This window comes from Dysidea avara, chromosome 3, assembly GCF_963678975.1.
Source record: "Dysidea avara chromosome 3, odDysAvar1.4, whole genome shotgun sequence".
Lineage (NCBI taxonomy): Eukaryota > Metazoa > Porifera > Demospongiae > Dictyoceratida > Dysideidae > Dysidea > Dysidea avara.
The window spans coordinates 26,193,866-26,470,295 of NC_089274.1; the positions used below are offsets into that span (position 1 = coordinate 26,193,866).

The following is a 276,430-nucleotide window of genomic DNA, read 5'->3' on the forward strand; positions in this document are numbered from 1 at the left end:
TACCATCATTCATCTCTAGTTTCACTACTTTTTATTGCGTAGATCCCTACTTCATTTTAAAATGAACAATTTTTAAAAATACAAGTTTGTTTAGTTTTTTATTGTAGCACATACAATGTAATTTGTGGCAGTTCTATTACATAACTGCTGTATTAGAGTGACTGTTGTATTAGAGTATATCTCAAGTCAGCCAAGGGGTGTGCAGCTAGCTAGACCAATAAGGGGTGAGGTGATCTTGTTTACTATTAAGTAAATAGCTAGATTGTTAAGAGGTGTGGTCTTTGTACTCTATCACTATTAGTCCACCTACCATATTTTATAGATCTTTATTTGATGGGCGTGGTCATGAACCTATCTCGAACGGGATCCCAATAGCAAAGTTGCAGATATCTAGCTAGTATATATCTTTTATAGTAGCGCTGGGACTGAAGCACTTCTGAAATCCAGTTCTGAAATAATTCTGTGGTGTCTAAATATGCTGCTGAAAGTTTGATATGGAAAATTGATGCCTTGATATGGTTTTGTTGGGTGAAGAAGAAAGACAAGTAGCCTGATTGAAGATTTATTTATTTATTAATGCTTTACAGCACAAGTGCTGAAGGTCTGTAGGACACCTGGTCCTACAGCCTGCTCAAAGACTTTAGCTACAGAAGGTGTGTTTGAAAAGTTGGAGAAAGGAGAAAAATCCATGACTGGACCTAGGTAGCCTCGAACCTGCAGCCATCCAATTTACGCTCAAACGCTAAAAGACAATGTGCAGAGGGCCTACACTTGTCGGAACCCCAAAAGGCACATTCCACTGGTGAGTTTGTTGTTGTGGAGTAAAATGGTGACCTTGTGCTGCTTCGTTTGTCCTCTAGCCTTGTAACTGTGGTCAGTGAGGCAGTAAGATTAAAATTTGAGTTTTGTTGATTTAAAAAAATTCTATATCCGGCCATCTGTAAGTGTTTTGTTATATATTATATGGACTAGTACTGTTCCATAAAGGTGATTTTTGTTGCATAAAATGTTTCTAGGATTTTTAAAGGCCGGAATTTGAACGATGCATGAAAATTTTGGGACAATCCCTACTTAAATGGTACTGCCATACCATTTGATAAAAGAGCAATAACAATGGAAGTTTGTTCATGGTGTTCTTCTGTACATAGAGGTATTGGCTTAACCCAACCAGCCGCTGGCCCAAGTACATGTATCAGCAGATTCACACTAACACAAGAAATTTTTATTTGAAGCAGGTAGCCATTGAACACTGATATTCAAAGTCATTGAAGAGCCATCCAATTACCTATTGATGGTATTAAACCAATCAAGTATGATTGCTTTTGACTGAAAGGCTGCAAGAAGGTTAATATTATCTAAAAGAACAGTCAATAGAGCAGCATTAACGCTTCAGTGGTAGTATTGCTATCATTTGGAATTGAACTCCTTACCTGTGTGTATATTGCCTCATCATGAGCCTTCTCCAAGCCTAACGCATAATTTTAAAGTGGTGTGTATAATCTATTAAACTGTGTAAATGAAACTGGGTGTCTAGTTTTTAAAAATGATGACTTTCAATGTTTCATTGTAGCAATGAATAATAGTGGAACCATGTTTTTGTATAAGCATCAAGAAAGCCCTGTGAATAACTACAATATGTATGACTACAGTACCTCTTACAACAACATTAAACTTTGAAGGTTATATTGATGTTATTGTTTTACCCTACTGATGAAACTTGTTGTAATAGTAACTCAGTGCGAGAGGAACCACTGATTCAGACATTTGGCTGGTTGAATAGCTAATGGTGCAAAGTTACCATCTGCTTGATCATGACTGAACGCCTCCAAGTTAGAATCCACGCTAGAAAGCAACAATATCTACCCCGGGTGATTGTAGACAAATAAGAATAGGGGTGCAAACCCCAGGCATTGCAAGCAAGGTGTCCAACGAGGCCAAAGCTGTCCCGAGCAATCAAACTGGACGATCCCTTTGGATAAATCCTTTGTAGACTAGGGTATTGTAAGCAGTAGAGTAGACTTGCTGCTATGAATAAGCCTTCGTTCTAAGATTTGTGTGCAAGCTTGCCTAGTACATGCCACTTTTAAATGTCATACAGCAATTTATGTTGCAAAGAAGCAAAGTTCCTCGAGGTCTTGTTAGGACTTTGGTGACCGAAATATGTTTCAGTAGTAAAATTGATGTTTCGTTGGAATTTTGATCAATTTTTCCAATGACAAATGTTTTCAGTAGCAAATTTGACATCTTGTTGGATGTTTGACTAATTTTTCCAACAACAAACGTATATCAGTAGCAAAGTCGATGTCCCGTTGGGCTTTTGATCGAGTTTTCCAACGACAAACATTTTGGCCACTAAAATATGTTTTGGTAGTAAAGTCAATGTCTTGTTGGACTTTTCACAAATTTTCCAATGACAAATCTTTCAGTCATCAAAATTAGTACACTTAATGTAACGTTGGACTTTTCACAAACTTCTCCAACGATAAACCTTTTTGGTCACCAAAATATGTTTCGGTAGTAAAGCTGATGTATCGTTGGGACTTTTGACAACCACAAAAGTTTGGGGAACAAAGTTTAAGGTTTCGTAGGACTTTTGACCAATTTTCCAATGGCAATGTTTTGGGAGGAATGTTAATGTATTGTTGGACTTTGATCATTTTTTCCTACAACAAACATTTCAGTTACAAAAGTATGTTTCGATAGCAACATTGAAGGCTTGTTCAACTTTTGACTGATTTTCCCAACAAGAAATTTTTGGTCACCAATTAAAAAAAACAAAAACAAAAAAAAAACAGTGGTCACACTCTCCAGGTATGTTAAACTGTTAAAGGTGTACATGTACATGTGTCCATTGATCATTGCAAACAAGAGCTACTGTAGGTGAAACGTAATGTTATGATCAAGTTATGATCACCAGGTTGTTTCAAGTTAACATGTCACAGGGTGCATTTTGCTTACATAGGGGAAGAGTAGGACAGGTGGTGTCAACAACAATCAGCACATTCCAGGCATGTTCCTGGTACAGCTGGACTACTTAATGCCCAACTGTGGGAAAAGCACTTGTTAGGGGGAACAGGTTATTGTCTGTGAGGAAAACCTTGAATTTGGTGGACATGCTGCTGCCAGTCCTGTCCAGTATGGCTTGGCACAGAGATGGTACTCCTGCTGAGAGCTGAGCAATACTGCTGTATTGAGGACAAGGTTGATGTTTTTGGGGAGAAGGTTGCTGTATTAAGGACGAGGCTGCTGTTTTGGTGACAAGGCTGCTGTTTTTGAGGAAAGGCTGATGTTTTTGGAGAAAGCTGCTGTATTGAGGACAAGGCTGTTGTTTTTGGGGACAAAAATGCTGTATTGAGGACAAGGCTGCTGTTTTTGGGGACATAGCTGCTTTATCGAGGATAAGGCTGTTGCTGTTGGAGATAAGGTTGTTAGGACAGGGCTGCTGTTTTTGGCAACAAGCTGCTTTTATTAAGGCTGCTGTTTTTTGGGACATCGCTGCTTTATTGAGGACAAGGCTGCAGCTGTTAGGGATAAGGTTACTGTGGGAACAAGGCTGCTTTTATTAAAGACAAGGCTGCTGTTTTTGGGGAGAAGGCTGCTGTATTGAAGACAAGGCTGTTGTTTTTGGGGACAAGGCTGCTGTATTGAGGACAAGGCTGCTGTTTTTTGGGACATTGCTGCTTTCTTGAGGACAAGGCTGCAGCTAAGGCTTTTTTGGGGACTGTCGTGTTGATTTAATTGCATTCTGTGTATTTTGAGCTGAATGCTTTTTTATTTAGAAAGGTTTCAGTCACTCGTCTTTTTTTGGGACTTAAGGCTGATTAATTGTATAATCGATCTAATCGCATAGCTCTAGTGGTTTCAACACAAAATCTTTACTTTACCCAAGAAATAGTATTAATCCTTACTACTAGTGGGATAGGTTGCATGTAATTTAGTCAGATACAGTATTTTAGTGCATTGTGGAAGTGTGGGTGCCATTAAAGCGTAAGTTTATTTCTTGGAAGACCTTAGGATACGACTTAAAAACTGATTCTATGGAAGAAGATATGTGCTGACTTCTTGCAATAAGGCAGTAATTGCAGGAAGACCCAACAAATTCATTAAATCTTTACTACAAAAACAACTACAAAAACATGCATACATGTGTACAAAGTATAGTGGTATTGATAACATCTTGTGAACTGCCTAACAACTTTGAGGGAGTGATTTTGTAGGGCCATAGAGTGCTTTGGTGGGCCCTTTTGACTTCATATCAGAGAATCTTGAAAATGTAGTGTCAGAGATAACTTTACACTGTCCAGCTTAAATTCCACATCTTTTAACAAACAGTAGCAAACTATTGGGACTCCTCTTTCCTAGGAAGGTATCTTCATCTGAGTCATTGTCTTCTACACTAGGTGAGACACCCGAAACAACAAGAATGTAGTGACCAGTCTTATCGCACTTCTTACAAATGCTGGCTCTTGCAGGGCACTGCTGTTTACCATATCTGGGGCTTTTGCCACACACCTGGAGCATTTTTGTGCTGTCTGTAGTGATTCATTTCTTAAATCTGGCTCATTCAAATATCACATTTTGTCGTTTCACAAAATATCTGTCAAACTTCACTTTAACTGTTGAGTATTTTTCTTGCTTCTCATCACTTAACCCGAAAAAAGAGAAAAGATCATTTGCTTTATCTCCCACAATATAATTTAGAGTATTTACTTCTCCTTTGCCTTGAAGACTGGATGCTTGGCAGAATCGCTCAAATCTTCTTATCCACTTTTGTCAACTGTCAGGCTGAGAAAAGTTTGAATGTAGCCATGTCACTGTAATGGGTGACTAGAGTGAATTAACACTTCTGACACGATGTACTAGGCATTTATTAGAATCATTCATTGTAAATGCATGTGTCATGCATACATATTAAGTAGAGTGGCTAACTGAAAATATCGTTCCCTTTTTCATAAAAGCACTAAACTTCATACAACATTTGCTGAATTCATATTAGATATGGTGCCATTAAAATTACAGATCCATTAAAATTACGGATCATATCACATTCAAAGAACTTGACAAGCAAAATCAATAGAAAATGTATTTAGGAAGCCATAATACTGCTCAATAGGAAATAATTTTACTGAAACTTTGTATCTGCATAGACAAGCAAGGGATGGTCATATCAAAAAGCTGATCAAGGGAAGTGATCTGGTATATGAAGCCATAGATATAAATGTACAATGTATTGTCATACTGTACAATAGTACTGTATAGTAGGGACCACAAAGGAGTAGGCATGGCCCACAAAATAACTTCACACAAAAACCAGCCTCAATTTTCCCGACGACAATGAGGAGGCAGGTAAAACTAAGCCCAAACAAGATTTCAGATCAACCTGAAACATTTTCAACAAGTTGCTACGGAATTTTAAAAAAAATTATTTAACAGAATTTTCTGCTGACTGACTGACTGATGCCTTCAGACAACCATAACTCGATAACAGCTAAGGCTACGGGCTTGATGTTTTCACTGCTTCATGTCGCTTTGGCCCGAGAGGTATTTGGTTAGGTTTTGATTGTCATCTAATATTTAATTCAATGTTAAACATAGCCAACAAAGAAACATAATGGACACTTCACTTTTCAGACAACAATTGATATAACTGGGACATGCGTCACCACTTCTTTTGGTATGTGTGGATTGTAGAGGTGCTTTTCGAACAGTTCTTGATTCAAGATTAACGGGTTGGACATAGCTGACAATGAAGCATAATGGCTTCACTTTTCAGATGATAATTGGGGTGCTCAGTGCCATTTCAGATGTGGTATTCCCACGTGGGTTCACCAGTCATAATAATTATTTACAAAATAAGTTAACAAACAAGTACATTAAAAAATTGGAATTTTCAACTAGAGTAGGGACCAGCACATTGATAAAAAGTACTGAAACACTTCTTATTGTTTTACTATGGTGGACTACTCCAGCTTGTTTTAGTACTTTTTATCGATGTGCTATGTATTGTCCCTACTCTAGTTGAAAATTCAAATTTTTTGTGTACTTGTTTCTATTGGATTTTTGATTGCACCCGTAAATTTGAAATACTTTCATGTGATTTAAGGAAAAGTGAATACATGTATGGTTTCCTGACCAGCTAGAAATAGGCTTAAACCTAGTTTAGAAGTTTCAAAACATGCAATGAGTTTGACATGGCACCATATCTCTAATGATTTAGTATATCTTACTCAACTTGCACAGAAAATTTGGTGCTTTTATCACAAAGTGAACAAATTCATCAATATTTGTTGCTTAGCTGCTCTACTAATATAGCAGTACATTGCATAGTCAATCATTACTATACACTACAGACCATGCTATGAATTTGCATGGTTAAAGCAACTGTGTACGTACTCTTCTACTTTTGAGTTGGAAATACTTTACCTGAGAAAAGTGCTTTTCTGTATTGTGTAACTCAGAAGTATGAGCTTCTATCTACTAAACGTACATATGTACTTCTATTACACACAGCTAGTTATTATTATAATTATAGATCTAAAAGGATCTCACTTCAAAAGTGTTTTTATGTGCTATGTAAACAAAAATGCACATTATATAAGTATTTTTATTAAAGTTTTACATCTTTGAAAAATGCTTACATTTTAAATAACTGTGTTCTACATAGGTTTAGTGGACTCATAAGCTACAATATACTGGACATTATTAGATGAATTCTTTATTCCTGCCACAATGTTGATTGTGTACCCTGTTGCTATCAGTTTGCTGACGTACTCCTGTACTCTGTCTTGTTGTAAATTGTAAATGATGTAATAGTTATCAGAAGGTTTTGTCTGCTTCTGGAACACCAATGAATGTCTCTCTTTACCTTTAACAACAAAGCTATTGAGGTGCTTGAGGTGGTATCCATCAATCAGTTTATTATCAATACTGTCTCGCAACCTGTTTTTCTTTATACCACCAAAGAAATATGCTTGGCCGACAGGTTGGTTACAGTATAGAGATGTGTAAAGAGGATTGTTGTGTCTGTTGTGGACAGTTACAGATGTTGAACACAGGGTCATTCCTTGCAATGATTTTGCAGTGCTTACCTGCCTCTGTCCCTCTTTTTCAACTCTGATGGTAAATTTAAAGGCATTGACTTTTTGTACCGTAAAAACAACTATAAATCCTGTTGTGCTGTGTGATCGTAGGTCATAGATGAAAGTAATTTGAAGTCCTTGTGATTTCAGTCGCCGCCTATTTTTCATAAGTCTGTCTTTATTGATAAACACTAGAGTTTTAAATGTGTGTGTACCCATGTGTTTAAATATAAGACTGAACAGATTGGAGCCTTGTGAAGGTGTGTATTCTTGCATGTATGATACAGCATATCCTTGTTGTTCCATTTGTTTGATTAGTGCTTCAATAGCTTCAAACTTGACAACATGAAATATTTTCTGTGGTGGTAACTTTGTGACATGAAGGAGACAGTTTTTTGTGTTCGAAGGAATGTCAGATATCTTTCCCTTAGTACAAGTGTCAAGTAATAGATCCTTAACTTGCGTACCAGTTGTACTATCAGGTAACATGTTCCAGTAAACAGCTGCAGCTCCGCTGACTATGGCAGTAGAAAGTGATGTACCATCTGTGATGGTATAGCTGTTTGTACTGTAAATACCAGCACTTCTTACAAGTTGTCCAGGAGCAAATATGTCCACACATGATCCATAGTTACTGCCGTGAAAGAGAGTTAGATATATTCTATCATTTTGTGTTATTCCTCCAACTGTGAGAACTTCAGGGAAAGAACTTGGTGCATATCTGTGATTGTATACACAAGTTATTGTGACTGTTGTTCTTGTACTTACACTGTAGGTAATAATAATACCACACAAAAACAGCCAAGCTATCAAAAAATAGTGCAGCCTTTAAAAGCCTGGGTGAAAAAAGTTGTGAAATCAAAGGTGGCGGCCAAGAAATGGCTGCAGTGATGTTAATGCTAACAATGCACACAGCCATTGTTAGCATTAACATCACTGCAGCCATTTCTTGGCCGCCACCTTTGATTTCATAACTTTTTTCATCCAGGATTTTTCAGGCCGCACCATTTTTTCACAGCTTGGCTGTTTTTGTGTGGATTTCACTTCTTTTTGTATTTTATAAGGCCCCAAAACCAGCCTATGGCTGACTTTGAGGTTTGTTTTTACTCACATTTCTTCTTTTCTATGCAGATACAATGATGATTATTGAAGACAGACTTATAATTGTATTGCATTGCATGATTTACTTCAATATTTGATAATATAATTGTATATTAATATTCTAATAGAGTGCATATTTTTTGAGGACTTCTAATAGAACATACATAGAATGTTCAAGAACAATCTAGTACTTCTATTGGTAGATCTATGAAGTTACAAACGTTTAATTATAAACAGATTTAGACTAGAAATTTCATTTATAAAGCAGAAATTAAGTGAGGTTCAGTGGTTAAGGATACAGGTGTTACGTATGGAGGTCCCTGGTTCGAACTCTGGCAAGTTTTTTTTCCCACATTGTACACCTTTTTTTACCCGTGGTGACTGCTTTATTAGAGTATCTTAATCCTGGGATTTTACACTTGTTTGGTTTTTGCTTTATAACTTTGTCATTATAACCAAGTATTGTTATTCAAACTATCAAAAGGCACTGCTATGATGAGTTATTCCTATACTTGGTTTACACTGTAGCGTGACAGAAGTTTGAATAAATGCTCATAACTCCTTGGATATTCCTCAGATTCACAGCAAACCTGGCAGGTGAATCACTCTTCATTTGTGCCAAAGAGATCGAGGCAATTGAGTTGCACATTGCGTTTTATAGCAATTTTTCAAAGTGTGCAAAAAGAAATTGAAGCCCACGTAGCCCCCGTGCGGCATAAGAACAAAAACAAAGAAATTAAAATGAAACTTTGAACACCCATGCAAATTTAATCAAATTTGTACCCTACCTGGCAGACAGCTATAATGCAAAAATGGTGTGCTTTTGAGAAGGAGACATGGAGCTATGCATGTGTGAAAAAGCTGTTTTCTTTCTTCATGTCAAAATACTCACGGTGTGGTGCGCCTGCTTTCTTGGCCGCATGACACACTACTGTGTGTCTTGATAAACCTTGCAGTGACATGTAAACCATATACATATCTTTGTTTGGCAACTCACCTGCATGCATCAGTATAGAAGTTTCCAGCAGCTGCTACCACTAGTATTCCACTATCAACTGCCTCTCTTATTGCATCTCTCATGATCTGACTGTGACCTCCTATCAGTGATAAGTTGATAATTGCTCTTGTTCTCTGTGAGGATTTCTGTTTTGCCTGTACTTGTCTAACCACATGGTATATTCCTTGTGTTACAAGTGATGTTGATGATCCACCTCGACAATCCATCACTCTCACACTATGAAGAGTTGCTCCTTTAGCCACACCATATGACTTTCCACCTGCCAAGCTAGCTATATTTGTGCCATGACCATTACAATCTTCTCCCTTGTTATTTCCACCATATTGAATATCCCTTGCATCAAAACCAGAGTAGACAGCTCTTCCTTCAAATTCACTGTGACTGTAGTGGATACCTATACATAATGCACACAGCACATGTACGCAGATACTTTATTTCTTTGTCTTATAGTGTTGGTGTTGAATCCACACATGTATTAAACCAAGTATATGCATGCCATGGAAGTGTAATTTGAACTATAGTGTATAACCTGATGTCTGAGATATCATTTTACCTTATACAAAGCCATATGGTATTTGTAGTGCTTCAATGCTCGGAATTTGGGTCATCATTATTCTATCTAAACTTACCACTATCAATGATATATATATTCACATTGGAGCCATTATTGGGGCTGGAGTATTGGTGGTTGAGTGGAAGGTCAGTCTGGTCTATACGATCAAGATGCCATAGGTTTGTAGTTGATGCTATAGTGAACTCTTGATCTTCTTCAATATAGTCCACCATTGGATCATTACATATCTGTGTAAATACAGTTATGCACGTTTACTTTATTAACTATATAGTGTTTGTAAACTGTATGGAGCTTTTAACTATGTATGCATGTGTCTGGGTGTTCTGAAGGTGCAGAGGTCTTGTTTGTAGTATGCAAAGTGATATGCTTACATGTTCTAGTGCAGCTTCATTCATTTTCATAACAAGTCCTCTTCTTTTGCCATTGAGTGGTTGAATGTCAGCTACTGTCACTGAACTGTCAACATTGTCTGATGCACTGTGAAGGAAGGTGATCTAGGGTAAAAGATCACCGTTACTATTCTTACACGTGATCACTGTTATTACTTTTACACGTGTACAAGTGTGCATTTTGTGTAGCAACACAATACGGTGAATATAAAGTTATGAATTCAATGTGATATTGTAATATATTATATAGACAGTTTTCATGGATAAATTTTGTTACATTGATGTGCTCACCATATCAGATGTATCTCTTTCTGTCCTTCCATGTTTTGCTACAACAATGTAACTGTCTGGTATAGCATGATCATTTTGAGGCTTTAACAACTTGGTACATTTGATTTCATGTTTTATTCTATGCAACTGTTTGATAAGCACCACAAGCTCACTGCTACATAGCTGTGTGTGAACAAAACACAAGATTCACATTGGAAAATAGTTAACAGTAGCATGCTTAGTCTACAGCAAACCATGTAAGTTACTTTTTTAATATCCTTAGGTTGTAAAGTAGCCATGAAACTTTCTTCAACAAACTCCATATCATTGCTGTCTTGTTGTAGTGAAGCTGCTAGTTCCCTGATTTCAGTGGAGTTGGTTGGTAGTGTAGTGTTCACAGCATAGAGTCCTTCAGTGAACATTTGCTCATTCATAACTGGTGTTCCATCAATGGTGACTAGCTTGGTACACTTCAGTGCAGTAACTGTACATATCAAGGTGGTCAGTAAACAATAAACAGTACAGGTTCTTTGTGAAGTCATCTCTTTGTAGTATGCTCTTAAATTGTTCACATTTTGTATGAGCAGCTCACTTTATATGCTAGTGGAATCTCCACAAGGTGTACTCTCTTCCGTAGCAGTGTTTTTATGAATCTGCTAAAGTGTATAACTTTCCTACTATCATCTTTTATTTTGATCTTCACTAGACGTAACAGTTTGCTTATTAGCTGTAAAAGTATGCTTAGTAGCTTTTCTATCGAATCAGCCAAGTTTTGATTGCTGAACTAGAATTTAGTGTACTATAGCAACAGTGGCATAGCCAGACTGTTTTACATGCTCGGGCACTGGGCGGGCAAGCCATTCAGTCATGCAACACATGTGCCCATCTTCATACTGTATGAACATCAATACAGCAATTTAGAATGTGTTATACATCACTACGTATATACTTTATGTACACTACTGTATGCGAGATGACTACGACTAATAAACTTTACTTGAAGTAAGTACTAGCTAGTCTTATTCTTAATCCATACATACATCTCTGCATGTGTCTTAATGCTAGACTAGGAAGAAACTTGAATTAAAGCACGAGGCACTTTTAGTGTTCGATGACTATATGCCCTGCCACTGAGAGTTGTTAGTCTAGAAACAAAAAGAAAACAACACAAGTATTCCATATCATTGGAACTAGTAGCTAGATGGATACTAATGTGTCAAATACCTTTATTCTCTAATCCGAGTTTTGACTACACCGATAGCTACACAAGCTAATCCTAATGTAAACTGTCCATCCCACTACTGGATGAGTTAATGCCAATCCTTGTCCTTCACTCCTTGTTATGATGCTGCACAGATTTTTGTTACCTCCTATTAATCGAGTTACTTGTAGAGAAACCCCTTGGATAACCCCATCTCTGTCTATTGACTATAGTCAGAAATAAGAGCATTGTTGAATATAACATGGTTAGTTGTGTTACTTATTCTTGTACAATAGTTGATCCAGCTAACGTCTTTAATTACTCTGGGGGGGCAAAGAATTCTGATGCCCTGGTTTACCCAGGTTTGACTACGCCACTGCATAGCAACAATAATAATCAGTTTTACAGTATGTTCTCTGCTTTAATTATATTTTAACCTGCTAACTGTCATTGGCTCCAACTTTGATATTGTAATGCTGAATGTATATTTAAACTAATTCAATTGTTAAACATTCATACCTTTTCCCATTACCATTATTTATTACACTGTTTGTCAGTCATCAACCATTGGTGCAACTGTTTGCAGTACATTTTTCTTAGGCAAAAAAGTCTGCTCCAGAAAGAGTACCTAACAAATTTAAGTATAAACATTATTAGCATTGTTTTAGTACCAAAATGGATATATATTTCCAACCAGGTAACAAATAGTGCTATATATTAAATTTTAGTGAGCCAAGTGTGTGGCCTGCAGTGATACAGAGTACGTATATATGGTAATGTGAGGTCCCAAAGTGTCTATACTGAGTTGTTTAGCTTATAATTTATAATCTGACTGTATGATTTTAAATAATGTACCACCAATTGTCAAAAGGAACAATAAAATCATACTTTTTGTGATTTGCAAAAATTGTGCAGTAATGCGTTATAGATAATTTAGTTAACAGTCATGTGTTATAGATAATCTACTAACCTTATTTTTGAGTGCGAAGTTTATACAATTTTAACTACAATCAGTTTTCATTTAATCTCCTAGACAGGCCTGCTTTACTACATTAGGCTGAAACCAAGAAGTCATCAATACAACTTCATTTAGTCTGCTACTTACTAGAGCTTTATAATCAGGTGTTCGTAACCAAAACATTGAGCAATCTGATTTTATTTTTGCCACCCAATGTAGTAGAATTAGAATGATATATCGATACATCTCTGTATTACAATACGCATGAGTGTGATGCATATTGATACAATTTTAAATTATACAGATACATTGTGTATCAGGTGAATGTTGCATTACATAGATGTGTTTGGCATAAAGTTTTCAAACTATGAAATGCATGCAGATGCCAGAATTATTGAGTTACTATTGCCAGAGAGTTAGATTAGAGAAGATATTCTGTTTGTCTGACATATACAGTATGAACTGCTTTAAATTTGTAGTATCACAATATCTTGATATTTTTGGGGAAATACATCCATACTTTAAACTCCTGTATCATCCCATCTCTATGATGTAGTGACATTATCAGATTAGTACCTGGGATTGGAATCTAATTATCTGTATTTTTATACTCATTTTGAGTTCTACACAGTAAATAACAATAATAATAATCATCTCACATGAGCCCAATAACTTCAATACAAACACGTTTGCTGGATCACCTTCGAATAGTCAGGATAGTAAAATACACCACTTACAATACAATTTCAATATGTGAAGGTGTCCATTTAGTTGTTGATAATTCTCCATCATGTAAGTGGGTGGTTGTTTAGTGGCTGGGTCTCTCAGTGTGACTGGCCGAAGCATTGGCCTCATTTAGAGAAACCAACTTTGTAGTGCACAGCGACACAACTGTTAAATGTAGTCACAGGAATAGAACTGGTTTGCTGTGTGATAGATATTACTACTTCTGATAACAATGATCTGGTGCGAAAAACCATCCTTGGTACAGTACTAGTCTCTATATCTATGCTATTGTTTCTGGCATAGTTAAGCAGCAATGTGGATGTAATTTAGTTAGCATTTGTGTTTTATACAAATGTACTAATCTTATTTTGAGTGTGAAGTTTGCACAATTTTTAACCACAATTGGTTTTAGACATGTTTGCTTTACTACATTACTACCTACATTATAGGCCAAAACCAAGAAGTCATTTTGTTTAGTCTGATATTGTGATACTACAAATTTAAAGCAGTTCATACTGTATATGTCAGACAAACAGACTATCTTCTCTAATCTAACTCTCTGGCAATAGTAACTCAATAATTCTGGCATATAAAATGCATTTCATAGTTTGAAAACTTTATGCCAAACACATCACCTTGATCATGAAGAACTGGGCTTTTTCAGCCACATATATCACCCTAAAACCAGCCTCAATTTCCCTTCATGATAACTTGGCAGGCACAGCTAAGCCAAAAAATGTCTTCAGATCGACCTCAAACCCTTCCAAAAAGTTTTTATGAATTTAAAAAAATTCTATTTAAGAGAATTTTATGCTGCCTGACTGACTAACTAACTGATGCCTCCAGCCAAGCACAGACTTCTTCTCTGTTCAACGTCACTTTATCCTGAGATGTGCCTTTCCGCCAACCGATACACGCATCATGGACTTCCCTTTGTTCTCTTTTGTGTTCCAGTTCTTTTAGCTGACAATGTAAAGTGTCAATTTGTGATGATAGTGCAATGCAGCTTCCCTGTGGCTGTGTCAATTTCAAGTAGTTGGAGCTCGCGAATCACCCGTATTTTTCATGGTGACTGTATTGATATGCAAAGGCGCTTTTCCTACTGTTCTTCATTTGTAATGCTGTATAATGGGCTGAACATAAGCAGTGGATTTCACGTGTGTTTGAAGTGTTGTTCATTTTACATACACGCAAACTGCCATATGCAATACGCAATTTTCAAACGCACGTGAATTCCACTGTAGCTGAAAGCGAAGCATAATAGCCTCTTAACTTTCAAGTCAATAAATGATAGCTGGGATGCACATTCAGGCAAAAACTGGCATTAACTTTGGCGCTATCCTTTCTTTTGATGTGGTAAGCAGTCATAACAATGTTACAAAACAAGTAAACAAACAGGTATAAGGAAAATTAGGAATTTTAAGTTTGATTAGAGATCATAGAAATAAAAAAAGTAGAGAAACAAGGGAGGTTGCCTGCACCTGCAGATATATTAGTGGACATTCAATCCCTAATTCAGTCATGGGTATATTTAGACTGAATTAGGGGTTAAAATGACTACTAGTATATCTACCCATGACTGAATTAGGGATTAAATGTCCACTAGTATATCAGCAGGTGTATAGGTGACCTCCCTTGTTTCTCTACTTTTTATTTCTATGATCCTAATCGAACTTATTTTTTCCTTATACACTGAATTTTTTAAAATTTTAAATTGTAGCTACCTATTGGAAGCATTTAGGGTCATATTGAAGGAATGTTTGGGCTTGGTTATACCCCAATACTGCCAAGGCACCAGGATGGTATTGTGAAGCTGGCTTTTGGGTGATATTTTTAGCCAGAAAAACCCAAACCTCCATGATCCTTAATATGCAGTACTATCATACTGTATGATATTCAGTTGTGTTGTGTTGTGTTGTGTTGCATGTTCCCTTTTGATTACATCTCGTCAGCACAAATATCACTTTGCTGAATTAAGGAGGTTGTTAGATTATAAATCACCTCTGTGATCCGACATTGTATGCAGTAAATTATGGAACACACAATACTTTAAAAAATAAGCGAGATTTAAAATTTGCAGTTAAAAATAGCATTCTGTGATTATTTTAAGGCTGCTATATTCCCTGTCGGATTACAAAGGTTGTGAAGGAAATGTATATCCATGAAATAAATTTTGTCAGATTATGGAGTACAGAGGTGTTAGATTTAGGTTGTTTTCTATACAACACTTTTGGTGAATGATAGCTTGATTGGATTAGAGAGGATTCTGGATTATGCAGGTGATGGTAGTTAACATTTTTACTTGTTGTAACTATCATATTTACACAAGAAATTTAAAGGATTGTGCTGGTTTCTAATAAATTCTGTATGTGTATATTGGGTTGATACACAGAGCAGACAGTAGAAATGAGGCGAGGGTAGTGCTTCTAACAGAAGGTTGAAATACTCTCTAATAGAGTAGCCAACCACTCTAATAGTTAAAAATATAAACAAAAAGAGTGACTTAATTTAAAATATTTGTACAAGTTTAGAGAAGTATTGTAATACAAATATACTTTAAGTATTAGTTAGAATAGTTAGACAACAAGCCAACAAGGTTTCTATGCTATTTAGTGGTCCAAATATGATGCAGGCAAGGCTACCCACAAACTTTATTGCTGCAGCTACAGCTGAGGTAATTAATTGTTGGTAGCTGAGCTAAGTACTTTAGAAACATTAATTCATTGTTTATAATGCCATATGAAATTGTTAGAAATTATGACTGCACTAGGTGTTTAGTTGATACCCAGTGCTTGTTATTGTTGTAGTGCTGTATACCACTAGTGACTAAACAGGACCAGGCGTTTATATAAGACTGGCCATAATTCAAGGAAACACAATATTTTATACTTGTCATGTCACCAGGCCACCATGCAGTTCTTACTGTGCAATACAGTGTTTAGAAGAATTATGTTTATGACTGGTAACTCAATACTGTTGTAACCAGCACAGATAGTAACTACCTAGGAAGTGTGTATTTAGACAGACGCTCAGTGTGGTTTGTGTGTAGGTAGTAAAGTGTACAAATGTAGTTATAAGGGAAACAGTATAGACTTATGTTGTTCCTGTTACTCCCAAGGTGGTATGTTTCAAGTTTAGCACAAATACTGAACTGAAAGTGTGATGTATTAAATGTTCAAGTCAGTATGCAGCCAATTGATTTATGGGTTCAGTAAGGAAGGTAGTAATATATAAAGTTTAAGATGAATGCTTGTTCAAATGCATACAGCTGTCATGTGGACATAGCAAGTATATGTGAATATAGCAAAGTGCTGTCATAGATTGCATACATTTTACATCATACATCAGGGATGTAGTATGATACGGAAAGTCTAGTAGACATGCCTCCCCAACAGTAACACATTGCAATTTTGAGTTCCTAAAATTGAATTTCCCATATCCACATGCCATCTGGACTGTTAATTGAAACTTCAAAGCTGGCAATTAGTACCTGTACCTATACACTCCCTGTAGATCTGCATGCTAAGCACCAGAGAAGGTATGGCACAAAATATGTGCCATAGGGAAGAATTTGTATTAATTGCATACTTCAAATTTTTAAAATTCGAAAAGTAACATCTTAATTGACTTCGAAAGATTTTAAGGCTCTCTGGACACTCTTTACTTCATTATCAGCAGTGTTCTCTTTCCTGGTGGCTGTTTGTCCCCCATTTTGCACATCAAGTTATTTGTCATGCGACAAAGTCTCCAATAGATTGTGTATGTTGAAATCATCAGGGTTGATGACACCATTAAATTTAGCAGAAAAAAAGTTTTTGATTGGTACATAGTTTTTCTTCCAAAATAGGTTCTCTGTTAAAACCGTATGGCTCATGTGAACTATGTCATACCTCCTCTGCTAAAGCACATCTGATAATTACTATTAACTTTGCCTCTTCTGTCTTTCCATGAATTTAGCACAAAAATAAATTGAAATTCGTAATAATTATGGGCGACTGCATGTACATGAGTAAATCTTTTGCTTGTCAGAGAATTTTTTTAGTCCCATTCATGTATTGATGGAGTTAGAAACTCTTTAATGGCGTAGAGTACTGTAATCCATTGCTTTCTTTGATCCTTTGACTGACTGGTGAAGACATTTTGTTACTTGTAGCAATTGCGTGCTGTTCATGAAGCCACAAGTTCTGTTGGCTGTAGTAAGCATATGTTTTGTAAATTTGTACAGAATCTCAAAATTGTCATTCCCACCTTCTCACACCAATAACTACATGCACAAGAGGGCATTCTCAGAGATTTAGACAGGTACCAGCTCACTTAAACATTTATTTGCACTCCTTTTTTGCTGACACTACTAAATATGGAACAGCCTTCCAGCTACTGTAATTGAAGCATGAAATACAGATGACTTACAGAAAAGAATTGTAGAATATTTTATATCAATCCTGAAATGTTATGCACTTTCTTTTTTGCATGTATCTGTACTAATGTATACTGAGGTCTGCATAGTATCAATAATAAATATATAAATAAATAAATCTTGTCTTAAAGCATTTCTTTCAGAAGTAGGTTTAAATGTCTACTAATATTTTTAGGTGTAGACGACCTCCCTTGTTTCACTACTTTTTATTTCTATGATTCCTATTCAAACTAAAATTCCTATATTGATGTGTCTGTATGTACATTCTGCCATCATCAGCTGTGTTGCCACACACTGGAATTACACCTGTACAAACTGACATATCCATTAAATTCTGGTATTGCATTTTTTTATCTTTTGAAGGCATTGACAGTGATCAGTTACATGCAGCTGCTTGTTCTCAAGTATGTGAATAACTTTTCAGACATGTGCCGACAAAGTGTCACCACAATGTGAAGGTGAATTGATTTGCCTGGACATTTCAACTGTTTATTGTTTCTCCTTTCCCGCATGCCTTTCTGCTAATTTAGCATACAGCTTTGATCTCTGGGCATGCACGTTTCACAATGTTATTATTGGAATACACATGCAGGTAGCTCAGTGAGCTGTAGACGAGATGTCGCCTGCCACCAGGAAATAGACTGCTTGTGCAGTGGTATGCACAAAGCATATGTATGAAAGTAGACAATTGTTGTGAGTTATATAGTTTGACATAATTGTGTGTAAGTGAATTAGTCTGGTGGCTACACCAGACGTTGGTGTCATCGGTGCGTATCAGTAGTATATATATATATATATATAGGTGCAGCTGGAATGTAAGTGGACAGCCATTGTACTTTTATAACTATAATTATATATATCAGATTCATGATTGCTGCAAATCATGATCTCACTCATGAATATGAGAATTGTAGCTATTTACATATGTGACAAGTAGCTAGCTTTTAATAGTGATCATGAAAGTTCACAAACAAAAATTAGGAATTTTAAACTAGAATAAGCACTGCTGCAATAAAAGTACTGAAACAAGCTGGATCAGAGTAGTATGTAATGTCCAGATACCGTAAAACAATATGAAGTGAATATCCCTGCTGTGCATTTTGATTAAATCTCCGTAGCACAGTAGAGATATTCACTTCTTATTGTTTTACAGTAGCTGGACATTACAACTACTCCGATCCAGCTTGTTTCAGTACTTTTTATTGCAGCGGTACTACACTGTCCCTACTCTAGTGTAAAATTCCCTAATTTTTCTTATACTTGTGTTTATTATAAGTTAGCACTATAGGTTCACGACATTGTTAACTCTAAAGATCTTTTTGAGAGGTTTCTGAGCAAAGTTAAGCACATGCACACAGTGTTGCAAGGACTGTTCTAGAATACTTGATTGTTCTATTAACACATTTCCGTTGTTAATATTGTTGAAAGTTACTTGTGGAGAAGATACCACCTGCTTCCACCATTGTGAAACTGCTCAATGATCTACATGGAGTGGTAGCTAGCTACATTTTTGTACATGGTATATGCCATGCATGTAGAAAAAGTTAACTTGGAGGAGAGGATGATGTAGTGTGAACAATAGAAGGCACTCACCAGTATAAGGATGTAAATGTCTACATTGGAGCCATAATTGGGGCTGGAGTATTGGTGGTTGAGTGGGAGGTCAGTCTGGTCTATACTAGTGTTGTACCGATAATCAGATCGGTTATCAGAAAAACCATATATCGACTTGTTTTTTTTTGTATATCGGTATTGGATTGGCACCACAATGAAAAAAGCAGCAAATACAGATATATGTATGTGTTTAGAAATACATGCTCATGTACACCAAATGATGTTTATAAATGCATTGTGTTGCATGTTCCTGCATCACAGTGTTGTTATTACTGTTTCAGTGTACTGTCAGATGTTGTTATAGCAATACTGCTGCTAAATTGGTCCTTCACAAACGAATTTCTAGTAAAAATTGCTACAAAATAGACATGCTCTGCTATATCAGATCGACTACATTTATCGACTTGAAAAAATTATCCAATATCAGTTATTGGAATATCGGCTAATTGTCATAACGTAAAGTTGGGTTGTTAAGCGCATGCACTTATATTTTTTTGGAGAAACTTTTAGTAAAAATCATACTATCTGTTAGGCACATATGCCTAATAAATAATTATGGTGAGTGTAATGCGGAATCACTACATTGTAATAGAGTAGTTAATAGTTTGTGCTGGTCACTACGCCAGTATGTAAGGATAATTGACTCCATTTCTGGGTGAAATCCTTCTTGATGAAAGAGATTATCACTATCCAGATGGCTGATTTGCTGTATGCATATAGTGAAGAGAGACCTCAAGGGAGGCATAAGCGCTTGAGGAGACATTAATTTTTCAGTACTTTCAGCGTTTCTTGCTGTGTGTAGCTCTATCATTGCATTTTGCCAAGTGAGCTTATTATCCATGGTTAATTACAAGAAATGTGTATGCGCTTAACAAATAATATGCGCTTAATGGACACATGCGCTTAATAGACACATGCGCTTAACAATCCGATTCTACGGTATTGGTACAACACTAGTCTATATGATCAAGATGCCACAGGTTTGTAGTTGATGCTATAGTGAACTCATGATCTTCTTCAATACAGTCCACCATTGGATCATTGCATATCTGCAAATGAAACGAGATTATTATTATTGTGTGGCTCACCAATTTTAGTTGTGGTAGTTTATTCATTCAACGTGATATGCTTACATGTTCCAGTGCAGCTTCATTCATCTTCATAAGAAGTCCTCTTTAATTGAATGGTTGAATGTGAGCTACTGTCACTGAACTGTCAACATCTCTAAGAGGTATTAGCTAATTAGTAGATAAAAGCCAGAAACCTTATCCACTATGATAACAAAATTTTAATATCTCTATACCAAGAGTGCCGTGTTGACTGTCACAACTTTTATTAGTTGCCAAATTATAGCATCCTGTATTCTTCTGATATCAATATAGTTTCCATTTACAATACATTTTTACAATACATGCATGTGTATGTACGTATCAACAGTGAACAAGCTGACATTACTGTAATGAATTGTGAACAGAATAAAGCAGCGGTTAACAAGGGATGATATACTATACAAACACAGTGAGATATAACAATTGAGTCCTTTTGGTGATCTTTGAGGAGTGTGTTATATTAAACAAACTGACAGAGTGTTTTGTGCTATACAATATTAATGACATTGTGTCAGCATGCAGGTAAATGGCTTCTGTCATATACAATTGCCAAGAGTAAGGAAGAATGGGACTTGGTATATCTTTGATCCTTACAGTGTCATTCTTACAAGTAATAGTTGAAACACACACACATGAGGTTTGTATCTGATTCGTAAACACACGACACCCGAGGGCCACAGGCCCGAGGGTGGATTGTTTACAAATCAGATACAAGCTGAATGTAACTGATTTGTGGTATGGGGCTTCTCCCGACAACACCAGAGGGCCGAATGCCCGAGGGTGGAGTGTTTACAAATCAGATACAAACCAAATGGGTGTGTTCTAACTGATTTGTGGTATGGGACGTGCGCAGATCAAAGGCGTTCATTTGTAACACAGAAGGAGCAAGAATGCAAGGCATAATATTGGCTACCGCTGAGCGTTGTGTACAAGGAACAATGTTACTCGATAATTACTGTCTTGATGGTTAGTTAATTCATTGTTAGCTAGTTTATTCATTGGTAGTGCATTTGTTATGTACGAGCGCGAGGTGTCATCATTGATGGCAATCACTCCAGCCATTGTACCACTTTTGCATCATTTAGACGGGTGTAACTGAAGTGTCATTGTTGAGTGGTGCAGCCCTATAATAGCCTTGGGTAGCTTAATTTATTGGTGAACGAGCATGTGGTAGATTTTCATTTCATTTTGTTTTATTAATTAGCAAAGCCCCTAAAGGGGTAAAACACTAATACAAAAATTAAGTTAGTTATTAGTTAATATAGGTTTAAAATCTGCAAGGGATAGGTTATTAATGTTATTGATTTGGAGACTGTTTCATTCAGGTATCGTTCTAGGAAAGAAGGAGAATTTGTAAGTATCACTTAAATAGTAGGATCAATCTAAGATATTTGTGATGGCTTTGGAGGGTTAACCATTTCAAATCATTTAGCATTACAGTTACACTGTCCTAATTATTATTCCATGGTTTGTTGAGAATAAATCTTGCTGCTCTGCGTTGCACTGACTCTTGTCTGTTTGATGGTGAGGGTCCCAAATAGGAGCACAATATTCAAGTAATGGAAGCACTAGTTGTTTGTATGCTTGTTCTTTCAAGTAAGTAGGGCAGGTTCTTAGATTTCTTTGTAGGAATCCTAGTGTTCGATTTGCTTTGTTACAAGTATACAGGATGTGAGTTTGCCATGACAGTTTTTCATTGATCCACACTCCAAGATATTTATGTTCTTTCACTGACTTTAGTTGAGTTTCATACATTGTATAGGTGTAGTTACTTGTAGTGTGGAGATGTGATATTCGTTGAATGTTACATTTGGATATATTAAATTCCATTTGCTAGGTTGTAGCCCACTTGGATAGCTGGTTTAAGTCTTGTTGTAATGTTGTATGGTCTTTGGGAGTGTTTATGGTTCTATAGATTACCGGGCTCAGCCCCGCAGCGGTTGTACTACCCATTCATTCAAACGAGTGCAATGTTGTGTGTTCATTCGTTCCAGAGTGATTTACCTCCTTGATGTATTAGCCTTGTATTGTGACTTCCTGTGTTGCTCTGGTGTTGGATTTTGTTTGAAGTATTTGAACTAATTAGTGGCCAGACTGTGTAGCCAAAAGGAGGTACTTAGCCATGCTACAATTATTTGTAAACTGGTTCACAACTGATTTGAAACACTGGCAGCAACTTTTGATCTGCCCACTCACCATACTACAATATTAGTTGTTCCCTCTTTGTTCATCCATCATGGTGTAATTATCCTGCATGTCATGACCACCATTTTGAGATTTTAGTAATTTATTACACTTGACTTCATGTCTGGTTCTCCGTAGCTGCTTGATAAGCATCAAAAGCTCACTGCTACACAGCTACATGTTGATGAAAAAATGTTTAAATGGCAATCACAGTTTTAATTTGTACATGCACAGACACTACGGTTGATCTTTGTAACTTGCCTTTTTGATATGCTTAGGTTGTCTACGTCAAACTCCATATCACTGCTGCCTTGTAGTGAAGCTGCTAGTTCCCTGATTTCAGTAGAGTTGGTTGATAGTGTAGTGTTCACAGCATAGAGTCCTCCAGTGAGCTGATATTTGCTCATCCATAACTGATGTTTCGTCAATGGTGACTAGCTTGATACACTTCAGTGCAGTGCACAGCATAACACTGAGCAGCAGGTGAATAATCATGAAGCAAGTTTGTATAGTCATAGCTACTATCTTAACCTTTGTCTGACAGTGGCTAGCTTGAATAGCTTGCATTTATATGTCTGGGACCATAGTTGACTTCTTTATGATAATAATTATACATAGTATGAAATGTCCTAAGCGCTATGCTAGTAGGTAGAGTTGTTTTAGTCATAGTTATGTGTATTGCATAGTAACTGTACTATAGATATGTGCTAACTGTAATGATTATCATGTGTTCTTGGTGCTCATGTTGTGTTCAGTAGCTATGGACACATAAGGTTTGTGTGTACATTATCATAAAAATAGTGAGAACAGTAAGGAAAAATAATGGTAGATATGAGTATAACATATACCACTCTGTCTATTATAGTTGGAGAATTCCTTTTTAGATCAATTTTGTGTTGTTGCTTCTAAATCGATTTCATCAGCTGGTTTTAAGCGCACAAATGCAGAACATGCAATTGTAAATGCATTTGGAAGAATCTAAGATACGGCTATATAAGGTGTCCCATAAGCCATAATCCAGTGTAACAGTAGGAATCACCTTGAATATTAAGTGAGACTTGTTGAGACATCTTGTTGTTATTACAGTATCAACTACCTCACTGAAGTACACTGTAGCTAAATTTCCATGGTTGATAGTGACCACATGAATGATGATGACTTTCGTGTTGCAGACTACCTGGCTTAGACGAGTCCAAATAATGCTGATATGCAGGGAATAAAGTCCATCACTGCCATGTTATTGCCATGTTATTGAATGCCATGAAATTAAGTACCGTTACACAAACTAACAGTACAGAATACACTGATCCAAGAGGGGTCTTGAATGCGGATGACTCACAAAGGACTGATTGAGGCCAAGTGCTGATAAAAATTGTGGCTTGGGAAGTTAGGTAAATAATCTGTTCCATACAATGGTTGTTTTAATTGAAAGGTAAGTCAAAGGAACACCTTTGTGATGGCATCAATCAAAAAGTCCTACATGACTCAGCTACTGTGCCCATTTGTCAATTCTTCAAAAACAATTGACAAATGGTTGAGCTGCAAAGTGGTAATTGCTGTTTGTAATTATGCAACAACCAGAAAACCTTCAACTATTCATATGTTTACAATAGTGTTAGTTATTTTGTTTACCTATTACAGGAACACCATAAGGAGTTTTGTTGTGTGTAAATTGCAGAATGGTAAATAGTGCCTCTTGTGGAATTAACTAACTAAAGTGTGCATTGTTTCATTACTGTGTTAATGCCTTGACGGGTAAATAGTTTAAACCTTGCTTTAAAGTAGTGTTTTAAAATGCCTTTTAAATATATTTGCCCTATATGGTGTTGGGTTTTGGTGACTGCTATGTAAGGGTATTTTGATCGTACTGTATTTGACAAGTCTGTTGAGGTGAGGCTAGTCTACATCATACGTATGTCTACAGTTTTGAGGTGTAGACACCTTGTTTTGTTTACGGTAATCAAGTGTTTGAAAGTATAATGCATTACTATGCACTTGATCATAGGTGTAGGTGCAAATGGTGTACAAGAAAATTATTATCATTACATCAAAATTACTTTTTAGTTGATGGCTATCATCCATAGAGACAGTCACAATTTCCACTGCTTCTGAGAGAGATTACATGCACAACCTCATTTAATGGTGTTGAGGTCTGAAACTAAATGGCTTTCAGATATTCGTAACATGATGAAAACTATCTTTAGCTATGCCAAACCAATGCGTATCTTACCCCACGAAGATAGCAGTCCCTGCATACACACGTGCTGTTTGTGACATGACAAATAACTAGTGAACCAAACAAAAGAATAGTTACTGGTACTGCAGATTGTATCTGCTACAGACTAAACGTCTAAACTATAGTTATGAGCTCCTACCATATGCACAGGGCATAATTATGCACAGGTAGGAGGAAGAAAGATTTACACGGTGGATGTGTAATTATGTTGGAGCTGTCGCTGCCAGATGCAAAGACATGGTGGACAGTAGGGAATACTGGGTAATGCAACACCAAGTATTTTAATAGAACACTCATTGGCATGTTACCTTGCAATGACAGGTGGTCATGGAAACCTGTTATTAAAAAAAATTAGTATATATACATCCGGCATTGACTTGTGTACATGTGAATGAATATAGAAGAGAGTAATAGAAGAGAGTTAAACAGCAATAACAATGGAAGTTTGTTTATGGTTTTCTGTATTAAAGCACTCTGCATGGGCATAGAAGAGTGCAATTATTTCCTACAGCGCTGAAAAGAATATACACCATTCAATTACCTACTGAATCAATCAAGAATGATTACTTTCAACTGAAAGGTTGCAAGAAGATTGATATTCGTTAACAGAACAGTCAGTAGAGCAGCCTTAGTACTTCAGTAGTGTTGGTAATATCACTATCAGCTGGGATTGAACTCCTTACTATTCATAAACTCTGTGTGCATGTGCGTGTGTGTGTGTGTGTGTGTGTGTGTGTGTGTGTGTGTGTGTGTGTGTGTGTGTGTGTGTGTGTGTGTGTGTGTGTGTGTGTGTGTGTGTGTGTGTGTGTGTGTGTGTGTGTGTGTTACCAAATAATGAGCCTTCTCCACCTCAACACATAATTTTAAAGAATCCTGTGTTAAACTGTGTAAATAAAACTAAAACTGGGAAATTTTCAATGTTTCATTGTAGCAATGAGTAATGGTGGAAACATGTTTTTGTATAAGCATCAAGAAAGTCCTGTGGGTAACTGTGTAAACTACAGTACCTCTTACAGTAAGATAACACTTTGAAGTTATATGGATGTCCGAGCTTTTCACTTTAAATGGTGAATTCCTTTTAAATGGTCTACGTGTAAATCTTTCAAAATTTTATGTGGAAAAGAGAAGTATAAATGTTTGTACATGCTTATCCCAGCCAAATATAGAACAATAACAAGTTATTGATTATGCATGTTTAAGGAATGTAGTGCTCACGTGTTTAAATACATGGTATAGACACTCAATGGCAATGAGACATAATCTAGGTGATTGAAGCATTTTGGGAATTAGTCCAAAGTCGTACAAAGTTAAGGATCAATGCATAATAATTGATACTATTTGTAATGTGATGCTCCAACAACCTCAGTTTATATAGCAAATTGGATAACAGTTTAGAAAAATCCCATTGCAGAGTGTAACTAGCTAAAGTATCAAAAGTACTGCAACATGGAAAGATGGCTAAAAAAGTTTCACCAGCTTTGATATTTAAAATATAAATAGAACAGTGAACAGAGTAGTTCAACAAGTGTAATGGAACAATTAATTGCATTCAGGGATCATGGATGCTCATATTTTATATTAACAGTGAGATGAGTGAATTCTCATGAGATGTCCTGTTCAAAAACTAACAATGGTGGTGCTGTTTAAGAATATTGTGTGAATATATTTGTTACTATAGGGTGTTTACTTGTGTAGGGTCATAATGAAAACTAATGATGAGACATTGCATGTAGTTTTAGTGTAATAGTCAGTGTTATCAGTTGGTCATGAATATATAATTGGCTGATGCAATATTTATACGGCCTGTGTTTAGCTGTTTGTGATCATATTCGAACTTAAAATTCCTTATGCTTGTTTGTTTACTTTTTGTAGCATTATTGATAAGACTGGAGAACCAACGCATACCACATCAAAAGAAAGAATGACACCAGAATTAATGTTTTTGTCTGAACACGTGCTCAACTATCAATTACTCACTTGATAGTGATGTGGTCATTATGCTTCGCTTTCAGCTACGTTTAGCATGTTGCACAGCATTACAAACGAAGAACAAGTAGGAAAAGTTCCCCTGCAATCGATCCAGTCATCATGGAAAAATATGGACAATTTCCATTTAGAAACATATAGGGAAGTCATCACGCTACCATGAGTTGACACCTTGGGCTGTCTGCAAAAAAGAAATGAGGTACTAAGGAGGACAAAGGTAAGTCCATCCATGATGCATGCATTATATGTTCCAAAAAGCACCTGTTGGGATGAAGTGAGTGAAATCAAGCCTGTAGCTTTAGCCATTATTGAGTTACACTTGCCTGAAGGCATCAAGCAGGAAGGCAGGCAGGCAGTCAGGCAGAAAATTCCATTGAATAGTTTTTTAAGTTTTGTAGCAATCTATTGGAAGCATTTAGGGTCGTACTGGAGGCATTTTTGGGTTATGTCTACCAATACTGCCAAGGTACCAGGAAGAAACTGTGACATGTTTTGGCCAGAAAAACCCAAACCTCCTATATACATAGTACTACCAAGAGTTAATATACTGTACTATACAATACCACCATATACTGTATGATGAGGTTGCACCTTTCAACAACTTATATGTATGACCCTCGATAACTGCAGGATAATTCAAGAACTGCTAATGTAAGCATCTAAAAGATGGTTATGAACTTGCATGGTTGAAGCAACAATGCATTCTTCCACTTTTGAGTTGGAAACTGGTTAAGAACCAGTCCTTATAGAGAGTAAATATTCTGCATGAGAAAAGTGCCTTTGTGTGCTGTGTAATTGCATGTTTGTACAGATATAAACACATAACTTAGAAGCACAAGCTTCTATCTATTGAACGTACGTATGTATTTTTGTTACATACAGCTAGCTATTAATTATCATATAGATCTGAAAAGATCTCACTTCAAAAGTGTTTTTATGTGCCATGTAACTAATGCACACCATATATTGTAAATACTTTAAAAGTTTTACCTCTTCAAATAATGCTTACATTTTACATAACTGTGCTCTACATAGGTTTAGTGGACTCATAAGCTACAATATACTGGACATTATTAGATGAATTTTTTATTCCTGCCACAATGTTGATTGTGTACCCTGTTGCTATCAGTTTATTGATGTACTCCTGTACTCTGTCTTGTTGTAAATTGTAAATGATGTAATAGTTATCGGAAGGTTTTGTCTGCTTATGGAACACCAATGAATGTCTCTCTTTACCTTTAACGACAAAAGTATTGAGGTGCTTGAGGTGGTATCCATCAATCATTTTATTATCAATACTCTCTAGCAACCTGTTTTTCTTAATATCACCAAAGAAATATGCTTGGCCGACAGGTTGGTTACAGTATAGAGATGTGTAAAGAGGATTGTTGCATCTGTTGTGGACAGTTACAGATGTTGAACACAGGGTCATTCCTTGCAATGATTTTGCAGTGTTTACCTGCCTCTGTGCCTCTATTTCAGCTCTGATGGCAAATTTAAAGACATTGACTTTTTGTACTGTAAAAATAACTAGAAATCCTGTTGTGCTGTGTGACCGTAGGTCATAGATGAAAGTAATTTGAAGTCCTTGTGATTTCAGTCGCCGCCTATTTCTCATAAGTTTGTCTTTATTGATAAACACTAGAGTTTTAAATGTGTGTGTACCCATGTGTTTAAATATAAGACTGAACAGATTGGAGCCTTGTGAAGGTGTGTATTCTTGCATGTAGGATACAGCATATCCTTGTTGTTCCATTTGTTTGATTAGTGCTTCAATAGCTTCAAACTTGACAACATGAAATATTTTCTGTGGTGGTAACTTTGTGACATGAAGGAGACAGTTGTTTGTGTTTGAAGGAATGTCAGATATCTTTCCCTTAGTACAAGTGTCAAGTAATAGATCCTTAACTTGTGTACCAGTTGTACTATCAGGTAACATGTTCCAGTAAACAGCTGCAGCTCCGCTGACTATGGCAGTAGAAAGTGATGTACCATCTGTGATGGTGTAGCTGTTTGTACTGTAAATGCCGGCACTTTTTACAAGTTGTCCAGGAGCAAATATGTCCACGCATGATCCATAGTTACTGCCATGAAAGTGAGTTACATGTAGATATAGTTTATCATTTTCTCTTGTTCCTCCAACTGTGAGAACTTCAGGGAAAGAACTTGGTACATATCTGTGAGTGTATACACAAGTTATTGTGACTGTTTGTTCTTGTACTTACACTGTAAGTAATACTATATAACCTTATAGTGACATGTAAACCATACTATACAAAATTTAGGAATTTTAAACTAGAGTAGTAGTACCGCTGCAATAAAAGTACTGAAACAAGCTGGATCAGAGCAGTAGATAATGTCCTAAAACAATAAGAAGTGAATATACTGTGCTACAGAGATTCTACATATTCTACAATTAAAATGCACAATAAGGATATTTAATTCTTATTGTTTACAGTATCTGGACATTGTGTACTACTCCGATCCAGTACTTTTTATTGCAGTGGTACTACATTGTCCCTACTCTAGTTTAAAATTACTAATTTTTCTTGTACTTGTATGTGAACTTTTTTTGTCAATTCATAACCATTATTTAAAAAGCTAGCTACCATCACATATGTACAGGGGTGTAAATAGTTACAATTCTCATATTCATGAGTGAGATCATGATTTGCAGCAATGAAGAATCTAATCATTATATTCGTAAAAGTACAAGGGCTGTCCACTTGCACCTATACTACTGATACGCACCAAGAGGTTTATAAATCTAAGCTTACCACAGCTACACCAGACTAACTCACTCACAACAATTGTCTGCTTTCATACATAAGCTTTGTGCATACCATTCCACAAGCAGTCCATTTTCTGGTGGATGGCGACATCTCTCTACTACAACGGAGAACAGCTCATTGAACTACCCGCACATGTATTCTGGTGAAATAACATTGTGAAACGTGCACTCCTGGAGATTGAAGCTGTATTGTGTTATAGTGGATACAAGTAGAACAATAGTCCACATATTGTATGGCTATCAATATACCAAAGGTTTCTTCTTAAGTGAATTTGAAGCATTTCTGTGAAAGAAGTAGCTAGGGCCATAGCTGTAGCCACTTTTCTGCTATGCTTGCCTGAACACATCGGCAGGCAGTCAGTAGATTAAATAATTTTTAAAATAATTTTGTGGCAACTTGACGAAAATATTTTGAGTCAATCTGAAAGTACTTTTGGGCTAGAGTTACCCAACCAACACTGTCATGTCATGATTAGGAGAAATCAAGGCAGGTTTTTGAGTGATATTTTATTGTAAGCCATTCCCACACCTTCATCGTCCCTACTATACAGTACTATCATACTGTATGATTTTGTTTGGCAACTCACTTGCATGCATCAGTATAGAGGTTTCCAGCAGCTGCTACCACCAGTATTCCACTATCAACTGCCTCTCTTATTGCATCTCTCATTATCTGACTGTGACCTCCTATCAGTGACAAGTTGATGATTGCTCTTGTTCTCTGTGAGGAATTCTGTTTTGCCTGTACTTGTCTAACCACATAGTATATTCCTTGTGTTACAAGTGATGTTGATGATCCACCTCGACAATCCATCACTCTCACACTATGAAGAGTTGCTCCTTTAGCCACACCATATGACTTTCCACCTGCCAAGCTAGCTATGTTTGTGCCATGACCGTTACAGTCTTTTCCCTTTTCATTTTCCCCATATTGAATATCTGCTGCATCAAAACCAGAGTAGACAGCTCTTCCTTCAAATTCACTATGGCTGTAGTGGATACCTACATAATGCACACAGCACACATGTACGCAGATACTTTATCTCTTTGTCTTATAGTGTTAGTGTTGAATCCACACATGTGGTAAACCATACAGTCTAAGTATATGCATGCCATGGAAGTGTAATTTGAACCATAGCATGTATCCTGATGTTTGAGGTATCATTTTACTTTATACAAGCCATATGGTTTTTGTAGTGCTTCATTGCATAGAATTTGATTATTTCTGAACTCACCAGTATCAAGGATGTAAATGTCCACATCGGAGCCATTATTAGGACTGGAGTATTGGTGGTTAAGTGGGAGGTCAGTCTGGTCTATACGATCAAGATGCCACAAGTTTGTAGTTGATGCTATAGTGAACTCTTGATCTTCTTCAATATAGTCAACCATTGGATTGTTGCATATCTGTGTAGATAAAATTCTGCTTGTTTACTTTATTAGCAACATAGTGTTTATAAACTAACAATAGTAGGAGTATGGGGCTTTTAACAATGTAACGTATACATGCGTATGGAGGCACAACGCTCTTGTATGGAATGTGTAAAGTGATATGCTTACATGTTCTAATGCAGCTTCATTCATTTTCATAACAAATCCTCTTCTGTTGCCATTGAATGATTGAATGTCAGCTACTGTCACTGAACTGTCAACATTGTCTGATGCACTGTGAAGGAAGGTGATCTAGGATGGAAGATCACTGTTACTGTACAAGTGCGCATTTTGTGTAGCAACACAATGCAGTGAATGTACAGTTATGATGTGATATTGTAAATGTACGTATAATATATCAACAGTTTTCATACATGAATTTTGTGCTGTGTTCATATGCTCACCATATCAGATGCATCTCTTTCTGTCCTTCCATGTTTTGCTACAACAATGTAACTGTCTGGTATAGCATGATCATTTTGAGACTTTAACAATTTAATACATTTGACTTCATGTTTTGTTCTGTATAACTGTTTGATAAGCACCACAAGCTCACTGCTACATAGCTGTGTGTACGTGAACGAAACACAGGTTTTACATTGCAAATAATTAACAGCAGCAGCATATGTAACTTACTTTCTTAATATTCCTTGACTGTAAAGTAGCCACAAAACTGTTTTCATCAAACTCCATATCATTGCTGTCTTGTAGTGAAGCTGCTAGTTCCCTGATTTCAGTAGAGTTGGTTGATAGTGTAGTGTTCACAGCATAGAGTCCTTCAGTGAATATTTGCTCATCCATAACTGGTGTTCCATCAATGGAGACTAGCTTGGTACACTTCAGTGCAGTAACTGTACATATCAAGGTGGTCAGTAAACAATAAACAGTCCAGGTTCTTCTTTGTGAAGTCATCTTTTTGTAGTATGCTCTTAAAATGTGTCACATTTGTATGAGCAGCTCACTTTATATGCTAGTGGAATCTCCACAAGGTGTACTCTCTTCTGTAGCAGTGTTTTTGTGAATCTACTAAAGTGTATAACTTTCCTACTATCATCTTCTATTTTAAATAGTCTATGTAGCAACATTTTGTAGGTGTTCTATTGAATCAACCAAGTTTTGAGTTTTGATTGCTGAACTAAACTTTAGTGTATCAACAATATTTATCAATTTATTATGTCCTCTGCTTTAATTATGTTTTAGCCTGGTAACTCTCAGTGGCTCCAAATTCATTTGGATATTGTATTAAAAATATGCACCAAATGTATACAATTGAAATAACTGTGTTTCTATAAAAGCAACTGTTAACATTCATTCTTGCTTATGTAAGTTTTCCCATTACCATTATTTGTCACTTGTCTTACACGATAGTCATCAACCATTGATGCAAGATCGGCATTATTAGCAGTGCACATTTTTTGTGCAAAAAATAGTTTGCTCCAGAAAGTATACCTGACTAAATTCATTGTTAGCCCCTTTGTTTCAGTGCCAGAATGAATATTGAACTAAAGATTTAGTGATCCAAGTGTGGCCTGCAGTGAGACAGAGTAATCACAGGTATGGTAATGTGAGGTCCCAAAGTGTCTATACCAAGATTTTTCAGTAGATAAATAATCTGACAATATAGATTGTATGCTTTTAAATAATAAACTTTGTGAACTTTTATGTGCCACCGATTGTAAAAAGGAGCACCAAATCAAACTTGCGATTTGCACAATTTTTAATCACAATTGGTTGTCATTTAACAGGCCTGCTTTACTACGAAACCAAGAAGTCACCAATACAACTTTATTTAGTCTGCTGTTTAATGGAGCCTAATTGAGTGTATGTAACAAAAACATTGAGTAATCCGATTTTGTTTTTGCCACCCAATGTTGTGACTCTATCACTAATAATATTTAGTTAGTTACAGGTGTACATTATATCATTCACACATTCCTATAATATTATGTAATAGTTGTAATATGGGAATGAGGGCATATATGTGAGGCAAAAGCCCAAATTCCCCATGTTACAGCTAATATGAACGCTTCCCATCCATATCAAGCAGATAGCTTGCACAGGCAATCAATCACCCAAGCTAATATGAGTGCAACCACTAGATATCTTATATGCATGCCTAAAAGTTTTGATTATGGGTCAGCAGCTGGTACGTTTTCGGTTACAATGAACTGATAAAGATATCACAGGTTTGTATAATAATTAAATTAGTTATCTTTTTTTAAAATATTCCATATAAAAGGTATCACAGAGAATTTTGGTTACGTGAGTTTAATGTTTTAATCAGTGCTATTAAATCATTTATGGAACAATTACGGAGTTTACTAAAGGCCTAGTTAGGTAAGCTTGCTTGTAGGGTGGTTAATTCATGCAGAACAGTAACCTCATGATAGGGATGTGGTCCATATTTGGAAGTGATCGGTGAATAAGTTATAGCACTAGTTCTCACCTTAGCCCAATGTTTTTCAATTCATAGGATGGCTAGGATAACAAAACTTTGTCTGAGTGGTTTTCATGGTGAAATCCCAAGTTGTGCATACTAATCATGTGAGTATCAATCGACCCTCACAATTGATTCAATCCAAAGTTGTGCATACTAATCATGTGAGTATCAATCGACCTTCACAATTGATTTTGGCCTTAATGCCTATATAATCACTGCCCAGATGTAGTTGATTTTGGCCTTAATGCCTATATGATCACTGCCCAGATGTAGCCAGGCTACATTTCGTATGCGAAATGTACCCAGGGTGGCTCCTTTGATCTTAGGTGTGAAAGTGGTAATTACATAGCAATATTGTTCTGAGTACTTTATAAAATTTCCCTAGTGAAGAAAGTGCAAACTGTGACTGCTAGTATCAAGATTCATCCTTTGAGTTTGTGGAGTTAGTGCCACACCATAGCACAGAAGTTACTATGCCTAGATGAATGCTAATGACACTTGTCTTGTCCAGAAAGTAAGCAAACTGTTGGTACTAGCATCAAGATAACCCTTCAAGTTTATTGTGTCAGCACCACACCATGACATTGATGTATAAGTGCCTACTAATGATTCCTGTCTTGTCCAGAAAATAAGTTGACAGTAAGGGAGGGAATTTCGTTTTGACTTTGCAGATTTTCCTTTGATGAATGTAGTACACAAGCATGTGCTTGACCAGGTTACTAACATTTTAGTAGCCGTACCACAGGTTTCTAGTTACCTCAGACATCAAAGGAAATATTGCATAAAATTTCCAAGTTATGTGTTGATGGTTTGTGGTGACCACCCAATGTAAACTGAGTGCCGTACTGCCGTAGTGCCTTTTTCTTGTTCAGCTACCTGTACTGTAGTAGTGACAAGTACTTATAACCTGTTAGTCATTGGTAGCTTTTACTTGTGGTATTCACCTGTACACCCAGCTTATATTTTAAATTAATGAACAAGCAGTGCATCTCCACTGCTTGAAATGTAAATTGTAGCACTTTCCTATTCTGTCACTGTTAGTGAGAGGTGAACAGTTGCATCTTTGAAGTAACTGGTCTATACAATTTCCCTTATAACTACATTGTTATGTTTGGTCTCAGCAATACTTTGTCGTTGTTCTTATGTACGTTATTCACAATCTAAATTCACATGGCATCATATAAATACACTCACAAAGCATTCCTGCAGTTTCCCACATTTGCAGGTAAGTCACCCAAGTGGAATATATTAGTTGTGACATGGGCACTTGTGATTTGCCTGAAATATATGCACTTATATCCATGTATTTAGAAACCCGAAGGTGATATGGAATACCACTATGTATGCATATGTTTGGCCTCCCTCCGAGCTAATACCACACACCACACCCTGCTTCCAGACAAAATAATTATTGTGGCTTGACAACTAATGTAATTGACTGGTAATTATCCATTGTGCAGATGTCATTTGCTTGTAGGCATGGGATTCAATACCTAGGGCGTGACATTACATCTCAAATTGTGAAGAGTCTTGCTGGAGGTGAGAGGTATGCATAGTGTGGCTTTCAATATCTTCCATGGTGGGGTAATCAAAAGTAAAGTTATTCTAATAATAGCAGTTCCTCAGAGTTCATACTTGACATATCACTCATGTTTATATGTCAGTCAATTCTCCTTGAATTGTGTTACTGTGTGTGTGTATTTTTCCACCCCCACACTAGCTGGCTATGCACTGTGCATGCATGCCCTTATTGTAGGTTGGTTGTACTTAGTTATATATGCCCCAGGCCTAGTGAATAATAATGATAGTAAACTGGTAGACTTGCACAACACATAGCTAAGTACATTTGACTACATATGCAGTGGTAGCATGCTTACTGTATGTCCATCATCGTGTTTTAACATTGCTGAGTATGTTCAGTTCAGTACCTCAAATACAAGAGATTCGGTTTATCTCAGAAAATGATTCATCTCAGAAAATGATTCTTCAACTCAGATGTTCATCTAATAATACACAGAATTTTTACTTTCACTGCCTATCACATCTATGGAACTCTCTGATGACACAAATGTTCATTCCTTCCATTACCATTGCCCATGTTGCCACTGTGTCACAGCATCAATGTGACACCCTTACACAAAGAACTTAATTATTTTATTTTTGTATTTCCCTTTTTCTTTAGTTTGAGTTCCTGGCAGCACTTGCCAGTGGCTCTCAGTACCTTTATTTGTACTGTGATAACAATTATACTTTTTAAAACTGAAACTGTTTGATATGATGTGCACTGGTAAATCACATTTACCTGTGTGTCACTGTGAGATCAGTATACAGGGGGCAATGCGATAATTATGCATGATTTATACATAGTATCTAAGCACTCTGTATATAATATCAAATTAAATATTTGGGCAATTGAGTTCAGTCACTTTGGCAATTCCTGAGTGAATTAATCTCTGGCATTAGAATTTGTCACATTGGCCCAAGAGTTTGCCATAATTGAATTGTCTTCAAGAAACAGACCACTGCTCATGAGGTGCATCATTTATGCCATGGTGAGTTCCGCTTGAGACATTAGAAGGTAATTGAAGCTGGTTGTATGTGAAGCTGTTTGGCAAGTTAATTAGCTTGTTTGAGAGTGACCATACCCATTGGCACTGTTGCGAATGTTGCTGAACAAACTGTAATGGGCAATTGAAATGGTCAAATTGCCATATAAATGTACCTTAGAGTAAAACCCTTGTTTAGTGTCCACCTTGTAAAGACCACCTTCTTACAAAGACCACCTCCATACAAAGACCACATTGTAATTAGATCTCATAGATGGCTAAGTCATGCTTAATGACCTTATAAATGTATAAGATCACTTCATGGTCGCCTTTTATAAAAACCAGTCTCTTTACAAAGACTACCTCTTCACACTGTAACAATAGCTAAGTTCCAAACATCTATTCCATGATTTTATCAGCTAAAAGAAGGCTAGGCTCTTAAGGTCATCATCTCCTTATGAAACTTCATTTTTCTTTGATACAATAGGTTGTACAGTGGACCTTGATTATCCAAACACCGATTAACCGAACACTTGATTATCCAAACACCAAATCAACTGCTCAATTAGAGTATTTTGTTAACAAGTGTATGCTTTATTAGAGTAGTTGAGCAAAGCTCTGTATATAAATGTATGGATGTTTGATTTTACGAACTATTCGATTATATGAACATTGTTTCCCCAATTAGTTGAACGATCAAGGTTCCACTGTAGTGTACTAGCTACATTTCACTTGCATCCACTAATTTTGTATGATTCTGGTACAGACTAAGCATGCAATGATGGTACAGATCTCGAGATGTTGAGTGAAGAATGGGAGAGTCATGAAATACACTTATTAAATAGTGCCACGTAAAGAGGTGGTCATTGTAAAGAGGTGGTCTTTATAAAAGAGGTGAGCATGAAATGGTCTAATCAAATAGATCATTACTAGAACCATGCTTTATAAATGTGGTCTTTGTAAAAGGGTGGTCTTTAAGAGGTGACCACTAAGTAAGGTGAGATCTTTAGCTGTAATGCCTTATAAAGGGTTGTTTACTACATTTGTATCTGAACAAGGTCTTGTGGCAGCTGCTAAATCTTATTTTTGTGTTTTCTCCATCTGCCAATCTCTTGTTATACAGATTGAATTCTAATGCCAAAGTGATGAATTCTAATGCCAAAGTGATGAATTCTAATGCCAAAGTGATGAATTCTAATGCCAAAGTGACAGATTCAATTGCCAACAGCCAAAGTGACTTTGTCAAAACTATGAATTCAATTGCTAAAACCATGACACATAAGATGTGTGGTATTTTTTTGGCTTTTATTTGTCATTGTAAATATTAAACATTTTCTGTTTGTAGACAAAAAAATTCTAATCCTGGAACTCCACATTCATCAGTAGCATCACCATTGCCTGTGTAGTGAAGCAATATTAACTCTGTGTATGCATGTGAACTTTTTTACATGCTTGCAATTTTGTATCCATGTCTATTACTTGTATATTCGTATGTTTGTGAATATGTAAAGTGTTTATATGTTGTTCTGTTGCTTAGCTATAATTTTATATTTCTTTGCACAGCATGCTTTTGTATAAGAGGGTAGCATTGTTTTTATACATAATACAGTTGTGATGCACAAGTGCTTTTATTTTAATAGCACCCCACCATATGAAATGGTATAAATTAAACAAAATATTGTTTCAAGTTTGGTGCTTTAATGAACCTATGAGTTAATTTCTAAGGCTTCTTTCGAGATTATTAAAGTTGGTGTTTAAGTGAGTGTACTGTTACGATTTTGGCAAAAACAGGGGCAATCTCCATTAGGGCTGAAACGATCATGGTTTTTTAGTATTCCAGTACTCTCTAGAGTTAATGATCAAGCACTCACGAATACTAGTTACATGTAGTCATACCCATATGACATGTTTTGTACCAGCCTTATAAACAATTTACAACTTTTCAAAGATACACACACTGTATTAAAGTACTGATGTAGTGTCCCTGACAAAAAATTCTACAGCCTTCATAATGTCACTCCCTGATGACAAATACATTGGGTCATGAGTACTCAAGTACCAATTTTACTATCCGAGTACCAAAATCCTTAATGTGTACTCATCAAGTATTAGTATTTGTTTCAGCCCTAATCTCCATTATCATGATGAAACTAGTTTTGTAGACTTGTGACAAAGCATAGGCGAAATAAGCATATAAGCATCAGTGGTGGAGGAAATAGTTGAAGTGAGGGAGGCTGACCAGAGTATAGAATCTCTGCCACCTATGATAAGCAATTTGTTGTAGTACTTCAGTGGTGATGTAATAGTCAATTTATTATCCAATTAACATCCCATGAGATCTGGTACAGTACTAGCAGTTGTAATACATTAGATTTGCTTTTTGCTATGTAATTATATCTATGTGCAATTATTTTTTGCAATTACACATACATAGGACATGTACAAATTTAACCAGCTTTGAAAGACTTGTACTGATTCTTCATTGTACATATTGTAATTATTTAGGAACTTTGCTGATTACATGAAATTATGCATAATTAATTGCTCCAAGGGATAATTGTACATGAGTTATAACTATATGAACTCATACGCTACAATATACTGGACGTCACCAGATGGATTCTTTATTCCTGCTACAACATTTACAGAATACCCTCTTGTTATTAATCCATTAATGTATTCCTGTACTTCATGTTTCAAGTCATAGACTACATAATAATTGTCAGATGGTTTTGTTTGTTTGTGGAACACCAATGAGTATTTCTCTTCACCATCAGTGACAAAAGTGTTGAGATGTTTGAGGTGATATCCATTCATTGTTTGGTTATTAATGTGTTCAAATAGTTTGTGTTTTTCAACACTACCACAGAAATAACTTTTAATGTATGTATTGTTAGAATACAAAGATGTATACATGCGAGTACCACGTTTATGATTAAGTGATACTGATGTTGAATAGAGACTCATTCCTAGTGAAGATTTTACAGTGTATATTCGTTCTTGTTTTACCAAATTAACTTGAAAGTGAGCTTTGAATCTGTTTATCTTTTGTGGGGTATATATACACTACTATAAACTTGGTTGATTTCTGTATTTGTACACTGTAAACAAATGTCATTTGAAAGTCATGTCATTTTAGTTGTTTGTACATTACTTTCATGTCTTTCTTAGTAACAAAGATCATAGTACTGAAATTTTTATTCCTGATGTGGTTGAATATCAAACTGAACTGTTTAGTGTTACTTGAGTTGGTATATTCTTGCATGTATGATACAGCATATCCTTGTTGTTCCATTTGTTTGATTAGTCCTTCAATAGCTTCAAACTTGACAACATGAAATGTTTTCTGTGGTGGCAACTTTGTGACATGAAGGAGACAGTTGTTTGTGTTTGAGGGAATACCAGAAATCTTTCCCTTAGTACAAGTGTCAAGTAAGAGATCCTTAACTTGTGTAGCAGTTGCACTATCAGGTAACATGTTCCAGTAAACAGCTGCAGCTCCACTGACTATGGGAGCAGACAGAGATGTACCATTTGTGATGGTGTAGCTGTTTGTGCTGTAAATGCCGGCACTTCTTACAAGTTGTCCAGGAGCAAATATATCCACACATGACCCATAGTTGCTGCCACTAAAAAAAGCTTTATAAAGTTTATCATTTCGTTGTGTCCCTCCACTTCAGGGTAGGAACTTGGTGAATATCTGTAAGTAGATTATTTTATTGTCATTATTGTTCTAGATATTTGACATTATATGCAAGCATGTACATTTTGAGGTACTTACCTGCATGTATCACTACGATCATTGCCAGCAGCTGCCACCACTAGTATCCTATTATTAATGCTGCTCTTATCGCATCTCTCAATACCCAGCTGTAACTTCCTGATAGTGACAAGTTAATGATTGCTCTTGTTCTCTGTGAGGATTTCTGTTTTTGTTGTGCTTGTATGATATATTCCACGTGTTACTGCTGATGTAGTTGATCCACCTCGACAATCCGTCACTCTCATGCTATGAAGAGTTGCTCCTTTAGCTACACCATATGACTTTCCACCCGCCAAACTAGCTACTTTTGTACCATGTCCATAACAATCCTCTCCTGTTTTATTTTTACCATGTGATGAATCAAAACCAGAATAGACAGCTCTTCCTTCAAATTCACTGTGATCATGTGATCATATTTAATGCCTGAGGATAATAGCAGTACAAAGAACTCTGCATGAATAACAGTATTAATTTAAACTTCGTAGGTGTACAGGTTGGGAACAATGCATGCATTCTGATGTCTGAAGCTTATGTATCATTAAAGTCTTTTGATAGCCCATGCACATAATTGCAGTGCTTCATCTTTACTCCTGTCCAAATGCTAGACTTTTCATTACATAATGGTATTGTTATGTAAACAGGCACTCACCAGTATCAAGGATGTAAATGTCCACATTGGAGCCATTATTGGGGCTGGAGTATTGGTGGTTGAGTGGGAGGCCAGTCTGGTCTATACGATCAAGATGCCACAGGTTTGTAGTTGATGCTATAATGAACTCTTGATCTTCTTCAAAATAGTCCACCATTGGATCATTACATATCTGTAAAAAAAATTATAGCTGGTGTTTGTTGTAAACTGTGTGGCATATGACAGGAAACTTTGACAAAAGGGATTCACACTTTATCTGTATTGACAAATTAAATATTGACAGAAATCAAGAAATCAAAGATCTAAACACATGCTTTTAGGGGCACTTATGGAGTTTTAATGAATTAAACTGTTGATGAATTAAACTGATTCGTCAAATTTTTTCTTTTGTCAAAATTTCCTGTTGTAGGGCCCTTATCTAAATCTGGGTGTTTCTGAAGAGCAAATTTCTTGTTTGTAGTGTGCAAAGTGATATGCTTACATGTTCTAATGCAGCTTCATTCATTTTCATAACAAGTCCTCTTCTATCACCATTGAGTGGTTGAATGTCAGCTACTGTTGTTAATGAACTGTCAACGTTGTCTGACGCAGTCAGTCTGGATTGAAGTCACCTAGAATGTGAAATCTCTGCAACTTATTCATTTGTTAATTAATAGACCTTATTCATGGCACTCAAAATGGCATCTGATAACCATCACCATGAAAGCAGACCCTTGCATGGCTTTACACCTACTGACTGTTTTAAACGAATAAAGTCTATTAATTAATAAATGAATAAGCTTCAACAAAATTCATCCTGTACTTAAACAGCGTGGATCACATCCAGGCTTGATTACATCTCATGTATGTACAAGTCTGAATTGGGGTGCACTTTTATGCATGCATTGTAAGTTTCATATATCCCACATAACAGACAATTAATTTCACCAACTAGCTACGTTTGGCTGTGTTGACTCACCATATCAGATGCATCTCTTTCTGTCCTTCCATGTTTTGCTACAACAATGTAACTGTCTGGTATAGCATGATCATTTTGAGGCTTTAACAACTTGGTGCATTTGACTTTATGTTTTTGTTCTGTACAACTGTTTGATAAGCACCACAAGCTCACTGCCACACAGCCACATGTGTGTGAAGGAAACACCAGTTTCACATTGGTAAATAATTAACAGCAGCATGCTTGGTCTATGTAACTTACTTTCTTAACGTCCCTTGGCTGTAAAGTAGCCACAAAACTTTCTACATCAAACTCCAAACCATTGCTGTCTTGCAGTGAAGCTGCTAGTTCCCTGATTTCAGTAGAGTTGGTTGGTGTAGTGTTCACAGCATAGAGTCCTTCAGTGAATATTTGCTCATCCATATTTCCATCAATGGAGACTAGCTTGGTACACTTCAGTGCAGTAACTGTACATATCAAGGTGGTCAGTAAACAATAAACAGTAAAAGTTCTTTGTGAAGTCATCTTTTTGCAGTATGCTCTTAAAATGGCAACTTTGTAGAAGATCTTTACTTTGTATACTTGTGAATAGAATTCTTGCAAAGTACAGTCTACTTCCATGGCAATTGTTGTAACATGTATGTATGAACCCATCTAATTTTCTACCATCATCCTTAGTGCTAGCAACCTGATTGACCAGGTTGTTATATCACAGCATCTTGTAATTAAAGTTAGTACTACGATGTAATTACCCATTAACCTGCCAAAGGCACCATTTGAGCAAAACATATTTTTAAAGTGTTAGTCCATTTGTTGCAACTTATTTAAACCTATTATACTTATGCACCTGTATTGCTTATAGCATGTATATGCCCATATTAGGCACTCATGTTTGTCCATTAAAGTTGCTAGTGTGGCACCACTTACCCCTTTGCAAAAAATAAGGGTCTGGAGAAATACAGATACTAAATCATTTCTCAGTAATGCTCAAATTCAATGGTAGCCAATTAATGCGTACCAATGACGTTCATACACATATCACCTTGGAAATGCAATGCTTTTGTTTGAATTGAAGGGCAATCATCTGACATAACCAGTAGTTACATATGCTGTCTTATTGGATTCCTTTTGAAATGATATGGTATCAGTATTTCACCAGACCCTTACTTTTGCGAAGAGGCAGGCAGTGCCAGACCACAAAATTACTCTGTTTTTGTGTATCTACCAATAATTCTTGCTATTTGTCGCATACTGCAAGACAGACATGTTTCAAAGTACATGTTCCATTTATGAGGTTTTAGTAAAAATATGTCATGATAGCTAAGTCACTTATCCTGAAGTATGCACTTGATGATTGTTTGCTCACTGTAAAGTGCACTTTACATATATCTAATTCTTAGTCATTACTTATCACCCATTAGCCTGTATCCCATATCATCAGCCACAATTAGTATCAAGTCTCCTGTGTACCTATAAGTACATATCTAGCCATGTATTGCCAGTAATAATATGCTAGACCTTTACACAAGTGTATGGTGTTGTGTGGATACATATTGTGCTACTGAACCTACTGAACTTTTACTGAAATAAACTATTAGTTATAATCCACTGGCTACATCACATTTTATATGGCCTAAAGTTTATTGACTTACATACTTGCGGCGATGAGAGGGTAAAGTGAAAGCAAGTGCATAAGGATGACAGGAAGTAGCAGCTGACAAAATCAGTGTTGACTGTACAGAATCTCTGATATTCTTTTTGTGTATGATAAAAACGGAAAACATATACCTCTATAATCTTATTTTCAGTCTCAGTTTATTTTCTGGACTTATATATTGACCATGCTTTATTTCTGATGTCATGGACTATGCATTTGACATTGTAGTACATATGAAGTGTTCTGTCGAATATAGGAACATCTTAACATCAGAAAAAAAGGATGTTCTAACATTGTAAATACTAAGTATGTTTGACTGTCATTGCATAATAATTGTACCATTTATCTCCTAAAATGATCAGGCGGTGAACCAGAAATGTGTCATTAAATTTTCTGGCTTCGTATAGTCATAACTAGCTGTGGTCTTTCTTAAAATTTCCATGGTTTCAGTTTTGTTGATAGTGGGTGGTAATGAGATCTAAAACAAGACAGGTGACAATTACAAACATATTCAGACCAAACAAGCAGCTCAGTTTCCTGGCAATGAATTTAAAGTAACATCAGTAAAGGAAATGAATCACATTATCTACACACATCAATTTTTCTGTGGACTGGTTCTAAAGTTTTACTAACGCATTCAACAAACAACTCCATATAATGCTAGTGTAAAAATGATTTTAAAATTAAAACATGGGAATAGAGATCACTGAAAAATGTAAAGAAACAAGAGTCAAACAAGCCAGCATGTTAGAGATCTCTGTTTGGATTCAGTGGATATGGTAGAAACAAAGGAAAAACAGTAGTTTCTCCATAAATTAGGGGCAGATAAGTACTGAGAATGCTTCTGTATAATCTGAGTCCAAATAGAGATCTCTCTGTGTTTAACATGCTGGCTTGTTTGACTCTTGTTTCTTTTTTTCTTTTTCAGCAATTTCTATTCCCATGTTTTAATTTTTAAAATTATTTTACACTAGTTTATTTACTTTTTATAAATCCATTTATGGATAGCTAAAGTGATAATAAGAGGTGCTGGTGGTGCTTGATATTACACAGTACTAAACATGTATATCAAAGTCAGTCATCAAGCATGTACAGTACGTAGTAGTTAAGTAGTCAACTAATATTATCAGAGTTAGCAAGCATGTTTCCATACTATTGAATGTACTTTGTACTATACAGCTTTGACATATCCAACTATAGGCAGTGTATAGCATGTTGTGGTCAACAATAGTATGGCTTCTGATTTATCATATAGGCATGCACAGTAGTGCAGCTATGTGGTCACAGTAAGTCAAGTACACAGTGGTACACAACAACATTATTGCTCTGGTATGAACTTAATATACTGTGGTTAAATAGTGGGACCTTAGTTATCTGAACCCCTTGGGACCAGGGGTGATACATAAGTCTGAAAAGTCTGTATCTCTGAAACTGTGTATAAATAACCTTAAAATAGCATAAAGAACATTTTAAAAAATTTTACTATATCAGCTACCCTAATAGAACAGTCATTACTCTAATAGAGCAGTCATTTCCGTAGTTCCGTTAACTGAGAATCCGGTTCAGTGGGGTTGGGATAACTGAGGTTCCACTGTAATGATATATAGAATTTTGAAATGAATGTGTCATCATGAATAGATTGGACGCTTATTAACACAATTAACACATTGGTTACCCTTACAAAGACTAATATAAGTCAGAAGATCAATGGCAAAGTGAACCTATAAGAAGCAAATTTGCTTGAGAATGGGTGTTATCATTGTAAATGTGCATTTAAAAATAGGTCATGGATGTGAAAAAAGACATAGGAAGGAAAGTTATGTAGTTGTTATCCCTAAAAAGTACTCACATTTTGCTCTAGCTCTGTGGAAAAAATAATAATCAGGATATGAACAAAACGGCATATTTCAGTTATTAAAAAAAAAAATTATTGGTTCCTTTTGACTTGATATTTTCCAGTGGGCCTATATTTCTTCCAAATTAACCTCAAAGGCTTCTGTTGTGGTTGGGGGAGCTTCCTAAGGTGGTGTTTAGGTGTGTGTTCTATTAGGATTTTGGCAAAAAACATGGGCAATCTCTATTATGAACCATTACCATGGTTCATGATAATTGGTTGTTCCAAGATAATTGTAAGCTAATTGTTCCATAAGAAATGTTGGTAACCTAGGAGCACAATGAAGAACATAACAGGTGAAAATTTTGGGAAATTCCTGAATGTCTTTTGGGAAAAATTTTGAGCACATTTGACTCGGGTCTAGAGGTAATTCTGTCTTACAGCTTTGCAATGATCTTGCTGTATTATTGTACTTAAAGGAAAGTTGGTTTGTTTAATGAAGTTTGATCAAAGATGTATCCCACTCAAAGAATCGTTTAGAGTCTTGGGTTGTATATGAATTGCTGTTCTAATATTCAATGTCAATAACTATATTTGCATATGATCTATAGAAACAGCATGCCTTTTGTACTATAGCTCAGTGTGTATGAAAAGTGTAAGGGAGCATGACATACAAACATAAATTACTAGTTATTTTTTTTTGTTTTGTTGTATCTATTGTATGTATGTAATTGACTCTGAATTACAATCTTAAATCTTTTAACTCACAACCTGAATCTTAGCCTCAACCATGAATCACAATTATAACAGTTGTAATCATAGTTTTCACCTACATTTAATATTATGTAAACAAGATATTTCACTCAGGTCAAATATATTATATCCTGCAGACTATAGTAGTTTTGTCCTCATAGACCCATTCTTTGGGGTGGCGCTCATCAGAGGGGCGCTTATAATATTTGATCAATAAGCGCCACCATGGAGAATGGATCTGCAAGGACAACACTACCTGTAGACATAGCTATACTACACTGTATGACAGTTGATTTTTATATATGAAAGAAAAAGTCGATGAATTAAAAAAATTAGTTGGTTTCATCAGCTTCTAATTTGTCAAACATACATAAGCTTCAGTGGTGCTTATGTATGTTTGACAAATTTGAAGTTGATTAAACTAACTGATTTTTCAAATCCATCGATTTTTTCTTTCATATATAAAAATCTACTGTCATACAGTGTAGTATAACTATGTCTACAGGTAGTATTGTCCTTGCAGATCCATTCTCCATGGTGGTGTTTATTGATCAAATATTATAAGCGCCCCTCTGATAAGCGCCACCCCAAAGAATGGGTCTATGAGGACAAAACTACTATAGTCTGCAAGATATATATAATTTTCAGCATTTTTACAAGTGTACAGTGAGTATATTCTTTTTTGTTTACCTCCTCCCTCCTACCCAAAAGTGTAGTATAAATTGTTGATGTGATAGCTATTGTATATCAGTGTTAATTTTCTTTAATATGCGTCTACCTGTGCCTGCTGACCTCCTAATCCTCAGAACGCAGCTATAGGCATTGAAAGAATGCTGATTTTTAATATATAGTCTTGCTTGGCTAGCTCCTGAAGCAGCAGACATTCAATGTCCAGCTGCAATTCAGCCTTCATCACCTTAAACATATTCTAACCAAACACTAGTACTAAATTGTTGTGATTACTTTATGTGGTGCCTACTAAGACCAACATTTTTGAAAAGTGCACAGGTGAATTTACCCCCTCCCCCTAGTGTATTTGTACTGTTGTAAAAATGCTGAAAATAATGGATGATCCCTAATGTAGTGTGGATTCGTCAATTTTTCTTCCATCAAAATTTCCTGTCATATGGTATAATTGTATGTGTAAAGAAAATTGTGCACTACATGCTACTTGAAAAATTATAGTTAGAATGTACTAACAAGGTTTCTACGCTAGTGTATAAGAATGAAGAGGGTAGCCAAGCCCACATCCTCTGTGGGGTTCTAATAGTACGTTCTACCTTGTAAAGTGTTTTAGAAAGTTAATTTTCTTATATGTGTATAAGTGTTTTAGAATTAATAGCAAAGCAGATAAAGAAAGAGTGGGAGAAATTGGCTACTGATATCTAGAATTACCCTCGAGGTTATAGTATCAGTGCCAGACTGCGACATTAGTGTGTGCATGCTAATGATGCCTGTCTTGTAAGGATAGTCATTTTTGGCTGATTTTTGTTTGATGAACATGATAAACAACTACAAGATAGATGACAAGTTTTGGATTACTAACTATGCAACCCTGCCACAGATTTCTACTCCCCCAACCATCAAAAAATGTTATGAATTAAATTCATGATATGTGGTATAAAAATTAAAAAAACCTAGAATTACATTAGCTCTGTAGCTACATAAAAATCATAGTGAATTAGTATACATACGCTACAATATACTGGACATCACCAGATGGATTCTTTATTCCTGCTACAACATTTACAGAATACCCTCTTGTTATTAATCCATTAATGTATTCCTGTACTTCATGTTTCAAGTCATAGATCACATAATAATTGTCAGATGGTTTTGTTTGCTTGTGGAACACCAATGAGTACTTCTCTTCACCATCAGTGACAAAAGTGTTGAGATGTTTGAGGTGATATCCATTCATTGTTTGGTTATTAATGTGTTCAAATAGTTCATGTTTTCCAACACTACCAGAGAAATGGCTTTTAATATATGTATTGTTAGAATACAAAGATGTATACGCGGGAGTACCACGTTTATGATTGAGCGATACTGATGTTGAATAGAGACTCATTCCTAGCAAAGATTTTGCAGTGTATATTCGTTCTTGTTTTACCAAATTAACTTGAAAGTGAGCTTTGAATCTGTTTATCTTTTGCGGGGTATATACTACTATAAACTTGGTTGATTTTTGTATTTGTATACTGTAAACAAATGTCATTTGAAAGTCATATCGTTTTAGTTGTTTGTACATTACTTTCAAATCTTCTTTACTAACAAAGACTACAGTACTGAAATTTTTATTCCCGATGTGGTTGAATATCAAACTAAACTGTTTAGTGTTACTTGAACTAGTATATTCTTGCATGTATGATACAGCATATCCTTGTTGTTCCATTTGTTTGATTAGTCCTTCAATAGCTTCGAACTTGACAACATGAAATATTTTTTGAGGTGGTAACTTTGTGACATGAAGGAGACAGTTGTTTGTGTTTGAGGGAATATCAGAAATCTTTCCCTTAGTACAAATGTTAAGCAAGAGATCCTTAACTTGTGTAGCAGTTGCACTATCAGGTAGCATGTTCCAGTAAACAGCTGCAGCTCCACTGACTATGGCAGTAGAAAGTGATGTACCATCTGTGATGGTGTAGCTGTTTGTACTGTAAATACCAGCACTTCTTACAAGTTGTCCAGGAGCAAATATATCCACACATGACCCATAGTTGCTGCCACTAAAATAAGTTTTATAAAGTTTATCATTTCGTTGTGTCCCTCCAACTGTGACTACTTCAGGGAAAGAACTTGGTGAAAATCTGTGGACCAATGGATAACTCAAGTCAACACACAGCAAAACTAGTGTGCACTACTACGTACGTATGTAGCATGTGATAATGACATACATACCTGCATGCATCAGTATAGAAGTTTCCAGCAGCTGCTACCACTAGTATTCCACTATCAACTGCCTCTCTTATTGCATCTCTCATTGCCTGGCTGTGTCCTCCTACCAGTGACAAGTTAATGATTGCTTTTGTTCTCTGTGAAGATTTCTGTTTCTGTTGTACTTGTTTAACCACATGGTATATTCCTTGTGTTACAAGTGATGTTGATGATCCACCTCGACAATCCATCACTCTCACACTATGAAGAGTTGCTCCTTTAGCTACACCATATGACTTTCCACCTGCCAAGCCAGCCACTTTTGTGCCATGACCACTACAGTCTTTTCCTTTGTTATTTCCACCATATCGAATATCCTTTGCATCAAAACCAGAGTAGACAGCTCTTCCTTTATCAAATTCACTGTGATCGTATTTGATACCTGAGGGAAATAAAACTTTTTAAGAAGAAGGTTAATATCATGATCATATGTTTATATGCATATTGGCAAGTGTTGTGAATTACATTTGGTGATATCATTACAAAACCATATTGACTGACTGTTAATATGCATGACGAGGAATTTTAAAGAACCATAAGGAATTTTAATTACTTATTGCCATATTGAAATCCTTGTTAATTCAACCGCATATACAGGATATACCAGTAAAATTATGCATAAAAAGTTTGCTGAGCTGTATGGTAGCTATTGCAGCGACTGTAACTACCCTATTCAGCCAAGTAAGGGCTCAAAGGGAGGTGTTAAAAACAAACGTTTTGTGATGCCTGTAGCATTTCAGAAGTCAGACACTAGTGTGACATACACCAATTGTATCACAGTACTTGTCGAACGTCTCATACAGTTACTTGGCACTTCCTCAACAAATGTATGCTGCTACATGAGCTAGCTAGAATCATATTTGCATAAACTTCTATGTATTGATGACTATTGACTGATTTTCCTCATAAGAAATTATTCTCAAGAAATTAAAAGACCATTCCTAGGAAATGCATTTCTGTGTAAGTAGCTAGCATTGGCACTCACCAGTATCAAGGATGTAAATGTCCACATTGGAGCCATTATTGGGGCTGGAGTATAGGTGGTTGAGTGGGAGGTCAGTCTGGTCTATACGATCAAGATGCCACAGGTTTGTAGTTGATGCTATAGTGAACTCTTGATCTTCTTCAATATAGTCCACCATTGGATCATTGCATATCTATGAATGAAATAAAATATTTTATACACTTGTTTTCTACATGGTAAAACCTGAGAAATCATTAAGCTGTGTACATTCACATGATATATGCTTACATGTTCTAGGGCAGCTTCATTCATTTTCATAACAAGTCCTCTTCTGTTACCATTGAATGGTTGAATGTCAGCTACTGTCACTGAACTGTCAAAATTATCTGATACACTTTGGATTGAAGTTATCTGAGGCAGAAAAAAATCAAGTGATTAAATTTGGCTGAAAGCCTGCATGTATACAAGTGTTTTGATGATTTTAATGTAAGTATTGTGTACTTCATTCACTCACAGCATTGTTGACATCTCTTTCTGTCCTGTCATGTTTTGTCATCACAATATAACTGTCTGATACATGCTGACTGCTTTGAGACTTCAAAAATTTAGTACATTTGACTTGATGTCTGGTTCTTTGTAGCTGTTTGATGGCAAGGACAATCTCACTGCTGCATAACTGTCAAATTGGAAACATAAATTCATACATTGTTAAATTTACTTGTGTATGGATGCTATTCTTACTTTTTTGATATGCTCTGGTAGCAAAGTAATCACAATACTATCTTTGTTTAACTCCATATCATTGCTGTCTTGTAGTGAAGCTGCTAGTTCCCTGATTTCAGTAGAGTTGGTTGGTAGTGTAGTGTTCACAGCATAGAGTCCTTCAGTGAATATTTGCTCATCCGTAACTGGTGTTCCATCAATGGTGACTAGCTTGGTACACTTCAGTGCAGTAATTGTACATATCAAGGTAGTCAGTACGCAGTAAATTGCCAAGATGCTTCTTTGTAACATCATCATAACTCCCGACAATAGTGTCTTTCTTCTGTGTAAACAGTGTTTGAACAGTTGTTTTTATATCTCCTGAGAAACCACAAATTATCTAGCAAGATGAATCAGTACTGTATATGTATACAGAATTTCTTGGTGTTCACTTCGAATAGAACAGGAAGAATATCTGAATTGTATAAAGACAGTTGAATTGTAGCACAGACCGTAGTTCCTATTGGTAACCAAGACACGTAGTATGCACTGATGCACTTTTTATCACTATTGTCATACTACTCTATTAATAGTGTGTCTGCATTATTTGCTTGTACAACAATCCCCTGTCAATCTTTATGCTAGATTTAAACTGTACATTGCTCATTTGTTTTGTGATTGCGATACATTCAATCGGTATGGTTGGTACAAATTGTTTTGATATTTGTGACATTTATTATTTATTTTCACAAGCTATGCAGTATACATGAGCTGGATGAGGACCAGCCAGTCAAGAAAGAGGAGTGCCACTTCTTCCCTATGAAAACTTCATCCTGTAGTGTATACTACTAAGGAGTTAATGTATTGTGACTTATCAAGTGTAACAGGCTGTCTATAGCCATAAAAATTTACCTGTAATAAGTATAATGATAATAATAATAATAAAGCACTGTTCATGCACTGGTTATTTTGGTTCTTAAAATCTTGGCTTGGCTGTTAATTGTAAATATATACATGTGGACATGCACATATCTAATAGCAGATGTTGAGTCACTGTTAGGCAAACACAGTGCAGGATGAGTGCCGTGTGCAGAAACAATTTTCCTTACATTCAGGGTAAAAACTATACTAGAGTCAACTTCAGATGAAGCTTGCATACATGATGACTTAACAAGTACACCTTCGTGATATTTGTTGAAGTAGCTAACAAGTGCAACTTTGTGATTGTTGTTAATGTGTTAAAGGAGCCATCTCTTAAAGACTTCAATTCCTCTTCTTCAATACTGATGAGGATTGGACTTATGAATTACTACACAGCACAGTGTCTATGCATGTGAGATGAATTCCAAAATCACTGTAATTATTATGTATTCTAATTAGACTAACTATTGTTATACATGACTGAAAACCCCATAATAAGTGAACTGAACCATTTCTTTAATGGACTATAAAAACCATATATTTAATATCTCATGTACTCCTATAAAGTTTCATAGACTAACCACCATTGTGACATAGTCTGAAACTCAATAAGTGAACCATGTCTGGCAGTATGATGTAGGGTTTTGTAAGCCATACAGTGAAGCAGGATATCTTGAGCGCTACATATTTATACTTGTGCTAGTTGGATGTTTTGCATGTAAAACACTTAATACTTGAACAATGTATGTAGCTACCTACTGTACCATAGAAAATTAGCGTAACTTTATTTACCTTGATTGTCTGCACCATTTACTCTATTGTACCCCATGTATGGCATCATACAGAATTGTGTTTATCTGGTTATTACCTTGTTATTTAGTAGTTTGGCAGCGCCTGCCCCTTCGCTTGGTCTGGTGACCATAGTATATGGCACTTGTGCTGGTGACTAAATTCGGAATAGTTGGAAAGCAGCTGATACTCTCTGAGCAAGACTCCAAAATACACATGCTGTAAAGACTTACACTGAGAAGTATGAAGTTTCATGCTTTCTTCACTGAGTTACAATAGCCTGAACTTTACATCATACACAATTTGAAACCACATTGAATTCCAGTTGCACAAGTACTGTATACTACTGTCACCAGACCCTTGCTCTATCCAAAGGGGCAGGTGCTGCCAGACTAGGTATTCAGCACTTTGGTCCTTTATACGTAGAACTTGTGAGAAAGCTTAAGTTATAATGTACAAGAAGTCAAAATCTTGACATTAAAACTCCATTAAATGCATTTAAAAAATCCTGGGTGAAAAAGTGTCAAGGTGGCGGCCATGACTGCAATGATGTGGATGATAATAATAAAATTTTAATATCACCCAGACTTTTTGAAGGCTGCACCCTTTGTATACACCTTGGCTGTTTTTATATGGATATCTATCTATATGACACAATAGTGGGAAACATGTTTACTTGTGTGTGCGTGTGTGTATGTGCATGAATACTTATATAATTAGCACTGGATGATATATTCACCCTGATGTGACCGTATACTATAATGTGAGATTAAGTGGCATGGTTATATAACTGAACTTTGTATGATTTAACGGTATTGCATTGTGCATTTGAAGTGCAAAGTGATCATAGAAACATCATTGTTATGAAGTGCAAAAGTCTTTAAAATGTTACTGTTTTTGCTATGATTAATGGCATTCAACTCTCACATTCAAATGCTGGCTTCTGTCTGACATTTAGCTAACAGGTGAGTGCCTTTTCATTGATGGTATATTTTGAGGCACATTTCTTTGGTGTATTAATATATCCATGGCTATTAATCTGTTTGCTTGCACCAATATTGTACTTGTACTGTAAAAAATGGGAAGTTCCATTACACCCCACTGAAAACATTATATATATACACCCATACCTCAAAAAGTGCTATTAGACACTGTTCACACACACACACATGCACACGCACACACACACACACACACACACACACACACACACACACACACACACACACACACACACACGCACACACACACACACACACACATGCACGGTGAGCTGCACATGTATATGTACCAATACACATGTACAGATATTTTGTAATAAGGAAAACTTATTACAAAGTTTTCCTTATTACAAAATATCCTTTTTGAGGTATTTTGTAATAAGGAAAACTTAACTGTTTCCTCTGGCAAAATAGTAAAAGGAATAATAGAAATGACATCTGTCTGATAACAACATGCTCTAATCTGTTTTAAACAAGCAAATAAATGTAACCTGCACTGATAATGTGGTTCTGGTCTATATACTAATCCAGGCTAAAGCATAGTTTTAGTTATAAATTTTGAGGTTAGTAACAATCCTTTGGGTAGCAAAGCTAGGAGTGAGCAGTGCACAAGCAGCCCAACAGTGCATATTATTATTATTAAAGCTTTACAGTGGTCTGCACTGAAGGTCTGACAGCAACATGTGCTGCAGCCTTATGATCAATTAAAGCTAATGCTGCAGATATCCATTGTTGGTCTAAAATGTAAAAAGGATACAGATGTTGTGCATATACAGAATACAACTATGCAAGAAAATGTTACAAATGCATTCTGCTTTAAAATAAGTGTTATAAAATTTAAAAGTATCGTGAATCACTTCTTGTAGACTCATAAGCTACAATATACTGGACGTCACCAGATGGATTCTTTAGTCCTACTACAACATTTACAGAATACCCTCTTGTTATTAATCCATTAATGTATTCCTGTACTTCATGTTTCAAGTCATAGACTACATAATAATTATCAGATGAGTTTGTTTGCTTGTGGAACACCAATGAGTACTTCTTTTCACCATCAGTAACAAAAGTGTTGAGATGTTTGAGGTGATATCCATTCATTGTTTGGTTATTAATGTGTTCAAATAGTTCATGATTTCCAACACTACCAGAGAAATGGCTTTTAACGTTTGTTCCATTGAAATATAAAGATGTATATTATAAAGGAATGCCATGCTTATGGTTGAATATTACTGATGTTGAATAGAGGGCCATACCTTGTAAGACCTTACAATATGTAACTTACTAATGGGCAAGTAATTCATAGAATTTCATGATTAATATAAATGATCATAACTTTGGAATGCAATCACTTATTGACTTCACCGAGTAGTTCGTTTTAGCAACACCTTAATTTGAAACTGTACAAAATGATGTCTCAGGGCGATAAAGACAATGATGAATTTTCAATACAAAATAGCTGTAAAGGTCACCAAAGGTCAAATATGCGACGGCTCTATTTCCAAAAAACTATGTCACGAGGAGTACAACTTATATGAAAAGTTTCATAATTGTATCAAAAAGTGCACAACTATATCGCATTATGCTGCTCTACTACATGTCCCCTTTTTTTCCACTGACCCCTTCAATTAAGGTCTTACCTATTTAACAGTGGAAAGGTGACAGGTTTCATTCATGTCTGTGCAGTATAGTTAATGTAGCTGTAGATTATTAAAACAGCATAACTATTACTACTATACTATGTACTTCATTACAAGTATGTACATGGCTATTCAGCAGGGCAAGGTCAAAATCCAAAAACCAATATGAAGCTTGCTTGTTTATCTTCTGCCACAACAACATCTGTATGCAAATGATTCATCATCATGAAGGTGTTATCATGACTCACTACTGGTTATACGTCATATAACCACACATCCTGTTTATCACATACCAACTCACCACATCACACAATGGTTTGATAGTAACTGTAAACAGTTCCCATAGTATTGCATGGGATTAAAATTCCTCAAGAATACATAGCTATGACAATTAGATATAAGATGCAATGCTATAATGTTATTACATGTCATTGACCTCTACACATACTATCAGAATAAATGTATACAACAGCAAAACTTGCTTTCATTATTTGCCTCACAGTCACATATCCAGCTAATACATTAATTATGTTTAGCTACAGCTCACAATAATATCACTATAATGCAGCACAACATGTTTCATTGACTGAGGAACTGTTCACCTGACACAGACTTATAGAAGATTTCTTAGGTTCCTTCTGTGTATATATACACCATGACATGAATATGGTGTATACAAATTACATGCAGCGCATCATAACTAATTTGCCTACATATATCAAATAAATTTAAATGTTCATCTCAGTTACTGCGTTGCAACAAACACATCTTTAAATACTTATGAGCATTATGGCTCCAGCAAAAGAGTGAATTAAATTACAGGGAAACATGCAAGCACATTCATACAATCATGGAGAAAATTGTTTGACAAATTTTTTAAAAAGTGACATTGGCAAAAATAACTTGTAATATAGGATTATAAGGGATGCAGTATGCATCTACACTATACTCAAATCAACACTCTAATAGCAACCAGTTAAAATTAGATGTTGAGTTGACACTGGAAGGTAAGTGCACAATAGTAACTTAGCTATACATACTTAATAGCATATTGGCAATAATTGGAATTTCTCACAAGCATGATTTACACCTAGAAAGTAGGATTTAAAAATAACTGTATAACATATTATGAATGAAGAGCTGTATAAATGTCCTTACAGTGTTGCATGTTGATTTGTGGGTGAGGAAGTGATTTTAGTCTTATTCAAAACTTTTACACAAAACATTTGCATGATCATGAAGGAACAGGATTTCTCATATTCAGATGCACATAGCTATTACGTACCTGCAGTTCCTTAATTGGTGTACTGATTAAGGAAGTCACTCCACACATAAGTATGTGAGGTACATGCAATTAAGTAGCATATGGTGTACAGACTAAGTAATTGTGTACAGGAAGTGGGTGACGTGTCACTTAGTTATTGTATGGTTTATTGGTTAAGGTATTGTCAAGAGTTAATAATAAGAGAGGAGAGTGTCTAACGCTGTATAGGCCTGTAATAGATGATTGCGCAGAAGTTAAATGGCTTCCTTTCCGTGTAACGTACAGGCTTCTAGTATTTGTTCGTTTCCTTACCGCAATTAGTTTAGCCGCACCGTGATGAATCCTCGAGAATATTCGAAGACTGAACTAAAGACTGAGCTGTATGTACAGGGAACAGTGCTCCTTCAATTGAAGAATGCTCAAAGGTAGGGTAACATGGCGACGCAGTGAAAATTCGAAGCGATACTCCGCCTTTGGTTCAGTGTTTATTGGCGCTCTCCCCCAGAGTTATCTTCGAGGTTAACAGCCACACTTCTTTACGCAACAGAGCGATGCTCTTCGTGTTGAACTTGAACATCGAATTGAACGCACGCCCTTGTGTCTGGGATAGCCTTTGTGGTTAAATGCGAAAATATAGCTACTAGCCAGTCTGTCGTTACGCGTAAAAGAAGCCGTTTAACTTCTGCGCAATCATCTGTTACAGGACTATGCGGCGTTAGACACTCTCCTCTCTATATTATTAACTCTTGGTATTGTGGTAGGGATAATATTACATTATGTTATTACTAGCAATATTGCAATGTATACACATGCATAGTTGTGAAGTTGAGTTACAACAGGAGACTGTGTATCCTCATCTATATCCACAATAAATCAAATACAAATTGAAATTAAATTTTTAATAACATCTGTTGTACTTGACACATGGCAACCATGCAGTGAGCTAATGACTGCATGATATTGAAGTGTTTATGAAGTACGTAGAGCAGTATTGTAGACAATAACACTATTTATCTGTAAATTCTGTCTTTAAGTATATAAACTGTGATTGAATAGAGAACAAGAGAGGTTGATAACTCTACTCTTCATTGTTATCCTTACTACTGCCAGTAAAGTAACATCACTTCACTGTTCTGATCAACAACTACCAGCTAGTAGCAATGGTGGCCTCCAACAAGTCACTACCCTACAATACTGCCTGGTTGATAACTGTACCATCATGATGATTGATACTGGAGAGAAACTGGACACTATCTACACTATAATTTTACTGATAGTCTCATTGTTACTACCCCAATGGATGGTCACACTTCTGTGGTGATTGCTAAAACTAGAAGACAAGCTGCCTTGTTTCACACTATCTACTATACTACTTCAGATCACAGTATCAATGGTCAATTCATAGCTAAGATCAATGGTGTTAGCTACACTATTAGCGATTGTGAGTGGGTACAATTCTGTTGTTCATCTGGTATTTAATGAGCTATACAATACATTTGGGAAGCTGGTAGTACTGTATAGTCTTTCGGTAGTCGCTGCAATTGCTGTCATGTTAATATTGCACCTTGCCATAGCAGTTAACTCACCAAATTGCTACCACTGCTAGGATTCATTAAACAACAAGCTTCCTTGCACATTCCAACAAAATATAAAAATTTGTGAGAGGTACACAGTGTGTTAATTATTTTACTAAATTTAATATGTTCATGATAAATTTTGGGGGTAGTTAAAATTCCAGGTTGCAAAGTAGTTTTCAGCATGTGTATCTTACGAATAACAGAGATTAAAATGGCACACACTATTTGAGGCATTTCTGGTTTGTAAATCTCTCTGATCTATGCTGGTCACCAGTCATGATGTTAGATTCAGCCAAATGCTGAAGTTGAACTGAATAAATGACTGCACGGTTGTTAGATAGTTAATTTCTTTGTAATCAAATGACATAAAAGCTGTTTTCCTACATTACTAGTGTCTCTTTTCATCAAAGTTAATAACAATCACAACCACCCTACCCCTATCATATTTATAATAGTTCAACTGTTATGCAATAAACTCTGCATAAAACTATTAGTGACTAAGAGGTAAAAGCCATGCAGTTGCATCATGGTAGTCATAGACTTTGACTGTGCGTGATCACTTCATTTAATCAAAGTGACATCATAGTGACATCATAGTGACATCATAGTACTTCACATCATAGTTATTATTATTATTATTACTGTATAATGTACAGACCTCAATCACGAGTATAATGTACATGATTAGTTAACAAACTAAATGTTAATTAAGTAGTTAGTAGAGATTTAAAATTATCAACATTATCAGTTTCCACAAGGTGATCGGGTAGGTGATTCCATAATCGGATTGCTCTTGGAAAAAATGAATGCTTGAAAGAATCAATTCTTGAGGGTAAGTGTAGGAATTTCTTGTTGCTACTACTGGTGATACTGGGAACTTTATGGAGGATATGATCACAAGGGATATCTACATACTGATTAATGATTTTATGAAACATAACCAAAATCGAATCATCTCTTCGTCTCTCCAATGATTGCCAATCAAGTTGATTTAGCATAGCTGTAACACTGGAATATCGAGAATAATCACTAAATACAAATCTGGCAGCCTTCCTTTGAATCATCTCAATTTGGTGAATGTTAGTATGTAAGTGGGGTGACCAGATGACTGCAGCATATTCACAGATGGGGCGGATGTATGTCTGGTAAAATTTAATTTTAACATCTTGTGTGCACTGACCAAAGTTCCTTCAAAAAAATTTCAGTTGTGATCATGTCATTAGAATCTAATGACATATAGTCACACTGTTTTTGAAGGTAAATTATTTCTTCCTTGTAAGGATAACATGTTATTGCTTCCTCTGATATACACTCCAGATATTTAATTCTGGTCCTATATACACTGTATGTATAATATAACTAACTGTGAAATAGCTATTAGGATGTCACAAAATTAAATTAGGTGACTCATAATGGCTATCATATATGCAATACAGCACAAGACACTAGCACAGCTCCATGATATTTATAGCCAGATATGAATTAGTTTTGTCCTTGAGATGGATCATATAAGCATACACGAAGGTGGGAAAGTAGTATAATAAATGTATGTTATAAGATAACTAGTTAAAGGACTCACAGGTATATACAAAATGTATATAACATCCATTATATGTTGATCTGATGTATATGAAGACAGAAACTTCACACAAATAAACAGTCTTATGTACATAATCATCACCATAATAGTTATACTGTGAAACTGAATAGCTATTAGCTAATAGATTGATGCAATTGAAATGATCTGGCATTACTATTATTGTAAACGTCTATTTGTATTCCATTAGTTTACTGTTTATTTCACTGTGTACATATGAATGAATTATCTTGTCAATGAAAAAAAGCCTTTCCTAACTAGTAAACTGTACATGATAGCTAGCTTCAATCTTCCAGTTAATGTTGTACAAAAAACAGGTGTTTAAAGAATAATGGATAATGACTCATGCACCTACTTACTATTCCCATTGAATAGTTGCCAGATCCCTAATCTGAACTATACAACTAACACTAACTGGTCTGGACAATTGTGTAAGTGGAACTCTCTTCCTATACAGTAGTATTTTTGAGGTTCATTCCATTGATCAATATAAAGAGATTCTTTGACAACCAACTTGAGTAGAAAAAATGGAATTATGTGATTATAGTTAGATGTGTAGGAATTGCAGGCTTTGCCTTACGTATACCTTCCAGTATTATATATTAATGGACATTTAAGATAGAATTAAATAAACAGCTAACAAAAATTCCCTACAGTCACTGTGGTCAAATCTTATTGCCTTATATTTTATGCATCAGTGATCATAAATAGATTATAAGTAGAGCTGTTTAGAAACTGCTGTATATTTACTATAAAAGTTGCAGGTTAGCCTTCAGTTTTAAAGACAACAGAACTTGATTTAAAAGAATTCTATTTGCAATGCTTCTTAAAGTTTCAATTCTACTGGCTGTTGCAATTGGCTTTACAAAAGGAGCTACCAAAGTGGATACTGCTTTACTGACCAATTTGCTGGAGGAAATTTACAATGTAACTAAACAATACAAAAGCGTTTTATTAACACTGGTAAGCTGGTGTCAGTAGTGATTGGTATAGTGTTATTTGTCAAAGCTGCATTGTGAACTATGATGATCAGTCTGCATTATATGTGCACATGCACGTATATTATTGTATGATTTTTGCTATACAGAAACCAGAGGAAATTTCAACAGTGTGTAGCGATCAGTCTTTGGATACTCACCTTAATGAGATGGTTCAAAATTTTAGTGCAGCATGTCAAAACTTTACCAGTGTAATGGCAATCAAGCACCATTTGCAATACTTCCTGTTCAGTGGGACAGACACACTGAAAATACCCCTGCAAAATGTAACTGATTTGTTGAAATTATTGCAGACACAAAGCAAACTGTTTCAAAAGGTTGAGGTAAGTATGCAATTATGTTTATAAATTCTGATGGCTTCAGTATGTGTCCATTTTAGGATATGCTATCAAAGCGACAGTGTATACAGTTTAGTGCGAAGCAATACAGGATATTGTATAGGAAACACTACTGTAAGCAGTCTGAAATATTTGTTAAAATGGCGAAGTGTTGGGTAGTGGTTGATAATTTACAGACTGTATGTAGACGCTATGCTAAAAGCCCAGCAGAATGTACAGATATGACATCATGATGATATGATGATACATGATAATATAATATGCTACTATTATATTCCCTCCATGCACCGTCATCAAGAATGGCAGATACATCAATTATATATTATATTATATTATAGAAATTTGTTGATAGACTTCTTTTTTCATGCATACAATAGCTAGACCTTTGTGTACATGCATACGTTTGTATGACATTCATTATTATCATCATATACATATACTATTGGAATATCACGGTAATAATACCACTGATTGCTGACAATATATTATGGGGTCTGTGTCTTTGCACAGTCTGCAGTAATTAACCATCAGCTACAGGTGGATTTTAATTTTATCGTATGTAGTACATAATGTAGTTATGGATGTATGGACGTTAGTCCATGTGAAGCCTCATGAGGACAAGCATCAATAACTAAAATAGGAGTTTGGTTTAATTTGTTTGTTATTAATAAGAATCTGCTGGACTATATGGTATGAAACATAGTACTGTAAATTGTGTTAAATGACATTCCAACTAGCCAGACATTCTATGAATTAAAAGGGAAAAAAACATTTCATGGAAAATACTATGATGCCATTAATCAGCTTCTTAAATTGTGTTTATATATATAATATTATATGTATTATGGTAGGCATTTGTACATGTTTACTATAAGTACTGTAGTAGCTGGGGAAAACATTAAAAGTCACACTGAACTGTGATTATGAGAACATCGTAGTGTGGCAATTAAATCCTATACTAAAGTTATTGTTTGCACTTAGCCATCATTAAATAGCTAAAAATAGTGTACAATATATGCGTAAATGCACTAATGGAGAAGTGCAATTTTTTCAATAATTGGTTCAATGTACAATAATTGGTGAGTATAATACAGACATACACTGACATGTACATAGCCAGACAATGCCAGCTTTGAATCCTGAGATTCACAGGCTTCACTGGTCATATCACACATATCCATGTAAACAGTGCAGCACTCCTTTATTGCGTCCTCAACCTTGTCAAAATACTTTAACCAATGAGCAATAACTAATTAATATCTAAACACCACTTCCACAACACAGCATGCACTAGAGCTATGCATAGCCTAGGGTTAGATCAGGCAGCTCAGGATGCTATAGGTGCTATATAGTCATGTGATCAATGTTCACGCATGCTATGGAATTGAATTTTTATTTATTGCATGTGCATACTAATTCTATTAACTCAACTGTTCCTTGTTTTACAGTGGTAAATTATGCTTAGTAGCACACCATTTTTGCTAAACAATCACTTATTCCATCTCTATTTTATAGTTAGTTCTGATAATTCATATGGTCTGGAAGGCATATAAAGTACCCCATTCACATGCAGTGATCAAGGATCCACTGCCAGTCAGGGCATGTAAGTATATAAGTATCTGGATTATGTATATATAGGTGGCTAAAGAGAGCATCCTTATTATTGCACATCCACTTGTCAAGTTCCACTGTAAGAGGATGAGTGCTGTGCATAAATGAATAAAATGTTTTCCCAACTATCCTATTTAGTATATGTATAACTTATTTTAGCAAAACAAAATTACTGTGCAAATAATAGTTTGCTATGGTTTTGCAATAAAATCAGGTCAAAATAAGGCCACGTATCTAAACTGGAAAATTGTTAAAATAATAATTTGAATTGACTAATCAAATGCAGCCACCTGCATGCAGCTGCTTATTATGTAATTAAGGTCAGGACTTTTTTTTGGCCTAACAATGCGAAGGTGACAGGTTGCTTTCATGTATGTAGTATAGTTTAGATTATTAAGGCAGCATACGTAACTAATTAATACTACTATACTATATATTTCATTACAAATAAGCACATGGGAGGGGGCAAGGTAAAATATTATTGTTAAATTAAAAGGTTATATGCATCTAAAAATTAATGAAGCTTGTTTGTTTATCTTCTGCCATAACAACATCTATACTTTATATAAAGGACGCCTGATTCATCATCATAAAAGGGTTATTACAAACACTGGTTATAGGTCACATAAACAACACATCCTGTTTATCACATTCCACACTCATCACATGACACAATGGTTTGATAGTAACTGTAAACAGTTATCATAGTAATGTTATTACATGTCATTGACCTCTACACATACTGCCTGAATAAATGTATACAACAGCAAAACTTGCTTTCATTATTTGCCTCACAATCACATGCATATATTGTCATGTGCGCCAACAATTACCATTCAATATTACCATTATTAATATATTACCATTAGGCCAATGAAACTTGATTAGCAGTTTCATAATACATTAATTTGTATGTTTAGCTACAGCTCACAATAATATCACTATAATGCAGCACAACATGTTTCATTGACTGAGGAACTGTTCACATGACACAGACTTATAGAAGGTTTCTTAGATTCCTTCTGTCTATGCACTATAACATGAATTTGGTGTATACAGATTACATGCAGCGCATCATAATTTGTTGTGAATTACCTCTATCAAATAAATTTAATGTTCATCTTAGTTACCACATTGCAACAAACACATATTTAACACTTATGAGTACTATAAGTGGCTCTAGCAAAAGAGTGAAACTAAGCAATTAAATTAATGTATGTATTACAAGGAAAAAACTGTTTGACAAATTGCATTCTTAAAAATGTGACATTGACAAAAACTTATACACACAGTAATAAAACATATTATGCACACATGTATGATTGAGGATCTCTCATATTCAGATGCACATAGCTACCTGCAGTTCCTTAATTGGCATACTGGATAGAACCAGCTAGATTAAGGAAGTCACTGTACGTGAGATACATTAATATCATGCAATTAAATAGCATATGAACTTCCAAGAAGTAAAATATGTTTACAGGTTAAGTGATTGTTTAAAGGAAGTGACGTGTCACTTAAATATTGTATGGTTTATTGGTTAAGGCATTGTGGTGGGGATAATATTACATTATGTAATTAGTGGCAATGCTATTGTTATTGTAATGTGTGCATATGCATTTGTTAGCTATGTGACAATGAAGCTGAGTTACTACAACAGAAGACTGTATATCCTCATCCATATGTGACTGGATATGGATAAAGATGTCTTCCCCACATTATTAAAATAAACTTGTCTATACTTTTGTGGTTCATAACTAGCATATATACTATCTGGAAAAGCTATTGGCTTGAAATTTGGTCTGGAGTGAGCTACAAAATGGAGAAAATGTTGTCTGTTCATATGTGGGATGTGCATGTGTGTGTGACTCTCTTTTACATATTCAGTCACTATACAAAAGATTGGCATCATAAGGTAATGTCATAAAAAATTGGATTTATTGTACCTAATTTGGTCACGGTACTATCATAAAAAATTGGATGGTTGATGACTGTACCATCATGATGATTGACACTGGAGAGAAACTGGACATTGTCTACACTACTGATAGTCTCATTGTTACTACCCCAACAGATGGCCACACTTCTATGGTGATTGCTAAACTAGAAGATGAGCTGCCTTGTTTCACACCTTCTACTACTTCAGATCATGGTATCAACAGTCAATACATAGGATCAATGGTGTTAACTATACTATAACGATTGTGAGTAGGTACAATGCTGTCGTTCATCTGGTATTTAAAAAGCTATGCAATACATTTGGAAAGCTGGTAATACTGTAAAGCCTGTCGGTAGTCTCACAGTGTGCTGTAATTGCTGTCATGTTAATATTGCACCATGCTATAGCAGTCAACTCATGGGTAATATGTCAAACTGCTACCACTGCTTTGCCACCTGTGCTTTCACCATTCTTGCTTATGCCATGTACCGTAGTTGCTGCAGAAATGCCCACAAGACAATCTAAATATCTCTTCAGCTGATATGCTGTTTTTGCAGTTTGCCAAATTATAGCTTTTCTAGCCATCATTGTAAGTTATAATGCATTGAGTGGTACTGGTAGATACACACTACAGCCAGATGGGCACTGTATTTTTCAATGAGAGCTTGTACACAACATTCTTTCTCTTGGAATTTAACACCATCATCAACAAATTTACTCAAATTACAATGTTCATAATTTACCTTTGATTTCTATAAAATCAATAAAGGCAACACAGTTACAAGCTATCAGTGGCTGCTTTTCATTACCTATTATTTAACCACAATATATTAAGTTCATACCAATGCTGTTGTGTATCACTGTGCACTTGACTTATTGTGACCACATAACTGTACAAGTGTGAACACATATTGATACAGAAGCCATACTATTGCTGACCACAGCATGCTATACACTGCCTACAGTTGGATATGTCAAAGCTATATACATTCAGTAGTAAGGAAACAATTCACTGGTGTTTGCTAACTCTGATAGTATTAGCTGGCTATATACTTAACAGTTACTGTATACATGATCTAATCAAAAATATCCAAGCCAAAAAAAAGGGTGTGAAATTTTTAATAATGACAATTCAGGTGAATTTGTGTTGCCTCCTTCAAGTTTCACTAGGATTCGGCACCAAATTCACCTGAATTGCTGTTATTAAAATTTTTGCCATTAACCTACATACCATCACAGCCATTTCGTGGCTGCCACCTTTGATTTCACATTTTTTCACCCTGAATTTTTTGGAGGCCGCACCCTTTTTTACAGCTTGGCTGTTTTTTGATTAGATATCACTTCTTTTTGTAATTTCATACCTAAAGCCAGCCTATGGCCAGCTTTAGGTATTTCATTTAACTTGTCTTTTTCTTTACCACAGAGAGAAGATTATTATGAAGAAGATTTTAATGCATTTAGGCTATAATTTACAATTGTGTTGATTGATCAAAATAAGTCACACAGTTTGAACTGTTCACAGCTGAATACTCTACATGGAAATGTGTATGTACTGTAGCTGAAAGTTCTACAGGGAGCCTCATAATATTAATGTAACTGTACTCTTTGACTACATGGTGAATGGTTTGTAGTTGAGTGAGTACTCACCACAGGGTGGCTGAAACACTCTACAAAATGTAATTGAATTCTCTCTTGTTTCTAGCTGATCTCTCTGCACGGAGACACAGTTCATTTTGAGTTAATCCAGAGTTGTTTCATGCACAATGCAAATGATGTACAGCACATTATTAGCATGTATTTCAATAATTCAAAGTATCATGGGTTACTATATAGCACAGCAAAATCACATACAAATAATTTCCATCTCTATATTCAGTACTAGAACTACCAGTCCAAAAATTTACCTAGACTGAAACAGACCACAGGTACCAATACTGGATAGCATTGGAGAAATTTACAGATTTGCAGTTTGTTTTGTCTCGGTATAGGAGTATTTTGGATTAAGGGTGTTCTGTACAGTCCGCTTATATAGCTTCCCATGAAATTTAATTTGTCCTATAACTTACAAATGGTTTAAACAAATGTTCTGTACTTTTTCACTGGGTATAAGCTAACACTAGTACACAGTTTAGTCCAAACCCAACTGCTAAATTTGCTTTAGAACATGAGTTACAGTTTTCCCTTTATACTAGAACTAGTCCTACAGTTTACGCACAAGAGCCTTGATACTTTTATGATACACTATGCTAAACAGCACAAACCATTGTGCGTTTTTATTTTTGTATTTTAGCTTCTCAATCATCACATATTTATCTTTCGGGTTGACACTCCCAGAAATCCTTTTCTTTACTTCCACGTTATTCATCATCTGGACTTGCTATTTAAAAATGGCAAATGCTCTTCTTTGGCAAAATTACTAAAGTAGCTTGTGTGAAAATTTCATGTCCATTGGATTAAAAATGACGAAGTAGTTCTAATTTAAGTGAGAGGGTGTAGAATAGCAAGATGCGTGTGCTTGTTGCTATGGGATATCTAATTTACAGGTACTAAAATGCGTTAATATGTCACAGACTAATTAAGTGACCATAATATTTCTTTTAGTGCAAAACAGACTATGTCTTGGGAAGCCTTGTACAAACTGTACAGAGCACCCTTAAATACTGACTAAAGATGGAGTTAATGTAGGCAGTGTTGCAATCTGCATGTGTAGTATGAAAGGATGGTAGCTAAAGATGTCTAGATTATCAGTGATGTGTAAAATTGGTTTCATCCATTGGTGATGTATTTGTGGTCTTATGCACTACTCATTATTTCCTGCAAGTAGCAACATAGAAAATGTTCTTAATAGTCCAATATGTACTATATACGTATGTGACTGGTTTAACAAAACCAGGCTTCCACGCACATCCAGATTTGCGACTTCAAAGGACCATAGCTCAATGTAGGAGTTAGCGATCACTTTCAAATTTTGATCTGTTATTTCATAATGCAATGAAACCATTTTGTGAAAATTGTAGGCCAATAGCATACTGAGTGATCAGAGTTAAAGTTGAAGAATTGGATGTGTGTGGAAGCCTGGTTTTGTCAAATCTGGTCGCACATATATGCACAAATTAAAAGTTAATCCATGCATGTAATACTGAGCTACATATTATGTGCCGCGCAGATTGCAGTTGTCACAGAACTGTCATTTATCATGCAGTGAAGTTCAATAATGGAAGTACATGCATTATACAAGTGTAAATAAAGATTAGAAATTATATAGTGAAACAAGGGAGGTTATCTTCAACTATACTAGTGGACATTTAATTCCTACTTCAGCTGTCAAAAATGTAGCCATGACCAAAGTAGGGATTAAATGTTTATTAGTATAGCTGCAGGTGTAGATGATCTCCCATTGCTTTTTATCTATGATCTTTACTTGAATGCAAAATTTCTGATTTTTACTACACTTGTTTGTTTATTGGCTATGGTTGTGACTGGTGCACCAATGCACCATCTGGATGCATTATAAAAACCAATCGAGCAACTAAATGAATACCCCAACTATCAATTACTGAAAGGTGATATGGCCATTTTGCTTCATTTTAGCTATGTATGTTACACCCATTTACAGCATTACAAATGAAAAATTACTGAGAACAGTATGAAAACCACCTCTGTGATTAAGTTATGGAAATTATGACTAAACACTCGTTGATAACCAATACACTTTTTATGTGAATAGAAATTTCTATCACAAGAATTGTTATTGCATACAATCAGGTTTTGTGCCTCTTGGAAGGTAGGTATTATAGAGTTACATGCTCTGTGGTGTTTAGTGTTTAGTGTGTGAATATTGTGTATTGGAACAAAGTGTAAGGGCATGCACATTAGTGATACAGTAGGTAGCTAGTCTAAAGATACTACATCTCATTCGAATAACATTAGCCATTTTTGTGCCTATAACTATGTACTAAGGCAGTGGCGTAGCTACCATTGAGGCAACCGAGGCAGCTGCCTCGGTAAAAAAATGCTCAACAATTCAGGCTGAGCACTGAGCAGGCCTGAGCTTTGGCACCTTGAATATTCTACTCAAATGTTACTATACAGCATTACTGTAACACACAATAGATCTATGGCTGTAGGCCGGAGCCCATGGTGACACAGTCCTGGACCACTTTTCAGCTACTTGAATTTGTATTCGGAAAAAGATCGAGATACTCTAATAGAGCAGTCATCGTAATATACTCTAATAGAGCATTCAGTGTAAATTATAGCCAGTACTCTTACACTACCTGGTCTAAATCATTTACATTGTTAATTGTCTTTAAATTACTTTTCAAAAGTGTTCCAATGAATTAACTGCATGGCATTGCATAAAGCCCATTGATCATGCATGTATATCATGAAAGTAGCCTCCACATGCCATTTCAAAGCATATATTTTCAAAAATTTCCTCGAAGGAGCATGCCCCCAGACTCCCTAGCTTGACACATGCAATTGATTATTTCATGGAAGAGATATCTCTGATTTAAATATCATATCGGATCAATAAAAAGTATAGTGTGCATGACTATGACCTCTGTTGCAGTCCATGGATGGCCTGACCACTCAAAATATCTCCAGAGTAAGTCAGTTTTTTTTTGTGTTGAGTATAATTAAACTAGTCTAAAAATTGAAGCATGGTATACTGTTGCATTAACTAAGCTGGAGCATGACATGTAGAAAAGTACTCAGAGTCTTTTGAAACAATTTCTTCCATCCAACCAGAGAATCAACCTGCAAATGCTGTACCACCCATGCTTGAAAGTGTTTGTGAATCAGTTGAGTCACAAGCAGACCCTCTCAATTACATCAATGTATAACTTACTTTGCCTCGGTAAAAATTTTTTTCTGGCTACGCCACTGTAAGGGCATTACTAACATGGGTTATTTACTTTGTACTGTGTAGTAAAACAAGCAGTTACGATGTTTGATGCAGTGTATTGATCCCGCATTGCTCCAGTCTAGTATAAATTCTACAGGACTTCTTTGCTTTCATTTTCATCATAATTTGTCCATCATGACCATCTGCTACATCCAGTTGTTTACAATTCCTGCAACATTAGCTGCTCTCAGGAGCTTGATTTGCCTGTCTAATGATTTCCACAGCTGCCCACTATTCATGATCATCCACAAATGACACTCTAGCATGTGCTACCATGCACTTCTATATAATGTATTGTTATGTACACTTGTACTGGGCTTGTGCAAATATATGGTACATGTGTGTACATGGAGTCTTAGCAAGTGGTGGACGTGGTCATATCATTATGAGGGTGTCTACTGGTCAGACTCAGACAATTACCTTGACTTCAGTGTTGATGAAAACACAAACTTTTTTGTTTAAACAAAAGTAAAGTTTATATATATATTAGTGCATGAGTATACGTGTTGTCAATCAATACATGTAGTATATACATTCATGTGTAGTTGCTGGTGTTCCATTACACAATTGTTTGTGACTAAATAGTGTAAAATAACGTCACAGATGTGCAACATAACACTTTACATCATAGCGTCACTTATCATGTGGTGTTGAGGCTTCTGTTTTGTCGTAAACTCACAGTTCTTGTGAAATTAGCAGTGTGTGTGTTGCAGCTCTAATTACAATGGAGGCCGGAAGTAGTGATTTAAGTGAACAGTCTGGTTCAGGGATCAATCCAGGAGTGACTGCAACTGACCAACTACCAGGCTCTCACCTTCCAGGATACTTTGTGTATCTCTCCCTGGAATTCAAGTTGATATCCATCCTGATCATTGTGCTAATGGCTGGCTGGATGTTAATGACCATTAAAACCACCAGGCAACTACACAAGCCTCATAAAATCTGGGTAGCCAATTTGATCGGGCCACTGATGTGATAACAGCAATTCTTAGTACATTTCTTACAGGCAGTATGATGATTGGCTTTGTTACTGGTTTCATTCCTTGCCATGTATTCAAGTTCCTACCAGCGTTGAAACCGGATCACTACTGCTGACCCGGATGACCCACTGACCCGGATTAATTTTAAAGCCAAGGCGTGCGATAAGAGCTATGTTTCGGGTAGTCTCGAGCAAGCGAGACTACGTTTTGAGCGTTCGATTCGTGTTGAGTAAACGAGTGATAACTAAGCCGGTATTATAATTTAAAATCAGTCAGTGGGTTTGGTTCCACGTAGCTACTGTGAGTTTACAGACAGCAATTGGGTGTGGCTTAGTGCATACCCAGTATTACAATTTCCCGATATATAAAAGTGGGTGTGGCTCACAAAGTACTTATCCTGCTGCAAGACTTGACTATATACAACTCTTACAATAATCGATTAGAGGGCGTGGCTCCACGTAAGCTTGCAGACAGCTAACGGACATCGTTTCGTGCTACAGACTGCACTTGCTAATAAATGGGCGTGGCTAAGCGTATGTTTGAAACGCGATAAGTGGGAGTGGCTCACGAAAGAGCTACGTGATAGCGTTTATAAGTTTCCACGTGGTCAAACGAACAATTTCGTTTCTCACGTGATCCAATCCAGGTCGGACCCGGAGAAAATGTGACCCGGTTGACCCGGATGACCCGACCCGGTTTCAACGCTGGTTCCTACTCTTCCCCACTGCTGTCCTCAATGTTGCATTCCTGATAATATCAGTTGACAAGGTGATAGCTGTTAACATATCCATTCAAGCACAAAAGAATTATGACACCTCAGGTCATTGCTGGCATTATTATTGTCACATGGGTATTTCCCATGTTGTCTTTTATGCACTCACTCTTCAATGCTGATGGCTACATTAAAGTGGCACAATATGGTACATGTATATTAGGCAGTGCATTCATTAAAGTGATGCTTACTTACCTGCTGCCAATCTTTTCTGCAGCTTTTCTTTCACTACTCCTCCTTTCTGTAAAAGCCTACCATGTTCAAAAGAAAATCAAAAGCGAAACCAGCTTAAGAGGAGTCATCAATGACATAGAGGCTCTAAAGACCAAGCAATGCAAGATACCATCAAAAAGCATTTGGGCTGTACTTCAAGCAAATCCGTGAGAAGCTGTTGAAGGGTACACTGTGCACCAACAAGTTTAACTCAGCAGCTGTTGCTCCACAGCCATGAAGAATGGCTTGGATGTGACTATAACTTACAGTGACCTTTTCCTTATATTATGTTATATATGTAATAGTTGTAACACACCCATGAGGTTTGCATCTGATTTGTAAACACGACACCTGAGAGTTGCAGGCCCGAGGGTGGAGTGTTTATAAATCAGATACAAACCGAATGGGTGTGTTCTAACTGATCTGTGGTATGGGGCATGCGCAGATCAAAGGCGCCCATTTGTAATGTGGAAGGCAAGGCTAATATTGGCTACCACTGAGCACTGTGTAGAAGGAACGATTTTACTCATTAATTACTGTCTTGATGGTATACATACAGATCAGAGACAATAATCAATAAATTACATAGTTAATAATACATTTGGCATCATGGATATCATTTCTTTTGTATTTTATATCATGTTTATTTATCCCAAAGCCCACCATAGCTATAAGCACCTGCAAGCTTTGGGATTTGTTTTTGCCTGTATATCTATGTCACAGGCACAATAACCATGATTGTCGAAGAAAGACATTACAGCTGTACTATATTACGTTAGCTGTATTATGTTTTAGTCTTGCACTGTAATAGAACAGTAAATTCTAATACAACACACATAGAATGCTCTAGCTAGGTAAAAATTAAGGGAGGAGAACAACAGACAGTAGTGGTACTGAATCCTTGCTGATCATTATCATTCACAATGAAATGAACAGTCAAGCTGTGAAAATAGTAGATTTTTAATGAGCTTCACCCTTTTTCATTGTTGTGTGTACATCTATATCCAATCCATTTATTCTGACTGTTGGAGGTATGGTGCAAAAATCATGGAGGATTACCATTCATATTGATCTTATGCAATAGCTACGTACATGCGTCCTGCAAAATAACACCTTTGCACTAGAAATAGGATACGCAAAAGAGTAAAGGTAAATTAAGTCCATTGTGTATGGACTAAATAACTACTGTGATAGACAAAAACCTGTCTTGGGCACAAGCTTGTGAAGAGATCAAGCAAGTAGTGTAAACTGATTATTTTGATTATAGTAGTGAATTAAAACTTCCATTAAATTTTATATAGTGAGAAACTCATTGGAAGTGGAGTTTTGAGTCACGTCAGTTTGAGCTTGCATTTCACCTACCAAATTACTATTGCTAAGGAGTATAATGTTAGGTTAATATTTCTAGTGAGAAAATGCAGACCTTTATGATCTCTACTACTGTGTTGTATGATACCATAGAAGTTGATACCCCTAACTCCCCTATCACATTCAGTTGTCCTGTGGATGGTAACCACAGCTTCAGTAATTTCTTTATCAACAGCAACATATGTACTGTGCATATAGCATTACACTGTGTATAGCATTAAAAAATGCACACAACATGCTATGTAAACCAGGTTGACACCTACAGATTCAAGTACCAATATATGCATGGAATACATACCCAGCATAATATTTCTGCCAGGGATGTAGTAAATGTTACATTATTTAGATTTTGGTAGTGAGTCAGGCACCTGGCTGGGTCCTCAGCTGCTGAAAAAATCTGAATATTAAAATGGCTCTTAGATTAATGATTTTGTGCACAATACAAACTATGTACTTGGTTGTGTTACAGTTTGTGGCTGGTCATAAGCTAAAGTATTATTGTTGGTGGAGACCTCAAAATTCTCTAATTAAAAATGTAAACCCAAGATCTGTTGCTATTTTATATTTGAAAGAATTTCCTTAGACCTGTTTGTATACATATTCTTCATTAATGGCCATTTTAAAGAAACATTCTGTTATGGATCTCTATGAATGTTCTATTAGAGCAATTTTGACTGCTCTATTATTAAAGTATTTTTATCTTTTTCTCATATCCTCTTCTGAGAAATTGAGAAATCAATTGTTAGCTATACAGCACTGTTCTTGTCTTCTGTGCCTTTGTGCTGCCAAACTTTGATGTGTTGTTTCTGCAGGCCTATAAATTTAAATATCAGAAGGGGTTTTACAAAACACTAGAAAACCATGCCCCTAGTATATATAACTCATAGTAAAATTTTTTACCAGAACCTGCACAGTCCATCAAAAAGTATAAACTGTATGGCTTGGCAATAATAATTGTTGATAGCCTTAAAATTATAGAGTTACTGTACCAGCTAGTGTTAAACCTACATGCCACATTATAGAACATCCGTTTGCATGTATGTATCATGTTAATAAGCTTCTGCTAGTCCAAATTGTGCATGTAACAGAACCAGTGACCACCGGACCACATGCAAGCCCATCTTGACTATCATGTATGTAATAAAATGAGTAACACCATTATCTGATTTAAATTATTTTTGCTGCACTGTCTTATCGCCCGCCCTATGATTTCCTAAGTTGCCCATTATTCACCCAAACTCATTCTCTCTATATCGTGTATTATATAATCTACGTATATACTATCATGTCATATAATTTCATGTATATAATCTCATTTGCCATTGCAGTGTCATTGTGTTCTTGTTGATTGTTGTGTATTGTTATGTATGCTACTGGCTGTGTGGAAAATGTCATGTAATTAGCATTAGGGCAAAGTAGGCAATGATAGAGCTCGGTGTGGTGGAAGGGTGCTAGGCAAAAATGCTAGACAGTGTAAATATATATGAGCACATATGTGCAATCGAGCCCTCAATAAATGGTGGCGTTTGCCAATCCTCCCAGGTGTGGGCCACAGCAACTAACATGTTAAGTATCTTTTGTCAAAAAATTATTAAAGATTCAAATTTGTACTTGAAGATACATATAACAGCATTTCATGCATGTTTAAAATTAATGTTTAAAAGTCAAATTAAATTATTCAGTAACTATAAAAACTATGAATCACTTCCTGTAGACTCATACGCTACAATATACTGGACGTCACCAGATGGATTCTTTATTCCTGCTACAACATTTACAGAATACCCTCTTGTTATTAATCCATTAATGTATTCCTGTACTTCATGTTTCAAGTCATAGATCACATAATAATTGTCAGATGGTTTTGTTTGCTTGTGGAACACCAATGAGTACTTCTCTTCACCATCAGTAACAAAAGTGTTGAGATGTTTGAGGTGATATCCATTCATTGTTTGGTTATTAATGTGTTCAAATAGTTCATGTTTTCCAACACTGCCAGAGAAATGTGAAGATATAGATAGTTGGTTAGAATATAAAGATGTATATGCAGGAAGGCCCCGTCTATAGTTGAAATGTACAGATGTTGAATCGAGAGTCATACCTTGCAAAGATCTTACAATGTGTATCTGTTTTTGCTTTGCTAACTTTGCTTCAAATCGTACTTTAAAATCATGGGACTTTGGTACAATGTATACTGCTACAAATCCAGTGAAGTTGTGTATTTGTACACTGTAAACAAATGCTATTTGGAAATCATGTGGTTTTAGTTGCCCATCCATTGCTTTCATGTCTTTCTTAGTAACAAAGATCATAGTACTGAAATTTTTATTCCCCATGTGGTTGAATATCAAACTGAACTGTTTAGTGTTACTTGAACTAGTATATTCTTGCATGTATGATACAGCATATCCTTGTTGTTCCATTTGTTTGATTAGTGCTTCAATAGCATCAAACTTGACAACATGAAATATTTTCTGTGGTGGTAACTTTGTGACATGAAGGAGACAGTTGTTTGTGTTTGAGGGAATATCAGAAATCTTTCCCTTAGTACAAGTGTCAAGTAAGAAATCCTTAACTTGTGTAGCAGTTGCACTATCAGGTAACATGTTCCAGTAAACAGCTGCAGCTCCACTGACTATGGGAGCAGCCAGTGATGTACCATCTGTGATGGTGTAGCTGTTTGTGCTGTAAATGCCGGCACTTCTTACGGCTTGTCCAGGAGCAAATATATCCACACATGACCCATAGTTGCTGCCACTAAAAAAAGTTTTGTAAAGTTTATCATTTCGTTGTGTCCCTCCAACTGTGAGCACTTCAGGAAGTGAAGCTGGAGAATACCTGTGAACAGTAAAAATATACAAAAAGATTAACAACAGTAATAGTTGTATATGCCAGAGCATTTTAAACTGTTGAGCAATTGAGCAAAACATGCACTGTATAAAAGTTGATCCTTACCGACATGCATCAGTATAGAAGTTTCCAGCAGCTGCTACCACCAGTATTCCACTATCAACTGCCTCTCTTATTGCATCTCTCATGATCTGACTGTGACCTCCTATCAGTGACAAGTTGATGATTGCTCTTGTTCTCTGTGAGGAATTCTGTTTTGCCTGTACTTGTCTAACGACATGATATATTCCTTGTGTTACTAGAGATGTTGATGATCCACCTCGACAATCCATCACTCTCACACTATGAAGAGTTGCTCCTTTAGCCACACCATATGACTTTCCACCTGCCAAACTAGCTATATTTGTGCCATGACCATTACAATCTTTTCCCATTTTATTTCCACCATCCACTGCATCAAAACCAGAGTAGACAACTCTTCCTTCATCAAATTCATTATGATCATACTTAATACCTGAGGGAAATGAAGTTACTTGATTACATATGCGTGTGTAAATATGGAAAGATTGGAAAAGTGTTGTGTTGGCACTCACCAGTATCAAGGATGTAAATGTCCACATTGGAGCCATTATTGGGGCTGGAGTATTGGTGGTTAAGTGGGAGGTCAGTCTGGTCTATACGATCAAGATGCCACAGGTTTGTAGTTGATGCTATAGTGAACTCTTGATCTTCCTCAATATAGTCCACCATTGGATCATTGCATATCTGTAAGACAACATACGTACATTTATACGAAATCAGCTAAAGCCATCTATCAGCAGTTAGCTGCTATTAATTCTTACAAACATTAACGATTTGATGTACGTAAAAGTTAAGACTTTTTCATATACAATTAATACTGTGATTTACACACTTCACATGGAGACTTACATACTCAACTGCAGCATCATTCATTCTTGCAGTAAAGCTGTATCTTTTACCACCAAGTGTTTGAACATCAGCTGCCATCATTGAATTATTACTGTCATCTGATGTGATTGTAAGTGAGTTGGTCTATAGAATGTTATCAGCATGTATAAAATGATTGTGATCACTGTACGATTAGACTCTATTAATCAGAAAATTATAGGAGGCTAGCACATCATACGTGTATCATAAAAACATTAGGGGTACTTACTATAGTTGTCATCTCTTCCATTGTCCTGCCCTCTTTTATTGCCACAATGTAGTTGTCTGTTACATTCATTTTGTTTCCTCCTCCTTTTAGCATTTTAGCACATCTGATTTCACAGTCACTTCTTTTTAATTGCTTGATGGATGTAACTCGTTCATCTCTGCATAGCTGTTAATTGTAAATTATAATTTAAAATGCGGGGTATGGTTGACCAGATATACCTTTTTGATATGTTTTGGCTCTAAAGTAGCTATAAAGCCTCTGTGATGAAACTCAAGGTTTCCTTCATCTACAAGTGAAGTTGCTAGTTCTCTAATTTCTTCTGACTTATGTGGCAGAATTGTCTTAATGTGATAGAGTCCTTCACTGAACACTTCATCATTTGATGATGATACATCACCACTAGTAATTATCATCTTGGTACACTTCATTGCTACTGCTGTACATATCAGTGCACTAAATACAAGTAGGACACTGTTCTCTGTTGCCATTTCTGGTAGTCCACTGTAGAGTTATAATAAGACTTGTGCTAGAATGTGACTCAAGGAGATGGTCTTTTATATGCAGTGGTAGTTTTGTAGCTCTAGAAATTTAGGGTATCCTCCTAAACAGAAGTCATAGTCATATACATACATATAATATGTAGGTCTTCAGGCAGGGAAAATTGATCAGAATGGTGAAAAAGACTATATATGTTTACTGCTGGATATCAAGAAATATTTTTGACACTGATTTCTTGGTCAGCATTTATTAGCTATATCTGAAGTGTATCATACAGTCAAGATTAAAAGCCTCAATATTTATAAATCTTTGTGAATGCATAAAGTATATGTATGTGACAGAGTCCTTGCATGTAGCTACCCTTCATTGACAATATTTCATTTATCACTGTGGTCTGACATGCACAATTTGATTAATGTGCATATGTCAGAAACTTTACATGCATATACTCTCTCTCTCTCTCTCTCTCTCACACACACACACACACACACACACACACACACACACACACACACACACACACACACACACACACACACACACACACACACACACACACACACACACACACACACACACACACACGCACACTTGAACTTGAAGCCAGCCATCCTGGGATGACGCTGTCCAGGGATGTGGTCACTCTTCCTAATCATCAGCAAGCAGTATCTTGGGTTCTTTTAAAGGAGCGATGACAGGTAGCACAAATATAAGGTTTGTTTAAAGGTGGTACCATCACTTTTTTATTATATCAACACAATGAATGCCACGGTCACCATCTGGGATGATCCTGAGCTTCCTTATACCATTATGATCCATCTATACTACACCCATATGTCAGTTCTTGCACCAGAAAACTAATCATCTTATCCACAGATACTGGACAACCCTTAGGTCAAACAGTAGCAGTCTCAACCGCCATCCATCTCAACAAGACTTCTAACATTCCAGCACCCCACACATAAAGACCTTAGGCAGTTAAAACTGCCAGGGTGCTTTGTCATAGTGACACACAGCTTCTGAAGTAAAGTTGTGATGGAAAACACTAAGGGCTTTATTGCTACACCACTGTAGCGCAAGGCTCCAAGAATCTAGTGGCCATGCACTGATTAAATCAGTATACAAGAAACCACAAGAAACTAGATCCATAGAGCCTTAGTCAGCTTTACTATGAGCCAGTGTCTGCAAAACTAACATTGTGAAGGGGTCACTATGCGGAGGCACCGGCTAACAGTTCGAACACAAACACACGCACATTTACCATCTATTGATGATGGAAACAGTCAAGCAGCATTGTTCAAAAAGAAACTCACAACACACTCATATTATAATGCAAGAAAAGTACTTAGATTGTATGTACATAAACAAGGCAAAATATCTGGCTATGACATGCAACCTGATTGAATGTCATAAGATTATTCTTGTACTGCATGTTCTTGTATTTCCACTGCAGAGCTATGTATCAAGATGATCGTTTATGCAAATCAGTATAGTATATATACTCTTTGATTGAGTACTGCACTCACAGAGGGAGCTGGGGGAAGCTGCCCCAGCCTGCATGTTGAGGGCTCAGTCATTGTGTCCTTGCCTACTTCCTCATTCTGTATATAGGCTCCAGCTTCATATTTTGTCCTAGGAATCTTAACATCTCTGGGCAGCCAGTTTTACTTCATAAAACTACAATTTACAACATGTTGTCTAAATTTTTGTGGTAATCACAAATTTCTGTTATCAGTCAAGCCATACAGCTAAGTGTATCATATGTCCTAGTAATTAATACTCTGATTATATCATATATACGAGACTACTATTCGTTTTAATGTGGTTTTTCATGTTATTGATGATGTTATGTATCATGTGCATCATGTAGTGTGTAGAATCAGCAAACGCCTACCTCAGCAATTTTCTAAAATAAATAATTGATTACATATCAGCCATCAAACATGCTGCTGTGTAGAAACCTGCTACATCTAACACTACACAATTAGCAAACGAGACCTGTATTGCAATGACTTCACTAAACTTTCACCTGCTATAGCCTTGCAAGTCACTCAATTTATTTGATTTGCCCACCTACATAACTGTATACAGCGTGGTTGTATCTATGTACATTAATCAAAAATATATATTAAATATTTCATTTTAATAACTGGTGCAAACATGAGAAAAAGCCATTGTTATTAATCATGTAGCTACATGACTAAAATGCCATGATTCCTGCTAGAATTTATGTTGTGCATGAATGCATGTTTATAATGTGTGTTTATGATGTGTGTTTATGCATACAGACATTTGGATTGTAATAGGTGCATGTTCACATGGTAAGCAGCTATGTATGTACCCAGATTCTAAAAGTTGTATATGTTATTGAGTAGCCTAACACAGTGGATAACAGTAACACATGGCAAGAGATCATGCATTTTCTTCTCATGTGTGTGTAGATTCCAATCAACACACAAAAAGAAAAGGTTCTTCAGCTATATTTTCAAGCCTACACGATAGCTGTGTTAGTAATGAACTCTTTGATGTTACAGCCATCTAATTTGATATGTAGCTATCAAATATCCATAATGATGCGTGAGGAATAGATCATGGTACATGATAGCCCTAACTGAAGGATCTTTGAGTGTCTAGACATTCCACCTTTATGATAGGATGGCTGCAGGTTCGTTCGAGGCTGCCTAGGTCTAGTCATGGATGTACAGGTGTGGTTTCATCGCATGAGTTATTACCTTGTATTATGCATGGTCCAGTGTAGTACTGCATAGTAGTGAAATAAAAATGGCTGGGAAATAATTACTATTATTACGATGTTTCTTGTCCTTGTCTATGCTTTCAATTTCAGTACATGTTACAAAGCATAACAACTGTATCAACATGCTAACTCCTAAGGTGTTTTTATTGCTTGTTATGTTACAGCATTTCCTTACTTGCAGTTTGTTTGCAAGAATGACTTGTATAGAAGCAACCTTAGCTGGCCAGGCATTATACGCTATGTAGTAACACTGTCACACTTATACACAGCTTTCAAACTGGATCCCTTATATGTTTTCTGAAGTAGTGCAAAGTTCAAATTGTAGTGCTGTTCAGCTGCTGTATTGTGCAATCATATTTAGCAGTGGGTGAAATTTTGATGAAAATATCCCTTACATATGTGACTGTCTAAAAATGGAAGTTTTAAGTTAACAAAAGAATAGAATTTTTACTGACAAAATTACCTGTACTGTTCAACATCTCTACCTCAGTGTTACAGGCGTGTGGAGTTGGAGAAGAAGCGAGAGAGGGTATGGGAAGTAGAATATGGGACTTTTACTCCTTTAGTCTTTTCATACACTGGAGGAACGGGCCCAATGGCTACTGTGGTTTATAAGCACATTGCTTCTTTGTTATCTGAGCATTCTGGGCAGTCCTACAGTAGAACACTTCATTGGCTGAGATGTAAGTTAGGGGGTCTAGGTCCTCGTACCATCGTTTTCATTCTTCTTTTAAGGAGTCAGCAGTGGGCCTAGTTTGTGTGGAGAGTTGCTTGGACCTGACTGGATAATTTAATTTATATTGGTTGTTATTGTGTATTGTTTGTTATTTTGAAAAAAGTTGTCTTGCTTTGTCTTGAAAAAAACAACAAAAACAACAAAACCTTGAGACCATGCCACTATGGAGCTAGCTAGAGTGTGCTCATTAGAAAGGCATCCTGGATTTAAGTTTACTAACATGATTGCAATAAACTTGGTCCAGGCAGTATTTACAACTTTCCAAGTTATTGTGATCAGTGCATAGTCGGAGTTTGTGTGTGTGTGTGTGTGTGTGTGTGTGTGTGTGCGTGCGTGCGTGCGTGCGTGCGTGCGTGCGTGCGTGCGTGCGTGCGTGCGTGTGTGTGTGTGTGCCCATACAGCTACAGGAGGTGGGTGATTACAATATAAAGTCTTTTTTTCTGAGGAACAGAGCTGTTAGGAAACATGGCTGTCAAACCTTTTACTTTGAGGAAGATGGAAAACATCTTATTTATTAAGACAAAAGACAATAAATTAAATTCCATGTTTTGGAAAACCATATATTTGGGCACAAGCAATGCCAAGTAGCTAACTTACAAATTTATTCTCTTGTCTTTAGACAATAATACATGGTGAGGAAAAGCACAAAGAACACATGATTAAACTATCAAGAATCTCTTTTCATCTATTTCAAATTGTAAGAATGGAAATCTTTGTCAACAAGTGATTTGTTATCAATTTGTCACACTAATCGCTATAATACAGTACTATAAACTGAAAGGTTAGTTTGTTATGCATTAGACAGTAAAATTAATTAGCCATAATTTTTGGATGCTTTAGTTAATTAATCATCACAAGATTTTAACACAAGGTAGATAACCACTCAGTGCTTCATTGTAACTATAAAAAAGAAATTTGACCAATGTGCCAAAATGTATGGTTTTCTAAAATAGGGTTACTGTGACTACAGGAGCCTAGACACATTCACTGATAACCACAATGTGGTTAACACAGGAACCCCAACAATAAGGTTGAGGAGATCCCTAAGTCCAGGGATGTAGTAAAAAATTTGTATGAGCAGATGACAATACAAGCCGCCTACTTGTCATTGCATCTTGCAGTTCTCTTGATGTGACAAGTGTTGGCCACTTGAGCAAATGTGTCCAACATAAAGCCTAAACATCCATATATCAACCTTAACCATATTAAACTTCCTTCCAAACTTTTATACAATATAGTTATAATAAAAGTTGCTGGATATTATTTGGGATAGTCATATAGGAGCATCTAGATATATTTTTTAGCATGCGGTCTTCCAAACCAAATTTAATCACAAAGTTTTTTTAATTATGATTTTGTATGTATAGCAACTTGCTACTATAGTATAAAAATAATTGTGAAAATGAAAAGTATGGAAATAGAAAATTCAACGTATGGAAATAGAAAATTCAACGTATGGAAATAGAAAATTTAAAGTATGGAAATAGAAAATTTAAAGTATGGAAACATAGCTAATGAAAGAAGAGTCAAACAACATCTAAAACTAAAATGGAGCAGGTCAAATCCTTCAAAATGGTTGAGTTGTTCCTATTGTTTGTTTGGTTTTTTTTTAGCAATCTCTTCTCTACATAATAGATAAATTTTTACACAAGTTTGTTTACACATCCATTGGGATAGTGGATACGCTACATAGAAACACAGTGAGGTAGGTTGCTTGGTACTGTGCAGGTAGATCATGAGGTATAAATTTATAACTTCATTGCATGAGTATACCTCAATCATTAGTGATGTTAAATATACCTGAAACATGATCTTAAGAAATAAGGTAAATTGATTTTAATGAGTGACAAAGTGATATGGCTGCATAGTGATTACAGGGTGATTCTCTGGTCCACAACTTACAGCACACATATATAGGTTTAATTTGTTCAAGAACTTTGCCAGCAATTTATGACAAATGCTTACAGTGTACAAAATAATGGTTGGACAAGTCAAATACATACATTAGTTGTCAGGTCATAATTGAATTTGTCCAGAAAATAATTTCATCCTTCCAAAGTATAGCAGTGCTTAGTGTGTGATATTGGGCTAGGAGGGAGGCCAGACATAGCTAGGTTGGTAAAACTCTGACATTTACTATGCTGAGCCAGCCTATACTACAAGAAAGCAATTAGAACCTGTTAGCCTTTAGTAGCTTTTACTTGTGGTATTCACCTGTATAACCACTAATCAGCACCAGCTTGTATTTAAAGAACTTCAGTAAATCTCATACAATTATGGTCATTTTGACTTCAGTGATAGAGATTTCATGGCAAAACACATAGCTACTACTAAGGCAAATTCACTCCACAGAAGACCTTTTAGATTTGACTGACGTTTTTAAGACTCCTTTCCTACATATGCAAAGCCATGCACCATAACAGAATTGATGCCATAATAGCCCTTATATGAAACCAGTACCTTCAAACATTGCACTTTCCTGTTGTGATCACTGTTAGTAAGTGGTTTGAGTAGTGATCAGTTGTACAGTACAACATGCAAACATCTAAGTTGGCAGGAAAGGAGAAACAACAAAAAGTTAAAAAGTCTGGGAAAGTCCACTCAACTTTCACATTTCCTGTATCAGTTCATGTCTGAAAGTTATTTCGCACAAAATGGTGTGGCCTTAAAACACCGAGGTTGTGAAATCAAAAGTGGTGCCCAAGAAATGGCTGCAATGAGCATTAACATCACTGGAGCCATTTCTTGGCCGCCACATCATTGCAGCCATTTCTTGGGCACCACTTTTGATTTCACAACTTTTTCTCATCCAGGTAATAACTTTCAGACATTTGAAATGTGAAAGTTGAATGGACTTGCCCAGACATTTTAACTTTTTGTTGTTTCTCCTTTCCTGCCAACTTAGATGTTTGTTGTACTGTACAACTGATCACTACTCAACCGCTTACTAACAGTGATCACAACAGGAAAGTGCAATGTTTGAAGGTACTGGTTTCATATAACGGCTTTTATTATTATATTATTATTATATATTATAATGTGCAGAACCTCAAAGAGTGTGTGGCACAACATTACAAGTGGGTGAGTTGTGGGGAAGGGGGGTGTGACATATTACAAAACAGTTCGTACATACAGTCATGTTATTATAAGTGTTCTTTTGAAGTGATCTAGAGTTGGAGAGTTAATGGTTTGCTGGCTAAGGCTGTTCCACAATTTGATGGCTGACGGGAAAAAGGAATATAAGTGAATGTTAATTCTTGAGTAAGGGAGCTGATAGCAGAGTCGATGATGGCGAGTGTGGGAGGTGCAAGGGATAAGAGATTGGTTGCAAGGCATATTTATCAAGTTATTAGATATCTTATACATCATTGTAGCTTTTATGCATGCTCTTCTATTTTGTAGACTTTTCCATCCAAGGTTGTTAATAAGGTTAGTTACACTAACAGACCAAGAGTAACTGTTCGTAACAAATCTACTTGCACGCCTTGAATCTTTTCCAACATTAGGATATCTTTTTGAGTATGGGGATCCCAAACTGTGCACGGATATTCTAGAATTGGTATAACTAAGGATTTGTAACAGGATTCCTTGATGTGGGGTGGACAGGATTTTAAATTTCTATGCAAAAATCCCAAGACAGAGCTTGCCTTTTTGGAAATATTGGTGACCAGTTCAGTCTCTCATTAATGGTAATTCCTAGGTATTTAACTGATGAAACTTGTTTTATAGCTGTACCATCCATTCTATAGGTTATGGTTAATGGTGAACGTTTGTTTGTGATGCAAAGAAATTCGCACTTGTTAAAGTTAAACAGTTGCCAATCCTTGGACCATTTGACCAGTCTGTTGATGTCATCCTGGAGAAGGTTTTGATCATCTCTGGTTTCGATTTTGCGATATAATAAGATATCATCAGCATATAGTTTGATTTTGGAGGCTATATTTAGGGGAATATCATTTACAAAGCATAAAAAAAGGAGGGGGGCTAAAACAGTTCCTTGGGGGTACACCAGATGTTACTATGGAAGAATTGCTACTTGTGCCATCTATTGTTACTTTTTGACTTCTATTATAAAGATAGTGCTTGATCCATGACAAGAGGGGGCCTCTGATCCCATAATGTGATAGTTTATTGCATAGTCTGGAGTGTGGAACTCTATCAAAAGCTTATGAAAAGTCCAGAAAAATGCAGTCCATTTGTGCATTATCATTGAGGCAGTTGACTAAATCATCTATGGTTGTTATCAGTTGAGTTTTTATGGCATCAATTCTGTTACACAGGAAAGGTGTTTTAAGGCTGCACCACTTTTTTACAGCTTGGCTGTTTTGTGTGGATTTCACTTCTTTTGTACTTTATAAGGCCAGCGTATGGCTGACTCTGGGGTTTGTTTTTACTCACATTTTCTTCTTTTCTATATACAGACATAATGATGAATATTGAACACAGACATATAAATATATTATAGCATTGCATACTTCACTGCAATGTAATACTCTAATAGAGTGCACATATTTTTTAGGATTTCTAATAGAGCAAACATATTATGTTCTAGAACAATCTAGAACTTCCATTGGTAGGGCTTTACTCAAGATTTGGTAATAGTATTGTAATACTCTAATAGTGTGCACATTTCCATAATTACATGAAGTGTGCTGTGTGTCAGCTTATAAAAAACAGCAAAAATTATTCAGTTTTGTTGGTAGTTCGTTTCCCCTGTAATCTCTGTCTTTTAGCTGGTATATCCTCAACCTCTGCATCATCACCCCTAAATACAAAATTTATTGTATATATCACTATACACGCATGAATACACTGTCAACCTTTTTCTTGGTACTGCACGAGCTTTAGGGCCCCAGTTAGCTTGTGGGTTTTCAGGAAACCTTGACAGCTTAAGTGATCGTGATTTTGGATTAGCCCCTGCAATGACCGAGAAATTTGCTTCAATCCTAAATAAGCATAAAGGAAGCAAATGAATGATCTACCTGTGTATTTACAAATGTATCTTACTTTGGCTCTATAGACAAGAGAGCAGAAGTAATAGTATCTTTTTTGATGGCTTTAACAGGGTTGCCTTTAACCTGACAAGTAGTTTGATCGTGAATACTACAGAAAATCAGTGTACCAACAAACTCACCCAGCACCTCATGATGTCCCAGATGACATGATGAGGAGCATCAGTTTTGATGGAGTTAGCAGAAGCATGTGACAATGATACTCTGTAACCAAGTGACATTATGGCCGACCTGAATGGACACAGTACAACAACTGATACTAATATATGTACCACCCATCAATGCAAGCAAGGGTTACAATTGTGTATATATATACTACTCACCTTATGGCTAGCATTTTGGGACTATTACAATGTAGTTTCCCACACAAGTGATCCAGTACATAGTATAATGGGACATCTTGTAACTCCTAGAAACCAGAATTACAGCGTATAAATGAATACTCACTAAACATTATGTGCAGGTATTCTTATCAATTATTACCTCAGAGATGACATTCAGCAAGCCATCTATCCTCTCAAATGTCTCGTACTTACTTGACTCCTCCTTGACATCTGCTAGTAGTCCATTCACAAACTCTACATCATGCATTGGCTCAGACCAGATGGGTCCTCCCAACTATACAGGAACATACAATAATAACATTTACACATATCAAACCTTTGTCAAATGAAGCCGTAATCAGGTTCTCTCTGTCTCTGTCTCTCTCTCTCTCTATATATACTCAGTTTTACCCTTAATTCTGGGAATTGTACATTACAATGATTTAATATATCCTTTTCACAACCAAACAAGTTGATTTTTAACAAGTTGAAGTTGAGCTACTTCTAAAAACCAGGCTAGCCGACTCATCTGGAATTAACTATAGACAGTATATGCTACTATGAATTAACCAACTATGTATTACTATTTTACAATAGGGTAGTTTTGGATTGTGCAATAATATTATTAGCTAATTCTCGTATTTCATAATTCATGAAATATTTGTAATTCGTTCAATTACGTTGCTATGCACTGCTAAGGAAGCGTTTGTTAACAAACCGCTTTTACCAACATATTACGCACAGAAGTATCTTCTAAACTGTTTTATAGTGTGACTAACGTGTTTTTTTTCCCACACATTCTCTCGACAAAGCCTCAAAGCTGCTTTTCATTTTTGTTCGCGTACGTAAGGGATATGCCCCCTTTCAATTCGAAGCGATAGGCTATTCCTGGTAGTGTACGAGGCCTGCACCATTGTTTTTCAGTTGCTAAACGCCTGAAAACCTCAAGGGGAAGGTAGTCTGAGGAAAGTCGCCACACCTGTCGCTGAAAAGAAACCACCTCAGAGCAAAGTTCACCTGTGCAGAAGTTTAATACAGACTTCATTTCACTTTTACTTCTTACGTAAAAACTGCTTTTACCATTATTTAACAATTTTGCTCACGTGGGTGCGTACGGACAAACATAGGTAGATAGGTAGGTACACACACACACACACACACACACACACACACACACACACACACACACACACACACACACACACACACACACACACACACACACACACACACACACACACACACACACTTTTACGAAAACAATTTCAGTAAACCAGGTGAGCGCCCACAGCCGGCCAAGTGGGCACGCGCCTGGTTTAAAAACCTTGTCATTTCTTTTCCAATACAAAATGCATGTATTTTTTACAGAGAACACAAAAGTACAATCTTGAACACCTAGCACATTACACAACAAAAGAAAACCCTTGAATTGCCTTATACAATGCTTCTGTTGTAACACTACGTACTGCAGTGACATTTGATTAAGGCATAATGCATGATCCAGGTGGGCAAGCCCCAAAAGTACAACCTGTTGCCCTCTACCAAATTTGCTAAACTTAGTGTCACCGACATAAGAATCTACCTGTACTAACAGAGAAGGATGTGAAAACTTTGTTTTCCCACTGTACTTTACGCACCTGAATACGTAATTCAGGGTCCTTTTCCATTTTGTCTCAGCACAAGGCCTTATACATACATACATCCCTCAACCCGCCTGTCATCAAGGATTCCAACTGTTTCCATAAACTATAGTATGTAGAAGTTATGCTGCCTTGTTTACAAGATGGTATAATTATTAAAATGGGAAAAACCTATGTGGAATCTGGAAATTTGACGAAAGTTTTGATATTATGCATTCATGCAACATATCTATAACACAAATAACTATTATCAGGCAAACTACAGTAAGAAATCATTCCTAGCACAATATGCTTTAAATACATATTGTACAGCCATCTGAAACACAAGTTATCAGTGGCGGATCTAGGAATTTTCAGAGGGAGTTTCAAGTTTTCAATAGCTGTGATCCCACTTAGTAATAGTCCAGCCGGGGTTGTTAACTGAGTCTTATAGCTCAGTAGCCTATAGCTACAAAGATCTATAGTGAATCATAAAAATCACTTGTTTCATTGTTGATCCAGGCCTTCGCAGAAAGTTTTGAAGCAAAACAGCACTAAATCGATAATCATTTTTAGAGGCGCTTAACACGCTTCAATGCCGTAATGCCATTTTTAGTGATATCAAAGGTGAAAGCATGAAGTTTGGCCAGAAGAAAAGGTCCCAATGTAATACACTATGCAGAACTGTTGGCGATTTTATCACTCACATGAATCGTAAATAAATTAGGGGCGCGTGCAGTTTTCAGAGGGGGTTTCAGCTGAAACCATTGCAACCCCCTGTATCTGCCACTGGTTATATAATTTGAAAGAAAGTTTCAAAGTCATCTTTAAGCTAGACAAAGATACACATCTTAAAGCAACAATTACTGTTTGCCTCTGAACTTGGCTAGAAAGTGAATTTTCATATTGTGGCATCACTAATGGTGACTGTGTCCCCAGTACAGCAATGTATACACTGTGATAGCTAATTTAGTTTGAGAGAAACCAAATATATTCACACATGTTTGAAGCAATGAAAACCAGTACTGTGCATTATTTAGAGTAGACCTTACCTTGAACACATGTCCACACTGGTCGCACTTTCTATCCACAGGAGGACCAGTTGAAGGAGGATACTTTCTTCTGCAATAACAATGACACATCATGTAGCAAGTACTATAACAAGTGTAAGAATTAGAAATTTTATATTCAAGCAGAGATCACAGGAATAAAAAAAGCAATGAATCATCTGTACCGGCAGTTATGCCAGTGAACATTTAATTCTTATAGCTAGTCAGTAGTATAGCCATAACTGAAGTTGGAATTAAATAATATAGCTGCATCATCAATGCTCATATAATCACGTGATTACTAGTTTGATTGGCAAGGGTCTGCGAGATAATACCGGACCTGAGAATAAATTCCAGTGATTTTTTCTACTAGATTATTTGCTAGTGTGTTTTTTATCCAGCTTTGGTTGTCATTAACACTGTTTCAGTCCGTTTTTCAGCAGTTTTCGTCCTGCTAGTGTGCTACATTTGGAGTATGCCGAAATATCGACGTAAGAAAAGGCAGCAAGCGCCGTATGCGAAAAGAAGTGACACACAGACACAGGAAGAAACTGGAGAGGACAGCTGTGTGTGTTCTAAGTGCAGTAAGTCCGTTGACCAGATACTTCAGTGCGAGAGTTGTTGGAACTGGTACTGTGGACCCTGTGAAAATCTGTCTGAGGAAATACTGCAGGTTGCTCACTTCAAGTGCCTGCATTGGTTCTGTTCAAAGTGTGAACCTTGTGTGCTCAAGTTGGTGGATAAAAGCAAGCCCACAGGGGTGGAAGAACAGGTTATTGCCACTACAGTAGTTGAACAGATCAAAAGTGTTATTCAGGAAACCAGAGAATGTATTAAGAAAACAATTGATGAGGCACTGAGTAAAACATCCAGGAGCGGTATTGCTGATAATATGGAAACTAACATCCCACTTACATCCAGCACCAGCAATGGTAACCCAACTTCTGATGTCATATCAGCCTTTCTAAGTGAAGAAAAAGAGAGAAGTAAGCGACGTTGTAATGTTATTGTACATAATGTGGAGGAATCCTCTGCGGAAAACAGTCAAGAAAGGAAGGAGTATGATATCAGCACCATATCGTCAGTTTTTACTAAGCACTTGGGTGTCAAGGCAACGATTGTGAATGCTTATCGTATAGGCAAGAAACAAGAAGCTGGAGGAGTTTCTAGACCTAGATTAGTTAAAGTAACTGTTGCCTCAGAACATGAAAAGGCTTTGCTGCTCCGTAACTGCACTAAGCTTCGTGATAAGAACAACCCAGAGGAAGTAAAAAGAATTTACGTTACACCTGACTTGACTCCGAAAGAGCAACAACAGAACAAAGCCCTCCGATCACAACTTTCCGAAATGAATAAAGAGGGTAGAAAGTACATGATAAAAAACGGGAGGATTGTGCAGAGGGGAACCTAGTTTCTTCCCTCTGCACAGACCACAGTTTAAGTAAGGACATAACAAATTTTAAACTTAAGTGCTTGTCAACCAATGCAAGGAGTATCACAAACAAATTTGCTGAATTTCAAGTTTTAATTGGCCAACAACTACCTCATCTAATTGCTATAACTGAGTCTTGGTGTTCCAGTTGTATTGGTAATGCTGAAATACATCTCGAGAGCTATAACTTGTATCGTTTTGATAGATTAAACTCTGTTGGTGGAGGAGTTTTATTATATGTTCACGAATCTTTACCTACAGTGATGTGTGACAAGTTTATGGAGAGTTCTGTTGATGATTCTTTGTGGTGTATTGTATCCCTACCAGACAGTAGCCAACTTCTTGTTGGTGTGATTTACAGGTCACCCTCATCTAATGAGGACAACAATAGTAAACTTATTGATGTGATCAGTAATTTATGGTGTTACAAAGAATGTTCTCATGTCCTCTTGATGGGGGATTTCAATGTTCCAAACATTAATTGGCAGGAGTGTATCTGTTCTCAGAACTCAGATACTTTTGAATTTAGGTTTTTAAACGCAACTTTAGACAGCTTTTTATCGCAACATGTATTGGATCCTACTCGTCAAGTTCCTACCCAAAGATCTTCCATCTTAGATTTAGTTTTTACGGATGACCCTAACTCAATAGATTATATAGAACACTACCCTCCCTTGGGTTCTAGTGACCACGAATGTTTGGTTTTTGATTTTAAATGCTACACAGTTCTTCCAAGTTGCGAGGAAACCCCACGCAGGTACAATTATTGGAAAGGCAACTACTTGGCTATGTGTGAAGAACTGGATAATATTGACTGGGATGATTTACTTCAACACGACTCTATTGAAACAAATTGGGATTTATTTAAGAATCTGATGCTATCACTTTTAGACAAGCATGTTCCTAAGGTCGTAAAGAAAGTCAACACAAACAAACCTCCATGGTGGTCAAGCCGTCTTTCTAAAGCTGTAAGAGATAAACAGTATTTGTATTCACATTTCAAGTTTACAAAATCACCATTGGATTATAGTAAATATACTTCCCAACGAAACCATGTGAAATATTTGATAAGGTCTGCTAAAGTCAAGCACGATGAACTAATGATGCAAAGGTTTAAATCTAATCCTAAGATGTTGTACAGTTATGTGAGAAGCAAAAGTAAGGTGCGATCTAGAATTGGTCAACTGGAAAAAAGTGATGGAACTCTCACAACTAATGACAAAGAAACTGCTGGTGTTTTGAGTTCTTTTTTCAAATCTGTATTTACTGTTGAAGATACCTCTGCTGTTCCAAACTTTCCTACTAAAGTAAACACTACACTGAATGATATTTCATTTACTGAATCTGATCTATATAGTGTGTTAAAATCTTTGAACCCCAACAAAACTCCTGGTCCAGACAATGTGCACCCCCAGCTTTTAAAGAATTGCGCACATAGCCTGACAAAACCACTTTTTCTGTTGTTTGTCCAATCATTGAATAGTGGTAAACTTCCTAAGGAATGGAAAATGGCGAATGTTACACCTATCTTCAAGAAAGGTTCCAAAACTAGTGCAAGCAACTACAGGCCAGTGAGTCTAACATCACAGGTTGTCAAAATCCTAGAATCTTTAATACGCTCAAGGATAATGCAGTACTTAGAAGATAACAACATTGTCACACATTGTCAACATGGTTTTGTTACTAAGAAATCTTGTTTCACAAATCTTTTGGAGACATATGAAGATTGGACTCTTGCACTAGACTCGGGTCATGGTATTGATGTCATCTACCTTGACTACAGAAAAGCTTTTGATTCTGTGCCTCACTGCAGACTCGCTCAGAGGTTGGCTGGCTATGGTCTTGATGGTAAGATTTTAACATGGTTGACTGATTTTCTTTCGGATCGTTTGCAAAGAGTGGCTTTAAATGGAGAGGTTTCTGAATGGCTGGAGGTGACTAGTGGAGTACCACAGGGTTCCGTACTTGGGCCGCTTCTTTTTGTTTTGTATATAAATGACATAGCTGAGGCCATACAATGTGACTTGGAAGTCTTTGCTGATGACACCAAACTATACTCGATTATTGAGACTATTGAAGATATTCTTAGGCTTCAGCAGGACTTGAATAATGCCCAGGAATGGTCAACACTGTCTCTTCTAAGCTTGAACATTGACAAATGCAAAGTAATGCACATCGGAAATACATTAGCTTCTAATTACTATGTGTCAGATTCAGCTAGCCTTACAAATCTAAGTGTAGTCGAAAATGAGAAGGACCTGGGTGTTTGGGTGACCAACAAGCTGGACTCAAGTCTCCACTGTCAGAAGGCTGTAGCAAAGGCGAACATAGTTATTGGGATGATAAAAAGAACTTTCCCGAGTATGTCAAAGGATCTTTTTCTGTTTCTATACAAAACTTATGTGAGGCCTCATCTGGAATACATTGTGCAGTTGTGGAGCCCTTATTTACTTAAGGACATAGACATGCTAGAAAAGGTGCAAATGAGAGCAACTAAGCTAATTAAAGGATTCAACGGGCTTCCATATTCAACTAGATTACAAAAACTAGAATTGTATTCACTTTACTGCCGACGCGAGCGAGGAGATTTGATTGAAACTTACAAGATATTAAAAGGGTACTATGACATTGAATGGTCTAAACTGTTTACGTTGAATACATCAAATACCAGAGGACATTCTTTGAAACTCTTTAAGAAGCAGTGTAGAACAAAACAGAGATTAAATTTTTTTACCCAACGAGTTGTCAACATTTGGAACTTACTCCCACACCATGTAGCATCCTCACCCACTATAGCTCTTTTTAAACAACAATTGGACTGTTATTGGAAACAACAAGGACATGGATATGAACAAAGGCCTAGTGCCTAAGCATATTTTTGTATTTTAGTGTTGTGTGTATCCATTATCAATAATAATAATAATAATAATAATAAATCATGGACCTTCCTTTGTGTCCCAATTTGCAGTAATACATATGGCTTCAGTCACATGAATCATTCATAATTTCCATAGTAACTGAATTGATTAGCAGAGGTGCTTCTCATTCTGCAACACTGTATAATAGGTGGAACATAGCTAAAAGTGAAAATGGAATAGCCACTTTGTTTTGTACACTCTGTAGTAATTGATAGTCAGGGCACACGTTCAATCATACAATTAATTTTTATAATGTATCTGATTCTTTGACGTGGTATGCACTGGTTCACCAATCATTTAATTATGTTACAAAAAAGTGAACAAACAAGTGTATGGAAAATTTACATTTGAAGTACGGATGTCAGTGAAGAAATCAAGCACTTAGTGTTAGCCAGAATCAAGTCATGCTTGGCTGGAGGCATCAGGCAGTCAAATTATCAGAAAATTTAAGTTTAAAAAAATCACAGAAACTTGTCAGGTGATACTTTTGGGCAGGAGTCCAAACCTCCATGATCTCTACCAGGAGCACATCGAATCCTATGGACAAGGGAACATGTAACTCTGTAAACAGCAAAATTCAAACATGGTTGTCGTGTACTACAATAAGTGACTTATAAAATTTTCTAATTAGGATATTATGCGGAGGCGCATGCTCGAGTACATCACATTTCCACTGCGACGAAGCGAAGCTATGGAAACTAAGTTCAATGGCACGGCAGAGGAATAGTAGCACAGGCTTAGCAGGACAGTCTTTCTATAGTCACTAATCACGTGAAATTACTCCAAGTGACTATTCCAAGCTCTACCTTCCACTCAACGATCTTCCTATCGAAGCAGCTTTACACAAGACGATGGAGTAGCATCCCATTCGGTGTATCCCTGTTGCTCGTAAGGTTGATAACTCACTACTCATTATGTATACACTGTACTAGTTTTATGCAATGAATAAACACATTATGGTTCACACGTACATACTGCTTTTTATTTAAAGATGAGAAAGATCAAAGCAGAACCCATTAACAACAAATGGCAAAACACCCATCAGAGAACAGGGAACATTTCTGATACAAGCCTATGTACAATGAAAAGGTACAGAATGAAACATCTACACTATTTCTCAGTCCATAACATAAGTAGAGGACTATGTTAGTAGTCCAAACAGAGTTGCTAGTGCCGCAAGTAGATGTAGTGTTCAACTGATGGCTTCATTAGCTGAGCAGCTTAATATTCCACAAAACAAACAGCAATATGAAACAACTTCTGTGGGTCTGAAAAATACATGCTATTTTCAATTATGTAGCAAGTATACCATATAGAAATCTATGCATATCATTTCAACAGAGGTCTGTACTAATATTCCGATGGCTGAAATCTCGAGCAGTTTTGAGTTCATGAGATGGGACCAGCAGTGCCTTGCATCAATTACAGACGGCACTGTCTGTCTGTGCACTTAGATTGATCTACTTTACTCATAGCTGAGGTCTTATACCACTCAGGTATGCATTGTGCTGTATCAGTCTTCCAATTTCGTCCACTTGAGCTATTACAACTTCATAGCTGTACTTTATAACACACAGCTATACAGAACTATGCAGCTAATGTGTTTCAGTGTCCCACACTTTACCACAAAAATATCCCACACTTCATTGTATTCTTACAGTTAAAACATCCATTGTAATATTGTTCCTGAACAAGATAGCTTTGTTTAGTAAGAATGACTACTACAAACAGTGGATTGAATTGGTTGTCTCTACTGTGTTTGGGAATTGTGTTTGTGGGTGGCTGGTATTTCCAGTCATCACTGGTTGAAATGAGAGAACAGCTTGTGGCTCAACAACAAGATCAGAAGACACAAATGATAGAAGCTATTGCACAACAGAGGATAAAAATTGAGGTATATGCTGAAATAATACAACAACTCAAAGAAACAGTCAAGGAACAAAACAAACAACTTAACCTGCTACAACTACAGATTAACCAACATCAACCAACAGTGAGTTGGCTTATACCAGTAACTATGTACATTAGTAACTCTATATGTATTTGCTATAGAGTAATGACCAGTTCACCAGTGAACCTCTCAATACTAACTATACCACAAAACAACATACTGTAATGAAAAGATCTACCAGTACCACTGAGAAAACACTAGAAATCCTTAGAGGAAGAGATGGTCGAGATGGTAGGGATGGAGTACCAGGTCCCAGGGGACTGACTGGACCTAAGGGAGACACAGGAGCTGCTGGTCCTAAGGGAGAAGGAGCAGGTGGAGTGGTGTATGTGCGTTGGGGTCATAACTCTTGTCCAGACACTGGAGCACAACTAGTATACTCTGGCAGAGCTGGTGGGTCATTCTGGACTCACAAAGGAGGTGGTAGTAACCCACAATGTCTACCACTTGACCCAAATTACCTTACAACAGTTAGTGGAAGACAGACCAGTGCCTACATGTATGGAGCACAATATGTGCTAGCTAATTCATTTGTGGCGAATTCGGATTATACAGATGTTCCATGTGCTGTTTGTCAGATTCCCACAAGAAACACAGTTTACATGTTACCAGCTAAGTATACTTGTCCAACAGGCTGGACTAGGGAATATTACGGCTACTTGATGAGTGAACGATACACACATCATCGATCAACGTTCTCCTGTGTAGATTACAGCCTCACACCAGTAGTAGGTTCAAACAGACCTGATGATGGCTTCTACTTTGTTCCAGTAGAAGGAGTGTGTGGATCACTTCCATGTCCTCCTTATGAAGCATATAAAGAACTTTATTGTGCTGTGTGTACCATGTAAATAATTAATACATACTTTGCCATTCTTTATTACTTTGTGTTATTGTATTGAATAATTGAAGTGGTTAAGTGGTGCATAGCTGCTAATTGTTCTAAGAGTTACCAGGATGGTGTAAGCTTGCATGGTTTTCTGCCAGATGCTTCGCTGCCATTAGAATGGACCTGGCAACTCATAGTAAATAGAAAGGACTGAGCAACCACTCAGTTCTTTGCAGCGGCCATTTTACGAGTAACTGCTTCAAAGAAGATACTACTATAGCAGCACAATACGAAATTGAAATAAAGAGCACATCTAAAAACAGATGCTGCGTTCTTTGTGCAAATCCCAGTTCCACCCAATCGTCATCTGTCACAATAATTGTCTTCAATGCAGGAGAGCAATGTTCAAGTCGTAAGTGACCTGGTGAGGAAATAATGTCCCTTCCAGAACAAAAACAACATAATGAGAAAAGAGAGTGATCTAGGGTAATATAACTTCACTTTGCGCATGCACGAAGGGACACTCCCCCTTTCAATATATAGGAATTCACTATTCCTAATAGCAAGAGTAAATAATAAATTTACTCTTGCTAATCCAACAACTGAATATGTTACTGTATAATACTCTCAATAGCAGCTTGACGTATTATATTGAAATACGTCAAGCGATTAGCCAATAGAATTAGTATTACACTTGTCTGTCAAGATCCCTTGACAAAAATTTATGATACTAATTTGATTGGCTAAAGTAGTGTCGTGTGTTTATATTAGAAGTAAATGTCCGACTTGACAACTATTGTTACCATAGTGATAGATGCCACAAGATATATCACAATATGGTTGCTTAGCAACGGTTACTAGGTAACTGTTGCTAAGGTGAAAGTCATTTTGAGATCACGGCAACGGTTACTAAGTGTGATTGGTCTTTTGCAATGGTTATTTTCAATTTCTGTTGCCTAGCAACAGTTGCTATGGTTGTCAGATTAATTTGCAATAGGATGGATGGCCACGGTATTTGGGATTAATAGTTCTCGCATTGCAAACAGGAAGGAAATAGTGCTCGGCTTTGCCTCGCACTATTTTACTCCTTCCTGTTTACAATGCTCGCACTATTAATCCCGAATACCACAGCCATCCATCCTATTACATAATTATATTATTTGCTTGAATATAACACTTCTTATTGTTTTACTGTGATTTAACATCATGCACTACTCCAGCTTGTTACAGTACTTTTTATCGATGCGCTATGGTCCCTACTCTAGTTGAAAATTCCAATTTTTTTAGTGTACTTGTTTGTTAACTTTTTTTTGTAAATAATTTTATTATGACTGGTGAACCCATGCATACAGCATCTGAAATGGCGCCGCGCGCCCCAGCTATATCAACTATTGTCTGAAAAGTGAAGTATCCAGTACGCTTCACTGTCGGCTATGTTCAACCCACTACACAGCAATACAAATCAAGAATTATTTGAAAAGCACCTCTGCAATCAAAATAGCCACGATGAAAATTACGGACAATTTCCATTTCGAAGGGAAGCTATCATGTGCTACCGCCAAATCGACACCTTTCCCTGTCAGCAAAGATGAATGGGACACAAAGGAGGACACCGGTAAGTCCACGAAGAATGCATTGTACGTACTGCAGTATGCCAAAAGGCACCTGTCGGGCCGAAACGACATCGAACAGAAATCAAGCCTGTAGCCTTAGCTGTTATCGAGTTACGCTTGTCTGAAGGCATTAGTCAGTTACTTACTTAGTCAGTCAGTAGAAAATTCTGTTGAATAAAAAATTTTTAAAATTCCGTAGCAACTTGTTGAAAGTGTTTCGGGTCGATCTAAAAGCTTGTTTGGGCTTAATTTTTACCTCACCAATACTGCCTCATCATTGTCAGGGAAAATTGAGCTGGTTTTTGGGTAATGTTATTTTGTGGGCCACGCCTACTCCTTTGTGGTCCCTACTATACAGTTACTATCGTACTGTATGATAACATCTTTAAACAGGTGTCTTTACAGACCTTCAGCATTTGTGCTGTAAATGTACAGCCAATAAATAAAAAGTAAATGCACTTCAGTTATCCAAACAATTCACCATATTAATCTGACAAGTGAATGTGTTACAATAAAATACTCTAAATAGCACCTTGACATCAAGTGATTAGCCACACAGTCATTTGGTACTTTGCCATACATTTGTTCCAATAGTAGCAGTGCAATTAATTCCAAATCAGCTTTTTTCTTTTCTTTTTGTAAATTGAAGTAAGAGCCAATGAAATTAAAAAAATCACAAAAGCCATTTAAGTGTAACAAAAGTGATATAGCTACAGAGATGGGGTAATGTGCTACGCAATATATATTACAATTTGTGAGTTAAAGTAATATAACATGTTACTGTGCGAAATGCAGTAATGTAACTTAAGTTACTTTTAGAAACTATTAACTTGTTACTAGTAACGCGCAAAGTAATAATATTACGTAACAAGCAAGGTAACAAGTTGTGATAAGTGTGATGTAATGAGTAATACTAGGATTAACAATCATGGCGCCAGTAATGCATTACAAATGGCTTTTGTACTGCTATTTACTATCCATTAAACTACTCAGTGATCCATTACCTCAATCCATTAACCTTTCACCTATATTAAAAGATGCTGCCAGGTCCATTGGACTGATGCATACCATGTGACTACACAGACTATTGCTATTAATGCCCACTGTCTGTGTGAAAACATGTGGCTTGTGTGCATATATGCTGAAGTGTTAATTTAATTCATAATATTAAAGTACGTGAAGTTACTTGCACTCAGTAACTTTAAAATTTATAGCTAATAATATTAAGTTACATTTCACAAGTAACTTAATATGTAATATTATTAAGTTACATTTTAAGTAATATGTAACTGTAATATATTTCATTGTGTAGAAAGTATTATGTAATATATTTGAAAAGGTGACTTCCCCAACACTGTATATATAGCTAATAGGGTAAAAACCATCTAAGTGCAACAGCTAATATTGCACCAATTAGATTAAGAAGCCTTTAAGTGCTGAAAGAATGATGCAATCATCATCACACACATTTTACAGTAGCCAAAATGTGTCACATACATACCTTTTACCCTCTTCTATCTTTTTGCCAAGAGGCTGCAGGTGGAAACTCTCACATCCATTGCAGTGATAAACCATGGACAATTTGCTACAGAAATGAACAAAATGCTCATGGTAAGATGGACCTACTGCAAGTGTAAATCAAAAGGCTACATTTAATAAATACCATAGATTGGGTTATAAAATTTCCATGTGATTAAAGTCTGGAATGTTATAATTTCAAAAAGTCAAGGTGCATACACCAAAATAGTTTTTTTAACATGCAAAATTATGAATGTCCAAAGTTACTTCTGCATGCTCGCACAATATTGTTGAACGAGACTAGCTACACAAAAACAAAGTACGTATGTACATATGCATGTACTGTATATGACCGTATAGAAGCCCGGGCGTTTATTTCCTATAAATCATTTTTGACCCGGTGTTTAAACGAGACCAGTGTTAATTTGGACCCGGGCGTTTATTTCTTACTAGCCACTCGATGAGAATGACAGGTGCCAGTACAAGTACCTACTAAATACAAAATCCATATCCCATCACGTATTTGGACTCCTCTGCTGGGTGAAACATTGGAAGTCGGGTGGAAAGATGACAATGACCACGATAAATACGCTATGGCCATCACCAGAAGAGAAGGCATAGTCGAACAAGACAAGACATCATAAGACTGGTGACGAGATAGTTAGCAGCTGACACGAGTTTAGAACCCCTTTCAGTGCATATCATTAGCACCCCGGCGTTTAAATGAGCCCCGGCATTTATTATGACAGTCCCCTAGCTGTACCCGGCGTATATTTGAGCCCCTGCATGTATTTGAGCCCGGCTTTAATACGGTCATATACGGTATGTATACGGTATGTATGTATGTATGTATGTATGTATGTATGTATGTATGTATGTATGTATGTATGTATGTATGTATGTATGTATGTATGTATGTATGTATGTATGTATGTATGTATGTATGTATGTATGTATGTATGTATGTATGTATGTATGTATGTATGTATGTATGTATGTATGTAAGTATACAGCTAACACGTACAGTCACTTGTGCTGCATACAGTGGAACCTCAGTTATCTGACCCCTTGGGACCAGGGGTAGTCCATATAAGTCTGAAAGGTCCATGTGTCTGAAACTGTGTATAAGTAACCTTAAAATAGCATAAAGACTTTTTCTTTAATATTAGTATTTCAACTACCCTAATAGAACAGTCACTACTCTAATAGAGCAGTCATTTCCGTAGTTTGGTTAGCCAAGAATCCAGATAAGTGGGGTCCGGATAACTGAGGTTCCACTGATACTGAGAACACTACGAGAAGGACCTCTGCAATTAATCCAGTCACAGTGGAAACTCCTGTTACAAACGTATACAGAAACCATCATATGGTGCTACCGTAAATTGACACTTTGTGCTGTCAGCAAAGATAAAAGGGACACAAAGGGGGACACAAAGGAGGACACAGGTAAGTCCATGAAACATGTATTGTACATACTGCAGTATGTCAAAGGCAACTGTAGGGCTAAAGTGACATTGAACAGTGAAAAATCAGGCCTGCCTTGAGTTATGCTTGTCTGAAGGCATCAGTCAGACAGGCAGTCAGTAGTTATGCAGTCAGTAGAAAATTCCACTAAATAAACATTTAAAAAGTAAATAAAAATTGTAGCAACCTATTGGAAGTGTTTCAGGTCGTACTGAAGGCACTTTTGGGCTCGGTTATACCTAACCAATACTGCCAAGGCAAAATGAATATATTGTTAGGCTGGTTTTAGTGGCCAGAAAAGCCCAAAACCCTAACCTAACCATCAGGAGCTCATAGGTACTGCAAGGCACACAAGTACTTAGACTCATCATGGCTAAACCAGTATCAAGAGTTTATAATATACAATCTTACTACTTTATATTATGAACTCTTGCCAGTATCATAAACAGCTTGAAGGTGATGATGCAATAAACCACTGAGCATTAGTGAATATAGGATGAATACCATAAATGGACTTGAGATTTACTTGAGGTTTAAGTAATGTTGAAACCACTAGTATCACGCTCCTTCACGCTTATAAGCTCCTGATACTGGATTTTTCAAAGGGAAAATTTTTGTGGGTTGCCACCATCCAAAATTTTGAGGGGCTTCTTCAGGGGTTTATAATACTCAAATGATGCCATTTTGACCAATCCGCAAATTTTGAGGGGAAAAATTCTTGTGGCCAATCTGCAAAAATCCCTCCCTCCTCCCCTTCAAAAAAAAAAAGCTATATGGTAGCTTGTACAGGTGTACATACGCAAAACAGGATATCCAGCTATAGCAGTCCTAGCTTATGTTGCAATCTAGGTCACTTCTATTTAATAGCTATTAATAATTGTGATTGACAACTCGCAAACTATAGTGTAGAATGTTTTTTTGCAGTAGAATAAATTATTTTGTTAGCATCACTACATTTAAAAATTTTTACATGGAAATTTCCCAATCTACGATACCAATGAAGCAAACATGTAGCATATTTCTGTACATACATGTGTACATAAGTAATGCTATTAGTTCACAATATTTATCAAATAGTACGGTAGTACTGTTTAAATAGGGATCCCCCAAAAATAACATGCACTGCCTAAAATGCTGCCTTTAAAAATCATCCTAGAGACATCTTGAGCAACGAAAATCACCTTTACAGAATATTAGTCCATCTAACATCAAATATACCATTAAAAACAAGAAAACAGTTACAGGCGGCCAGATATAGAATTAAAAATATATATATATCTGAAACTCAAAAATTTTCATCTGTCTGCCTGACCATGCCAATGTAGAGAATTTCCCACCGAACTATGCTGTAATACCATCATTCATCTCTTGTTTCACTACTTTTATTACTTGGATCCCTACTTTATTTTTAAATTGATAATTTTTTTAATATACTTTAATGTACTATAAAATAGAACTTTCTGTATAATTTATAGCAGAAATCTTACCTGGGGGTTCTCTTCACCAGTGCAGGACTTGTGAATACACGGACAAACACTCTAACATAAAAATCCACTGAACAAGACAAAAGAGGTATGGTATATCTATGGTAACGGTTGGCATGCGACTCCAGGCAAGCAAGAACAATTCTTAGTGCCTATAGCCAGGAATGATATTATAAATACACACAGTAACTTTCTACCATTAGTTAGTACATACCATTTCATGACAGTAACGTGCCTTCAGTGACATACTACCATATTTGGAATGACTGCTGTCAGCATGATTACCACAAAGAACACTCATGTCAGTGCAAGTGACACAAAGAAGTCCTAGAACAGTATCAAGTAAGTACATATGTTGTTGTTTGTAGTAAGTGCGTATTGCGTGCATGCGTGTGCACGCGTGTGTGTGATGTCAATCTCCCTGTGGTGGACACCACTTGCTGGTGGTATGGTTAATGGCAGCACCCCTGTCCCTGACTATACCAGGTACATTCAGGGTTTCCTCATGTTGGTCTTGCAAGCCAACTACAAGGGTTATATCATGCAGACACATAATGATTTAGTGGAGGAAGGGAAGCCTTTACTTCAGGTCCAGCCTAAGTCCCTACTATTGTTCTTTGCCTATCCACCCTTCTGAAGGTCCTCTTGCACAAAAGCCTGTAAATGTTACTCAGCATCCCATCCCTCACATAGAAGGTTGGGACAGAAATGAAAATCAATTCTCTAGTGGGGATGAAAATTGATCCTCGGACAAGCAGAAGTGTGTGTGTGTGTAGTGTGTGTTTAGTGTGTGTGTAGTGTGTGTGTGTGTGTGTGTGTGTGTGTGTGTGTGTGTGTGTGTGTGTGTGTGTGCGCGTGTGTGTGTGCGTGAGTGTGTAGGCACACGCGCATGCATAAGTGCATAGTTATATACACAAAAACAGCATACTCTTTAAAGCAAATAACTGTCAATTACACACACAGACACACACACACACACACCTCCATCAGAAACTGCTTGCAGGGTTGCATCAAGAAACTGGCTAGGCGTGCCATATGGATCAAGATCAATAACATCAAAACGTTTCTCCGGTGAGCTGCGGTGCTCATACATCAGCATGCTAGGAGAATAACAATACAAGTTTTTTTTTACCCATGAGTCAAATAAGAGAAACTGCATACACATGTAATCTGTAATTTACTTTGGTAAATAGACAGCTAAATTACATTTGACAAAACAAACTATGGCAAATTCAACCAAAATTGATAATCTGGTGCCAAAGTCAATTGGAGGGTTAAACTTCAGCCAAAATCTCCCTCACTAAATGTTTGCTCTGTACAGCAGGCAACTTCAAATTTTTTCTATTTTATTTTATTTTTACAGCAGATTACCTGAACTCAAAACACAAAAACACACACTACAGTATCTGCATGCATACATACACTACATACACAACTACACAAAACACACTTCAACATAACCTACCTAGCATCATTGTAAGACGGCTTAACCTTGTCACCAACTTTATTGTGTTCAATGTTCCTCACCATGTTCTGATATGCTGCTCGGCTGTAGTCGTTGGCAACGACTTTCTCCACACCAGGTACCTCCAGAGCATAACGTATTGACCTCAAGCCAGAGGCAGCAAGAGCCTCCAGAATGTGCAGACCCCCTCTGGTAACATGCCACTGGGAGAAAACAAGAGCATTATCAAAGGAATAGTTTGCGCTTTGAACTGTGTGTACACAACCACATGTAAAAAGCATCTATTAGCTATCTACAGACTGCATAGGTACTCATCTCCCATAACCTTATGCTGTCTCTGCACAAAGCTGCCTTTCTATTATACACTAGTCATTTACTAATTAGACATTTAGTCTCTGCTTGCTCCAAAATTATACCAAGGGTTTTACTCTAACGCTAAATGGTGAGGCCAAAATTAGCTGTGAAAATAACTTTTTGGTAAGGAAACATGCAAACCTTTTACATACCTTTATAAAATGGTTGATAACTCGATGGTGGTTACTCCTATCACCTTGCAACAACTTCCATTCGATTCATCGTTAAATTTTCTATCAGGCCATATATGACTCACGTGAGTAATTATAAACCCACAATCGAAATTAAACACGTAGCAAGAATTTTGAAACACGGAAATGTGACTTGTCGCTGTTCATCGCTTCATAATAGGTAAGCCACTGTAGTTATAGTATTCATTTAACCTTGCCCAGTGAACACGCTTTTAATCAATGTGTATTTGTAGGTTAAGTTACCCCTCCTAGCGTCGCCAAGCATGCCAATATTCTGTAAACACACATTTCCATAAAGTTCTCTGCGGGTTTAAGGGTTAACATGTTGTAAAACACTCAGTGCTCTATGTTTAGTGAAGTCATGCATGGTACCTTTTGGTTAACTGTGATTCCAAACCAGTTAAGCCTTTCATCTAGTAATTTAAAGGTACTGGATATGAATGTCCCACATGGTCAAGCAGATTTTCACTATTAATTGGCTTTTGGTCTACATACCAGCTATTTAAAGCAGAAGTCTAGTTTTCGAAAGTAAAACAGACTGTAAGACCAGGTGTCCTACAGATCTTCAGCACTTGTGTTGTAAAGCCTTTGAAATGCCAGAGATATACATATACACCTACCATATGGAGTCCAGTTTTCCATGGTAGCCATTATTGTAAGAATCAGTTTGCTTAATTCCCTTTATAAGCAGTGGCAATTTTATCTGTAAAATCATTACTCCGTGATATCTCAACTCAAAAGAAACAATCACTATGGCTCTTGCTATAGTCAAAACTTCATACAACACAATGACTTTCTTAATTATTTCTCCCAGCAGAGCAACACTTCTGCTCATCACAACCAGTATACAAGGTGTCTATCTTCAATGAAATGCTAGAAAACTACCAAAGGTGACTAAACAACAAGAACCACAAGACACTCAGTATCCAGGTATAAACTACAATCAAATTACAGCTACTGTTACTATAACAAGTTTGAGGGGAATCAAAGCGGATTTTGTGTAATGCGTCAATTCAAAAAGTCTCTCATTAACAAATAACAAATAGCGTTACCTTTTTAGACACTTTAGACTTCACTTCACCAGGTGCCTCATTGGCTTCTTGTTGATCTTGGCCATCATCACAAACGGGTTGGTCAGGTGGTTGATCGTTACCATCAACAGGTCGATCAGGTTTCTGATCTTCAGTAATCTCAGATGGTGCAGGTGTGACTTCTGGTATCAATTCTTCTTCAGTCTTGTCACTGGGACGCTTCTCCTCAGATGGCCCTGGATGTCACACAATGTCACATGATACAACACAGCCACTTACAGTTGTACGTTGTCCAAACTTGTTCAAACAACCCTAGCTATAAGCCAGTCTGTTTGGTAAGCAGCTAATAGGTGGCTTAGAGAATTTAAAGAAGCATATACAGTACAGTGTCCCTGAATAATGTATACTATTGTAGTTATGATCAGCCAGAAAATGTATTTGTCTAAATGTGAATAGGACATTCCTGTCTTAATGTGACACTAATGATAGAAACTGAATATAACAATCAACACAGGAATGTTTCAGTAGATGCTTTTAAGATGTTGTTCATATATGCAGTTTGAAAGTTTACACTTTGTGCCCAAAATTTACTAATTGAGGTGCACAATTTGTGGCCAAGTTCTCTATTGGCTGGAATCACTGCATCACAAAATAGCCTCTATGGTTTCCTAAGCATGCAGCCCCCCACACCTCACCGAACACATTTGTAGTGCAAAAATATGAAGACAGTTACGCTAGTGCACCTATCATTAATGTCAAGCCCCACTTCCTATGAGTCCCATATATCAACTGCCTTGGGGCTGGGACTTTTAACAATGGCAGTAGCAATAAGTTGACCAAATCCCATGTAACACATAGTAAGGATTTTAATCATACCTCACCCTGGGGTAATACAGGGCATTTGACAATTCTAGTAACCTCAAACTCCCCAGTATAGTGGCGCTGGTCAATAGATAAGTGCATAGATCAAAACTGAAAACCAAAGTTATATCAAAACATGTGTTTATTGTAAACAAGACTTGTGTATATTGCACATCACCTGGGATACCTTTTTTCTTTCTGAAACTGTTCGATTTCCAGTAGCATTTCGCGTAATGCTTGATAACTGCAATGCTGCAAAAGTTATGATATTTTATTATTGCTTTACAACACCAGATGTAAGATTACAGAATTGAAATGATTGTACAAAAATAGTGTGGTGGTGTTGAGGGTCAGATGGCAACATGTGATATACACCGTGTAACTCCGTAAACTAATGCACTAACTACCTCAGATCCCTGTTAAACTCTTGTACGGGATTGTAAAATACTTGATTGGTCTTGGGGAACAGAATAGTAGCCGCTCCCTCCGTGATAGTGTCAAATTCTGCGCCCTGTTCACACATGGCGCCAACTTGTTACATCACTTCCGGTCACCATTCGATTGTGGGCCCAGTATTGTAGAAAACGTGACTCGCGGTTCGTTCATTTCTTCGATTCCAACAGTAGTGCAAGAAAGACATGGACGAGCTCACACCTGGCCAGGCAATTTTCAGATACATTGTCGTCAATCCCATCGTGTATTTGCGAGCCGCTGGAGTGGTAAGAAATTGCATGATGTAATGTTTGATTTAGCATCCTTACTGCGGTTCTTTTCTTTTAGCTCTTCTCCATAATTGTGTTTGGCTGTCTTGCGGACAAGTCGTATTCAGATGAGACGGATCATTGTTTGATAAACGATTCGGATGCTTGTAATCTCGGTGTAGGGGTTGGAGTGGTAGCCATGTTGATGTGTCTGGCGGCCTACACTAAAGACTTCATGTACGCCTTTATGAGCAACCACCAGGTGAGCTTGGGAGGATGTTTTTGTGTGACCCAATTCTACTTCACGGTTGATTGACTTATTGTGTTTGGTGTCTAGCTGCATGTTGTACTTTGAGTTTCTGGCAGGGGATTACCCACTTAACAATACATGTTATTTCTTTACTCTACATGTACTTTTTCGGAGTAGGCATTTTGGAATCCACTAAACTTGTTACTGGCCTGGCCCTTAAATAATTTTATTTAAAATTTCATGATAAATGTTGTAGAAGTATAGCCAGCTATCTCTATGTCTGTTACTTGCAATGTGTCCATATTTGTAGCTCCGCAAAATTCTGTTGATTGTCGATGCTGCTGCATTTGGTGCATACGGCTTATTATGGTTCATCACGTTTATATACGTTGCTGCTGAGTGGGGAGAAGTGTCTTCAACAGAGAGAGATACTTTTGTTAAACTATCTGGTGGCAATTCTGATACCATCCAGGCAGCCATTGCCTTTTCCTTCTTTTGCATTCTTGTATGGGTAAGTTAATGGTGTGTACATGTGTCATGTAGCACGTGCGCATGTGTATGTGTGTGTGTGTGTGTGTACATGTGTAGTTTGCATGCAGTATAGTGTATTTATGTGCTTGTGCACCCTTTATATTTAAGACAGCCAGTGGTTTCATCTTAGTAAATTATATATATCCTGGCTCAGGTCGTTGAGCTAAATGGGAGGCTGCCATATATTGCAGTATAGTTTGGTAGGGGATCCTTTTGTGGTAATTTTGGTATGAAGATACTTTGCTTCACAATTAAATTTGTCAAATTGAGTTTAGAGTGATGAAATACTTGAGGTACTGATTATTTGCATTTAAACTTTTTCCCCTCCCAATCTACAGGGGAAGGGCTTGAACACCAGACCACTCTATAGTGTACTGTAAGAAAAATTACGACAGTTCCCCTATAACATTTTCCACCGTGTGATAAAGTGTTTCATGCAAAGTGATACTGATTTTTCTCCTACAGGTGGCCATATCAGTACTGAATGTATTGTACTACTTCCGATGGATTGGGTGGCCGTGTGTAGCAGCTGGATCAATGGACTATGGCAGTGGTTATGAATCCATCCCCGGCTCATCTTCTCATGGGGGAGCACCTCCTAGCGACGACTATCAGCCACCAGTTTACTAGTAGTGTGTGTGTGTTGTCACTTCTTTAGATGAACTTTATTGTAATTTTCAATGTCTTGCACTTCATTTAAATATTCCTCCAAGTGCTTTCTTTCATGCATTTTTTGATAGTCAATTTTGTTAATGCAGTACTGGCAAACAATTAAATTTGTGCAGTCACTCAATGTAGTAGTAGTAATGATTATAATCACTTGATAATCCTAAAAGTTTCGCGCGGATGTTGCGTGTGCGTGACGTGTTTCCAGGTATTAATGAGTTACGGAAGTATACAGAAATTCTATTCCTAATAGACACACACCACAAGTAGCTAGACATGGAAGGCGCAAATTACAGGATCGATGCTAAAGAGATTATCATAGATTTGGTGAAGAATCCCATCATTTACCTGAGGCTACTGGGAATAGTAAGTTACTGTTCGTGATGTTGTAACCTTGTCCGTATACGGTCATTAGTTGATCGAGTTTAATAACGAGCACCGTGTGTCAGTGATGCGGGGTACGCTGGTGTACTTCAATGCTTGTACTCGTGCTGACTATGATTCCGGATTTCCCATCCGAATATTTCTGTGTCCGTTGTTATAGCAGTTGCGAGATTTTTCACAAAGATGAACAATGGATGTGCAGTCCTTCAGCTGCAAGCAGCAAAATTTATGCTATAACCTATGACATTATAATAGCATGGTCTCCTTTCTGGTAGATCTCCAATAGAATTTTTGTGCAGCCGGATCTACAACTTTTGGGAATTGTTGATTAGTGGTGATGAATAGCAAAGGTTTGTTAATGAAGCGACATTGGGAAAACTGAGGAGTTTGCTTGCCAAGTTTTAAACTCTGCTAACAAGGACACATGCTGTATTTCCTATTGTCGCTTTGTTAACAGGCCTTGATACTAGACAGACCAGATCCTTGAATCTAATTGAAGAAGCAGGCGTGCCAGACTAGTCTGTGCTAGGGCAGGGAGATAATTTAGATAAAAGATTATCTAGGTACCTAAATCACCTATCACAAATAAGATAAATTTATTTATCGAGATAATAGTAAATCTTTGTAATCTATTGTAAATCAACTACAGTCAGGTGGAAAAACTTGTGGGAAGGTGCTAAACTAGTTGGGGAAGTGATATAATTTCTGACTTAACCACCACTACTTGACTTTATGTCAACATATATGTAAAATTGTGTTTACGAAACAGTCCCATATTGTCACATCATTATCGAGATAATATCATTTATTGAGATGAAATGGTTGTCACTTATCAAGACTTGCAAACAATCCCAAATACACTGTATGGAAGTCTAAAGGGATGAATTTTCACTGCTTGTCCCCTAAACCTTGAAACCAGCCCTCTAGGTTATACAGTATTGTAGGGGCTGGGGTCGTGTAGTTTTGTGTGGCCAAACCCTATTTCTCAGGGTGGTGATCAGTAAGTGCCCCCTTTGAAGAAGGTCTGGTCCAAAATCAATATGCCAACTCGTTCTCACTTATTTAACTGGCTTTTGTCACGAAACATGCATTTCCTTTTTTTAAAAACCAGGCGTATGCCAACAGCTGGCTGTAGGAATGTGCCTGGTTTCCTGAAAATTTTAACATAAAAATGCACGTGTGCAAGTTAGTGATTGAGTGAGTGAGAGAGGCAGCATAGCCAGGTGGCTAGAGCATCAGCCTGGTAATCAAGGTTTGGTGTCCAAATTGGTGTTGCTCCAGTCTACCCACTGTTTAAATGGGTACCTGGTGGCCTGGTGAGCAGCTGTAACATCAATGGGTACCCAGCGTAAACTGGGGAAGCAAATGCCAACTGTCCATGTCTCGCATAGTGGGTAAAGGTCCAGGTGAGACTTCAGGTGCCCATACCTTCACTGGTACCACCTCCTGCGGGTTGCTAGTCCTGTCCCAGGAGGATTTGCTTGTGCTGATTCATAGCACAAGAGTAGTGACAGGTGTCCCAGTGCTGGTTCGCTGTATAAGTGTGACTGTGTTAGCACAGCAAGACTTTATTTTACTTTTTGTGCGTGTGCATGTGTGCCTACCTATATACAGTATTTATATATGACCCATGTGAGCAAAACCATTAATTGGTAAAAGTATGCCAGTATGTGAGAAGTAAAGGCAAAATATATTATACTTCTACACAGCTAAGCTTTTGTTCGAAGGTGTAAAATATGGGTGATAGTACTTTAGCAATTGTATTGATTATCATGGTGCTTGTATCATGATATGATAGTTTATCACGATAGTAGAATCAATTAATAAGATGCATAATTTAACATTATTTTTATTTATCGTACGCCATACAAAAGTCAATCTTGTGAGTAAATCAGAAAATAATTACAATTGTAGTTGAAATAAACCAATTGCCTCAATTGTAGGAGTATTTTGAGATACGAATGTCTGATTGGTGCTCACAATAATCACAAACTATTATCATATCACAATAATGGATCTCTGCGATACGATTATCACACTAACGATACTATTGCACATCACTAAATGGGTGTAGCAACTTGCTACAAACTTTGTAAACAGCCTTCCCTTTCAGGTGTTTAATAACTGAAAAACATTGTAGCAGGCCCTATAGGCTACCAAGTTACATAATCAATACAGACTGTACAACAGCATGTTCCTACACAGTATTTTCTTTTCTAGTACTGAGGTTTTTTTTATAATGTATTCTCAATGCAAGAAATACCACGACAAGGATTAACAGCACTGTTGTGACTATATATGCTAGTTAAGCATAGCTCCATGCATATTTGCATTTCTTATTGCACAACAGCTGTATTCATAGATTATAAGGTTTCTAATAGTAAAGGTGTCTGTTGCAAATTGATGTGCTCAAATTCCTGGACAGATAAACTGTTCTGTGAATATTGCATTTCTGAAGTATCCGTGAAAAACATTTGACAAGATTTTGTCACTGAATACTGTATTTTCTAAAAACTTCTTTTGAATAAGTGCCTCTCTTGATTGTAGCGCAGGTCTCAAACAGAAGCCCTGGGCTATTAGTCTACTGTTTCAGTTAGTGGTCAAGTTCAGATACAATCGAAATACATCACTTAGATAACTTACTTAGAAGCAAAAATTCCTCTCATTGGAAATAACAGAATACAGTTTCAATCTACCTCCTTCCACTCCTCCAACACATCCTTCATGAGCTTTACCTGCAGAAAGATGGATGGCAAGATGGGTGGAGGTCAACAATCTCTTTCTTTCAGTGCAGAAGTTTACTGATTAGGGATCTTGGGGAGAGAAGAAGAAATCATGTCTGGCGAAGAAGAAATCGAAGAAATCAAAGCTGAGTTTTCTGCTAACTGACTGACTGATGCCTCCAGCCAAGCATAGCTTGACTATGGTTAATGCTACGTACTTGATTTCTTCACTGTTTGATGTTGCTTTGGTCCAAGACGTACCTTTTCATCAATCGTTGCAGCTACAATGTATGCACCATGGACTTACTTTGTGTCCCATTTCTTACTCTACTACCGTGTAGGTGTTGTTTCGTGGTAAATTGGCTTTATTGCATCATGAAAATCATCGTATTGACTGGATTGATTGCAGAGGCCCTTCTTGTACTGTTCTTTGTTTGTATAAGTGTGTATAACAGATGGAACATTCTTGAAAATGGAACAGGATGGCCAAGTAATTGATAGTCAGGGCACAAGTTTAATCATGCAGCTTCTATAGTGGCTGGATTGATTGCAGCGGCACTTCTTGCACTGTTCTTTGTTTGTAATGCTGTTTGTAATCTACACCTGCAGCTATACTAGTGGACATTTAATCCCTACTTCAGTCATATACATACATGATTGAAGCTAATAGCCTCACTATTTTTTATGATCCCTATTAAATCATAGAATTTTTGCTTGTTGTAAACTTGTGTTGTTTGTACAAGAATGTACTGTATTGTTATGGGCTCATGGTGATGTCTGGTTATATTATATGGTGACTGGTCATTCAGTTACTGTCACTTCATAGTAGGGTATGACAAATGTGTAGTTCTAATGTTCATTCGATTCCTTACCGTGTACTATGTGAACATTTTTTTTTCTCATGGTACATGTAAGTTCTATGTATTGAGTATTATTAAATCAACTAAGAAATGTCTCAGTCGCCATATTATCCTTGCTTTACACTTGGGCTGTTTTTAATGTGTTTCTGTGACCAGAATATCAACCAAGAAAATATGTAGTTGTATGTCGTTTGATGTGTTGCTTTATAAAGAATGTTTTAATGATAAAAGATTAGAAACTTTGTTTATTTATAGTCAAACAGTTCAGTTACTAAATCAATACCCTCACACTGCAATACACATATCAGCAGAGGAGGTTAGACTCACTTTAAGTGTCAATAAAATAAATTACACTAAACTTGTTTATTGAAGAGGGTAATACATCAACTTTATAGTGCAGTGAAACATCATTGTTTTGTTTGTAGAGTGCAGTGTACACATGTGACAATTCTGGTGAAGACCACATCGTGATTTATTAATTTCATTCAACACTTTTACAAGCTAAGTACATATGTTGCCGTCAAGTTTATACGAAGCACAATCTGAGTACTCCCAGTAAACTTGTCGTTTCTTATTGGGCAACACGTGAAATACCAAATAAACAATGCAACGTATCTCAAAGAAGATCCAGCCTCCTCTGACGCATACACGTCACACTTCATTGTGCTATAGCTACACAAATGATACACGTGACTGTTGTTCCTCTCGTGCACTATCTTGTTTAGATACAGCATTTTTTGTCCGATGGATCTAAATAGTTAATTAAATGTGTCTGTTCATTTTAGCTGTTTTCCATCATCGTATTTGGATGCTTAGCTGACAAAGCATACCAGGATGTCGATGGCAATGGGGATGATGACTGCTTGATTAATGACTCCAATGCATGCAACTTTGGTGTTGCTGTTGGTGTAATTGGCATGGTCATGTGTATAGGGTTCTACTTTAAAGATATTGTCTATGTTATTATCAAGGATAATAAGGTAAGCATTATATAGAAAATAAAATATCTCCAGCTATTTGTGTGTAATGTGCCATTGTACATATTGTGTCTGTCTGTATACATGTGTGAGTGATTGTGATCTGGTAAAGTAAATACCTAATTGTATAGTAGTAGGGCCTACTAGTAAGGTTTGGAACTTTTCAACTTGACCTGCAAGTCTTAGCCTAAGCAGATTCATTACTAGTCTTTATGACAGGTACATATACCCCAGGACTTTCTGGTTGGCAAGGTTGGCTCTTGAGGGGCAGGGTAGGGTAGGGTAGTGCCGGGGGCAGGGTAGGGTAGTGCTGGAGGCAGGGTAGGGTAGTGCTGGGGGCAGGGTAGGGTAGTGCTGGGGGCAGGGTAGGGTAGTGCCGGGGCAGGGTAGTGCTAATATACACTAGTGGTTTCACAACCGCTAGTGTATATTGGACTAATAGTGCAGGAAACCATATAACACTATTTGCATGTGCTGTTTTTAAACCAGGCGTGCGCCTGGTTTACTGAAATTGTTTTCGTATTGTTTTCGTAAAAAACATTTGTGTGTGTGTACCTATCTATCTACCTGTCTACCTGTCTATGTTTGTCCGTACGCACCCACATGTGCAAAATCGTTAAATAATGGTAAAAGCAGCTTTTACGTAAGTAGTAAAAGTGAAATGAAATCTGTATTAAACTTCTGCACAGGTGAACTTTGCTCTGAGGTGGCTTCTTTTCGGCGGACTGAAATACGGTTGTGGCGACTTTCCTCAGACTACCTTCCCCTTGAGGTTTTCAGGCATTTAGCAACTGAAAAACAACGGTGCAGGCCTCGTACACTACCAAGAATAGCCTATCACTTCGAGTTGAAAGGAGGCGTATCCCTTACGTACGTGAACGAAAATGAAGAGCAGCTTTGAGGCTTTGTTGAGAAAATTTGTGGGAAAAAACACGTTAGTCACATTATAAAAGTTTAGAAGATACTTCTGTGCGTAATATGTTGGTAAAAGCGGTTTGTTTATAACAAACGCTTCCTTAGCAGTGCATAGCAATGTAATTGAACGAATTACGAATATTTTATGAATTACGAAATACAAGAATTAGCTAATAATGTTATTGCACAACCCAAAACTACCCTATTGTGAAGTAGTAATACATAGCATAGTAGTATATACTGTCTATAGTTAATTTCAGATGAGTTAGCTAGCTGCATGTCGCCTGGTTTTTAGAAGTAGCACAACCTCATTTTATCCTCAAACTGACCTGTGAACTATAGCAGTATAAAACACTAGTGCTGCACTGCGTGAAATAGATTAGAGCACTTATACTTGCTATAACAGTCAACAAACTTTAGTGTAAGAGTATAAAATGCTACTATAGTGCAATTAAATAGAAAATGAAGTAGTTCGAATGATTAAATAAGAAATATGAATGATGGTAGCTATTACAACTTAGTGATATATGTGAGAAATCCCTACATTGGCATATTACCACTACCTGTCCCCTACCACCACCTTAGTCTCGTGCCCAGCCGGGCTCGCGCTAATGCGCAAACACCGTCTGGTGACAATGCTCGAGTTTCTTGGGCCCGGAAGTGCTATCCAGCCAAAATATTGGCTGGCCAATCAGAATCGACGAGTTGCATAATCGCATGAATGTATTGGAAGTAGACGAAAAAGGAGATGGTTTAAAGCCATTTATCAGAAGTTACTCACCAAGGTTGTTCAAGATGTTTGTTGTCAAGTTGTTTTCTCCGATCTCACCTTATGAATCGTGACTCGACGTTTCAACAAAAATGAAACGCTACCCTCTACTAATACGATAAATGAAGAGATCGCATCTAGTAAACGCCCTATTCTGAGTTTTACTTTATTCCTAGCCATTTTCGAATGGTTTTTCACTGTTTTAAACCGATTATGCAACTCCTCGATTCTGATTGGCCAGCCAATATTTTGGCTGCATCGCACTTCCGGGCCCAAGAAACTCGAGCATTGTCACCAGACGGTGTTTGCGCATTAGCGCGAGCCCGGCTGGGCACGAGACTACCACCACCTGTCCAATGCCAAAGTGGGGATTTCCCATATAGCTACACACTGTATGTTGTAATAGCCGCCATCATTCATATTTCTTGTGTCACTACTTTTATCCCTGGAACCTTACTTCATGTTGTTAGCTTTTTGTTGTGACTCTGTGACCTTTATTAGACTATCTTGATTTCCCTGAGCTAGTGAGCTATGCTGTAGATTAAGGAGCAGATTTCCATGTCTTTTTCTACAGCAAAACTATAGCTGACTGTAGCTAGATCATTATTGGGCATGGTCATAATGATAAGTGCAGCTACAGGTATCTAATTCCTTTACAGTAGCGTAAGCACTTCAAATAGTTTTGTGGCATCTGTGGAAGTATTGATATGATAAAGTAATGCTTTGATGTGGTTTCCTTGTATAAAGAAGATGACCATGTGATAAAAGGAAAGGCAGAAGGTAGACACTCATCGGAACCAGAAAAGGCACATGCCATACATAAATCATTATTGTGGGTGTGTGCTGCTTTATTTAGCTTGCAACTGTTGTAGTTAGGTAGGCATCTGGCTGGTGAGGCAGGGCGGGCCAACCGATGGACGAAAAATCAGGTTTTGGCAATTTTTAAATTTCAATATATACTTCATGCTCTGTAAGTGTTTTAATGCTGTTTTTAATACTGTTTTTCATCACATGATATTTCTATAATGATTTTTACCGGCAGCATTTGTTTGGGTGCCATTTATTTTGCCGTACTGAACTGCCCGTTGGAAATTTTCTGTTATTACTTATCAGTGAATCCTTATATTATTGTTGAACTGTATAATTCGTATAACATATCCAACTAAAATTAGGGTTCTAGATTGCGTGTTATTTTAAAAAATTTCCTATGGGGCATGATGATGCCTGACCTACCTGCTTTGCACACTACTGTACTCAAAAACCATGGGTTGCCCACCCAACTCTATTTGGCTAGCCTGCTGGTTACCAATGCTGTGTTTGGCTGCTTGGGCTTTACTTGTTTATTTGGGGGTGTGTGCACACACAAACATGTATGTGTGTATATGTAGTGTGTGTAGCGTGTGCGTGCGTGCATGCGTGTGTGTGTGTAGAGATGTACGTGTGTCATTTACAGTATGTACATTATTATTGTATGAGCAGAAATTTTTTTAAGGGGCAAAACTTTCGTGGCAATGTGTTAAAAAGTGATTTTCACATTCTTTTTTTTTTCATGAAATCCTAGAAACAACCATTAGTGATAATGCAGAATTCGCAAAAATTTTGTCCCTCAAAAGTTTCCACCTATATATATATACATGGTATGCTGTACATCTCACCTACAGATTAGAGGTATTCTACTACTGGTTGATGCAGTGGCATTTGCATTCTGGGGCTTCTTTTGGTTTGTGTCATTTTGCTTCATGGCAGACCAGTGGAGAAGGGTGGACTCCAACGACAGAGATGGCATTGAAAGTACATATGGTCACTCAACAATTGATAACATACAGGCGGCCATTGCCTTTTCCTTCTTCGGTATTCTAGTATGGGTAAGTTCCAGCAGTAATAGTGACTTGTATTACTGTGTACATATGCTTAGTAGGTCAGGGTGGTAACTTGGTGTTGTTGTAAAATTGTGGTATACTTCTGAAACGTGTCCAAATTTAGGTGAAATGATATATAATCATGATATTGACGTTTATCATAGTAATAGTATGATATTTGTCTACTTGGTGAAGCACTTTAGTTGTTCATAAAAATCCTAGTAGAAAAGCCACATTGGAAAGCATCCTTCACCTGAAAATAACTCTCTTTCGTAGTATCATACAGTAATAGTAGGGATTTTGAAGATTTACACTTTCCTGTCAAAATATTCCTTCACTAAGACTTGGCAGTATTGGATAGATAAAATCAAGCCCAAACATGCCTTCAGATCAGCACAAAATCTTTCTAATGAATTGCTAAAGCTAAATGATTAACTACTGTTAGCACAACTTGACTATGGTATGCCCTAAAGGCCTTTTCACACTTGAATGCAGATCCAGCTGTGGATGGAATACGCATCAATCCATTTCACACTACGCGTGCAGCAAATGAATTCAATCATAAATTAATTACGTAACGAAAATTTAAATGGCGTCGGTCATTGTACTACCTCCTCTGTGCCAGAAAAGTATTCGTAGTGAGGAATGTTGGTTAGTACACTTACAAATCGTTGGGGTGCCAAGAAGCTGGTTCTTATGAGGAAACCTGTACCAGGCACGATGATTTTAGAAGAGTACGCTATTTCTTTGACACTCACTCATGGTCACTGTATCACTTCAGTATAACACTAGGTATGCTGTCACTTTAGTAAAGCCATGCTTTGCGTAAGATATCTGAAAACTGTATGGCGAACTATGTCACTAGTTACCCTGTAGTCCCATTTAGTTACAAAAACAAGTCATCCTGTAGAACATTCAGCCTTTAACAAATCACCTCTACATACAGTGGTCCCTTTATTATCCTGCCATTATTTTTTCTGTAATCCACACTGTGCAAGTGACTGTTCTATTAGAGTATTTTGCCTAATGTGTATGTTCTATTAGAGTATTTTAACTGAGCTGTGTATATAAGTGTTTATTCAAACTTTTCCATAATCCAAACACACCTAGGCCCAACGAGTTAGGATAATGGAGGGACCACTGTACAGTGTTTAGCTAAGTAACAAGTAGGGCTGCACTGATTCTAGTATCTGGTACTGCTGTTTTCATGAAGTATCTGAATCGGTAATTATATTGCTGCAGATACTGATTCTTATCACGTGCAAGAGTAAATTGATGTCCGGTTGTACTTACTTATCTTGTATTTACCAGCATGATTGCTAATATATATGCTGAAATTTCTCTGTGAAACCCACATCCAAGAATAAAATTGATATAAACTAATAGATCTAGAACAGTCAATATATCTAATAGAACAATCACAGCAGTTTATCATGACCGTTTTATTAGAATATTTCTAATCGTCGAATGAGGTTTTTTTTGTAAGCACCATCTTCTCAAGCTAGAGTAGTAGTGTACAGGAGAACATTGGACTAACCACTGAACAGTAACTTCTCAGTATTTATTAGTTTTTTTTTGTAGGTGAATTTTGATTGGCTACTTCATGCACTTGTACTCAGATTTACAGATACTTCCCAGGTGTACTTGAAGTATCAGTAAAAAGTGGAATTGGTACAGCCTTAGTAACAAGTCACCCTGTAAACTGTTCAGCTACATCACAAGTTACCCTCCAGAACAAGTCACTCAGTAGAGAGTTTGGTTACATGACAAGTCGTGATAATATCATACCATATAAACAACATAGTCACATACAAAGTAAAAAGTCTTTCTCTAAGCTAGTCCTATAGTAATTGTGTGGTAAGGGAAAAACAAAACATCGGAGTCTGCCATAGGCCAGCTTTGGGGTTGCAATTGTATACAATAAAAAGTAATTTTTTTCAGTTTTTCTATGATGGCAGCATTTTGAGTTAAGGGCACTATTTTGTTAGGGGGATTTCTGTAATATAGTGTATTGTATCTGTGGTTTAACCAGTATACATCCAACATTATTATTTTAAATCCTAAAAGCCTGTATATTTGGTCTGTCTACTATGTTTCCAGGGCTAGATTTTAACTATGCGGTACACAGCCACCATTTTACATCACAATAACAAACACACATGAGTTTCGAGTTCGATGAATGTCTAACCTATAGTCTTCTTTTATTTTTACTTATCATCTTCTTTGTGCTAGTAAACCGTACTGAGCCCTGGGTTAATCCTCTGTATTAACATTTTCCTTACAGACACATATATTGATGATTTGAAGTGCTTCCACTACTATAAAAATGAGTGGATCACTTCATGATCACTTCATGATCACTTCATGATCACTTCATGATCACTTCATGATCACTTCATGATCACTTCATGATCACTTGCTTATATAAGCTAGCATCATGACCACGCCCCAGCATGTTATTTTGTGCTGGGTGTGATCAAGCCAGGCAACAATCCAGTTCTGCTACCTTTATTTTGACAAGCCTTCTGCCATTCTCCACAAGGTTCCCCATCTTTGCAAGTTTTCTTTTCATGCACATGTGTCTTTAGTTTTGCTTTCTAATTACATGATTTAAATATATCGTAGAATCAGATTGTTAAGCGCGTGCGCTTATAATTTTCAGAGAAAACTTTTGTAAAATCATACTATCTGTTAGGCACACACACCTAATAAATCATTATGGCGTGTTGACATGGAATTGCTACATTGTAATAGAGGAGTTAGTAGTTCGTGCCAGTCACCACGCCAGTGTGTAAGGGTATTTGACTTTATTCCTGGGTGAAATCCTTCGTGATGAACAAGAATATTGCAATCTAGATGGCTGATTTGCTGTATACACAGTAAACGGAGACCTCAAGGGAGCCGTAAGCACTCGAGGAGACAGTCATTTTCGTCCCGTTATAGCTTTGTTGCGTTTTGAGCCTTGCATTTGACCACATGCACTTATCAGCCATGGTTAATCACAAGAAATATGTATGCGCTTAATAGACACATGTGCTGAACAAGTAACAACCCGATTTACTATTTCGTATACTGGTAAATAATTAGCTAACAAAAGTTGACAACAATTCAGTAGAGTGATACTGAGGTGTACAATTGAGAGGACGTATTTTCATTTCTATCCACCTTGGGATGTACCACTTTTCAGCAAGGTAGATGAAATAAGGTGAACCATAGTTTAGGAATTAACTTGCCAGCAGCCACTACTATACCACCATCCTCCATGGCCTTTACCGCTGTTGTGCCACACAATTTCCACTCCTTTTATCATTATCATTATCCTGGGTGGTAAATGTTTGGCTATTATGTTCTAAAGTAGAGAATGGGTCAGTAGGAGTGATGCCAGTAAACCCACTAATAGCAAGAGTCCATAATAAAGAAGAGAGTGTCTAACTTCAATATAACCCATCAAAAATGACCCCGTTAAGTAAAGTAAGGTGAATTGGCTTCCCTTAAAGAATTGTTGATTAGCGTTAATTTGCCACGCGCGAGCCCTAATGAATTGAGCGATCTGCGCCGTCACGTGCGATACTTTTAACAGCTAGCAAGGCGGCATGGCGACTGCTGAAAGTGTGAAAAGAACTACCAGGAGTAAAGCAGCAGGTAAAGATAAGATTCACAAGGGGTAAGTTTTTAAAGCGTTATAAGGCTTAATTCTCAACGTAAGCCCCGTTCTTGTAGCGTGGCAAGCCGAAATTCCGAGAGTGAATGTCCGCTGGAACTTGAGCTAGAAGCAGCTACTGTAAGGTAGAAACGAGGGATGACTAAGGAGAACAGGTAGTAACTAAAGTCTGAACATTGACGCGTAATTATACTATAGCTTTTCTAGAACGCGAGATGGCTCCAAACCAACTGCAGAGAAGAAAGGAAAGGGCCGAGGAAAACGAGCAGTTCCAGCCAATAAAGAGCCGTCACAGACACCAGAAAGCTGCTTACCACCACCAAAGAAAAAAAGTCGAAAGTAATGAACCAGAGAGAGAGAAATGAGATGCTGGCATCTTTAGAGTCAGTTGATCTTTCTGTACTTCTAAGTGAGGTTTATGTCAAATTTGATGAACAGCTATTTTCTGAAAAGTTGAAGAAAATCACTGTCAAGCTCCATGATACAGAGCAGCCCCTTAAGGATATAATCGTGAGCCATCGACTGTGTTTTGTTGGTCTGTATAAAGAGTGTAAAAAGGGGCCTGAATCCTTTTTGCGTTTCCAGTTTCAGTGGCAGAAGTACTGCAGTGCCTTCTTATTAGCCAGCCAGCACACCATGTTAGAAATTGGACTACCTGATCCAGTTGGTTATCAGATTGAAGAATCTCGAACAATGTGGCTAAGATTCTGTGAAGAAAATGATGTGCCTGTCCCAGTGAGTAATCCCGTGATGATGACCATATCATCAGCATTGTACCACTGCTTACTGGGTCATGTTAACCATTTTCAGAGTAATAATTCCAGTACCACAAGTTCCAGTAATACAAGTACAACACAGGTAGCTGATGGAGATGATGTGTATTTTCGTTTTGGTGGTGCAGCTATATCAAACTTGCTCCATCTTCATTACAAAGAAATGAAGCATTGCAAAGATGATCAAAGGAATATCTTATCCCAGGAGATATCGATTTTGCACTGTATGAATTCCAAGGATAAAGTCAGTATGCCAAGTTACCTCAAGTACCGTGACCAAGGATACATGTACTCCCCTGATCCTACATTTATACCATTTTTGAGACAAGTGGATACTGCAGTCAAAGAAACTGTGAATCTTGATTGGCTACACCAAGAAGGGGACAATTTAATTACGGTTAGCTTACTCTTTGTTGTGATCAATTTAAATAACTGTTTTCCTTCTAGATAACACATGAAAGAATTCAGGAAGAGACAAAATTCTTCAATACATTCAAAGAGATACTGGCTTCAAAGTCACCAAACATAATGATCTATTCAGAAGATGCCATTAGGAATGTATTTGAAACATTTACAAGGAAAATCTGTAATACAAGAATTCTTGTCAGCAACAAAGCAACAGCTGGCAACAAAGAAAGGCTTGGCATCAACAGTTGACATAAATTTAAGACCTACGCTTTTAGCTCATCATGCCAAATTAGAAACTAAGCTAGGAAGTAAGAAGTGATTTTTAACAAACAATGTGATTTAAAATTACAATGATTTTTTTGTTGTAAGAAGTAATTTTCATTCATTATTATACAAACAATGTGATTAAAAAATTACACAGATTTTTTATTGTACGACTTCTTCTCCAGAGGAATTTGTACTAGACTTAGCTGTTCATCCCTGTAGTTGACACCGCTGTGATGTGTAGCAGCACATTGCTTGATTAGGTGAGCAGCTCGAGCAGTAGTATAATTCACCGAGTCCAATTTTCCACCAGCAGTAAACTTGTATTGGCTAAACAAGCTTTCCACAGCTGATCCTGACAGGCGAATTGGAGAGATAAAGTATGTAGGATACGTTGATAGAAACCACTTGGAGAATGCTTGAAATCCATATACATCGATTCGTAGTAGGTCCCATGCTGTTAAACAAGATTGTACAAATGATTGTCAGTCATATAAATAATTATACGGCTAAATCTAAACAGCTTGACACTTGTACAGTTATTGTTTATGGTAAACAAACTTACTTTGCCAAGAGAGGAATGACCGCTGGGTAGATGATGTATGAGGATATTGAGGATCTAATAACAAGTACAATGTGGTTCAGTACCTATATAATACCATAGTATGGCAGTACCTTTCTTTAGGATAGAGGTTAACCATCCAGAAAAATAATCATACCCCTTTGTAATGTTCTGAAGGACCTTGCTATCTAAGCTTTTGATCTGATCGTGGGACAATAATCCCTGTTCAAAAATGAAACTGCAAGCTTCTAGGTAGGCAAAAGTCTCCTGCGCTTTTGCTGCATCGTTTGGTGGAGGAATCTGATTCACGTACCAAAATAGTTCACCAAGGACTTGCTCCTGCTGTATAAACAAGTGGTACATAAACACAATACAAGGTTGTACAAGTCACATAACATTTCTATTTTTAAATACAACCTCAAATTTACCTGCATAATTTTAGCTGGCAATACATTCAGTTTTGTCCATGAGTCACGTAAACAATGAGCCTCCCTCAATCTTGGTACCATTCTTGCCTGACCATTGTGTACCCGTAGCAGCTCTCTCTCATACAAGTCTGTGACTACTTTCCATCCAAACTCTGTAGAGTCTCCCCGTCTAAACTGTTTCGTCCCTCCTTCCTTGGATGAAAACAGTGCATTGACCATATTCTTCAACTATGAAATAGAACAATTACTTAACACAACCATCATATTACAGTTACCTGGTGTGATGGACAAATCAACCAGAAAATCTTGTTTGGAGGATTAAAAGGGTTAATCATCCATGGCTCTACCTCATATCTGTCATTCCCATCCTCTTTGATCAAATATGCCCCATGGCAGTAATGACTTGCTTTAATTGTAGCAATATTTGCAGATCCTCCATCACAGACCAACAAACTTGTCTTCAGACCATGATGTTGAAAAAGCTTGATGGTTTCAAACAAACAAGCCACTACAAAAGTGGCTTCCACTGAGGCAGCAGATGTATAGTAAGGACCCACTATGTCATAGCTGCTGGTAAGGTCTCTCCAAATAAATTGTAGAATATAAGATGTTTGGCTGGCTTCAGGATCTTTTAGAATGCGGTAAACATCGTTCAAAGATGCCATGTCCTTCGATGTCATTGCCAACCCCATTAGTTGGTGGTTCCGGGAGTTCCACATTAACTGACAGGCCACCTTGACCTCATCAAATATCAAGGCTCCATCTGATTGTGGCTCTTGTCGTCCATTCTTTCGACAGTCTTCTTTAAATAAAACATACTGGGCCACTTGCTTAATGATGCAAACGTTACTTGCTCCTGGAGCATGCATGAAAGCTCCAGTGAATGCTTGCATGGTGGATTTTGATGGTAATTTTAAAATATCAAAACTTTGCAGAGCTTTGTAGGCTGCAGAGCTACGAGTATAAATAGCTAGGGCTACAGGAACAAACAGTGTGAAAGCAATAATACGGTATAATAATTCACTTACCCATACGGATAGTAATCATGTTCCACCTGTTCCCACGGCCTCCGTTAGCTGAAAGAAAAGAGTAGACAAAAGTAATGCAAAACAAAAAAATATCACTTACTATTCTTTTCCTGATCTGAGAAAAACTGCTTTTGCTGGCGATCTTTATCTGTCAACCACAATGTCTTCATTAGACTTCCTACTCCATGCTGGTCTCCTTCCTGGTACAGCTTATCTAAATCTTCAGCTTGTGTTGCTTCCATTACTGCACACATCTCCACATTCTGTTCATCACTGAGCACAACCTCACTATCCTCTAGCCTTCGTAAGTTCCGAATGTTACTGGATCGTTGATATTGAGCATACCGTTTATGCGTTTGCTGGCTGGCAGGTGACATATACTGCAGGCGTGCTCTTGAAGAGGGACATTGCCTTTTTATCCTTCTGCTTGGGCTTTCTTCCAGGGTACGTTTTCTTTGGAGGTTTAGGTCATGGACCAGACGTTTGCAAGGACATTTCATTTCACTAGCATCTTTCTCTGCTACCTTACAGTTTGATGCAGGTAAAAACCAGAGTTTGCAATTCACAGAATCTACTCGTGAAAATGGAAATTCTGACTGCCGACACTTTTGATATGAAATCGAATTGTGTTGTGGTACTGATTATCATAATGCACAGGATCAATTCCAGGACAGAATTTGTACAGAGATCTCCTGCAAAATAAATCACAAAGCTCTTCTACGTCATTAATTGATTTTATCTCTCCTTCACTCCATGGTCTCATCATAACATGAACTTTGTAGTGCTTATTCTGAATGGTAACACACACTCGAGGGGTCAATCCAAGTGGGGGGTGATTAAACACCGCCCTCTGTGATATTTCTAACACGGGGTTGGTGCTGTCCAGGCCATTGTATCTTAATGTAAACACTAGTTCTGGGAATTTACCAGCTATGCTGTCAATGATACTTTGCAAAAACTCTTTCTGCTCTATGCACGTAGTAGTTACAGGTGGAATCACTGGAGGTAGGGATGCTGACCTAGGTACAGATGATTCATCAAGTGCTCTAGATAACAGAAGCTGATCATTATAAGCAGCAACAAAACTTGATGATGACATTGCCTCTGGCTCGATTGGCATCACCAACGGCTCACTGTGATTTCCTTCCATCAATGCTGTTTCACCTGTGTCCCATTCTTCATAGTAACTATCGTCTGAAGCCAGGTCACATTCGTCAAATAACCAACCAGTTGATGATTCAGTCGAAGAGTGGCAAGATCGTTTTGGGAGTGACTCTTCCCTTGACGGGCGACAAATTCGCTTTCGAGACTGCAAGCGAATAGGAGTGTCCCCGTGTTCCATACGCCACGCTTTCAACTTGAGAAACCCACACTCAAAACCATGCTATTCAGCAAAGCGCACGTGATTCAATGCGGCTTCAAGCGGCTGTATTGAAGAGCTAGAAGGTGAGGTGTCGATAAGGCTTATTTAACGCGTCTGCGATATGCGTGAATATACGGAGCTACTAAACGGGGTCATTTTTGATAGGTCATATTGAAGTTAGACACTCTCTTCTTTATTATGGACTTTTGCTAATAGTCAGTGGGTATTCTTCACTACAACTTTAAACACATTGTAATGAAGGTAGGATCTGGTGTTGTTGAGAAACTCAAAATCAACTCTGAGCTCCCATTGGTCAGTTTGGGTCCATGGTCTTGAGGCCATACCAGAATTCATCATTTAGGTCTCCAAATCCTTTCTCATAGTCAGCCCATGGTTGGTTAAATTTCTCAAATCCATCTTTTCTCCTCTGTATGACTGTCCATCCTCCACAAGGATCACAGTAAACTTTAGCAGCCTCAAAAGGAGCATCACACCCACAGCAGTCAATCTTGTGAACAGCTGGAGCTGGAGTAGGTTGGGGAATGTGATATGCACTGAGGTCACAGCAGGTGACAATGTTTGTTGTAACAAGTGGACATTATGATAAAGATTTTAGTGACAAGTCAATAGTTGTTGATCACAATATGGAGTAGCAGTTATCCCAGTAGTGAATAGTGAGATGAGGATAGTGTGAAGTATTACCATTGTGATCATGGTCTAGTTGCAGAGGTGATGAGTTGTATTGCTGCAACCTGTAATGAATTATCATCAATAGCTTGCTATTCTGATAATTCACTTACATGTGTTAGTAGATAACGCTGCTGTAGTATTGACAGTGAGTAGGTAAAATTGACTGTACTGTATTATATGCTGTCTGGCCCCAGAGCTGTTTCAGCTACAGAGCTACCTGGGTTCCTTTTGTACATTAGCATTGATACCATATATAGCATATGGACTTGTTGGTCACTAATCTGTTGACAGTATATATGAGTAACCGTTTGAGTTTTAGTGGCTGCCATTTTTGGAAGAAGCCGTAATTAGTATAGAGAATACCACGAAATATAGCTACAAAGCAAGTGTGCTAGTTTCTGATCTGTCACTATTACAGTGTAGTATAATATTTCTTTGGGACTTTACTTGAAGCCAAATCTTCAATGTAATTACCGTATATCAATTAAATTTGGCGGTGAACTAAATTTGGCGAATTGGCAATTCGTCACTAAACCGCCAAATTTAAATTTCGTCAATATTATTTTCAAACCTTGGGTCAAGCAGTTGTTGAAGTATAATAGGTTTTCAACAAGCCTTAGTTGATACTGCTGAAACTGGTAAATTAGTGTGGTTCCACGCATGCAAATGGTGTGGCTTGCCATAGATAATATATAATCTATGGGCTTACTGACTAGACTAGAACTCGTACTTGATTAGTGGGCGTGGCTACACATAAGCTTTCAGACGGCAGCAGACATGAATTCATACGCAGCCATTGATAAATGGGCGAGTATATCTACAGACAGCAAATAATCCTGAAAGTGGGTGTGGCCACAATATTCGAGTACAATAGCGTCTGTGGAAGCAGGACCCGAATATTATTCAAAGCGAGTCAGTACAGCGTCGTACTTACGCCATTCGGCAATTTTTCAGTGAGAGCATTTCGCCAAATTAAAATTTCGCCAACTGCAATTTTATAGCAAATCGCCAAATATTTGTTTCGCCAATATTTGTTGTTATACGGTATTTGCCATCTGTTTAGCCATTAATAAGTGATGAAACATCTACACATCTACCTATGTTTGTCTGTACGCACCCATGTGAACGAAATCATTAAATAACGGTAAAAGCAGTTTTTACATAAGAAGTAAAAGCGAAATGAAGTCTGTATTAAACTTCTGCACAGGTGAACTTTGCTCTGAGGTGGTTTCTTTTCAGCGGACTGAAATACAGGTGTGGCAACTTTCCTCAGACTTTGTTAACTACCTTCCCTTTGAGGTTTTCAGGCATTTAGCAACTGAAAAACAATGGTGCAAGCCTCGTACACTACCAGGAATAGCCTATCGCTTCGAGTTGAATAGGGCGTATCCCTTACGTACGCGAACGAAAATGAAGAGCAGGTTTGAGGCTTTGTAAAGAGAATTTTGTGGGAAAAACACGATAGTCATGACTATAAAACAGTTTAGAAGATATTTCTGTGCATAATATGTTGGTAAAAGTGGTTTGTTTAACAAGCACTTCCTTAACAGTGCATAGCAACGTAATTGAACGAATTACAAAATGTCATGAATTACGAAATACGAGAATTAGCTAATAATATTATTGCACAATCCAAAACTACCCTACTGTAAAATAGTAATACATAGTTGGTTAATACATAGTAGCATATACTATCTATGGTTAATTCCAGATGAGTTAACTATATAGCTGCATGGTGCCTGTTTTTAGAAGTAGCACAGCATCAACTTGTTTCTATGGAATAGGCACTGAAGGGAGTAAGGTGAAGCCAGAAAATTATTTCTTTTGCTTCTAAACTACATCATGCATCTACCACTATGTGTTTGCTGTGCAAATTAAGCTTCATCCATCTGGACATAGTTTAATAAATAGTGTATTAACAAATTGAATATAGCCATGCCAACCAAATAATTAAATATCTGAATAAATTCCGTTCACTACTAATGGAGATCATTACATGATATGTAAGATTTAATTCACAAGAGTAATTGTAGGATTAATTAATTTGCATGTCAGGAACTTTATTCTTCCTTTTTACATACAGCTGTCAGAAATTTGATCCCTTATAGAAGGGTGTATCGTGAAGTTATGATGTAGCACTTCTGAATTCGTCTGTTTTTCTTTGTATAATTAATGATGTCATTAGTTGAACATGATATTGATTGAACGCGTACCTAACAACGTTGCTAGCAACCAAATTATCCCCATCTCTAAGCATTTCTTACCAAACTACTGATCTGTTAATAGTAATGTGAGTAAGCATTAGAGACTTATTGGCTGTCATTTTGGGACTCAGGACAGAAGCCATAGTAGATTAAGAACATGCCACTGAGATTCACTACAAAGCAAGTATGCTAGTTTTTGATCTATCACTTGTAAGATAGTATTACTTTGGGAAATTAAACCTTTACTCTTTACTGTGATTATTTTTGACACCTGTGAAAACATTTGCTAATAGTGCTGAAACATCACATGTAGTGTTACACCCATATCAGTTCAATAATCAGTATTAGGCAATATCCGATTAATCAGTTTTGATTAAATCAATGTTAATCTCCACTGCGCTGTGTAGTGTAACGATGTGGGGGAGGCTAGACATAAGCAATTGGCATTTTAAGTAATTTATGTTTTGATGGTTTAGTGGTGACATGTTAGTGCAAATATATAGACATCCATATTAAGGGTGCTCTGTACAGTTGCACATATGGCTTCCCGTAAATTATGTTTTCTGCTATAACTTACGAACGGATTAAACTATTCTGCTAAACTCTTTGCAATAAGTTATCACTACTGCACAGTTTAGTCCAAATCCCATGTCTTAACTCACTGTAGTAGGCGAGTTATAAATTTTCACTTCAAAGTAGAACTAGTCCCACAGTTTATGTCCTAGAGACTTGATTCTTTAAAAATACATTATTGAAAACTGTACAAACAAACGTGCATTTCTATTTTTGTTCTCTGGCTTCTCAGTCATCAGTAACTCTTCTTCCGCTTTTGTGCTGACACTAATCAGTCTTCTCTACCTCCACGTAGTGTTGCACCGATAACCAAATTAGCCGATTATTCCGATAACCGATATTAAGCAGCCGATACTGATAACTGATCCGATATACACTAATAACACTATCTCTCAACCTCATCATTAAATGACTCACATTAGTGACATAAGCATTGATATACAGCTCATTCTAGACTAAAATATAAAGTTAGATGTATACCATAAGCAAAAGCTACTCATGTTGACATTTTAAGTACATTTTACTACTGCTATATGGTTGAGACAAATGGCTGGTACTACATAGAAACCTAAACCTCAGTATACTGTTGGGCATGGCCTAAAACCTGGCAGTTTATTATGAGTATGGCTTGTAGTCACTGCTAAACCATCAACACATAACTTAATTAAAATGCCAAATAACTTATGTCTAGCCTCCCCCACATCATTATACTACACAGCACAGTGGAGATTAACACTTTAATGTAATCAAAACCGATTAATCAGCTAGTAGCCAATACACTACCTCCACGCCATTCCTCGCCAGAAGGAGCTATCAAAAAACGACAAACGCTCTTTTAATGCATAAATATCATGGTTGCCCATCTGAAATTTTCATGCCTATCGGGTCTAAAATGACGAACTAGTTCTAATTTTAGTTTCAAGATGTAGAAACTGAAGCGCCCGCAGCTGTTCTATGGCCACAGTTATTGATTCGAGATAATCAATAAAATTATGGATCGCTATATTCATTAGACCACGATGAAGAAGATGCAACACTTACTTCGCTTCCTTTATGTATATCGCTCTTCTTTCTTTGTTTGTGGCAGGTTATTTCATCATAAAAGACATTTTCTTGTTGGGCGTGTGTTAAACAAGCCACAGACTAATTAGATAATTACTGGTGACCATGGGAATCCATTAGTAAACCCCAGCTGTGCTAACCTCAGAAGCCATATGCGGAACTGTACAGAGCACCCTTAGTTAATTAAATGCGTGGGTGGCCAATAATTTCAGCTAGTGCTCCTTTTACTGTTCCATTACAAGCTTATAGGAAACTGGTAAAACCCAACTATACTGTTAAATTGCACAAAACCAGACCTTCATACTTCTGTAATTGTATAGTCAAAATATTAATGCGTGAGCATGCGGATCAGTATCATGATACAGCTAGAGTGTTGCGATATATCGATATGTATCAATAAAAATGGTTAAATACCTTGCTACCAGCAAATCTACACCTTTTGTTACAAGTGAAAAGAAATGGGCCCGGAGAAGGACAAAGGTATTTTATCTATTGTTATATGCCAAAACTATGTATTAAATATTCCATAATAAAAAGTGATATCAGAAATGTGAGGGAATTGTGACTACTTCTTTTTGATCTAATGTTATGTCAAATCTGAGCCAAAGGTGAACTCCAGCAATAGTTAAATTAAATGTTGTGGCAATTGCTAATGATGGTTCACTGCCGTTCTCACCACTAGCAACCATTCAAGCCCAGCTAAGGATGGCAACAACAGAAAATAGTGGTCTTATAGCAAATAGCATACCTGGAGCAATGATGAAGGCATTGTTCGACTAGTACACTGTTCCCAAACTTCAGTGGTAGTTATTGTATAGGGGAACCAGAGTACCAAAGAGACTAGAGAAGGTAAAAAATAGCTGGCAGTGACACTAGGAATCTATGCACTGCTGGAATTTATCTGATGCTAGATAGATCTTGGATAGCTTGTGCATGCCACACTGGTGATCTAGGCTACATTGCAGGGTTACCTGTATACAGTACTCTCCTTTTAGTGAATAATACAGGACTGGCATTAGCCTACCATGGCAACGAAGTTGAGATTTAAAAATCTCACTAATTTCACATGAATTAGCACTGCAAGTAATAATCTACCACTTTCCAATGCATACCTATTCATATGAAATTGTTAGCGATATCAAGTATATAATAGTAACCAAGAGTATCGAATGGGTGTATTACCCCGCGATTAATGATTGCGTGAAGTAACATGGATATTTCAGTAATTGTTTGTTTATATTCAGAGACAATTATAATGGTCGGTCATCGGACATTTCCCTATCAACAGTTTCCTTGAGCCGCAGAATTAGACGCTGCAAACTTATTTAAGCACTTATGCTCAGTAGATTCATGATAGGTTCATGACTACACCTATTAATTCGATCTTGGTTGATTAATAACAATCAAGCAGCCTCTTAACAATCTATTTACTTGATTATGATGACACACCCTGTTATTATTGGTCTAGCTGTATTCATAATGCAAGCACAGTGAAATAGTGACTAGGTGAAAGGCTGACTCTAGATACTCTAATACAGCAGTCACCCTAATAGAACAATCACATGTGTATAGCTTAATTTTAGGGATCCAAGCAATAAAAAGTAGTGAAACAAGAGATGAATGCATTACAGCATAGTTTGGTGGGAAAATCCCTAATTTGGCATTGGAAAAAGTGATTGCTATGACATGCCAAAGTAGGGATTTTCCCACAGAACTATATGCTGTAATACCATCATTCATCTCTTGTTTCACTACTTTTTATCACTTGGATTCCTATACTTCGTTTTTAAATTAACAATAATGAAGTATGTGATTCAGTTAACACAAAGTGTGTGTTTTGTTTGTTCAGGTGGCAATTGTTGTGGTCAACATAGTCTTCCTGGTACGTGGTCCAGGATTCCCATGGAACCCTAAAGCTGTTGGTACAATGGGACGTGATCCATCCTCTCACACTGGTGGCTATGCTGCCTTCCCTGGTGATGAGACACCTGATGACTCCTATCAACCACCAGAATATTAACCAACATCCTGTAATGATGTGATACTTGTTTGTCATGTGCACAACATTGCATGCTATTTTAAAACTACTGTTTCATATAACTATTGTTACACATATATATATATTATATATATGTACTGTTGGTTTGATTTATAGTTATACCTTATACATATATACAATTAAGCACCTTTATATAATTCTGGACACAGCTATATACATATATGACTCCATGTATACTCTGTGTATTATTACATTATAATCTCATGCAGGGTTGGATCTAGGACTTTTAGAAGGGGGTTTCCAGTGGTAGTAGGATTCAGATGTGGGGGTTTGAGGGCTGCACCTCCAGATGCTGACAAGGTTTTTAATTTTACAATACTTTTAATGAAATTTACTGTATAACTTGAACCTACTAATTTACAGAGTTTCTGATCTACTGATGCTCACTAGCATTTAATATGTCATGTTTTCACCAATAGTTATGTAGTAATTTGGTCTACTGAATCTTTATGATTATATAGCTTCAAGTGTTTAACTAGCTTTATAGCTAGTCATGATCAACTCTTTGCTTCTTCATAGCCACTTGGCATTTCTGCTTCATTATCACTATTACAATCATCTTCTATATCCTCTTCTGTTTACTCTGTAGTCTTGGGAGGTTTACTGCTATGTCCATAACAGGAGTGGAGAACAGTACTCTAGCTAAGTTGGGAGGCATAGTCATATGAAGTGGTTAATATTCAGGAAGTATCTAAGAATCATTAACTGCACCTTAGTGCGCTAATCACAATATTAGGAAATATATGCCTTACTGGAAAATTTTGAAGGTTGAGATTGAATTTGAGAATAATTTCAGTAGTTCATGGCTTCATGCGTACATGAATACAGTATTCCTTGATAACTGTCATTAAGTACTGTACATGTAGATATCAATAAATGAAAGGCCTTTGAAATACATGCATAAATTTGTAAAGATCCATGGTTAAATTGCAGAACTAGCGTATTGTTTAATGTTTCAACTGAATGTTCTATTAGAGTAGATGAGTGTTCTATTTGAGTATCTCAATCTTATGCTCTCAAAAATACTTGTGTTCCTTGAGTTTTACTGCAAGAATATCAGTTAGCAAATGAGCATTGGTGAGTATGATTCATGTGTTATGTTCTATGGGTTTATAGTTGTAGTTAAGGAAGAATCAGTATATACGGTAATACTAGTTTCCTAAGGGCTGGACAGCTGTTCTGAAGTAAGCCAGCCCCAAAGCAGTTTCTGGAAACCCCAGAAACCCCCTAAAACCACCCCTGTCATGGTAGCAGGAAAACTGTATTATAGCTAAATTTCACAGTTGTACCTTTTAGGTTAACTATCAAATTTGCAACCCATAATTATGTGGTCGGCTATACTTATAACTAAGTGAATCTTCTCCCAGACTTTCACATATGTTTAGCAAGTACTGTATGCAGGGGAGGGAGGCAGGTGAAAGACTATAGTTCCTGCAGGCATTATGTACATCAAGACTAATTTAAAAGCTGCAGCACCCAACTCAACAGCAAGCTATCATAATATGCAAGTTCTAAAACAAGTTACAAAAGAAAGGGCTTGTAATTCTTAAAGACAAGGAACTACAAGAATCCTTCATGCATGTGCATAGTCCAGATTGTCTTAAAACATGTAAAATAAGCTACATAAACTGCTGTGATGCTGTGATGTTTATGAATAATTTAAACCAGAATTTTTGGTTACTTGGTAGACTGGTTTGCTTAGGTATGATCACAAATATATATATTTAAAGTGCTGACAGCTTACAAAGTAGCAACTTTATCACCTTCACAATGTTATACATGCAATGAAAGAGCAATAATATAACATTTATTTTATAAATAATATATAGCTGCAGTGTAGGACTGCAAAAGCAAAGCACATTGGTAATTACATGCAAATGTAAGTAGACAGAAACTTGCAAAAGATATATTGCTCTAATTAAGGCTTAATGGCTTGTGCACTTTAAGGAGGCTTTGCATATTTTAACATACTTGCTGTGTAAGGGACAGGCATAAAGGGCCAATTTTCAGTGCACACTGCATGGCTACAGAATTAAATCATGCACCAAAGGATCGAATTTGAGATGAACTTCTTTAAGTCCTATTTTAAGTTGTTGTTTCAAAGAGAGCAGTGACAAAATTTCATCAAAAACACTCCGAATGACTAATAGGTACCCACCTAAGATAAGTGATACTAGTGTGCACCCTTATAATTAGGTGACCAATTATGGGTTTGCATGCCTTGACCCTTGGCCTGTCATTAACCCACTGCTAAAATCATTTAAAGAAACAGTAAAGATATCACTGTGAATAACACCAGTTGAGTTGGGATAAAGATTCGACTTCGTTTTCTCAGTTCTTATACAGTGTATGGCTAGGTACTATAAATTTTGTGTTTTATATTGTTTCTTCTTGTCTGGTATTATGGGCTACTTCAAACTATGAAAAGTTAGAGTTATGATTACAATGAATTGATTTGTTCATAATTCTCTGCCCATTAAGGTTTTATTTTTATATCCCTTTTATGTGTGCCAAATTTGAAATCAAAGGTGGTGGCCAAGAAATGGCTAGCTGCAATGATTTTAATAACGTACACGTAGCTACAACCATTATTTTCATTAACATTGATCATTGCAGCCATTTCTTAACAGCCACCTTTGATTTTACAACTTATTTCACCCAAGCTTATAAAGTTGCACCATTTTTTCACAGCTTGGCTGTTTTGGTGTGGATTTTCACTGCTTTTTGTACCTTATGAGCCACCAAAACCCAGCCTATAATTGACTTTAGGGTTTGCTTTTACTCACATTTCTTCATATCTATACAGACACAATGATGAATACTGAAGACAGACTTGTAAATGTAAATTACCCATGGGGAGGTAAATTATCTCATAATATAAAATGATCATAACTTTGGAATGAAATTGTCTCAGTATTGCCTTTTTAAATAAAAACCAAGTCAACAAGACCTTACTTTACTTTGGTACCCTGTTTTAACAGGTTTATTAATGTCTCAGGGAGATTAAGACATAAATCATGTGCAAAAAAGGCCACAAAGGTCACCAAAGGTCACCAAAGGTCAAATCTGTGATGACACTATGTCAAAATACATATCACGAGGAGTACTATTACTTATGTGGAGAGTATTTCATGGTTTTATGAAAAAGTACATGATTTTTGCATTGTGCCACTATACTAAATGACAGATATGCATGTATTTATGCATTCAACAAGTAATACTATAGGATCGAACCATCATTGGGAAAGATCAGATCACTCAGTGCTGATTCTTGTAAACACATCAGAAAAGTTTTAGCAACTGATTGTACTAACCTACCCAATAGTGGAGTGTACTGGGTACAGGACATACAGGTACTTATTATATCATGCATGTATGATAATTGTGTCTTACTGGCTATAGACCTACTGTGACATAATAACTGATGGTGGAGGATGGACACTTGTATGGCAACACTCATACATGGAAACATCTCCCCTCTCCACTAACATGTACTACTTCTCAGATTACTACAAGGCCTGTGCTACCTATGCTAGTGGATGGTGCAATATACCCAATAAGAAACGTTTCAATCCAACAGAACAAATGATTGTAGCCTACCACCAAGGAACCATTTATTACGCATATAAAGGAGTGTTCAATTATAATATAGACCATGACTGGACAGGAGGAGTGTTAGTGGACTTTAAGAAAATTGTTGACCTGTGTACTAATGATGATAAGCCAAATCAACAACCAGCACCATCTGCCCAAGCAGCACCAACTGCTCAGCAAAACGATCCTGCTCTGCTAGGACTAGCATTTGATAAAACAAGTCCCCATGACTACATCACTAATTATGATACTATTTATGGAAATTTTGATTCTCCAATAGATTGCCGCTGGTATGATTGCTTTGCACCAGCCACTGGAAAACGTGGTACTCAGCAGACAGTAGCAATTTATGTCCGTTAATCATAATTACATACTCTAATACCAAGAGCCCATAACAATCATGCCAATACAGACTGATAAGTGTTTCTTTAGGCTTGTATAAAACTGTATACATGCATTTTGAATATATAATCATATGTTGCTTAGATACTAATAAATGCATTATTTCATATTCAGTGCTATTGGTCACAAAGTACTGTTAATTCACCCACCCATACACTTATGCTTTTATGTTTTGCTGTACCGCATAATATGGCTACATGAGGCATATGCTCCTTCAAAAGTATTAACATGCCATAAAGTTAGATGCCTACCTAGTGATTACCATGGAAATCTAATCACAGAACTTCAATCAAAAAAGAAACACGTATGTACGATGCTTTAATTTTTGTAACTGGGTCTGTGAAAACAGCCATGTTGTCTGTGGGGTTCAGTTATGAATTTTCACAACAGCCTACTGGTATCAGGGGCAGATCTATGATTTCTCAAGGGGGTGGGGTGCTAAGCTTAGTGGAGGTTGGAAGCTGGTTGATACAACTTTTAATTTAATAATGAAGTAAGGATCTAGCAATAAAAACTAGTGAGACAAGAATGATGATATTACAACATAGCCCTGTGGGAAAATCCCTACGTTGGCATTTCATACCAATTATTTTGTTCAATGCATGGATTTATGTATGCAGGTGTATTGAATAGTCAACTGCACTAATTTATAAAGTACAGATGTATCATAGTGGAAAAACAGACAGCATAGTGCAAAAATTGTGGCATTTGTGAGAAAAGTACTAAACTTTTCATATCAATTGTATTCCTAATGACATTTATTCTTTTATATAGTGCCATTAAGAGTTCATAATACTTGCCCATACAAATATTATGAACTCTTGGTGTCATCGTAGATATGACCTTTAGTCACCTATGTACAATGGTACACCACACAATGCGTACATACACAATACATTTACAACAACAAAACCTACATTTAATGCACATGCATGGCACTACAATGTGAACATAAACAAAAAGGGGGAAAATAATTAACTAAGTATAGTAGATGTACATGAAGAGTATGTAAGTCACCAAACTGGGTAAATAATATAGAAGGTAAACTGTTCCATCACATGGTTGCTTTACAGTGGGAATACTTTGTGGCCAAAACTATAGTCTTGTGGCAAAAAATATGGCAAAAGTGTGGTAGTGTACAGGTCAAGGTTGCATATAAATGATTTGATCCAAACTCAAATGGTGGCTGAAAAGAAATCGGAGTACAATTAATGTACTGGCGTGCAGCGTGATGAGTACTCTGCATGTACTGCACTAGCAGGTCAAATGGTAACCATCCAAAATGATGATGACTATCAGAAACATAATCAAACTTATGTAGACTACAAGTAATTTAACTTTATCTTCCTTATTGTACAGACACCGTAAGCGAGATATTAATTAGCTTTAAGTGATGGACCCATACAGGAAGGGCATACAACTGGTCACTGTAAAGCTGTAATAACAATATCTGAGAAACTACTAGAGTATCTGCCATCATCTTAAGGACATGTAGTGGTATGTAACTGACGATGATGATAGTTTATCAAATATAAGTGATAATTTGTCTTCTTGCAAACATTAGCAACATGAGCATCCCATGTTGTTTGACTGATAAAGTTATAATAGTCTAGCATAATTATAAACTACTGCATACAACTCAATGGTACAATGGTATACAACAATACTGCCAAGTCCTCCTCCAACACATATAGGCATAACTTTATATGTATAGCTACTATATATCATAATAAAAATATAACATAATTACGTTGTAATTCTTGCAATTGGTATTAGCAAAAAAATCAATAGCAAGAGATTATATGGTGTGCATAGTAACCAGGCTTGTCTGTATATGTATGGCAAACAACCAGTCTTAGAAGTCCACAAAATGAAACATGACATCACCATGACAAGCAATAGTATGAGCAATGAAATTTATATGCACTATGTAAACGGAATAAAACTTTGTTATGTACGTAGTTACTCAGCATTGCGGTGGAGTTCATAGATGGGGATCAGCCTTATAGCTACCTGAGTCATGTCAGAGTGCAACAGTAGTTATTGATATATATGACATTGGTGGCATTACAGTTACTACACATCTTTCCAGCTATAAGCTAAGTCATTAAATCTAAGTCCTTGAAATTAGGTTAGGTAATCTAAGGCTGCAGCACATGTTGCTGTAGACCTTCAGTGCTGGTCACTGTAAAGTGTTAATAATAACATAATATACTTACACATGTACATATAATTCTGTAATCCTACTACCAGACACAATTTAACAGTTTAATAGGCAACTATAACAACTTTAGCAATCTGCCATTTCAGGATCACTAATGCTATTCTCCTCAGAAAACTCCCTTCCTCTGCACATTCCTTAAAAAACAAACAGAAACCATTTTAATTGGAAAACATATAGCTAGTGAAAGTATCAAGTTTTCATTCATGAAATTCACCAGAAATGCAAAGCCTGTTTTTAGGGTTTTACCATGGAAGCCCACCAATTAATCAAATTATCACAAATATGAAGGTATACTAGATTGAAGCAAATACGTTGAATTATACTACATAGGTGTAGCAAGGTATTTTTGTATGGGGATCTAATTCAGATGTATGCTAAGACCCACTACTAAGATCAGCACACTATGTGAAGAATGCTATTTCTAGGGGGTCTGGGGGAATCCCCAAGCAAAATCTGCTTTCCTGAGATTGAATCTGAAAGCAATTTTAACCAACATAAACTGCAAATGCTATAACTGTACAGAATTGTCTGAAGGTTGACACTCAAAATTAACATGATATATAAAACTATGGCTATAGCACGGCTACACTGATTAGTGTTTAGATTGAAAACACTGTTGTTGTGCAATACATATGCTGTTATGATCCTACAACTCTACTGTATGTATTGATTTTCTAAAGAGTGTGGACTGGCATTATCAGAATGTAGCAAGAACATATTATATGGATATGGTGTGTTTACTCCTATGGCTTGGAACAAGTACACTTGTGTGTGTGTGTGTGTGTGTGTGTGTGTGTGTGTGTGTGTGTGTGTGTGTGTGTGTGTGTGTGTGTGTGTGTGTGTGTGTGTGTGCATGTGTAGTTGTGTGTAGTGTGTGTTTGTGATGTACATACCACTCTAGGATTGTGATTGTACTATGAGTTCTTATATGGCAATTCACAATAAACAGAAGCCATTAGGTGACAACTTCCTTGGGTAATGGTGAAAAGGAACAACTATATATAATCTAGTACTGTTGTAGTACATCTGTGGTAGATAAGCTTTCATTGCTTGATGATAGTATTTGCAATGGCACCATTTTATTTCAAATATTTGAATCAGATAAAAATAACTGCTAAAGTTAGTGAGTGAAGCTGTTTGATTAGATAAGTAAGTACATGTGTACTGATCATAGAAGTTTGGCTAGTTGCAGGCTACTATTCAACAATATCTATTTGTTCACTTTATTGTACCAAGATGCATTGCTCATTTAGCTACATATTATATATATGCTTTCCCCATTAAAAGCAAGTTGTGTAGGTATGCTGTACTTTCTATACGTTTATACTTATATATAGTGTCACTGACATTGACAAACTATTTGGGCTCTCTTCCTTGGATACTACAAATGATTGCATAGTATGCATCGTGTTTCATAAGAGCTAGCTAGGGTTCTCCATTTGGCATCACATAATCTTAAAACTCAACTGGGTATACTGTGTTTTAATGTTCTACTAGATTGCATGACTGCTCTATTAGAATTATCAATAACAGAACCAGATAATACTCTAGAGACTCTAACTTGTTAGTACTGGCAGGATAGTTTCCCCTTAGATAGAGAGGAAAATCAGTGTGGCTGATGGAAGGTACGAACACTTGCATGCGTATATAAACCATACATGCACTTACAGTCTTACACATGCAATAACAGCCCTACAATTTATGAGGGGGGAAACTAATAATTAAGTTTCTGTCTTGATAGATTTTATATTTCCAAAATCACTGTACTGTAAGGGTATTTTTTCATATCTATATAGCTCGACAATAATATGCTAAGCTTCTATGGTAGTTCCCAACAATGTTGGCTTCACATTTTTGTGATTCTAAGTGTTACTGCATGATCAAGAAGAATGCATTCAACAATAGAATTAATGGTTTCTTCATGTAATATGTAGGGAATTTTTTGAAGCTGATGAGTAATTTGTATTGCTGCATCATTCAATTTGTAGCATTGATGGCTGTAATATTTGTGTTACTATATCCATGAATTCATATTAGGTACATATGATATATCTACAGTATTATTTTTGATTTGATCCCTGAATTAAAGCTGTTAAATAATTTGGAATGGAATTGATATAACTATTGATGATGTAAGCACTGATGTCACCTGTACCTGTATACTGACTGTGATAATAGGAGACATACAAATTGTAGTAATATTCATAAGAACCTAGTTAAGTAACTAAAGCAAGGTGATAGTGAAAAAAAAGAGGTGCATGCATGCCTTTGAGTCTTGTAGCTGTGTGCAAAAATATGATATCCACACCAAACCAAAAAAGCATATAGCTGTGTTATTTTGATGTAGATTTAGTGAGAACTCAAAAGTGAGTGCTAGCATAAATGACAGTTAATCAACGAAGTAGTTTTATCACCAAACATCATTGAAACATGTACAACATAATGGGTTTGGTAATGTGCAGTAACCACTTGCATTCTTACGAGTGGTCGCAAATATTATTAGAATCACACACAGTTTAACAAAACTTACAAGTGTCACACATATGATGCATTGACTCATTTGTACATGCAAATAATTAATATACAAATATAGTTTTATTAAGGTATAGCAGTGTCACATGATGTCCTTTTACATCAATTGTTTAGTTTAGCAACCCTTCATATTAGTTCCGATGCTTATATATGTATGGTGATGCAGCTAATTACAGACCATAACAGAAAAGACAGTTCCAGTCCCTATACAATGCAAAATATGATTAATACTGACTGCTCTATTCATGATCAGCTATATGTAGCCCATAAAATGACAGTTAAATGAGTGTATAAAATAGTACGCACAGTTACCTAGAGTAGTAGTAGTAAACCGCTGGAAGAGTCAAGTGTAACACAAGAAAAGCCTTCCATTCTACAGCAGCATGAAGTTGTGTTGGATTGTCAGTCTTATTCTAGAACTATCCCTGCTGATGGTTGCAAAGTATGTACATAAAATTAATATGTATTATTTATAGTACATGTAGTACCCCTATATACATTGTATATAATAGTTGTTCAGCAGGTTAGAAAACTTCTGCATATAGCTATAATGTGCATGATGTGCTACTGTTTAAGCACATCCTATTTTTTAGTTCTTCTCATCATCTCAATTCCACTAAGGAGTCTATTGTCAAGGTACACAGTACATGGCACATGTTTTGATTACCTACATACATACATACAAACATATCTATCTATACATTATTATATACACAGAGGCAGGCTACAGGCCCACCAACTACAACATGTGATGGATCAGCCGAGGGATCTAGTGAGTTTAATCCTGTCACACCTGACATAATATGGATCTGCAAGAGTGGTGAATGGATTCCTTACCAGTAAGTGATATTTATACAGCCTTGGCCCTTGTTATGCTGTGGTTTTGTAGTATTGAGCCATCTTTGGGAAAGATCCAATCACTCAGTGCTGATTCATGTAATCACATCAGAGAAGTTTTAGCAACTGATTGTACTAACCTACCCAATAGTGGAGTGTACTGGGTACAGGACATGCAGGTACTCAATGAGTTTGCATAAACACCTGTAGCATTTTGCTATATGTACATAGGTATATTGTGACATGACAACTGACAGTGGTGGATGGACACTTGTATGGCAACACTCATACATGGAAACTGCACCTCTCTCCACTAACATGTACTACTTCTCTGATTTTTACAAGGCCTGTGCTACCTTTGCCAGTGGATGGTGTAATATACCAGATAAACAACGTTTCAATCCAACAGAACAAATGATTGTAGTCTACCATCAGGGAACTATTGTGTATGCATATAAAGGAGTGTTCAACTATAATATAGACCATGACTGGACTGGTGGAGTATTGGTGGATTTCAAGAAAATTGTTGACCAATGTAACAAGGAAGGAAGTCAAAATGTCCAACCAGCGCCATCTGCTAATGGTGGAGATCTAGCTCTTTTAGGGTTAACATTTGACAAAGTATCTCCATATAATCATTTGCTTAACTGTGATACAATGCAGGGAAGTTTTAATGCTCCAGCTGATTGTCGCTGGCATGACTGCTACCCAACAGCTAGTGGAAAGCATAATACGCAGCAGACAATAGCCATCTATGTCCGTTGAGACTAGACCATGAAACTGCTTGTATTAACATTGTGTTTGAATTGCTATACATAGCTGGAACAAATACTACAAATACTCCAAGAATTTTGATATTCAAATAATAACTATAATTGTGGCTAGAATATATACAGCTATATAGTATAGTGCACAACTTCATAGCTCAGTTTACTGATACATACACGACTTCTTCCATTAATGTTGGCGAAAGTAAGCCATTTATTTCTCGCTATTTACTATAATTGCTGCTAAAATTAGAAGACCCATTCTGCAGCATAATAATTATATTGAATTGGTATCTCAGTCACACTGTATACTGTTATACAGTATGTAATGCTTACTATGACACTGGAGGCACATGCGTATCTATGCCGTATATATCAAGACAGTGGCGTAGCCAAACCCGGGCAAGCCAGGGCATTGCCCGGGCATCAGACTTCTTTGCCCCACCATCAGCTCCTAGAGTAATTATAAAGACGTGGGCTGGATAGCTCGAGATTTTGCTAAAGTTACTTAACTAGTCACTGTACAAGAATAAGTATAGCACAACTTATACAACACTCACCGTGCCATTTTCGCCGATGGTTTCCTTTTTTTTGGCTAAACAGAGATGGGGTTATCCATGGGATTTTCCCTACGAGTAACTTGATTGTGCACAAATAGAGGAGGCAATAAATAGAAGCAAGATCACGTGATTACAAAAAAACCACGCAGCATTGTGGCAAGGAGTGAAGGACAAAGAATTGGCTTCACTATAGTGGGCTGGACAGTTTACATTTGGATTAAGTGATCACGGTAGCTATTGGTGTGGTAAAAACTCGGGAGGCAAAGTAGTCTAGAGGTATTTGTGAAATTAGCACCCATCTATCCGTGTGGATACTGCTCAGTTCAAACGGTATGGAGTATTTGTTCAGTCAGCAATTCTTTTCTTTTTGTTTCCACTTTTCTAGGCTAACAACTGTAGTGGCAGAGCATAGTCATCACGTGATAGAGTGTCTCGTGCTTTAATTCAAGAATCTTTGTAGTCTGGTATTAAGACACATGTAGCTAGATGTATGTAATATGTTAGAAGGCCAATAGCTAGCTAGGCGTTCGCTTCTATTAGTCATCTTGCATGCAGTAGTGTAGGATGATACATAATGCATTTTAAAAATGTTATATTGATGTCCATGTGAAGATGGGCATGTGTACGTGTGTTGCATGGGAAATGGCTTGCCCACCCATTGCCCAGGCATGGCGAAAAGTCTGGCTACGCCACTGTATCAAGACACACGGTAGTGTGTCGTGCGGCCCAAGAAGCCGGCGCGCCACACCGTGAGTATATTGACAGGAAGAACGAAAACGTCATTTTCACACCTTTGTATCTCGGTGATCACTTATCTGATTGGAACCAAATTTGCTACACAGTTGCCCGCCAGCCAAGGGAGTCTACATTCCAAATTTGAAGGAAATCGCTCCAGCCATTTCCGAGATACGAGCTGCCAAAGTTTCGTTTTTTTTTTCTTCGTTTTTTTTTCTTCGTCTTTTCGCACACTTGCAAAAATTGCTATAACAAGCAAACGCGTACTCCGATCGCCTCGAAATTTGGCACACAGAAAGGGAGTCCAAAGGCGCATCCTAGAATCAAATTTGGTACAAATCCGATGAATGGTTCAGGAGTTATGACCGATTATTCGCGTAAAACAAGATCGATTTGTTGTCACGCCTACAGGGTAAACCGCTTCATGGAATGAGTTGAAAATTGCTATGTAGATGGACTAACCATCGTAGGAGTGCCTTTTGGTGGTTTGAAAGGAATCGAGATAAAGACCACGGAGATATGACACAAAACCCAACCTGTGTCACAATTACGCGATCGATTTTTATGGATAAAAAAGTATTAGTTTTCACGCCTACTAGGCAAACCGCTTAGAGCAATGAGCTGAAAATCGGTGTATAGCTGGAATAATCTTCATAGAAAGTTCTTGCAGTAGTACAGAAGAATCGGATTACAAACCACTGAGTTATGATTCAAAAGCCAACTCAGTGTAGCAAATGCGAGATCGAGATACTCTAATAGAACAGTCACCCTAATAGAGCATTCGGCTAATTTATTTACTCCATTATAGAATTTTATTACATCACAAGTTATTCTGTAGGGAGTTCAGCTGCAAACAGTTAATCTTATAGACAGTTCAGCAAGAAGACAGTCACCATGTGGAGAGTTAAGCAAATATATCACTATAGAGATTCAGAACATTACAAGTAACACTGAAGAAAGTTCAGCTATAAAAAAGTCATGCACTGTGTAGAGAATTCAGCTACAATTAAGTCACTCTCTAAAGAATTCAGTTACACAGAATTCAGCTACACACAAGTCACTGTGGAGAGAGTTCAGCTACAAATAAATTACCCTTTAGAGTGATCAGCTACAAACAAAACACTTTGCAGAGTGTTCAGCTACAGAGTGTTCAGCTACAGAGTGTTCAGCTACAGAGTGTTCAGCTACAACAAATCAACCATTAGAGCGATCAGCAATGAACAAATCAACACAAATCTACCTGTAGAGAGATAAGCTAGAAACAAATCACCCTGTAGAGAGATCAGCTAAAACAAATCAACCTGCAGTGAGATCAAATCACCTTATAGAGAGTTCAGCTACAAACAAATTACCCTGTAGAGAGATTGGCTACAAACAAATCAACCTGTAGAGAGATCAGCTACACACAAATCAACTTGTAGAGAGATGAGCTACAAACAAATCACCCTGTAGAGAGATCAGCTAGAAACTACACACAATGTAAGGAGTTCAGCTACAAACAAATCACCCTGTAGAGAGATCAGCTACAAACTAGACACAAAGTAAGGAGTTCAGCTACAAGTAAATCACCCTGTAGAGAGTTCATCTACAAATAAATCAACCTGTAGAGCAATCAGCTAGAAACAAATCACCCTGAAGAGAGGTCAGCTACAAAAAATCACCCTGTAGAGAGATCAGCTAGAAATAAATCACCCTGAAGAGAGTTCAGCAACAAAGAAACCACCATGTAGAGAGTTCAGCTACAAACAAATTACCCTGTAGAGAGATCGGCTACAAACAAATCAGCCTGTAGAGAGTTCAGCTAAAACAAATCAACCTGCAGAGAGATCAACTACAAACAAATCACCTTATAGAGAGTTCAGCTACAAACAAATTACCCTATAGAGAGATCGGCTACAAACAAATCAACCTGCAGAGAGATCAGCTACACACAATTCAACTTGTAGAGAGATCAGCTACAAACAAATCACCCTGTAGAGAGATCAGCTAGAAACTAGACACAATGTAAGGAGTTCAGCTACAAGCAAATCACCGTGTAGAGAGTTCAGCTACAAACAAACCAACCTGTAGAGCGATCAGCTAGAAACAAATCACCCTGAAGAGAGGTCAGCTACAAAAAATCACCCTGTAGAGATATCAGCTAGAAACAAATCACCCTGAAGAGAGGTCAGCTACAAAAAAATCACCCTGTAGAGAGATCAGCTAGAAACAAATCACCCTGAAGAGAGGTCAGCTACAAACAAAACACTTTGCAGAGAATTCAGCTACAAACAAATCAGCTTGTAGAGAGATCAGTTACACACAAATCAACCTGTAGACAGATAAGCTAGAAACAAATCACCCTGTAGAGAGTTCAGCAACAAAGAAACCACCATGTAGAGAGTTCAGCTGCAAACAAATCACCTTATAGAGAGTTCAGCTACAAACAAATCACCCTGTAGAGAGATCAGCTAGAAACTAGACACTATGTAAGGAGTTCAGCTACAAGCAAATCACCCTTTAGTGAGTTCAGCTACAAACAAATCAACCTGCAGTGAGATCACCTACAAAAAAGCACCTTGTGCAGAGTTCAGCTACAAACAAATTACCCTGTAGAGAGATCGGCTACAAACAAATCAACCAGTAGAAAGATCAGCTACACACAAATCAACTTGTAGAGAGATCAGCTACAAACAAATCACCCTGTAGAAAGATCAGCTAGAAACTAGACACAATGTAAGGAGTTCAGCTACAAGTAAATCACCCTGTAGAGAGTTCAGCTAAAACAAATCAACTTGCAGAGAGATCAGCTACAAATAAATCACTTTACAGACAGTTCAGCTACAAACAAATTACCTTGTAGAGAGATCGGCTGAAAATTAATCAACCTGCAGAGAGATCAGCTACACACAAATCAACTTGTAGAGAGATCAGCTACAAACAAATCACCCTGTAGAGAGATCAGCTAGAAACTAGATACAATGCAAGGAGTTCAGCTACAAGCAAAATCACCCTTTAGTGAGTTCAGCTACAAACAAATCAACCTGCAGTGAGATCACCCACAAAAACGCACTTGTACAGAGTTCAGTTACAAACAAATCACCCTGTAGAGAGATCAGGTAGAAGAATTCACCTTGTAGAGAGTTCAGCAACAAAGAAACCACCATGTAGAGAGTTCAGCTGCAAACAAATCACCAAGTAGAAAGATCAGCTAGAAGAAGTTACCTTGTAGAGAGTTCAGTTACAAAGAAACCATTATATAGAGAGTTCAGCTACAAAGGAATTACCCCGTAGAGAGTTCAGCTAGAAGAAGTCACCTTGTAAAGAGTTCAGCTACAAAGAAACCATCATGTACAGAGTTCAGCTACAAAGAAACCACCTGTACAGAATTCAACTACAAACAAATTACCCTGTATAGAGATCAGCTAGAAGAAGTTACCTTGTAGATAGTTCAGCTACAACAATTCACCCTGTAGAAAGATCAGCTAGAAGAAGTCACCTTGTAGAGTGTTCAGTTACAAAGAAACCATCATGTAGAGAGTTCAGCTGCAAACAAATCACTCTGTAGAGAGTTCAGCTACAAAGAAACCGCCATGTAGAGAGTTCAGCCTCATACAAACCACCTTGTAGAGAATTCAACTACAACAAATCACCCTGTAGAGAAGAAGTTACCTTGTAGAGAGTTCAGCTACAAAGAAACCATCATGTAGGGAGTTCAGCTACAAAGAAACCATCATGTAGAGAGTTTAGCTGCAAACAAATCACCTGTAGAGAGTTCAGCTAGAAACAAATCACCCCGTAGAGAGATCAGCTGGACGAAGTCACCTTGTAGAGAGTTCAGCTACAAAGAAACCATCATGTAGAGAGTTCAGCTGCAAACAAATCACCCTGCAGAGAGTTCAGCTACAAAAAAATCACCCTGTAGAGAGTTCAGCTAGACAAAGTCACCTTATAGAGAATTCAGCTACAAAGAAACCATCATGTAGAGAGTTCGGCTACAAAGACACCACCATGTAGAGAGTTTAGCTGCAAACAAATCACCTGTAGAGAGTTCAGCTAGAATCAAAATACCCTATAGAGAGACCAGCTAGAAGAGGTTACCTTGTAGAGAGTTTAGCTACAAAGAAACCATCCTGTATATAGTTCAGCTACATTTCAAGTCACCCAGTAGAGAGATCAGCTGCAAAAAAATATCCTGTTGGGAATAATGGGCATGTAATAAATATATGTATATAATTTGTATAATTACTAATAAAATCAAAAATAATTTAAGTACTAAAATTCTTCTTTTAAGTTCTTTTCTTCTTCCTGTAGTAAAGAAAAAAACACATGGGTTAAAAAAGCCCCAAAGCCAGCCATAGGCCGGCTTTGCAGTATACAAATACAAAAAGAAGTGATATCTAATCAAAAACAGCCAAGCTGTAAAAAAAGGTGCGGCCCCCAAAAAGGCCATGGTGAAAAAAGATGTGAAATCCAAGGTGGCGGCCAAGAAATGGCTGTGATGGTAGGTTAATGGTTACATTTTAATAATGACAATTCAGGTAAATTTGGTGCCGCTTGGTCTTGGCACCAAATTCACCTGAATTGTCGTTATTAAAATGTAACCATTAACCTACCATCACAGCCATTTCTTGGCCGCCACTTTGGATTTCACATCTTTTTTCACCATGGCCTTTTTGGGGGCCGCACCTTTTTTTACAGCTTGGCTGTTTTTGATTAGATATATATAAAGAGAAGGATATTATTTTGCTATGTATCTGTATTATAGTGGTGCATGTTATTAGTGTATGGTTACCTGCAATGAGAGATAATGTTATCATGAAAGTGTACTGTACTCTTGCTATTATTCATCTGGTGCTTATGCAGTTACTGTATGTATGATATGCTCTATGTATGTACATGCATATTCACATATTGTAAAAGGTAAAAAAATCTTCATTACCAGTGACTATATCATTTATGTAGTAGAGCTTGTAATCTTCTCACTACTAAGTTAATTTACTCTAAAATGCATTTCACCACATTTCACTAGCTGTTTATCTTGAGGTTTGCATTGAAATGTCACATTTTCTATACAACATGCATGGCATCTACAAATTGACTATATACATATATAGAAAGAATGAAAAATGATATTGCACTGCTAGATAGCTCAATATAACTACCACAGAAATGAATTTCCAGTTGGTGAGGTTATGTAAAAACTAATGTGCATACCAGTGATACCCATGATACCATTGAATCACAGTGAACTATAATGATGTACATATTAATAGCCATGTTAGCTTGGCTGAAAAGTTGCAATAAAGATTGGCAACTAAATTCAATAAATAGTTGAAGTATAAATCTTGATGGACATTTGACATGCCATGGATAAGCAATGTGGCAGTGACAATAAACTTTAATTGAATATTACTGACGTAATTCAGTCTGCCAAGTTTATTGTATTGTCAGAGTACAATGGAACTAATCATGACCTTTAAATGGACTTGCAGCTATGAATGAGTTATTTTTATGGTAAACTTAAATCCTATGAGGCCAAACTTCATGAAAAGTAATTTAATACTATTTTTTAAAAATATAAATCATTTTCATGTAACTGTCATTTTGATATTGCATAGGCTTAACTTTGAGATGATTTTATAAGACTTTATACTGGTTCTGTATAGTGATGCAGAAAACATAGAAATGGCAAATTACTATTGCTAAATATCTGTACTATGCATGCCTATATATACAGTATGTTTGCTGCATCACCATGTTTCACCAAATATTCATAAACAGCTTTATAACCCATACAATCACAGTTAAATGATCATTATAAATAGTGTGTTCACAGATACCTAGATCATTAGCAAGCTTGCAGGCTGAAAGACACTCCTTGTACTCAGTGAATAACTGCAGAGAATGAAGTTGAGTTGGATACTCAGCTTTTTCTTGATTCTATCTTTACTGGTGGTTACAAGGTGTGTCATGCATGAATTCAAATGTGCCATAATGTACTATGAGCAGTTCAAACATCACTGTGAAATACTTTTGTATGTGTTTGTACCATACTCTGTGTATATTTATTAGCTCTTCCCATCGCAATGTCACTAAGGAGTCTGTTGTTAAGGTATATGTACACTTGTTGTATGGACATACATGTCTACTCTACTATATACACAGAGGCAGGCTACAGGCCCACCAACTACAACATGTGATGGATCAAGTGAAGCTTCTAGTGAGTTTAATCCTGTGACACCTGACATAATATGGATCTGCAAGAGTGGTGAATGGATTCCTTACTAGTAAGATAGTAACTTGATAATACATAGCTACACATTGCATGAATAGTTTATGAATTATACTGTAGTATTGAGCCATCATTGGGAAAGATCAGATCACTCAGTGCTGATTCATGTAAACACATCAGAGAAGTTTTAGCAACTGATTGTACTAACCTACCCAATAGTGGAGTGTACTGGGTACAAGATATGCAGGTATGGGTTGTGTAGATGTGTGCAACTGCCTATCTATAGTATCTCCATACTAGTATCCCTATCTACTTACATATGTACTGTATCTATGTACCTTTATCTTGAATTGAACCCCATAGTTGGCAAAACATGTTTGGAGCATGCTTAGTAATTTTTTAACAATACTCATAACTAAATGAAGGTTGTCATCTCGGAACAGCTGTTAAATCTATATGTCTACTTCCTGTGTTGCACCTCATACATGGGAGCATCAGTGTTGGGCAAGTTACTTTTACAAGTAACTAGTTACATATCACATATTACTTGCAACTGAACTATTTAGTTACAGTTACATATTACCCATAAAATAAAGTAACTATAATAATATTACATATTATATTACTTTGTGACCATAGCCTTAAGCTGTCACGTGTGAAACTACCACCTTATCACGTGACATGATTGCGTTGTTGGACAATGCACAAATCTTGGTTATAAGTAAGGAACTGGTGAATAAGCTTCATTCAGTAGGCTTCATTACTTCGTTGTGGCTAGGCGTTACTCGGTGGATCACTAACGAGATTAGTAACTTCGTTACTTATAGTAATAATCTAATCAGTCCAAAACAGCCAAGCTGTAAAAAAAGTGTGCGGCCCTCAGAAAGGCTATGGTGAAAAAAGATGTGAAATCCAAGGTGGCGGCCAAGAAATGGCTGTGATGGTAGGTTAATGGTAAAAATTTTAATAATGACAATTCAGGTAAATTTTGTGAAGCGGCACAAAAATTCACCTGAATTGTCGTTATTAAAATTTTTACCATTAACCTACCATCACAGCCATTTCTTGGCCGCCACCTTGGATTTCACATCTTTTCACCATAGCCTTTCTGAGGGCCGCACACTTTTTTTACAGCTTGGCTGTTTTGGATTAGATTTCATTTCTTTTTGTATTTGTATACCCCAAAGCCGGCCTATGGCCAGCTTTGGGACTTTTTTAACCTATATTTTTTTCTTTACTACAGGAAGATGAAAAGATGAAGTAGATGTACTTTAAATATTTTATCAGTAAATGTACAAATTATATATATAATACATATGTGATCGGATTTGCGAAAAGGGGTCTTCCACACACATCCAATTTGCCAACTTTGACAATTGATAACTTCAGATTGGAAAGAGCTATTGCCTTGAAATTTGGACAGTGGTAATTTCTTTGCAGCTGAACTCTCTACATGATAGTTTCTTTGTAGCTGAACTCTCTACAAGGTAATTTCTTCTAGCTGATCTCTCTACAGGGAGATTTTTTGTAGCTGAACTATCTACAAGGTAACTTCTTCTAGCTGATCTCTCTACAGGGTGATTTGTTTGTAGCTGAATTCTTTACAGGTGATTTGTTTGCAGCTGAGCTCTTTACAGAATGGTTTCTTTGTAGCTGAACTCTCTACAAAGTAACTTCTTCTAACTGATCTTTCTACAGGGTGATTTGTTTGTAGCTGAACTATCTACAAAGTAACTTCTTCTAGCTGATCTCTCTACAGGGAGATTTGTTTGTAGCTGAACTCTCTACAGGTAATTTGTATGTAGCTGAATTCTGTACAGGTGATTTGTTTGTAGCTGAATTCTGTACAGGTGGTTTCTTTGTAGCTGAACTCTCTAAAAGGTAACTTCTTCTAACTGATCTTTCTACAGGGCAATTTGTTTCTGGCAGAATTTTCTACAGGGTGATTTCTTTGCAGCTGAACTCTCTACATGATGGTTTCTTTGTAGCTGAACACTCTACAATGTAATTTCTTCTAACTGATTTCTCTACAGGGTGATTTGTTTGTAGCTGAACTATCTACAAGGTAACTTCTTCTAGCTGATCTCTCTACAGGATGATTTGTTCGTAGCTGAATTCTGTACAGGTGATTTGTTTGCAGCTGAGCTCTTTACAGAATGGTTTCTTTGTAGCTGAACTCTCTACAAGGTAACTTTTCTAGCTGATGTCTCTACAAGGTAGCTAGTTTGTAGCTGAACTCTCTACATGGTGGTTTCTTTGTAACAGAAATTTCTACAAGGTGACTTCTTCTAGCTGATCTTTCAATAGGGTGATTTGTTTGTAGCTTCACTCTCTACAAGGTAACTTCTTCTAGCTGATCTCTCTACAGGGAGATCTGTTTGTAACTGAACTTTCTAAATGATGGTTTCTTTGTAGCTGAACTCTCTACAAGTTAACTTCTTCTAGCTGATCTCTCTGCAGGGTGATTTGTTTGTAGCTGAATTCTGTACAGGTGATTTGTTTGCAGCTGAGCTCTTTACAGAATGGTTTCTTTGTAGCTGAACTCTCTACAAGGTAACTTCTTCTAACTGATCTTTCTACGGGGCAATTTGTTTCTGGCAGAATTTTCTACTAGGTGATTTCTTTGCAGCTGAACTCTCTACATGGTGTTTTCTTTGTAGCTGAACTCTCTACAAGGTAACTTCTTCTAGCTGATCTCTCTACAGGGTAACTTGTTCGTAGCTGAACGATCTACAAGGTAACTGCTTCTAGCTGATCTCTCTACAGGGAGATTTGTTTGTAGCTGAACTCTCTACAGGTGATTTGTTTGAAGCTGAACTCTCTAAATGATGGTTTCTTTGTAGATGAACTCTCTACAAGTTAACTTCTTCTAGCTGATCTCTCTACATGGTGATTTTTTTGTAGCTGAACTATCTACAAGGTAACTTCTTCTAACTGATCTTTCTACAGGGCAATTTGTTCATGGCAGAATTTTATACAGGGTGATTTCTTTGCAGCTGAACTCTCTACATGGTGGTTTCTTTGTTGCTGAACTATCTACAAGGTAACTTCTTCTAGCTGATCTCTCTACAGGGTGATTTGTTTGTAGCTGAACGATCTACAAGGTAACTTCTTCTAGCTGATCTCTCTACAGGGAGATTTGTTTGTAGCTGAACTCTCTACAGGTGATTTGTTTGAAGCTGAAATCTCTAAATGATGGTTTCTTTGTAGCTGAACTCTCTACAAGTTAACTTCTTCTAGCTGATCTCTCTACATGGTGATTTGTTTGTAGCTGAATTCTGTATAGGTAATTTGTTTGCAGCTGAGCTCTTTAAATAATGGTTTCTTTGTAGCTGAACTCTCTCAAGGTAACTTCTTCTAGCTGATGTCTTTACAGGGTCACTAGTTTGTAGCTGAATTCTCTACATGGTGGTTTCTTTGTAACTTAACTCTCTACAAGGTAACTTTTTCTAGCTCATCTTTCTACAGGGTGATTTATTTGTAGCTGAATTCTGTACAGGTGCTTTGTTTGCAGCTGAGCTCTTTAAAGAATGGTTTCTTTGTAGCTGAACTCTCTACAAGGTAACTTCTTCTAGCTGATGTCTCTACAATGTCACTAGTTTGTAGCTGAGCTCTCTACATGGTGGTTTTTTTGTAACTGAACTCTCTACAAGGTGACCTCTTCTAGCTGATCTTTCTACAGGGTGATTTGTTTGAAGCTGAACTCTCTACAAGGTACCTTCTTCTAGCTGATCTCTCTACAGGTAGATTTGTTTGTAGCTGAACTCTCTACATGATGGTTTCTTTGTAGTTGAACTCTCTCAAGGTAACTTCTTCTAGCTGATGTCTTTACAGGGTCACTAGTTTGTAGCTGAATTCTCTACATGGTGGTTTCTTTGTAACTGAACTCTCTACAAGGTAACTTTTTCTAGCTCATCTTTCTACAGGGTGATTTATTTGTAGCTGAATTCTGTACAGGTGCTTTGTTTGCAGCTGAGCTCTTTAAAGAATGGTTTCTTTGTAGCTGAACTCTCTACAAGGTAACTTCTTCTAGCTGATGTCTCTACAAGGTCACTAGTTTGTAGCTGAGCTCTCTACATGGTGGTTTTTTTGTAACTGAACTCTCTACAAGGTGACCTCTTCTAGCTGATCTTTCTACAGGGTGATTTGTTTGAAGCTGAACTCTCTACAAGGTAACTTCTTCTAGCTGATCTCTCTACAGGGAGATTTGTTTGTAGCTGAACTCTCTATAAGGTGATTTGTTTGTAGTTGATCTCTCTGCAGGTTGATTTGTTTTAGCTGAACTCTCTACAGGCTGATTTGTTTGTAGCCGATCTCTCTACAGGGTAATTTGTTTGTAGCTGAACTCTCTACAAGTTGATTTGTGTGTAGCTGATCTCTCTGCAGGTTGATTTGTTTGTAGCTGATCTCTCTACAGGGCAATTTGTTTGTAGCTGATCTCTCTACAGGGTGATTTTTTTGTAGCTGACCTCTCTTCAGGGTGATTTGTTTCTAGCTGATCTCTCTACAGGGTGATTTTTTGTAGCTGACCTCTCTTCAGGGTGATTTGTTTCTAGCTGATTGCTCTACAGGTTGATTTGTTTGTAGATGAACTCTCTACAGGGTAATTTGCTTGTAGCTGAACTCCTTACTTTGTGTCTAGTTTGTAGCTGATCTCTCTACAGGGTGATTTGTTTGTAGCTGAACTCCTTACATTGTGTGTAGTTTCTAGCTGATCTCTCTACAGGGTGATTTGTTTGTAGCTGATCTCTCTACAAGTTGATTTGTGTGTATATAGATGATCTCTCTGCAGGTTGATTTGTTTGTAGTCGATCTCTCTACAGGTAATCTGTTTGTAGCTGAACTCTCTATAAGGTGATTTGTTTGTAGCTGATCTCTCTGCAGGTTGATTTGTTTTAGCTGAACTCTCTACAGGGTGATTGCTTGTAGCTGAACTCCTTACATTGTGTCTAGTTTCTAGCTGATGTCTCTACAGGGTGATTTTTTGTAGCTGAACTCTCTTCAGGGTGATTTGTTTCTAGCTGATCTCTCTACAGGTAGATTTGTGTTGATTTGTTCATTGCTGATCGCTCTAAAGGTAATTGATTTGTTGCAGTTGAACACCCTGCAAAGTGTTTTGTTTGTAGCTGATCACTCTAAAGGGTAATTTGTTTGTAGCTGAACTCTCTCCACAGTGACTTGTGTGTAGCAGAATTCTGTGCATCTGAATTCTCTAGAGAGTGACTTAATTGTAGCTTAATTCTCTACACAGTGCATGACTTGTTTATAGCTGAACTTTCTTCAGTGTGACTTGTAATGTTCTGAATCTCTATAGTGGTATATTTGCTTAACTCTCCACATGGTGACTGTCTTCTTGCTGAACTGTCTATAAGATTAACTGTTTGCAGCTGAACTCCCTACAGAATAACTTGTGATGTAATAAAATTCTATAATGGAGTAAATAAATTAGCCGAATGCTCTATTAGGGTGACTGTTCTATTAGAGTATCTCGATCTCGCATTTGCTACACTGAGTTGGCTTTCGAATCATAACTCAGTGGTTTGTAATCCGATTCTTCTGTACTACTGCAAGGACTTTCTATGAAGATTATTCCAGCTATACACCGATTTTCAGCTCATTGCTCTAAGCGGTTTGCCTAGTAGGCGTGAAAACTAATACTTTTTTATCCATAAAAATCGATCGCGTAATTGTGACACAGGTTGGGTTTTGTGTCATATCTCCGTGGTCTTTATCTCGATTCCTTTCAAACCACCAAAAGGCACTCCTACGATGGTTAGTCCATCTACATAGCAATTTTCAACTCATTCCATGAAGCGGTTTACCCTGTAGGCGTGACAACAAATCGATCTTGTTTTACGCGAATAATCGGTCATAACTCCTGAACCATTCATCGGATTTGTACCAAAGTTGATGCTAGGATTCGCCTTTGGACTCCCTTTCTGTGTGCCAAATTTAAAGGCGATCGGAGTACGCGTTTGCTTGTTATAGCAATTTTTGCAAGTGTGCGAAAAGACGAAGAAGAAGAAAAAAAAACGAAGAAAAAAAAACCAAACTTTGGCAGCTCGTATCTCGGAAATGGCTGGAGCGATTTCCTTCAAATTTGGAATGTAGACTCCCTTGGCTGGCGGGCAACTGTGTAGCAAATTTGGTTCCAATCAGATAAGTGATCACCGAGATACAAAGGTGTGAAAATGACGTTTTCGTTCTTCCTGTCAATATACTCACGGTGTGGCGCGCCGACTTCTTGGGCCGCACGACACACTACCGTGTGTCTTGATATTACATAATATTAGATTCGTTACAGAAACTATATTACTTAGGTAACGCGTTACATTTGTAAGTAAAATAACTTGAGTTATATTACCTGTTTTTATAGCGTATTTCGTTATATTACTTAGTTACCACAAAAGTAATAATATAACATAACGCGTTACTTTTGTAACGTGTTACTCCCAACATTGGGGAGCGTACAATGATTACAACTGTTATTTGCTATTAGGGTTGTTTGTTTTGGTACATCATGTCATCAGAAGCATAGCAGTGTGTCAGCATTACCTTACAGGTGACAGAGACAGATCCAGAATTTCACAAGGAGGAGACACATATACAGTGGGGGGTGGGGATGGGGGGTAGGGTTAAGAAAAGAGGTATTATATGATTGATGTAGTCTATCCAGGGACATTTCCCACAGCCTTCTAAACTCAAATTTACTACTGTTAATAAGCACATGTGCATTATGGGTCACTTTAATAATTACACGGAAGCAACCATCAAAGCGGCCAGGGTATAGCATAAAGGCTGTAGTAACATGGTTTAAATCTAAAGTTGACTTTGAAGGAGTCTGATGTTGTAATGCTAACACAATACAACCACAGCCAGCAATATTAATCTACCAGTATGTTATAACTCTTTCCCAATTTATTTTCACCATAAGAGGACAGTGCCTTACAAATTATTTTTGGCTGGTAACATTCTACACATCCCTTTTGTAAGTTTAGAATCTGAAGTAGTGCTGTGCGATACCAACCAAAGTTTGCATATCCTGATACTGTTACTTAAGCCGGCAGTAGATTATTTCGTTTATCTAAAGGTAGGTTAGATAAGGCCACTCCAAGATAATTCTTCGTTTCCCATTTCATTGACCTCAAAAATACATGTGGGCGGGTGGTTCATTATCCATTATTCATTATAGATATTTCCACTTATTTTCGAAATTCATAACTAACTTACAGGTAAGAATACAGTAGAAATATTTAAACTAAGAACCTGAACAGTGAAAAGCTAGCTAAATGGGCTTTCTGAATGCTAAACTAGTTACTGCTATGCAATCACCGGATGAATAATGAATAAAATGTTCAGTTGACAGCAATAATGTCAGTTGACCATGCGGGAAGAGAATCTGCATGTGGGCGGGAAATGGGAAACAATGAATTTTCTTGGAGTGGCCTAATGAATCAAATATATAAGTGTATAAGCCCCGAGATGATGTAGCCTTGTTAACTTTAAAGATGCATACTTATAATTTTACTAAAATTAATGTTTTAGTTGTACCTAAAACTGAAAATGATCCCTATACATAAAATAAAACATTATTAATGATCTTGCAAAATGTAAAAGGCAATAATATAAAATTCAAATTTTAAGCAATTGATATGGCAGGATGTTTAACACAATGGTGAGATAGCAAAGCACAGATCAGGAAGATCAGCTCACTGGCCCTAAGCTCACACACTGGTCTTCTTTCCTTCCTTATAGTTCAGAAGAGTTTTATGAAGTCATGTCTGGATGTTCTATTAGTGACTGTTCTATTAGCTTTTATTTAAACCATACTCCTGTTGTATAATTTTGACCACCTCTCAGTACTTTCTAGAAAAGATTAATGCTCTCCCCTACAAATACATACAATTGCACTAGTAACTTCTACTAACTTCCTAGCTATATAGTACATACGTAGTAAAAATTCAAAGGGGAAGAGGGTTCCCAAAGTTGGATTTAGAGGATCCCCTAAATCCACCTTTGGGTATAGGATTTAATTCTAGTGGTTTCTATCACAAATGATAGAAGACGGTTGTCTACATTACTTATAAAATAAAAGTAATTTTAACCAAACATTCTGATTGCTACTCAGGCAAAGTCAGCATTATTATGTAAGCATTATAAAATTTTGACAACTTTCTATTTACATTGTAAATGTTTATATATGTACATATAATAGTTGAGTTTATAAAGAATTCTGAATACAAACACATAGTTGATAATTTTCCTCTGCCCAAGCACTGGGATAGCATATTGATGAATATACAGACTAGCATACACACAGGTAGATAGATAGATAGATAGCTAGACAGACAGACAGATAGATAGATAGATAGACAGACAGACAGACAGACAGATAGATACATAGATAGATAGATGGACAGTTAGATGATAGATAGATAGATAGATAGATAGATAGATAGATAGATAGATAGATAGATAGATAGATAGATAGATAGATAGATAGATAGATAGAATCTATCTATCTATCTATCTATCATCTAACTGTCTATCTATCTATCTATCTATCTAAGATAGATAGATAGATAGATAGACAGATAGCTAGATAGAAACACTCATACATATATATACATGCATACATACATAGAGAGGTAAATGTGTAAAAAGCATATTAATCACAGATCTACTGTGACATGAGAACTGATGGTGGAGGATGGACACTTGTATGGCAACACTCCTACATGGAAACATCACCTCTCTCCACTAACATGTACTACTTCTCAGATTACTACAAGGCCTGTGCTACCTATGCTAGTGGATGGTGTAATATACCCAATAAGAAACGTTTCAACTCAACAGAACAAATGATTGTGGCTTATCATGAGGGAAGTATTTATTATGCATATAAAGGAGTGTTCAACTATAATATAGACCATGACTGGACTGGTGGAGTGTTGGTGGACTTTAAGAAAATTTTTGATCATTGTCCTAATGATGGAAGTCAAAATGTACAACCAGCGCCATCTGCCCAAGCAGCACCAACTGCTCAACAAAACGATCCTGCTCTGCTAGGACTAGCATTTGATAAATCAAGCCCAAACAACCACATTGTCAATTGTGATACTATTTATGGAAATTTTAATTCTCCAATAGATTGCCGCTGGTATGATTGCTATACTGCAAAACGTGGTACTCAGCAGACAGTTGCAATTTATGTCCGCTAAACAAGTTACATAGACTAATATTGACTGAAAAGTGTTTTCTTTTTGGTAATTGTATACATGCATTTTACATAATGCATATAGCCATACTGAAACAAGTCAAGTATTGTTATATATGTACTGCATAGTTACTTGTTTGGGTTTTGTTGAAGCCCATGCATATTCAGAATTTTCAGTAGTTAAGAAGCATACAATTTTTCATAAGATTACAATGATGTAAATATTATAGCAAGCTCTGTATTCATAAAGTAGTAAGAGTTAGGTGATGTAGTGACTTCTGTTATACTTGAAGTTCCACAGCGCTTTTTTGTTGGTGATGGAGATATTGTTGTGAAATTTTGATAAAATCCTTTGCTTATGAGAAGTCAACATTATTACAGTTTAAGTGCAAACAAGGTTCCAGGTCCCAGCTGTTGTGGCTTCTTTGGCACATACCTGCATACAGCATGTGTGCATGACTGGAGGATTAATTAAGTTATCATTGGGTTTGGACATTTAAATATTGAAATTCTGATTTCCTGTGCTTGTGGTCTTTAACTAGTGATATATCATACATACAAAACTTGTCAGTTCTTTGGGTCTTAATTGGACAGAAACTGAGATATTTGCTAAGGTAATATGTATTGACACATTTGATACAATGACTCTATATTCATTTTAACATGTCATACAGAGGCAGGCACCAGGTATACCGAATAATGAGAATAAGCTAATGAGAGTCTGCTTCAGAAAGAAAGCCTCTCAACATTAAAATCCTAAATGGCTAAAACTCCAAACTATATAATTATATTTTAGATATAGTGTGTGCAAGTGACCAGCTAACACCTGACCAAGAGTGCTTTCACTCAACTCTGTACTTACCACAAATTCATCTGCATTACATATGATATGCAGGGAACTAATTTACAATAATTGTAATTTTTTTTCCTGGGAGAATCAACTGCCAGTATTATAATAGTTTTAGAATGAATGACTTGTGTACGCAAAATTCAAAACAATGATAAAAGAAAGACATGGCCATTCATTATAAAGGACGTACCCTTTTCTTAGATATATGGCTGGGTTGTTTTGCTATAGATATTGCGTGATAGGTTACAGATTTGAGGAATTAAATGTTGACAAAAATAACAAAATCATAGATATAAACAACACTATTAAACGCAATCTGTATATCCTTAGACAATAAATAGCTACCATGTACATAATTTGTGTTTTAGCTACATATGCATGAATTTAAAATCATACCATAGGCATATATAGTTTTAGAGTAAGTCCATGCAACACAATTTCATACCACAGAATGTACTATATTTGATGCTATGAGCTAACCATGAGTGTGCCATCCTATATGCACTCGTTTAACTGACTTATAGGACTCATATGTTATGTAATCTTGTCTTCATCTTCTGCATCACATGAGTATCTAGTGAGTATTTTACTATATAAATCAGAACACTGATGGCAAGTGTAGGATGAATGTAGCTAGGCAGTCAGGGTAAGGATATGGGGTATGTGGCTTTTTGGAGTTAGGCACTTGCCTATCCTACATACTCCCATGCAATAGTGGAGTGTACTGCAACATGCAGGTATTATAGAGATGGTGTATTTGCATGCATGCATAACGTTGGGTGCCACATGTATTGTATGGGTGTTTTCTGTATAAGAACAGACCTATTGTGACATGACAACTGATGGAGGAGGATGGACACTTGTATGGCAACACTCATACATGGAAACATCACCTCTCTCCACTAACATGTACTACTTCTCAGATTACTACAAGGCCTGCATGTGTTACCTATATGGCTGGATTACCATCTTTAATTCTTATACTGATCAACATTGAAATCAACCAACCCAACACTCCACCTGAGTCCATTATAGTTGAACACTCCTTTATATGTATATACAACAGTTCCCTTGTGGTAGGCTACAATCATTTGTTCTGTTGGATTGAAAATTTCTTATTGGGTATATTACACCATCCACTAGCATTGCAACCAGCGCCATCTTTTATTGGAGAAGACCCTGCTTTGTTAAGATAAACATTGTCAAACATCTCCATGTAACCACTTGCAAATTATATCAAATTTGCTACTTGTGTATATGTAGTAATGTCCTATATGACTTTCTGATAAACTGATAAAATTTATAATTTATGTTGGAATAGTAGCTAATATCATTTGGCAGTCAATTACAACTCGCAAAAAAATTATTATGCAAAATTCTTCTTTATGGCTGAACGTTTACTATTGTATAGCTATAGTTACATACTGGTCTTTTTGCATGTTTGTGCATTACCATGTATGCATGTACATATGTAACTAACTAAGTATTCATAACCTATATAATCACAACTAACTGGTCAGATTTTCACAGCTACCCAGATCAATAGCTAGCAAGCTTGCAGACTGAATATAGTGAAAGTTATTCATTGTGTAGAGCAAGCAATTGCAGCATGAAGTTGAGTTTGATAATCAGTCTTTCTCTGAACCTATCATTACTGGTGGTTGTGAGGTATGTGCTTTTGCTTGTCATTGATTGTATAGGCTCTGTTTGGAGTACATATATAGCAATATATGTTATTCTTATAGTTCTTCTCATCTCAATGCCACTGAGAAGTTGATTGTCAAGGTACAGTGAATGACTATTTTAGCAGTATATTACGCATGTGTACTATTACACAGAGGCAGGCTACAGGCCCACCAACTACAACATGTGATAGATCAAGTGAGGACTCTAGTGAGTTTAATCCTGTGACACCTGACACAGTATGGATCTGCAAGAGTGGTGAATGGATTCCCTACCAGTAAGTAATATCTCAGCACCTCTAATGGCATTGTGATAAATTTGAGCTTGCATGTAATTAGTTTGTAATTGGCACTGTATGTAGTATTGAGCCATCATTGGGAAGGATCAGATCACTCAGTGCTAATTCATGTAAACACATCAGAGAAGTTGTAGCAACTAATTGTAGTGGAGTGTACTGGGTACAGGACATGCAGGTACTCAATGAGTTAGTACATGTATACATGTAAGGCATAAGTTTCTGTTATACATATGTAGGTATACTGTGACATGACAACTGATGGTGGAGGATGGACACTTGTATGGCAACACTCCTACATGGAAACATCACCTCTCTCCACTAACATGTACTACTTCTCAGATTACTACAAGGCCTGTGCTACCTATGCTAGTGGATGGTGTAATATACTCAATAAGAAATGTTTCAATCCAACAGAACAAATGATTGTAGCCTACCACCAAGGAACCATTTATTACTCATATAAAGGAGTGTTCAATTATAATATAGACCATGACTGGACTGGTAGAGTGTTAGTGGACTTTAAGAAAATTGTTGACAGATGTACTCATAGTGGAAGTCCAGATGTCCAACCGGCACCATCAGCTCATGGAGGAGATTCTGCTCTGCTGGGAATAGCTTTTGATAAACGAAGTTCGTATAACTACAAGGGCAATTATGATACAATTCAAGGAAGTTTTAATGCACCATGTGATTGCCGATTTTCTGTTTGCTACCTTGCATCTACCGGACTACGTGGTATTCAGCAAACCGTCGCCATTTATGTCCGCTAAATGAATAGTAGTGCTCATATAGTTCCCTGAACATTAATTAATAGCTGCATACATAGCATTTCACTGTGACATACACCTAGGAGTCATTTGATTATCCATGCAGTAAGCTTTGATCAACTGTTAAACATTGCTGAATTCCATGTAATATATTTGTGTCATGATGCAATTATCACCTTTTGGGCTGAAAAATACACACACATATGTGTGATACACACACATATAGGTAGCATGGCCATATGCATATTAAATAAAAGTCATATAGTCTCCACTTTTGTCTTGCATGGAATATGGTTACAATGAGGTGGTCTTATTTCAGAAGAGGTTATTTGGTAATTTCTTTTATTGATTAAGATTTTACAACACAAGTGCTGAAGGTCTGTAAGACACCTGACCTTACAGCCTGTTTAAAGATGTTATGTTTGAATAGTTTTATTGTGCATATACATGTATTAGCTACTATGAATAGTCATAGCCTTCATTACAGTTAATGATGACGCTCACAAACTGGTGAAGTATAAAAGGATTAATTGAAAGACCATGTGGGCTTGCTAAAATGGTGCGGATAATCTAATCCATGCTAAAACTGCCAATTGCAATCAGTAAAAAGGACATGTCTTTCAATGAGACCATGCAGGGTTTAAAGAGATATGAAGTGGTGGCTAAAAATGGCTGCAATGGTGTCAATGCCAAACAATTTTTATTGCAATACTGTCATCAAAATTACAGCCATTTCTTGGCTGCGACCTATGATTTAAAAACTGGACTCTTATATACAAATACTGAATATTGTCAAAGTGGCAGTCACTAGTTGTTATGTTTAGTGGTAACCTTCACTAGTGTATTTTAACTGTGTATAGATATGATAAAGGTACTTACTTGCACAACCTCCATTATATACATCCATGGCAGTAGCAAACAATAGGGCCGACACCACACAATTACTAGAAATGTTTATGCTATTATGTATGTAAAGGAATAGAATATGTAGCTTCACTTCATTTAACTGAGCACACTAACCACACACCTGTGGGATACACCAGTCCAATACCCAAACAGCAAGATGAAGATATAGCAGTCACAATAGCTAACAGTTACAAACATCAGGTAAATTGTCATGGTGTTTAGGAACAGACACGATTCACAAGCATTACCATACCTAAGCAAGCTATATATTTGATGAAGTAGGGATTCATGGGCAAGCCAAAGAAGTATAGCTATGGTATATAGTTATGTCCCTTGTTTCACTACTTTTTGGTGTATGTGTTTGTTTACTTGTTTAGCTATAGTAATGTTATAGCTGGATACTTCCAATCTTTGACGTTGATCCTTGTTCACCACTGTAGTCATGGTTACAGTTCTACACACCATAGCAGCATTGTGTTAATCAAAATGTACTATGCCAATGTAAGTGTTTAATTGCATAAATATTTGTATCAAGATTAAATATACAATACAAGCATATGTGTAATATGTAACTACGTATGTACATACACATAGCATAGCTACCATTACATGGCAGTCTATAAAATCACAAAAAATATCTATTAATGTTGCACGTCTGATTCAGTTCTATTCTTAAGGATAAAGTTTTGATCATCAGAATTTTTCTGAGCTAACTGCACCATCACCATTTAGCTCTTACCAGACTTGAAGCGAACATCACTAGAAAAAACAGAAAAATTTGCAGTTACTGGAAACTCTATAGCTTCCCAATATGTGCATGTGAATCAATACAGTAACAGTGTAGCTATCAGAGCCGGTTACAGCAGACATGGGAGCCATTTGGAATGTCTAGGGGCTTGCCTCGGGAAATGTTTATTGTAACAGTCTGAGATAGGATGTTCACTATTCTTATTTTACTTCCTTGTTAGTTGCAGCCACTTACAGTTTTTAAGAGAGATAAATGTGATTGTTCTATTAGAATGGGTGCATGACTGTTCTTTTAGAGTATGTTGATCCTTTTTTCCTTTGTAAAAGGTATTTCTGATTACCTGAAAATGCTGAGAAAAATACTTGAACAGTCTCAGACTCCTCCCCACCACAGGAATGAGGTAGAAAAAAATCCTAGAGCAAGTGGTAAAGGTATTGCGGTGGTAACTATATCAACAATAATGTCATAACGTTTGTCATTGCTTTGGCATGAAAATAAAACTTGTTGACAAATTTTATTATTGGTTTACCATGGTAAACAATCAAGCAGATTTGTTGCTACATAATATACAGTACAACATAAATAATATTAAAATTCACAATGGAAATTCTTCTATCTAGACAGTCTGGTTCACAATGCTATCTATATTTCTGAAATCTCTGTAACCATGGAATGCATGTGCTAAACAAGCTAAAAGTAAATATTGACTGTCAACTAGTGCTATGTAATAGAGTGAGCAGAGAAGGCTACACAAATGTAAGTAACCAAGTAGAATAGTTATTGTTGGTAGAGTAAACAAGTCACTAATAGGTATACAGGAATTCTAAGTGGATAGTTGGACTTAAGTAATCAGATATTGATGTAAACATGGAAACTTTGTCCAAATGGGTAAATTACGATATTAATTTTGTGTATAGCATTCAGCTTACTTATGCTGCACATATAATATCTGCATTAAGTTTTTTGCAAAATTAACAACATACTTAAGTGTTTACCTAAACACCTGATACTTGGGCCTTGCTGGGCTAATCAATGAATTCACCTAGGCTACAAACAGTAATCTTCAATATATATGGCTTCAACAATGAAACATGCCTCAGGGATCTAGTACCAATGCTGATCACTATTGAAAAGGTGTTAAGTAAGGTTTCATTGACTGTTGACAGAAATTTATTATTTTACTATTATAGCTAGGTATGTCAGTCAAGAGAGAGGATCATTTTAGCTTTCTTGCATGGATTTAAGACACGGTACGTAGTTGAATTGATTTAAGACATGGTACGTAGTTGAATTGATTTAAGACATGGTACCTAGTTGAATTGGTCACATTAGCCTTAGAACAAACAGTGCATGTCAAGGAATCAAATAAAGAGCTGATGTACACCAAATGAATACAGTCAGCAACATCCACTTTCCTCACATTGTATCATAATCGTTATCATGTCTGTGGAGTTACAATCAAGCAGTTTTTTGCCATGGGATGTGTCATCTGTATAGGTTGTTGTAAAGTAGTAGGAGATCATTACTTGACAGTAATCTCTACTTGTCTTACAGTTAAAAGTATTGATAAACCAGCATGGCTACATTTGGGATTAAATCTATGCATATAACCTCCTCCTTAATTGTTTCAGCACATTTTGCATTACTTGCATTTTTTGTTGTAACTTTTTGTTGTGTACAGATGGAAATTTATTACACAATCTAGCTATTTCTGATCACATACATAAATAACTGCTTAAGGTTGTTTTGTTACGTCCATCTTCTTTAGAATTCTATCTCATCACCAAGCTGTATAGCTACTCCTACTCACATATGCTAATAAAAAACTGTCAAACAATTGCATTTGTTTTTAAAAGATGAAATGAAAGTCTGAGAGTAACTTAGATATAGTGTCAAAGGTAATGTATATTTGGAGTGCACAATTGCTCAAGGAATGTTCAGGCGCTTCACACACATATTCACAAAAATTGCTGTAGAAGTTTATGCACCAAATAGCTATCTGACTTTCTTTTTTTGCTACAGCAGCCCTCCAAGGAAATATTTGGATTAACATGTAGAAGAATCAGTTATTGTTTATACAGACTACCAGCCTTGTTGTGCAGGAAAAAATGATTGATGAATTCATATTTAGAGCAACCTTAGTTATGAAAATTCTTTAACTGGATTTATATGGTCTGTATGTATAACACCCAAACAGTAAACGATGCATGATAATATGCAGCCAAACAAACTAACTGTTTGGGTGCCTGGTTTTCTGTTTGTCATATAGACTGCACAATAAAATAAATTGAATTAATCAAAACGCTATAACTATGTTTAAAATTCTGTAACTGCTGGAATGCGCTAATAAAAGTTTCTTTAACTGTCCATGGACAGTCTCCTTTTTCAGTCTCATTTTGATAACATACCCCTTTTGGGTCATAGAGCTGGTTTTTTCTTTTAATTTTCCAGGCTTCACTGGCACAATCTTTTCTTACAGCAAATCTGTTTTTGGATTACTACCAGCTACTATTACTAGTTCTTTTTTTGTTCATATAGTCACATATTATTTAGTTAAGACGGCTACAGTACTTTCAGTGTACATAAATTGAAAGTGCTAATCTACCTATATTACAAATTTATGGCATCCAGCACAAAGTAGAGTGACTATTATAGCTATACTGGATTGATCAAACAATCATTTTCAGTTTTTTGTTATGTAATTCTACTGTTGTTTGCCGGTCTAAAGCTATACTTGCAGCTGTTGAGTGATAGTTGTGGTGCAGTGTGAAGTGGAATAAAAATATTGTTCAACAAATGGATTTGCTAAATTTTGGGACCACTTGGCCAGCAGTTTGACATACAGTACCATCATGTATGTCATTGTAGAAATAAAGTTCATGTATGTGGAGTGATGATAATTATATACCCATGGTCTGTGTCATGTAGATTAGTCTGATTACCTACTCTTCTTTGTGCATTCCTGCTACAATGCTTTAAATCTATTCTCAGTTGATCCCATGCCAAACAATAGTTGTATGTACCTTTCTGGTAGTTGCATCTTATCTCCTGTATGTAGCTTCTTGTATAGGAAACTTGCACAGATTGGACATACAATGTATCCAGGTGTAAAAAGTGCATGCATGGGAGTGAATCAAAATAGTTTGTTCATTGTAATACACATATTAATCTGTATATGATTACAGGTGGGGGGAGGGAGAGATTTCAGTATACATATATACGTAGTTTAGCTAGTAGCTACACTTTAAACATTATTTATGCATATATATCCCGTGCAATAAACATGGGCGCATACATTTTATTTTCATATACCAGCCATACTGCGCCTTCTTAAGTGAATCTTCCATCTCAATAAAGTACATCATCCCATGTTATTCCCTCATTTGATTGACTGCAGTTAGTTAATAGCAGTAACTGAGTAGTTATATTTACATAGACTTATACTTGTATACCTGTTTACAATTTCATTCATCTTGAGATGTGACTTAAAGTAGGGTCACTGAAACAGCCACTTGGAACCAATCTGTCTTTTGAGGTAGCCTTCTGTGTTGGTCTATTATAAGTCCTTAGAGCAGGCAAGCAAGCAGACCAAATACCTAAACAACGCTTGCAACACATTTTCCTAGTTCATGAAATACACAAGTAGTCCATTTACAGACAATGTCATGCATGCATCCAAGTATTGTGCTCCATCATGGCAGTGGTCTACTTACCTGTCTAATTTAGTGGGCTTCTATTGCAGCTGGGGACTTATATACCTACCAAACCATCACCCAATCATTTGAGTCTATCCTGCGCACAGTGGTAACTAAGATGAAGGTAATATTAACCTCTAGACTGAAAATGTCATAAGTTATGGCCATGCATTATTATATATGTAGTAAGGTATTCATGCGTGCACCAACTTACAACTCACAAAGCATATAATACCAGCTACATATAGCATGCGTGTTCATTTTGTACGTACGTATGTTTGTACATACACACACACCGCCCCGGGCACACACACATCTTATCATCTTATCGGCCTGTCTGTTGACAATAGCAGGGTCCTGGTTCTGAAGAACTGGACCTGGCACAAACTTAGCTTAAGCATTATTGCTGGTGCCGGGTGAGATCACTTTTGCGATGGAACATTCTGCTACATCCACAGTAGAACTCTGTTTGTTTTGGTGGAGGAGGCTGACTGGAACATGTACTTACAATGTCTGGTTAAATCTCCAGAGCGACTAAAAGTTCTCCCACAGCCACAGACAAAAAGCCAGTGACCACAGTGGGACCCCTAGCAACTCCTTTGGATGAAATGGTTTGGCAAATCATGCCACCTTGAACAATCCTTGGCTACCTCATACCAACTGAGAGCATCCAACCCCATCCTCTGAACATCCCTGAAAGCTACATCCTTCCACCACAGCTTAGGTACATAAAATGGTCTAGTAGTTAAAAGTTCTCCAAACAGCATCTGCTTAGGTAAACACACACACACATACATGCACACACACACACACACACACACACACACACACACACACACATACAGACATACAGACACACACGTACACACACACAACACACATTCATACACACACACAGAGAGACATACAGACACGTACACACACGTAAACACACACACACACACACACACACACACACACACACACACACACACACACACACACACACACACACACACACACACACACACACACACACAACACACACACACTGTGACACACATACATACATACATACATACATACATACATACACACACATGCGTGTGCGCACACGCACGTATGCATAGGCGGTGGAAAGGGGGGGGCTAGGGGGCTAAAGCCTCCCCCCCTCAGAATGATATCACACCGAAATTATCTTTCTTGGAGTGGGGCTGAAAACCGTGATAAAGATCGAGATACTCTAATAGAGCAGTCACTCTAATAAAGTAGTCAGTGTGTAGCGAGCTATGTAAGGATTTTTATGTAGTTTATCAGCTAGAAATGGTAGCTGGTGAGGTGGAAAGCTTTTGTCAGTTGGTTGTGACCTTTTTTTTTTTTTTTTTTTTTTTGGTCTCACCTTACCAAACTATAGAAATAAGTCTGGGTCAGCTCAGCGGAGGCCCCCCTCATATTAACTACTTCCTCCGCCGCTGCACGTATGTAATTTCTTTGATCACATGATCACCTGTTATTCAACTAAGTTTAGAATATTAATCTACTGTCTGTTGACAGTAAATTGTAATTTAATTTTGTAATATGACCTGTACACGTTAAAATGAATAGTCTTTCAACCTTACACCTATATTCAGTGGTCCATGAAAATGTTGATTTAATGATCTAATTGTAATGTAAGTTGTAATACAATTTTATAATGTTCCTATATACACAAAGCAGAGTGTGTATATATATGATGTTATGGTAGAATGAATAGCCATTTAACCTTAAACATACTAATATCATTATAGTATACCAATATTATTATAGTATACTAATATTTATAGTATACCCATGGTCCACCTACTAATTGCCATTTGTCTACATACCAGCAAACTGATCTGACAGCTCTTACTACTTAGTAACTAGTAACCATTCATGGATAAATTTGACTTTTTTGTTTATTATTTATTGGCCTCACCATTATAGTATGCCCACTGTATGATACAAGTGCTACATATGTGAGTTTTTTGGTACAAATATAATTCTAACTTAATAAAAATAGAGTTTACAAAATACTATAATATAGCACTTAGCTTGAATAGTTCTATACATTGGTAGCAGTAGCTATGATGAGTTATTTCTGTGATCTAACATTTAATAAAAGATCTGACTAACTTTGACCAAACACTAGTCTTTATATATATTGAGAATGCAGAGTCAAGTTGCTATGTAAATATAAACTGGTAGCTACTTTAATTCAATAGTGATGTGGTCTTTTCAGTTATTTTATTTCACACTAGGCAGTGCAAATATTTTTTTATCGATTAATCAACAAAATATGATTTTCTAGCCAGAACATATTTAACCTATATATGCTTATTTCAACTAATAAGTTAAAATCTTACAGCTTTTTAAAATCATAATTTTTCTGGGGTTACTAGTACTCCTTGTCACCACCCCTGGGCACTAGTGCTGGACAAAAGATTGAACGAAGTACTTGACTTTCAGATGTTGTAAAGTCAACCACTGGGCTACCGCGGTTGGATTGGACTCTACGCAAGCAGGTGATAGCTGACCGTAAAAGAGAAAAAGTTAATAGAGCACTACAGCCAAGATATCAACAAGCTATAATATGGTTATGATCACTTTTACTTTCCATAATTATCTATTTAGGTGGGTAATAAATCTCATACACTCCACCTTGTTTTCTAATATACTCCACACCTCAGGAACAACATAACATATGCTCAAAATCTAGGTTTATCCAATGAGTACGCATTATTAACTTACAGTGATGCAATGAGGGCGACATAGCTGAATAAACTGTTCATCCAACCATAGCTAATTAATCCTTTTTATGTCAAAACTTTACTCTATAAAAGCCAGCTTTACTGTTGTAGTTCACAGCTCACAGTCCAACTTAGTAGTTACTAAAATGAAGATAGCTGGTTCTCAAAACAATTTCAATTTTGCTTTGATACTTAGTTTGGTCTTGTCACTGGTTTGCTTAGTGATAGTGTTTGTGGGTGGATGGCATTTCCAGTCTTCACTGGTTGAGGAGAAGGTGAAAACAGAGGCACAAGAAGCAACTTAAAGAAAGTGTAAAGGAGCAACTTGATCAGCTACAAATCCAACTAGTAATATTGGAAAATCAGTATGAAGTGAGTATTTCATCTTTTCGTTTTGCATAATTACTTAATTATTTATGCACGCATATTATTGTACAGTGTTTTATATACCATCTCCATAATTCTATATAGAATAATCTTCAAGCCCCTAATGAAGCTGACAACAACAACAATAACAATGTTACTAGTAAACGCAACATATTTAAAAGAGCAGCCACTGATGTTTATAACTGCAGTGAAGGAATAATTGTCATTAAAGGAAAAGATGGTCAGGATGGACTACCAGGACCTCCAGGACCTCCAGGACCTCCTGGACCTGTTGGACACAAGAGAGATGCAGAACCTATTGAACCAGGTTCTGGATTAGGTGGAGGATCTGAAACTGGTGGAGTGGTGTATGTACGATGGGGCCATAAATCTTGTCCAAACACAGGAGCAGAATTGGTATATTCCAGCAAAGTAGGTGGCTCATACGTTTCTCATCAAGGAGGTGGTGGTAATGCGCAATGTCTACCAGATGATCCAGAGTATTTTAAGACCATTGGTGGAACACAAAACTTGGGGTTTATGTATGGGACAGAGCATAAGTTAACAGATAGTTTAGTAGGCAGTTCACACAACACCGATGTTGTGTGTGCTGTATGCTATGTCCCTACAAGAAATGTTGCTTACACACTGCCAGCTAAGTACACTTGTCCAACTGGATGGACCAGAGAATACCACAGCTATTTGATGAGTGAGCATTATAATCATCACCGATCAACATTCTCCTGTGTTGATGAGAGCCTCTCTTCAGTAAATGGTTCAGGCAACAATAACAATGGCTTTCTCTTTCATACGGTAGAAGCAGTATGTGGAATACTATCATGTCCTCCCTATGACAGAAACAGTGAGCTGTCTTGTGCTGTGTGCACCAAATAGAGCAACTCAGTTTCTTATATAAGAACTTAGTGAGTGACAAAGTGTTAGAAATAGTGACTCTTATTCAGGTCTTTTTTGCTTTGAACATTGTAGCTATACAAAATACACACATGACTTTTGGTTATTTCACTTGCATAAAAACTAAAGGTATGTGATGTGTTCGTAAATAATTTGAGCTATGCAATAATGTTCACATTTGCACTATATAAAATACAGAGTTACACATGTTCATTGTGTTGTTTATGGTATATACATAGTCTAGTAGATATACGGAGGTAGAAAAAATTGTTGCATGTGGCATCACTAGCAGACACATTTTAGTAATCATGTGATACCTTGATGAATTGTAGCTATTTTTTGTAAATATAATGTATGGTGGATTTCACTTTTACACATGATAGCTATATGCTGCGGGTATAAAGAAGGCCTAAATCATGCAACATTCCATGAAGATAAAAATGAAAAAATAATATGGAGAATTACAAACAGACCAAGAACATTCATAAAGCCCCCTTCCTCCCTCGGAAAGTACGTACCATTCAACTGGTCTGCTACATTCCACACTATTGTTTTAAATAACAAATATTCTCACACTGCTTATAATGGTTCCACCTGTGCTATGGGCCACATGGGTTATATATAATACAGGAAAGGATGCAAAGACATGAGATGGCAGCGTGGAAGTGAAAGTACGTAATAAGGAGATAAACAGCTGCAGATTGTATATAGCATAACATCATTGCAGCCATTTGTTCTTTGCTGCCACCTTTGATTTCACAACCTTTTCCACCCAGGCTTTTGAAGGCCACACCCTTTTCAAGAGCGACTCCAGGAATTTTGGTGACAGATTTCCAAATTTTCTCACTTAAATATAGCTGGGTCTAGGGGCATGCTCTCCCAGGAAACTTTTGAAAATGTTGAGATTGAATCTGGTAACAATTTTCACCAAAAAATCTTTAAAGCTGATGTTTTAAATATATGTTAGGAATTGCGATACAGGCTGCTGGTGATTGTTTCTACCAGCATAGCATCAGGATCAGGCTAAACATAAAACTATGTTGGTCTGGGAGCATGCCCCCAAGGAAATTCTTCAGATATTAAACACTCTGAGATACAATTGTTACAGGCAAACAACGTAACTTCAAAATGTGATTTTTCTATTAGGGTAGCTGACTGCTCTATTAGAGTATTCCATCTGAACCTTTGATACCTTTGAAAATCAATGTATAATCAATTCTAATGAACTGAATATACTTCACCAGTTTCTGGAAACCTCAGAAATCCTGTTCCTGCTTTTTACAGCTTAGCTGTTTTTGCATAGTTATATTATAACAATTGCTAATAATATCAGTCAGATCACCACAAAATAATTTTAAGCAAGTTTAAAGATGACCAAAATAAAGTGTAGGTCATCTACAGTATACCTGTACAGCATACTATAGTGCCACCCAAAGATTGCAGATCTGCATGGATGTTTGCATTATATCGATCAGTATAATTATGAAGATAATCTTTGCTGCATACCTCAAGATATCATAATATTATGAATGCAGCCATGTACTGCCAGTTGAAGTATATATGTACACTACAAGTCCATGCATGATGCATAGGATATTTCAAAGGTGATTTCTAGGTGTCACAAAAGCAGGGTCGCTGTCCCCAGTTGCTGATTATGAGATTCTTTCAATAAATTTAGTACAGATTAATGATTCCAACTATTTTCAGCAAATAGCTAGTAACCATTAAGTCCCTTTACTTATACTAGTGGTCATGCATGAGGTAAATAGTGACAGTGTTAGTGGATCATATCTAGATCACGTAACTGGAAATAGAAATCTATTGTACCAAGCTGTGATAAAAGGGTGTGGCCTCAAAAAGACCAGGAAAAGTTGTATAATCAATGTTAGCAGCCAATATGCCAATTGTTTTAATGATCACACATTATGTTAGTAATGTCACATTTACTGACTGCATGACTGACTGACAGACAGACAGACAGACTGACAGACTGACTGGTCCTACACATGAAGTCTATAATAAGTACACAAATGTTTGCATCAAAATTACCTACACATAGAGTACCGGCAGCTTTTCAATACATGAATGGACTAACAGTAAGAGCCATTGATAATCAGAATCCTTTCTGTTGACATTCTTATGGCCACTGACACTATAAGTCTTTTGGCTTACTGGTCAAATTGTAGGTATATTATATTGTATTATTGTATTGTTTGCTTTTTTTGAGAACTATTAATATAAATGAATGTGACCAGATTTTTGACCATTCAAGGGATCTTCCACCATACATCCACTGAATTCAGTCAGGGGTAGATCTAGGGGTGTTTAAACTGGTCAAGTATATTCAAGCAGTTAATTGATTTGCAAAGGTTCAGATTGAAATACTCTAATAGAGCATGCAGTCAACTACCCTAATAGAACAGTCACATTTTTGCATTATTATTATTTAGTTACCTCTACCAACACAGTAAAAATCACATCTCAGAGTACCTGAATTTTTTCTAGGAGTATGCCCTCAGACCCCCAGAATGGCATCCATATTTGTTGTACATTTGTTTCAAACTCAGCTTGCTCCTGATACAATGCCAGCAGAAACAAACAAGCCTACATTAATACTGTCAGTTTTAAAGATTGAAATTGTTACTGACAAATTTGGTAATTAAACACCAGAGGCAGCGATCCTACTACACTGGCATTCACCGATATACTAGTATTTCACCGATATACTGGTATTTTGATAGTTTTCAAAAATTTCCTTGGGAAGCATGCCCCCAGACCACCCTAGATTTAAGTGTGCATGCAACAACAAAAAATTTGGACAGCTGTCACCAAACTTTCTGGAGCCGTCTTTGATTCTATATAGCTATAAAGATAACTTTGTTCAAATATATGTAAGCCAGATATATGTTCAGTGATGTTGCAAATCTCTTCTTACCAAATTTGAAGCCATTAACCATTTTTTCAGTCTTTAGTTATGAATCGTGGTAGCTATGTTGATAGCATGTGGGAGACTACTTTTCGCAAATCTGGCCACATATAAATTTTAAAAATTAAAGCACAATCTAAATTGTATTTGTAATTTAGCTAAATATATGCATGTAGTTACTAGTATCATGTGTATAATTTACTTAACAGCCTATAATATCAATACAAAACTATATATTAATGTTGCACATCTGATTCAGTTCTACTCTTAAGGATAAAGTTATTATCAATTTCTGTCTCAGGTTTTTTCTGAACTATCTTTGCCATCATTTGATTCTTAACTGGTTTAAATACAAGATAAGTAAACATAATAATTATCAGAGGAAGCAGAAGATTTCGCAGTGACTGGAAATCTCTGTAACTTCCCAGTGTAAGCATATAAATCAATATAGCAACAAAATATCCAGTGCATAGAACAATTGCCAGCAATATAAAAGGAATGGGAATTCCAACACATTTCACAATGGTGACAAGACTGAAGCAAGTCAAATAGCCACATATAGCAAGCAAGACTACCATCACATAGACAGAAGCAGTTTGCAGTGGGTCATTAATGAATGCTAGTAACATATATGGTAAGAAATAGATACCCACAAACATGATATTTGCTGAAATCAGAGATGCAGTGATTACTATCACAAATTGTTTTCTTGAAAACTGGTTTGTACAAAGCAGTATAACGGGCCATAAAGTTATAACAGCAATTGTTGTGAGTATTGAAAAACATGAAGAAACATAGTTCATTACAAGATACACAAGATGATCCACGTTTTTTGCGTCATCACCACAACCACCACCATGACAAAACACTTCTTTTCCATAGTCATGAAACCTTGAAATAGACAAGCCAGTGAACACAGTCAATAAAATAGTCACTGCTATATTGAACACAATCAATGCTGGTACATGCATGTTTCTTAAAATCTTGCTATTTTTAATTAATTTAATTTTAAACAAACCATATGTTAAATCTTTGTAATTTGTGATAACTTTTGAATCAATTACATGAGAATACTTCACTTCCAAGAGCCATTCCACAAGAGATGCCAGCATTGGATGGAGATAGAACAAAATCAAGAATAAGAGTAATAGTCCTAGAGCAAGTGGTAAAGGTATTGTGATGGTAACTATATCAACAATAATGTCATAACGTTTGTCATTGCTTTTGGCACGGAAATAAAACTTGTTGACAAAGTCTATTGGTTGATCATGGTAATCTATCACTGCATATGTCTTTATCTACATAACAAAGTAGAATATACGCAATAAATACAGTGGAAATGAGGCAGTTCAAATTGTTGTCCATACCTCTTAAATATCTGTAACCATGGAATCATTGAAATGCACGTTAAAATACACAATGACTTAAGCAAAAGAAGTGCTGTTATTGGATACCAAATACATAGTGCTGTGTAATGTGGTAGGCAGAGGACAGTGATTACAAAAGTCCTGGTCACTGCTGTTAAATATAGAAACCAGCAAGTGGTAGTTATTATTTAATAAATAAAGAGATAGCTATAAACAGCAATTCTAAGGTGCATTGGGGATGGTTGGAACCATTGGATGTGACAAACAAGGACATTTTTCCAAGCAGTTATATTTCAATATTTGTGTATAAGAGTCAACTTTCATACCTCGTTGTGTATGTCTAGTCTCAACTTTCATGTGAGATGCCATGTACCCAATCCAAACTTTGTATACTATTTTAGTGGATTACAGACCACATAATATTATAGGCTGTATAGCCATATATGCATGTCCAATTTGTACCTGAGTCCACTGAATATTCTCAAAATTTGCCACAAATGCTTTTGGGAATTTCCTAAAATTTTCACCTATTATACTCTTCAGGTATTTCCATTATGCTTGCATTGTGCTCCTAGGTTAGCAACATTTCTTGCAATTATCTTGGAACACTTTAATCAGTGAATCCTCTATTAGTGTATTTCACTACAAAGTGACTGTTCTATTAGAGAGTATCGATCTAAAGAGTTATGTACAATGCATTTTGATTACTCTATTGCAGTTTCCACTGACTGCTCTATTAGGGAGTATCGATTTATTTTAATGGAATTAAGCTCCATGCATGCATAGTTTGCTAGCATTACGCTGGCGTATTATGTGCTTTTTTTATTATGCTGGCATATTAATGCAGGCCTACTATAATTTGTACTGTCCAGAAGATAACTGAGATCACATGCCCAGATAAGTATGTATGGATATGAGGGGCTCTATTGTAAAGCACTAAGTAGTACACTTTAATTGTGGTTTATTTGGCAATGACTGTAATTTGGTGTACAATTCAACAGACTATCAAATTCAAAATATTTACTGCACTATATGTTTTTTTGCAAATTAAGAGCCATACCTAGAAATGGTCAGTGTTGGCCAAATGACCTGATATATTTGGCTATATACCCAAGTAGTAAATTCACCTAGCCTAAACATCATGCAAAGGTCACATGTATAAGTTTTCACTGACTGTATATTATCTTACTAGGTATGTCAGTCGAGAGAGTAGGTCATTTTTAGGTCCCTTACAAAGACATGGTAGTTGGATGGTCACATCAGCCTCAGGTATATTTACAGCAAACAATGTCATCCAGAACAAGGGATCCGGGCCAAGCAAGTAAAGAGCTGTTGTACTCCAAACGTATAATTCTGAATCCGTACTATTAGTACAGTTTAAATAGGCATCTTCCTCCATTGAATCATAATCATAATCATCATCACAATCAGTGTCATTGTTTGTGGAGTTGCAATTACAAACTTGAAATGTATAAATAATCCTAACAAATTCTGCTGGCTCTTCACCAGTACTATAAAAGGCTTCAGTAAGTTTATCAAGTAGATCCTTGTTGTTTAATAAATAGGAATGTAGCTGACTGTATTTCTTAATGCAGTCACAGTTATCTGTGTCATTACAACTCTTACCGCTACTTTCAACTTGAGATGCTATCTCTTCAGCCTGACAAATGAACTGACAAGCTGAAAACATTAACAACATGGTCATGAACAAATTCATTTTTGCTTTACCCAAACTCTCTCACACACACACACAGACTCTTTGCATTGTGATTTAGTTCAAATGACATTTGAAGCAGTTGATTATATTTATTGTCATGCAAATATTTTTGGTAGATCTTAAACCACTAATTTCCTGTTATCAAATAGTCGCATAACAACAGTGTTACAATAATTTGATCAGGGCATATAACTGTACTGAAGGTGCTCAGAATCTGAAAAAGGTGTACGCGTATGGAGAATTATCATGTAGCAATGTAATCAATATTTTAAAAATGTTTATATTATTTTGAATAGACACTGATCAAATTATTTATGAATCAATGACAACACTCATCTATGTGATTAGAAGCAGGTACCCAAGCAAGCATGTAAATAATTCCATTTTAACGCCTGAAGAGTTTAAGAATATTATATTTAATTCGTTATGAGGAGCCATGTATATACCAAGTACTGTGAATGTAAAAACTCCCTGGGAAAGTACCATTACTATTACTACAGTTGGTCTACCACATACCACAAATTGCATTACCAAAATTTTCACACAATGCTGATAAAAGCCTCTCCTGCAGTTTAGGTCACGCCTATATGTGCAGCAGGTTGTAGTCAAATAGGTAAAAGATGAAAACATGAGATGATATGAAAACAACAACAAAGTTAAAAAAGAATATATTTCACAGCTGTTAAAGTGGAACCCCTCTTAAAGGACACCTCTGAATTGAGGACAGCCTCTAAATAAAGGACACATGTCTAGGTCCCAAATCAATAGTACCAGTGCTTTATGAACTCCTGAATAAAGGACACCTCTTTATGAAGGACAAGAATAAATTCCCCAGTGGTGTCCATCTTAGAGGGGTTCCACTGTATTATAGGTGTGATTGAAGTCATGAGAAAAACTGTTAGTGATTGGTTTTGCTTTGAATGGCTGTTACAATCCACTGTGGAACAGCAGATCTCTTAACTATAAAATATGTAGTATCATTATATATATTGATTTGTATAGTGCAGCTTATGGCTACCACAGGAACAGACATCAAGTAATTGTGAGTTATAATTCAGAAAGAACTGTTCATGTACAAGTTCAACCAGATCTAGCTATCACAGATACTATAGTGCAGTAACACTCATACATGGAAACATCTCCCCTCTCCACTAACATGTCTGTACTACTTCTCAGATTACTACAAGGCCTGTGCTACCTATGCTAGTGGATGGTGTAATATACCCAATAAGAAACGGTTCAATCCAACAGAACAAATGACTGTAGCCCACCACCAGGGAACCATTGTCTGAGCATAAAAAGGAGTGTTCAACTATAACATAGACCATGACTGGACTGGTGGAGTGTTGTGTTGCTGGAAATCTAACACATTCAGCTGGAACCATATTTAGTGGAACCTGATAGGGCTGAACATTTGTGCTATCCCCTTTCATGATTGTAGGATGCAACATATCACGATTATGATAACTATTGTAATGTTATAGTATGCACAGCTTTGAAAGAATTATTTAGCAATACAAATTGTATACTGATCAACACACTTAAGGTCATAGGCAGCCACATGCAGTTTAATACAAACAGCATTATGAATAATACTATCCTTAGAAATTCAGTGGTTTCTAACAGATAAGATTTATTCACACAATGAACTGTATCAGGCTTGTTTTCCGGATCATGTTCTTCCACAGCATTATGAACCATTTTGAATTTACTAAGATACATTTGTACCGCAACATCACGATTATTTATAATACATATCAACATCACGATGTTCAGATACAATCTCCCGGCCCTAACCTAGAACCTGATAGTGCTCTTAATGACGACATACACCTTTATACATAATCCAGGCACTTAATGCTTTAGGTCCCAAAGGATAATACAGTTATCCTGTGACTACATAGAAGAATCCATGACAGCTTTGTTTGATACCTTCAAGATTTACCATGAACACCAGTGGTATTTGTGAGAGTTCCACTAGCCTTCCTTCCAGTGTGCTGCACAAGTGTGTTACAGTGTATTACAAACCATGTCTTTTGACAATGTCATTAAAAATTAATGCTTACATAGCTATTACTTGTTTTATCTGCCACATCATCCTTTACTGATGCACACATGACTATCTGAAGTGCAAGAGTACTGTAATTTTTATTACCAATCACCAAAAGTTCCAAATAAGCCAATTAATCACCGGACGGTGGAGTTACTTGTCTAATCTGATGAATACCAATATATTTGGTAGTTTTTGGTCTACGAGCAGTGTGCTTGTTCTTCACGTTAATATCCTTGCCCGATTTAGTTCTCATCCATCCATCATGCAGTAAGTCACTAAATGATACTGGTAAGGAGCACAAGTATGAGATGAGATGGGGTGGGAGTGGTAGCTCTTTAATTCTTCTGCGCCGAGCCACACCCATCTGTCTCCTAATAGCTAATCGACACAAATGTTGCAGAGAAAACACACCTAAGAAATTAAAACAAAGAAGTATCATAAAACATGGAGTTTTACAAAAGAGGTATTACATTAAGTTGTGCATGAGTAATACATTGCAATTTTTTATCACTCACATCATAAAACAGTTCAACTTTGATGAATACACTATCAATGGAGTTTTGATTATATAAAAATTCAATTGCAATGGTGAGGCCATGCCAAATTATTTTTTAAAGCTTTTATCCCTTTAAAAGATGCCTGCTCCTGTATATCTGAGTTGGAGGCCTACAATAATACTTGAAAAAAGAAATTAAACAGTTCACTACAAGTCTTTTTTTCTTTGATTTAACAAGTAAACATTATTGTATGGAAATTGCCAGCATTTGCCTGTAGTCATTGTTTCCATCTACCGTCTGTGATGCTGGATACTAGAGTTATATACTCTAGTAAAACAGTCAGATGCAGCTAAAATGAATTTTTAATTGTATACTTTCCCCCAACCATTGTTAGAGGCAAACAATGATGTCAATCCATTTGGTATGTGCCTTTATTTAGAATTCAATGTCAATCTATCAAGATCTGCTGTGATATGCTTGAGGGGTCATGCATTGGTTGTCCTATACCATGATCTGGCCTACTCCAAGGGTCACATTAATTCTGGCAGCCTTGCTGTTCAGCACTTTGACAGCCAGTGCTGAGGGGGTAATGAGGAATATATATATATATAGCACTAATCTCTCAGCAGTGTTTGTGCAGTAGTCTCGCACGGCCAGACCACTTTTTCTCAGCACGGTACTTATCGATTAGAACTATAAGCGCCTACTCAAAAAAGGATCTGGTCCAGAAATAATAATTATACCAACTCGTTTTCACACCCTGAGCAAGAGCTCGGGGTGTGAAAACGAGTTGGCATGTTGATTCTGGATCAGACCCTTTTTCGAGCAGGCACTTATAATTCTAATCGAAAAGTGCCATACTGGTCTGGCCACACAAGACTACTTGTGTATAAGTACTGGTCACTCACTATCTCCAGCCTTCTCCAGGATTGCATGACATTTTGGAACTGATTCAGATAGTTCTAGAGGGGACAAGTGACCCACTGTGCCTTCAGGATTGTATGGGCTTGCTCCATAACACAGTAATAGCTCCACACACTGCAATCTCCCGTATACTACAGCCTGGTATAACGGAGATACAAAGTCATTGTCTTTAACATTCACGTCAGCTCCTGAATCCAGTAATAGTAGCATCACGTGCACGTCTCCAGCCACTGCAGAAATGTGTAGAGGTGTTTGCTGCCAAATATTTAAGGTCGATGTACTGGAACCTTGAAGTAGGAGCATCAGAACGCGATCATAGTCTACCTTCGAGCACGCCTCATGTAGGGGTGTGTTTCCTTGAGATTCGAGTTTCTTTCCGCTGGCCATGTCAATGTCCAATTACACAATGGGGCGATTCTTTCAGCAAAATAATATTTCTAAAAATAGTTTCCCACAATAGGAATATTTTGCAATTTATCACGTGCGCACAATGTGTATGCTTTATTAGAGTATTTACGCTGATCTCTTACCATCCCAAAGGCTTCCTAATTTATTCTGCCATGAATTTTGGATGCGCTGTATTTTGCATATCTGTTGTTCCAGGTTCGGTTGGAAAGGAATTGAAACACAAACTATGGCATGCAATAAATCCATCTCATGCTATAAATACATGTACTCCCATACCATTGATTGTAATTATTGTATACCTGTATGCAGTCATACTCGAATAAAATAAAATCATGTACATGGCACAGAGAGGGTAACAAGGGGAAATCATCTAATAGAGTAGTCAAAAGTACTCTATTAAATGATTAGAACAGTCATAGCATAAAAGGTATGAATTACATTAGCGAACTGCACTTGGAACCCTAATCTCTTCAGTTACAATAGAAATTTCAGCTACACTATATACATCAACAGAGTATTTGTTAGGAGTGATAAAAGCCTGAAACTATATACCACTATTCCAATATATGGGTGCTTCGCACCAATTATGTTATCTCTGATTTCAATGATTACATTTTGAAAGTGAGATTTTAGCTTCTGAACACATTAGAGCCCTTGTAAAGTATATCTAATCCAAAACAGCCAAGCTGTAAAAAAAGTGTGCGGCCCTCAGAAAGGCCATGGTGAAAAAAGATGTGAAATCCAAGGTGGCGGCCAAGAAATGGCTGTGATGGTAGGTTAATAGTAAAAATTTTAATAACGACAATTCAGGTGAATTTTTGTGTCGCTTCACAAAATTTACCTAAATTGTCATTATTAAAATTTTTACCATTAACCTACCATCACAGCCATTTCTTGGCCGCCACCTTGGATTTCACATCTTTTTTCACCATGGCCTTTCTGAGGGCCGCACACTTTTTTTACAGCTTGGCTGTTTTGGATTAGATTTCATTTCTTTTTGTATTTGTATATACCCCAAAGCCGGCCTATAGCCAGCTTTGGGACTTTTTTAACCTATGTTTTTTTCTTTACTACAGGAAGAAGAAGAAAAGATGAAGTAGATGTACTTTAAATATTTTATCAGTAAATGTACAAATTATATATACTGTATAATACATATGTGACCGGATTTGCGAAAAGGGGTCTTCCACACACATCCAATTTGCCAACTTTGACAATTGATAACTTCAGATTGGAAAGAGCTATTGCCTTGAATTTTGGACAGTGGTGAGCACCACTATAGCTGAATACGTGGTGAAAGTTTCAGGTTAATATGTTACTTGAACACTGAGTTATGGTCTCCAACGGTTACGGAATTGGATGTGTGTGGAAGACCCCTTTTCGCAAGTCCGGTCACATAATATTATATAGTTTACAGAAATCTCCATGGTGGTTTCTTTGTAACTGAACACTCTACAAGGTGACTTCTTCTAATTGCTCTCTCTACAGGGTGAATTGTTTGTAGCTGAACGATCTACAAGGTAACTTCTTGTAGCTGATCTCTCTACATGGTGATGTGTTTGTAGCTGAATTCTGTATAGGTGATTTGTTTGCAGCTGAGCTCTTTACAGAATGGTTTCTTTGTAGCTGAACTCTCTAAAAGGTAACTTCTTCTAACTGATCTTTCTACAGGGCAATTTGTTTCTGGCAGAATTTTCTACAGGGTGATTTCTTTGCAGCTGAACTCTCTACATGGTGGTTTCTTTGTAGCTGAACTCTCTACAAGGTAATTTCTTCTAGCTGATCTCTCTACAGGGAGATTTGTTTGTAGCTGAACTATCTACAAGGTAACTTCTTATAGCTGATCTCTCTACAGGGTGATTTGTTCGTAGTTAAATTCCGTACAGGTGATTTGTTTGCAGCTGAGCTCTTTACAAAATGGTTTCTTTGTAGCTGAACTTTCTCCAAGGTAACTTCTTCTAACTGATCTTTCTACAGGGTGATTTGTTTGTAGCTGAACTATCTACAAGGTAATTTCTTCTAGCTGATCTCTCTACAGGGTGATTTGTTTGTAGCTGAATTCTGTACAAGTGATTTTTTTGCAGCTGAGCTCTTTACAGAATGGTTTCTTTGTAGCTGAACTCTCTACAGGGTGATTTGTTTGTAGCTGAAATCCCTACAAGGTAACTTCTTCTAGCTGATCTTTCTACAGGGCGATTTGTTTGTAGCTGAGTTCTCTACAGGGTGTTTGTTTGCAGCTGAATTCTCTACATGGTGGTTTCTTTATAGCTGAACTCTCTACAAGGTAACTTCTTCTAGCTGATCTCTCTACAGGGTGATTTGTTTGAAGCTGAACTCTTTACAGGTGATTTGTTTGTAGCTGAACTCTCTACAAGGCGATACTTCTAGGTGATCTCTCTACAGGATTCCTTGTTTCTAACTGAACTCTCAACAGGGTGATCTGCTCATAGCTGAACTTTCTACTGGGTGATTTGTTTGCAGCTGAACTCTCTAAATGGTGGTTTCTTTGTAGCTGAACTCTCTACAACGTGACTTCTTCTAGCTGAACTCTCTACAAGGTGACTTGTTTCTAGCTGATCTCTCTACAGGGTGACTTGTTTCTAGCTGAACTCTCTACAGGTGATTCGTTTGTAGCTGAACTCTCTACATGGTGGTTTCGTTGTAGCTGAACTCTCTACAAGATAACTTCTTCTAGCTGATCTCTCTACAGGGTGACTTGTTTCTAGCTGAACTCTCTACAGGTGATTTGTTTGTAGCTGAACTCTCTACATGGTGGTTTCGTTGTAGCTGAACTCTCTACAAGATAACTTCTTCTAGCTGATCTTTTTACACTGCATATTTGTTTGTAGCTGAGTTCTCTACAGGGTGATTTGTTTGCAGCTGAACTCTCTACATGGGAGTTTCATTGTAGCTGAACTCTCTACAATGTGACTTCTTCTAGCTGAACTCTCTACAGGGTGACTTGTTTCTAGCTGAACTCTCTATAGGTGATGTGTTTGCAGCTGAACTCTCTACATGGTGGTTACTTTGTAGCTGAACTCTCTACAAGGTAACTTCTTCTAGCCGATCTTTCTACAAGGTGATTGAGTTTTTTGCAGCTGAACTCTTCACATGGTGGTTGCTTTGTAGCTGAACTCTCTAAAAGGTGACTTCTTCTAGCTGAACTCTCTACAGGATGATTTGTTTGCAGCTGAACTCTCTACATGGTAGTTTCTTTGTAGCTGAACTCTCTACAATGTGACTTCTTCTAGCTGAACTCTCTACAGGGTGACTTGTTTTTAGCTGATCTCTCTACAGGGTGACTTGTTTCTAGCTGAACTCTCTACAGGTGATTTGTTTGCAGCTGAACTCTCTACATGGTGGTTTCTTTGTAGCTGAACTCTCTACAAGGTAACTTCTTCTAGCTGATCTTTCTACAGGGTGATTTGTTTGTAGCTGAATTCTCTACAGGGTGATTTATTTGCGGCTTAACTCTCTACAAGGTGACTTCTTCTAGCTGAACTCTCTACAGAGTGATTGATTTTTTTTGCAGCTGAACTCTCTACATGGTGGTTTCTTTGTAACTGAACTCTCTACAGGGTGATTTGTTTGTAGCTGAACTCTCTACAGGGTGATTTGTTTGTAGCTGAACTCTCTACAGGGTGATCTGTTCATAGCTGAACTCCCTATAAGGTAACTTCTTCTAGCTAATCTTTCTACAGGGCGATTTGTTTGTAGCTGAGTTCTCTACAGGGTGATTTGTTTGCAGCTGAACTCTACATGGTAGTTTCTTTGTAGCTCTACAGTGTGACTTCTTCTAGCTGAACTCTCTACAAGGTGACTTGTTTCTAGCTGATCTCTCTACAGGGTGACTTGTTTCTAGCTGAACTCTCTACAGGTGATTTGTTTGCAGCTGAACTCTCTACATGGTTTATTTCTTTGTAACTGAACTCCCTGCAAGGTGACTTCTTCTAGCTGATCTCTCTACAGGGAGATTTGTTTGTAGCTTAACTCTCTACAGGTGATTTGTTTGCAGCTGAACTCTCTACATGATGGTTTCTTTGTAGCTGAACTCTCTACAAGGTAATTTCTTCTAGCTGACCTCTCTACAGGCCGATTTGTTTGTAGCTAAACTCTCTACATGATGGTTTCTTTGTAGCTGAACTCTCTACAAGGTGATTTATTCTATAGCTGATCTTTCTACAGGGTGATTTGTTTGTAGTTGAACTCTCTACATGATAGTTTCTTTGTAGCTGAACTCTCTACAAGATGATTTTTTCTATAGCTGATCTTTCTACAGGGTGATTTGTTTGTACCTGAACTATCTACATGATGGTTTCTTTGTAGCTGAACTCTCTACAAGGTAACTTCTTCTAGCTGATCTCTCTACAGGACAATTTGTTTGTACCTGAACTCTCACATGATTGCTTCTTTGAAGCTGAACTCTCTACAAGGTCATTTCTTCTAGCTGACCTCTCTACAGGCCGATTTGTTTGTAGCTAAACTCTCTACATGATGGTTTCTTTGTAGCTGAACTCTCTACAAGGTGATTTATTCTATAGCTGATCTTTCTACAGGGTGATTTGTTTGTAGTTGAACTCTCTACATGATAGTTTCTTTGTAGCTGAACTCTCTACAAGATGATTTTTTCTATAGCTGATCTTTCTACAGGGTGATTTGTTTGTACCTGAACTATCTACATGATGGTTTCTTTGTAGCTGAACTCTCTACAAGGTAACTTCTTCTAGCTGATCTCTCTACAGGACAATTTGTTTGTACCTGAACTCTCACATGATTGCTTCTTTGAAGCTGAACTCTCTACAAGGTGATTTCTTCTAGCTGATCTTTCTACAGGGTGATTTGTTTGTAGCAGAACTCTCTACAAGGAAACTTCTTCTGGCTGATCTCTCTACAGGGAGATTTGTTTGTAGCTGAACTCTCTATACATGATTTGTTTGCGGCTGAATTCTCTACATGATGGTTTCTTTGTAGCTGAACTCTCTACAAGGTAACTTCTTCTAACTGATCTCTCTACTGGGTGATTTGTCTGTAGCTGAACTCTCTACAAGGAAACCTCTTTTATAGAGCTCTGTACAGGGTGAATTGTTTGTAGCTGAACTATCTACAAGGTAACTTCTTCTAGCTGATCTCTCTACAGGATGATTTGTTTGTAGCTGAACTATCTACAAGGTAACTTCTTCTAGCTGATCTCTCTACAGGGTGATTTGTTTGTAGCTGAATTCTGTATAGGTGATTTGTTTGCAGCTGAGCTCTTTACAGAATGGTTTCTTTGTAGCTGAACTCTCTACAAGGTAACTTCTTCTAGCTGATGTATCTACAGGGTCACTAGTTTGTAGCTGAATTCTCTACATGGTGGTTTCTTTGTAACTGAACTATCTATAAGGTGACATCTTCTAGCTGATCTTTCAACAGGGTGATTTGTTTGTAACTGAACTCTCTACAAGAAAACTTCTTCTAACTGATGTCTGAACAGGGTGAATTGTTTGTAGCTGAACTCTCTACAGGGTGATTTGTTTGTAGCTGATCTCTATACAGGTTACTTATTTCTAACTGATCTCTTGAATTCTGTTCAGGGTGACTGCTCTATTAGGATGACTGCTCTATTAGAGTATCTCGATCTCGCACTTGCTACACCAAGTTGGATTTCGTGTTATAACTCCGTGGCTTTAAGTCTGATTTTTCTACACCATTGAAGAGCCTTTCTAAGATGATAACTCCATCTGTACAGCGATTTTCAAAGCATTACCCCAAGTGGTTTATCTGGTAGGCGTGGCAAGCATAATAATAATAATAATAATAATAAAAATTAGCTAATCTCGATTGCGTAATTGTTACACACTGTTGATTTTTTCGCTGTATCTTCCTGGTTTTTAGCTCGATTTCTTTCAAACCACAAAAGGTTTGAGGTTCAATAGTTAACCTATTCACCCACCGATTTTCAGCTTCTTCCCATACGCGGTTTACCCTGTAGGCGTGACAACATATTGGTGTTATTTTTCGTGCATAATCGCTCATAACTCTTTGCCTGTTTATGGTATTCCAGCCAAAGTTGGTACAGAGATGCGCCTTTATACCCCCCTTCTGTGTGCCAAATTTCAAGGCAATCGGATAACGAGTTCGCGTTTTATAGCAGTAGGCATTCCAGACTGATCTTAAAATTTTGGAAAAACGGGCTTTTTATATGCTCAATAGATAGAGTATTGATTGCTGATCTCAGAAATATATAGTTTGTCGGGTTGGAATTAGCTACTTTGGCATGCACAGTGCTTAAAAACTGAAAAAGGGTACATTTTTCTCCAGGGCTCCTCATACATTTTACAGGGGAAAATGGCACAATTGAATCAGGAAGCCATCTAGCAATCTGGACTATCTTGAAACTGCAGTTGCTTCTAGCTGCAAGTTTGTACATGTAATGAGAGTAACTTCAGGTCTTATCGGATCTCAGCGATCTTTGTATGCTTTGTGGTGAGCAAATATGTTTCACCTACTGCACACTTCTCAATACAATGGTGTATGCCCATAGGTAAGTGGCTATCTCAAGTTGGTAAAAACATCAAGTTAGCAACTTATAAAGGTAAACAACTAAAGTGGAGGAGCCACAATGATGCAACAATACCTAAGGTGGAGTTGTGGTTTCAATTATGGCATTGTTATGCCGACTTTGAAGTGGTTTATACTTTTGAGCTGATGACACAACCATCAGAAAATTGCTCTGGAGCTGAAAATCGCTAACTCAAGCGAAGTAACTACGCACTTTAAAGTAAGCACCAGTGACTACCTTCCACCCGACCGTACGTTTTTTAAAGTTTTAAAGTATTCTACATACATTACAAGGTTTGAAAAGATTACAAAACAACACAAAACTTACTTATATGTAATGCGCACGATAAAACTAAGATTTTCATGATGATCAGCGTGTGGACAAACCCCACAGCGATTTTCACCCTCATTGGAGCTCGGACGACGGAGCAATCCCAAGTTAAACACGAGTTGTCATTTTGTGCCAGGGCTCTATTGGGGAATATACGGAGAATTTTTTTATTAAAAAATCTCGGATACTGGAATGCCTAATAGCAGTTTTTGTAAGTGTGCGAAAAGAGGAAGAAAAATAAGAAGAAAAAAAATGAAGAAACTAAGCCAATTTTTGAAGTCGCATATCTCAGGAATGCCTGAAGCGATTTCGCTCAAATTTGGAATGTGGAGTACTGAAGTTGGAGGGAATGTACACAGCAAAATTTGTCTTGTTTCATCAAGGCAGCACAGAGCTACGGAGGTGCGAAAATTGCGTTTTCTTTCTTCCTGTCAATATACTCACGGGGTTGCGCGCCGGCTTCTTGGGCCGCACGACACACTACCGTGTGTCTTGATATTGATTGCTTGTTCTACTGACTATTTCATGAGTCATAAAAAGGTCAGTAGCTACATTTTCACAGATAGACAAACATGTATATATGTATTTGTAGTGTTTTTTTTGGTCTAATCCATACATTGGCCATAAGCGCAATCATGATTGGCCATGTATGACACAAAGTCTATCAGTAAGCCTTATAATCACGCAGTTGTTGTCTCCTCGTGCTTTACACATGTACCCAGCCAGTAGTACTATAATTATATGCCAACTATTATTCAATGACTACAGTTCTAACATGCAAAGTACAACACAAAATTCTATATACAATGACAACAATAAATGACACTATAAATACAATATTAAGCCAAATTCATATACAACATATACACACACACAAATACAATAAGATAAAACGTGTCAATGTATAACAGTTGAATGTACAGTACAAGTCTGTAATTCTTTAAGGGGTGCCGGTGCTGTTGGTTACTATGGTGATAAGGTCGTCGTCTTGTAGACGCATTACATCCTCATCAGTGCTAACCCTGACCCATACTGCATTGCCATCCTTTCGATGTTTCTCTTTTAAAAGCCCACCAATGGAATCTTCTGGGATGCCAAGTCTTACTACAAATAAATGTTTCATTAGCATAATGCCTTTTGCACAGTGTACTTCGCAATATCCAGCAAAATACATTAGAATATAATGTCACTAATATCAGTACCTAATGGTTAACACATTCACCAAATCAACAGTCTGGAAATTTTATTACCATCTTTTGTTCCTTGTGGTTACAGGTAAACAGAAAAAGATTTAAAATGATATTTGCACTATTTTGAAATTAAGTTTTCAATTTCATACTAGTAGGACTTGTGGTTTGAGTCCAGGTGTAATCAATCGATTGACATCATTCCAAGAAAACTAGAAATCATTTTCTAATGGTACTCAAAGAGGTTTGCACATAAAACTTTGAAATTTGATTCACAGTGAGTTGTGATCCCCATATATGTGACCTAATTTTAGAAAACCATAGATATCCGCGCATTTTTCAAAATTGTTGTTTTGTTGGTTCTTTGTTGTCTACAAGGACAGAGGAATGGACAGACCTGAGTTGGGGTTGTTACTCTAAAATGTACAGTAACTCGTTACATAATACTCGTTATTCTATGCCATGCATGCATTACAGTTACATATTACCAAGAGTTCCTCTCTTTTCATATTATGAACTCTTGCACAGAAAAATGCAACCAATCATGAGGCCGACCACAATGCACCTAAAAAGGAGTAATGTGTTACATTTGTTACAATTTCTGGATGTAACATCCATTAATATTACTCACTATTTCATCATGTAACGTGTTATATTATTTGTTACTGCAAAAGTAATATTATTATTATGTAATGCACAACACGTTACCCTTAACTCTGGGAATGGACTGGCTAAGTTTCATAAGTTAAGCAGTGTGGGAAATACAGCACTAGACAGTTGGACATGCAAATAAATCGTATTTACAGAAGCCATCGAGAAAACAATCTACAGTCGCTTACATAAACTATCATAACTTACTGATACAATGGCATATGGAGTTGATTCTTGGCTCATTGTGTTTGCCATGAATTTGTGAATCCACCAAGGTATAGTTTTTGCCTAAGGTATGCTTTTATGTTTGAGAAGGAAGGTGAATTCACTGAAGAAAGATTATCAGTAAATTTTTTTCATCACCACAACGTAAACAAACCTCTGTAGCTCAGAAACCCTCCTGTGTATGGAGACGAAACAAAGATTTTAGAACTCCCTATGAACAGGTGAACATGACCAACCAGTGAGTCAATAAAAACTTGCATAATAATTTATTCTATGGAGCTTGCCTTGTTTTAAATACGTTTTATTACAAAAGTACTATGCGTGGATTGACGGTTTTCCCAAATTCGGTCACATATACTTTTATCATAGGGTAAACCCCTAGGTATCACCACGACCACAATGGCACAGATTGCATAGTTATAGGACAATTAAAGCATATTGTTTACAGCAATCTGTTACAGCAGATAACAAGTTGTTTCCTTGCGTTTACAATGCTGTAGCTTGGAGAAGGAATGTTGTAATTGGTAAAATCGGTATACCGCTTTGTTCTTCATGACATCAGGATTTTGAAAACCTAAAAGTCAAGTCCATATGACCTTTTGTATACTATTTATCAATTGACAAATATCAAAAGCTACTATGTGGCTTATGCTGACACAGTGATTGCATTTTATGTGGTTTTTCTTTAAGGGTTAAGAACAAAAGGCACCAAGTGACAAACTTTACATTATAATAGTATGTCAGTTGTACCAATTTACCTGAAATGATTGCCTTGAGGGCATCCATGCTGTACTCTTTCAATGCTACCTCATCATAAGTATCTCCCTGCTCTGTGTTCTGCCTGATCAACAATGTCACCCCAGATGCAGTCACGTACTGACTTGCTACAAGTAAATATCACAATAATTATTATATCACTATAAACATGACCAACACTGGCTGTAATGAAATGGTCTAGTAATATGTACTTCCTTGTTATTGATTTTAACATATATATTGTCACATAGCTTTTAATAGGACATAAAATCAAGTAGTGTAAGGAGGCTACAATCAGGTAGGTGGTTTTGCACATATCATCAATATAGCTTTATGTAAAATCACGTATAAGTTGGCTGGTTTAATGAGTGACATTCTGGTTTTACACTATCTCCCACTTACCCACAGCCTGGACATCAGTAGCCACATAAGTGTCATCCACTACATAGAACACATGACACATAATATGATGGTTACTATAGTAAGGCATCATACCTATTGTGTCTATGTAGATGTCTTGACCAGATTCAGGCATGAATACTTCAGTGCCTAAAAAAATAAGTAGTCAATGTTATACAGCTGCTCTAAACATATTCTCAATATGTTCACAATATGTGGATATGTGACCCAGTCTGGGAAAACTGGGCTTATCGCCTATTATAAAATATCGAGAAATGTTTTAAGTATTTAGTGTGTTGTAGCTTGCCAATGGTTGAAGCTATGTGTACCAAACTTTCACACGTTTTACATACCTTCCAGAGCATACACTGCACAAGTAGCCAGCTGCTAAGTTTCATGCCATTTTAGATAGTTTTTAAACTGAGGTTGACTGTATCAAGCGAGCTCCAAATGGGGTGGGAGGCAGGGGCCCGGAAGGAGGGCAAGAGGCTGATCAAAAAATTGAAGAGGAACGCGTAGGGATGGATTAGGCCAAGTTATGGACCATTCAGGTGTCAAAACTGGCTTAAATGAAAGGAAATTCACAGCACAGGTCTTTATTCAATACCATGGAGGTGTACACAGCCACATATAGCCATCCCTAGGCTGACCATAGCTCTGTTAAGGCCCCACACCACACGTACGGAACACCACTGAGCTTGGGAAAAGCAGCCAGTAAAAGCAGACCACTCAAGTCTAGCTGATTATGACTGTGAAATTTGATAGTTTATTCATGTAGCTTTGTGTTCTTGGTGAAAAATGACATGGGCAACAAGACTGGTTTTCCCAGATCCAGTCACATAAGTAGATACAGGTACTATATGGTGAAATACCAAACATGAAACTGCAATGGGGTACATGCTTTTGCACTATAGCAACATAAATCATGAGCAAAATTTATTTATTGCTTACTGGTCCCAGGCTGGTGTATTCTCTGTCAGTTGAATGTAATGAATTACACAGAAAATAAATCCCTGCATGAATACTATTGGTGGTCACGTAAGCCTCTCTCACATGACAGCAAGGTTGAAAAATGTGAAAAAATACATTCTACGTCACGTATTCGTACAAGTGGGTTACAGCATTTTTGTATCAGGAAATGTTGTCATATTCATCGATTCTGAGATATGTCACTAGAAGAAGAGCAGTTTCAACAGCTCATGGATGCCCTTGTGGTGACAAAGACCAGGATTGAGTCACTCAGCTGCAGCAGGAAGGAAGGAAGGAAGTGGCTGGAAGAAGTGTCCAGAAGAAAGTGGCTGCAACTCAAGCGATGTGCTCACAACAAGTCATGGACAAGTTGAACCGAAAGTCCTATACTTTCAGGAAGAAAGGCTGAGAAACTCAATAACAAGGTGGACAACCACATGCAAGCAGCCAAGAAGCAGTTGGACAACACTACTGCTACAGATGATGCCTCCAAGCAAGCTGTGGAGTGGACAAAAGCAGAGCTGGAGTAAGATGAAGAGCCACACATATCCAGATAGCTGACTGGTCTAGTACAAGGCAGACGAGCTCATGGATAACTCAGACAAAGAAGCGTCTGTTCTGGGCTTGCAAGGAGAAAGACTCCCGAGTGCAGGCGCGTAGCATTTGCTAGGCCGGCCAGAAAGAAGCCGAGAACAGATGAGGCAGTCAAATCAGATAAAGTGCAGAAGACACCACCAGGACCCAAGACAAGGGCAATTGGGTTGTGCTACACCTGCTCACAGTGGCAAACACATGCCCCAAGAACAATCAGCCGTACGTATCCTTTTGGTCAACCAGTAGTCAGTATTGGTGGCACAATGTGTAACTACATGTAATGGTGTGTCAAAGGTAGTGCTGTACTGAATACTGATGGTACCATACAGCAAGGTCAGGGCAATGGTGTCTTAAGGGTATCAGAGCCATTGGATGGCTTCTGTTGATGAGAAAGAGCAAGGGCAGAAAGCTGATGTTGATAAGACAGCACAGCAAATACTCAATGATCAACTGCAAGGTGATGATAGCCATGAGCTTATTCCAAGGGAAAAAGCCTCTGATATAGTTCATTCAGCACTAGGGCCTAATGGTTTGCATAGTGATTATGGCCCCATCCTGCCCAGAGGGTAGCTTTCAGATAGCTATAAATATAGACCATGAGTGGGAATTTGCCATGGGAGGAGCCAGGGACTGCAACAAATCCTCAAATAGTTGATGTGCAGGGCAGGCTCAAGCAGCACCTTTCCTTTTGGACAGAGGTCCTTAGAGCTCCACCCCTTGGATTCAAAATAGTTATACGTAGGCTACCCCTCCAGTTTATGCCAACCTCTTTTGAGCAAGGTAACCATAAGTCCATCTTGATTTTGTCACAGAGAGTGTGCAAGAACTAGTGACCAATAGATGGGTTAAAGTGAAGCCATTGGTCTGTAGTCCTTATCAGGAAGGAATATGCAGATTGGTACTAAATCTTAGATACCTGAATCAATTTTTGCTTGCGTAAGGATCAATTCAAATAATTATGAGGATTTTAAGAATTGCCATACTAATGTTTGATAAGGATGACTTCTTGATTTTGAAATCAGGTTACCATCATTTAGACACATTTTTGATGCATACCAAGGGGTTTTGTATGGAAGGTAAAAGGCACCCCCAGGTATTTTGTGTTTACAGTATTGCCCTTTGGTTTATCCTCAGCATGTCATGTGTTCACAAAACTGTTGAGACTCCTTATTGGGTACTGGAGGGGCCTACTTAGATGATATATAGTATTGTGGCAGTAAAAGGCGACAGTCTGGAAAAGAGTAAGTACACAGGTGCATTGTGAACTGGATAAGGTGGACATCTGTTAAGAAATTGGTCTGGCTAGGCTTTGAGGTAAGATCTGGAGCTAGGGCAGATAGTGATCCCAGACTCAAAACTAAAGTGCATTTGTGAGCCATCGTTAGTTGAGAGACCAAGAGTCTCCACTACCGGGTTAGCTAGTGTAATTGGCAAAATAATTTCTATGTCAATGGTGCTAGGCTTGGTTACATGTCTAACGACACACAGTCTTTAATATGCAGTATTGAATGCTAGGAGATCATGGTGTTCTCAATTACCACCCTCCATGGAAGGTTCTGATTGTGGTGAGGATAGTGTTAGCAAAAAAACCAATTCTCCAACAAGAAGCATTGGTAATTTTGATATGCCAGAATTCACAGAACAGATACCTAAGGAAGAGAATGAGACAGCGGGTTATATTAGTAGAATCATAGACTGTGATGACTGGTCGTTAAATCCGTTAGTATTCACGGAGCTAGACAGTTTGTACTACACTGGGAGATTGATTATATCAGGGAGGTTATTGATAGGTTTGCCGATTGGTGTTATAACCATATCCTATGCTTCAACTTCCTGTTACTATTGTCCGAAGCACACCAGGCTAACGAAGGCAAGTGTCAGCCAGAGAGCTTCCCAGAATGGAAGGCCTGTTCATAGAGGGTTGCTCTGGGTATAATATGTGCCAAACACTCCAGTAATTGCCTTACGTCTCAGTTTTTAGTCCGTGAAGTGTTTACATGCATAGTTCTGATTATTCTACAGCCTGGTTCCATGGTAATCAAATGTTGCTACCAGGAGAGCTGAGTACGACCTACATCAAAAATGGTCACAGGAGTGGTACGTACAACCTAAGTATGATCACAGCCTGGAGTGATGGTGTTCATGACTCAAGTGTGGTCACAGTTTGGATGTTCATGACCTACAGTAAGTATGGTTACAGCCAAGAGTGCTAGTGTTCATGACTTAAGTATGGTCACTGTCTGAAGTGCAATTGTCTTCGACCAAGAGAAAAATGCTAATTTGGGGGTCGAAGGTTGGTCACAGGCTAGGGGATTGATGTGCCTAAGTTTGACCTATGGTTGGTCACACTGGTATGTTTAGCCTACAGTAGGTCACAGATTGTGTATTGGTGTCATAGGTGGACCTAATTGGGTATGACACAGCAAAACCACAGTCGATGTGTGGTGTATGTACTGTAATAACTGAGGTCTATTTGTGTGGTGCAGAGGTGATCTCAAAGACCTTGGCTGGAATTGGAGGAGCAATAGGATCCTATGATGTGTGCTCTGGCAAGAAAGCTTCCTAACACGGTGCTGCACAGCCAGGCAGATTCTACCGTCAAAATACTTGGCAGCATTCACAAGGTGGAAATCCTGTACCAGCTGCCAGTGCTGCCAGTGCTACCAGTTAAGGAAGGTCATGTGGTGCTATACCTCAAGTACATGGTGAGGCAGTGCAATCCAAGTCAGCAGCAGAGGAAGCTTGCAATGTTCAGTCATGGGTCTACTCAATGGCAGGGCTAGTATCCCCAGTGGCTTCACCATTGGTTAAAGCTACCTTACAAGGTTTGCAGAGAATGCTGGATAAGCTAGTCTGCAAGAAAGCTCCAGTGACTGTTGAGATGCTATAGCACATGGTGATGGATGCAAAGCAGAGTGACACTTTGGCAGATATGCAGATGTCTACTGCATGTTTTGTTGCATTTGCAGGTTTAGTGAGTTAATTGAGATCAAAACTGGTAATATCTCTTTCAGGGAAGTGATTAAGCTGCCCCATAGTAAAATAGATCAACTCAGAAAAGGGGATGTGTGTTTTCTGTTGGCTGAATACAATGAATTAGACAGAAAATAAATAAGCTCCCACATGAATACTATTGGTCACGTGAGCCTCTCTCATGTGACAGTAGGTTTTAAATGTTAAAGTATAAAAAAGTACGTTCTATCCCACACGTTCATAGAAGTGGGTTACCCTCCCAGTAATAGTGCTAATGTTGATTACCTTGACTGTTTATAGGTAGCTGATGATCTCAGCAGCAGTATCACTATGGACAATTCACTCTTTTCTTTTCCTCATGCATACACAAGTGGAGCTCAGGGTTTTTAAAAAAACGGTTTTTCCTGGTAGGTAAAAACAGCCTACCTGTGGGCTGTCTTGGGCTGCATGGACAGTCACAAACGTAATTTATTATGATTTCGAGCTAAACTCCGCAGTTTGTGTTCTGTGTGTGAATCATGTCATGTTGCGTGAGAAACTTGATGAATAGTTGCTCTACTTTACTCAAAATTCTTTTGATGTGGTAAAAGGAATGTATATAATTAACAAATTGACTTTGATGTTGGTAGCAAATTGACAGTTTTACTGCTCTACTTTATTTTGCTGGGGAAAGCTTTGGGTAATAGTATGGTGAGGAAGTATGTGGCTCCTTGGAGCACTTGCCTAGATCGGAAGCTATCTGAGGATCACTGGTCTGGAATTTTACCTTATGATCAACAGAATTTCCATTGTCAAGTTTCTGATTCCCTGCTGCTATACATTTAGCAGGTTGGATAGTGATTGATAGCTACTTAAGTCTAAAGGGTGCCAAGAAGAACTACAGCTTGAGCACAGCACAACATATAACAACACAATGGTATACGTACCCTCACCTTCCACAGTTGGATCATTCAGTTTGTGGCGCTGCATGAAAGACTTCAGCCACGAGCTGGAATGCTTGAAGGAGGGGCAATGTGGCTCGATCAATTCTTGAGCCTTTTCACGCAAAGCCTGCTCTGACACTGGGTTATTCTCAGCCTGCTGTTGCAGTATCCAGTCCCTTAACTCATAATCAATCTCCCTTGGGTATTTGAGAGGCCTTCCTGCCCCTGGAGCATTCTTCCTCTTTGGTGTACCTTTCTTCTTTACCTGACTCTTCCACTCCTTGTATTGGTTGAAGTCTATTTTCATCCAGTGACGTATTGTCTCTTCTGGGATGCCAAACTTAAAGACAGTATTGCTGACGCCTTCACTGCGAGCGTGGTCTGCAATGTACTCCTTCTCTTCAATGGAATACTGTTTTCTCTTTGGCCTCAGAGGAGTAGAAGATGAGGATGCCTCCAATAAGGAGGTAGTCACATCAGCTCCTTGCTACAGTGGACAAAGACACTCTTGTACTATAATGAAATAAAAACTTTAACTAAAAAAAGGTTTGGCAATGATATTCCTTTGTGTTACACCAGTAACCAAAAAGCAAAAACATTTCTTCATACATGTAGCCAAGATTCACTGTGCTGATGTGAGTCAAACCTTTACCACACAAGATGTGAATCAAACCTTTTTACTGCACAAGATCAGAGATCTGTGAAAATTTCTGTCAGTAGTAACCAACTACGTACCATGCATCATCCAGTCACATATACTGAAATCTATAAATAACAGTATCCTGTTTGGTATACATGATAAAAAAAGCTACATGTATAGCTACTGACTGCCCTTGAATTCGCAGTAAAAAAAATCCTAACCATGAAGCATCACATTCACAGGTTTAATATGTATACACACAAGTATACTGAAGTATGGCTTTTCTGCAGGTTTCACTGATTGTGCACACTCACCTCAACAGTTTCCATAATCTGGTCAGTGGAAGTGGAGTTCTCTTGTGTTTCCACCTTAATCATGTCCAGAGAGGCTACACAAAGCACACAAACATGTAAAAGCAAGCACTAGAATGCACAGAGGCACATACATGCAAGATAAGCTAGACAGCATAGCAAAACACTACATGATCCAGTTTACATATGTACAAGTCCATCACTAACTTGCTGAAGTATCTGCACTCATCTCCAGACCAGCTGCTGCTGCACTAACTATATCCTCACTAGCAGTGGACACTACATAGAAAAAAGCATAAAAGCTAGCTGCGTAAATACAAGAGCTGACTTGGGTAAGTAATTATTACATGTAGTATAAATGCTAATTTGTGTATCTGCATAATTATGCTGTGTGTACGTGTGTGCGCACATGTGTTTGTGTGTGTACACACACTGATGTATGCAGATTGGGATAAATGTCATAAAATCTGTACACAAACCACTCACTGTGCTGGGGATTTATCTGAGCTTCAGGCTCTGGCACATACACCTGCTCCATTGGATTATCAATGGTCCCATCCTTCAGGTTGATCCCATGCCTCTGCACAAACTTAGTCAGCCATCCATCACTGCCAGTGAAATTCTGGTTCCCATCAGAACGAGTGTGATGTAACTCATAAGCCTTCTCCTGTAACATCCTCTTTGTAACCTTAATGCCCTGCTTGGTGCAATCAATGAAGTAGTCCCTGACAGCATTATCAATGGCAATGGAGTAAGGCCTGAGACCAGCATTGGATCTGAATGGGGACCTACGACCTTGTCCCCTGGTGATCTTTCCTCCACTGTCCACAATAGATTTCATTGCCACAAGATCATCCTTATGCTTGCACCATTCCTGGATCTGTTTTTTGTGCACCTTAAAATGACGGGCAGTCTCATTTTTGGAGTGCGTCTTGGTGTACTCTACAGCCAGAAGCTTGAAGTCAACAGAGTAGCGACGTCTGCTCAGTTTTTGAGTAGTGGTGGGTACAACTGTCTCATGTTCTGCAGTCTGTCCCATCAGCCATTCCTTCACCTCCTCAAAAGACTTTGACTGTTCCCCTTCCTCCACTTTGCTGGGAGTACCTGTTAAATCTGGCACGGCCATGATTGGACCAGCGGAGGGCATCTGCAAACTACTGGAAGCTGGGGTACTGGTTAATGTACTGGTGACCTCAAGATTAGCTGATATCGGTAAACTGCTATTAAGCTGAAGACTGGTGGACATTGGTAGGCCAACTGAAGGGTCAACCGAAGGATCGAATTCAGCTGAAGCCGTGACAGCTGGTATGTTATCTTCAATTACTTCAAGAGTTGCTGTTTGCTGTTCAAGCTCTGGTTGAGTGGTGGTGTTACTGAGAGATACAACTGTGGCAGCTGCCTCGATGACTTCAGCTGATGTAGAAATAGGCTCTACATTTTGGAAGACATTCTCCGTGGCAATCGGCTGCTGTTCCATCTGTTCTATTTCCTCCATAGCTCTCCTACCCATAGAAACATGTGTAAATCATTGGCACATTAGCCTTTATGAATAGGCATTAAATAAAATAATGTATTAGTACTGTTTTTGGCACACAAACATTTCCAGGGATAAGAGGGTGTAATAATACCTATAATCAAGAAACAATAAACTTATTTCTGGAATTTCATGGAGTACAACGTGTTTGTGACATAAGTATAATTAGATGTACATGTAATGGAAAAGGCGACCTTGGACACACTAAACCTTCGCTATAAGTGATGGCGCTAGCGTCGCTTATAACATAAGGATCTGGTGGCCGCAAAGAGTGCTTAGAATAGTGGCTTGTTGTGGCGCTGGCGCTGTCTTGGGTGGGGTTTAATTGGGGAAGGAGAAATTGCGAAGCGCCACTTTGACAACACTTCACTAATCCCACAAACAATTATTACACTTAACGAACAAACAAAACACACTACCTTAAACAGATGTTAAATCGCTTAGACTGATTCCACCGCCTGTACAAAATAGACTGTAAGGACACGCCCGAAAAGAAATATTTTCGCACTTAGCGGACTGCTTGGTTTAGAGTGTAATTTCATGTTGTAAGATTAACGATTTTGTCTGGACAGGGGTGAGTTAAATTGTACTACTAACTTGTGTAAACACCGCGCGACACTCGGTTTTAGTATTAAGACATCCGAGGCCTTCACTCCGTCGCCTCGCTACTCTGTATAAGGCGCATATGTCCTTACATCGGGGGGAAAAGAACCGAGCCAACAAAGAATCAAACATGAATTTTACTTTTTCTCTCCTTTTACAGTATCATGGCCGTAGTACAAGAATCATTAACGGTGGTGGATGAATCCGTGGATGGAATTGAAATACAACCTCAGACGGAAGTCGCTTTTGCTCAGTCTGAGAGTACAGGCCAGAGTGATGATACAGGTGAACAAAGTAAAGAAGAAGTAAGCGACGAGCCAGCACCTGATCAGCAAGTACAATTAGAGCAGCAACAACAACTGCAATTAGACCAGCAACAAGACCTGCCGCCAAGTATCCAACCAGAAATCGTTCACTTAGTCACCTCTCTGGTTGGTCAGGGACTAGCCCAGGCGGGTCAACAGCAAGAGCACTATGTAGTGTCTGGTGTAGGTGAAAATGGCTCCCAACAAATTCTTATTCAGCCACAAGAGATGGAGACAAGTACTGCAGACATCAGTTACGATGGTGTGCATGATGAATCAAAATATTCAGGTGGGATGAGTGACATTACATCGGGTAAAGGAAGGACACGTAAACTATACCCAATTAAAATGAAACTGGAAGTTGTGGAGTATGCCAAAACACATAGCAAACAAGCAACAGCACGGTAAAAATTTTTGTTGTATAGTTTTGCATTTGGGGAGGGGAAGTTAAAAGTTTTATTTTCGGGATGCTACTAACTTTCCCATCCTGTAGAAGTAGTCTCTACCATGTGTAGTCAATATTTAGTCACACTGTATGTTGTACATTGTAGACACTTCAAGATTCATCGACGCATGGTCCAACGATGGTGCAGTGAGCAGGATGAACTGATCCAGTACAAAAACAGTGACATCACCCGTAAACCAGGAGCAGGCATGCGCCCAATGTATGAAAAAATTGATCGAAAGTTGGCAGAGTTTTTCAAGTTTTGTGTTGACAATGGCATCCATGTGACATCACACATGCTGAAGACTAAAGCTCTAGAATTGCATAAAATGGAAGAAGGGGGTAGTTCAGGCTTCAAGGCCAGTGGAGGGTGGTTGAGAGGCTTTATGAGGAGGAATGGGATTAGTTTCAAGGAGCAGACCATCAATCCTGCTTTGTTGTTGGAGAGAGGGATTGGTGATGATTCAGGGATGTTGGAAGGAGACGACAGTGAACAATTAGTGTATGAGGGAGATCCAAGTACGCATGTGTAGTGAATGTGTGTAGTGTGTGTGTTTGTTCATTATCACTATTTTTCTTGTACATTACATGTAGTTGGTGATAGGAATGACACATCTGCTAGTGAAAATGAAGTTATGCTACCAACTGACCAAGTTATACATAGTAAGTGACACGGAGCTATGGGGTGGGTGTGATACTCTATCTGTTTATAGTGGATAATGTTCATTTCACTACTGAAGTTGGTGATGGTGATATTGTAGCTGGTAAGAGTGGTACATCTTACATACTGTACACCCGCACACCATGTATAGTCTCTCACATGACCAGACCACCTTTTGCATGGCACTTGTCAATTAGAATTTAGCACCTCTTCGAAAAAGGCTCCATTTCTGCTCTGCCTGATCCTGTTTTGATTAGTGGTTTGGCCATATGAGACTACACCATGCACACGTATACGTACACAAACACACAGTCATATTTCCAATTTTTGTATAACTCAAGTACACTTTCAGGAGAACTCACAACTCATAATACACTATCACTGCTACTAAAGAGAGATGGTGATGACCAGGACCCTTCTGCTTTTGATGAAGTTGTTCTACCAGAGAGGACCCATCACTGTTTACTACAGTCTATAGCAGGTACACTCAGAGGGTCTTCCTATAGGCTGGGTAGACCAGTATCTTCTTTATAAGTTGGTGTTACTAGTGTACAAAACTGCACAGGCCACGTGGTTGGAAAGTTACTTCTTAATAATAGAAGTACATATGTACATTTTGTCTGAGTATTTTGGCTGCCCCTTACATCTCTGACCATGTGCAGCTCATTGCAGTAACATACTTATGCTTACAGCCATCATTATGGTTGTGTTGTATTGCCTCTTATTAATTTGACTATTACTGAAAATAAGAAAAGAGTGTTGAGGCTGAATGGGTCTCCTAGTCTATTGGTGAATTGGGTGACTTGAGGGAAGTAGAGTTATGGCCACTTACCTCAATTAGAAAAAAAAAGCAGGTGGCAATCTTTAACATTGTTCCAGCTACTATAGGAACTTATTGTTATGCAAGAGCACCAGTATATGAAAAATGTGTATTTTCTTCCTTATCACTAGTAGTAGTCAAATGTGTGGTAATGTCTTTAAAATGGAAATGATGGAACAAATTTAGCTGAAAGGAAATTTTCAGGAATTCAGAAACATTATTTTTAGTAATTGTATAGAGAAATAGTGACAATTGACACTTTGGTGCTGAAAGATTTTTTAGCCCATTTTCACTGCAATACTGATGACTCCTCTTGAATGGACAAAAATCCGTGTGCTAGTTGTAATGGTTTTGTTATGGAGGCTCTAAGATTGAGTCATTGGTTTAGGGTTTACATCAATGAAAACAATTTAATAATGTGTGAAAAAGTAAAAGGAAAATGATTGCATATACCTGACTTGAAGCCAGACTGCCTGAATAGATGCCTAGGGGTAGGGACTCCATATTATTCCAATCATTCCCTCCCAATACTAATGTTTGAAATTCTAATAGGCTACTGCTTGTACTTGTCCTATATATCAACCTATTACATCAGCTTTTGGGATAAACGTACAATTTAACTCTCCCCTTCACATTCTAATTCTCCCAATGTAGTTCGTTATGGGACTACATCATTCGGTGAATTATTGAAGCAGAAACAACGCAAAGATGGTAGCCTCATTTGGGTCAGGATTAGTACAGATGAAGACATCCACCGACTACAAGACGATGATGTGATCTATATCAAGGACATGAAGAGGGAGCCTGAGTAGCTTACCCAGTACACAATACATTCTCCTTACCTTGTTAGTAACATGTATGATTGTATCAATTTGCAGTAGTATGTATGTGTTCTTGTATATACTAACATAATGAATGATTGGTATAAAAGTAGCAGCATTTTGTTATCTGCAAGTTGAACAGTAAGATATAAAAAGTTTGGTTGAATAATATTGCTTTGGAAATTACATATGTTTGTTACCTTTTTTTCATGGTTGAGTCTCCCAGAGTACTTGCTACAAGATTTCACTGTTACATAATGCCACCAACTCACCAGTATTTTTACAAAGACAATCAAAAAATCAAGTCGTTTAACACAAAACGAATTTAAACAATACAATGTCAGTATTGATATACAAAATATTAGACCATAAAAAATGATTTTATTGCATCACGCAGACCCATTTTGTCATTCAAGAAACAGTTGCTGCCACCACAGCCACTACAACAATCATATCAACCACTATTGCTGCGGCGATGATCAGGTAAGTAATCCATGCTTTCTTCTTGGCCCTAACATTGTAGCCCTTCTTTGCATCCTCGTGTGCCTGTAATGGGTGAACAAGCATACAGTAGTCAACATTTAAACAAATTTACAATGAAACTCAAATAAGTAGGTCACCCTTTGCAGTGATGACCAGGTCACTGGTTCACTGCCTACCATTTTAATTGCATTAACAGAGTGATAAGTTAGTCACAAAATACTCCATACACTACAGGCTTCAGTACCCTAGGTTAAGCGGTCTTGTCACCCAGACCCTTTCTCAACCATGCTTATCAATTTTAAGGCATCCATCGGAAGGGTCTGCTTCAATCAGTGCTTGGTTGGTGTTGAGCAATCACTGCATATGCATGAGGTGACAGATCATTTTTAAGTTTGTCCCCAGGCTTGTATGCAGGTGTTGGGTAACTAAGTAATATTGCTAGCTATGTATAGTGTAGCTAGAAGTCTCTATACCGGCCCAGAGGCATAGTAAGATGGACTGACTTCCATGTATGCACATTGTAGAGCAGAGCAAGACAATGGTAAAACACTACCCATGCCTCCAGTAGTTGCAAAGACAAGGAAGCCTGTTCAACTTTTCTGGCATGTTCATCATAATCTATTTTTCTTCTGTGAATCATGGCACTGATACAAGGAGGGGATAGTGGTGTTGCAACCACTTTGTGCATTTGGGTAGAAATTTGGTGGAATACCCTTATATTAAAATATATCAAAACAGGAACCTTTGTCACTGCTCCCAAAATTCCGTCCTCATTCTGACGATTGGCAGTCTTTGGTTCAATGATCTCCCTGGTAAACGGCTATACGGGCAGCTAAATTGGCCAAATCATAACACACCCTTGAAAGTCACTCAGTAGGGATGTTTAAGCACTGTAGCAAACAAATGTGAAGCCGCCATGTTTATAGAAAGAGATTCCACAAAACACAGTGACTGGCAGTGTTGGGCAAGTTCCTTTCGCAAGTAACTAGTTACATATTACTTGCAACTGAACTATTTAGTTACAGTTACATAATACCCATAAAATAAAGTAACTATAATAATATTACATATTATATTACTTTGTGTCCACAGCCTTAAGCTGTCATGTGTGAAACTACCACCTTATCACATGACATGATTGCGTTGTTGGACAATGTGCAAATCTTGGTTATAAGTAAGAAGCTGGTGAATAAGCTTCATTCATTAGGCTTCATTACTTCGTTGTGGCTAGACGTTACTCAGTGGATTACTAACAAGATTAGTAACTTCGTTACTTGTAGTAATAATATTACATAATATTAGATTCGTTACAGTAACTATATTATTTAGGTAACGCGTTACATTTGTAAGTAAAGTAACTTGAGTTATATTACCTGTTTTTACGGCGTATTTCGTTATATTACTTAGTTACCACAAAAGTAATAATATTACGTAACGCGTTACTCCCAACACTGGTGACTGGGGATATTCATATTCCAGTAGGATGCAGGGCAACCTAGAATTCTTTTCCATCAAGTGGAGTCCCTGCTCTGCCAGAGGTAATGCTGTCAGCTAGGAGCACCCAGTTCACTGTTAAAAATCAAATGTAAAGCTCTGTGTAAAGAAAGATTAGATTGACTTATCTAAAATTGGTAAGCTCGCTTGAAGAAGGGTCTGTACTTTTCCGCATTATGTTGGTAAGGTGTATCACACCAGATACAGTCCAGTACTTTTAGCTCTTTACCAGTACTAAAGATACAATACACATACCGTAGAGTCTATACATCCGCTTAATAAAACTTCACAAAAGGTTATTATACAGTATGGTAGTACTGTATATTAGGGATCATGGTGGTTTGAAATTTCTTTCCCAACAATATCACCCAAAAAACAGCCTCACCATATAATAGCTTGGTTATAGGCATGGCCAAGCCCATAAATGTCTTCAGAGTGACCCTAAACCATTTCAATAAAATTCTATGAAATTTAAACTTATCAGCAACTGATTGTTGGGACACACTTTCAGATGCAAAATTAATTTCATGGCATGCCTGGTGCCATTCTTTCTTTTGATGCAGTACACATGGATTCAGTAGTCATACTGCACAGCCTAAATATTTCAGGTTGAGTAATGTAGGTAAACATAGCAGTTACAGTTCAATACAAATAACCAGCATAATGAATAATAACATTTTTCTAGAAATTCAATGGTTTCTATTCACACAATGTGTACTCTAAGTGTAGGCTTGTTTTTTTGGATCATGTTCTTCCACAGCAGTATGTACATTAGCGTGTGATGTCATAACATCATATCACGATGTTCAGAGACAATCATGATTAATCCCATGATATATAATCTCCCATCCCTAATGGAGGTTCAAATATTTCATGAATGAAATCTTCACTGTTAACCCTGAAAAATTTTCTGCCTTGAAATATTTAGGCTACACGTATACGGTAATTTTAAAAAAGTAAACAGACAAGTATAGACTGAAGTATAGGGATTAAATGGCTATTAGCACATCTGTACGAATAGACAACCTCTCTTGATGTACTACTTTCTTTTATTCTTTGATCCCTACTCAAAATCACAAGTTTCTAATTTTTCGTTCTACTTGTATTTGTTGAGTGTATGCAACTAATAAACAAGATCTCGTTGTGAGTGTTTAAGGATCACTTGCTTGGTGTGGCATGATTTCATGTACTAATGTTTGGAGTCCAGTTTCTGTGCAAATCATTTGTGTGAAGCACAAGTTCCAGAAGACCACTTCACTTGTGAGCACAATAAAATCAAATATGTACCACAAGCCTTGCACCATTGACAGATTTTTCTTTTCCTGTGTGACCTGCTGAGCAAAAACTGGCTGTTTTTGCACATTCCTCAAATTCCTTTTTGTTGCTTCACTGTGTTCTATAGTAACAAAGGAGTGGACAGACAAAGTTTCAGCTTTTTGTGATGAATAGTCTTGGAGTTATAGCAATAGACAGTTGGAACAGGAATAAACTTGATTTGTACAGCAACAACACAGCAAATAAATTACAGGTGCTTACTTAATCAATCACAACTCATGATTGAAGCAAGCTACGAAGACAGGGTTTGGCTCAGTCTGTCCACTATGAACTGGCACATTGATCAAGGTATAGCATTTTCCTTATACATGATCGTGTGGACAGGGAAGGTGATTTCAACAATGAAATGATGACGGTAAACTTTATTTCTACTGCATTGTAAACTAGTGCCCATAACTCATGTACCGTACGCTGTACCAACATGAAACAAAGATTTTCTTACTGTCAGTGAACAGGGGAATCTGATAGTGTAAAGGTTTAAATTGATTTGATTTGAACTATGTTTCAGTACGTAAAGTGCATAATTTTTAAGGAACACACGTAGTTTATTTCATTACGTTTTTATAACAAAACAGAACTTTGTAAAATCGGCTGATTTTCACTCAGCAGGTTACATGTAGCTGCAGCTCATGTTGGAGCTTCATGTTCAACATGTGCTTACCAACTACAAGAAATGAGTGAGTATGCACTAAGAAATAATATGTGTTTAATATATACATGTGCTTAACAACCAGACTCCATGGTATTGATTCACTAAAGCACCAAGTCACATAACTGCATGGCAATTAATTAACAGTATGAATACTTTAGGAGAAGACATTCATAACAGAGGGACTACTATATTCCAGACAACTGGGACCATGCCAAAGTGTAGGGTCTGCAGTACAAGTGGCTGATGAAAGTGATACCCTTTTTTATTATTACGTACTCTTGGCAGTATCTAGAGATACGGTGGCTTGGTTATTTTATAAATAATGTCTAATTCAATGGCCAAAAAGTTTGATAAAATTCCATAAATCAATAATGCATGCTAACACACACATTACTGTATACTATATATTCTGTCACAACTACAAAGTTATTTGGCAGTACAGTGTACAGGTTCATTTCACTCCACATGACAACCCCTCCACCTACATCACACACACACAATCACTATACCTTCAGAGCCATCAACAGTGCTGCCAATCCAAGAGGAAAACAGAGGAGTATTGTCAACACTGACAAGTAAATCAAGCCATCATAATCCTTGTACTTCTACAGTGGAAGAAAGTTAGAATGCTGTATTTTCAATTGTTGTCTTGGCAATCAAATAATGGTCACGTGAGCTAGAGGATTTTGCAACAATGCGGGAGACTACAACGTAAAACAGAAGGTCTTACAATACCAAGAATTACAATACCAAGAATTGCTTTAGTATATATGCTGAAGGAGGTAAAATTTATATTACCTTAACTGGGACGAACTTCGTGGCAGGAGAAATGTTATCATTGTGCATTTCTCTAGTCGTCTCGCCGGGAACTAGCCTTGTCGTTTCCGTAGCATCGTCTCCATCTTCAACATCTTCGATGTACGTAGACATTATGTCTTATAAGGTCTGTCTTACGCGCCAGGCTAAGTAATTTGCTGGTATACGCGCTTATGTGCATACGCGCTTATAATTCGAGAGGCAAATTTTTCGTGTTGCAAATTTTCGCGAATTTGCAAGACTATGGAGGTCTAAATATAAATAGTTCAAGGACAACCCCAATTCAAAACCACAAAAATTTTCCCCATCAGGCTATATACAGTACAGGTTGACAAAGCATAGATAATATGCTCCAGATGAGGTATACTAATATGTGATGCTTACTTGAATCAAACATATCAACTTGAGACTGAATCTGGCTGTAGATACTTGACTCTTCAGTGCTAAAAGCAATTTCAGTAATCTAACTATAGTATACTGTGCATGTATTTTCTGCTTATCTATGTGCCATCTAAAAATCTGCACACTAGACAGCTGTATGGCATAACCCACATGATGAAAACTGACTACTCATGCATCTAGGGTCATACATACATACATACATGCATGTTTTACTGTGTGTACAGGCCTGGGATTGCTACTCAGCGAAAGTTTTCTTTTTGCCTGTTATACACCATAATGTCAATATAATAAGTAAACCAAGTTGCTATACCTGTCCACATCCCTGTTACATACGTGTGAAAGTGATAAGAGTTTGATTCAAGCTGTATATTCATTCCTATAGTGTATTTATAGGATTATAATATTGGCACTAGAGTAATTAATGACTATAGAACAATCTTATGAGTAATACTGTGGAAAATCCTTCATTAAATAATTTTAAATCAGCTATAGATAGTTACTTTTATAATTCTAGATTTATGTTAATGTAATAATTATATTCATAGTTAATTTTTGTTTATCGCATCTAATTTATGTATGTGTATGTAATTGAATGGGTGCACAGGCTTTTGAGCCTCAATCCAAATCACATCATAATCATAAAACCATAATATTGTAGCTTCCAGTAGTAAAAGTATGTATATACATGGGCTTCACTAAGTTTACTGCTCCCAATTAATTGTTACTTGCTATAAAATAGGAATTGATGGAGTCAGCAGTATCCCTTAACTATGATGTTCTGCTGGTTGATCACTGCAATTTTACCCATCCACACATATAGAAATTCAGCAACTACCTGCTATATACAGGCTGTCTGAGGTCTCTTACACTAACTGACAGCAAGCAACGGCAGCAACATGCAGTAGCTGCATGCTGTTTTTCAGTGCATGCATGTATATAACAACCATGCGTACAAAAAAAACTACTTGATAGATAGAACATATTATAACAACTGTATTCTCATTTTACAAGCGCACAAAAAAATTTGGAATTTTCAACTAGAGTAGGGACCATAGCACATCGATAAAAAGTGCTGAAACAAGTTGGAGTAGTCCATGATATTAAATCACAGTAAAACAATAAGAAGTGTTAAATCCCTACTGTGCTCAAGATACCATAACGGAATGCACAGTGGGGATATAACACTTCTTATTGTTTTACTGTGATTTAATATCATGGACTACCGTGACTCCAACTTGTTTCAGTAGTTTTTATCGATGTGCTATGGTCCCTACTCTAGTTGAAAATTCCTATTTTTTTCGTGTACTTGTTTGTTAACTTTTTATGTAAATAATTTTGTTATGACTGGTGAACCCACGCATACAGCATCTGAAAGGCGCCGTGTGCCCCAGCTATATCAATTATCGTCTGAAAAGTGAAGTATCCATTACGCTTTGCTGTTGGCTATGTTCAACCCATTACACAGCAATACGAATCAAGAACTGCTTGAAAAGCACCTTTGCAATCAAAATAGCCACTATGAAAAATACGGACGATTTCCGTTTTGAAGGGAAGCCATCATGTGCTCGCGCCAAATTGACACCTTTCCCTGTCAGCAAAGATGAATGGGACACAAAGGAGGACACTGGTAAGTCCATGAAGAATGCATTGTACGTACTGTGGTATGCCAAAAGGCACCTGTTGGGCCGAAGCAACGTCGAACAGTGAAAAAATCAAGCTCGTAGCCTTACCCGTTATCGAGTTACGCTTGTCTGAAGGCATCAGTCAGTTACCTACTTACTCAGTCAGTAGAAAATCCCGTCGAATAAATTTTTTTTAAAATTCCGTAGCAACTTGTTGAAAGCATTTCGGGTCGATCTGAAAGCTTGTTTGGGCTTAGTTTTACCTCACCAATGCTGCCTCATCGTCGTCAGGGAAAATTAAGGCTGGTTTTTGGGTGATTTTATTTCGTGGGCCACACCTACTCCTTTGTGGTCCCTACTATACAGTTACTATCGTACTGTATGATTACCGTATGACAGGAAATTTTGACAGAAGAAAATTTTGATGAATTTGACAAATCAGCTAAATTGTTAGCTTTTAATTCAATAAGTGGTTGTTGAGATTTTGTCTAGAGTTTCTTCAACATTAAATTTTTTTAAAGGTAATGGAGTGTGGAATCCTCAACTTTTCTTTCATCAAAATTTCTATCACACAATGCAATCGTATTATTCACACACACGCACGCACGCACGCACGCACGCACGCACACACACACACACACACACACACATTTTCTCAATCAGTAGGTACTGCATATAGAGGGAAACTTTGGTGACTTTGGTGAGTTGTTACAAATCCACCAAATTTTAACCTTGTAGCAATTATACCTAAAGTTTGAGGTTGATTTCCCCTAATACTACTTAGCAAAGTTTACCCTCACTAGACTCCCTCTATACAGTATGTATCCGTAGTTATAATCCAGTCAATTATGTTGTTTTTACTACAACTACTACAATTACTACCACTAATATGTCAACCAAAATTGCTGCACCCATGATCAAGTATGTTATTCGTGCCTTATTTTTGGCTCTAACATTGTAGCCTTTCTTTGCATCCTCATGTGCCTGAAAAGGAAAAGGTATATATAGCTCTACAATATACACTATATAATATATATGTATACGTAGGGACACACACATGCACACACAAAATTTACCCTCCCTTCAAACCAAATAACCTATTACACTCTTTAGTATCGATACCATTATTAAAATTATTTGCATCAATCTATTTAACAATATTTCATAAGTACTACTATAAGCCCTACACTTCTGCGATACCGTATAGCCAAAATATTTCAAGTGGCAAAATTTTCAAGGTTGAGCAATGCTACCTAATCACTAGTTTACAATTTTTATGGATTCACAAACAATCCTAAAATGTACTAGACCATATGGAGGTATAAAGGTTTTAATAAATTTTACATAGCAATAGAATCTCTAGCAGCAGTGACAAAAACTATGATTTTTACAATGTTTGTATTAATGTTGCTACATCTCTGTAGACTTAGGATCAAAACAGCCTTCGTACATTTAGGAAGTTGGTATGATGAAAAGTTACAAACCAAGTGGTAAGTAGGCAATTGTTTTCATTTCTACAATGAATATGTTTTTATGAAGTACTTGACTGCTCTATTAGAGCATTTGAATGTTGCATTAAGGTAGCAGTAGTGTGTCATGCGGTGAAAAAAGCCGACACATCACTGTGTGGATATTGACACGAGGAAAGAAAATGTGATTTTTACTCTTGCATATCCATGGTCCCTTCTCCAAAGCACACCATTTTGCATTGTAGCTGTTCACCACATAGGGTATGCACAGCAAATTTGATTAAATTCGCTTCAGCCATTTGTGAGATATGAGCAGCCATCTCAAGTTTCGATAATTTTTCTTCATTTTTCCTAAGGGGTCTGTGGGGGCCTAGATTATTCTTTTTACATACTTTGCAAAACTTGTTATAAAACACAAACGCATAATTTGATCACCTTGGAATTTGGTTATAGATAAAGAGCATACAAATGTGAATTCGTGTACTAAGGTTGCAAGGAATTTAATAAGTGTCCACGATGCTATGAACATTTATTTGTGTACAAAAAGATCGAACTTCTGTCACAGCTATAGGGTAAACTGCTTTTGAGTATACATAGGCTAGTCATCATAGCAGTGCCTTTTGACGAATAAAAAAGAATGAAGAAATAACAGCTACAGAGTTACAAAACAAAACCCAACAACTGTAAATCGCAGGGTCGAGATACTCTACTAGTACTGTCACCTCAAGGTAAAAAATGCTTGAAAATGTTACCAGAGTTCAAACCAGGGACCTCCATACTAAACACTTAACCACTGAGTCACATGGCTGATTGCTTCACTTAATATGCGGTCCTTAGATAGACAAGACCATCTTATTTTATTCTTTCTACCACCTGCATCATTTTTTGGTAGCTGCAGTAAATTTTAACTTCAGATCATGTGAGCACACTACTTTATGATAGAGAAAGTACAGATTGACTGAGTGATAAGGTAAATGCATTATAAGCAGAATGGTAAGTAAGGGCTTGCTTCAAGGGTACATAAGCTTTACACTTTCTGAAGTTAAGATTTTCTAATAAAGCAGTCACATACTGTATAGAGGGAAACTTTGGCGGGGAAAAACTTTGGCAAAAAATTTGGCAAATTCACCAAAGTTTAACCTGCCAATTCCTGAGATTAGCATCTTTATAGCTACAGATTGAGCTTGAATTCGCCAGAGTTTATTTCACCAAATGCAATATACCTTGCTATTCGCCAAAGTTTACCCCCACCAAAGTTTCCCTTTATACGGTAGCTCCTTAACAATCAAGTATAGTTGAGTGTATAAGCAAAATAATCAACAATGGCCTCCCATCCACATTCGATTTTGCTGCATCTTGGGACAGGAAAAAAAGCAACATAGTTACAGTGTAATATAATGATGGCCCTAACAATTATTAATGAATGCAATAGAGGTGTACCAATAATCAAATCGACTAAAATATCAGCCACCAATATGGTAATTTTACCAATATTGGTATCGGTACAGAACAGTATAGGGGGACTGATATCATTACCGATATTTATATAGTAGCAACAGTTTGTACATAAATTAATTAGTTTTCTATGTGGCTCTTTAGTGCCAGTGGCTTATTGTTCACTCTACAATATGCCCTAGCTACACTACGAGAAGCCATATAATATACACGATTCTAGTGTTTGTTGCTGGAAAGCTTATCACAGTCTTTACAAATACAAATGAAGCAGTTACAGAGTACCTTTGTAATAAAAAGAAGGGTCACAGGATAAGGTAAATAAATATACACTTTTGTTGGATTTAAACTATAATGCACTGAAATATCTTATCGCTTATCGGCTTCTTTTGGTGGCATCAGTATTGGATATCAGTACATGCCAAAACCCATATCGGTACACCTCTAGAATGCAATACACATGTCAAAGTACAACAGCCCAGTAAGAATAATACAGGTGCCATTGATAAAAAAATACAGGACCTCAACAAATAGTGGCCTATCACCACAGACCAAACTACGCTGACATTATAAGGAATCACCACTATTAAGGTACATCCCATATATGTACTGAGCTTGTATTATACTCATGTCAGTCAATCAGCTAGTCAGTACCTTCAGAGCCATCAGTAATGCTGCAAGTCCCAGTGGAAAACAAATTAGTATTATCAGCACCGACAGGTAGACCAAGTGATCATAGTTCTTGTATTTCTATAGCAAAATAAAGAAATTCTAAAACAACTGAACTTTCAGGTTGTATGTTTATCCTTCTGTATGACCCGATGTATGACCTTGTCTCATGACTATAATGAGTAGCTAAATTGATAAAAATTAATGAACCGAGCAGCAATATAGCTAGATGCCAGCGGAAACTCGCTATGGGTACACAACCTAGTAGTAAGAACAATCCTTGCAGTCTTCATGCATAGTTTACCAATTTACTGCGACTGAGATGACAAACGTACCAGCAACTTAACGAGTGCCGTATATGAGTCATGTGACTCGTCGTATCTGTGCATTTCTCTTGCACCGTCCGATACCAGTTTAGTAGTCTCTTTGGGATCATCATCATCGTCTCGAGGCATTGCAGCTGATGAACCCTCAGTCCTCGCCTCAGTCAGATCCAGAGGTCTCAAACAAATTACACGCCAGGAGGCGCTTAGTTATATGCACATTATAATTACACCCCTTAATAATATACAGATGATTTCCGAACTTTTTCGAGGTTGAGCAATGTTACTAAAAATATCGGATTTGCAAACGCTCCCAAAATATATTAGGCTATGTGAAGGTCTAAAACCGCAGAATCAGCAAAATTTACTCCAGGCCTCGTTATACCGAAATTTTGACGTCAAGAAAATTTGACGAATCGTTAATACTTAATTCGTCAAACTTTAACTGATTAAACGCCTCTGTACTTTGTGCTGTGCAAAAGCACGTAAAACCAGTCTTTAGTAAATACATTTTGAAGGCGCTTAGGCTAGTCCAAGCATTTCGTCAACTTTTAATTCGTCAAATCTGCACAATTGTGAATTCGTCAAAATTTTCGCTGATTTCGCGGTTTTGGGGGTTACCAGCGAAAATTTTATCTTTGAAACATTTAGACCTCTAGTCAGTCTAATACATTTTGGGAGTGTTTGCAAATCCGCGGAAAAATTATTTTTTTAGCAGCATCGCTCCGGCAACCTGCACTTAGAAATTAAGTTTAGGCCATATATACGGTACCGTATAGCCTAAATATTTCGAGGGGGAAATTTTTCGTTGATTTCGCGGTTTTGGAGTTTACCAGCGAAATTTTTGTTCTTGAAAGTGGGAGTATTTGCAAATCCACGGGAATAAAATTTTTTTTTGGCAACATTGTTCTCTGAGATTGAATTTGGTACTCGATTTAGTAACTAGCTATATTTTGACTGCATGAAACTTATTGAATATAACATAATAAATTATTATATGTAGCTATCGAGAGCCACTTTATTTTGAATGAAAGTGATCATCAGTCTCTTTGTGGCAATTTAACACTAAAACTGAGACAGTAGCGTGAATGCTACAGAAACTAGTTAAATTAAGGGATGGTGTAGACTTTAGTTGCTATACAGAGCTCTATGTACACCTTCAAATGTATCCCACTGTTTACAGGCAAAATCCCTCTGCAATACTTTTTATATGCATGGGTGCATGCTAAATCAGTTTGTTACATGCAACAGCATATTGTAAAAGCTGGTGAAAGGAATAATACTATATAGCTACAATGGTCAGTTAAATAAAATTTTATGGAGTTTGCATGATTGAATGTTTATAGAACCTCTATAGTGCTGAGCAAGGATCTGAAGGCTGTGGTATGCAGTGCTGACCCCAAGATGCTCTATAGTATTGTGTAATCCTTAGGTAATCCTATAAGGCTGCAGCACATGTTGCTGTCAGACCTTCAGTGCTGGTCACTGTAAAGCGCTAATAACAATAAATATTTTAGGTTTAATAAAGAAAATCCATCCCTCCTGGAGGAGACTGAGTGTGGCCCCGACTAGACATTGGATGACCTGCAGTTCAAGTCCTGGGGTTGGAGGGATTTTTTTCCTTACTTTCAGTTGGCCCCTTTTCTGTTACGCCTTTTCAGCTATAAGTCACTAAGTCTAAGTCCTTGAAATTAGGTAATCCTAAGGCTGCAGCACATGTTGCTGTCAGACCTTCAGTGCTGGTCACTGCAAAGCGCTAATAGCAAATAAACATTTTAATTATGTAAAAGAATTACAACTTTAAGCAAATTGTAGGACAAAATGATTATCAGGCAATAGTGGAATTTGCATGGATCATGGATACCATAGGAAACAGGAGTGTGTGCTGGGGTCAGGAATTTTTAAAAAGGGGTTTCCACTACAACTACTTGACTGTTATATTAGAGTACTTTATATTTCCTGCCTGCTTTATTAGAGTATCTCGGACATCATTGGCTACAAGTGCTTTGCTATCATGTGATAAACTATTACATAAAGGTTTAAAATGTGTCCTACTTCATGATAGATTCCAGATTATAGAAACCTGCATGAAGTTTTAGAGTATAGTATAATTATATAACTTTAGTCTATGTTAATACACTGTTTAAAAAAAGTGTTTGTAAAACACCTTTTGGGGTACTATAACTGCATTTACACCATGCAGGCTCCTCTGAGGATGTTCTGTTACACCCATAGGGTACTTCAATTACACCCATGGGGTGTAGAAGATATTGTAAAAGGAAATGGAAATGAACTGTTTTCTTTGTTTTACAGCAATCACATTTTCACCAAACAATTTCAAACATCATCATATCATTGACACAAAGAACATATTACTATCGATAGTAATATATATATATTACTATCATATATCCATGTTTCTATATATATATATATTATTTAGTATCATCAACTCTTCTTACCTCTTGTGGTTTCAGTTTGTATTTATAATGTAACCAATAAGCATGACTTTCGATTGTGGGTTTCATTTTAAAAGGCTCTGAAATGAATTACTGCATGGTTGTCACAAGAAATAATACAGTGTATATGTACAGGTACATGATAATGCCATCACACTGTCATCTCACTGTAATTAACACCTACGCAGATCTATATTGCATGCACATCTTATGCATGTGCATAAGATCATGTGCATAAGATACATCAGTAGTAGAGTCACATGCTATATGTCTTGTTTTTCCTTCTTCATTGTTTATGATTTAATGTATGTGCAATGCTGGAAGATATTTTTGTTTGTAAATGCTAGCCTGTATGCTCTTATTGACTTACAAACTTAATGTGTGACCAAATTGTGTTAATTTTATTAACTAAACCAGGTGTACATAAACACCAAATTAAAGGGTGTTGACAAACACCAAGAAGTGTTCAAAATTGAATTAGCACAGTGCAAACACCCAAGGGTGTTCTTACTACACCAAAGCAGGTGTGGGTGTTTAGGTAACACAGCAACATGAATGGGTGTTTGAGAACACCCAACTTTAACAGTGTACCACAATAAAAATTTGGAGTCTGAAATGTACACCAACTGGCAGATACAGCTTGCTAAAGTTCACCTACTTACAACTACCACTATTTCCGGTATCTATACTAGTGTTTCAGTAGAGTGTGTAAAATCCAAAGCAGTTTCCTGAAACCCCCCCTAAGTATGCCCCTAGAAAAGTATCAGTATTGGTGGGATCTTGACGAAGACAGCTAAAGTTCAACAAATTGAAATCCTTGCTAATCAAATTAACCATGTATACAGTTTGCATTTTGTTTGGTGTCAATTGGCTGTCTTGCCAACTGTTACAAGTTTGCTAGTGAAAATGTTCATCTTGGACCATGACATTTGCTTCCCAATTACCACACATTAAAGGACATTAAAGGCATAGTGTGACCAAAATTTTTGCTGCAAGCCATTCATTGCAAACCACAAGAACATTTTTTGCGCACTTTATATGTAGTATATAGCATTCCAGTAGATGTAGGGCAGGTATTCATGGGCAAGTTTCTGCATTTGCCATATGTGATTCATTAGAGTCAATTTGAAAACTTCCAACAAATATGTTTAAAATATTTTGCTGCATAGAATACTATAGTGAAGGCAATTCCTATATATATAAAATATTGCCTCTGGCAGCATTAGTAGAGTCTGGTGCAAGCTTTAATTAATAGACAGCAGTAGTATAATTAGTCTCATGTGGCTGGACATATACTCTTGTTACATGTGGGTGAAAAGGGATTATATCCTTTCATTTTCAACTGCAAACAACCATATAGCCAACAAGTGTGATATACTAATACCTACAGCTCTGTATCCAATTAATCTTTGCAGATACTTACTACTTACATATGGTGTGTATGTGTGCATGCACATGAGGCAAATTTAATATATCATAATCATAAACAATTATAAGTTGTATGAAATACAAAAACAGTAGAAAATGTAAATTATTTAGCTGCATATTTCATACATACCTATATATATATATCCTGTGGCATGCCTTGAATACAATGATCATGTTACAAGATTACAACTCATAATTATTATATGCTATGTACAAGGTCATAAGCTAGCAATGGACAAAATGCTTTAACTGCATGTGGTTGGAAATATTTGGATTCTTTGGTTGCGATGATCACAGACATATAATCCACCTTTGGGACTAATGGCTACACCTTGTGGACAGCAGAATTGGCTTACTTTGCTCCCACATGATCCAAATATGTGAACACACTCTCCGTCACCATCAAATATTGATACTCGTTGGTTGTAAGTGTCAGCCACAAAGATGTATCCTTCAGCATCAATGGCTAGACTCCTTGGTTGGTATAACTGACCCCAGTTCATTCCTGGATCACCAAACTTGTTAACATAATGTCCATCAAGGGTAAACTTGTATACACAGCGATGACCAACATCAGCAACAAACAAGTGATCACTGATGGCTACATCATGAGGCTGACTAAGATATGAAGTTCCTATAGTACCACAGAAAGTGCCATTGTTTTGGAACACCGCAATCCGTGAATTGCCTGTGTCTGCTACGTACACTCTGTCTTCATGGACTGCAATCCCAGTTGGTTGCCTCAACTGTCCAAGTCCTCTACTACCAAACTGGAGCAAGTACTTTCCTTTGATATCAAACTTTTGCACCCTGTTATTCTTGATTTCAGCAACATAAAGAGAGCCATCATTGCCAAATGCAATTCCAGATGGATGATCAAACTGGCCATTGCCTTTACCTTTGGCACCAAATCTTTGGCTCAAGCTGTTATCATCATCATCATGATTGTATTTGTACACACAATTGTTGGAATAGTCAGTTGTTGCCCATGTACCATCCTTGTCAAAAGTAATGGAGTAGACACGACCCATTTCACCTTTGTTTGTTTTTGTTTCACTAGGCCAACCCATTGTCAGGTACCTTGCATGATCCTTGCTGTTATTAGGCAAGATGTTTGCATGCTTTTTGTTCAAGTTTGTTGTTTCCTTCAATTCTTTGCTCATCATCTACGTATAAATAATGCACATTGTTACCTTTTGTGACAGTTATCAGGGCCGGAGGAGGGAAAATTGAGTTGGTCAGGCCATTGACTATAACATTGAAATTGCTACTATATACATGTCAATGAGAGCGGAGCTGTTGCACAGTGTGTGAAGCACACTCTGCGAAGTGCGAAGTACGAGCATTCTAGGGGGTCTGGGGGGGATGCCCCCACAGGAAATTTTTGAAAATTAGACACTCAGATATGCAATTTTAGTAATATTTTACTGCTAGTTAGTTATATAAATATGCTCAAGCCTATCTGTTGTTCTTCAGACTTTCTATACTATGTATAATTGTAGACCTGACATACAGGGGACACAGCATGAAACTTGCCGTATGGTTCATTTAGTTATAGCTAACAATTAGAAGTTCAAGGGGGGTCTGGGGGTGCGACCCCCAAGGGCTGCAGAATTTTTGCAATTTAAAGGTTTGAAAATGCCTTAAAAATTAAAATTGATGCTAAATTTTAAAGTAAAACTAGCTAGCAACTTGCAACCTTCCCCCCAAATTTCACAGGGAACCCACTGCATGCAGCATGGCCCCCTTTAGCTAGGATATAATTACTATACAGTGAATTCACACAGCTACAATAAAAAGCTACACAGCTACAAAAACACAGTATACTACTATACTGGTTTGTATGAAGTGAACGGATCATCAGTATACTACTATACTGGTTTGTATGAAGTGAACGGATCATCACGTAAATATACTGGTGGACAGTCACGAGACCAATCAGTATTAAAAAATGGCGATGTGGGTGATACTGAGAGTTTGCTCGGTATCTCGACAGGACGAGTGGGTAGTTGAAGAGGAGTGATTTCTACTCAACATCTCATCCAGATGGCCACCATGTAATGTATGGGTGTACAGCTTCTTGCCGTGGAATGAGTCATCTGGTTTGTCACTGCCAGCCCTTCGCCCAGTAAAAGAAGCCAAGAGAGACAAGCCAAGGAATGCTAATGATTATTTTATGAAGATTGAATTGCAATATAAGTGTGCTGGTCAGTTTAGAATCAAAGAAGGCACCTGCCTTACACGTGATAAATGCCAACTGTCAGCACACGTGATACTGTACGTAGAACCCACAATCATTTCTGTACAAAACGATACGAATGCTATGCTGTACTGTAAGGTAATTGGAGGTACTATATATACGTGTAGTTCTGTACTTTAGTTAGGCTGAGAAACTAGGTAACTACTCATGTCGTGCATTTTGAATAACATCTAAATGTACGTAGCTACATGTAGATGTGATCGTTCAAAGATTGCATGAGAGTAATGTATGGTCAGCTAGTTGGTTCAACTCCAGATTATTGGTCCGGCTCAGGCCTGACCAACCGGACCGTCTCCTCCGGCCTTGCAGTTATGCCTATTTTGCTGTAGCTACATACCTAACAGTAATTACAGTTATAGTTTTGGTAGTGTCATGGTGAAGAACAATAAGTTTGATAACAATCACTGCCTGTGTTTGACTGAACATTTAAATCATAGAACACCACACTAAGTTTAAATATCTGGATGTATGGCAATATGTCCCTATTATCATGTTGAAAACAGACATTTAGAATTTTTGATAAGTTGTTGTATCATAACCTGCCAATGCAGTACTAGCCAGTTAACTACATTCATGACTACAGTTGTCATTAACTACATTCATTAGTGTTACATATGCATACTCTTATCACATGGCTTACTTTGTATCAGTTTCAATTAAGTCACCAATGAAGTTATCACTCTCTACAACACTAGCTTGGATCCACTGCCAGCAAACAGCTATTCAGCCCTTTTATATTCCATGTATTAGATGTACACATGCAATAAAATTGTATTTCCCTTACACTAATCATCACCATTCATCAATGAAATTCAATTAAACAACAGGTGTTGTTTGTGTCCATGCAGTGACCACAGATGCACTTGTATCATCTGACCCCTTGATAATTCCCTTGTTGTGTGCACTGTCTGGTAACTACTAGCCATTGGCCTTTGTGACTGTTGGCATGAGGATATCCTTAATAGCCCATGTTCCCATATATGTGTATATATATATATATAGTTGTCACATGTCACCATGAAAACATGTGGTCAGATTGACACCATTGACATGATGTCAGTAGTCCACAGAAAATATACAGACAGTATAACCAAATTTAATTGTCAAATGTACAGAAGCCAGATATCTTTTTTAGTGCTAAGAACACTGACTGAATCAGATGTTATGTAAGTTTACATAACTGTGAGTATGTAGCTATGCACAAAATACATATCTGAATATGTCTATATGCAAGTGTACATGTAGATGTGCTCTCTATTCATCTACAAGCAAACCAGTGTGCTACAAATAACTATAATAAACCTGGTGCCATCATTATATACCTTATAATATCATGGTATACCATATAAGAAAAGTGTACCGGGGCACTTTGAATGGTTAAACATTTCGTGTACTGAAATGTCATGTATTGTTGAGAACATAGGCGGCGGAAAGGGGGGGGCTAGGGGGCTAAAGCCCCCCCTAGGTCTGCTGAGGGGGGGCTTAGCCCCCCCTCAGAATGATATCACACCGAAATTATCTTTCTTGGAGTGGGGCTGAAAACCGTGATAAAGATCGAGATACTCTAATAGAGCAGTCACACTAATAAAGTAGTCAGTGTGTAGCGAGCTATGTAAGGATTGTTTATGTAGTTTATCAGCTAGAAATGGTAGCTGGTGAGGTGGAAAGCTCTTGTGAGCTGGTTGTGACCTTTTTTTTTTTTTTTTTTTTTTTTGGTCTCACCTTACCAAACTATAGAAAGAAGTCTGGGTCAGCTCAGCGAAGCCCCCCCTCATATCAACTACTTCCTCCGCCGCTGGTTGAGAATCCTTTTGATGCTACCTAAGAACTGTTGCAGTGCAAGCTAGCACAGTCTCCAACTAAAAGGGCCTCATACTGTTAGCCGGACTGACTATGAATTTATGTTTTAAGGGGGTATGCTAATTCCTATGGCTTCACATGCAAAATCTTGATCTGTGCATGCTTTCCATCCCATTTTGTATTAGATGAGTTTGTGGTACTTAAAATCACCATCTTAATGCATGTTAGAAGTACCGACTTTAAGACTCAGTTTAGTATTTTAGACCTAAAGAATGGGAGTTCTACAAATTTTGGATCTAGTCTCACAGCATCTGTTACCTAGATATATTTTAGCAAAAGTATGAAAGTAATTTTTTGAAGTACTCGATCAAATGAGCTATATTGAACCCTCTAAAATTTCTATGGAAAACAGTAAGCCCCTCTTTTGAAGCCATAGTAATCATATCTAAAAATCTGTTTCCATACATTTATAAAGATAATACTATGCACTACAAGAATTTTTGGGGAGTTTCACAATTAGCTGTAGGAGGAGAACCAATTTTGGTGTTAAAATTATAACCACACCATAATATGCACATACAGAGGCCGAGGATTTGCACTAAACAGAAGTTCATTGTCTAAACTAAAACATGCTTTATTCATCAGGTGGTGAACAGTATCTCTGTTGGCTTTACAGCTTGATATAAACGCACAATTTTATTCACGGAAGCCATAGGACATAGTTGCTTGCTCCCTTAAAATGCTATTCATAGAGCCAATTGCATTCACACTTCTCATACACAGCCATAATACTGAATGTTATGGTAAACACTTCTAAGAATTTGTATGAATACCATCTACTTAGCCATAATATCCAGGGACGTTGTAAAACATGGATTGTGGAATGGAATGGAAATGGACTGGAACAGTAGTATGTTTGTTAACTAATACATTAGCTATGCTTAAATCCTATATTGTGTCCTTGGGCCCTTAGGCAAGTGACAATGCACTCTAGCCTAGGTATCTGTGCAAAGACTTGAACACTATGATCTGCTATGCAAATTTGCTCTGAACAGTTACTCACTATATTAAAGTGTTATCAACCACCAAGGAGTGGAGAGGGACAACTGGAACAAATTTTTCCCTGTCCTGGACTGTTTGGGGCCCCAGTAAAATGCATTTGGTGTACTGTAAGACTAGCCCTACCTCTTTCTTCATCTTGTGCCTGTTGGCCCTATCAGTGTTCTCTCAGATAGACAAAATAATCTGATGAAATAAATATGCTTAGTTGACTCCCACCTTATCCCACAAACCACACTGGCAGAGCACATTGGCAGGGGAAAGGGTAAAAAATAAAGAGGAGCCCCATACAATATGGAAAAGTACACCAAATACATTTTTTACTGAGGCCTCAAAGAAACAGGGAAAGATTGCTCCAGTTTCCCCCACCCCTTCAGGCACTTCCAAAAACAAATGGTTGCTCTATAGACCTTTCATGAATATATGATTAAGCATAGCTAATTTATTAGTATCAAAGGAGCATATTACCATTCCATTCCACATTTTACAACATCCCTAATATCCATGTATATTTTCTGTCAATTAAGGAGGAGCCTCCAAATTTCTTTTTGCCTAAGACCTCATGTAAGGATGCTAAGTAAGGCCGGCCCACAAGCCAGTTGTATATATTATGCTTGCTAGCATGGCATATATTAATGTAACATGTTTGGCCCATTTGAGTACTGATTGGCATACTAAAAATACCCTGAAGGCTGTTAGTAACAGTTGAAGCAATAAAATGCATGTTAATTAGTTCAAATTAAAATTTCAGCAATACGCTCCGGCACGTTTTATGAAGCGTTTTTGCTCCATAGAAAACCCATCATCCAACACTATTTCGTTTCAACTAGAGCTCTGTACAGTGCAACAAGATGGGACTGAGATGAAGAGGAAACCGGCTGAACACAACAATATACTGATGACCTGACAGCATGCTTTGGCTTGTGTTTTACAAAGTTGAAAATAAGCTAAAAGTGAAATACAGTGGAACATCTCTTAATGGTCACCTGAGTTGGGCGGTCACCTCAGCATATAAACGGCCACGTGACTATGGCCTCGACCAATTCCCAATCAGTTTGTACAGATTGGGAATTGTGTACAGAAATAGTTTGCATTAAGCGGTCACCTCTATAACACGTATAATTAACACTGAGCCAGCTTCAGTTTGAAGTCCCAAATAGTACTTTATTATACAAAAAGCCTCTCACAAAGCGGCCAGCAACAGCCATGATGGTGAGTAAACTAGTATAACAGTTTAACAGCGTCGCCATCACCAATATATGCAGTACTGTTATAAGTAATGTAGTAGAGTCACTGGCAGCACTTGTCAGTGGCTGTCAGTACCTTTTTTGTGTGTGTGAACTGAAAAACAATAATAATAATAAGTTTATACTCACAGTTGTGTTCTGTATAGGTAGTTAGCTAAGCTTATAACTACTCCATGGCTTTCAGTGTTGCCATGCTGTGAATAAAGTTCATAGCGGATTTATGAACTTTTTGTCTTGTTTGTGAACTTGAAATAATCTATGAACTTTTTATGAACTTTTGGCTGATTTGTGAACCTGAAATAATCTATGAACTTTTTTATGAACCTGGAGTAATCTGTGAACTTTTTATGAACTTTTGGCAATTTTAGGTGGTAACTTTTTTTTTTTTTTTTTGCTCTTCAGTGCTCTACTAACCCAGAGATCCACCTATTTATAATGTGTAGGCTAGTTTTCGGAAAGTGACTGGATTTATGAACTTTTTATGAACAAATTTATTTTTTCACATGAACATTTGGAGCAAATCATCTGGCAACACTGATGGCTTTGTCTCTTCGCATGATTCTATATAAATTTCACCGCCTCACAATATGTTGATTTGTAAGGTCTAGGACTGGGGGATAGTATGTGCATATCGGAATAGTATCACTATCGGTATCGCCTATATCGCTTGAAAGTTTACTATCGGACAATAATTAACAAGTAGAAATATCTGCAAAATAATAACTTTTTGGAACAAGAATCAGCCTAAAAGGCTGTTTAATATCTTATGTAAAATACATGCATGGGTACATCCCTCCTTACAACTCTCTTTGAAGGCAACTATTAGGAAATAGGTGAATTATCACTATCGTTTTAGCTACTATCGTCTATCGTGAACAGTGTCTTGATATCGTTTGGACAGTGAAAATTTCACTATCGCTCAGCCCTAGTAAGGCCGCCGGCTCTTACTCTCAGCGGCCTTCGAGTTCAATATATCACAACAAGTATGATTATTAGTTTCCTTTTGGTGGGGTCTATTCTACGGAACGGAATGATGGACTAAACTACGGAACGGAATGATGGACTAAACTACGGAACGGAATGCTTTCTCAAATTGATTGTGGGTTCTTGTTGGTTGTCATTAGTAACGAAGTACTAATTGTGGGAATCGCCGACTCATTGTGTTCATCTTTGGATGTATCAAGTAGGGAACTTAATGCATGACTTGTTTTTACTACTGAGTATGTGAGTTGTTTTTGCTTACTTTGACTTTAGAATGTACATGTCTGGGGCCCAGCCTTTCTAATCAGCATAAATCAGTATGTAGCTACACTACAAAGGAAACAAGTATGGTGACAAGCTGAATCAACTCAGTCTAAGCAGAATCTAGGGTACTGATGAAAGCAGGAATGGAACGGAACCAATGGGGGCGCGCGCCAAGTTAAAAATCGTTTTTAACAGATTGTGCACTGTTTCCAACTTTCACACAATAACTAGAATTGGTTTGCTTCTGCTATAGACATACTAGAAGTCATTTGCTCGACGGCTCTATTTAATGCCCACTGCAAGAATGCGTTGTACAATCGTCTAAGCTGAACAACGATCATTTAACTAAGCCGTTAACCTGTTTTTTTGTAAGCACTGTTAATATAACATACTGCAGTTTGCTAATTCTTGTAAATCGCTGCCAATAATGGTAGAATTATAGTCGCTTCAGAAAACCAGTGACACTTGTACTAAAAAGGCTTGAATACTGCTACAACATGAAAATACTACAGTAGTTCACCTTTTGGAATGGTAAGGAAGTACTTCTACATCAGGATTAAACTAAACTGGATGGATTTTATTTACACACACCTTGCCACGTGGTGGGCATTTAATAGAACTTTCGAGCGAACGATTACTATCATGCCTATAAACAGAAACAAACTAATTCTAGTTATTGTGTGACAGTTGGAAACAGTGCACAATGTGTTTTAAACGGTGTTTTTAATCTTATCTGGCGCGCGCCCTGATTGATTCCGTTCCATTCTCCATTCCGACTTTCATCAGTACCCCAGAATCTAAAGGAATTTTGTGCAGTGTGTGAGGAGCAAACAATCAGATACCTCGAGGAGACTACATTGTGTGAACATTAATGATTCATTAACAGCGTTTAATTCTGCTATTTAAGTTCGTAAACAAGTTGATACATATTCCTACCCAGTATTTGCCAGTGCCATCCCCCTTAACCGGCAACTACCAGGGCTAACCACGATCAAAAGTTTATGCAACAGTATGCCAGAACGAACCAATATCTTTATTCATTTCTGCCAAGGACAATCCCTGACTGGAATAACTTGAATATTGAGAATTTAAGCAATTGTAATCTAGATTTTTTAAAGATTATTTATCTAGTTATAACTAGTTCAGTTAATCACTTACATGACCTTTCTTTTGTACATTAGCGTTATACCCTTGATGGGTTTTGCCAATCAATCAATAAATAAAATTATTAAATACGGGATCCATAGGGGGTTCACCTACAAAGTTACCCCCAGTAGTGGGGCTTTCAGTTTTGACACAAGCATTCTTATAACAATCGAATTGTGTAACTACACTGTTAAAAATATAGAGTAACCACCACTCTGAGAGTTCCCAGTGTAGGGAGGATTTAACATCCCATGGAGAGTAACCAACACTCTGAAGAGAATAACTATTACTCTGAAGAGTAAGTGACACCGACCACCTTCAGAGCATGTGTTACTCCCCAGTTACTCTTTTGGAGTAATGGTTACTCTCCAGGGGTGTTAAATCCTCCCTACACTGGGAACTCCTTGAGAGTTGTGGTTACTCTTCATTTTAATAGTGTATGTTTAGTTAAATCATGTGACGTTGACCCGATCATGGAGTGGGGGAATACCTCGGTAGGGACCCGCCGATTATGCTCATAATTTTACCTATTATGCTATGCTGCACTACTCAAATATTTACCTATTATGCTTAAATTTATGCTCAAAACTTACCTATTATGCTCAAATTATGCCCAATTATTTATCCTTCAGTTCTCATGCTCTGCTAATAATTTCCAGTTTATGGATAAATAACAAGTGGCTGAAGCACAAACTTACCTGTCAAAATGCATATCACAGAAAATATCGATATACTCTAGTAGAACAGTCAGCTATGTGATTGTTCTATTAGAGTTACTGACTGTTCTATTAGAGTATATCGATCTTTCCTTGATAGCTATTTTGATAAGCAAGAATTCATACTATTATACAAATACTCTACCTATTATGCTAGCATTATGCTCAATGCTTTCAGGCACCTATTATGCATGCTCATAATTATGCCAGCATAATCGGTGGGTCCCTATACCTCGGTGGTAGGTAGGGGATTAGACAAACACTTAGGCCCCAGTAGTGGGGTTATTGCTCTCGCAGGGTGTCAAATCCCCACCTTGTCCCCACATGGCCCGTATACTGGGGGGGGGGGGGGGGGTAGAGGCCTAACATTGATAGGTGCATTAGTCTCGCGTGGCCAGACCCACTCCTCGCGGCGCTTATCGATTGATAATTATAAGCGCCTAGCTGCGAGATAGTTCGCAAAGTTGTTTTGACACCCTGAGATTTTTCAAGGTGATAATGAAACACCTGGTTAACTTTCATCACGCCACGTCATAGTGGCTTGCTGTCAGTAGAAAAAGGAATTTGTTAACAACCCGAAAAATGACGTGGCATGATGAAAGTTAACCAGGTGTTTCATTATCACCCTGAAAAAAGCTCAGGGTGTCAGAACAACTTTGCTATTCGAACTATACCAGACCCTCTCGCAGCTAGGCGCTTATAATTATGAATCGATAAGCGCCGCGCGAAGAGTGGGTCTGGCCATGCGAGACTACGTCTATCTGCCTCGTGGTGTCCCTGCTCCGTCCTCTCATTCCGGAAACTTTCTTCATCAGTCCTCACAACTTCCTGAATTTACAATTGTGCAGTTACCAGCTAACTGACTTTCTAGTCTAAAATAAAAGTTAAACTACAGCTTTTCCTTCACTGGCTTTGCATGTAGCAAGGCAGCCTAGTGATAAGGCCACTCTAAATAAATTCTCTGTTTCTCCAGAGACCTCAACCTGTAAAGTGCACTATAGTACGTTCACGTTGAGCTGAATCCTCAAAAACATTTAATAACTCATGGATGCAATTACACATGATCTTGAAATTTGGCTCATTTGTAGTACTGCTTGATCCGCTAAAAATATTTTGAAATCTTTTTGTTCAGATGTTTGACATAATATTTACGGCCAATCAAAATTTTCACAATACATTTCCTATGGGGAAGCCATATAAGTACAGTGTCCATTACAGCCCTTTCCCGAACTTGTAATGGAGCCAAACCGTACATGTCTGTTGTTGACACCTTTGCTGTTACCAATAATCATCTGGTTGGCTGAAGTGTTATAACTCGGTTGAGAAAAAATCCACTTTTGCTGTTTTTCAGGATTCAGCTCAACGTGAACATACTATAGGAGTGAGACCTGAGGTTAAAATGAGTGAGATATGTTTACTTATGCACAGCGGCGGAGGAAGTAGTTGATGTGAGGGGGGGCTCCGCTGAGCTGACCCAGACTTATTTGGTAAGGTGAGAGCAAAAAAAAAAAAAAAAAAAAAAAAAAAGGTCACAACCAACTCACAAGAGCTTTCCACCTCACCAGCTACCATTTCTAGCTGATAAACTACATAAAAATCCTTACATAGCTCGCTACACACCGACTACTTTATTAGTGTGACTGCTCTATTAGAGTATCTCGATCTTTATCACGGTTTTCAGCCCCACTCCAAGAAAGATAATTTCGGTGAGATATCATTCTGAGGGGGGGCTAAGCCCCCCCTCAGCAGACCTAGGGGGGGCTTTAGCCCCCTAGCCCCCCCCCCTTTCCGCCGCCTATGCTTATGCATGAGGTCTTGTCTTAGTAGAAAAATTCCTGTAAAAATTGCAAAATTCGCAACTTTCTTTGGCTATTTTCAGTTACAGCTACTTCTCCATTTTTAGCCATTAGAGCACTGTTTAGTACTTTTCCAAGAGTGAAATTAACTTACATAAGAGCTTAATTTTCCAGGAATTGCAATGCATGAGATGGAGAACCATGCGTGAGACAACAATCCAATAAGTGTGTCTCACGCGTAATGCGTGAGAGTTGAAGTGTCTGCATGGTTTCCCGTCCTGGACTCAAGCATATTTGCATGCGGGCGGGCGGTCCATTTCCATTATTTCATTATCAGATTGGCAGCTTTTCAAGCCGCCATTATTTGCCTGGCACAACCATAAAAAGCTGCATAAAAGCATGCGTAAGTTTGTTCCTTCCCTATTAATTTGCAAAAATAGCACAAACATGAAGTTTCAAGGCCGGAGGAGACGGTCCGGTTGGTCAGGCCTGAGCCGGACCAATAATCTGGAGTTGAACCAACTAGCTGACCAGCTCGAACTACATTACTCTCATGCAATCTTTGGACGATCACATCTACATGTAGCTACGTACATTTTACAGATGTTATTGAAAATGCATGACACGAGTAGTCACCTAGTTTCTCAGCCTAACTAAAGCACAGAACTACACGTATAGTACCTCCAATTACCTTACAGTACAGCTACGTATCGTTTCGTACAGAAATGATTGTGGGTTCTACGTACAGTAAGGTAAATGCAGGTATTTCCGGACAGCGCACAATTCCGGACACTTCGTGTATAGCACCCAAGAATGAATCAACTAGAACACACTTTTCGATTTTTATAATCCCTATAAGAATAGCTATTCACAGCAGAAATTTCAAGGCAATCCGTTGTTTCGTTCCTCGGCTAGCTTGATAAAGGTACCAAAGTGTCCGGAATTGTACGTTGTCCGGAAATACCCGCATTTACCTTATCACGTGTGCCGACAGTTGGCATTTATCACGTGTAAGGCAGGTGCCTTCTTTGATTCTAAACCAGCACACTTATATCACAATTCAATCTTCATAAAGTAATCATTAGCATTCCTTGGCTTGTCTCTCTTGGCTTCTTTTACTGGGCGAAGGACTGGCAGTGACAAACCAGATGACTCATGAAGCTGTACACCCATACATTACATGGTGGCCATCTGGATGAGATGTTGAGTAGAAATCACTCCTCTTCAACTACCCACTCGTCCTGTCGAGATACTGAGCAAACTCTCAGTCTCACCCACATCGCGCCATTTTCGAATACTGATTGATCTCGTGACTGTCCACCAGTATATTTATGTGATGATCCGTTCACTTCATACAAACCAGTATAGTAGTATACTGTATTTTTGTAGCTGTGTAGCTTTTTATTGTAGCTGTGTGAATTCACGGTATAGTGATTATATCCTAGCTAAAGGGGGCCATGCTGTATGGGTTCCCTGTGAAATTTGGGGGGAAAGTTGCAAGTTGCTAGCTAGTTTTACTTTAAAATTTAGCATCAATTTAAGGCATTTTCAAGCTTTTAAATTGCAAAAATTCTGCAGCTCCTGGGGGTTGCACCCCAGACCCCCCCTTGAACTTCTAATTGCCAGCTATAACTAAATGAACCATACAGCAAGTTTCATGCTGTGTCCCCTGTAGCTATGTCAGGTCTACAATTATACATAGTATAGAAAGTCTGAAGAACAACAGATAGGCTTGAGCATATTTATATAGCTAGCTAGCAGTGAAATATCACTAAAATTGCATATCTGAGTGCCTAATTTTCAAAAATTTCCTGTGGGGGCATGCCCCCAGACCCCCCTAGAATGCTCGTGCTTCGCACTTCGCAGAGTGTGCTTCGCATACTGTGCAACAGCTCCTCTCTCATTGGCATGTATATAGTAGCAATTTCAACATTATAGTCAATGGCCTGACCAACTCAAATTTTCCTCCTCCGGCCCTGAGTTTGTGGTGACTTGATAGCACTGCTGACATAGTCTCGCGTGGCCAGACTGCTTTTTTCCGTGTATTGGGTGGGGAAAAAACTGAAGGGTCTGGTGCAACTCCAATAACTGTTTACTTCTGAGCCTGGGGACGCTAATTGAATAACATTGGCCGCAAAGGAGGCGCCGATGACGTCAGTAAGTATACTCGGGATCTGTTTATCCTTTAAACGAATCTTAATTTGCTCAGATGTCTCTTTTATAGCGCCTTGAAAGTTCATCCTCATCGTATAACAAGACTCACAACCCGAGCAGGAGTGTAGGAATACTTCATTGTTTTACTGACGTCATGGCACCTCCTTTGTGACCAATGTTATTCAATTAGCGTCCCCAGCGTCTGGGAATGGCTCAGAAGTAAACAGCTATTGGAGTTGCACCAGACCCTTTTCCCCCCACCCAATACACGGAAAAAAGCGGTCTGGCCACGCGAGACTACTGCTGACACGTGAGCTGACCTTGTTTCAAGATGGCTTTTACTGAACCTGTCAGTATGCAAGAATAACCGGAAAATAATGGAAGAATACGGAATAATGGAATATTTAGAGCTGACAGTAACTAGATGCGGGCGGTGGACGGGAAATAGAGAATTTATTTGGAGTGGCCTAATGTCTCCATACAGTATCTTTGGCTCTTGTTGGTGCCTTTCTGCTACTTTGTTTATGCCTTTTAGCTATGTAAGTAATGGATTGAAATGTAGACATGCGTGAGGATAGCTATAGCTATAATCCCAGGAATCTTCATATAAAGGCCAAAGCTTAATTGGTTTGTTGCCTATGGCTACTTTATAGAGGATATTGAGTTAGGCAGCCACCTCTCTATAAAGGCCAAATATTTCTGGCCCAAAGGTGACTGCTTTAGGGTTCCGTTGTATGACTGATCTGCACTCTACCCGATTGACAGTCAAATGCCACATCCAGCCTTTCTCCAGGAGGATGGGTGTTCAATCGTTATACATATAAAAACCAGATGGTATGTGGTTTATATTCTGGAGGAACTATGACACGCTGTCAACATAATTGAGAAACAATTATGTATGTTTATAAATATATATATATGCTTGCATACTTAGTAGCAGCCAGTGCCTGAATAGTATAGTGACTGAATTCTCCACCTACTAATATTGTTAGACAACATAACCAATTGGTCTCATGTGGCTGGACATGTTTCTTGTTGTGGGTGAAAAGAGACACAGCATACTAAATTTTTCTGGTTTTTGAACCACCTCAATAAAATTATGGTTTCATGCACAGCTGACAAGTGTAATGCACTAGCTATCTTTACTATATCCACATTTGTCTTTGCAGATATCACACTATATATGTGCATAAATAATTATCTGCACATGATGATAACAATTCTCGATTATAAACAATAAGATGAGTGTTACATGACATGTTACATGAAGTACATACAACAGAAACAGCAATATAAAGCTATACACATGAATGAACAACAAATCCAACCAACTACGTACTGGATACAATAATCGTGTTACAGAGTATGCTGTGATATATACTGCAAATTAAGCCTTAAGCTATATCAAAGTACATTCGTACTTTATACTCTGCTTCAAATGCATGTGGTTGGAAATATTTGAATTCTTTGGTTGCGATGATCACAGACATATAATCCACCTTTGGGACTGATGGCTACACCTTGTGGACAGCAGAATTGGCTTGCTTTGCTCCCACATGATCCAAATATGTGAACACACTCCCCATTGCCATCAAATATTGATACTCGTTGGTTGTAAGTGTCAGCCACAAAGATGTATCCTTCAGGGTCAATGGCTAGACTCCTTGGTTGGTATAACTGACCCCAGTTCATTCCTGGATCACCAAACTTGTCAACATAATGTCCATCAATGGTAAACTTGTATACACAGCGATGACCGACATCAGCAACAAACAAGTGATCACTGATGGCTACATCATGAGGCTGACTAAGATATGAAGTTCCTATAGTACCACAGAAAGTGCCATTGTTTTGGAACACTGCAATCCGTGAATTGCCTGTGTCTGCTACGTACACTCTGTCTTCGTGAACTGCAATCCCAGTTGGTTGCCTCAACTGTCCACATCCTCTACTACCAAACTGGAGCAGATACTTTCCTTTGATATCGAACTTTTGCACCCTGTTATTCTTGATTTCAGCAACATAAAGAGAACCATCACTGCTAAACGCAGTTCCTGAAGGATGATCAAACTGGCCATTGCCTTTACCTTTGGCACCAAATCTTTGACTCAAGCTACTATCATGATTGTATTTGTACACACAATTGTTGGAATAGTCAGTTGTAGCCCATGACGTACCATCCTTGTCAAAAGCAATAGAATAGACACGACCCATTTCACCTTTGTTTGTTTTTGTCTCACTAGGCCAACCCATTGTCAGGTACTTTGCATGATCCTTGTTGATGTTAGGTAAGATGTTGGAATTTTTGCTGTTGGTGACTTTTTTGTTCATCATCAGTGTTCTGTGTTGAATGACACAAACAGTAAAAATCACATATGTGACCGGATCTTGGAAAACCTACCTTTTTGGCACAAACTAAAAATGTGAGAAAACTCAACTGAAAGTTTCAGCAATTTTTTTTTCAAACTTAATTTTTTGCATAGCTGGGTAAAGCAACTATTGAACCTTCTTGCTGCAAAGTTTCACACTCAATGCTTGTTCCTATAAGGAGATATGGGTCATTTTATCAGACCATGTAGTAATTTTACATGCGTGGGATAACAATTAACTTACAAATCAGGTGATTTGTTCAGATGATGAAATGTTTAAAACCAAGTCTCTAGAAATGATACATGCTACTTAATTAAAGAGAAGGACTAAGAAAACTTAATTAAATCATAAGAAATCTCTTTTTATACAATTTAGATGGTGTGAATAGAATTATTTGTCAACAAAGTGATTTGTCACCATTTGTCATGCTTAATCACTCTCAGAACTGAATACATTACTCCAAAAGTTACTTTGTAATGTATAAGACAGTAAATTGGTCATATCTTTGGAATGCTTCAAGATATCAAGCTGAAATTTTAACACAAGACAGATAAGCACTTACTGGTTTATTTTAGTTGAAAAAGTGAAAAATGATATTTGTGCCAAAAGGGTAGGTTTTCCAAGAACAGGTCACATATATCTATACATATTAGCTATAGCTATACCACTCAACGCATATAGTACACAAACATGTATATAATACTATGGCTACACAGCCTACGTTATAGAGTGTATAAGACAATTGCTTGTAGTATTACTAGATGCAAATTGCAAACCGTATACAGTAACTGCTATCAATATACATGACTCACTTTATTGTTACAAGTTCACTAAACTGCTTATAGTTACTTGGTCACAATGATAGCTGATAAGTGCACTGAAATCAACTGGCTGTGTTGCTGTCTATTTATAGCCACAAATGTGTCAGCTGTGCATGTTTGCTGAAAGCTTTATTAATTTTTATAATCATCATTCAACTGTGACATCATTTTCCTATACCAAACATGTGTTTCTCAGAAGAGCATCATTGTGGTTTCAAGATGAAATCAACATGGATACAGGATACAGTTGACTCCAGACTATATGTTACAGCCACGCAAATGCATCCTATTGTCTACCTCAGTATAGTGCCACCATTCCTTGGCATATTTTTTATTTACTGACTGGAAGTAACTATCATGTAATGAATTTCACTTGTGTGCAGTTCTCTGTATCTAACACCCATGATTTGTTGGAGTATATAGTATAAGTGAAAGTCATTGCAAATATGTCGAGGAACAGTGGCACTATATACAAGTAGACAATAGGGCACCCTCACATGGCTATAATACAATTTGATACCGGCGTCTACTATACCCTGTATCCATGGTGATACCATTGGGATTTCATTTTGCAAACACAATGAGAAAATAAAAAAAAACCATCACAATTGAATGATGATTTTAAATAACCGAAAAAAGTGTTGGTCACTGTAAAGTGCTAATAATGATAATAATAATAATAAAGTTTTAGTGAACAGCTGATACGGTTGCGGCTATCAATAGCCAGCAGCACAGCTGTAGCTAGTTGTGGTACTCTGTTTGTAAGCAATAGTACGGTAGTACTGTACATTAGGGATCATGGAGGTGTGGGATTTTCTGGCCAAAAGCCAGCTTCACAATGCCTTCCTGGCACTGGTTAGGTATAATCAAACCCAAAAATGCCTTCAGTATGACCCTAAATGCCTCCAATAGATCCGTGCTATGAAAGTTTAGAATTTTTTATTCAATGGAATTTTCTACTGCCCCACTGACTGACTGACTGACTTATTAACTCCTTCAAGCAAGCTTAACTTAATAACAGCAACAGCTAATCAGCACTACAGACTTAATTTTTCACTGTTCGACATTGTTCAGCCCGACAAGCATACTGTTTCACAGCATTACATATAAAGGAACAGTAGGAGAAGTGCCTCTGCAATCAATCCAGTTGCCATAGAAAATACCTGTTTACAAACATAAGAAGCCAACTGTGAATTGACAACTTGGGTTGTCAGTGAAAAGAAATGGAGCACAAAGGAGGACAAAGGTAAGTCCCAGAGTAAGTGCTCTGGGTAAGTCCATGGGATTAAATGTCATATGGTATAAGTGGTGTTTCCCTACTTTTTTCTTTGATCCCTAATTGAACTTAAAATTTCTAATTCTTCCTCAGATTACAGTTGCATATTTTAGAAATAGCTCTAAGCAAATGGTCTATCACAACCAGTTTTAAAAAATATTTAACATTATTATCAAAATTCAACAAGATAAGCCACTTTAGGTCTAGGACATACTAACCAGGTGACCAAATCAGTTTCAATATGTGTAGCTAGTCTTTTTAGGAAATTATCTACTTGTGCAACATGGATAACATACAAATGTAATTATATTTAACCACTAAACTTAAAATCTAAGAAGTCCTGCAGCCCTCAGGGCTCCGGTGTATATATCAGAAAAATCCCTCGCAACCGTGGTATTATTATTATTTACCATTTTGTGAAACTTCGCTCAGCAAAGCAGGCCCGTACCCAGGGGGGATTCGAGGGGGTTCAGTCGAATCCCCTATTTTAAACTGGAAATTTATTTTTACTGTAAAACGAACTTTTCAACTGTAATCTGTGTTCTAGCATTCATTACACGCCTTCCATGGCTTCTACCAGCTGAACTGCATGTGGTTTCCAGGGTATTAACCGTAGCGCTTCGAGGTTATCTGTGTACATAGAAACCACTTTAATGATACATAAATACAGACAGTGGTTTTCTCCCTATCGCTAAGGCTTCTATTGTTCTACTTATGCACCTATCAATGTTAAGCCCCACTATCCCCCTCCCGGGCTTACTAGGGGAATAGTGGGGGATTTTGACCTGATTTGATCTGAAACTCTGCCCCACTAGTGGGGAATTTGACCGCTCGAAATTTTAGGCGTTTGTTTTAACTTGCAAGCTAAAGGAGTTGACCTGTTTCCTAAAGTACCTAACAGCCATACTACATGGAGATTTGACCACTAGTCGTTCCCCCATGGGTGGAGAATTTGATTTTTCAAAAAATCAAATCCCCACCATTTCCCCCACTACACCCGGGAGGGGGTAGGCCCGAGTGGGGGATAACATTGATAGGTGCATTACAGTATCTTAATAAGGCCATTCATCGAGCTATTCATCACCATACTGCACTGTGAGTTACTATTATTATTTCAATTAGCTAATTCCAATCGTAATTTGTTGAAATATTTTCTAATAAGAGCCCGGAATGAACACCAGACTAGATGGACACTAGTCTCGCGTGGCCAGACCCTTTCCGCGCGGCCGCTTATCGATTAGAGATTATAAGCTGTGAGCTTATAGCTGAAATAACCCTGAGTAGTCTAAGAAATGATGGAGTGTGCATGCACTACAACCATATTGTAATCTCTTGTTTGCATTAGTGTGTGATGGGCCCATGTTGAGAGGTCTTTGTGTCACCACAATGAAGTTTATTTAATCAGTGCATGCATTTCTGCATTTAAGCAATTTGAGGCTATTCTCAGGACATTGAATATTAAACCTTTCTCAGCGTCTGTGCCCCCAGACCCCCGTGTCTGGGATCGCCTACCGCTTCAATTTAGAACCCCCCTTTTGAAATTCCTGCGTACGGGCCTGCAAAGGTTATACACAGATGTAGCTACAGTACAACAAGATCATACAGTTATTGTGCTATCAAAGTAATTATCTAAATTATACTTAAAATTATCTAACGAGTTACAGTCAATCACAGTGCTGGGTAATTTGCTCCATGTGGGAATTGTGCTTGGGATAACTGAAGGAATATTTGAAAGGGTTTTTTCAACAGGACAGCTGAATCAGTTTGTAGCGGTGATGGTAAATTTGTTGATGTTATTGTTGATGGTAAAGTATATTGATGGTATGGAATTTCTGCAAGATTGTTAAACATTTTATAAAACATATGTAACCGAGCTTTCATTCGATGGACTTCTAGTGGCTCCAAGGAGAGATTTTGTAGTAAGGATGTGACACTGTAGGTGGGATTATAAACATTACATATATATCGAGCAACACTCCATTGGACTTTCTCAATATTGTCTATAAGACATTGTTGCCAAGGTGACCAGACTGTGCAGGTGTACTCAAGTTTGGGCCTAACTAGTATAACTACATTACATAATTTTCTTGGTATATACAGTGACACATAGTAGCTAACTGTGAGTCTGACTGGAATAATATGATACACACACACGTACACATGTACACTTAACTACACACATCATAATATATGTAAACTCTGGATGAGAATTATTGATCAATGTAAACAAAAATTGCGACTGATATGCAATTTCTCTCTAGCTGATCGTCAATAGAAGACAACTTTCTTGTAACCAAAGAAAATCCCTCCCTATTAAAGTATTTCTACATACAATATCTTTTTATGGTTTCTCCATGTCTGTGGTGTGTACATGCAAGCATGCAGGAACTATGATGCAAGGTATGATGACATCTCCTGAAACTGCAGCTGAGGTAGTCACTACAGAGCCAAAGTATATGAGATTAAGCTATATATCAGCCTAGCTGTCTTGTCCCAGGCCTTGTTAACAACTATAGCTTCTGTTGGGGTTCCATATCAAAACCATATCAGTCACCTCTGAATGAAGTAATATATGATTTGTTATCATGCATACAAGCTCAAGAAACATTAAAATTGTGCATTTCTGTGTATACATATCATTGTGACAAGTGATAGAGCCCTGGGCTATTTGGTAATCACAATGTTACATATTCAATACTCACGGATGCCCAGAGCTGTTGTCGTTTCCTTGAGCAAGAAATTTTGCTATCACATTGCCTGTTCCAGTCTACTCAACTGTAAATAGAAGGCTGGTGTGAACTGAGGAAAAGATTCAGATTATCATGATTCAGATTGTACTTGAAGTTCCCACACCTTCATCTGTGAGGCATGATACAGCCAGCTCCTGCAGGGTATACATACTAGTCCTGCTGGTTTCAGTCATATGATTTTTGAATGTTCAACATCTTTAAGTGTGTCAAACATATAATTAATTATTTTCATAAACACAAAATTCATTACTCATGTACTCTGCGTGTAGTACATTATTCAAATTTCAAACTGTGGAATCATGCCAGTTGGATCTTACAATTACATCTGTGATGGGCTATGGCTTGAATTTGATCCTCGTAAGCGTATCACTGCAGAACAAAGTAATGAACAAGAAAGTTTGCATCTAATCCAAAACGTTGTCTGGCTATAATGGGATGACCTCGTTTCTCAGAAATAAGTACAGCAATTAACAATAGCTGGACTCTATACCTGCTATCCACCAACAGGAACTAACTCTTTAAAATACCAACCACCAACACCAGACAATTCCACCCACTCAGATCATCCTGCCAACCCACCAGTTATCAAAAGCGCTGTTACCCTTACAGAATTGTCAGAGATTGGAACATACTACCTACCCCTCTCACAGTATGACAAATCAATGCATGCACCTTTACTAGTTACATGTATTGACTTCCCCAATCCCTTTTAATGTTTTTATTGTTACTTTTTTTCACTGGGTGCATAAACATAATATGCTGCATTTTCAAATTATATAGTCACCAATAAAAACTTTATATTTAAAATCTGTGTGACAGGTCATGCATACATGATTAGATTTAATCTCATAAGCTGAAATCATGCATATGTATGCCAGGCTCACGTAATTACGTGCAGTCTGATTTTGTAATCAAACAAATTTTATATACATCATTACCAGTAACAGCATACAATAGTATGGTCCCAGGGGAAGGATTAATTGATTAAGATTTCTATAGTCAGTAGATGGTGTTTGCAAACACTTTACATCCTTAAGGGTCACATGTGGTGTTTGCCTATATCTACCCCACATTCAGGGGATGATTACTACAGTCATGAATTGTTGATCTGTTCAGTAGGTGATGAACCTGTGTACAGGCAGGTAAACAAGGTTAGCTTGGACAATCACTTATAAAGGTATATCTATTTCATGGCATAAAAATGTACGTACATGCATTTGAATGGTAACTTTTGCTCTATATATAAATTCCTAGCTGATAGACAGTCGCAGTTGTTACTTTAAAATCATTCACTTGCTGTTATTAACACCTATTTGTCACTTATAGTTACCACAACATTACAGCAATATGTAGTTATCCATAGATGAGCAATGAATTCCTTTGTAATTGATGCACAGCCACTTTACAGGTACAGTATGCGCCATACTGTGTAAATCCACTACTTGTATTAAACCAGCCCAGCCACCATATATAGTTGGCTACTTATGTACATGTATAAGTAGCTACACATAACTAGGTGTAGTATATATACCTCTGTAGCTTAAACTTGAACCATATTCTGGCAACCAAGTCATGAATACTCCAAACACCCCTGTTACCAGTTTTGTGCAGGAATGAACTCTAAATTTTCAAACCATCACAACTCATTTGTATAATTATAAGCACCCTAGAATGTAGCACTAAAAAAAGTCAGGTATTGATAATAAGTATTTTCAGCATCAAGTATTTACTGCGGCATCAACTACCAGGTAGTGGTTCTACTCACAACATACATTTATTAAGGTTTTACAGCACAGGTGCTGAATGTCTGTGGGACACCTGGTCTCCCACAGCCTGTTTAAAAAACTCTATGACTGGACCCAGTCTCAATCCTGCAGCCATCTAATTTACACTCAAACACTCACAGGAGTCTGCCAGGCAGTCAATTTCATGCTCATTATCTCAAATAGACACGATGCCATTGAAACTAATATATCATAACCATGGATTCAATGAGTTCATATAATTATGTAAAATGCCGGATAGAGTCATTAAATTTAAATGTATACATTACTTTTTGTAGTGGTTTGTCAGTGCATAGAGTTATAGTACTCATATCAGCAGAAGGGATTATCTCAATTCAAATGTAATTCATATAGGACTTCCAGGATGTCATTCTGGGACAGGAAAAAAAAATTGCTGACATGAATAGAGTAAATGGGGCCAAGCAACATGATATGATTGTGAGTCTATTGTACCATGCCAAAGTATAGGACATAATAGAAAAATTTATAATAAGGAGAAAGACCACTATAGTCCTAGTATATATGTACAGTTCTATACATTTTTGCCTCTGAAAGAGGACAACCTTTTCATTAATTGCAGCAAAAAATTTGGTCCCAAAATGTTCATTATAGCTGGAGATTCCACAATGTATTAGGGGAAGTACTTGCAATGACATGCATGGTAAATAATTAAAGTATCAAAACGTTATCAAAATAATTGAGTTCTGAATATCTTAAGCACTACACAATAATCTGACAACAATGAAATAGCATTTTGTATACAGATATATGCCACAATGAGAAAAATAAAACAGGAAAGATATAGCTATCTCTAATTACAGGATTCATAAGCCATCCAATTTTTCATCTATGCCATGCCAGTCCATCAATAACTAACCATGAACTCTCTATTGCATAACATATCAACCATGCATTGCTATAGAAACTCTATACAGTATTGTAGCTATTATTCTGAAAAGTGGACATATTCATGTGGCACATCTATGCATGGTAACAATGATGATTTGTTACTGTTCATTGCTCACAGTTTATTGTAGAAGTTTTGGCTATTTAATGAAATTGGCACTCTGAATGAAGTGATTTAAAGATGGGCTAAGACATTTATGTGGCAGGTCCCACTTCCTTCAGAGATAATTAAGTTATAAAATTAACTAGCATTCCGAGAGGATGTGCAGTGAGTCTAAACATATGATATCATGTAGATACTTGGTATCCATGACTACTCACTGATAGAGGTTGTTGTTCTATCTACCTATAGCAGGGGCAGAGAACAGTACTCAAAAGTGGGGGGGGGGGGTCATGTGGAGTGGCTGTAAGTTACAAAGTGTTTTAAAATCATTTACTGTACCTTAGTGAGCAAAGCTGCTGAAGCATACCAACATATATATATATATATATACAAAGCTTGCCAATACTAGGGGGATCTGGGGGCATGCCCCCCACAGGAAAATTTTGAAATTTGAATGCTTTGAGATTGAATCTGAGAGTATTTTCAGTGGTACATGCACTATACTCCTATAATATTATAACAATGACCATCATTAAGATACTGTAGCAAATGAGAGGAATTTCAGACAGACTCATGCTCTTAATTACGTATCAATATACTGGTGTTAATGGAGACAAATTGAATTAATTGCATAGCAGAACCAACTCATATGATTCTACTGAATGTTCTATTAGAGTAGTTAGGTGACTGCTCTATTAGAGTATATCGATCTTGTGAACTCCCAGTACTGACTCATGCAGTATTACATACTTGCATAACCTTTAGCACAAATTCTAGTAAATCAAGGCGGAGTAAGTTGGGTAATGACTACAACAGTTGTTTTACTTTGGCAACTGAGCATTGGAAAAAGTGAGGGGGCACTGCCCCCCCCCCCCCCCCCCCCCCCCCCCCCTGGGACCTATAGTATTGTGTAAATACACATAAAGTTGATGTAAAATCCACTTTGGAATATGCAGCTACAACTTGGGCACCTTATAGTAGACAGTCAATTAACAAACTGGAGTCTGTACAAAGATGAGCAGTTTGTTTTGTGATGCATGATTACTGCCAAACTAGCAGTGTATCAAACATGTTATTACGTCTTAATTGGAATACCATGGAAACACACTTCAAACATCTAAGACTTCAAATGTTGCACAAAATTATTCATAGTAGCGTGGATGTCTCACTACCCAACTATATAACACATAGAACAAGGCATACCAGGGGCAGTGACCTTAAATTATACAGCCAGACAGCTATTGATGCATACAAGTACAGCTTCTTTCCTACATCAATTGATTATGGAACAATCTATCTATAGAAACTATAAATTGTAACAATTTTGATACTTTCAAGGAATATTTAAATAGCACTAGATTGTAATTTAGCCTAAATTATTACACCTATTGTAACATACTCACTCATGTGAGTTCTACAATTATTACCTATAAAGTTAATGGTACAAAGTTAGACGCACTCTGTACAGTGAACTAATCCTTGGTAGTTACCATTATTCATGTTCTTGAATTAACATCACTTTTCAATAATTCGGTAATTGTGACTGCAGTAAAGAATGAGAGCAAATTCATTACTTTATCATGCAGACCCATATATGAAATGTAACGTGCCAAATAATCATATACATTTTTCAACCCCTTGTGGTAGGCATAGCCACAGTCAGTAGGCCCCGGCCGATTATGCCGGCATAATTTAAAGCATAATAGGTGACCAAAAGCATCAAGCATAATGCCAGCATAATAGGGATGATATTTGAAGTTTTAATTAAAATGTGGAATACTCGCACCTGAAAGAATGCAAATAATCACTGCCAATAGTATTATTAGTGCATTTCACATTTAAAAACACTTAATATAACTTATTAAACTGTTTCTTTGTTGGTTATTCACACTTTGCAGAAATAAGATCGAAATACTCTAATAGAGCAGTCACTTACTCTAATACAGCAGTCAGAAGACAATAATATACTCTAATAAAACAGTCAGTTCTAGAACATAATCTTGATTTTGAAAGCATAATTTTGAGCATAATAGGCTTAATTTTTGAGCAATGCTCTAAAGCATAATAGGTAAAATTTTGGGCATAATAGGCCGCGGCCTAACAGTCAGGTGTATATATGAACTGTGTTGTGTTGTCACACAAATCGAGTGTTGTTTGTGTGTGTGTGTGTGTTTGTGTGTGGACATGTAACAGTATGTGCCTTAGGTAAATTCTAACTCCCTGTATTCACAAGCTTTGTACAGACAGATTGGCAATTATGATGGTGATGATAAAATTGTTGTGGTAGCACCACTATCAACCACTTTGCATCTGTGTGAAATCCATGTGGTTTGCTTTCAAATCCGAAGTCTATACTGAGTACATGTACATCTCATACAGAACCTCCAACTGAGTTTATGGATTTAACTCTGTTAGGTGGCACTAATGAACCACTTTCACTGTGTTTCTTATAGATAACATGATTATAGAGACCATGCAGCACCAGCCCTATGAATGCCGGCTCCTAAAAATTCCTGAGTATAAAATTTTTTAACTTGTACAAGTGCATGCTTTATTAACTATAATATGAAAGTACATTGTACCCTCAGTTAAGGCAATTGTAAAAGTGTTCAGATAAGTGAATTATTTAGATATCTGATACCCATACAGAAACACTCTAATAGAACATACACCGGTACTGAAAATACTTTGATAGAACTGTCATTATCAATTTTGGGAGAGTATAGATAAACAAGGGTTGGATAACTGAGAAGTTTATTGTACAATAATAACAATAGTTGGTTGTATTCATAATTTGTGGCTATGCAAGGTACACAAGATTCACAACATCAAAATTGTCAAATTTCCAATATTATACATGGCTTGTGGATTTTTATGTATATAGAAAGTGGCTACAAATTATGTTCTTGTTACAAGTACTACAATCACTATTATGGCAATATCAGTCACAATTACTGCACCAATGATCACATAAACTATTCATTTCCTTTTGGCTTTAACTCTGTATCCTTTGCTTGCATCCTCATGTGCCTAGGTGAATACAAGCCAACAATTATATTTGGTGTACTGTACACACATAGCCATTTCAACTAGTACAATAATACAACACAAAGTGTTAAGTTATGTTATGTGATTCTTTTAAAAGCCTTTATGACTTGTATTAAAATACTTTGAGTACCACTCTCCTTCCCACTGTCACTCTCATAGCCCAATCTGCTTGTATTTGTTAGGGTGTGTGAGCTTGTCATGCTGAGATTTTAGGAAAGCTGATATGGCCACTGAGTTTGAGACCAAATGCGTGAGCATGACAACCTCAGGTTGAGGCAATGATGTGATGCTACTGACACTGAACTCCTCAATAAACTGTATTTCCGAGGCAATCCTACTAAGTGTTGTAGTGGAGAAGAAAATAGGATAAAGGGTAGAACAGTGGATTAATACTGTGAAAACTTACAGTAATCATATGTCCATGGATAAATGTTGCAAGGACTGAATTTCTTACTTTTTGCCAGATCAAAGGGGGAAAAAGTACTAGAAACATCTGTGAGTTGCAATGCAGCATTTGTTAGTAGGGGCACGCAGAAATTGTGGTCTGGGATTTAAAAATGGGCCTCCTTCTGCTGCAGTGAAGATTGTCAGATAAGCACTAGATGGACTGCTAGATTTATTTATGATGTAAGACATGGTTGAGCTATGCTTGTCTGATGGCAAAAGTTAGATGGTCAATCAATCAGACACTTAATTAGTTAAAAAAATGATACCCAACCAATACTACCAAGTCACTACAAAGGAAATGTGAGTCATACAAGAGAATTTTAAGTTTGGTTATAGAGATCACAGAAAAAAGTAGGGAAACAAGGTAAGTTGCCTACACCTGTAGATATACTAGTAAACATTTAATCCCTAATTTAGTCTATATTCCATGGATGGATTAGGGATTAAATGTCTACTAGTATATCTGCAGGTGTAGGTGACCTCCCGTGTTTCCCTACGTTTTTATGATTCCTAATCGAACTTAAAATTCCTAACATTTTTATGACTGGTGAACCCACACATATCACATCAAAAGAAAGAATGGCACCATATTTTTTTTTGTCTGAACACATGTCCCAACTATCAATTGCTGACTTGACAGTGAAGTGACCACTATGCTTCACTTTCACCTATGTTCAGTCCATTACACAATGTTACAAATGAAGAACAGTAGGAGAAACACCTCTGCAATCAATCCAGCTGCCACGGAAAATACTGACAATTCCCATTTACAAGCAAAGGGAAGCCATCACACACTACTGTGACTCAACAAATCGGGCTGTCAGCTAAAACAAATGTGACACTAAGGAGGATAAAGGCAAATCCATGATGAAAATTGCAGTGTCTCAAAAGTCACCTGTTGGACTGAAGCAATATCGAACAGTGAAAAATCAAGCCTGTAGTCTTAGCCGTTATCAAGTTATTGCTTTTCTGAAGGCATTAGTAAGTCAGTCAGGCAGTAACAAATTTCATTGAATGAATAAATTTAAAATTTTGTAGCAGTGAAGGAATTTTTTGGCTTGGTTATACCTAACCAATACTGCCAAGGTGCCAAGAAGGTATTTTGAAGCTGGTTTTTGGGTAATATTTTTGGCCAACCTCTGTGATCCCTAATAATACAGTATTACCATACTGTATGATATAATTGAAATGCAAACTGGTGATCTCTGATATTTAGTACTATACAATACAGTAGACCCTCAGCTATCCAACCCTCATTCATCCGAAATTGGAAATGACTGCTCTACTATTAGAGTATTTTGAGTACTAGTGTATGTTCTATTAGAGTATTTGAACAGAGTACTGTATATAAATGTATGGGCTCACTTATCTGAATGTTTTTACCATTGCCTGAGACACAACAGTGTTTGGATAACCAAGGGTCTACTGTATACTATATGATACATACTTACTTTGATTTCTACAATTACTGATACAGAAAGTGCATTAACTATTATAGCTGAGGAAAAAATACACCATGCAGCTAGAACTCTTTAATGAAGTAAACTAATTTAATTGGTGAACAGCTTGTTGATGCTTGTACTGGGTACTCAAAGCATTGTTACACTACTCACAACTGCATGTGCCAACATTACTAGTTGATCTGGTTTTGAGTGCCAAGTTGTGGGTATTGCATAGGTACCCCGGTTGACTTGTTGACTCTTAAACTCCCAACCCACCCAAAATATCAAACATCAGTTAAAAATATTTTTGGGTTGAAAAACGGTTGCACCTATAGTTAGAACTCCAATCTCCACTCCCAGACAGGCTGGGCATGTGATAGTACAAGGTCTTTTTACCTGATTTTATAGGTTTTGCAAAATGAGAAATCTTGTAGTTTACCTTCAACATGTTTGTTGTAGGGTTCCCAAAAAGTCTTTAGACCTTAGCGCATGCAGTAATGATATGATAAGTTGAAGGTTAACTCTGGGGCCTTGTACACCTACCACCATCAGTCGATTACTTCATATGGCTGCATAAAGTGAGCCACATTGAAGCTTAGCAGTAGCTACATGTCAAGAACTTGCAATTAATTTTGGCCTCATAAGACAATGTGATGGCAATTTTCCTGGAATTTTTAAACTCTACAAGTCTATATACAACAGAAAAAAAATTCTTCTATCTGTACATGCATGTACCACTATCTTTTGGGTATACTTGCATCATACAATATAACTCATATAACATATAATTCCCAAATGCAAGTAGTAATAGGAGGAATTAATTGTACTGCAGCCTCTATATTCAATGTATCTTGCTTGCACTTGCTATCTGTAACTGCACCCCCCCCCTCAACAGCTCATCTTTGCAATAACTACAACATCCTCATAGTGGTAATGGATGGTCAACCTGTCTGCAATGAAAAGAGAAAAGCCAAAACTAAAGCAATGCTGTTGATGTCCCTGTAAGGTACATGCCTGACACTATTTCACAAGTAACTTATTGGAATGCTAATAAAGTTAGTGGTCCAGACAAAGTTACCTCATATCTTGAAACAAAATGTACATGTGCTACAAATTGTCTTCGCTACATATGTAGACATAGAATTAGTCCAACTGCAAATCTACATACACCACAAGTATGTACAGGGAAGCATTAAGAATTTTAAGTTCAATTAGAGATTATAAAATGGAGGTCACCTCAGTGCACCTGAAGATATACTAGTGGAAATTTAATCCCTGATTCAGTCATGGATATAGGGATTAAACCTCCACTAGTACATTTTCAGGTGTCAACAACAATATCTCTTGTTTCTCTACTTTTTATGTTCTGTAATCCCTAATCATAGAATTAAAACTTCTTAATTAACCCTCGGGGTGCCAAGGGTTACTGTAGTTGTCTTGTGCAGCTGCATGAATTTGTTGTTACCACTTTAACTGCTGTGTACTTCAATCATAGGTTAAAAACAAGGCTTCTCTGGATGAGGTTAACAAATGAAACGTGTGAATTATTCCGCAAGCTCTTTTATTCAAAAGTTATGGGGATATTTGCTGTTCATCTTGGCCTTCCTCACTTCTTGATGTATGAAAGTGATAGCAATAAATTCTTTTCAACCATAGTAGTGTATTACATCTAGCGATACTCTACTGATTCAGACGAGGGATCAACAAACTCAACAAAACCAGGGATGAGATTTCAATATTTCCATAAGATCTTAATTATCATTAACTAGTCCAGTGATCTACAACATTTCAGACCAGGCTTCTTGTGGATCCCTCAGATTTAAACTAGAAGCTTCTTGCATGGCTCTTTAAATTGACAAGCCTTCATGGATCATGTGGTCGGTGTGCTATAAAGGACATGTGATGTCTGGGGTATTGTCACACAAAAACTTAGTTACTATGCTATTCGCTGCTGCTTGTTTGGGTACAAAGACATTAATTAAATCTGGTGCCATTCTTTCTTTGATTTAGTATGCACTGGTTCACTATATAGCTACATAGTCATAATTATTAGTAAACAAACAAGTACAAGAAAAAATGAAGCACTATTGTGCAAAATCTTCGGGTATAGGGTGCCATTTGTATCGAAATTAACAAATCTCCCTTATTTGCTAAATAAGGCACATTATTTAACATGTATGTATTCATTTGATGTAAATCACACTGAACTTATATTATAAACAATCCATGGTTTACTAAATAATGCATGATTTACTAAATGATTTCCCATACTCGGGGAAATTAAATAGCATATTGATGTACTATCTCCAGATCCATAGTACCAGGTGGATCCAGAGGAGGTTGGACACGCTTTAAGCACCACTAAACGAAGTATGGAGTGGAGTGAATAGTAGTGTCGATACAAAGCAGCAAGACATCATCATTTCTGTTTATGATTAGGCCACTGCAAATAAAATCTCTATTTCCCATCCTAGACTCAGGCATATTTGCATGTGGGCGGGTGATCCATTTCCATTATTTCATTATAAAATAAGATTGACAGCTTTTCAAGCCATTATTTTCCTGGCACAACCATAAAAAGTTTATTATTATTTTTATTACAGGTAAATTTGTAAGGCTAAATTCACATTGAAGCCTGTTACACCTGAAGCTGCATAAAAGCATACTTAAGCTTGTACCTTCCTGCAGAAAATAGCACCAATGTGAATTTGTGCCAACTTGTCAGCATATTCTAGTATCCCACAGATTGTAGTGCATTCAGATGGTGTAGCCCAGCTATTATCTAACATCAAAGTGAACAAAGCACCTGGACCTGATAAACTTCAAGCATGTTTCCTACAAGAAGTTGCATATGAGATTGCACCAATCCTTACTGTTATCTTTCAAGCGTCATTAGACCAAGGTGTTTTACCAAGCATTTGGAAAACAGCAGCAGTTGTCCCAAATTTTTTAAAAAAGGTGCCAGATCCGATCCAGGCAATTATAGGCCAGTATGCTTAATTTGCATTTGTTGTAAAATCTTAGAACATATTGTATATTCCAGCATTACCAAACACTTACAGTACCATGAAGTTTTATGTGATGGGCAACATTTCAACAGAAACGAAGCTGTGAATCACAACTGATCACCACCATTAATGATTTTGCCAAGTGTCTTAATGAGAAGGGTCAATGTGATGTCCTCCTATTAGACTTACGTAAGGCCTTTGACAAGGTACCTCATGCATGCACGTCTTTTCCAAAAACTTCACCATTATGGAATTCATGGAACACTACTACTTTGGCTTAAATCTTTCTTAACCGATAGATCACAATATGTCATACTAGATAACCAAAAGAGCCATCCAACCCCAGTATCATCGGGAGTTCTTCAAGGCACGGCGCTAGCCCCGTTGCTCTTCCTATTGTATATAATACTTTCTTGAGTACGCTCTAAAGTAAAGTTGTATGCCGATAATGTATTACTCTACTCCTACATTAAATCTGAATCTGATTGTCATGCATTACAAGAAGACCTAGATGCTCTTGCACAATGGGCACGTATTTGGCTGATGGAGTTTAACCCCAGCAAATGTGAATTCTTGAGAATTACCAATAAGAAAAACCCCATTGTCTTTAATTACTGCATTGAAGCTGTACCTATTGCCCAAGTTGCTCATACCAAATACCTTGGTGTAACAATTTCAAGCAACCTTTCATGGAATGAGCATGTCCAAAGGATTATCAACCAGGCCAAACAAGTAAAAAAACTTTTTGTATCAAGACACACAGTAGTGTGTCGTGCGGCCCAAGAAGCCGGCGCGCCACACCGTGAGTATGTTTACCAATCTCGTTATGCGCAGAGATTCACCGTTCCGTATATTGTCGCGGAATGCGATTTACGGTGTATTACCACAATGATGTGGCGTTCAATGTGTTGTGTTATGCGCGTGCTAATTAAACGTCTGAAACGTGGGGTTGAAGTGCAAGAGGTTCTGCAAGAGGGCAGGCGAAGGCACCGAGGGAGATCCCCATCGAGATATTTAAAGGTTTGTTCTATGCATAAGAAGTAAATCTCGAACTACACTTTTTCCCTTATTTAATTATTCATGTGACTGTGCAGGGGCGGATCCAGTAGCTGGCAAGGGGAGGGGCACAAACTGGCTATTAAAGTTGTACTGAGGTGGTTGGGCAGGGGCGTAGGGAGGGGGGGTTCCGGGGGGTTCAAGAACCCCCCCTGTAAAATTTATACTTCTGCAAGCAGGATCCTAACACACCATTTAGTGTGGCAGGACAAAATGAGTGAGCAATATAGTGTAATGGCACAGCACAACAATTGATAAAACTTACATTCATCTCTCAGGGAAGGATTTACAGAGGTAACATGAGCCCTCTTCAAAACTTGTTAAAAAGATCGATATACTCTAATAGAGCAGTCAGGTATATACTCTAATAGAGCAGTCAGGTATACTCTAATAGAACATGCATGTAAATATCCATGTCCATATGAAGTTTTTCAGACATTCCAACATTAAATGCAAAACTTAGCATGGCCTTATACTGCTATAGCTTTGGTATGCAGTGTTTAAAGATATAGAGCTCCAGTAATTTATCACTTGTGTTATGCAAAATGAATTCATGCTATGTATATTTGTATAGTTATATTGTTTGATCGTCATTTGTATCAGTGGATTCATGGCTCCTATACCACAGTGAGATATAACCATCACTTACAGATTACTAGCTATATGTGTCTCTATGTGTTATGCTGTCTGCTTCCACTAGGTGACTTTATCTAGTACTACAGGGCCACTTAATGCATCATAATTAATGTACTTTTTGCATAAAATATAGTGATTTGCTGAGGTTTGATTTATTAAAATATTGAAAGTCTCTCAGTGGCTGGGGGCTGTGCCCCCAGCTTCTAGTAACCTAATGCTGGTGCTGGAACCCCCCTTCAAAAAATCCTGGCTATGCCCCTGTTGGGGAGAGCAGATTCTCTTCTGATAGTTACCGTGTTTTTTTAAGCAGCAATGATCACTCTTTAGTAGATTGATTTTTATCATTATGTCCTTTGCAGATGGTTGTGAAGTCTTAAAAGCTGTTTAAAGGCTCTGTAAGTCGTTAACACCACCACCACCACCCATACGATAATTATTTTAGAGGCGCTTAGTACGTACGAGGTGCTTGGTGACAGTTTGACAGTTGTTTTACAGGTGACTTTGCATAAATGGTGATAATATGCAGTTTTATATATAAATTGATTTTGGTCTGACAACTATGACAAGGTGTATAGTATTGCTATCAAAAGAAGTAGCTATGGCTCTTCCACTGAGGGAGGGGGGGGCATTTGCCCCAAATGCCCCATCCTGGATCCGCCATTGCTGTGTGATGATAGAATAGCTATATATCGAATCATTGGGCTCAGTCATGTTACATATGCCTGTAGTAATGTACTGTAGCTAGCTATGTCTGGCATTGTGCCAATGATAACATCATGCCTACCAAAGTATTCTAGCCTCTGAGAGGATATTTTTGGCTGGGAGTAATAAAGAGTGGCTGGATGTGACTAGTATTAGCTAATTTATATAGCTTCTTTTTTATTTCATTTTTATATTCACACCTTTGCCATGCCCACGCAGGTTCTTCCTTAGGATCATACACGTGGTCGCATGCAGGGGCGGATCCAGGGGGGGGGGGGACTTTGGGGACTGAAGCCCCCCGTTCATATTTAGGCTTTACTTGATCAATATGCTGAGTATTATAATGAAATTTTGTCTTAGCATAATTATATGATCACTAATAATGCAAATACTCATAAAACCACCTTATAAACATCTTTTCAAGGTATTATCAGTGGATTTATGCTAAAGTTTATGCAACAAGTACCCGGATCAGCATTGGAGGTGTACAAGATCGAGATACTCTAATAGAGCAGTCAGCTAACTACTCTAATAGAACATTCACTGGAAACATGTATAGTATGTTCACGTTGAGCTGAATCCTGAAAAATGGCTAAAAATTAAAAGTGGATTTTTTCTCAACAGAGTTAACATTTCAGCCAACCAGATGATTATTGGTAACAGCAAAGGTGTCAACAACAGACACGTACGGTTTGGCTCCATTACAAGTTTGGGAAAGGGCTGTATTGGGCACTGTACTTATATGGCTTCCCCATAGGAAATGTATTGTGAAAATTTTGATTGACCGTAAATATTATGTCTAACATTTGAACAACAAGATTTTGAAATATTTTTAACGGGTCAAGCAGTACTACAAATGAGCCAAATTTCAAGATCGTGTGTAATTGCATCCATGAGTTATTAAATGTTTTTGAGGGTTCAGCTCAACGTGAACATACTATAGTTGGTTCTGTTATGGAATTTTTCCAAATCTTCCTGCACCTATACATACTATGAAGTGCATTGGTTTGTTTAAAGGGCTTCATTCATCCACTTGTGTAGTTAATATGTATGGCAATACTTAATTCAGGTACACAATTTCCATTGAAAATGCTCTCAGATTCAATCTTGTATTGTTCAAATTTCAAAATTTTCCATGTTCCACATTATTATTCTAACATGCACCTATTCAGTGTTATGCAATTATGAGAGGGGTACATCATGTACTTGGTTGTCTGTACCTACCCAAACTTTTCCAGTAGTAAAATGCTTTAGAGAGCCATACCTATAATCTAAAGGTAGTATATAAAATATCTACAGGCAGAAAATATTATGAATTTTATGTAGAAATGTTTCCAAATTGCAGTGTTTTAGCATCTATTTTTCAAAAATTTCCTGGGGGGGCATGCCCCCAGACCCAGCATGCTGGGAACTGTGCTTTGCACACCTCTACCCAAGAGATTAGTACCTTGAGTTAGCCCCCCCTTTTATAAATCCTAGATCCGCTCCTGGCATGTGACCGAGGACTATCACACTTTCTGTAATTTATGTACTCTGTAATTTATGTACTTTCATCACTTCATAATTGATGGTTTTCTCTCTTGATGACATTGCCAAGCATGCAATGAATAATGGTGAGAGTGGCAATGGTGGGAGTGGCAATTGTTGTGTGCACTTATCAACACACTAGCTCTGTATTTTCTGCGACCAGACGTTTGTCAGAGTAGGTATTACTGCAAGTATATGTACTACTGGTACTCCATTTGTGATGTTGCATCTGAGAATAATGATTAATGTGATTGGTATTCATAGTTGGTGCTAATTCACACTTACGGGGTACTTTTGAAAACTTTCCCACTGGTCATGGGTGATGAGCAGAAAGATCATGGCCAAGAAATATTTGAAGCATGCCAAGAAGCAGGTTTTCGGGCAGCAGGTGAGGATTTGTCACCCAAGGTTGTCCCCAGGTAGGGGCATTTGCCACACGAATATCTGTACTTTTCCATACTGTTGTGATTCCGGGATAATTAGTAGGGGATTTGTAACTCAAAGTTGTCCCCAGGGGTGGGGAATTTGCGTTCTCACATTTGCAAATCCCCAACAATCCCCACGTCTGCCCGACCTGGGGTAGGTGGGGCTTGACATTGATAGGTGCATTACTACAGGCATGTAACATGACTGAACCCAATGATTTGATATATATTAAACAAAGGAAAAAGTGTAGTTCGAGATTTACTTCTTATGCAAAGAACATTATCAAGAATGATTTTTTTTACAGAACTACTAAAGAATGGAATGAACTGCCACCATCTAGTTATGACAAACTCCTGGACCAACATTTATAAGTCAATTTATATTATACAGATGCCAACCTTTGAACAATTTTAGGAGTGAGACCTCAAACACTACCAGCAATGTGGACCAGATTCAAGTGCAGCTCCAGGATTTTTGGTAGTGAAGACCAAAAAAAAAAAAAAAAAAAAAGGTTGTCGCATGTTCTAAGTACAAAAATAAGCACAGGTCTGCCCAATTTTAAGCACAGGGCTAATTACGAAGCAGATCAGGCTTGAGAACTAAGCTGAATGAGTGAGAAACAGAGGGTTAGGCGTGAGATTACTAGCCAAAGAGTGAGACTCCCGCCTAATGCGTAAGAGTTGGCATGTCTGATATTATTGGATGTATATCAGTACATTGCTGTCTTTCCAATATAATATAATCATAATCATAAACAAACCTCGATGGGGATGCTTTCGCTTGCCTCTTCTTGCACTTCAACTCCACGTTTCAGACATTTAACACGCGCATAACACAACACATTGAACGCCACACCATTGTGGTAATACACCGTAAATCGTATTCCGCGACAATATACGGAATGGTGAATCTGCGCATAGCGAGATTGATTTCAACTACCAAGTGCAGTGGCGGATTTAGGGGGGTTTCAAGGTTTCCACGGAAACCCCTTTGAAAATTGATTGCGTAACAATTAAATGCTTTAATTATTGCGGTGTGCGCCTCGATCGAGATACTCTAATAGAGCAGTCACAGTAGCTATTAAAGCAGTGTGTAACAAGTTATTTCAGGTATTTTATGTACTATCAATAGGTTGTGACCTTTTTTTTTTTTGGTCTCACCTTACCAAACCAGACAAGGTAGTGCAAACTTTTGCATATCTCATGTCAGTGTATATCTCCACTTTCTAAAGGAAACCCCCTTTATAAATTCTAGATCCGCCACTGAAGTGTGGGGCTTTCCGGTTTCTTTTCGTGCACGCGACGTACGTACCATTTCAACCATCAAGTGTGGGGCATTCCGTTTTCTTTTGGGAATTTTCGTGCACGCAACGTACGTACCATTTCAACTACCAAGTGTGGGGCTTTCCGGTTTCTTTAGGGAATTTTCGTGCACGCGCGTACCATGGCCACTTGACAATACTGGGGCTCGCTCAGGCTCGCCCCAATTATTATTTCGATTAATTCCAATCGTAATTTGTTAAATATTTTCTAATAAGAGCCTGGAATAGCAATGATGAACACTAGACTGGATGGACACTGTGACTGATAGCCTGTTAACTATTACAACAACTACAACAACAAGTAAGCCTGGCTTGTTGCATTCAATGATATGAATTCTATAGTGTCAAGTGTGTGAATCTGTCAGTTGTTTTCATATTAACTGAACTTTATTATGGTTATCATCCATGTTTGGATAATGGTGAAATGTAATGTTTAGCTTATACTGAGCTGAAATAGAGTGTACACGCACTACACCATATTTTAATCTCTAATTTGCACTACACCATGTTGAGAGGAATTTGTGTCAACACAATGATGTGTGAGAAATTTATTTAATCAGTGCATGCATTTCTACATTTAAGCAATTTCAGGATATTCTCAGGACATTGAATATTAAACCTTTCTCAGTGTCTGGGATTGCCTACCGCTTCAATTTAGAACCCCCCTTTTGAAATTCCTGCGTACAGGCCTGCATGGTATTCATGATTGTATCCCATGATGAAACCTATGCTGTGAACATGTATGGATGCTTATGGCTTCTCACAAACAATATGTGGTATCCACAAATAAATTATTACACACACCACACCATATACAGCTAGTTTGTAGACTGTAGAGTAGCTAATCTTGGATACACACAACAACAAAGTCAAATACTGTGAGCTGCAATGTCAATCATCATCATGGGTTATCAACAGCATGAAGCCATGTTGTTTACGTCGGCAATGTGGTCAGACAATTATGACACTCATAAATTTTAAGGCTAACCGACTCCACCCAACTTTAGGCTTTGCGTGGAAAGGAAATGGTTTATAGAAACTATATTCATAACAATGAATAATCTCTGTAAGGTAAGTGTCCTATTATGGGACACTTAAACAATTAGCCATATGGCATAATCCAATGATGAGAACATGTAAGGTGTCTCAATGTTGTCGGTGTACATAATTATGAGACTGTACATATTATGAGACAGTATACATATTATGAGACAAAAAAATGTGCAAACCATTTCAATATCCTCTAACTTGGATTTTAATAAAGCACATAAAGCAATAAAATTTGGACCAGGTACACACCAATATGTTCTATATAGAATATTAAAATTTGACAGATATTGCTTGTAAGAGAGCAGAATTTCTTTGTATGGCTTCCTGACATGTAAATGTCCATAATTATGAGACAGCTAATCATATTATGAGACAGTTCTACTTTCAGACACTGACAGTTGCAAATAGCTTCTAATTTATGTGAAGGTACACTATAACATTTACTAATACATCTTTTAATAAAAACAAAGTATATCGATAGTCAGTGCAGTACAATTCCAATGTAGAGGCACATATAGCCACTGTATCTGTTTCCTCCTAGGGGACTGTCATAATAAACGCCGGGGCTCATTTAAACGCCGGGGTGCTAATGATATGCACTGAAAGGAGTTCTAAACTTGTTTCAGCTGCTAACTATACAGTGATGTCTCGTCACCAGTCTTGTGATGTCTTGTCTTGTTCGACTATGCCTTCTCTTTTGGTGATGGCCATAGCGTATTTATCATGGTCATTGTCATCTTTCCGCCCGACTTTCAATGTTTCACCCAGCAGAGGAGTCCAAATGGGTTTATGTACGTGATGGGCTATGGATTTCGTATTTCGTAGGTACTTGTACTGGCACCTGTCATTCTCAACGAGTGGCTAGTAAGAAATAAACGCCCGGGTCCAAATTAACGCCGATCTCGTTTAAACGCCGGGTCAAAAATGATTTATAGGAAATAAACGCCAGGGCTTCTATACGGTCATATACGGTATCCTTTTTAGTTCTAAGAACACTGACTGAATCAGATGTTATGTAAGTTTACATAACTGATTATAATAAAATACATATCAGAATATGCCTATCCAAGTGTACATGTAGATGTCTATTTGCTCTCTACATCTGCGAGCAAACTAGCGTGCTACAAATAACTATGAACTAATAAACCTGGTATACCATGGTACACTGTACAAGAAAAGTGTACATTTTGAAAGGTATTAGCTAAGTAAACATTTTATGCACTAAAATGTCAGATAAGTAAAAAGGTGCATGTATTGTTGAGAATCCTTTTGAAAGGGCCTCAAACTTTTAGATTGACCATGTGTTTATGTTTTAATATACTATTCATAGAGCCAATTGCATTCGTACTTCTCTTCTATGCAGCCAAAATACTGTATGTTATGGTAGGGCATTTCTAAAAATTTGTATATGAATACCATCTACTTAGGCATAATATCCAGGGATTTTGTAAAATCTGGAAAGGAATGGAATTGTAGTATGTTCGTTTGTTAACTAATAAATTAGCTATGCTTAAATTCATGTAAGGTCTATAGACTATGTAGGTGTATTGTGTCCTTGGGCGCTTAGGCAAGTATCTGTGCAAAGAACATCTGCTATGCAAATTTGCTGTGAACAGTTAGTTACTCACCGTATGAAAATGTTACCAACCAGCTAGGTGAAGGGGAGGGGTAACTGGAGCTGCCCTGGCCTGTTTGGGGGCCCAGTAAAAATGCATTTGGTGGACTGTAAGGGCCCTACTTATATTTTCTGCCCCTTACGCATGTTGGCCTTACCAGTGTCCTCTCAGATAGACGAAATAATCTGATGAAATAAATATGCCTAGATGACTCCTGCCTTATCCCACAAACCACCCTGGCAGAGCACAATGGCAGGGAAAAGGGGTAGAGATAAAAGAGGGTCCCCGTACAATATGGAAAAGTACACCAGGTCTCAAAGAAACAGTCCAGGGCAGGAAAAGATTGCTCCAATTGCCCCCACCTTCATTTTAAGTGGCCCTGCACACTGGTAGCACACTAATAAGGTTAGCAGTTGTTCAGAGCAAATCTGCATAGCAAATATCCTGTACACAGATTCTAGAATGCATTGCCATTTCTCAGGACAATCAGTTTAGTGACTGAGCACTTCCAAAAATAGATGGTTACTCTAGATCTATAGACCTTTCATGAGTATGATTAAACATATAGCCAATTTATTAGTCAAAATATTTTATCAAAGGAACATACTACCATTCCAGTCCATTCCACATTCCATGTTTTACAACATCTCTAATATCCATGTATATTTTGTTTTCTGCCGATTAAGGAGGGGCCTCATGTAGGGATGCTAAGTAAGGCCAGCCCTGCAAGCTAGTTGCATTTTGCTTGCTAGCATGTCATATGACATGTTTGGCCCACTTGTTGTACTAATTGACCTGCCAAAATACCCTGAAGGCTATTAGTAACAGTTAATATTAATTAAATACCCTGAGGGAAAAACAGCTACGTAAGATGTATTAAAATTTCAGCAATGTGCTCACATTGCATGACGCATTGTTGTTATAATTTCGTGTGGTGATGATTGTGAAGTGTGAAGAGCATACATACTTGGTTTGGTCCCAATACCAACTTTACAATGTGACATACAAGATTCCATCATATTTTAAGGCGTCTCCATAGATAATCCACTATTTTATTTCAACTTGAACTAGAACTCTGTACAGTGCAACAAGATGGGAGATGAAGAGGAAACTGAACACTACAATGTACTGATGACTTGACAGCATGCTTTGGCTTGTGCTTTACAAAGTTGAAAATAAGGTAAAGTGAAATATGACTGGTCTGCACTCCACCCGATTGACAGTCAAATACCACATTCAGCCTTTCTCCAGAAGGATGGGTGTTCAGTCGTTCTTTATACAGTAATACTGTACATACATACAGTTAGGTAATTCAGTTCGAGAGTTATTAGCTGTTTTCTTTTGTATCAATACATTCTAAATACATTTAAAGAAGTGCATAAATAATTATCTGCACATGATGGTAACAAATCTCAATTATAAACAATAAGATGAATGTTACATGACATGTTACATGAAGTACATACAATAGAAACAGCAATATAAAACTATACACATGAATAAACAACAAATCCAACCAACTACGTACTGAATATAATAATCGTGTTACAGAGTATGCTGTGATATATACTGCAAATTAAGCCTTTAGCTATATCAAAGTACATTCACACTTTATATCTGCTTCAACTGCATGTGGTTGGAAATATTTGGATTCTTTGGTTGCGATGATCGCAGACATATAATCCACCTTTGGGACTAATGGCTACACCTTGTGGACAGCAGAATTGGCTTACTTTGCTCCCACATGATCCAAATATGTGAACACACTCACTGTCGCCATCAATATTGATACTCGTTGGTTGTAAGTGTCAGCCACAAAGATGTATCCTTCAGGGTCAATGCATGGCTAGACTCCTTGGTTGGCATAACTGACCCCAGTTCATTCCTGGATCACCAAACTTGTCAACATAATGTCCATCAAGGGTAAACTTGTATACACAACGATGACTAACATCGACAACAAACAAGTGATCACTGATGGCTACATCATGAGGCTGACTAAGATACGAAGTTCCTATAGTACCACAGAAGGTGCCATTGTTTTGGAACACTGCAATACGTGAATTGCCTGTGTCTGCTACATGTACTCTGTCTTCATGAACTGCAATCCCAGTTGGTTGCCTCAACTGTCCACATCCTCTACTACCAAACTGGAGCAAGTACTTTCCTTTGATATCAAACTTTTGCACCCTGTTATTCTTGATTTCAGCAACATAAAGAGAGCCGTCACTGCCAAATGCAATTCCAGATGGATGTTCAAACTGGCCATTGCCTTTACCTTTGGTACCAAATCTTTGACTCAAGCTGCTATCATCATTGTATTTGTATACACAATTGTTGGAATAGTCGGTTGTTGCCCATGTACCATCCTTGTCAAAAGCAATGGAATAGACACGGCCCATTTCACCTTTGTTTGTTTTTGTCTCACTAGGCCAACCCATTGTCAGGTACCTTGCATAATCCTCAGGTATAATGTTGGAATTTTTGCTGTTGGTGACTTTTTTGTCCATCATCAATGTTCTGTGTTAAATGACACAAACAGTGAAAATCATATATATCTATACATATAAGCTAGCTATACCACTCAATGCATGTAGTACACAAACATGTAATACTATGGCTACACAGCCTACACTACTGAGTACATAAATCAATTGCTTGTATAGTATTACTAGATGCAAACTGCAAACACATATACAGTAGCTGCTATCAATATACATGACTCACTTTATTGTTACAAGTTCACTAAACTGCTTAGATACTTGATCACGGTGATAGCTGATAAGTGCACTGAAATAAACTGGCTGTGTTGCTGTCTATTTATAGTCACAAACCTATCAGCTGTTTGCTGAAAGCTTTGTTAATTTTTATAATCATTCAACTGTGACATCATTTTCCTTTAACAGACATGTGTTTCTCAGAAGAGCATCATTGCATTTACAAGAGGAAATCAGCATGGTATGTCACCATGGATACAGGATACCGGTATCACATTAAACTATATATTACAGCCATGCAAGTGTCTACCCTATTGTCTACCTCAGTATAGTGCTTTTTATTTGCTGACAGGAAGTACTAACACCCATGATTTGTTGGAGTATATACATAGTACAAGTACATGAAAAAATTTGGAATTTTCAACTAGAATATGGACCATATCACATCAATAAAAAGTACTGAAACAAGTTGGAGTAGTCCATGATATTAAATCACAGTAAAACAATAAGAAGTGTTATATCCCTACTGTGAGCACAACTCTAGTTGAAAATTCCAAATTTTTTTGTGTACTTGTTTGTTAACTTTTTTTGTAAATAATGTTATTATGACTGGTGAACCCCATGCATACCACATCTGAAATGGTGCCATGAGCCCCAGCTATATCAATTATTGTCTGAAAAGTGAAGTATCCATTACACTTCATTGTCAGCTGTGTTCAACCTGTTAGGCATTTCGAATCAAGAACTTTTCTGGAAGCACTTCTACAATCTACGCATACCAAAAGAAATGATGCCACTCGCCCCAGTTATATCAATTATCATCTGAAAAGTGAACTATCCATTACGCTTTGCTGTCGGCTATGTTCAACCCGTTACACAACAATACGAATCAAGAACTGTTGAAAAGCACCTTGGCAATCAAAATAGCCACTATGAAAAATACAAAGGATTTTTGTTTTGAAGGGAAGCCATCACGTGCCCGCGCCAAATTGACACCTTTCCCTGTCAACAAAGATGAATGGGACACAAAGGAGGACACTGGTAAGTCCATGAAGAATGCATTGTACGTACTGTGGTATGCCAAAAGGCACCTGTCAGGCCGAAGCGACGTCAAACAGTGAAAACATCAAGCCTGTAGCTTTAGCCATTATCATGTTATGCTTGTCTGAAGGCATCAGTCAGTCAGTTACTTACTTACGTAGTCAGTCATAGAAAATTCTGTCAAATTAATTTTTTTTAAATTCCGTAGCAACTTGTTGAAAGTGTTTCGGGTCAATCTGAAAGCTTGGTTTTACCTCACCAATACTGCCTTATTGTCGTTAGGGAAAATAGAGGCTGGTTTTTTAGGTGATGTTATTTCGTGGGCCACGCCTACTCCTTTGTGGTCCCTACTATACAGTTATTATCGTACTGTATGATAAGTGAAATTCATTGCGAATATGTTGAGGAATGGTGGCGCCTATATACAAGTAGACAGACAGTAGGGTGCCCACACATGGCTATAATACAATTTGATAATGTAACACTTTCACACCTCGGATCAAAGGAATTCTTTATGCTACAAATGTGATGTGGCACACTTAGCAGTGCAACATCCAGATGTCACCCTGCAAAGTGTGCTGACAACTCACACTGTACAGTGTGCATTCCACAAACTGTACAGTTTTAATGCTTCTTATTATTGAATACTGTAGTAAAAAGATATAAATTTATATGAGCAAGATGCACTTTACATTGTGGGTTTCAGTGATCTCCTGTGGCTTACAATTGAGCCTCCTGTGGCTCTCAATTGAGACCAACTGAATCCCACAATCAAAACTGTCTCTTGGTGATATAGGTTTCTTATACATTTTGAAAACCTTACATAGTAAGTACTAGTGTTATAGTAGATATAGTAACTCTGACTCGCCCCCACACCAGCTGGAAATGGCATGTGTGAGCAGCACGCTTACCGACACACACGAGAAAAAATGATCAAATTCCACATTAGGTTGGTACGTGCGAGCATCACGTATATGGACATCATGAAACGATAAGCAGACACATACGAGAAAAATGATCAAATTTCATATTAGGTTGGTACGAGCGAGCATCACATACATGACATCATGAAATGATAAGCAGACACATACAATAAAAAACGATCAAATTCTATATTAGGTTGGAGCGTGCGAGCGCCACGCATACGGACATCATGAAACGACACCAAAACAAGGCGTGCAAGCATACGGACATCATGAAATGACACCAAAACAAGGCGTGCAAGTACATAGATACCAGCACATGCTACCACTGACCACATGTGCACATTGTTTCACATGGCGACCAATGTGGAGAGCGATGTGACACGAGGAGAGAGCGGACAGACCCCGCAGACAAGCAGCGGAAACACCTGAGCAAATAGATGCAAGGCACAATCATCCCAATAGGCCCACATAATATTCCGTAGAACATTCCGTAGATAACCAATTTGTACTGATAGACTGGCTAGGCGTAGAGAGTATGATCTTTGCATTTATAATTAATACACATGTTAACAGTAAATAATTTACGAGCATGTAGAATGTCACACAGTCTTTATTTGGTGACTTCAACACTTCTATGCTGTTCTATATATGTGCATTAACAATGGACAACAAATTCCAAATTTTGTAGCACTTGTGAGTCCCTCTTAAATCCACGTCTTTCATCTGCTGTATCCTTGTGATCAATATATGTGCATCACTACAGAAAGGTATACAATTCAATTAAATGTGTCGCATAAAACACAGCTCAGGCTCGCCCCAACATGTTTTAGCATGTGTCCATGTGGCCTGGCACATCAAAGGCATTATAACTTTAAAAAGTGAATTTAGTAGCTTAAAACTACTTTAACAGTACAGTGGGACCTTGTTTATCCGAACCCACCGGTGGGGCCAAGCCTTGCTCATAACTTTGGATAATCTGTAACTTTGAATCATTCATTAATGCATGCATAAATGCAGTCATTTATTCACTACATACCACACACCTGTTAAATGATAGTATTCAATGCGACACATTGAATGGTCAACACTATAATAGTATTCAATGCTACTAATGGTCAACACTATAATAAGAGCACTTAGCACTTCATTAATACAAGTAGGTTACCCCCACTGTCTGCTAGGGTTTGTTCTGTGGTCACCACCAAACTATCAACAAATTAACCAATGATTACCACCAAAACCACCATCAAGCAATCTAGTTACATGCCATTAGTGCATGCATAAATGTAGTCATTTATTCACTACATACCTGTTAAATGATGATTTCTTATTTATTTATTAATGCTTTACAGCACAAGTGCTGAAGGTCTGTAGGACACCTGGTCCTACAGCCTGCTCAAAGACTTTAGCTACTTAATATTCAATGCTACTAATGGTCAACACTGTAATAAGAGCACTTAGCACTTCAATACAAGTAGGTTACCAGTAGGTTACCCCACTGTCTGCTAGGGCAAATTTGGTCTGTGGTCACCACCAAACTATCAACAAATTAACGAATGATTATCACCAAACCATCATCAGACAATCTAATTATATGCCAATGTCTTTGAATGGCTGCCCTCCAGCTGGCAAGGTAATAACTGCAACCACTTTAGTCTCGTCCCCAGCCTCCGACGTGCTTTTGGTCTCGTCCCCAGCTGCCCACACAAAGGTCATGCGAGGGTCTGTGCGTTGGAGGCTGGGGTAATATTATTAGTCACATGTAGTACTGCAGTACTTCAGACCCGTTTGGTTAATCGAGTGTCCGGATGCTTGAGGTCCGGATAAACGAGGCCCTACCAGCTGTAAATTGAAAGGCTTAAAACCAGAGATGACAACCTCTCAACAATTTTAGGAGTGAGACCTAAAATACTACCAGCAATGTGGACTAAACTCAAGTGCAGCTCCAGGACTTTTGGTAGTGAAGACCAAAAAAAGGTCGCTGCATGCTCAAAGTTGCATAAATAAGCACAAGACTGTCCAATTTTAAGCACAGGGCTAACTACGAAGCAGATTAGACGTGAGAACTAAGCTGAAAGAGTGAGAAAACAAAGGGTTAGGTGTGAGAGCGTGAGATTACTAACCACCAAAGAGTGAGACACACGCCTAATGCGTGAGAGCTGGCATGTCTGTTACAACTACTTTAAAAAGTATCTTCAAAGGCTTTAAAAACTTACTTTGAAGTGTAACGCATTAGTTGCAACACTGGAAGTCATGCATTGTCCTGATATGTATGCACTTGCCCTTGGGCACCGTGCGCACATATTAGGCAATGCACCCCCACCAGCATTACAACCATCACCTGGAGTCCACTCTACCCTGCATCCATGGTGATACCATTGGGATTTCATTTTGCGAACACAATGAGAAAAGAAAAAACCATCACAATTGAATGATAATTTTAAATACGTAACTGAAATAAAGTTTTAGTGAGCAGCTGATACGTTTTCTGTAGCTGGTTGTGGTAGTCTGTTTGTAAGCAACAATATGGTAGTACTGTATTATTAGGGATCATGGAGGTGTGGGTTTTTCTAGCCAAACGTATCCCAAAACCAGCTTCACAATACCCTCCCTGGCACCTTGGCAGTATTGGTTAGGTATAATCAAACCCAAAAGTGCCTTCAGTATGACCAAGAGTAAATAATGGTCTTGGTATGACCCTTAAATGCCTCCAATAGATTGCTATGAAATTTTAGATTTTGGAATTTTCTACTGCCCGACTGACTAACCGACTGACTGACTTATTAACTCCTTCAAACAAGCTTAACTTAATAGCAGCTAATCAGCACTACAGACTTGATTTTTCACTGTTTGACATCATTCAGCCCGACAGGCATGCTGTTTCATAGCAGTACACATAAAGGAACAGTAGGAGAAGTGCCTCTGCAATCAATTTTACAATCCAGTTGCCATGCAAAATACCTGTTTGCAAACATAGGAAGCCATCTGTGAAATGACACCTTGGGCTGTCAGCAAAAAGAAATGGAGCACAAAGGAGGACAAAAGAAAGTCCATGATGCATCCATTTACATACTGTGGTAAATGTAGCTGAAAGCAAAGCACAAGGGGGTGACACACAGGCACTCACTGTAAGGTAGATCTGCGACTGTGGTCAAAGTCTTGACCCACCGAAATTTCACTTTGACCTGTGACTAAGAGCCTTTTTCAATCTTTGACCAGTGGTCTAGCAATGATATTTCAGTACTTCTCGATTGTAGGTTGGAAATTTTCACCCTTGACCGTTAACTTGGCATAAATTTGGTGGCCTTGACCCTTGACTTAGACTTTACAGATCTACCTACAGTGAGTGCCTGTGTGTCTCTCCCTTGAAGCATAATGGCCACTTCACTTTCAAGTCAGTAATTGATAGTTGGAGAATATATGTGACCCAGTCTGACAAAACCGGGCTTATCGCCTATCGAGAAATGCCGGTTTTAAGTATTTAGTGTGTCGTAGCTCGCCAATGGTTGAAGTTATGTGTACCAAATTTTCACACGTTTTACACCAATTCCTTACCTTCCAGAGCATCCACTGTGCAAGTAGCCAACAACTAAGTTTCCTGCCATTTTAGATAGTTTTTATACCGAGGTTGACTGTATCAGGCAAGCTGCAAATTGGGTGGGAGGCGGGGGCCCTGGAAGGCGGGCAAGATGGTGTTCAAAAATTGAAAAGGAAGGCCAAGGGATGAATTAGGCCAAGTTTTGAGTCATTGAGGTCTCAAAACTGGTTAAAATGAAAGGAAATTCACAGCAGAGGTACTTATTCAACACCACAGAGCTGTACAGCCACATACAGTCATTCCCAGGCTGACCAGAGCTCCATTAAGGCCCCACACCACACGTACGAATCGCCACTGGGCTTGGGAAAGGCAGCCAGCAAAACCAGACCACTCAAGTCTAGCTAATTTTAAATGTGGAATTAGATAGTTTATTCATGTAGCTGTGTGTCCTGGGTGAAAAATCGAATCTGCTAACATGGGCAATAAGACCGGTTTTTTCAGACTGGGTCACATATTCAGATGAAGAAACATTAAATAAGTCTGGCATCATTCTTTCTTTTGATGTAGTATGTGTGAGTTCACCAATCATATCAAGACACATGGTAGTGTGTGTGTGGCCAAGAAAGCTGGCGCGCCACACTGTGAGTATATATACACAGGGGTGTAGCTACACCCGGGCCTGCCCGGGCACAGGCCCAAGTAATCACTGCTGGTGCCCGGGCACAGGCCCAAGTAATCACTGCTGGTGCCCGGGCTGTGAGCATAGTAAACTGCAGTGCCCGCCCTGGCACGCCCCTGCTGAAACAGACTAAAATACATACTTGCTCTTTTTTGCACATCTGTGACACTTTTGAGGAGTTGCTATCATCAAAGATTGCATATTCTGGAGATTCCTTCATCAATTAAGTAAAATTTTATACAATGCACATCATCACGTGTTTACATTTTGAAATTTGAGTGATCTTGGATTGAGCACATGCGATTTTGGTGAACTTTCTTAGTTGAAAACAGTATACTGGACGTAATGGTAGATCGATGGAAAACTGATATGGCTACCGTCATCTTCCAAGTCGTGGTGGGAAGAGCTGCGGTCATGTTATCGTCGAGGATTCCGGAAGCAAGACTAAAATCTCGACTAAAGTATTAGTGTTGAATATATAAAGTACTTGGATATATGAAGTATGCCTAAAGAAAAGCTGTATACAAGTATGGAAGAGTGAAAAAGAAGTCGTTACTAGGGCTGGAGCATTAAGTCAGTTGCTTCTGTAATATTCATGCGGTAATATTAATAACTGCTACAACAACTGTCTGTGCAACTGTGGTCCAACAATGCTAAGATGATCTTGAGGTACTGGGCCCTTCAGGGCTCGGATGATGATGACAATCCCCTTTTCCCCTAGTAATAGTTTCCCCCTGTAGCTAGCTGTAGTTTATGTAGTTGTAATAGTTGTTTGTAATTGCAATAGGTATTTATATATACCTTTAAATAAATTAAAAAATATGTATTAACAGCTTAGCTGCATAAACAGCAGTGTGGTAGCAAGCTAAGTACACATAGCACTTTAAAACAATCTTTCAAAAGCAAATGTGTAATAAAGAGTCCACAGAGATGGGCTCGCATTTTTACTAAGTAGCTTGCGTGGGGGACTCAGGCTGTGCCTGGGGCAACCCTGAAGGCTAGCTACGCCCCTGTATTTACAGGAAGAAACAATGCAGTTTTCACGCATACGTAGCTCCGTGCTCCCTTCTCGAATTGGAATCATTTTTATGCTGCAAACGCCCTCTACCTTCAAGACTCCACATACCAAATTTTAGCAAGAATGCTTAACACAATTGTGAAATATAAGCCTTCAAAATTTGGTGATTTCTTCGTTTTTTTCCCCTTCGTTAGGGTTTCCAATGTAAAAATTTGACTTCTTCAAAATAATTTGCTAACTGCTGTTACATGTTGGGCTAACTCTCACTTGAATACAGCTGCAGCGGCAATAAATTCCATTGCCTTCTTGGGGTAGAAATCGATCGAAATATCTGCAAAATCTGACATTATGAGCTGTAACTCTCAGAAGACTTGATCCTTTATCGCAATACTGGAGTTCAATCTTCCTCTGTGAGTAAACCTTCACCTAAAAGCATTGGTAGTTCGATTGGTGAGGTAGGTTTCCTGTCACTGCATTATTTGAGCATGATTTTGGGTTCCAAAAACAGGTTTTCGTCTACGGACCAGGGGCGTAGCCAAGGGTGGGCATGGGCGGGCATTTGCCCAGCCATCAGAGTTTCTTGCCCAACCATCACAAACTTTTGCCTAACCATTACAAGTAGTTTAAGATTCACACGAGGATTGACAACAGCACACAAAACAACCGTATTTTAATATTGTAAAGCGTAAACGTGTACCTCATTTGTTGAACCATGACTTCGAAGAAGGGATCGAGATAGATGGTGTATCACATGACCCATTAGGAGAAAATCCCTTGGGAAGTCCCTATAATGACACTTCATGTAGACACACGTGCTACACTCCTTGGCTTCGAAATTTAAAATGGAGTCAAAGCGTGGTACACTATAGTCATGGTAGCTACTGTATCTCTAAGTCACAGTGAGTGATAATCATCAGTAGGATTTAGTGTGGATGGTGCTGGCAGCAAAAGATTCCATTTCAGTAAATTTGTCAAGCGTATTTTTTTGATAAGGAAAGTACCGTATAGCCTAACTTGCTGATAAAAGAAAATGGGAAAATGTACTCTTCTAGATAACAATAATGGCATATGCAAATGGAGCTGGAAATGGAGGAAAGGTCAAGTCGCTATAAAGTGTAACGTGCACAATTTGTATTGATTAACCGAGTTGTGGTTACACCAGATTCATGCAAAATGTATATTGGCTGCTATAAGTCTGGGACGAAGCTTTCTTGGCATGCTGATATTTGTGATAAGATTCATAGTTCATAAATTAGTGTTGTATCTGTTAAAATCAGACATTACATATCTAGCAGCTATCCTTTGAACAGATTCTAATTTTTTAATATTAATGTTGGTATAGGGTGACCAAACAAAAGCTGTGTACTCCAAAATTGGTCTGACATATGTACAATAAGCATCAACTCTAATATTCCTCTGACAGAAATGAGTGTTCTTCTTATGCACACAAGACCTACAGCTACCTATGCTATAATGTAAATAAATGCTACTTGCATGCATACAAACATTTACTAGCTACTTGCTATTCTATTAAACTTGTAGGGCAGGCATCCACCGATGATCGTCGTAGCCGAGCATCATGTGACATCAAACTGCTGAACCTACAAGAACCAACAATGTAAACAGTTCATGACATATTACTACAATCAACTGACAGTATAGCTTACAGACCAATCACCACAGCGATGAGTAATGCTTTTTCAAGTAAACGCTACGTGGCCCCAATTGAAGGCGGGGGAGGGGGGCGCTAATTTATGAACTATGACTCTTATCACAAATATCAGCATGCCAAGAAAGCTTCGTCCCAGACTTATAGCAGCCAATATACATTTTACATGAATCTGGTGTAACCACAACTCGGTTAATCAATACAAATTGTGCATGTGATACTTTATAACGTCTTGACCTTTTCTCCATTTCCAGCTCCATTTGCATATGCCATTATTGTTATCTAGAAGAGTACATTTTCCCATTTTCTTTTTATCAGCAAGTTAGGCTATACGGTACTTTCCTTATCAAAAAAATACGCTTGACAAATCTACTGAAACGGAATCTTTTGATGCCAGCACCATCCACACTGAATCCTACTGATGATTATCACTCACTGTGACTTAGAGGTACAGTAGCTACCATGACTATAGCATACCTCTCAACTTGGAACTGGAATTAACCTTGAGACACCCCAAGTGCATGGCCTTGGGGTGTCTCAAGGTTAATTCCAGTTCCAAGTTGAGAGGTGCACACTGCAACAGTGTGCACCTCTCAACTTGGAAGAGGTGCAACAGTGCAACACATCTACTTGGAAGAGGTGCAACAGTGCCTCTCAACTTGGAAGAGGTGCAACAGTGCCTCTCTACCTCTCAACTTGGAAGAGGTGCAACAGTGCACACACATTTTATTAAAAATAGAATGTCAACAAGCATGAACTAGCTATACTGCATGCATACTGCTGTTATTTGCAGCTTATTTCTGTGTTCTATGGTGTTAATCTTCACATAGAATCTAAGCAACCTGGAATTCCAAGCACGGTGTAGAATCACGTGAATCATAAGTCTGCTTATTCAGCTTTATGCCTATCTTTGTGATGATTGTAGGTATCACTAATCCTTTCACTAGGTCAGAATCTGCCCTCTGCTCTGGCACGTGATATATTTCCCGCCGTCTATCTTAGTAACCAAGTCCATTCAAAGTTGATTAATGCTAGAAAAACTTATTTACTACTAAACAAAAGCAAGAAGTCATCTTACCATGCTATAATACAGCCTTGGGTTACAGGTTGGCTCCAGTCTTTTATAGATTTGAGCGCCATAAATTTTAAATGTTCATCACGTGAGTACCATTTCTTATATTAAGTTGACGAAAAGTTTTTGATTGTGGGTTTGAATTTTGTTTATAAGTGAAAACCTTGAGAATTCTTTGAGATCTGGAGCATGACCTTGAGAAATTAGCACCTAACCGTGAGACCTTGAGAAGAGGCCCAAAAACTTGAGTCTCATGAGAGTTGAGAGGTCTGCAGTATAGTGTACCATGCTTTGACTCCATTTTAAATTTCGAATTTAAACCGTGGCAAGGAGTGTGGCACGTGCGTCTACATGAAGTGTCATTATAGGGACTTCCCAAGGGATTTTCTCCTAATGAATCACGTGATACACCATCTATCTCGATCCCTTCTTCGAAGTCATGGTTCAACAAATGAGGTACACTTACGCTTTACAATATTAAAATACGGTTGTTTTGTGTGCTGTTGTGAATCCTCGCGTGAATCTTAAACTACTTGTGATTGTTGGGCAAAAGTTTGTGATGATTGGGCAAGAAACTCTGATGGTTGGGCAAATGCCCGCCCATGCCCACCCTTGGCTACGCCCCTGACGAACAGGCGTACTTATTATACGGTTGTGCCTTTGTTCACAGGCGAATCTATCCCCGCTTAGTTCATGTCTCTAGGCCTTGTAGTTTTCTCAAACATATATTATTTATTTATTTATTACGTAATTTTAACCGCATTTCGTATTATTCTTAGTACTTGGTTGTATAATTATTACAGTAAATTTGTAAGGCTAAACAGCCTGTTACACCTGATCAACAGGTAAAAAAGTACAAGTAAACTAATTACATACACATATACATAGTGTTAGATGAATAATGATCAATCAATTTTTTAAAATCATCAACTGATGCTGCACAGACCACTTCTTGGGGTAAGTTATTCCAGTGAATGTGCTCATATGGAAACAATTTTGCAACATTAGTGAATGTTCTATTAGAGTATGTAAATACAGTCTTCATGGATTTCATTGATACACATAACACATTCAGAACGTTTGTGTGTATAGACACTTAGTAAAGTGCTATATACATCATATGGACCAATGAATTTGCTTTAATAACATTTAAGAAACCAAATATGTCATACCTGTCTCATTGAGTGGTATGAATATACTTAACAGTTGTAAGGATTTCATAACTAAGTAGCTGACCACTAAAGAAGGCAATACAGAGCAACTGACTTTAAGTACAATTATTTCTGATATACAAAACAACTATTTTGAAGTTCTCTAATAAAGCAGTCGGCCAGGTTTGGATTTAATTTGTTTACAGTAAACAGTGATCACTTGAAAAAATTGAAGGGTTTGCCTTGAAGACAATTATTATGTGCACTGTATGAGCTAATGAATTCCCTTCAATAATGAATCATGTTAAAGAAAATTAATGCGACATAGAAAAGGCTTACTGTTGCATATTGCCATATGAATATAATTTGCACTTGTAGGGATTTCACTGGTTAGATAGGCAACTGATCAACAACTCAAGATGTTTGTATACATCAATCTTCTCTCAGTATGGTAATCTCTGTTATATGACAGAAAGATTTTCAAACACTCTAATAAAGCAGTCTGTCTTTTTTTTTTTGTATTGAATTCTTCCATATGTGGTAAAAAACTTGTTCAACATTTCCGCTTTATCTTTATCAGTTGCTGCTTCAACATCATTAAGTGACTCATCAACCAGTGTAGGAATAACCCTACTATTGGTATATGCTTCGCTATAAAGTTTTTGTGTGCACTTTATACGTAATATAATAGCATTCCAATAAATGTAGGCCAGGTATTCATGGACAAGTTTCTGCATTTGCCATGTGTGATTCATAAAAGTCAATTTGAAAACTTTCAACAAGCACTGATGTTTAAATTATTTTGCTGCATAGAATACTATAGTGAAGACAATGCTTATATATATATATATATATACTAGATGAATAAAATATTGAAAATTTTAAAAGGAGAATAGGATCTCTGAAAAAAGCCATGAAACAAGAAGGGATCGCTGAGGTGATAATGTAAACCACAAATCCTATTTTGACTTATCTCAAAATGACAGAGCATGTAACTAAAATTTATGAGACAGAGTCAAAATAGGGATTTGTGGTTTACATTACCACCCCAGTGGTCCCTTCTTGTTTCGTGGCTTTTTTCAGCGATCCCTATTCTCCTTTTAAAATTTTCAATTTTTTTTATTCATCTATAGTTTTTGTACTTTTTATTAATCCAGTAAATGGATTGTTTTATTGATAATGATAATTGTTGTAGATATGTATAGCAATTTAAATTAGTGGCTGTCAAGTTCAGTGTAAGCTTTGTTGTTACCAGACACACCTGACTGCATTATTAGAGTATTTACCTGACTGCTCTTGGCTGTGAACATTACACACATTCCTAATATTGAGCAGTTGTTGTTTAACGTGTCTTACTACATGTGTCAAGACTCTAGTCTCTTAATCATTGTCGTCTCATTAGCATCCTCATGAGGTATTCATGAATACACACCAGATGGTATGACACTGAGCTAGCTACAAGGCATGGAAATCTGACAAGTATATAGTCTCAGGACTCATAGTCATTGTCGTCACATTAGCATCCTCAAGCAGTGCAGCTGAGCTCATGAATGTATACCAGATGGTATGATACTGAGCTAGCTACCTGTCACAAGACATGCATGGACTTTGTTTACAAGCATAAAATTATCAGTCAGTGGTTGTGCATTTATTATTTCAGCCAAGACCGTACACAGTAAGAATCACATTAAAGTTTCTCCAGGGTACATATTGTATTGAGCATATTATTATGATTGGCTCACTAGTGCACAGTACTATAAATGATATGTTACAGTTTGTTGTTCATGTTTAGTATTATCAGGCCCATACCCAGGGGGGGTTCGGTCGAACCCCTATCTATTTTAAACTGGAAGTTTTATTTTTACTGTAAAACTATCTTTTCAACTGTAATCTGTGTTCTAGCATTCATTACACGCCTTCCATGGCTTCTACCAGCTGAACCGCGTGTGGCTTCCAGGTATTAACCATAGCATTTCAAGGTTATCTGTGTACATAGAAACCACTTGAATACAGACAGTGGTTTTCTTTCTATCACTAAGGCTTCCATTATCAGAGTGTCTATGTCCAACGGTATACGAAAGTAACTATTACAATTACAAACAACTATTACAACTACATAAACTACAGCTAGCTACAGGGGGAAAACTATTACTAGGGGAAAAGGGGATTGTCATCATCATCTGAGCCCTGAAGGGCCCAGTACCTCAAGATCGGTATACTGGTGGATGTAAGAGCCACCTATCAGCTATTGACACCAATGTGGTATGCCCCAAGCATTCAACTTTAGGGCACGTGTCTAGTAGTGCCCCGAGCATTCGACTTTAGCCGGGACACGTCTAGTAGTTTCCCCAAGCCGGCATTAGACTTTAGGGGATGCGAAAAGTAGTGTTAACATTAGGTTAGGGTCGGGTTCAGCTTTGGTTCCTTCTTCTTTAATATAGTACACCCTTGTGGTTTGCTACTATAGTAGCATTTATAATGTAGAAAACAATGGAAGCCAGTAGCTGGCAGTGGTAGGCCCCATGACTCAAGTGTGGAGGGTCGGGGTTGGGGATCCACTTTAACCTTTTTTTTTTCCATTTTACAGCACCTTTTTTGTCAAAGTTTTTTTTTTTTTGGTTCACCGGTGGCATTAGCAATGGCCTTCTATTATTCTGCGTGCCGTATCTTGAAGGTAAAGGGACACTCCGTCAGTATTGTTTACATCGTGAAGCCGTTTAAGTTTATGATGCAATATTACTTAGTTAATGACGTAAATTAATTAAGTAGTGGGAGAAAGTTTCTAAACCATGTTGTACTTATACCACTTTGAAGGGATAGCAAAATACAGCTGCATGTAACAACTTGAGCCATGTATTACAACCAGGTGGATGGTTGGGGAGTGACCATCGTAGTTTACAAAGTGCAATACAGTGATCGTTGTTGAGGCACCCGTTTATTCGTGTGCCACACTGTTTGCAGCTGGGAAAACATGTTAGGCTGTATCTCACCTGCCTAACTATTGATGTACAAGCCCAAAATCCTGCCATTTCTTGTCCACTTGCCGTAAAAGTACGTATAATTACGGCTATGTAATTATTTCACGGGATGTGGAATTGGACAATGGTGAAATGTAAGATTTAGCTTACGTATATATAGCTGAAATGAATGACCCTGAGCAGTCTTAGAAATGATGGAGTGTACATGCACTACACCATATATTAATCTCTAGTATGCACTACACCAGGAATTTGTATCAACACAATGATGTGTGAGAAGTTTATTTAATCAGTGCATGCATTTCTACATTTAAGCAATTTCAGGCTATTCTCAGGACATTGAATGTTAAACCTTTCTCAGTGTCTGGGATTGCCTACCACTTCAATTTAGAACCCCCTTACATGCCTGGTATTCATGATTGTATCCATTACATACCATGATGAAATCTATGCTGTGGACATGTATGAATGCTTATGGCTTCTCACAAACAATATGTGGTATCTACAAATAAATTATTACACACACCATGCACACCATATACAGCTAGTTTGTAGACTGTAGAGTAGCTAATCTTGGATACACACAGCAACAAAGTCAAATACTGTGAGCTGCAATGTCAATCATTATCATGGGTTATCAACAGCATGAAGCCATGTTGTTTATACCAGCAATGTGGTCAGACAATTATGACAACACTCACAAATTTTAATTAACAAGACTAACTGACTCCACCCAACTTTAGGTTTTGCGTGGAAAGGAAATGGTTTATAGAAACCATATTCATAACAATGAATAATCTCTGGTATTAGCACTAAGGTAAGTGTCCTATTATGGGACACTTAAACAATTAGCCATATGGCATAATCCAATGATGAGAACATATAAGGTGTCTCAATGTTGTTGGTGTACATAATTATGAGACTGTGTACATATTATGAGACAGAAAAATGTGCAAACTATTTCAATATCCTCTAACTTGAGTAGATAGCACATAAAGCAATAAAATTTGGACCAGGTACACACCAATATGTTCTATATAGAATATTAAAATTTGACAGATATTGCTTGTAAGAGAGCAGAATTTCTTTGTATGGCTTCCTGACATGTAAATGTCCATAATTATGAGACAGCTAATCATATTATGAGACAGTTCTACTTTCAGACACTGACAGTTGCAAATAGCTTCTAATTTATGTGAAGGTACGCTAAAACATTTACTAATACATCTTTTAATAAAAACAAAGTATATCGATAGTCAGTGCAGTACAATTCCAATGTAGAGGCACATATAGCCACTGTATCTGTTTCCTTCACTTCAGATGTTACCGAAACATGCCAAAACTAACTCCTTAGCTGAGTGATTACTTTTTCTATCTTTTGGATAATAGATAATGTTTCAAACAACATGTTATGGAGATGTGTTGCTACACACGGGTTGCATTTCATCATATTTACCAGGGTCATCTTTAGACAGCAAAATTAAGCTTGATTTACGTGGTTTTAAGCTATATCAACATTTTCAACAACTCTCATGATTTATGCACTATTTAGCTAAAATTTTTACACACTTGTGAGAACTGGCATGTCAAAAACTCTTTATAGCATGCTACGCACACTAAAGTGAGTGCATAATAGTAATTATAACTCAAATTATCAAAGTGTCCCATAATACGTACTGTCTCATATTAGGGATACTTACCTTATCACTTCAATACATCTTCATGAGAGACTGCGCTTGTATGGTCGCTCATAGGAAATCGCGATAGTGCGCTTACAGGAAATAGTATGCTCACCAAGTAGAGACGCTATGGGCGATCTGCTAAGTGTAAGAAGTGTTGCTACAGCCTTGAGTACTTGACTAACGCTAATAAAGTCCAAAGCAACGTAACACAGTAACGGAATCCTGTAACTTAATTGTTATACAGCTTCTTTAGTATACGGAACTGCTGCCAGTAGTGTAATGGTGAAGACAACTTAGAAAATTTTCGAGGTGTAGGGTGGTTCGTGATCTGTGGAATACTAATAGGTCTCAGTAAGCATGGCTATATAGTTTTTAGCTCGAAAAGATGAATTAACTTTTTCTGTACATGGGTGAAACAAAAGAAGAAGAATAGTAATGTGAATAATATGAATATGACAAAACGGCATATTTCAGTTGTGTCCCAAATACACATACTGTTTCCTTTTTACTTGATACTTACTAGTGGACTAATACTCATTGCAAATAACCACTAGAGGGTTGTTTTGAGTTGTAGGATGCTTTCCAAAGTGGTTTTTAGGTGTGCATTCTATTAGAGTTTTTGTAAAAAACATGGGTGATCCCTATTATGAATTCACTATCATGGTTCATGATGAAATATTGCCTCTGGCAGCATTAGTAGTGTCTGGTACATGCTTTCAGTAGTATAATTGGTCTCATGTGGCTGGACATATACGTGTGGGTGAAAAGGGACACGTTTTCAAACCACTCAACCGCAAGCAAAATTATGGCTGCATAGCCAACAAGTGTGATGTACTAATACCTATACAGCTCTGTATCTGATTAATCTTTGCAGATACTTACTACTTACATATTGTGTGTATGTGTGCATGCACGTGAGGCAAATTTGATATATCATAATCGTAAACAATTGGAAAGTTGTATGAAATACAAAAAAATGTAAATGT

At 37.4% G+C, this 276,430-nt stretch overlaps 18 protein-coding genes and 1 long non-coding RNA gene across 23 annotated transcripts; 8 read left to right on the forward strand and 11 right to left on the reverse strand.

Annotated features, from left to right (window-relative positions):
• Positions 1-30,070: 30,070 nt before the first annotated feature.
• LOC136250526 (aqualysin-1-like) lies at positions 30,071-31,997 on the reverse strand. The gene is made up of 5 exons (XM_066042745.1): positions 31,721-31,997; positions 31,489-31,650; positions 31,214-31,336; positions 30,889-31,060; positions 30,071-30,655 (listed from the first exon to the last, which is right to left on the reverse strand). Exons 1-5 carry the CDS (start codon positions 31,994-31,996, stop codon positions 30,237-30,239), a joined length of 1,152 nt encoding a protein of 383 aa, XP_065898817.1. The 5' UTR covers position 31,997; the 3' UTR covers positions 30,071-30,236.
• Positions 31,998-58,819: 26,822 nt separating this feature from the next.
• Positions 58,820-60,822, forward strand: LOC136250555 (uncharacterized). Its single transcript, XR_010698570.1, has 3 exons — positions 58,820-60,018; positions 60,143-60,376; positions 60,433-60,822. It is a non-coding gene; the product is annotated as an uncharacterized lncRNA (long non-coding RNA).
• A 23,968-nt stretch (positions 60,823-84,790) lies between these two features.
• Positions 84,791-105,872, reverse strand: LOC136250509 (tRNA (guanine(26)-N(2))-dimethyltransferase-like). 2 transcript variants are annotated; one of them, XM_066042727.1, is made up of 15 exons: positions 105,721-105,872; positions 105,501-105,565; positions 104,474-104,688; positions 102,877-103,079; positions 102,393-102,511; positions 101,626-101,738; positions 101,415-101,563; positions 98,447-98,530; positions 88,206-88,275; positions 85,695-85,829; positions 85,535-85,620; positions 85,334-85,442; positions 85,207-85,277; positions 85,020-85,145; positions 84,791-84,964 (listed from the first exon to the last, which is right to left on the reverse strand). In XM_066042727.1, exons 1-15 carry the CDS (start codon positions 105,834-105,836, stop codon positions 84,883-84,885), a joined length of 1,743 nt encoding a protein of 580 aa, XP_065898799.1. In that variant the 5' UTR covers positions 105,837-105,872; the 3' UTR covers positions 84,791-84,882. The 2 variants fall into 2 exon arrangements, with proteins under 2 accessions (XP_065898799.1, XP_065898798.1); XM_066042726.1 differs by having other exon boundaries at positions 105,492-105,565.
• LOC136250530 (uncharacterized) lies at positions 94,207-95,387 on the forward strand. The gene is made up of 2 exons (XM_066042748.1): positions 94,207-94,545; positions 94,605-95,387. The coding sequence occupies exons 1-2, from the start codon at positions 94,267-94,269 to the stop codon at positions 95,352-95,354; spliced, it is 1,029 nt and encodes a 342-aa protein (XP_065898820.1). The 5' UTR covers positions 94,207-94,266; the 3' UTR covers positions 95,355-95,387.
• On the forward strand, positions 105,856-107,588 carry LOC136250545 (synaptogyrin-1-like). Its single transcript, XM_066042763.1, has 4 exons — positions 105,856-106,032; positions 106,094-106,276; positions 106,575-106,775; positions 107,261-107,588. Exons 1-4 carry the CDS (start codon positions 105,952-105,954, stop codon positions 107,423-107,425), a joined length of 630 nt encoding a protein of 209 aa, XP_065898835.1. The 5' UTR covers positions 105,856-105,951; the 3' UTR covers positions 107,426-107,588.
• A 78-nt stretch (positions 107,589-107,666) lies between these two features.
• Positions 107,667-131,146, forward strand: LOC136250544 (synaptogyrin-1-like). The gene is made up of 4 exons (XM_066042762.1): positions 107,667-107,827; positions 112,214-112,408; positions 115,751-115,954; positions 130,814-131,146. Exons 1-4 carry the CDS (start codon positions 107,738-107,740, stop codon positions 130,982-130,984), a joined length of 660 nt encoding a protein of 219 aa, XP_065898834.1. The 5' UTR covers positions 107,667-107,737; the 3' UTR covers positions 130,985-131,146.
• Positions 119,348-121,198, forward strand: LOC136250529 (uncharacterized). Its single transcript, XM_066042747.1, has 4 exons — positions 119,348-119,612; positions 119,669-119,764; positions 119,817-120,779; positions 120,830-121,198. The coding sequence occupies exons 3-4, from the start codon at positions 119,952-119,954 to the stop codon at positions 121,037-121,039; spliced, it is 1,038 nt and encodes a 345-aa protein (XP_065898819.1). The 5' UTR covers positions 119,348-119,612; positions 119,669-119,764; positions 119,817-119,951; the 3' UTR covers positions 121,040-121,198.
• LOC136250505 (uncharacterized) lies at positions 121,126-124,624 on the reverse strand. The gene is made up of 7 exons (XM_066042721.1): positions 123,173-124,624; positions 123,073-123,120; positions 122,320-123,020; positions 122,045-122,272; positions 121,730-121,958; positions 121,620-121,673; positions 121,126-121,511 (listed from the first exon to the last, which is right to left on the reverse strand). Exons 1-7 carry the CDS (start codon positions 123,570-123,572, stop codon positions 121,204-121,206), a joined length of 1,968 nt encoding a protein of 655 aa, XP_065898793.1. The 5' UTR covers positions 123,573-124,624; the 3' UTR covers positions 121,126-121,203.
• Positions 131,147-140,107: 8,961 nt separating the features above from the next.
• LOC136250535 (uncharacterized) lies at positions 140,108-141,453 on the forward strand. Its single transcript, XM_066042753.1, has 5 exons — positions 140,108-140,217; positions 140,369-140,411; positions 140,493-140,614; positions 140,665-140,791; positions 140,844-141,453. The coding sequence occupies exons 1-5, from the start codon at positions 140,159-140,161 to the stop codon at positions 141,375-141,377; spliced, it is 885 nt and encodes a 294-aa protein (XP_065898825.1). The 5' UTR covers positions 140,108-140,158; the 3' UTR covers positions 141,378-141,453.
• Positions 141,454-141,762: 309 nt separating this feature from the next.
• LOC136250534 (uncharacterized) lies at positions 141,763-158,333 on the forward strand. The gene is made up of 6 exons (XM_066042752.1): positions 141,763-142,269; positions 148,493-148,619; positions 148,729-148,768; positions 148,822-148,943; positions 149,009-149,135; positions 157,567-158,333. The coding sequence occupies exons 2-6, from the start codon at positions 148,561-148,563 to the stop codon at positions 158,107-158,109; spliced, it is 891 nt and encodes a 296-aa protein (XP_065898824.1). The 5' UTR covers positions 141,763-142,269; positions 148,493-148,560; the 3' UTR covers positions 158,110-158,333.
• Positions 158,334-174,102: 15,769 nt separating this feature from the next.
• Positions 174,103-177,281, reverse strand: LOC136250513 (uncharacterized). Its single transcript, XM_066042730.1, has 2 exons — positions 176,560-177,281; positions 174,103-175,301 (listed from the first exon to the last, which is right to left on the reverse strand). The coding sequence occupies exons 1-2, from the start codon at positions 177,085-177,087 to the stop codon at positions 174,240-174,242; spliced, it is 1,590 nt and encodes a 529-aa protein (XP_065898802.1). The 5' UTR covers positions 177,088-177,281; the 3' UTR covers positions 174,103-174,239.
• A 1,278-nt stretch (positions 177,282-178,559) lies between these two features.
• Positions 178,560-181,016, reverse strand: LOC136250541 (ankyrin repeat and SOCS box protein 13-like). Its single transcript, XM_066042760.1, has 2 exons — positions 180,546-181,016; positions 178,560-179,551 (listed from the first exon to the last, which is right to left on the reverse strand). Exons 1-2 carry the CDS (start codon positions 180,946-180,948, stop codon positions 179,271-179,273), a joined length of 684 nt encoding a protein of 227 aa, XP_065898832.1. The 5' UTR covers positions 180,949-181,016; the 3' UTR covers positions 178,560-179,270.
• Positions 181,017-188,569: 7,553 nt separating this feature from the next.
• LOC136250502 (uncharacterized) lies at positions 188,570-199,674 on the reverse strand. Of its 3 annotated transcripts, none has more exons than XM_066042718.1 (9): positions 199,600-199,674; positions 197,955-198,970; positions 197,676-197,747; positions 197,472-197,545; positions 196,521-197,004; positions 191,155-191,208; positions 191,062-191,100; positions 190,662-190,787; positions 188,570-188,944 (listed from the first exon to the last, which is right to left on the reverse strand). In XM_066042718.1, exons 2-9 carry the CDS (start codon positions 198,961-198,963, stop codon positions 188,781-188,783), a joined length of 2,022 nt encoding a protein of 673 aa, XP_065898790.1. In that variant the 5' UTR covers positions 198,964-198,970; positions 199,600-199,674; the 3' UTR covers positions 188,570-188,780. The 3 variants fall into 3 exon arrangements, with proteins under 3 accessions (XP_065898790.1, XP_065898791.1, XP_065898789.1); XM_066042719.1 differs by lacking the exon at positions 199,600-199,674 and adding an exon at positions 199,422-199,578 and having other exon boundaries at positions 196,527-197,004; XM_066042717.1 differs by lacking the exon at positions 199,600-199,674 and adding an exon at positions 199,422-199,578.
• Positions 199,416-202,769, forward strand: LOC136250522 (uncharacterized). Its single transcript, XM_066042741.1, has 7 exons — positions 199,416-199,576; positions 199,766-200,314; positions 200,462-200,874; positions 200,950-201,018; positions 201,069-201,119; positions 201,369-201,497; positions 202,491-202,769. Exons 2-7 carry the CDS (start codon positions 199,770-199,772, stop codon positions 202,646-202,648), a joined length of 1,365 nt encoding a protein of 454 aa, XP_065898813.1. The 5' UTR covers positions 199,416-199,576; positions 199,766-199,769; the 3' UTR covers positions 202,649-202,769.
• A 163-nt stretch (positions 202,770-202,932) lies between these two features.
• On the reverse strand, positions 202,933-207,615 carry LOC136250548 (uncharacterized). The gene is made up of 3 exons (XM_066042766.1): positions 207,420-207,615; positions 207,131-207,226; positions 202,933-203,203 (listed from the first exon to the last, which is right to left on the reverse strand). Exons 1-3 carry the CDS (start codon positions 207,549-207,551, stop codon positions 203,069-203,071), a joined length of 363 nt encoding a protein of 120 aa, XP_065898838.1. The 5' UTR covers positions 207,552-207,615; the 3' UTR covers positions 202,933-203,068.
• A 2,677-nt stretch (positions 207,616-210,292) lies between these two features.
• Positions 210,293-213,654, reverse strand: LOC136250549 (uncharacterized). Of its 2 annotated transcripts, none has more exons than XM_066042767.1 (3): positions 213,387-213,636; positions 213,037-213,132; positions 210,293-210,445 (listed from the first exon to the last, which is right to left on the reverse strand). In XM_066042767.1, the coding sequence occupies exons 1-3, from the start codon at positions 213,504-213,506 to the stop codon at positions 210,308-210,310; spliced, it is 354 nt and encodes a 117-aa protein (XP_065898839.1). In that variant the 5' UTR covers positions 213,507-213,636; the 3' UTR covers positions 210,293-210,307. The 2 variants fall into 2 exon arrangements, with proteins under 2 accessions (XP_065898839.1, XP_065898840.1); XM_066042768.1 differs by lacking the exon at positions 210,293-210,445 and adding an exon at positions 212,137-212,285 and having other exon boundaries at positions 213,387-213,654.
• A 3,644-nt stretch (positions 213,655-217,298) lies between these two features.
• Positions 217,299-220,316, reverse strand: LOC136250532 (E3 ubiquitin-protein ligase TRIM71-like). The gene is made up of 2 exons (XM_066042750.1): positions 220,162-220,316; positions 217,299-218,427 (listed from the first exon to the last, which is right to left on the reverse strand). Exon 2 carries the CDS (start codon positions 218,425-218,427, stop codon positions 217,507-217,509), a length of 921 nt encoding a protein of 306 aa, XP_065898822.1. The 5' UTR covers positions 220,162-220,316; the 3' UTR covers positions 217,299-217,506.
• An 11,588-nt stretch (positions 220,317-231,904) lies between these two features.
• LOC136250533 (E3 ubiquitin-protein ligase TRIM71-like) lies at positions 231,905-234,002 on the reverse strand. Its single transcript, XM_066042751.1, has 2 exons — positions 233,867-234,002; positions 231,905-233,025 (listed from the first exon to the last, which is right to left on the reverse strand). Exon 2 carries the CDS (start codon positions 233,016-233,018, stop codon positions 232,119-232,121), a length of 900 nt encoding a protein of 299 aa, XP_065898823.1. The 5' UTR covers positions 233,019-233,025; positions 233,867-234,002; the 3' UTR covers positions 231,905-232,118.
• Positions 234,003-258,343: 24,341 nt separating this feature from the next.
• On the reverse strand, positions 258,344-259,788 carry LOC136250543 (E3 ubiquitin-protein ligase TRIM71-like). The gene is made up of 2 exons (XM_066042761.1): positions 259,701-259,788; positions 258,344-259,493 (listed from the first exon to the last, which is right to left on the reverse strand). Exon 2 carries the CDS (start codon positions 259,484-259,486, stop codon positions 258,809-258,811), a length of 678 nt encoding a protein of 225 aa, XP_065898833.1. The 5' UTR covers positions 259,487-259,493; positions 259,701-259,788; the 3' UTR covers positions 258,344-258,808.
• Between the last annotated feature and the right edge of the window lie 16,642 nt (positions 259,789-276,430).

Coding starts and splice junctions, on each gene's coding strand:
- LOC136250526 (XM_066042745.1), bottom strand. CDS start 31,996: ATGACTTCACAAAGAAGAACCTGGACTGTTTATTGTTTACTGACCACC. Junction 31,337..31,488: donor AAAGAGATGCATCTGATATG/GTGAGCATATGA, acceptor CTTCCATCCTAG/ATCACCTTCCTTCACAGTGC. Junction 31,061..31,213: donor ATGAAGCTGCATTAGAACAT/GTAAGCATATCA, acceptor TTATCTACACAG/ATATGCAACAATCCAATGGT.
- LOC136250530 (XM_066042748.1), top strand. CDS start 94,267: ATGACTACTACAAACAGTGGATTGAATTGGTTGTCTCTACTGTGTTTG. Junction 94,546..94,604: donor TTAACCAACATCAACCAACA/GTGAGTTGGCTT, acceptor TATTTGCTATAG/AGTAATGACCAGTTCACCAG.
- LOC136250509 (XM_066042726.1), bottom strand. CDS start 105,836: ATGTGTGAACAGGGCGCAGAATTTGACACTATCACGGAGGGAGCGGCT. Junction 105,566..105,720: donor GAGTTTAACAGGGATCTGAG/GTAGTTAGTGCA, acceptor TAACTTTTGCAG/CATTGCAGTTATCAAGCATT. Junction 104,689..105,491: donor AAAGAAAAAAGGTATCCCAG/GTGATGTGCAAT, acceptor TGTGACATCCAG/GGCCATCTGAGGAGAAGCGT.
- LOC136250545 (XM_066042763.1), top strand. CDS start 105,952: ATGGACGAGCTCACACCTGGCCAGGCAATTTTCAGATACATTGTCGTC. Junction 106,033..106,093: donor ATTTGCGAGCCGCTGGAGTG/GTAAGAAATTGC, acceptor CTTTTCTTTTAG/CTCTTCTCCATAATTGTGTT. Junction 106,776..107,260: donor TCTTTTGCATTCTTGTATGG/GTAAGTTAATGG, acceptor TTTCTCCTACAG/GTGGCCATATCAGTACTGAA.
- LOC136250544 (XM_066042762.1), top strand. CDS start 107,738: ATGGAAGGCGCAAATTACAGGATCGATGCTAAAGAGATTATCATAGAT. Junction 107,828..112,213: donor ACCTGAGGCTACTGGGAATA/GTAAGTTACTGT, acceptor TGTTCATTTTAG/CTGTTTTCCATCATCGTATT. Junction 115,955..130,813: donor TCTTCGGTATTCTAGTATGG/GTAAGTTCCAGC, acceptor TTGTTTGTTCAG/GTGGCAATTGTTGTGGTCAA.
- LOC136250529 (XM_066042747.1), top strand. CDS start 119,952: ATGAACCAGAGAGAGAGAAATGAGATGCTGGCATCTTTAGAGTCAGTT. Junction 120,780..120,829: donor AAGGGGACAATTTAATTACG/GTTAGCTTACTC, acceptor TTTTCCTTCTAG/ATAACACATGAAAGAATTCA.
- LOC136250505 (XM_066042721.1), bottom strand. CDS start 123,572: ATGAAATGTCCTTGCAAACGTCTGGTCCATGACCTAAACCTCCAAAGA. Junction 121,674..121,729: donor AACCTCTATCCTAAAGAAAG/GTACTGCCATAC, acceptor ACTTGTTATTAG/ATCCTCAATATCCTCATACA. Junction 121,512..121,619: donor GTCATTCCTCTCTTGGCAAA/GTAAGTTTGTTT, acceptor CTTGTTTAACAG/CATGGGACCTACTACGAATC.
- LOC136250535 (XM_066042753.1), top strand. CDS start 140,159: ATGAAGTTGTGTTGGATTGTCAGTCTTATTCTAGAACTATCCCTGCTG. Junction 140,218..140,368: donor TCCCTGCTGATGGTTGCAAA/GTATGTACATAA, acceptor CCTATTTTTTAG/TTCTTCTCATCATCTCAATT. Junction 140,615..140,664: donor GGTGAATGGATTCCTTACCA/GTAAGTGATATT, acceptor GTGGTTTTGTAG/TATTGAGCCATCTTTGGGAA.
- LOC136250534 (XM_066042752.1), top strand. CDS start 148,561: ATGAAGTTGAGTTGGATACTCAGCTTTTTCTTGATTCTATCTTTACTG. Junction 148,620..148,728: donor TCTTTACTGGTGGTTACAAG/GTGTGTCATGCA, acceptor TATATTTATTAG/CTCTTCCCATCGCAATGTCA. Junction 148,944..149,008: donor GGTGAATGGATTCCTTACTA/GTAAGATAGTAA, acceptor ATTATACTGTAG/TATTGAGCCATCATTGGGAA.
- LOC136250513 (XM_066042730.1), bottom strand. CDS start 177,087: ATGAATTTGTTCATGACCATGTTGTTAATGTTTTCAGCTTGTCAGTTC. Junction 175,302..176,559: donor TCTCTCGACTGACATACCTA/GTAAGATAATAT, acceptor TTTGTTATGTAG/ATAAAGACATATGCAGTGAT.
- LOC136250541 (XM_066042760.1), bottom strand. CDS start 180,948: ATGGCCAGCGGAAAGAAACTCGAATCTCAAGGAAACACACCCCTACAT. Junction 179,552..180,545: donor CCTGGAGAAGGCTGGAGATA/GTGAGTGACCAG, acceptor TTAATTTCTTAG/GTGTGTTTTCTCTGCAACAT.
- LOC136250502 (XM_066042718.1), bottom strand. CDS start 198,963: ATGGAGGAAATAGAACAGATGGAACAGCAGCCGATTGCCACGGAGAAT. Junction 191,209..196,520: donor TCCAACTGTGGAAGGTGAGG/GTACGTATACCA, acceptor TTATTTTTTTAG/GCACTGAAGTATTCATGCCT. Junction 191,101..191,154: donor CATCTACATAGACACAATAG/GTATGATGCCTT, acceptor TGTTCTATGTAG/TGGATGACACTTATGTGGCT.
- LOC136250522 (XM_066042741.1), top strand. CDS start 199,770: ATGGCCGTAGTACAAGAATCATTAACGGTGGTGGATGAATCCGTGGAT. Junction 200,315..200,461: donor AGCAAACAAGCAACAGCACG/GTAAAAATTTTT, acceptor TGTACATTGTAG/ACACTTCAAGATTCATCGAC. Junction 200,875..200,949: donor AGTGTATGAGGGAGATCCAA/GTACGCATGTGT, acceptor CATTACATGTAG/TTGGTGATAGGAATGACACA.
- LOC136250548 (XM_066042766.1), bottom strand. CDS start 207,551: ATGTCTACGTACATCGAAGATGTTGAAGATGGAGACGATGCTACGGAA. Junction 207,227..207,419: donor CGAAGTTCGTCCCAGTTAAG/GTAATATAAATT, acceptor CTTCCACTGTAG/AAGTACAAGGATTATGATGG. Junction 203,204..207,130: donor CACTGTTGATGGCTCTGAAG/GTATAGTGATTG, acceptor CACCCATTACAG/GCACACGAGGATGCAAAGAA.
- LOC136250549 (XM_066042767.1), bottom strand. CDS start 213,506: ATGCCTCGAGACGATGATGATGATCCCAAAGAGACTACTAAACTGGTA. Junction 213,133..213,386: donor CGGCACTCGTTAAGTTGCTG/GTACGTTTGTCA, acceptor ATTTTGCTATAG/AAATACAAGAACTATGATCA. Junction 210,446..213,036: donor CATTACTGATGGCTCTGAAG/GTACTGACTAGC, acceptor TTTCCTTTTCAG/GCACATGAGGATGCAAAGAA.
- LOC136250532 (XM_066042750.1), bottom strand. CDS start 218,427: ATGATGAGCAAAGAATTGAAGGAAACAACAAACTTGAACAAAAAGCAT.
- LOC136250533 (XM_066042751.1), bottom strand. CDS start 233,018: ATGATGAACAAAAAAGTCACCAACAGCAAAAATTCCAACATCTTACCT.
- LOC136250543 (XM_066042761.1), bottom strand. CDS start 259,486: ATGATGGACAAAAAAGTCACCAACAGCAAAAATTCCAACATTATACCT.